This window comes from Chelon labrosus (genome assembly GCF_963514085.1).
Source record: "Chelon labrosus genome assembly, chromosome: 12".
NCBI lineage: Eukaryota > Metazoa > Chordata > Actinopteri > Mugiliformes > Mugilidae > Chelon > Chelon labrosus.
In genome coordinates, this window is record NC_140345.1 from 8,246,183 (window position 1) to 8,449,864 (window position 203,682).

General features: G+C 42.4%; 11 protein-coding genes across 14 annotated transcripts; 4 read left to right on the top strand and 7 right to left on the bottom strand.

The window, feature by feature from the left end:
- Positions 1–555: 555 nt before the first annotated feature.
- On the bottom strand, positions 556–72,942 carry LOC311497611 (poliovirus receptor homolog). Of its 2 annotated transcripts, XM_084557926.1 has the most exons (10): positions 72,536–72,942; positions 44,959–45,068; positions 43,847–44,096; positions 41,671–41,964; positions 41,437–41,554; positions 40,726–40,874; positions 2,931–3,060; positions 2,715–2,772; positions 2,538–2,627; positions 556–2,104 (listed from the first exon to the last, which is right to left on the bottom strand). In XM_084557926.1, the coding sequence occupies exons 1-10, from the start codon at positions 72,621–72,623 to the stop codon at positions 1,886–1,888; spliced, it is 1,506 nt and encodes a 501-aa protein (XP_084414052.1). In that variant the 5' UTR covers positions 72,624–72,942; the 3' UTR covers positions 556–1,885. The 2 variants fall into 2 exon arrangements, with proteins under 2 accessions (XP_084414052.1, XP_084414051.1); XM_084557925.1 differs by lacking the exons at positions 556–2,104; positions 2,538–2,627; positions 2,715–2,772; positions 2,931–3,060 and adding an exon at positions 28,499–33,518.
- Positions 72,943–75,247: 2,305 nt separating this feature from the next.
- Positions 75,248–85,372, top strand: g6fl (g6f-like). Its single transcript, XM_084556829.1, has 11 exons — positions 75,248–75,732; positions 76,444–76,776; positions 77,592–77,852; positions 78,159–78,194; positions 78,468–78,803; positions 80,679–80,927; positions 83,824–83,946; positions 84,142–84,215; positions 84,498–84,524; positions 84,887–84,933; positions 85,240–85,372. Exons 1-11 carry the CDS (start codon positions 75,660–75,662, stop codon positions 85,259–85,261), a joined length of 1,581 nt encoding a protein of 526 aa, XP_084412955.1. The 5' UTR covers positions 75,248–75,659; the 3' UTR covers positions 85,262–85,372.
- Positions 85,373–85,533: 161 nt separating this feature from the next.
- abhd16a (abhydrolase domain containing 16A, phospholipase) lies at positions 85,534–93,173 on the top strand. The gene is made up of 20 exons (XM_084556828.1): positions 85,534–85,788; positions 86,338–86,394; positions 86,481–86,547; positions 87,346–87,432; positions 87,690–87,775; positions 87,931–88,004; positions 88,159–88,266; positions 88,387–88,501; positions 88,585–88,686; positions 88,784–88,847; positions 88,947–88,996; positions 89,304–89,427; positions 89,544–89,648; positions 89,732–89,795; positions 89,962–90,018; positions 91,266–91,328; positions 91,448–91,524; positions 91,655–91,753; positions 91,864–91,910; positions 92,526–93,173. The coding sequence occupies exons 1-20, from the start codon at positions 85,687–85,689 to the stop codon at positions 92,607–92,609; spliced, it is 1,632 nt and encodes a 543-aa protein (XP_084412954.1). The 5' UTR covers positions 85,534–85,686; the 3' UTR covers positions 92,610–93,173.
- A 99-nt stretch (positions 93,174–93,272) lies between these two features.
- On the bottom strand, positions 93,273–102,954 carry vars1 (valyl-tRNA synthetase 1). The gene is made up of 29 exons (XM_084556827.1): positions 102,869–102,954; positions 102,007–102,362; positions 101,778–101,921; positions 101,482–101,689; positions 101,278–101,393; positions 101,085–101,160; positions 100,453–100,553; positions 100,230–100,357; positions 99,947–100,111; positions 99,782–99,863; positions 99,582–99,701; positions 99,130–99,238; positions 98,859–99,038; positions 98,572–98,696; positions 98,324–98,427; positions 98,073–98,231; positions 97,443–97,533; positions 97,209–97,314; positions 96,981–97,051; positions 96,605–96,730; positions 96,399–96,503; positions 95,825–95,972; positions 95,513–95,640; positions 95,168–95,323; positions 94,860–95,084; positions 94,614–94,725; positions 94,026–94,201; positions 93,556–93,705; positions 93,273–93,469 (listed from the first exon to the last, which is right to left on the bottom strand). Exons 2-29 carry the CDS (start codon positions 102,358–102,360, stop codon positions 93,401–93,403), a joined length of 3,834 nt encoding a protein of 1,277 aa, XP_084412953.1. The 5' UTR covers positions 102,361–102,362; positions 102,869–102,954; the 3' UTR covers positions 93,273–93,400.
- A 527-nt stretch (positions 102,955–103,481) lies between these two features.
- On the bottom strand, positions 103,482–107,501 carry LOC311497680 (uncharacterized protein). Its single transcript, XM_084558027.1, has 3 exons — positions 106,848–107,501; positions 105,140–105,973; positions 103,482–104,343 (listed from the first exon to the last, which is right to left on the bottom strand). Exons 1-3 carry the CDS (start codon positions 107,160–107,162, stop codon positions 103,825–103,827), a joined length of 1,668 nt encoding a protein of 555 aa, XP_084414153.1. The 5' UTR covers positions 107,163–107,501; the 3' UTR covers positions 103,482–103,824.
- Positions 107,502–108,364: 863 nt separating this feature from the next.
- On the bottom strand, positions 108,365–112,047 carry ino80e (INO80 complex subunit E). The gene is made up of 8 exons (XM_084556294.1): positions 112,007–112,047; positions 111,617–111,699; positions 111,446–111,516; positions 111,317–111,369; positions 111,142–111,235; positions 110,215–110,332; positions 109,778–109,876; positions 108,365–109,321 (listed from the first exon to the last, which is right to left on the bottom strand). Exons 1-8 carry the CDS (start codon positions 112,032–112,034, stop codon positions 109,115–109,117), a joined length of 753 nt encoding a protein of 250 aa, XP_084412420.1. The 5' UTR covers positions 112,035–112,047; the 3' UTR covers positions 108,365–109,114.
- Positions 112,048–112,773: 726 nt separating this feature from the next.
- LOC311497532 (zinc-binding protein A33) lies at positions 112,774–115,915 on the top strand (the record flags this gene model as incomplete). Its single annotated transcript, XM_084557846.1, has 7 exons — positions 112,774–112,782; positions 113,455–113,529; positions 113,743–113,838; positions 114,056–114,289; positions 114,729–114,751; positions 114,807–115,033; positions 115,116–115,915. 7 exons carry the CDS (start codon positions 112,774–112,776, stop codon positions 115,667–115,669), a joined length of 1,218 nt encoding a protein of 405 aa, XP_084413972.1. The 3' UTR covers positions 115,670–115,915.
- Positions 115,916–129,092: 13,177 nt separating this feature from the next.
- On the bottom strand, positions 129,093–139,454 carry mdc1 (mediator of DNA damage checkpoint 1). 2 transcript variants are annotated; one of them, XM_084557600.1, is made up of 11 exons: positions 139,299–139,454; positions 138,623–139,207; positions 138,464–138,542; positions 137,153–138,381; positions 136,456–136,518; positions 132,655–136,352; positions 132,027–132,164; positions 131,677–131,859; positions 131,468–131,593; positions 130,839–130,949; positions 129,093–130,723 (listed from the first exon to the last, which is right to left on the bottom strand). In XM_084557600.1, exons 1-11 carry the CDS (start codon positions 139,429–139,431, stop codon positions 130,514–130,516), a joined length of 6,555 nt encoding a protein of 2,184 aa, XP_084413726.1. In that variant the 5' UTR covers positions 139,432–139,454; the 3' UTR covers positions 129,093–130,513. The 2 variants fall into 2 exon arrangements, with proteins under 2 accessions (XP_084413726.1, XP_084413727.1); XM_084557601.1 differs by lacking the exon at positions 131,468–131,593.
- A 2,635-nt stretch (positions 139,455–142,089) lies between these two features.
- On the bottom strand, positions 142,090–146,687 carry tubb5 (tubulin, beta 5). Of its 2 annotated transcripts, XM_084557455.1 has the most exons (5): positions 146,548–146,687; positions 143,926–144,034; positions 143,561–143,671; positions 143,215–143,459; positions 142,090–143,099 (listed from the first exon to the last, which is right to left on the bottom strand). In XM_084557455.1, exons 1-5 carry the CDS (start codon positions 146,602–146,604, stop codon positions 142,287–142,289), a joined length of 1,335 nt encoding a protein of 444 aa, XP_084413581.1. In that variant the 5' UTR covers positions 146,605–146,687; the 3' UTR covers positions 142,090–142,286. The 2 variants fall into 2 exon arrangements, with proteins under 2 accessions (XP_084413581.1, XP_084413580.1); XM_084557454.1 differs by lacking the exon at positions 146,548–146,687 and having other exon boundaries at positions 143,926–144,200.
- A 1,488-nt stretch (positions 146,688–148,175) lies between these two features.
- Positions 148,176–156,389, top strand: flot1b (flotillin 1b). The gene is made up of 13 exons (XM_084556564.1): positions 148,176–148,312; positions 150,078–150,128; positions 150,592–150,667; positions 150,837–150,927; positions 151,515–151,658; positions 151,810–151,929; positions 152,234–152,329; positions 152,461–152,613; positions 152,767–152,948; positions 153,026–153,071; positions 153,270–153,407; positions 153,589–153,753; positions 153,832–156,389. Exons 2-13 carry the CDS (start codon positions 150,086–150,088, stop codon positions 153,859–153,861), a joined length of 1,284 nt encoding a protein of 427 aa, XP_084412690.1. The 5' UTR covers positions 148,176–148,312; positions 150,078–150,085; the 3' UTR covers positions 153,862–156,389.
- Positions 156,390–165,366: 8,977 nt separating this feature from the next.
- ddr1 (discoidin domain receptor tyrosine kinase 1) lies at positions 165,367–200,722 on the bottom strand. Its single transcript, XM_084556958.1, has 20 exons — positions 200,274–200,722; positions 190,299–190,456; positions 188,086–188,188; positions 184,472–184,547; positions 183,765–183,917; positions 182,798–182,945; positions 181,669–181,771; positions 180,680–180,866; positions 176,827–177,076; positions 175,143–175,295; positions 174,488–174,544; positions 173,159–173,325; positions 172,390–172,597; positions 171,300–171,419; positions 169,794–170,095; positions 169,321–169,448; positions 168,271–168,468; positions 167,923–168,190; positions 167,539–167,688; positions 165,367–167,171 (listed from the first exon to the last, which is right to left on the bottom strand). Coding segments are annotated over exons 1-20 (3,072 nt in total). The 5' UTR covers positions 200,276–200,722; the 3' UTR covers positions 165,367–167,030.
- Positions 200,723–203,682: the final 2,960 nt, after the last annotated feature.

Sequence of the window (203,682 nt, forward strand, 5' to 3'; positions counted from 1 at the left end):
ACTGGGACTGAACAGCTGTGTAGCCTTAAGAAAACCACTAATCAGTGAGGATAACTGGAAAAAAAAAGCTCCAAGATTGGACTCTGGAGCAATGGAAGGAGGTCATGTGGTCTAGGTTCAGCAACATTATGTGCCCAAAGAATGAGATCAGCTGACTACCTGAATATACCATGGCAGGATTCATCGGGCCCAAATTGTGAAAGAGTGGTTCAGGGAGCATGAGACATCATTTTCACACATGGATTGGCCACCACAAAGTCTAGACCTTAACCCCATTGAGAATCTTTGGGATGTGCTGGAGAAGGCTTTGGTCAGTGGCCATACTCTCCCATCATCAACACAAGATCTTGGTGAAAAACAAATGCAACACTGGATGGAAATAAATCATGTGACATTACAGAAACGTATTGAAACAATGCCACAACGAATGTGTGCTGTAATCAAAGCTAAAGGCGGTCCAAAGAAAGATTAGTGTTTTGTTTTTTTTGGCCAGGCAGTGTATCAGCTGCTGCAATGAATACAACCATCACAAACTCAAGTGACCTGACCAGCATCACAGTTTCAGTGTTTATTGAATCAACAGGATGGCTTTGAAAGTACAATTCATGAGGAGTAGAACAGATTAAAACATAATTTCAGAAATCAGTAAAATAAAAGAAAAAGCTGGTTGGTGCCACCACACACAAAAAAAATACACCTTTAAGTTCAAGATGGAGAGGAGGAAATCCCAAATGCTACTAACCTGTTTAACCCTTGACCCTGATAGTGGACGGCTGTATCAGTATAGTAGCTGGCTCTGAGGAAACCTTTACTTGAACTCTATATTTAATCCTCCACTAGAGAGATTCATTTTAACAGACTTTAGGGGCCTACTACAGATTAACCCTAAACTTTCTGAGAATGCAGGTATACAAAGTAGTAGTAATAATAATAATAATAATAATACAAAACTGTAAAAAAGTTTTCTTACTATACCCTTAAAAGCACCATGACAGTTAGAGTGCTTCGTTATTATGCCTTGAGGATGGAGGGATGCAAGAAAGAAAATCCAGTGTCACATATAGACAAAAATATAGAAGGCACAGGCCACTTCAATCAAGTTCAATTCCTCGCTCTTTTTTTTCTTTTTGATTCCATCTGAGCTGAGTGACATTAAAGTCTCACATCAAAGGCAAAGGTCAGATGCAAAAGCCTATTCAAATCATTTTAATACAACCAGTGTTGCTCCAGCAGTTAACCCCCCTGATTGCAGTTTACAACCTAATGCCGTCACAGTCTGTGGGTCTCGTCTTGGCGCTGCCTGATTAACTGCGGCTAATAGCTTCTCCACAGGATGCCTGTTTTACGCAGACTTCGTACCAGCTGGGTTTGGAAACCAACAACAACACGAGACTAGACGGAGGTATAAGTACCCACTCATTGTGCTTCTTCTAACTGAGCTGTGTCAGTAACCGTGATATGTATGACGGCCCCACATTCAATAATGCAATCTGTCTCATGCTCTAGTGATCCAACAGTATTTGTAACTTGAACATAATCTAATAATCAACAACATATTCTCTAAAATAACTCTGATTTCTCTACAGTTTGCAAATAATAATTCTATTACATTCCGTTCAGTACCTTAGCAACATTTTGTTTCTTGCTGGCTCAAGTTTCAAATGGTGAATATGTGAAAAAAGCAACAAACAGCTGAACCTGATTTATTTCATAATAAAGACTATTAGTAACCTGAAATTCATAACTAAGCCTACAATATTCACATTCCCAAGTAGTCACTTAATGCCTGTCTTATTCAAGCAGAAAGGAGCATTCATCCAATCATGCACACACAGTATTTACAACACATCCGCCGTACAATGTTTCCGTCGCTTCTGACCCTCCCTCACACAAACATGGCGGATGACACAAAGCTTTCACCGCGGTTAAAATTGGAGCCCTGGTGATGGCCGTGGCGGTCACTGCCTGTGTCCAAGTAAGGAGGAGGGACCTCGTTGTCGGAAGGGTCATCCCAGCCAGAGGGGGCACCAGAGTGGTAATGCTCTCTGTGACCGCCATCATCATCATCACCGTGATCATCATTATCTTGGTAGGTATCCAGGTCCTGCAATCAGCAAGCAAAGGGGAGCATGTCATGGAAACTACATTATGTTGTTTCCTCCTTAGATCGATAAGTGTATTTTCATAAAAAACTGCAGTGTCGCAACACATTTCTCAGGGTTTACTCATCAAAGTCCAGTCAGAGGGGTCTGAGATGAGTCTGACTGATACTCATAAATAAATAACCAAATGGACATTCAGCTTGAATACCAGGCTAATCTGTCACAACTGAACATCGCACCTCAAACACCATCCTAACAAGCTTTATCTAGAGGATGAAACAATAAATCAAATATGAAATAAAGCCATGTTTTGATAGAAGCTCACACTACTCTGCTCTAAGTTTGCTCAAAGCTAGAAAAGGACCTATGAGAAATATAGTTACAGTGACTGGACGACATGTCTCCTTCACATTCGTGTTCAGCATGCGTCCTTACCGTGACTGGCTCTGCATTCTGGGTAGAGTAGTACTGGCTCTCCAGGAGTCTGTCCTCACTGCCCACTGGAGCACGGCTCGAGTTCGCAGGCTGAGGAAGCACAGATTAATCAACACATTTCAGCAGATCAAATCTAGTCTGTTAACTCTGATGTGTCACTTGTTGATGGTGACTCACCTTGTTAGCGGAGCTATTGGTCTTCTTAGGAGGAGGGGGCTTGTGCTTTGGTGGAGCCCTAAGACAAAAACACACAGTTGTCATGTTTAGTGAGTCACAGGTGTATGAGACATGCTTTGTGGTTAGGACCATTTTGCAAATACCACAAAGAACACATAATAGAGATAATAATAATAATAGCGAACTGAAGTGAAACGTAGTCCCATGGATACTCACTCATGCATTTTGCTTTTGTGCTTGCGGTACATCGCTACGGCTGTTCCAATGATGGCCAAAAGAACAATGACGCCGATGATGGCTCCAATGATGGTGCCTGTAGTGGGGCCCTTCCCTGGCAGGCGGACAGCTAGAAAGATCAGAAGAAGATGCAAAATGATATTAGAGAAGATTGTAAGAGAATGTAAGACAAATTCAGCCAATAATAACAAACCACCTTTTAAATGTCATTTGACACATCCGCACTTGATGTAAACATCTTGTCCATCGTTACATACACTATGTCAATGTTTCAATCATTACATTTAAATAACTTTTAAGAACCAAACTGAACAGGTACAACTGTTCAGCATTTCACAAGAGAAAAGACAAAGGAAGTTAATAATAATCAATAATAATAATACAAAATAGAATACTGTTTATTTTCTGGATGAGTGTGAGATTAGAAAATGGCTTTCAACTCGAAACTGAGAGAAACACTAACCTGACTCTGTCTAACGATAACAAAGACCACTCACAAGCGTCTATAAGAGTCCAGTTATATTGTGTCTTGATACTGTCCTTGCATCAAAAGGCGTCATTGGTTGTTTGCAGCTTATTATGACCCATTAGTGTTGTTTTATTGTTAATAAATTGTGTGAGACAGCATCAGTCATACCATAAAACAACTCGTTTCTGTTCAAGTGACGAATATTAAGTATGACATGTGCAAATGTAGAAGGCAGTTGACCCTTTAGCCTAGACTACAAGCTTTACCTAAACCCTACCAAGTTGTTTTTGGGCCGAAACCTAACCGAAACATCATATCAGTGTTAATTATTTATGTTTGAACAATGACTATTATCATTTTCAACCTAAATGACAATTTATGTTGGAGGATTTGTTGTCTCTTACTTGTATTAATCCATAGGGATTAAAAGACGGTCTATACCGGCTGTCTGGCAGAAGCTCAGAGCCAATAAACAGATACAGTTTGAGAGTGGTAATGATCTTATTTCTCGATGGAAGATGGTGGTAGCTGCAGGAATCAGTTTTTATTTATGGCAGATTAAGTGAACCCTGAGCATCGAATGTTTTCATTCATGGTGTCAGTGATTAGAATAACCCTCCATGATCAAATGAAGACATAGTCAGAAAGAAATCGTTGCGAATCATCTTGCAACCCCTTTAGTTTTATCTAATGACCACTTCAAAGAGTCCTACACCCCAGGTCGAGAACCACTAATTTCATAGCCATTACCATTAATTAAAAGTCGTGTAGTAAAAGACTGTAACTAAGTTGAGTACTTAAGCTTAAGTTTTTCCACACTGCAGACCCACCATCAACAGAGACTTGTTAAAAAAGAGACTAGGCAATGATGATGAGCTTCGGAGAGGGCGTGCGTGACCACATCCAACACTGTGAAGTACAGAAGGGGTCTTGATTAGAGTGTCGAGTCACATGGGTGATTAAGATGAACCAGAGGAATCACGCAGAGGTTCCACTAATGAACCATGACCACACTGAGCATGAACTACAACACACACACCACACACACGCACACACACACACCATGTATTTACTGAAGGTGAAACCAGGCTCATTATCCCCCCGTATTCCCAGGGGATTATGCTAATGAGGAGGTGGTAAAGGGCAGAGAGGATCTGAAGCTCATTTGATGAGTACAAACCCTGGTCTTAGTAATTGGAACGGTCATGATTGAATGTTGTTAGTTCTCTAATTACAATTATCTTCTAACAATAGACTACTTTGAATATTCCCTAAAATAATTTCCATGTTTTTAAGTGTCCTAATGACGATGTCTTTTCCTACTACACATTACAACACAGCACATCACCTCCAAAAACTGACCCTCCATGTTCTCCCTCCCTCTTTTATGCCTTTTACTGAGGTAAATCATTCATAAAGGCTTTATTTGGAAGTTTCCGAGGTTACGCAACACAAAGGATGTCATAAAAGTAATTTTTATGATCCTGTTATGTATTTTTCAAAGAGACAATACATTGGAGAGTGAAATTAAATGTGAGAGATGAAAATTAAAAAGAAATTACATTGGAGTAAACCCTGCAATATCAAAAGAGTCACAACAACAATGGCTGAGCTACCAGCTCTTCAGAGATAAAACAAAAGCATTCCCTGGATATAATAAACAGAAAATCTTCTTTTGATGGGGTGAAATGAGTTAATTATGTTCTTTGGATTTATTCAGTAGGGTACATATACGTTTTCCATTGTTTATTTTCTTCTGGTGCAGAATGTATACTCCTCATATCTGGGGATCAAAACCAACGCGTGGTGCACTCACTGCATCTAAAACAGTTTTCTGTATTTTTGTGGAGGGACACAAACTGCCACGGCACTCATACACGGAGAGTCACTTAATTTCTTACTGGCAATGAAGTATCAAATCAGACAGGGAATCAGGCAATTCCTTTCCTCTGTAACTTTAAGGCCTCAAGGGGGTCAAAAATCTATTTAAATTTATACTAGATTTACAAATCTATCTTATCTATCTTATTCAGTGCATCTAACACTGCGATGGAGACAAGCAGACACTGTGCAGGCTGGGCTGCTGGAAATGAAAACCAATTATTCATGCAACAGACTAAATCTTACAACACATGTAAAACAGTTTTGTTTCAGCTCACCCATAAAACAAAGAGTTTGGGTTGTTAAAGTACTGAAAATATGAACTTTAAAATGAGGAATGCTAAATAATTAGTCAGATTTTTGTTCCGCAAGCCTGAAGGAAGGAGAGCTGGAGACCTTTTTACTGTATGCACGGGGAGAATTTTTCATTAAATTATTTTATAGGAATAGAGAGATGATTTGCACAGAAATATATATATATATATATTTTTTTATATATATATAAAGACAAGAGCGCCTTCATAAAATCAGGTAGGTGACTTACTAGAGGACATTAATTTCAGCCGTTGCACGGGAAATTTTGCTTTTATAAGCTTCACGTCTAATCACTCAGATGTAGTGTATACCAGCTGCCACATGGTGGTGCTGTGTCTCTTTACCACCAAAGCATCTGCACGCTACAGGGCACTTTCATCCTAAACCTGATACCTGCCTCCTCTTTTGAGCGCTTTGTTTTGCTTCTTCCTCATTCCACTGCTGTGAATGTTTGTCATCATACCATCCTCCTCGTCCACCTTTTGCTTTGCCTCATCTCACGGGTGTCATTATCCAACCAATGTCATTTCCACTCGCCAGGTTTCAAGCACAAAGCTGCTCCTTCCTCTCAGATAACCTCCTGAGAGAGAAGAGAAAGCTGCGGGAACAGGGGCCAGTTTTAAGATTGAGGTGTGCGAATGACTTGACTCAAGAGCGTGCCCTCTGTGTTGGCCCTGGACACCAGCCATGTCTTGCGCTAATGAAATATCGCAGAGAGAGAGACAGAGGGAGAGCGCGTACTGTAGGTCTGCTGAGCCTGTTTAAAACCGTGCAGCTTTTTTCCCCAAGGACATGCAACCAGACAAGCTCTTACCCGCAAAAATAGTGCACATCAGGACCACAAAACCATGTAAAACTGACACCATATACTGGAACACACAACATTACATTAAGAAACAGCTAGCATCCTGTGTTGCGTCCTCGTTTTTCAGCTTGACATATTTACGCAAAAACACTGGTCTGCTGGAGTGCCCTTTGCCCCCATGCCTTCCACATAAACATCACATGCACACACATCTACATATTTCAACTTAATAATAGCCACAAAAACAAGCGCACACAAAATACCATCAAATTCATTTAAGGGGAGAGGATCCCTTAGGCAGAGAGCAGCTTTTTCAAGCTAACCATGTAGTGTTTTTTCACTGAATGAGAAAATGGTCCACAATTCAAACTCAGTTAAAGGTCAGTCGCATTCCTGTGAGCAGATCAATGCAGGGACCATCCACTCAGACAGACATCTATCCCTTCCTACATGTGAGCCCTCCATTGCTCACCCTTGCCTGCCTGGCCAGCCAGTCAACCATAGGACCACCACCCTCCCACGAGGCACTGAAAAGGAGGGGGAGGAGTGGGAGTGAAGGAAGAGGAGATGAGGCTGGACGGTTGGCTGAAACTGTCTGAAATTACTGGAGACCTACTTCAGCAAGTTGAAAATACCACCAGAATCTCCTGAGCTTTAGGATGCATGGATGAATTCTGGTGGCTAGAGTTTTTCAGAGACCTCTGCTCTCTTCATTTCTGCTTCAAAATACTTTAAAAAGACAAAAAAATATAAGGGGACAGATGAGCCTCACAAACACGCATGTGAGTCACTGATGGGAAAGCTGAAATGAGGAGAGTACTTAGCGAAAGAGGATTCAACGAGGGATGAGTCAAGGAGAGTCCAAACAGTGGAGTTGGGGGGAATGACATTCAGAAGAGAGGTGGTGAGAAGAGAGGACTCAAAAGAGGAAACGACACAGCAGGAAGAGCCAAGTGAGATGAAGGCTGTGATTAAGAGGATGACTTCAGATAAGTACGGAGGGATTTCCCAGCTCCTGCCTGCAACTGGCTGATCACGTACTGAGGGGATGAAGGAGAGAGCGGAAAGACAAAGATCTCACATCCCTCTCTTTTCCACTCAATCCCTTGCTCTCTCTTCCTGTGTGTTTATGCTTCTCCCTGAAGGGATTAAGGTTAACATGTTGGCCTATCCACAACATCCCCACACAGACTGCATTTATCCAAGCCTCGTCTCCATCCATTCATCCCTCCTTCACTCGCATCATCCCTCTTTCCCGTCATCCTGCTCCATCGGCAGTGCAATTTGGGATTCGCTTGTTTGGCTCTGTAATACGACAGCACAAATCTGCAGCGTCTCCCTCCGCATCTCTTATCTCCTGTGCCTAACGAGTAGAGATAAACCTGTTTTTATTGCCCTCCCTGACCCGTTCTGTAAATCTGTGCAACACAAGAACACACCTACACAAGTTTCACTTCGACGAATGCCTACCAGCTAACTTTAAAATCAAAGCTCTATGAACGCACTGAAGAAGGCAGTTCACATATACTTTATACTGTATATGTGGTTGGTCTTGGCTTAAGAGATTACCAGGGCACTGGTCACTTGAAAAGCAATCCTGCTGTAGCTGATGATCAAATCCATTCCTAATGGGTTAGCTTCACTTTTTTGTTTCTTTTTTAAAAGGGACAGTTGACAAAAATATCCAAAGCCTGAGGCGTCCAGTTGGCTCATCTCACCGTATCCACTGCCACGTGAGAGGTAACATTACAGAACTGTCGTGCTTCGTCATATTCCTTTTTTTTTCACTCCCACAATTCTTTTAAGTCACACTCTTTTTAGTTAAGAGGGAAATGTCTATTTAATTATATAAATCCACAGTGTTTGATCACCCCACCACCATTAATGTCTTTGAAGGTGAAAACATGTTTTGATTTAGAATTCCCTTTTCTGCGAGTCCTTCTTTGTTGTTTTTAAGATGTCAGTGGAAACTGAAGTTTCAGCAAGGGTTTGCCCTCATCGCAAAGTTTCAGTGTAATGAGAGAAACCGGTTTCAGCTGAAATTCGAGCCTTTTGAACTCAGCTGAGACGCAGGATACAGTACCACCACGCATGGGAAAAACACAAGGCTACCACAGCCACAACAGAGTGCCTGGAGATCAGATTAGGACAGAATGAATTGATGGCCTCTGAAGGAGATTAAGATAAAGAACAGTACATGTAATCTCATTGCTCACTAAGAGAAAAGAGAAACCCTATCCTTTAGATTCTGAGGTTAACTTGGTAAAACATACACCCTATCCATCTAGTGGTGCATTCATTCTGTGTGTGCACATGGTAATGCAGTAACCCAATAATCAACTGTGTAGATAACTGTAGAACGTAGTGGGGAAAAAAAGACAAAGACGGGGCTGGGAGAGTGAGCAAACAAAGGCAGAAAAAGTAAAAAAACTAAAGGTAGGGAAAAGCTTGTGGCTACACTGACAGGGCACATACTGTACATGAGCTGCAGGCCTGAACACACACACACTTAGACCTACGCACTTAAATTATTCACAATCAATGAAAGTGCTACAGTGTTGAGTGCTGCAGCTACCTCTGACATTAATTTTACGGCAGTTGAAGACCCGCTACACCCACTACCACAATCACAGTTACAGTTACCGTCGCCACCATTTACTATTCACTGCACTCATGATGCCATTACAATTCATTTCACCACAAAACAAATCACATCAAATTGATTGTGTTTGTTCGGACAACATGAGCAGCTGAATTGCTGCGAGACAGACTCTACCGATCTGAGCGAAGGAAACGCTGACTGAATTCCATGCGTGTGTGTGTGTGTGTGTGTGTGTGTGTGTGTGTGTTGCTGTCGCCAGCATTTTTTTGAGTTTGGGTAAATCAGTAATGCTGGTCATTTCTAATCTACTGTGATTCCACAGCTCAACCCAGAGCATTTCAACTGTCTGAGGATTAAATTCATGTCAGTGACATACACTTAGTGCACACTCTGTGCATGTGTGCGTGTTGAGTGTATTGCAAGTGTGTATTTTGACATTTTGAAAAAGGCGTGTGGTAGGTAATGTGAAAACTCTGCATGATGTGTGTGTGTGTGTGTGTGTGTGTGTGTGTGTGTGTGTGTGTGTGTGTGTGTGTGTGTGCTAGAGAGAGAGATGCTGCTCTCCCTCTCCCTCTCCGGGGAGACAGTGTGTTCCCTGCCACAGTGCATCAAAGCACACTCAGTTGCCTTGGGAGAAGGCAGGGACTTTCTCTTCTCTCTCCATCTCTTCCTCCCCTCTCTCTCTTCATGCCGCCATCATCCCCTCCGTCTCCCTCTCTTTCTGACAAGGTCGCTCGTCGCCTCTCGCTGTCTCCCTGTCAATATTTACTGTCCACTTTACACTGGCACTGAGGTGGTCGGCTGCAGCCAGCAGAGAAAGCCCGGCCGCATTAGCCAAATGTAGCTGTCCACTCAGGACATGAATGATCTGTTGTACTACAAGCACTCTTTTTCACTCCCTATTTCTCTTTCTCTCTCTCTCTCACACACACACACACACACACAAGGGCAAAGGGTGGGTGGTAACAGGTAGAGTTGGAAACGGCAAGCAGATACTTAACAGAAGAGTAACAAGTGTTCTAAAAGCACAGGTCAGATTGTCATTACATCCATGGAAGCACATAATTTCAGCACTCTGAGAAATCCAACACATTAAAGTAATTATGATACATTACCCAGCCGTCTCAAAAAAAAAAGTTGTGCTGCTAAAATGCTACGCTTTGCATATTTAACATACCTTTGGTTTTTGCCCTGTACTTTTAATACAGATTCTAAGGTGTAATTACACTGATCATAACATTATGACCACCTTCCTTGTATTGTGTAGATCTCCCTTGTGCCTCTAAAACCGTTTTGACTCGGTCCTGAGGTGTCTGGTAACAGAATGTTGTTAGTGGGGGGCCTTTAGGTCCTATGGGTTGAGGGGAGGGGCCTCTGTGGATCATATCACAGATACTTGATCAGTTTGACATCTAGTGAATTTGGAGGCCAGGTCAACACCTTGTGCTGTTCTTCGTGTTTTTTGAGTTGTTCCAAAACCGTCTTTGTGTGTGAGTGCCTGTGTCAGACTGCATCCTGCTGGGGATGGCTGCTGCCATCAAGGAGTGTCATTGCTATGGGGTGGGGGTACCTGGTCTGGTCTAGGTGGGTGGTACATGTCTAAGTAACATCCACATGAATGCCAGGTCTAACTGTTTCCTAGCAAAACATTGATGACAAGATGGTCAATGTTATTTACTTCTCCTGTCAGTGGTTGTAATGTTTTAGATGATCAGTGTATAATGATTCATTATGCTCTGCTCGAAGAGTGAATTATAAAATCAGGATTTTACACCAATAAGCCTTGTAACATAAATGTAATTCCAGTCATGGTGTATTCACACAATAATGTTTTGTCAATATTAATGCAGTGGTCTTTGTCTGAATATGGGAAACATGAAAAAAATTCACACTGAAACCTAAGAAATTACATATATTTTCATTGACTATTTTTTTAAATACATCCCTTCGACTTCTTGTTGAAAGTTGAGAGTGCCGTATGTTATGTATGATGTTAAAAAAAAGATGACAATGAGCTTAGTTTAACATAAAAGACAGGAGACAAAGTGGTCTGAAGGGTAAAAAATCTGACTCCATCTCAAAAGCTCACTGATTAACATGATGAATATTATTTGTTTAACTGGTATAAATCATTAAGACTCTGGGCTGCAGAGCTGTGACTATTGATTTATTTCTATTTATTGTCTACTCAACACCTCCATGTAATATCCAACAATCAGACTCTAGGAAGTCACGCATCTTGTTGAAAAATTGTTCCAGTTCGTAACTTCCTGTAATTTTTACATTTCCAGCGTCATATCGAAATAACAAGATAACAAGACGGAAGTTGATCATTGACTTCAAAATGTTATTACAGGAGGATTGTTGAAGTTTGAAATGAAATAGACACATTTTCCTCTGCTTCTTCTGCTTCTGTAGTTTATCACATTCGGACCCTGCTGCTGCATATTTTCCAACTATTCTTGAATCTCACTGATTAATGATGAATCATATTTATTCAGCACAAATCTGAAATACTTGAGGCAGTAACTCTTGATTTATTTCCAATTATTGTCCGATCAGCACCTCTATGCAATATCTGACTCAGGGAAGTCAAGTACCCAGGTAGAATATTGTTCCAGTTCATAACTTTCTTTAATTTTTACTGACCTGTTAAACAAATAAGACACATGCGTAAATGTTCTGTTGTAAGAGTATTGTTCAAGTTTGCAGTTTGAATTGAAGTAAGATTAAGATTAAGTGTCTCTCGGCCAAGTATACTTGGAATTTGGTCTCTGCATTTATCCCATCCGTGAATTAGTGAACACACAAGCACACAGTGAGGTGAAGCACACACTAACCCGGAGCAGTGAGCTGCCATGCTACAGCGGCGCTCGGGGAGCAGTGAGGGGTTAGGTGCCTTGCTCAAGGGCACTTCAGCCGCTTTCTACCGGTCGGGGGTTCGAACCGGCAACCCTCCGGTCACAAGCCCAAAGCGCTAACCAGTAGGCCACGGCTACTGGTAGACTAGTCATTTTCGCCTGCTTCTTCTGCTTCTCTAGCTAATCACATCTGGGGCCTGTTGCTTCGTGTTGAAATTGGTTTGATCTTGTCCATACTTCCCAGCGGGTCAGACTTTTTCTCTATGAGGCAACGTCTCACCAGAGTTAAAAATACGCTTTTTTGCTGAGCATTATATGAGATGATTGACACCAATACTGTGCGTTACATAAGGAGCTAAAAAAAGATGGTAATGAGCTTAGTATGGCATGAAGAAGGAGATAGAAGGAAACTCTGTCTGAAGGTAAAAAAAAGAAAAATGATCACTGATTAACATGATGAATCTTATTTATCTGGTACACATCATTAAGACTTAGGGGATGTAACCACTGATTTATTTCTATCTTTTGTGTATCACAGTACACACTTCTGTGCAATATATGGAAGTCATATTCCAGTAAGCCGTACCCAGTTTATAAATAGCTTCCGTTTGTAACTTGCTGTCATAATTACATTTATGTTAAACCACAGCCATTTAAACATAATAGATATAACATCTTAATCAGCTGCAAATGTGCTGGTATAGGCAGTTCATGTCTGGAAAAGAACCAAGTGTTTTAAAAATACTTTAAAAGTAATCGGGATATTCTGGTCCACTCGATGACATTTATGTATGTATGTAAAATTTAAAAAGGAAGTAACTAGCTGTCATAATGGAAACCGACTCTAAAAGGCAACCTTGCAACGCTGGGAAAACACTAACTTGGAACACTAAATGTTGCAATCTGAGAATATCCAGCCACCTATTTTACCTCACAACACCTTTAGGCTTCCCATCCATCTTCTTGGCCTGCTTTTTCCGCTCTCCTCACTCCCACCTCGCCCACATGACCCATTCCTTCCTCCACCGGTGTCACTGTGGGCCTTAAGGCCAGGCAGTCAGGAGCAGCTGGTATGTTTACCTGCTCTTCTAACCACTGCTAACCTCTGGCTGGAAGGGACTCTCACCTCATTACCCACTCAGCCACACATACAACCTCAAACTCTGCTATCCTCTTACATTTCTCCCCTACAGCCAAGATGCTACACTGTAACAGCTCCCCGTGTACAGCAATCTATTCTGCAGCCTGCTGTGCAAAAATGTAACCTATAATGAGAAGCGGGGGAAAAAAACTGTGGACTTGGCCACCGTTCCTTTCTTCCATCTTTCTCTCACGGAGAGTCAGTTCGTTGACTTCTCTCAGCTCTCGCCGACTCACATGAGAGTGCTCTTCATGTTGCCCTCCTACCAAGTTCCTCACACAGACTGGCAGAAAGGAAACAACACTCAGAGGAAGAGACGGAGATGGAGGAGGGAGGAGAGAGCAGAACATATAGGAAAGAACACAGTGAACTGAGAGAATAGAAGATTTAATCTGGAGGGCGGAGAAGCAGAAGATGTGCTGAAGAGAAATGGATGGGAGAAGAAAACGTGTGGCACAAAAAAAGTGGCAAATGTTCCACTCTTTCTGGATAACATATAAAACTAATGATCCCTCTTCAGAATTTCTTGTGTTTTTTTTCCCAGGTAATGATTTTCTCTCAAGTGTTGTTTAGTGTGTTTGTACCTGCTGCATTGTTGACCGCAAAATAGGCAGCGTTAAAAGCGCTTCACAAAGAGTCCTGAGAGTGCCATAGCACTAATAGGCCCCATCTCTCCCTCAAACGGCCTCTCATCAGCTACTGATTAATGACACACAGACCCATAATGGTCCTGCACGCTCTCTACATTCATTCACTTTCCTCTTCATCCAGTGTCCCCGGAGAGAAATCACAACAACGCGAGCTGTCGAGACACCCCAAAACTGCGCTCTCGCTGAACCTCAATTCAAATGCTCATTAAGAGAGACGTTTCCTCCATTGCCATTCAGTTATGCATTACCACTGGGAGCCAGTGGCCACAGAAACAATAGAGTACAGAAGAGACGGGAGGGTGGAGACAAAAGCGTTCTGAGTTTAGTTTATTGGTATGGAAATAAAGAATGGTTTCATCAGTGTTTAAATGTGGTTGATTGATTGCTTGGCATAGACTGCTCATGATGTTGGCATTGGTAAAAAAAAAACAAAAACACACACACACACAGTCTACACATATTCACTTCCCTGCACAGCTTCTGCGTTGGTCTGTGGAAAAAACAACAACCAGAAACGTGTACCTCCTTTGATTTCCACAACTGCTGTGCATGTGTTACAATTCTCAGAGGTCATCACTGTGTCTGTTGTACACCTCAGTCAACAATACCGCACACGCTGTAACTCACTGCCCCTGCTACTTCGGGATGCAAGCACAAACGTTTAAATGTGAGTGTGCATCACGGCAGATGCACATGTCAAGGTCTCGAACATGCAGGCAGAAAAACACAAGTGCACGAAGACGTCGACTTCCAAAGTGACGCTCTTTCTAATTCATGAGCAGAGATGCAAATATTCACATTTTCGGACATGCTCTAAACCCCCACATGTCGCGGATGAAAGATGCCAAACTGCTCCACATACATCAAACGACATTACACCAAGTAGCCGCCGTTAAAAACCCTTGCAGCATCAATAATGAATAAATCTACATTCTCATCCACTGCCGTGTACTGAATGCAATGAAGGCAATGCCACTGATCTCATTGTTCCAAACAGAAAATGGTTGCAGGCGTAGGTTAGTTATTGGAAATGCTCTTTTATGGACTATTCATCTGAATGTTCGGATATAACCAAACTCGTCAATCTCCTCCACTTCTCATTACCGCCAATTCAGACGCTGCCGTCCTCCCTTCTCTGTGGGAGTGTCTGTTTATCAGTGTGTGTGTTTCACATCAGCAGTATTTATGTTCAGTGTTCAAGAGCGTGCGGGGTAATCAATAGTGTTTCAGTGAAGGACACTTAGGAGCAGATTGGAGCCCAAATCCAAGCCAGCATGAAAGACAACATGACAGAAACACTTGCTGCTCGACCTGAAGGGGCTCAGTGTGACATCTGCCCCGACTGTAGAGAGAGTACACACAAACACATGCACACACACTCCTCTACACACACACTCTCTTAGACATGCCTGTGAACTATTAAGAGTGTCTTCAAATACAGTTGAAAACATTTACACACTGCCACATCAAAGTTGGCAAACTAATGAGTTATTGACCGATGAGCCTACACACACACACAGCCTTCGTTCCACACATAACGGACGTGACCAGCGTCCTTGTCACAACTAAGCAGAGTGTGCTACAATGGGAGTGTTCGTACATGTGCACAGCTGTCTGCATGTGTGTGTGTGTGTGTGTGCATGCATTGGCTGACTGTGTGTACACAAGTCATTATTAGAGGTTTAGTGTGTGCTCACCAGTCAGTCAGGCTCCAGTCAGAGGAGTCAGCTTAAGGGCTCATAGCAGCTCCCTGAGGAGACACTAAATACCATCAGCCGTTTAAATCCATCCATGACCATTTTAAATATGCAGCACACACTCACTCCATTTTTAATAAGGGCTCTGAGCAAGACAGAAGGAGAAAAAAAGAAGAGAGAAGAGACAGAGATGGACAAAGACAAAGGGGGGAGGGAGGAGGGGGGGGCAGACTGAGGAGCCGTGAGAGGGAGGTATATGAGGGAGAAGGAGGAGAGCAGAGTCTGTTGCATTGATTTCTTGGCAGTTTGGCACCGGCCCCGATTCGCCTGGAAAAGCCACAGACGTGTCAGAGCCAGTTAGGCACGCAAGAAGAGAGGGAACACGCATGCATACACACCGAGCATAGTCACATGCATGCACGCACACAGCACATGTGCAGACGACATACACAGACACTCGCGCTGAAATGTTCACAAATAGGGGACACAGAGTGTGCTCAAAGCGTCTGCAAGTGTGTGTGGATTACAAAAGGCACCTGTGTGAAAGGCGGGAGTGAAAGCCGGGGATGATGCAAGGGGTTTTGATGCCTTTCTGAGGAAAACCAGGCATTTCTCTCTGAAGGCAGAGAGACAAAAATAGACACTGTTACACACACCTAGATGGGCAGTAAATTTCTCCTTAATCCCTGGCTTAACTTAGCTCAAAAACCTGTCTGCTCTGCTCAGCTTTCAAGGCACACCTGCCTGTGTGCGGGGTGTATGCACCAACCGGTGGAACAGTGGAGAAAAGTCGGATGTACATTTTGATCTAAGGGCGGGTGAGACATTAGGATCAAAGTCGGGGACTGGGGAGAATCAACTGATCTTAGCGCCGAATCCATGAGCAACCTCCAGACAGACTACCTGATTAGCTCGGCATTTGTGGCCTATATCCAGCATCAGAAGGGAAGGGAATACTGATGATAAAGCCTGAGGCGTTCTTTTTATGTAGGTCCTCTTATATCTCAAAATGATACCAATCAATGTCAAGTTTAGAGGTTCGATTCCCAGTGCAGTAACCTTTGCTACTGCACTCACCTTCTCATATCCTATATATAGATAAATGAGATATTTGCAAGTCATTGATGTTTTGAATCATTAATGTGGTTAATAGGAAAAAGTCCAATATTTCCCATGGTGAATATTTATATTAATGTAATACTATTGAGCCTAGAGGTTTGACCGGCCTTTAAATGAGTTTATTATGTTTACCTTTTATTTTGCATTTTTCACAGTGAACACTTAATTTACTTGGAGCCCATAATTATGATCTTTGTCTGTAAGAGAAGAGGTTATAAATGTTACTTCTCTGAAATCCAAGTTGATATTTTGGATTTGCTTATTTTGTCAGAAGAACAAACCAAAGACGGTTTATCATATTAAAAAAAAAATAAAAAATCCACACAGCTGACTGGAACTAGTTACCCGTAGCGATGCGCACTGGGGCGTATTTGTTGAAAGAAACATTGTTGACCAGTGATCTCCATTTTGTGATGATCAATAAATTGCTCATTTAAGTAATAGTTTTAGTTATATTTCAAATTAACAACACGGCTTGCAGAGTTTTATTGAAGCAGGGGTCGACTATGCACTTGGATTTTAAAAATTATGTATTTTCAAGAGGTTGGATGAGTCATTCCTGAACTTTACTGTGGGATATTTTTCACTGTCTCTGTTGAATTAATGATGAAAACAACACTTGCGATTTGCACTTGTCTGTGAAACACTTCACACTTCGGTAAAGTCTTTTTTGTCAACAGCATTCGTTCAGCAGGAGTGATGTCATTCTCTGTACAATGGAGCAGCAGCTTGCCCAGTACCATTTCCTGGTCAAAGACAAACACAGGCTGTGTCCCTGTTGCTCCTGGTGACAGGTGTGTCACAGCAGCGTAGCAGGAACCTGGTGATCTCACCTGACAGTATGAATGACCGGTTAGTCAGCTTGCCGTCTGACTCTCTGACCGAGAGAATGAGAGTACACTCATGCTCGTTGCATTTTGTGTAAATGTGGGTCTATTCTCCAAAGAAGCAAAGGGTGAATGTGTCACTCTCGGTTTACACAGAGAAGCACGTGGAGAAGCTCAGACAGACACACAAACACCCCGGGACCAGAGATGTAGATTAGATGTGGTATGTTTATTACCCTCTGTGCCTCAGACGAAACCGGTGCCGAGACCTCCGTTCATTTGGCTGTCAGTAAAGACACAATAGGACAGTCACATTTCCTTTGACGAGCCACTCTGGAATGTTAATCACCACAGAAACCCATTATCTTCACATCCTCTCGTCCCCTCCCTCCATTTGTCTTCCTCTCCTTTTAAAACCTGACAAACTCATTGCTCGTTACTAGAAAATACCATTGTTTCACTGAGCGCACATGTAGAGGGAGACAGAGACATGAGGCAGCGGAGATAAGGGGAGAGGCAGCAGTGAGGGGAGGCCTGCCTGGCTGCTGACATAAATTGGGGATCATAAAAAGTGTCGTACTGGAATTAATCTGCAAAGAATGAATAAAGTGAAGTACCTCAGGGAAAGAGGTGTGTGTGTGCAGACGAGCAGGGGGTTCTTCTTGAATCCATAATAAAGACGAAAGAAGAGCAGGAAGAAGGGTGGAACACATGACTTTGAAAATCATTCATTAAGCTGAACATTATTTTTACTAGTTGGCGTGTAGATTCAGTAGAGATAAATGTGCATGTGTGGTGATGTGGAGCGTGCTCGTGCCTCAGCTGTGACACACTCCTTGCCTCTCTTACTGCCGCAGCGCCTACAGGAAGTGTCACACACACCATGGATTTTATGCATAACGCTGAATGTCAACACTGATGCATAATTTTTGCGGTAAAGCGCTAAATGTCACTAAACACCGGGCTCCGTTTCGACTGACAGCGGGGCTTGTTTCACCAGAGGACGCGCTGCCGGCCAGCAGTCGCCACGCCTGCCGTCACACCAGAGCTGAGAGGCTACAACTGTACCGTGCGTAGTCGTGGCAGCAGTGGCAGCAGTGGCAGAGCAGGCGACAAGGGAGATCCAGGGGACAAGGAGGGTAATAAAAGTAGATTTCAAGGAAAGGGAACTGAGACAAGAATTCTTTTCTTATTTCTTCCAATCTGCCCAGATGCGTTTCGAGAAGAAGTGAAAAAAGATAATCATACCCTAACATGTGATTTAGGGTAACATAAAATTTCCCACAGTTTTGTCCTTAAATAACATGTTTGGAGACTTTTGAAGGCCTCTCTCATTTGAAATAAACCACAGAGAGTTGGTTTTTATAATGACTGACCCACTGTAGGGACAACAAGGTTCATAAAGTATTAAAGGCTCAGGTCACTCAAATAATATTTTTCCTCTTACTTGCGGAGGTTTCTAGCTGAGAAGATAATTCTGGTTTTATTTGCCCGCATTCTGTTATATCTGGCTCAGCTTTTTACTGCGAGCCCAATACAAAATCCTCGAACAGAGAAAACCCCATACTAGATATTAATGTATGACTTTTATCAGGATGTATTATCGAGACAATAATATGCAAATGTATTCCTGGGACTTTACATTCACACCTGATATTAATAAGGATTTTCATTATCACCACTCTGTCCTCATTACGATCAGATCTCAGAATACGTATTAGTTAGCTGTCAACACATCTGAAACATTACAGGTCAAGGGAAGGCCGTTAAATAAACACTTGTACGGGAAGATTTTATAGCTACAGCTGTAATTTGTGGTTTGTCGTGGGCTTGTTTAAGTTAGCAAGGAAGAGGCGGTGCTGGGTGACCTTTCAACTCGTCGAGTGGATTGCATTTCCACCTGGCTCCAAGATGAGATCTGGCTGATACTTTTGCCTTGCGGTCACAGGTCTTCGTGGTTTGTTAACAGGCCATGCTTGTATATGTTTTTCCCATTCTAGTTAACATCATTAATGCCAGACGTAAGCGGGGTTGTGAAAATTACATTTAAAGAATCAGTCGCAACGTGACTTTCTAGAGTCAGTGTACCCATTACTCTGGATAATTGGCTTTTATTGGGACTATTTAATATAAAGTAGTTCATAGAGACTACATTGCATATGCAAAGAAATTGTTTACTTTGAATGTCTCACTATGGATACAATGAAAAAAAATATCTGCATGACTGCATACCAGAATAGGCAAGTGAGAAAGAAGGTGAACTGACCCTTTAACATTTTCTAATATACTGTATAATTTATCTGCTTTATACTCATAACACCCAAAGGAAAAATGAAAATAAAACAGTCACACAAACACATACACACACACGGAGGAAATGTGAGGGCAGGAGGAAGATAGGATACCAAGAGAATAAGTAGCCAGTGATGCAGATATACAGCCTAAACTCTTCCTCCAAGGCAGGAAGCCACCAGCTGAGCTCCTCAAATGAAAAAATAAAAAAAACTACACTATTAATATGTATGTGGCGAGCTGGCATTGACTATTCTCAATAACAGAAAGCTAAGACACCAAGACACAGAAAAACAGGGATGGTGCATACGCATACGTATAAATGGCCCACCGATGCCAGAGAGCAACAGTTACATAAAGAAATGCGATATTCCTCCTTTTTAAAGTGCTAAGTTTGCGCTTATGACCTCTAAGGCTGAAGGGGTGAGTAATGAGAAGCAGGGCGACCCTGCCCGAGAGGCTGCCGAATGCAGGACAGAGATGGAGGGATGGTGAAAGTAAGAAATATGAAGGCACTGTCATCTAATTTCTCCTCCCTCCGGCTCCCCCAGCTGTTGTCCTCTCTCCCTCCCTTGATCACTTTTCATTGTCACTCATCCCTCCAATCACCCCTAACCACTTGCCTTGTCTCCCCCCCTCCTCCGCTCGCTCTGTCGTTCCTCCTCTTTCCCTCTCTTTTCTTCATCCACACAAATGACTCAGTGAAACAGGTCAAGTGTTACAAAATTTCCCCTGCAGCTCAACCTGCCTAATACAAGGCCTGGCTCATTGCACCAAGACAAGTAATGCGCTGCCTACTCACTGAGAGGGGAGACTCACACACATGCAGAGGACTACCACCAACACACGAGTATAATCTCATAAAACGACAAAAACATTTGCATATACGTCCATTATACACGCACATCAGCTCATACCACTGAACGTCAAATTCTTCCTGTAGAAATATTTACCAGTTCTGTGCGCTATTATTATGCTCAGAGATGTCAAAAACAGTTCTACTTGGGATCAAGTCTTCAAATAAAAAAAAGAAAGAAGAAACTATTTGCACAATTCTGCAGAAAATCTCTAAAACAGAATATCATTTTTTAAATTATTTTTATGCAAAGCTGGACTAAACTTCCTAGTCCAGCTTTTCTTTGGGATAAAGAAAAACAAGAAATTTGAAGATGTTACTTTGGGATTTTCGAAATAACAATGCAAATATTCTGAGCAATAATCCGTAATTAAAGCCCTAAATATCAAGACTACTGCAAATACTACAGTAAAGCAAGTATACATACTGGACAGAAACTACATTTAAACGGACACTGCCTCAGCCACTTTCTACCTCTCCCACCTATCTGCACTAATGAATAGCAATTGGGAGACAGAAAACCCTGAAGGACTAGAGTAAAAGTGGTATTAGGAGGAGGACAGCAGCGTAAAGGGCCTTAAAATAGGATAAATGACCAGGAAAAACTGAAGTCAACACACACGCACTTGCCCTTTAACACAACCAGAAACACACTATGACCGGGTCCTTGACAGTAGAGTATGCAAGTGAGTTTGCTCTGCAGGCAGGAGTGCTGTGATATAGAAATGCAACAGCGCTATATATCAGGATGGTGGGACCTACGGAGGATAAACGACCTGCAGGCAGTACCTGGACAGTGTGTGTAATACACAGATAAATAACTGGGAACTGGGAGCTCTATGATGACACGCAGACTCCCTAGAGAGAGCATGTAAACCGCAGCGCTGACATGAGACGATTAACAGAACGGACACATGGAGACTGGACCTGAACACGCACTTTGTTTTGAAGGATTTCGCTTGTCTGCATCCACCGGGAGTGGCAGTCGTTTGGGAGGGTAATGACTTAGGAAAACTGAAATGTACTGGAACGTAAATTAATCAAAATATGAGCCTTGCATTTACGCACCCTGCGACTTGCTTTGTGAAGTCTAATTTTTTTGCCATTTATACCCTGTTGCTATCACTCAGAGTGAAGGAAGCATAATTCTTTGTAGATGTTTCCATTTGCAGCTCCCGTTGCAGCTTGGTCAAATCAGAGGTTTGAGGCTGCGAAGAACCAGATATTACCGTCAAGGTGGCAAAGACCACATCCACAATTGTGAGAGCGATAATCGACCGTGTTTATAAAACATTTCACGTAGATCCCCTGTGATGCCAAAAGCCAAATTTGAATAACATTTAATTTCCTTTGCCAAGATAAGGCCTTTTGTCCGTTCAAGACGATTTTCTTCTATCGCTGCCCTAAGCTGACAGTTAAAGGGACAAGGGATGGTGCAGCGTGGCTGTGCTTCGCATGGCGATGCTGAGCTTTTTTCTAAACTCCGGCTCTTTCTCTCTCACATTAAGCATTGATGTGTACTTCAGCAGTGACTCAGAGCCGATACCCACGATGCCTCGGCTGTGGCATAGAGCGACAGACGATGTGGTCGAAATCTCTGTGGGCACTAGATGATAGTATGGTTAACATGGGGGCCAGAGACATACAGGATCACCACAGTGGTTTTGCATGCAGCACACAAACATACACAGACACGAGTGAAACGGACAGTGTCTGACAGCCATCACTACCTAAGACTTAACAGGGAGGAGCAGTTGGATGTCATGCATACCGATTTGTATTTCTTGAGAAATGAACGTATCAATGATCAATTTTAGCAATGCTACCTATATATATATATATATATATATATATATATATAGCAGAGACTGCAGACGGGTTGAAAATGAGAAAGGAGGAAATGGAATGACAAGGCAGGATGTAACACTCCAGTTTCGGTTCATACATATATGTAACTGTTCTTTAACAGGCACACAATGCCATAACATTTGAATCACAGCAGACGATAAGGAGATGGGAGTGGCAGAGACGAGCACAGAGTAGACGAAGTGATTACAGGAAAAGAAAAGTCTAGATGAGATGACAGACAGATGAATGGGAAGGATGTCTGTGGTTTTAAAGGAGGAGCTGACACATGCACACGGGCGCACAAAGCCACACACCCACACGGTCGGTTTTGCGAAGTTTTGACAATCCTGTCTTCACTATGGCTGTTTTTTAATGTCAAACAAAGAAAGCAGAAAAGACTTGAACCCTACAGGGGAACTGCCCAGTGCAGATAACGTCACTCTGGACTACTGATGAAGGCTCACAGTCCACTCCAGCCTACCACTGCACTATACGGAATGCACCGGCAGATGTAACTCTGCAAACCCACACAGTAAATAAATACACAGCTGGGTGATGATTCACTGTTATTGTTGACTGGCATTTGGTGGTTGCAGTTTTCCTTTCATGCAAAGTTTTGCACAATATTACAAAGCTACATTTAAGTAGAGTTGCTTTACTCTAATTAGAGCCTCATACTTTTGTATAAATATGGCGTTATTGTTGTTATGGCAATAATATCATTTCATTTTGACCTAAATACATACCCAATGTAAATGAAACAATACTTCATTAATTACAACAGTATAGGTCAAAATATTAAAGCCTGAATAAACTTTGAAAGACAATAAACCTACAACAGCTCTGTTGTTCACCAGCACTGTGAAATGTCAAACTCCCACGCAGAAAAAAATAAATATACATTTGCATGCACATTTCGTAGCATCGGGCGGGTAAACATCTGCACAGCAGTTACATGCACAAATGAACACGAGCGCAATCATCTACCGTTTACTACAGGCTCTGCGGTCCCCAGAAGAATATCCCACATCCCGAAGACCAAATATTTGCAGACTTATTTCGTTTTTATCTCAATATTCATCTCTCATTCTGTATGTTTTTATCCGAGTGTATGCAGACGTGCATGTGCCCGTGCGTGCATATACTTTGTAAGAGCTGCCTGTTGAGACGGTGAATTAAACAGCAAGTGCATTTGATCTGCAAAACACTCCAGGGCAAATACACAAAAAGAAAAAAAAAAAAAAAAACGAGACACAACCACACACGCACACACTCACTCACACAGTTTGCATACACCATCAAAATCATTCCCGTCACAGAATCTATTCTTAGGAGCAGCAACAAACCATTCTTTGGCTGATATAAATCTCTTTTATTCATACCCATGCACAAGAATACACACTTAGCTCAAAGCTACACTCCCCGGTGGTCATACTGCATTCACATAATGTTCATTGTTTTTTTATTTTCTAAAACAGGATTTGTTCCAGGTAAGCCACAGCATGAAGACCTTTTGGGGATTATTTTACTCACAAACATGCACGCACACATGCCGCATCTTTCATCTGGTGGTACTGGGGTGTTTGTGCAGGTGTGTCGGGGTCAGCAGCACTCGGAGCACCGTCAAAGCTTCTTCCCCAGCCCCTCTCTCTCCCTATTCCTCTCTCTCTCTCTCTCACATAGGCACGCACACACAATCTGGTCTGCGAGAAGCTAAATCAACACAGCTGCAGCAACTCAGACCTCATTGCCTTCCTCCCTTCACTCAGCCATCTCCACTCCATCTTTAATCAGACTTCACCTCCTTTTCTCTGTTCTGCTTTTTGCCCTTTTGCTCCCTCCGTCCTCTTGGACTCCTGCTTTCCTCCCTTTTTCTCTTTTACCCTTTTACTCAATTTTGCATTAGTCACTGTTAAATTTATATACCGGCTAGCTCTTTGTAGGTTTTGCCAATAAGCAAAGGCCTCGGAGCTCACCACTCCACCCTGTTTCACTCTTCTCACACTATGCCCTTATTGCCCTCCCTATTCTCCTCTATCCCTGCCCTTCTTTGCCCTCGCAGCAGTTGGCCATCCATGTGCTAGCTCGAGGGAGACTCATCCGCCCAACAATGCAGTGCAACCACCCCGTTACCATCAGCCCTGTCAGCACGGGACAGGAAGAGTAAATGCCCAGGGGCCTCCAGGGGAAACGGGAGCATTCACTTCCTCCTTTCTGTCTGCCTGGATTTGTATTTGCATGTGCATGTGCATGCAGCAGACACACATCTGACCATCTGAATGACCAGCAGCCAGGAGATCAGATGTTATCGTTTACCGCTGGAGGAAGAGGAATGATACTATTTCCAATTTCCTGTGATTATTTACAAATAGAACTTCCTCTGCGCTCCTCTGCTTTCACCTTGCTTGGCACAATGACAGTACTCAGCCATGGGTATGATGTCAGGCCTATATAATATACAAAACTAAAACTTTTATATAGTGATAAAATCAGTACTTCCACAAGAAGGTTACAGCTTGACGGCATTTTTGTGAAAACTGGTTTCTGGTGTAAATAGTGGATGAATAGTTATTGACTGACCCTGAACAAACTCCTCTGAAGTAACAAATAGGATTAGAACAGACATCATAATCCTAATCCTTTCCACAAAACAATATTACTAAAGGCATCGCAGCTTGTGCAACATAAAAGCACCAACAGCCAATTTAGCATTCACGGGCCGCTCTGGTCAGGCAAAAAAATAAATGTCTCTCACATTTTGACTCCCAAATTATTTGTTACAAACTCACTTAGACAGTGTGAAATTAAGGAGCTCCACTCAAGAGATTGTTTTTTTTGTTTTTTTAAATATTGATATAACTTTCATTCTAATAAAACAAGGAGTGTGAAAATAGCAGCGGCAAAGCAAGACGTGGGTGTGAAAAACACAGTGTAGTCAACAAGTATTAGAACTACAGCCCTCAACCCGTAATACAATATTGTTGTTTGTGCTTTGTATGGTGGCCATAAGGTTAAAGCATTGACCCATAGCATTCATTTTAAGTTACCTCTGGAAATGACAGTGTCGTGGCTCAAATACCTCAACAACCATTATATGGATTGTCATGAACTTTTGAACAAACACTTGTGAATTTCCAGATGGGGTTTAGGATTTGAGTGAAATTTCTCAACAACTACTGTTCAGAGGAGTGTTCCCTATACTTGTCATCAGGTCAACATTTGGTTAATGATCGCCAGACGACAACAATCCAGCTGTACTTTGTTCATAGTGCTTACTAGAAAACATCTAAGATGAAGTGGGAAAAAAAAGGTAAATGGTGTTAAAATCATTGTCTGTTATTATGGCTTCTATTTACAATTATTTTAGCATAATTAATATTATTTTCTTTTGAATGAGCTTAGTATGTACAATGTCATAAAATAATCAGAGAAGCCCATCACAATTACAGTAAAGCTCGAGGTGAGGTCTTAACTTCCTTGTTTTGTCTGACCAGCAGGCAAGAATCCCCACATATTAAAGAGATATATCGTGTATATTTGCATGCCATCAATAGCATGAGCCCCACAGATGTGCATACGTGGATGTAGACTCCTATTACATAGGGGAAATAACAAATGGACACATTAATATAAACTTTAAAAAGTAATCTCAGCCCACAGACATCACCAGACACTTGTTATCTCGCTTCGTTATTAATTGTCAGGCCAGTACTGCTGCCATCTTTACGTCTTGCTTTTCTCAGGGGCTTTTCTCCTTTAGTCTAGACCTCTGCAAATGAATTACATGCTTGGACTGAGTTCAAATAGCTGGCTTGGCCAGTGGAGGACATTCCTCCATTTCAACATAAAAAACAAATTAATTACCTGAGTGTGTAGGATAATTGTCCTCAAACTGGAGGACTATGGGGACTTAGAGCTATGAGTCAAATTTAGTGTGCTGGAATACAGAACCCAAATGCTAAGAAACAAAGATACAGTGTTTGCCGCAAACACTCCTACTTACTGACAATAGGACACACAGCTTGAGGTTTGATGATTCACCACATGCAACATGGAGAAAAGCCTGTTGCTTTACAGCTAATTAAAATATGCAGAAATCTACTTTCATAATTGAGGTCAGTGGCAGACACTTTTTTTAATCCCTGTGAAGGCCCGGGTCACCACATCCATCACTCAGACATCCAAGCAACAGGCCGGCTCCATTCATCACTCACTCTGGGATTTATTAGTCAGGTTTGGAGCCGGAGGGTGAGAGGTTAAATGGGGAGCATTGTGTTAGCAGTTATCAGCAGAGAGACACTAAAGTGTGCTAATCCGCACATGCAGGCGATCAGATTTTTAATCAACATTGTGGCTGTAGCAGACTGAGTCTAAGCTAAATATCCAGACATGCACAAACATGCATGTGTCAAACAGTACTCACACGCAGTCACACACATACAACCGGTCTGATAACACTCAAGTCCACAAACGCTTTAACACACAAACATCCCGCAGTAAAACCAGTCTATCTTAACCTAGCAACCACTGATTGACCACATGAACAGACTCGTTTAACACGCTGTACGACCAAAGAATACGTTTACCATGCTCACTTGCTGTGTAATACATGCCTACATGCATAACTTGGTATAAACAGGGCCACTACCAGCTAGCCGGATAGCCCAGGGGCACCACACCATGTCTCATCACTGTAAGCTAATGTTGAACCCAGTGGTAGTGCTTGGCGTAGCTGCTGTCACTTTGGCTTCAGATCCAGGTTATTTGCCTTGAGCTCAAACACGCCAGGTTCTGCGTTACAGGGTCACTGCATTCACATGAAGTACAAACCTTATTATGTGACAAAGACAGACAAAAACGCCAGTGTCGCACAGGTTTCTATTATAGCTGTGGCTTAAAAGCCTTGCTGCTGCGTTCAAGTCTTTTTCATTCAGCTAGAAAACCAAGGGAGTGAGAGTGTGTGCGAGTGTGTCTCTCCGCATGTGTAAGTGCTCTATATCTCGCCAGCCTCAAATCCAAAGCAATTAGAGAGGCCAGATGGTGGGCTGGACTCACAGTAAATAGCTCTGCATTGACAGAAGAAGCCTGCAACAAAAATGAACTGTGACAGGGAGCCAGGATGACACACAGATACATGACGGCATCAAAGCACCAGGCAAACATCGAGGACACGCTGCCACAACCGCCATAAACCGACTGTCACCATAATGTGAATGTTAAGAGCAGAACTTGATTGTGTCCTTTGGTGGGGACACAGAAGGTTTTTTTTGTATGGAAACCAAATAAGGCAGGTGCACAAGCATGCATGCATGAATACACACATACAGACAAGTACACTCACACACAAACCCACGCACTGACAAACCTTTACTTGCCCTTCTGTTAAAATTTCACCAAACCAGTTTGGTTTAGTCAGAGTTCAAACAATGCAGCCTTTGAGAGGCACTCCATTCACTGACTTTCAGCTTGGCCTGCACATTCCCCAACTGAAAACACAAACTGCCTCCCTCCAGGAAAACCACTAAAGCTAAAGCACCACATTCCTCATCTCTACCCTTTTCTCTGCATCTGTACAATTTTTGCCTGAGAGGTGCTGTGGCCCTATTAAACATAATATTTATGCATCTTGAAATAAGAGCATTTGTGTAATCATTTCTCATTATTCGCACGCTCAGGCAAATAACCTGAAAGAAATACGTGCCCTTTAAATAGCTACAGCATTTTCTACATACCTGTTACCAAGGCAGCAAGTTTACTTCAGCCAACCAGGAGACATATACAAAACACAGAGACAGTAAGGAGGTGGAGTTTGAGTACAGGACAACCTTCATCCGCAAAATGGCCTCTCTAGTTCCTGTGCTCAGTTTCCCATAAGCCTGTTATCATACCTATGTTTGCGCATGAGATTTATCAAAACTGACACCAGACAAACAGCCAGACCAGGAAATGACAGTGAAAAAAAACAAAAGAAAAATCACAGGTGGATATGTAGGCTGAAGGATGGGTGACAAGAGACCGAGGGGACACTTCATATCCTGATCAATTAATCTATAAATCTAATCAGTGAGAATCAGTGACTGCCGCTTCAATTTAATCTGGCTCTTCAGACGTCCAGCTGACCTCAAGTGTTAAAGACACAGTGGGAAGGAAAAGGAGAAACACATACCACACACAGCAAAGCTGGAACATTTCAAAAATCAAGAAATCTTTAATAGCAACCAAATACGAAAAAATATAGAAAGACATGACAAAATGGTGACAACAATTCTAATTCGGTGTTTCTTTTTCGACGACCAAAATGAATTCAAAATTGAAAATACAAAAAAGACAGAGCAACTTTTACACAGTCAATAATAAAAAGCACATTTTGGGGTAAGACTGCCCGTTTTGTTGTGTGTATACAGTTTGTATAGAAGAAGCACATTTGCCAGTTTTGGCAGCAATCACATCGCAGCAGTCGAGAATAAAGCACTCAGAGAACATAAATTATAAAGCACTGCAAAATAACAGAAAAGAGGAGAAACTGTAAGAGGAGAAAATAAATCCTTCATGCTTGCCGTCACTGAGTAATACACGAACGTGACACCATAAATTAGTAATTCTTTTCCTCTGCTACATATTTATATATTTATACTATGTACACAGGAAGGGTTTTCTGTTATTTTTCTTTTATGCAAGTGAGATGGAAGATGTTAAGGCTTTGATTAGTCATCAGAAGTTTGGAGCCAAAGAAACAGCAACAGTATGTGGCTTTCTGAAAAAAAATACAAATATTGGATATTTTGACTATCTAACCTTGTGTTAGACTGGGACCAGAATCGCAGGTTTGTCTAAAAGCATTTTGTCTGACAAGCCTTACTTGGGTGCTGAGGTGGGAAGCAATGGTGTGTGCGTGTGTCTGTGGAGGTGTTTGCGACAGCGGAGGTGGCTGAAGTAAGAGAAGTTAAAAACAACATTCTGGAGATGAGTAGGAAGTTGTGACTCTCCTAAAAGCATTCAAACGCATGAGGGAGGGAGGGGGAGGTCAGCGCCGTGTCGTTTCTATGAAAGCTATCTTTCCCGCAAAGAACAAAAGCGGAACGGACAAGCGCCTTTCTAAAAAGTCTGATCTTCTGACACTGGGTGAAAAGTGTGTGTCCCTGAACGTGTAGTCGTCTCTACATGGTCACTGATTTGGGAGCGGGTTGGACTATTTGCTGGATAGAAAGCAGTGGTGCACGGGGACACATCATGCTACAGCTCTTTCCGCACTAACAGGACACGGTATATGTCCTGACAAGAGCCACGGAGAAAGAAGAGGAGAGAGAAAAAGTGTTTTCGTGTGCAGCTATGCGAGCGCATTTGTGTGGGCTTATGTCAGGCGATGGCAGCGTTGTCAGGTATGAGGTGTCTTCCGCACAGTTTGGCTGTAGGAGTGAGCATAATGAGAGTGACGGAGGGGTGTTTGTGCGTGGGTGAATGTTTCTCATGCATCCTGCATATGTATATGTACAGTTATTGGTGCGCAAGGGAGTGTGTCTTCAGAATGCACGATAATAAATTCGGTTTGCTGGTTTTCCCATGGTGACAAAGGGTGGCTACTCAGGTTACAGCCCCTATGGCAGAGAAAGATGTCCCAAAGCCTGCAAGCGTCATGAAAATACACAGTGACACGCAACTATACACACAGAGAGCTGACTCAGACGCAGCACAGAACCTTGCTTGTGCGGAAACAGTCTACCTAATGAAATATGCGTATTACGTGTGAATGAATTGTGCAGAATGTCTGTCAAGGAGAAGGAGAAGTCAATTGTCCACAAGGAAAATAGTATGTGCTTGTTATGTGTAGATGTATGCGATGCTAATAATTACAAAATAACAGAATATATAACTTTTTCCATCCCACAAAATCAAATCGACTCTTAGGCTTTAGGTATGCTCAGCCAGTTGAGTATGTTATAACACCCAAACTACCGAGTTAAGTTAAAAATTACATTCTGAATGCCCTCTGAGACATTTGTACTTTAGGCTTTAGCCAACACTTTCCTCTTTACTTCCACAACACTGGCAGCACTGGCTCCATCAATCTGATATTTACATTTTCATAAATATCCACATTTTCACAAGAAAAATAAAGATGCTTACAGATATAGTACACGGATACCTCACACCAAAATGTACATACAACAGATTTGTCCCTTGTCAATATTTTTTTTTAACCCCCCTCAAAACCAAATACTACACTCACAATTCTCTTTGTAGCAGTAACACACACACATACAAGTGCAAAAATAAGTAATACATTTCCATGTTGTGTGGTTGTGACAAATCAGCTGTGTTCGGTAAATTTACTGTACCCCAGGTTGACAGGAGTTGCATTTATGTATAAGCTAAGGCCATTAGACGATAATCCTATTGAACACACTGGCTTACAAAATGCCAGACCATGCTCAAACATTAAACGCCGTCTCTATTTTTGTCGTAAGCCTCCTGTGTCTCTCTCCCGTGTCGCTCTCCTGTTCTCTCTCCGTCTCTCTGAAGGTTAACAGCCGTCACGACGGTAAAACAAAGACGGTATACAGATACTAGGTCTGTATGTTTGGCTCACAACCGCAGTTCAAGGTTTAAACCAGGCATGATAAGAAACGCAGGTGAGCGGAGTCATCTTTGCCCTTGAAAATGGGACACCCTTCATTTGACCTCATGACTCTGATCCAGAACTTAGCTGGGCCTCACAGGAGGTCAGCGCAGTCACCGAGGCCGCACTCACCCACTCCCAGTGGGTCAAAGGGGAGTCGATTAGAAGACCAGGAAAGCATGATTAGAGTAAGGCTTCTTTCCACGATTGTCCATCACAGTCACCCAGCAGCTACGCAGATACACTGACACATGCAAATGCACACACAGAGCCTCAAAGACAGCCGTGTACAGTAGCCACGGAGTAGCGTTTGCCTGAGCGGGCCTCTGGTGGCTCGTTAAGACGATAAATTAACAGTCAGGAGACAATCAGCCCTGAACCCGCATCATAAAGGCCCATTTCACTGCATGTTGCCCGTTAATCAATATGACTTCCATAGCTTCACTGTGCATGCAACCTTTTATGTCTCCCGATCAATTCTCTATATTTAATAACATCCGCTAATGGAAAGAAATATTGTACGATCTCATTGAAAATCTGTCTTAACAAACCAAGTTGTACTTTGATGGTGGGGTTCGGTTACATCCGGCCACTTCCTAAAGTATGGGAGGAGCTGGGGGTGTCTGTGCAGTGGAGTGAACATGGTCACCGCAGGTGGATTAGTCAGTCCTGGCATGTCAGGGCAGCCTGGGCTGGAATAGAGTAAGTGGGGCGTTTGACACATTAGGAGCAGTAAAATACTCCAGTGCTCTCGGTAGCCCTGACCCCGACACTGCCCTGGATAAATCATAAACTCCCCATAAACACTGGAGAGAGGGATGAAGAGAGAGAGGGAGAGACAGAGGGATGATAGAGAGATTGAGGTGGGAGGGGGAGAGAAATCGCCACGTCATAAACGATAAGTGGTGGCAATCTGTTGGTCCCGACTAAGCGAGCGACTTCATGGCTCATTACCAATCCAGCTCCTCCTGTCAGGAGCGTTCTGAAGAGACGAGGATGAGGAGGAAGAGAAAAGAAGAGACGTGCTCCTTTCTAGTCTTCCTGCCTCCTGCATCCCCGTCTCCATCCCTTGACCCTGTCAGATCGGCTACACCTCATTCGTTCATCCCTTGTTTACCGTCTCTTACCTCCAGGCACAGTGTAAAACTTTGCATGAGAATACCTTCTTATGGACATAAACTCTCTGCAAACTTACTTTGTTAAATTCTACTGCTGCTGTATTTGAGCAGCACACAAATTTCGCTCAGTTTAATCCAAGAGTCTACTGTTGCTGATTGTTTGCAGAGATTTTTTTTTTAAGTTTTGGAGGAATACAGAGAGAGCGGAGAGGAGAACTCACCAGCAGACACAAGCAAATACATTGTTCGCTTCTCTAAATCACCGGATGGTTTCCGTGTATACTTTCAAATGATTTCCCTCCAACCCAATCCCGAGCTTCTAACTACCCGTCAGATGTCACATCGAAGTACATTACCTAAACAAAATGTTTCCCACGGGAGGGCTGAGAAATGCAGGCACCACGTAACTGTTTGACAACCCCTTCCACTGCTACGGTTTTGGTGAAGATAAGAGTGAATATGCAAGTGAGATGCCTCCTCTATAGCCAAGCTTGTATCATGATTCCATTATGCTACTCCCACACTAGCTAGTTTCTCTTTTAGTCTGTCTGTCAAGAGTCAAGGTCCCAGTGATAGCGAGAGGATGAGCAGAAGCGGTGGGAGACAGGTTCTTTTTTTTTTTTTTTTCTGTTTGATTTTCAGTTCTCAGGGACCAGATAACAGCAAAGCTCCTTTTACAATATCCAACCACACCCTCCTTATCATTCAGTTAATTCTGGGGCAGCACTGTGATTAATAATACGCTATATTTATAATCAATTTCAAAAATAAAAGTGGTATTATTTTATTTTCTCTATCAGACAGGGACAAGACCCTGGAGCCACAAAATCCTCAGGAGGAATACTCCTGCCTGCCTTTTTCCCCTTCCTCCCTTCTCCTCCTCCTCCTCTATACGTAAACTGCAGTCCGTGAGATGACTGAGCCATCCCGCTGGGACTCCATGTCGTCATCCAGGTAACCTCCAATGATATCGTCCTGTGGTGGGCGCAGCTGAAGGATGGGGGCCCCTCCGGTGAAGTGGTCATACCGCTCATCCTCCTCTAACTCATCAAACTTCCTCCTCTCTGCGTCATCTAATTCACTGCTTAGCAGGATGTCTTGGGCGGTGGGTGTAGTGGAGACAACTTCCGGTCGCCCCCCCATGGTGAGCGGCTGGTGGTGGTTGTTTTTGTCTCCGAGGCCCTGGTGGGACGAGCCGTCGTTGTAAACGTAGATGGGGCCGTTGTTGTTACCCCCTCCAACGCCACCGCTTCCTGCTCCTCCACCTGTGCCGTTCTTGCTGGCCTTCTTGCCGGCACCAAATACGCGAATCTTCATGTCACTGCCGCCATTGGCGCGGTAACCCTGCTGCTGCCTGCGGCTATGCGTTACCAGGACTGCGACGATAGCGGCGACCAAAAGGAGGGCCAGCAGGGAGCCAATCACAGCTCCTGCCACCACGCCGGCATTGGTTGCAGCCTGTGGGGGCTCTGTAGGAGGGAACAGAGGCAGGGAGGGAGAAAAAGAAAGAAAAAGAATATGGTTGAGAAGGAGAAAAAAAGAGACAAGTAGAAAGAGAGCAGGAGAAGAATTAGAGACAGCATAATAAAGAGCAGGAAAGACGGAGGAAAACAGAAATGAAGTCGGGGTTGTGGGATGTCAGTGGTGCTGGTCTGAAGTGTATTCAGTCAAGTGTGTAAGAGTGCTGAGGTGTCAGTACAGTCAAGTGTGTGTGTGTGTGTGTGTGTGTTGTGTGTGTGTGTGTGTGTGTGTGTGTGTGTGTTGTGTGTGTGTGTGTGTGTGTGTCGTGTGTGTCTGCGTCTGTGTGTGTCTGTGCTGAGCTTCCTGTTAAACTGACATTTCCTCCTCTCCCTCAGAGCTGCTCCTGTCCCCATTCCCACAGCCACACCACAAAAAATGTCTCAGCCATGTCTCCTCCTGTGTTGCCCTTGAACAGCCCGGGTATGTCCAAGGCTCACCACAAATCATGAGGCAATTCGGGATGGGGGGGAAAAGTGGAAGCTATACACACACACACACACACACACACACACTTTCTAGAGGAGCAGGAATGGAGCACGTGCTGGGCAGAACAGGTTTGAGGCAATGCAGAGGAGGAGATGATGATGATGATGAATGGAGGAAATTAGAGAAGTGAGGAGAGGAGAAAAGGGAGGCGGAGCAGGTGGCGGATTGAGTGACTGACAAAGTGACACAGCGCAATGACAACTCTTCCCAGAAGCCATGAAGGAAGAGCAGGGGGCAGACTGGCACCCCTGTCCACTTTGTAGACCACAGGCACTGTTTTAGTGCACATCAGTTCTATATTAGGATCAATTTGTACTCAGTAATGTTAAGTACTCACAGCTGGACTGCTGCACACTCACTGACATGAAAAAAACCATTTAAGCTCTTTTTAAATTGGTCAAAGGCTTTGTTAAACTGCAAACTAAAGAGGATATAAGTAAAACTGGGGCTTTGTCATCCAGTAAAAATCCATTTGTGTATCTGTGTGCATAAACCCCCTTAAGATAACTGCTGGTGTCTAAATTAAGGTTGTGAGGAGGTCCCATATGATTTGTCAGCCTTACAGTGCTCTTTCTCTGAACTCAAACTTCCCTATCCCTCGGCATCCTATTCCAGTGCTTTTTTTTAAAGCAGGTATTTTAACCAAAATGAATCTATTGCTTTTGCAGAAAAGGAAAATACAAGTTAAGACCGAGGCAGGGCATTGTTCGGAATTTATGGTGGCATTAACAAGCCTACTAGTCAGTATCAACACCGAACCAACACTATCCTTGCTTCTGACGTTTAGGAATATAAACAAAGCCACTTTCTTCCATTTGTCGAAAGCCTTTTAAATGCACCATAGGTCAGGTTTGGAGCCATAAACGTTACAGTCAGCCACTAGAATCACAAACCGAGTGTTCCTGCTTTGCACAGGCTTTTCAGGGTCAAACGTTCAGGGCTCTAAGTGCTTTTGGGGGTTCCGACAACTCCCCAAAAACAGAACCTGTGACTGTTCATCCCATGTGATCATCATCTATGTATGACTCAGTGGATAGGGAACGGTAACGCGGCCTGAATTAATGCTGTTTGCATTCACAGTACTGTGCACTTTGAATAGTAATGTCCTCAAATGGCAAAAAGGAAGTATGTATACAAGATAATGAGTGTAATAGGGATGGATGAAAGACAGCTTAGACATATTCAGAGATTCAAAGAATACTATTTTTAGTTGAAAGAAAAAAAAAAAACACGTCTCAATGTACAATATCCCCACTTTTACAAGTTTCAACGCATTCACATTATGCATTTTTAATTATTGTACTTATAGATTTTGATGATTTCATGTTTCTCTTTCAGCGAGGCGCATAGTTGTAGAAACATTGTGTTATGGAGCGATGTCTGTTTACAAGCAGTCATTCTAAAGTGCTTCAGCTCCCCTCAGGTTTGAGTACATGTGTTACAGAGTAAAACCAAGTAAGTTGTGGTGAGCACAATGAATTTCTAATTTTTGTCCCTGGTAGAAGCTGATCAAGAATCCTTAGCTTAGCTGAACATCCTCTCTGTGGCTCTAGCTTTCCTTTTCACTGTCTGCACTTCCACCAGCAGCGGCTGAGGATTAACCAGTAGACACTGCTGTTAAAATCCCTGACTAAATTTTAAAGTAGCAAATCAGCCCTATTCCTTATTGTCATTCCCATTTGAAATCCAACAGAAGCCGGCCCTTCTTGTTAAGTGTACAGAGAGCTGACAGAATTACTCTTGTAACACCGATTCTTGTCAAGAGAGAAAATGGTAGTCGACTGCTGACTACACCTGTGCTCAGCTCGGCTTCCTCCACTTTATTTCTGCCTCTCCTCTCTTCCACTTCCCCTTTCTCCATCTCTGCCTCCACTTCACCAGCTGTCTCTGGCATACACTCTTTCTGTCTCCTCTAAATCCATTTTCCATGTCGTCTCTCCAATTCACGTTTGTATTTCTGTCATAAGTTACTTCTCTCTGCTCTCCTCCTCTCCACTTTCAACATATGCCTAGGGAAAGAATTAATAATGTGGATACATTCTCTCTTCCTTCGTTCATTTTCTGCCACCAGTTTCAGAGAGCACGCTGCCTCTCTCCCCTCATATTCTGCCCCGAGCTGTGCTAAACATTCCTATTCACACACACGAGAGTGAGAGATAGCCCTCAGTGTCCACTTGTAACAGGAACACAAGAAATGCATTATCACCTCAGGCTCTGTGGAGCTCCACCGCACGCAACATGGCAATAATATCTGTGCAAACTTGGGGCCGGATGCTGCCTCAAATTGCTGTCACATCAAAGGGAATTAGACCAAAATTTAAATGCAAACTCTCCCTAAAATCTTCTCATCCAATTATTTTTAATGCATCGCTCAAGTGTCTTTCTCCAAGTCTGTGCTGGTAAATCCTTTTGTGGATGATAATTCATCTTTTATTCTACCCTTCTGCAGACAACACTTAAAAGATTCAAAAGAGAGATGTAAAGGAGCCACCCCAGGCTCCCACTACAGACTCAGAGACACATCCCAACAAAGCACCAGTGGAATTTATTTAAGTGGGTGAGGAAAGGACTTCTTATAAACACACACTGCTGGATGAGCCAGCAGAAAAACTGCAATATGTATGCTGTGTGGATAACAGGCCGAGAAAAAAAAAATAGAAAACCAAACATAGCACAACTACAGTACCCCCCCTTTCCAAACTCTCACACCATACTGTGGAAGCCAAAAAACATCATGTTTTTTATGAAGTCATGTCCAACATGACTATAAGTTTCAAGTGACCGCAAGTAATGAGAGAGATGGAGCGGAAGTAACATTTACTGCAGTCTCCCAAAAACATGCATGGCCACATTCACATAAACGCTCACCCCATTATGGTCATCAGTTGTCTGATGTAGGGCTGCGCTGCACCTAGAGCATAGCTTAGTAGTGTTCTCTGTCAGCATGTTAAGTTATTGAACAGAGCTGTGTGTGTTTGAGCACAAATGTATGTGTGTGAGCGTATCTGTGTGTGTGTGTGTGTGTGTGTGTGCGCGCGCTAATGAGGGATGGGAAGGGGGCCAGTTGCAGGCTGGAGGGAGACTTGGCTCAATCAGACCTGTTCTCTGGCTGTTTTCGCATGGCCGGAGACACACACTGACAGACATAGACAGATGCAGGCAGACACACACACCCTAAACCCAGTAGAGGAAAATAGCAGAGCCCCTTGCCCTTGAACTGTCTCCTTAGATGAGTCTGAAAATGGGAGAGAATGCACCGAATTGAAAGGAAATCTCTTTTCCGTTGAACTGAAGAGACCCTCAGACCATGTGGGGGATTCAATCCGGGGCATTTAACTTTTTTGAGGTTCAGCTGAGCCAACCCTGTAAGGAACGATGAGGAAAAAACCAAGACAGAAGATGGAGGGAATCTGGGTTAGCCACACAAGAACCCCCCTGAGAGGAGCCCAGAATGGAGGGAAGGATGGAGGGATGGAGACTACTAAGCTGTGATTAAGGAAGAACCACTGGTATTTAAGAGTTAAGCTTAGAGAGTGAGCGAGAGATAGCATGGGCATAAGAGGGAGAGAGAAAGAGAACGCTGGGGGCAGGAGTCTCTTCTCTGAGCAGGGAGATCAGCGCCAGACTCGCTGAAAGCCTGAAAGACAACCTGAGAGAGATAAGGAGGATGAGGAGAGAGCATATGCTAACTGAGAGGATGAGAGATGCAATGAAAAGAGCAAACTGCAACGAAAGATAGTGAGGTAAAGATAAATGGAGAGAAGATGAGAGCAGGGCAGGATACGTTTGTGTGTGACTAAGCAGCAGGATCAAAGATGAGAGGAGGAGAGGCAAGGAGAAGAGAGGACATCCATCCCTCTGCCTGCCTCCACGTGCACAGGACAAGGCTGAGGGTAGAGGACACAGGCGACCACACAGACACCCACTAGTGTGTTGATTTGTGTGTGCATGTGTCATGCAGCTGTGGGGTAAAGGAGACTGGGGGACCTGCTATGTAGCAGGTGCTGGCCATTTCACGCCTGTCGGCCCCTCTTAGCCCTGTTTGTCTACACACATTTACATTAGCCTCCACAGGTCTGAATCACACTGCCATCTGGAGTCATTCCACATCTTTCTTACAGTCTGTTCTGAAAATCATTCACTCCTTCATTTCATCTTTCTTCCTGAACACGCTCCATCTTTCAGCTACAAGCCTCCTATATTCACTCGACACTCGTTGGTTGCTTCCGTCACCTCTTAACTGCTGGCAAATTTAGCTCCCGTCTTATCCTCCTCCTTCTCTGCCAATGAGTAAGAGCAGAGTAGGATGGAGGGAGGAGGTGGTCGGTGCAAAGAGACAAGATGGAGGAGGGAGATGACAGGACAAGGCAACTGAGGGAAGTTCAACACAGGAGGAGACCAAAAAGACCCAAAAGAAAATGAAAGCATAGAGAGAACCAAAAAAAAAATGAGAAAGTGGGATCTGGAATGGGGGAGGAGTGGAAATGCAGGATAAAAGGAGGAGCGGGAATGGATGGTGGAATAAGAGAAGCAGCCAGGAGCTGAAGCAGCAAAGGGTGACTGATCCCCTGTGAGAGGCTTGGAGACGGACAGAAACACACACTATGCTGAAAGATAGTGGAGGCCAATAGCGGAGATAGGATGTAGTGGCACAAGATTCCCATGGGAGTTTTAAATGCTGTCAGCATCACTCTTTCCCTCCATCCCTCATGCCTTCACTCTGACTGCGAGGATTGCACGCTGGCACCGATTTATCCTGGTGCACATTCCCCGTCTTTGTAGTGTAAAAGCAAGCGACCTCCATCTTGCTCCCTCTGCTTCATGGATCTTTGTATCTTCCCTGTTTATTGCTTGTAATACACAGCAGGAGATGGTGGAATATTTTGTGCTACAGAAGCCAGTTACACTACTACTGCATGCAGCAATACAGAATGGCCCCAGAGGAGCAGTGACGCATGCTGTGGCACCACGAGGAGCCAAGGGACTTGAAGAAAGATGGGGGGGCGAGAGAAAGAAATAAGAAAATGAGAGAAAGACTGAGTATGGCAAAAAATGAGAGAAAATGAGGGCATGAAGAGGCTGGGTGGCTCTTAAGATGAAGACACTGGAGAGGTGTACCTTTTCCCCATTAAAGGAAAGGTTTACCCCCATGTCAGCACAAAATATAGTCTGGTTAAGTGCAAGCAGAAGAGTGGAAGGGGATGTATTTTGCATGAGGCGAAAATGCAGGAGTGAACCCCGTTGAAGGACGCAGCTAAAAATCTTGAGGAACAGCAGGGGGTATGGGGCGTACGGGTTATTTTTCATTCTTAATGGCACCGCTCTAGATGGTTTAACTGAACCTCATGTGGTACAGCAAGCTGTACACACCTGCATGCACACAATTTGAAAAATGTGAACCTGCAAAAACACACAAAAAGATCAAGCCTTGTCTCCGCTATTTCCAAGGCAACAATAAAAGTCAGCAGTAAAATTGAGTCAGCATATCACCTTTAGTGATTGCAGACATATTTTCAAGAGTTTGATTGTAATAAAATCGCTGCTCATTTCCTTTGCTTTCGTCTCTGCAGGGATTGGTTATGGTTAGGGGTGTTGCTAAGAAGCCACTCGTTTTTGTAATCACGACTTTAAAAGGACCAAATTGCTACCTAATTGAAACATTTTAAGAAAAGGCTAAACGTCTATAAGAAGGACCATCTTGTCCATGTGCTCCACAACCATAAAAATGTTTTAGCGCAAAAAAACTGCTTTAAAAATGCCATAATATATATTAAGTGACCAACAACCTTAGGTACTGCTGAGGCATAGAAACGTTAATTCATATAATTATTGATATAAATAAGACATTTTTTAAGGACGTGCTTAGACATAGAAAAGGGACATGCATTCTTAACAGAGCACAAAAAGAGAGAGCGATATAAAAGAAAGGCTCCAAATGCACACAAAGGCATTTGGATACAGACTCGTTCTCAAAGACATTCACTCTCACATTTACAGAAACACCGCGGACAGAGCAGCTGGACCCTTTAACCCTACACTGTACACCCAAGACAGTCCTCAGCATGGAGTCTGTGTGTGTGTGTGTGGGTGTGTGTGGGTGTGTGGGTGTGTGGGTGTGTGGGTGTGTGTTAATGTGGCATATGAAGCAGAACAAGGTGTATCCCTGCAAAAGCCACAAGAGCAAAGATCACCAGGAAATGTGTAGCTTGTGTGATGAATGTAGTTCGTTCCACTTCATTAGTTCAGAAGATAGAACGGTATTCATATAAAACCCAGGGGAAAGTTTATGAATGAGTCCCGGGTGTGTTTTTCATTTTATAATCTGAAATGTTCACTACTTCATAGATGCATTTGCTTTAGAAGCTTTGGGACATTTGCATTTTAAGTAAATTACATTTAGTACTGGTTTTAACTTATTCAGAGCAGCAGATGGGTGGATTTGTTGTGACAGGCATAATATTATGTTAATTAATCATATGACATTGAAGTGCTCACAAAAGGCGCTTCTTTGAGTAACTACTTCTTCTAACAAACGCCACACATGCTGTACTCAAAGCAGATTAAATATTTTGTTTTGGTTTTTTTTTTATGTACTTCTTGAAGACTATTTGTGCACATGCTATGTGTCTGTGTGCTGCAGTGTGTGCTTCCTCGTGTCGTTCAACTCACCTCTGACCATGACTGTGACCTGATCCTTTCTGGTCCCAATGCGGTTGGTGACCTCACAGACAAAAGTTGTGTTGACGGCTTCATCCACCTTGAGAACCTTCAGCTCATTGCCGTTGATTTGCACCGTGTCCGGCATCTCTCCTGACATACTGTGAGGTTGTAAGAACATCGTCGTGAAAAAGAAAGAATTACAGTGAGAAGGCTAAAAAAATATAAACAGCAAAGTGGTTTGTTTGACTTTGGGCACAGTGAGATGGACATTGACAGAAATGTGCTGCATAGTGCAATGTTATCAAAAGCCACTAATCTCGATCAGCAGTGCAAGCCCAGTTTCCTAACCCCCTTCAAAAGGCAGTCCATTATGGCAAATTGCTAGAAATCACAATGGGGACCATTTTAAAGTTTAAAGAGTTTTTATCCTAGTCGTGTTAATAGATTATAATATAGAAAAAGGAAGAGGGGGAGTCATATTGTGTTTCTTCAAAGGGTTAAAACTTGAGCTGCATTCGAGTATGAGAAATTATACAGCTATCTCCATAATCAGAGCACAGTTCTGTAGTGGCAATAATAAAAGCGCTGATTACAGCTCTGTGAGGATTGTGGTCTGGGGTAATGAAGGGAAAATGGGAAGAGCAAGAGCAGGAAGAATTGAGAAGGAGAGACAGAGTAAGAGACGAGACAATAGAAATTCCAGAATGTGCTAATACTCACGCCTTCCAGGTGACAGAGGTTGGGACGGGGTTTGCAGAAGCCTGGCAGACGAGCATCACATTTGTACGACCCATGTACCAATTGTTGTCATAACCGGTTATTGATACCTTAGGGGCATCTGGGGGAAGAACAGATGTATGGCAGGGAGGTCAATTCATCACACCAAGGTTAGAGAGTGAACAGCAAAGGAATTTATGGAAGAATAATTGGTTGGTTGTGTGTGTGGTGTCTTACACTGAACAGCTAGCTTCATGGGGAAGCTCTCAGGTTTGACCAGGGTCCTGTGTTCCACCACACAACTGATGTCTTTCCCGTTGTCTGCTGCTGTGGGAATCATGCGGTACTCGCTGCTCACTGTCACAGTGTTGTCAGACCCTGGCTTAGACACTGTTGTTCCATTACCGGTGGCTGTGGTCACCCATTTGATCTTTGAAGCTGGGCGGCCATCCACAGACTCACAGCGTGCCACAGTGGTCATTTTAGACTCTGCCACCACGGTCACGACGGAGGCCGAGTTCTGAGGCTTAGCTGATGGATGGATGGATGGATGGACCAAAAGACGCAAGGGTGGAGCCGGGAAGAGACACAAAGACAGAGAAGATTAAAGGATGCAGAGATAGATAAAATGGAAATAAGACAGCTGAGAGAAAAGATAATGTGCACCATTATTGATAAACAATTTGAGTCACCAGGCTGGCAAAAGCAAATCCAAAACCTCAATCTCCCAACATCCTCTATCGCCCTACTCGCCCTATTTCTGTACCCTTAATCTTTTTTCCTCTACAGAGCCTGCATTGACAAATAATTAGAAGCACCACCGCAAACACACAGAAACCCTAAATCTTCCGTCACTCTCCCTTTCAATTCCTTCACTCTATTCACTCCCTATCCTTATCGCCCACCATTGATAAACAATTTCCCTGACTGGCCCAGAGCATTTACATACACAAATTTTAAATCACCACCTCAGTCATCGCTCATCCCCTCTCTACTCCGCCTCACTCCTCATTTGATACCAGTGAGGGATCAGAGGAGAGCAGGCAGGACGGCAGCTGACAGTAGATATGACAAGCAGCCAGATCAATACACTGCCTGAGGGGAGGCAGGAAGGCCTGATGCGTTGGAGAATAAAAGAGAGTGGGTCAGAGTGGTGCTGGGCCAAGGTTAGACCCATGGTCCCACTGCATTAAAAAGAACACAACTGATCTCACAAAACCACTTATAATAGCAATTAGGTCGAGCTGTATATGCTTTTAACCTGCATACTACCTTTGAGGGAATGAGCAAGCTAGAAGGAGGTAGAAAGTACTTTGGCAAGGTAAATATGCATACGCTTGTAGTCACAGATGGGTGACAAATTTAGGGAAAAACCGATACAGAACTGCTTCACTTCACCTCAGCACAGATTCTCTAGTGTGTCTCTAGAAAGATAAAGACCACTGAACAAGAACTACAGCTTATTTAATTGATAAAGACAGTTTAAGACCAGATCCTCACACCATTAACAGTTTTGACAACTCACTGTGGTGAAAAACTCAAGCTAGAGGTATTTCTAAAAAGGTTAGTAAGAATTGTGCTGGATTTGATGCTCCTGTGCATGACAAACAGTGAACTGGGGATTGAAAAGTGGTACCTTAGTGGTAAGAAAGAAGGCATTTAACAGTTTGGTGAGTCCTTGGGAGGAAGAAAGCTGCAATGGGTATGAACCCAAGAGTACATGTTGGCAAACAATGATTGCAACAAGCTTGTGTGTTACCCTTGACAGGTAAAGCTGTAAAACTAGGCCTCGCTGCGGTGCACAGTGTTTTTCACAACAGAACTGCTGTGTATCCCAAAGGGCTGGCTGTCTATGTAGGGCTGTGGGAAGTCCACCAGAGTTGAGTTCCAAGAACATGATTTATTTAACTCAGTGGAGGTAGAAAGACAAATAATACCTTTAAAAGTATTCATATTTCACCCCGTTTTAACAACCACCTCCAACATCCTCCTTCATAACCCCAAATAAACTGAGAATCCCCATCTGGTGTGCCGATCTTCGTCGTGCTTAGAGCCGTCCAAAGGCACTATTCAGGATTAAAGCTTCAGGTTTAAACCTGACAGCTCTACTTGTTCCTTAAGAACTTAGGTAAAACTGAAAGCTTGGGACTGGAACAATCTTCTCCATCATTTATTGGAGTAGCCTTGCACTTAAAAAGAATGTGTTAAGTTTCAATGGAGCTTCTGTTTACTAATTAAAGTCAGAAATCTCCCGAAGGTGTTCAGTTAGTTGGAGATCAGGTACCCACGAAGGCTCTATTTTTTCACTCCTCTTCATGTCATCAAAACATTCGTGATCATTCATGTAAAAGAGCAACAGGATTAATGTTTTTGCGTCTTTATAAACCGCATATAGATTATGTTGGTGACCTACCCAGCATGACAAGAAAGGTGATGCCCTGCTCGTTGCCGCTGGGGTAGGTGGCATATTCACAGATGTACTTCCCCTCATCAGTCATTCTAACATCGGTTATCTGGATGGAGGGGCTGGCAAGGTTTGGGGGACTGGGTGTGAAGCTGACTCTGCCCTTCACAGGTGAATCGGGGTAGTTGGGATCAAAGTTTGGGTGAAACACAGCTATATTGATCCTTTCTCCCTCCTTCGGCTCGTAGATCCACGTGACCTGCAACGGAGCACCAACGAGAGCCAGTGGTTAGCATGCACACAGGAAAGAGGAAAAACAACAGGCCTCATTTATCATGGCATTGATAAGCAACGCTGGAGAGCTTTTTAAGACATCCACATTGTAATGTAAACTCTGTAGGGCAGCATGTGCAGCATCACAATTAAGTAAGCAGAGCGGCTATTAATATGGATGCAAGTTGTGCAGCAGCAGTTCATCGTTCTTAGCAGAGCTGAGCAGAGCTGTGCACTTCCTACTTCATTTAAATGCGACTAAGAAGTTAAACTATTACCATATTCAATCCCCTAAAGCAAAATGAAGCTTAGTATTGTTGGTTTGGAGTAATAAAACATTAAACCTAACTGTGATTACAAAAAACAAAATCCTGTTACTAGCCCCAGGATTATTTCTGTTTGCTAGATTGAGATTTAATGTTCCAGATAAACGAAACACATGCATGTGTATTATAATTTTATGGTTATTTTTTATTACAGGGAATAGTTTATTGCTCGTTTCCACCTGGCGACTAAGTTTCACACACCTGCAGAATGACGTTGATACGTAAATGAATACTTTATTTTACAGGAAAATATCTTTTTGGTAAACATTAAATTGTGCATTCACTCCGCGTCTGACTGCTTGAACTGTGAAAGCAAATTGTAATCCCAAGCAATTTCAACAAAGTGGATTGTGTCAAGTCAGCACAATGAGCTGCAATTTCTCGTAGAAACGGACAGTTTTATTAGAATTTCACACCACTGTTTCAGAGTGGATATGAGTGTGGTGGTGTAAAGATGTAATCAAAAACGAAGGGGGAAAAAAAAAGAGAAAAACAATTGCATTATGGAAGTGTGTATCTGACCATTGTGAGCTGAATTCCAGTGGCATCAGTGAAGGCACAGCGCAGGTTGACTGTCTGGCCAGGATATGACTCCACCTCTGCCTCCACCTTCACCCGCTGACCAGAAGTTCCTACATGAAACAAGGAAAGACGAAGAAAAACATTAATCGGTTGTTTCGTTCACTCCCAAACTAGGGGGAAACAAAGAAGAAGAGCACAGGAACCATGTTTGTACAAAGTCCGTTTGATAAATGAGGAGAGCGTGCCAAGTGTCTGGTACAACAGAGGACAGCATTAGTGAACCCAGGCAAGTAGGCCAAGAGTCTGGTATCTCTCTGTGACTGTGTGTGGACAGAGAGGCCGAGAAAAAGAGGATGTGTTCTGCAAAAAAAAAAAAAAAAAAGAGGAAAGCCAGTCCTCTTATGCACATAGGTCATAAATCAACTGGGTGTCGTTCTTTAGCCTGCCATTTGCCGCACGGAAACATTGCTGTGTTACAGCAAAGAGTCAAAATAAATACGCTTTTCTTAGTGTGCTGTGTCAGTGAGTGTGTAAGAAACAGAATGAGCAAGAGAGCTTCAAAACGACAATCTGTCCGTGTGTGCATTTGTGTGTCTAATCCGGGTCTCTGTGAAAATGTAATTACTTGTATGAGTAAGCGCGCATTAGTGTATGTCAGCAAGGTGGCACCTGTTTTAAGTTGAGAGTGGATTACCTGCGGATACACAACTTCAAATGTCGTCAGCCTGGCCTACGCGTGTGAATGTGTGTGTGTTCACAGTATTTGTACCAGTACGCAGGCGCCAGCACCAATGAAACACAACTTCCCCTAAAGACAAACAATTACTTGCTAAACTAGTTGCACCAGTTTTTGCTGAGCCAACGCTGTGGTGTTGAAACTAATATGATCTGGAGGGCTGATGGAACACACACAAATACAAATACCCACACACACACGTAAGCCATACGGTAGGCGATAAGAGGAAAGGGCAGAGCTGTCTTTCTCTTTTGACGAGGAATGAACACCACACCTTCTCTCCTCTAGGGAGATTTGAGATATCAATACAGAGGCAGAGAAGAAGGAGGAATGAGTGAAAGACTGAGTGGGAAAGTGGAAGAAAACAAGCCTTTCCTAGAATAACACCAGCTCTCCCAGGACCAGCCCAATTTACAACCACAAAACAACCCCCTTGTAGCCACAGAGGAACCTCTGGACAACCACTAAGCGGCCCGTGGGAGCAGCACTGAGCCTTATTGGGCTGGAAAGCGGAACAACTTGCTCTTTTTCCCCCTCTCTTAGACACACATATACGAGCATATATGTATGTGCGTGTAGACACGCAACACGTGCACACACATATACAACTCATGACAGATTTATTATCGAGCGCTTGGTCTGTATTCTGTCACATCTCTAGAACATTTAGTGAAGATGAAGCCAAGACCCTCCGTCAATCTACCTGAACTGGTATGAAGAACTACAGATGAGCTTTGGGAATGGGAGCTATTCTCTGGTTACAAAATGATGTAGCACAACGAGAGAAAAGCGGGATAAAAGGTAACTGAAACCCTTGATTACTAGTCTTGATTGTGGTGTATAGGCCAAGCTAGCTTGAAATGCCACAGGTCATTACACTGTGTGGCACAGAAAACGTTACTCCAGACTCCCAGACATAAAAACAAGCACACATGCACATCTCTTGTGTCCACACAACAACGTGGGGGTAGAACTGAGCCTGGGCTGTTGTCTGTCATAAGGAGGCAATAAGAGGAGAGCCAACACGGGTCAGCTCCTGCCAGAGCTCAGATGAGAGACAGCCTCGCCTTATGAGACTCTATACGGCCCCAGGGAAATGAATATTACAAACAAGACACACAAAGACTCTCACAGCCTCATCCTCCATGATAGTCGTCCCCAAACCCCAGCACTAAGGACTCCACTTTGTGTCATTAGAACAGCGGAGAGATGGAAGGGAAAGTCAGCATATTCAGAGTGTTTAAGAAAGTAATTGCTGGTATAAATATTTCGAGAGCACTGGTCATATTAAACAGAAGACAGAGAGCAGAATACAGAGAGACTGGAAGTGGAGAGAGACAGCAACTAAGGGAATTAGACAATAAAAGACAGTTCAAGGGTAAGAGCGAGAAGAAAGGAGGAGCGACAAAGGGAGAGAGACAGAGGGAGAGGAAGAGAGGGTTGGAGGGGAGGAGAGTGAGAACAGCAGCCTTGTGTCACCGCTGCTCTACTTTACAGCAGCTCGGCTGCCTGTAGGTGACATACATGAAACGCCACGCGAACAAACAAATGTAGATACACACAAACTGCCCTCTTCAAAATCCTCCAGTAGGAAGACGTAAGCATCCTAAGTACTGTCACCTATCATTATGTCTTTAACGCTCACATGGTGTGCGTGCACGCCAACATTACGCTGATGGCGCTGTGACAGCCCTGCCATATTAGCACAATCTTCTCTGATCACCTGCCTGGTCACACTGACATTTCCATATTACCCACAACTCGCCTGTGAAGGGGAAAATGAATCAGGGATGAAGTATGCTGCGAGGATGGAAGGATGAGAGGAGGAGGCGAGAGACAGCCTAGGAATGCCAAAGTGATGGAGGATGTGCGAGGAAAGTGGGGATGAAAGAGGGAGTGAAAAAAGAACATGGTGAGAGAAGAGGAGAGGAGGAGGATCTCGAAGGGGAGACAGGGTGATCTATAAACAAGGTTAATAGGAGACAACTGAGGGACAAAAGAGAGAGACATGAACACGTGAGAAATGAGAGGAATGAGAGCAGAAGTAGATGGAAAAAAAAAAAGGAGACAAAGAGATGCAGTGGGAGCAACTAAAAATGGAGAGGTGGAGGGTGGTACAGGTAGAGAGAAACAGAGCGAGGAGAGGCAGATGAGGGGAGCAGAGTGGGAGGCGTGGAGCCATGAGAGGCAGGGTAGACTCCACACCTGACCTTGTGAGAAACACTGTGGCTGTGAATAGAGCGCGAAAACACAGTGAAACAGTGTGAATGAGCGAGAGGAAGGAAGAGAGGAAAAATACCCCAAATCCTAATTTTCTCTGCAGCCCATTTCAGCCGTGGCTTATAAAACGAACATACGCTTATCAGGCTGTGTCCGCCTGCCTCGCTGCCTCACTGGCTGACTCCGACGCCTAATGGCATTCATGTCCTCTGCCTGATCCCCACTATAGTGGTGAAAAGCATGTCAGGGAGCCAGGAAGTGCAGACCATCAACTAAAATATCTAATGGCCTTCAGAACCCAGGGACTCTGCCATTTCATCAAGCTGGTGGCTATGCACTGTCAGGGGGACTACAGTGAAACTTCCCCATTCTCCATGTTCTTCAAGATTGCTTCCTTGCGGACCATTGTTGTGTGTGCAACAGAGAGTTTTTGTTTGGCTTCTCTAGTGCTCTGCTGTCTCAGTAAGCATTCTTGGCTTTCATTATTCTTCCAGGTCTCTGTGAATTTCTCCATTTCCATTATTCTCTCGTTGTTATTATTGCTGTGCCCAGCCTCTCCACTCCTGAAGAATAATAGCTTTGATTCCGGCTGCATGCAGTGCAGGGTGGAGCGTCACTTTTCTGCCCTGATGGAATCTCTCTCTCTGGCTTTCTTCTTCAAGCACGATAGTTTTTTCTTAGAGAGGAATCTGAATGATTTCCAGGGCACCTCACAAACTTGACAATACCGACTTCCGCAAAATGCCATCTACTTGCTCACACATAAAGAATGCAGGCTGAGTATCTGTGATATTACATATTCACCACAATGTTCAACAGTAAATAGCAGATGCTGCGGGCCCAAGGTGTCGTTGAACTTCTTCCAAAGACCTATGTGTTGGTAAAAACGGCAAAGAACGATCTATCAGATGATTTTGTTTTTTCATTGTTCAAGGGTCTGGGTTATTTTCTCAGCACAGCAGTGTTTTTGCGCTTGCCTTGGATACAAGTGGTTCCCAAATGAAAGCTCTGCCAAATACCAGCTTTGCAAGACTCCCAATGTGCAATTTTGTTTTGTTTTTTTGAGACACTGGCACAGACACACAGATTCAATTCCACAATTATTACTGGGTTTGTGGTTTTGTACAGCGCAGTTTGGAAGTCCTGGGACTGTGAGAAATTTTTTCTGTTGTTTTGGTTCACTGCTCAAAAGTATAACCAAGATAATGTGCCGTTTTTGAGCTTTCGGAGTGCAAGGCCACAGTGTTGACATCAGGTGTAGCAAATATAGACGCTTTTGCACATGGCAATTTATTTTTTAAATAGGTCAACAATTTCTATTCTGCCCTATGTACTAAAGGAGAGATGAATACTCATATAGCGATAAATGCTGAAAGCACGGACTCTGATAATAATGCTTTCGTTTATGTGCCACACGAAGATCTATAGCTTTTGGCCAAATGTTCCTCTTCACAATAATGTTCCACAATAATGTTATTGCACAGTTATATTTCGGGTTTTGTCACTGATCTACATGTAGTTCAGTTGCCAACTGTTCAAAGTCCGTTTTGAAGAGCCATAAGCAGAGACAGTGAAACTGTATTAAAGCCGACACATGCTATTTGACATTCTACTTAAACTGTCCTGCCAGTGTGGTTGCCCTTATAACGGAGTTCTGTGTCATGTTGCTATTGTTGTGTCCAAACCACAACAATGACACTGCACTGGCTGTGTGTTATGTCCAAAGGGCTGCTGGTCGGTTTTAATAGCTGTTATCAGCTGGAGTCTGGAACAGCACCAATCCTGAACCTGCTGTCTGCTATCAGACATCACTGGTCCCTCTGTCCACACAAACACATGAATGTGGAGACGCATGCGGACACACAACATGCATACGCTGCACATACACACACACATTTAGATATTGATGCTTTAGTATGCAGGGAGCAGAGTCTGGATGCAGCTTAGCTTTGACAGGCGAGGCAGTTTGACAAGCCAAGAATAAAACTAGGAAATGAAGACTTGAGATGTGTCTCGTCTTTTCATTGACCTTTCTGCTGGGCTCTCTATGAGGGGCCAATCAATAGCACATGGGAAAGCTACATTTAGAAGGAGCCACTACGCATTACAGACTTCTCCAGTGTCGTCCTATTATAGTCCAGTCATGGTGCATGAATTTCGAGTGGGAGAAATTGAGTTGAAAGCCCCTCTGTTTGATAAAGAAACACACCTCAAAGACTTCAAGGCTATCACACGAGCCAACACTCAAAAGTAACCGCCAATGTTCCATCAGCTCAAATTTTTTTTGCGAACGGAAAAGAACCTGTAAAAATGGTTAGGTGTTACAGCCAAGTTGCATGCAGGAGACATAAGGTAAAATCAATCTCTGTGATGCAACAGGAGCAGAAGGAAAAAAGGTGCAAGAAGAAGGGAGTGCTACATTTCACTTTGTTCACAGTGACATGATGAAATATTTTATAACCGACTCTGAACAGTGAGTGTGGAAAGAGAAGGGGAAGTCAGACCATAGGCAGAAATGAGGGTGGAAAGCAGAAGCACACAAAATGTAACAGAAGGAGAGTGAAGGAGAAATCGGGTTTTGAGGGAGGGACACAGGGAGACATGAACAGGCTTCAAAGTACCAATGAGAAATGAACAGCTGGAGGAGAAATTTGCACTGGAAGGCGTGTGTGTGCGAGTGTGTTTGTTCAGCGAGCGTGTGTGTATACACATGCAACTGTACACTAATGCATATTCCTATTTAGTTGCCTGTTTATAACAAACATGCCCTAGGAGTTGAGCGAATATCATTTGCAAAAATAAGCATTTGCCAATTCAATTAAGTGTATCATCTTAATGAAAAAAGGCCCAGCAGGGGAAATTTAAACACCCTGGAAAAAAAAAATGCAATTTCATACTCTCAAACGTGGGTACATTTCAGCGCCAAATGCCAAAACCTCCCGTATCTATGGCTGGACCACAAGCTCAGTCTTGCTGTGAGACTAAGTCTGTACACTATGCATGTGTTCAAGAGCAAGAGAAAAATGGTAAAATAGAAGAATTCACGATGGGATCTCCGAACCAACTGACTGCGTAAGTCTTGACATGAAATTATATACACAACAGCTCATGCATGCATCCCTCTGTGGACCTCTCTCTCTCTCTCATGTTCCATCTTCTATTCTCAGTTATGTACACAACATAAAAAAAAAAATATTTCAGGTCAAGCAAACATTGCTGGTCAAACAGGTCTGAAATAGGAATCGTGTTTCTGTGACGGCTCACTCCTGTTTTCCCAATTTCATTCAAACCATAGTGGTTTCTTTAGTTCACCTTGCAACAGGAAGATACCTTACAACCGACAACCTACTCAACATGTTTAATCATTTAGCATCTGCAAAGCTCATGGAAGAAGATGCATAAGAAACTTGCAAAGTAGTCAAAATGGTGTGTGTGGTCATTTTGAGATAAAGCACATATCCACACATACAACTGCTAGGTAAAGCAAAACCACATCTAGCCACTGCACACAGGGAGAGGCACTCTTCTCCACTGGGTGAATTATTCATCCCTGGGTAAGAAGGAAAGCAGTGTGTTCTCCTCCTCCTCCTCCTCCTCTCATCTCTTCATTATTGATAAACACCAACATCTACACTGTACCTGACCCAGGAGGGAGGGAGGGAGGGAGGGAGGGAGGAGAGACGGCGAACGAGGGAAGGAGAGAGGTGGCCAAAGAGAAAGCGATAAAGAATGACTCAAGGACATAAACAAATATAGCCACTGTGTAAAGCAAAGGTGTATAAAGCGTAAAACACAAAAAGGAAAATGGCAAAGGCCACGAATCACAAGCGTGGTTTTATGGCGTTACATGTTTTCATTTGGCGCTGGGCCTGTTTGGGGTCAGTAAAGTCCCGCTTGTAACTGGCAGTTTACTGTGGACAGAAAGGACATAGACTTCCTGAGCCAAACAAATAACTGCTGGTGCTATGCGGCCTCGCTAGTGCTATCGCTTCAACCCACTGAATAAGTGACTGAATAACTTACTGGCTGGATGGCTGACAGACACCCAGCTCCCCTGCGGCACCCGGCTCTGCTTTGTCTGTTTGGGTCCTCCACATCATTCTACCTCCACCATGGCCGCCTTCTCTCTGCATCGCTCACTTCCTTGATTCCTCCCTCGGTGCTATAGCCCTGTCCTGTCTTTTCATTTCGGAATAAATCCTTTTCATCCCTCTGGCTCATTCCGCTCTTCGTTGCTACTTTTTTTTTTTTTTTGCTCTGCTTTTTCTGTCTGACTTCTTCATCCTAGTCCTGTGTGCCATCACTCCTCATGGTAATTGTAGTGGGCATGTTATTTTAGCCCAGCGTGTAATATTGGGTTTTAGTGCCGGGTGACCACAGTGACTGATCTGCAGTCAGTGCGAGGCATACAATTTAAATCTGAAGCTTTGAGAAAACATTTTCCAGGCAGGTCCGGGGTCAGCGTCTAGGCAATATCTTGATCTATCCCCTATTATGCATGCTGAGGCCTTGCACCTTATCAGGTCTGGCAGTAAGCTTGCCTAAAAAAATCCTTCAGACACCACTCTCTGAATGATTTAAAAAGTGTCTGTGTGTGTATATACATATATACAGTTTGGCAGCATCTCACTTTTGAAAGTGCCATGAGTTAAATGATCAGGCTAAGTCAGAAGTGCAAAGCTGGAGCAAAGTGCCAGGTACTTCTACAAATGACTAGCCGTGCACGTACGCGTCCATCTCCTCATCCATCATTTTGCGTACGTGTGTATGCATGCATCCCCTCGGTATGTCAGCTGCTAACATAATGTGATTATGCGTCCTATTTTCGCCTCCCTAACAACGCTTAGAAGTGAGCGTCTACCAAGGTGTCAGAGAGGATATTTCAGGCTGGGTGCGATCCTTTCACCAAATTAAAAACGGAGCCGCCTGTTACAGTGAGAGGAATTCCATGACAACCCCACCCCCGGACCCAAACACAGCTGTGTTTCCAGGTTTTCTGTTGCCACTGTTCACCTTTACTTCACCTTGGGGGGCTACAATTCCCAGCTGCTCGTCCTATATAGCGTCAGGGCTGCCACTCAACCTGCTACAGACGAGTCTATTGGCCAACGACGCTATCAACACGCAGCTCATTCATAAATGAGGGGGTGAGAGTCCAACCTAATTTATGCCACACATTAAAGGATTAAAATGCAGTACTGGGATGAGGGAGACTGCTATTAGCACAGTCAATCTGTCAGGAGGATCACACTACATGCTACCAAATCAATGCCAGCCATATGGAAGACAGAAGGTCAGGATCCACAAGCAAACAAACAAGCAGGCGTGCACAATATTATGATAAACTGATGACTGTGTCCGTCACAACACACGGGAACAACCAGCTGGATTGAATTACTGTTGATAAGTTTGTGTAGGAGCAGGGTGAGATTCAAGAGGACAGACGATCTAAATTGCAACACCCACATTAACAAAAGGGAAAAGTCGAGTGCGTCTACTGTTGGAAAAGTATCTTTAGCATCGAGCAAAAGTTCTGATTTGCTTTGCTTATGGCTTGTATTACCAGAACACAGTATGATATGGATGAGTCCATTTACAATTTGAAAATACAATGCGGAGTATGAGTTTTTTTTGTTGTTGTTAAACCAAGACTAATGGGAGATACGAAGTGGGAAGATGGCAAAAATTAGTAAACATCAGCCATGTAGGATGTGGCAAACCGAGCAAATGAATTGGAGTGGAAGACAATAGCTAACTGAAGCAATTAAAAGTAGAAAGAAACCGTTCTTTGTGTATTAGAACAGCTGCATTGTGCGCGTCAAAGTTACCTTCCCACAGGTCTGCACTGAGCAGCTAGGGCGGAAGTGAACAGTCCATTGTCTTCAAGCCTCAATAGGGGGCAGGTACGATGAAACTCTGCACTTCGATACATCCCTCCTATCGGCTCTCACATAAAGGAGGGAGGGGAAGGTGTTATCGTCGAGGGAGGGATGGCGACAGAGGCAGAAAGGAGAGGAGAAACAAGGTCTAGAAAAGGTACTATGAATGAAACAGCTGGGACTGAGGTTATAGCCAGGGTTATTTTCTGGCTCTCCCTCTATCTCCTTCCTTTGTACGGAATGTTTACATCAACTTTGATTATTCTCTGAAGGACAGTCACTATGACAAATTGCCTTGGGAACATGGTGTGTTGTTTAGATGCTGATAGATGGATGAATAAACAACAGATAGACGGATATACAGTGGAAGCAGACAGAAAAAACAGGAAGGGACCTACAGCCTGACATTTTCAATGAAGACAGGCGGTGGCTACCTGTATTTCTACAATATAATTTCAATACTTTAATTACGGCATAATATGCAAGCGGGCAAGACATATCAAACAGCACCAACAAGCTACCCACAACAGGAGGCAAAGCTCCAAGGAGCAGGTAAAGCATAACACAACTCTGATGACAGAAGCAAAATAATTTGCTCACTTAAAAGGGACTCGGTACTTACATGATTTTTTTTTTTCTTAAAATTTGTTCTTCACAGAGGAATCTAATACAGCAATTAACTTAAGAAAGCTGCGAACAACGCTGCTCAGGCTGTTTCTGTCCTTTAGCGATAAGCTACAAAACCTGCAGATAAAGGAGAAGGTCAAAAGCCTCCATAAAAGATTGAGAATACCAGCACAACTGGCACTGCTTAACTATTACTGCGCTTACATGGCTCTTTAACTGATTTCTCAACATTTACTAGACTGACTGACAAATTTAACACTCTTACTCCTGTCTGATCGAACGTTTGTGGCATTTAAAATGAGTTCTGTAGCTTTGGATAGATTGGTTTTAGCCCTACTATCAACAGACAGAAATGAATCATCTATACCTTCTAAATTATTAATCAAGCATAGATGTTAAACGTTAACTGGTTCTGGCATCCAACATGTGAGGATTTCACTTGGATATTTTTGTGTTTTCCACTGACAGCGTGTTTGGTTCAGGGAATTTTTGATGGGATATTTCCATATGTAAATAAAGAATACATATAATATGTTATATGATAACAACGATGCTTCTAGTCTTTATCATGAGGCAAGATAACAAAAAATTACAAAACTTCTGCAGCTGTCAGTTCACGCAATGAAAGTTAAAGGAGGTCTAATGCCACAGTAAAAAATTAAATAGGATGCATCCATGAAACAATGAGGTTAATTAATGAGGTTAATTAAAATAAAATAAAAATCATTCCGTTTCAAGATAAGACTCTATGTTATGAACAGAGGGAAATGTCTTTGATCAGAAACCTAGCATGGGGGCTTCTCTCTGTGTTAGTTTTGAGTGTAAACACCTTTACCTGCCTTAGAGGCGACCAGCAGTGGATCGGCTTTCCTCTCAATTACAGTGTGAACCCTGGTTTTAGTCTGTAATGGCCCAATATTGCAACAGCTGATCTCAGAAGCCTGAAACCACCTCTCAGAGATCATAACAACACACACGCACACCAGCCAACTCACAATGTGCTGGAGCGGTCTCGTGTCAGGTCGTCATTACATTGGGCTGAAGCTGCCTTTGTTTACCTTCTACCCCCTTAAGGCAGAGTGACAGATAGAGGATTGTGGAGATTGTGGATAGATAGATGGCGGTATGAGCAGGCAGAGATGGCCCTTCCATGCTCCAGTGGCCAGCTTCAAGGACAGACGGGCCCTTCAATATCACAGCCTCTGTGTAATTAGACAGTGCTCTGTCACGCACCAAAGAATCGCTCCTATTTGTGTGATATTAAACGCAGCATGGGTATCCCCCACTGTGCTTTGCCATTGAGACCCAACGTAAAAAGGGAGCAAAGGGGGATTTGTACAAATTTAATTACATTCATAATTCGCCCATCTTTTGCTGTAATCACTCGGGGTTAAAGTAAATCCACTTCTTAGCTATAGCCACCCACGCCCTGTGTCGCCTTCATAAGCAGTGTACCGACTGGTTTTTCAGGGGAATGTCAGTGACAGACTGAAACTCTCTAAGTGAAAGTAAACATAGTTGTTGGAGTGCAGTAGTGAAATATTAACAGCCACACTCTCTCTCTACTGAAACTCTGTATGATTTGGTTTGGAGTGCTACAGCTCACATGCGTTTGTGTGTGTGTGGCTGTCTGCTGGTGTATGATACTGTGTCTCTGAGGCCACCTGCAGTTTCTCTGAAAGGCAGGGAAAAAATCTGCCGCTGTGTGCATCTCTGTGTGCCTGTTTTTGAGTCTTTGTGTGTCTGCTTGTGTGTGTTTGGTGCACCTCACAGCCAAAATCGCAGCGCAGGCAGCCCTTTCGAAAGAGAGGGAGAGGAGTGAAGCAGATCAAACACAAGCCAACTAATCACAGACGCCGGCTAATTAGCGCAGTCCTCAAAGGGGAACCAGGAGTGAGTGATGATTCTCCCATATGAATTTCCCAATGACGCTGTGCCGTATGCCACCATGAATACTCGGAGAGGAGAGCCCAGAGAGGCCAAAGTGCAAAAAGCAACACCTCTGGCCTTGTTGTAATCATATCATCTGAGAGCACAGGGGCAAAGTGGCGCTCGATATCTCTTATCAGCGTTTCACTCATGTGCACGCAACACACACAAACCTCACTCGCACAAACACACACACACTCACCATGACATTTTATCTTCACATCCTCAAATTAGACTGCATGTAACGTTTCCCATTAAGGGATTTCTTGAGCGATTAAATCCCAGACGCGGTGATATTCCAGCCTCCAGAGCACAGCACAGGTTGATGTTGGTGTGCGTAAGCTCAGAGTGCTGATTAGCCGGCGGATCTGCCACGCTGATCCCAGATTTCCACAAGATCAGAGGCAACCAATTACAGATTGCACATGAACGTTAACGTGCGCACTCACAAATGCGCCGCGGCACACAGATGCGACCGCACGCCCATCCAGAAACGGAAACACGGCGGCATGAGCCCCACCTCCTCGTCTGACTCCACACTCTTCTAATATCAAACGAGAGGACAGCTGTCAGAGGATGCTCAGTTCATCAGCCAACCCTTGTAGAGACAGAGAGAGTGCCGATGAACACAGAGAGGGTTAACAAAGTGTCTATTTGACTATCCGAAGAAGCGCAGGCCACTGAGGGGCCTAAATAAAACCCACTCAATCACGCCTTAAGTGTCCAAGTCCCATTTTTATCTCTATACATCTTGACATCAAGCTAAACATAGACATTCTAATTCTAGCTCTGGGCCTGGCTTTGAACAACATTGTGTCACTGGGAAGATAAACAACGACACACGCATTGACAAACACACCATTCATATTTCTCTCATTTCACCAGATTTATAGAGGAACAATAACCTCTCTCTACACTCTGCAAAACTGCCATCGATGGGCGAGGTTTATTTCACATGATTACAGTGTGACAGTTGGCATTCACGCGGCAGACAAATATACGCAGATTCCGCACTTATTGTTTATGACAAAAATTCTAACATGCTTTGAACATTAACAGCTGCAAGAGGGAGAAAGTGGAACAAATTGGTGGGGCTGGTCAGTGAAGACAAAAGGCATCAGAAAATGAAATTAAGCTCTAATTTACGGTTGAGCAACGCTGTAGCAGGGAACAAAAAGACATGTAGATAAATGAGTGCATAAGAGATGTTGGAGAGGAGACAGTGAGAGATATGGAGACGGGGGGGGGGGGGGGTGCTGCAGAGCAGAGCAACAGCTGCTGAGCATCACATCTGCTCCAAGTGGAGTCATCAGCAAACAGACAGACTGGAACCGACCCACTGAGGCAAGCCCCGGGGAGGGAGCGAGGGATGGACAGAGGAAGAGTGGAACGGAGTGTTGGTAAGGGGAAACAAAAAGAGGACGAGATGACAAGGATGCAATTAAAAGGATGAGGGGTGGCAGAAGATGAAATGGAGATGACGGTGCACAGGAACGGAAAGAGCTTCGTCAACCTGTTACTATTTCCCAAAATGGAGGTGACGGAACAAGGTGGGGCAGGATTACAGATGGCTTTGTGTGGTACAAGAAACTCACTTGCTGCAACCCCCCACCCCCCACCTCCCATCTCCTTCTTTACCCGCCCACTCACCCCTTTCCTTACATCCTTCCTCCATCCCTCTCTCCCTCCCTCTTTTTCTTCAGCAAGACTGACAGAACAAGAGAAGCCTGTGCGAGTAAAGATGAAAGGCCTGTGAGGGAGGTGTGTGTGTGGGTGTGTGTGTGTGTGTGAGGTGAATGAATGACCCCTTTGGAGACCCCTCGTGCACACTTTAGAGACGTCCTGTCCTAACACAATGGCCCAAAAAAGAGGAGAAAATAGAAATGCATATAACGTAGAAAGGCCACATGGAGGTCACATTACAGTTGGCCGTGTGCATGTGGTTCATGTGTGTGTTTATGCTCACACCATGTTCCCACGTTAGAAAATTAGACACATCAAACATCGCTTTAACAAGGCTGCCACAGCGTGAATATCATCTTCTGCCTTGTTTCATGTCCTGTAGTGTACACCTTCGGCCTGTGGAGAAGCCCCCCGAGGAGAGGTAGAGACCCTGAGAAGTACACATTGTTCATTCATGATAGCAGCCACTGGCAGCAAGGGCAACCCCGTAGCAGAGTAAGCGATGTCATTTGGCAGCAAATGAAGGGGAAAGAGCGAAGCACTTTCTGCATCTCTCCGAGGTCTCACAGCTAGCTCTAACGTTAAGTTAGCTCGGGCGCGGGACAAAGCTCAGTTTGTGCTCACGCCTCTGCATGGCGAAATAAACATAGTTGCTGCTTCACAGTTTCCTTTAGCTGCCCGTCTCTCCTCTCCTCTTATCTCGCTCTCCTTCGTTGTCACCCCCGCTGCCTGGAGAACAATCTACCGACACAGCATGCCCTTCCACAATATTTACTCACTCAGTATTGGCCAAATACAAAGGCCATTCTCTTACCCTCTCTGATGTCTAACATTCAAAAAAAATCCTTGCATCCACATGAACTTGCTGACAGCACCTGGTCTGGACTGCTCATTGCTCTCTTTACACCATGAACTCCCTCACACACTGGTTGACTGCGGGGATCCCTCCCTTCCTAAACTTCCTGTCTGGTTTGTGTCTTCGACTGATCTTTAGGTTGGTGAAGACAAACAAGTGTAGAAGGAACCCCAACCTTGCCTGCGGCTTGGAGTGTGTTTCTATTGCTCACATCCTCATGCACAACCCCCCGATTCAATACCCCTGACAGTGTCTTTACACCTTTTCCTGTGCAGCTTGTTCCCTTCTTTCCTCTTCTGCCTCGCTGTTCCCCTCTCTCTCCTATCTCAATCTGTCACCTTACATTCTCCCCTCGGTACTCCTTAATCTTTTCCCTCATTGCATCAAACCAATTTTCAAAGCAGCTTTTCCAACTAATCCAACATTTTCTGTTTTTAGCAAGCAACCCCAAATATAAGTTCATTAACAATCAATTGCTGAAATCAGTTGCAGCGTTGCAAAGCTCTGGTTTTTCCTGGCTCCTCGTTCATTAGCATATGTTTGAAAACCCAGTCTAAATGAAATGATCGGAGATGATGATGAACTACAAACAAAGAGCCAGAATTATTGCTATAACGTGGCTGCATGTCATGCTTGCTTTTAATGTGTTGCACTGGTTATTTTTTTTATTTTTTATTTTTTTAACTAAGCGCCTAAAATAGATGCAAATGAGTGAAGAGTTAGAAAAAGCCACGGCGCCCAGAGTAATGACATGTCCCCAGGGTGCCTGCTGTTTTCGGGTGATTGTTCAAGAACTCCTGCGGGGCTGTGCATGCTAATAAGTAATAATGTTCTATCAAAGTGAAATGTTGCATTGCGTCTTCTGTCTTCTCTACAGTATCTTTGACTTATTTCCAGCCTTCCCATCCTCGTCGGCCCCCTCTCTTGATAGGAGATGTGCTTCCATGGACTGCACCTGTGTCTCATTAGAGCCACTGATGGTTCAGTAACAGGCTCCTCTCTTCCCTCGCCATTGTGCTCTCACTCTATTCCTCCCTGTAGCTACTGCCAACATACATTTACCTCCAACAGGATAGCCTGCACAAATTCCTTCCCCTTGCTCATCCCGCTGCATGCGTTCACATGATCTCCCCTTTCTCCTGCCATTACAGAATCAGCACAAATGAGCTTTGTCAACTTTTAGTGGATGTAATGATTTTGTGATAGAGTGGCCGATGCCTTCACTTTGTCAGGAAGTCTTAGACACGGCCTTTCACTTGAACAGGATATTGCCACTTTTTAAGAACAATACTGCTCTGTCAGTCTGATTTATTTCCACTTCCATAATTTCAGTATATATTTAACTATTATATCTAGGGCTGCAACCGATGATTACTTTTATTATTATTATAGCTATTAATTAATCTCGATGAACCACTAACAGTCCAAAATAAGAGTCCATAGAAATCAAGTCTAATATTTAATGTTATCAGTCTGGCGTGTATTATTGTATTATTTTAATGGCAGTTAACTAAAGTGTCAGCATTAAAATCCTCATATTCGCTTGACTATCACATAAGACACACACGCACAAACAGAGAAGCTGTACAACTGATAAGCTGAAGGTAGACAATGTTCGTTTTAAACTTATCATTTCATCACTAGACATTCTCAGACATACCACACATACTGATGCAAAAGTAAACTGAGAAAAATATACAATGCCACCAAAAATGGGCTGTCAATTTATTGTCTCAAATTGAGATAACCATGCGAGAAAAATGCAGAAGCAAACACAAAAACCACTTATGCTGTTGTAAAGGTTTGGGCACCCATGGAGAAATTACATATTTTGTTGATTTCTGAAGTGAAAAGAAAATAAACTCCACACGCACTGCAAAGATAGATATTAAAAAATATCTCTAAATATCAATGCATTTCATTTCCTGGACCTAAACTGAAAAAACATACCACAGTATTTGTGGTATGTATGAAATGGAAAACCATTTTCCATTTCGTTTCAGTGATTGTGGCCCAATCGCTCAATTTTAACTTCACCTGTCTTCAGCAATTGTTTCAAAAAGGACTCTGGAAGAGGTTATATCATCTTAGATGAGGTTGTAGTAGGGCAGGTAGAGCCCGTTTGTGATGCACAGTAGAATGGTGCACCTGCTGTTCACTGCTGTGTCGGCTAAACAGCTAAATCAGCTAAACAGTTCTTAATTTGGAGATTTTTCAATGCCTTCCCGGCTAACAGATGTGGTGTTCAACTGAATGTTTTCTTGGTTTTCCACATTTCCCTTGTTTTTCTAAGCTAATTAAACGTGAAGGTGTCTGTTTGTTTGTTGAATGGGCTGCATTTACTTCTTTGCACTTCTAACAATTAAATCAACAACACTTGCCTAGAGGTGTCCAAACTTTTGCAAACAATAGTTTATTGCAGTGCACTTCTCCACAGTTTATCAGCTCGGCCAGAGTACACCTGTAATCTTTAAAGCTGTATGCGCTGTAATGTCTCAGGACACAAGTATCACTGCGCTGACCTGTACTTGGTGTTACGAAACATGGCGCAGTAGGCAGCTGCACTGCTGGACTCCAACTCCAGTCTGTTAACTGTAGCTATTAATTCCCATGCCGTGATAGTATGACAAGGAAAATGTGTTTAACTATAAATGCAAAGCGGTGTTTTTGTAACAGTTCTCTATTTATGATCTTCTACATTTTTGCTGTGCATATAATGTCTTAAAAAGACATTAGCAGTTCTATGCAGGATGAAAAAGTCTCTACAATTATTTAAATTATTGGATAATACATAAGACTATTATAATGACTAATAAAAACCTGGGTATTTAGCAGAAATCCAATAGTAGTGTCACAATAGAATCACTTTAGGTTTAGGATATCCATAGAAATCAAGTCAATATTTAATGTAATCAGTCTGGACTAACTATGATATCATAGCCAATACCATATTCTTTTAAGGCCAATTAACCCCAATGTCAGCATTAAAAACTCAAGCGCATTCATTACACTTGACAAATGAATGCAATGCCGAGATTATACGAGTCTTAAAACCAACTACTGGGCAAAAAAGACAGTCCAACATTAGGCTTGATGACTTCCGAGATAACTTGCTCCAGAGTGTGATGGCTTCTCAAGACAAGTAGAGGGGATTGAGTGGCTATAAGCATTAGAAGATCATGGACAGAGTCCCTCCTATGCTGTGCATATTAATTCTTCTAATGCAGCTAAGCTCAGCTTGTCAAACGTTGACACTGCATAATTATGTCATCTACAAGGGACAAGCTTTTTAAAAGGGCAGGCATACGGTGCAGCAGAGAGACTCTGTCGATGGACATGTCTTAAAATGTCAATAAAGAAGGGTTTACTTTTAGCTGTTAAGACGTTTAGGTCACAATATGGAAACAATGTTAGATCTATGGATGCTGAAAGGACACCAGCGGTGAGTGGAATGTGCACTCCAAGGTGTCTTAACATAACTGGCAAGTCTTCCACAGAGAGACCTTTTCACAATAACGAACCAGCCAATTCTCAAAGTATCATCCTGAATGACAAGAGCGTCCATCAAACACCCAGATCCCCTCACCCATGGCCTCTCGCCATCCATCAATCCACCCTGACAGCCCTGCCTCTGTCTCTCTCTATGTAAATAAACAATAGAAAGATGAGGGGAGGGGCCAAGAGCAGGGGGAGAGCAGGAGAGGAAATCAAAGTAGGACATTCCAACCTAAAACAAGCAGGACAGGTCAGGTTCAGAGAGGAAAAAGAAGAAGTGGTTATGTATGAGGGAGAACAATTATAACATAGAAAAGAGGAGGGGGAAAGGGGGAGAGCGACATTAAGGAAATGCTCTGAGGTGGTGAGGGGAATGACAGAAGAAAGAGAGTCATCTGGAAAGAATGAGGAGGAGAGATAAAATGGAAGAGAGGGGGTCTTACTGGCACAAGGATGACAGCCAAATGAGCGGACACACGAAAAAGGAGTCATGTGTAAGAATGCAGAGAAGAAAGACAGCATAGAGGAAAAACATCTATGGAGGACATCAATAATCCATGCCAGATAAAGCAATTCTGTGTCAAAAGCAAAGAATGTAATAGAGAGGGAGACAGCAGAGGAAAAAAGAGAGAGAGACATAGAGATAAGCAAATGAACAAGAATAAGTTGGTAGGTGGAGCCTGGGGGACTTCTATTTAAAACCAGAACAATTCCAAACACTTGTGTTAGTTTACACAAGCACATCCTTTCCCAGCCCTTTCCTCACCTCACCCCCCATCTACCCGCGGCTGTGTCTATTTAAATGTGTGCTTAAACGGCAAGTGCTACTGCTCTAATCATGGCTGGCATCACGGCACAACCCCTCTCTGCTTCACCCTCCCTCCATCCTCCCCAGCATCCAGCCTTCATCTGACGCTCAGACCCTGCACGCACTCGGCGCACACATACAGTCGCGCGTGCACCCTGCATGACTGTGCCGTGCCGGGGAAAAATTCATGAATCAGTGGCGCACGAATCAGCCTGCAAGCTTGTTTCAAGTAGAGGAGAGTGGGAAGAGAGGAAAAGGACACAAGTGTTTCCTTAAAAAGGCTTTTAAAAAGGAGGATTCACGAGACAGCGCCCAACAACCTGGAGGAGCAAGCACACACCCAAAGGGCCACAGGGACAAGTACTAGTCAGCAGAGAAGACACTCCCTCTCCTCTGTCGTCCCATCTCTTACGGCCCAGGAAGGCAGCTAGGGCAGCAAGCAGCCAAATCACAAGCAAATACATGGCACATGCACACAGAGCGATGAGAAAATATCTGACTTTCTGCACAAAAAATGTCCTTTGAGGAGCATATCAAGACCTTGTGTACAAAGAAAACTTGGTAAAAAGGCACCGCAGTGGCCTATCCTCACAAAAAGGCCCCTCCATCAGCTTCCATTTCAAGAGAAACTACCCAATCATCTCTTGTTACTGAGCCACTTTCCCTCCAGGGCCACTACTCAAAAGCAGGTCTGTCCATTGATACAGGTGTGGTGCGCGGGGAAGAGGGGAAGGGAAGAGGACGGAGGGGACAATAGATGGCCTTTTCAATGCTCTCCCTCAGTTCACCTGGATTAGGGGGAATAGAGTGCAAGTCTGAAGAGAGGAAAGAGGAGGAGGGTCTCTAAGCTTGGCTGAGAACAATGGTGACTCTGTTTTCATTCACACCAAGTGTATCATTCTGTCTAGCAGCAGCCAGCTGACTGCCTGGACAAAAAAAACAACATTTCAAGGTTGCTGCTGTTGAGTGAACTCTTTTTTTATGTTTATTATATTGTAAAAAACACATTATCCTCGGCTCAACAAATACTCCCAGCCCAAAGTAAGATGAGCCCATTATTTGAAAATAGGGAACAGAGAGTATTTTTGTGAATATACTTATTCAATTCTGAAAACAAAGCAATGCCACTGCAGGCTGCAACATTATTGATTATTACCAATGAGTTTGTGCAATAGTGCGTTTTTTGTTTATAAAAGAAAACTGTGAAAAAGAAATTCCAGAGCCCAAGGCGAAGACTTCATTACTTGTTCTGCCTGATTAATAGTCCAAAACCAAATGATTATTTAATGCACATTAATGCAAGACCAGCAACAAAACAAATCATACTGGACATCCCTGAACAGTTCTAGCGCATATTTTCCTCACTGCTATGGATAGTGGAAAAATACTGTATATCTGAGAGTGTGTGTGGGAGGGCAGGGGGGCATCCTACTATAATGGCAGGGGAAACACTGCATAGGACCCAAAGGCCCCCATTAACAACATTCTGTTGCCAGACACCACAGGACACCCTCAGAAAGCCCATGTCCATTCTCTGATGAGTCACAGTTGTTTTGGAGGCACAAGGGAGACCTCCACAATATTAGACAGGAGGTCATAATGTTATGCCTGATCGGTGTATATACACATTATATGCATGTGTGTGAATGAAGCTTCACAAATCTAGTCTTCTGTATTGGACTGCATTACTTTTTGCACTGGGAATTAACTCTTCAAATGTAATCCCATTTCAGCTTCAGTGTGAGATTCTTGTTAGATGAGTCAAGCTATATTACCAGCCTAGTGACTGCCTGCGGGGGAGACGAATGTGTGACAGCATCTAGCAGCAGGGGAGCGGACAATGTCAGCCTGATCCCAGCACTTCACGACAGGTTAGCTCTGCTGAAATCAAATCAAATCCTGCATCGGTTTTCAGTTTCCCGTATTAAATACTTGCTTAGCTCACTTGCTTACATTACTTTGTTGGGCTACTTCCCCTTTCCTGTCGTCTGTACAGTAATCAAGTGATTCAACCATCAAATCAGGCTAACATTCCTCAGAACTGCGGCCATGTGTGTGCAATGCATGCACCGTTTGTCCGTGTTCGTGGTTGAGTGTAAAGTGGTTGTGATTGGTCGTTCCGCAGCCTGGGCGAGGGAGACGGGGCGGGTGAGATAATCAGGGGAGGGGTGAGGTGGGGTGACACACTGTAAAAGTGTCACAGCAACTTAACCTTCAAAAAATGCCCACCAGGGTGGAGTGGGAGGAGGTGTTCTTGGCCATTAGAAGGGAAAGAGGGAGAGGACACGTGTATGAGAGAGAGAGAGAGAGAGAGAGAATGATTGATGTGTGGAAGAAAAAAGAAACAGAAGACCTCGTTAGAGATTGTAGGAAAGTACAGATGCCTGCAATACAAATGTCTGTAGGGAGGGTGGGGGCTGTTAAGGAGGTATGAGAGGAAAGTAGAGCGAGGGATGGGGAGAAAATGCGAGCAGGAGAGGGAAAGTAGAAAAGGCAGTATGGATGAGTTTAAAGTGGAACTCTGGGGCTGACATAGGTGGAAGAGACAACTGGGGAATTGGACGGGGGGGACAGTAAAGCTAGAGAAGAGAAGAAGAGAGGGGATCGAGAAAAGTCACAGACGTTCCAATTACATGAGAAACGAGGGATTGATGACTAAGAAACAAAGCAACGGATAAGGGAAAAAACGGGATGAGGGGAGGAAGAGAGATACAGTAAGACACCAGTTTATTGAGTAGATGGATCAATTATGCGGACCAAATTACATACGGAGAGCAGGAAGTTGGTGCGTCAGGAGAGGATGTAAACAGAGAAAGACATAGAGGGCAGGGAAAGAACAAATCAAGATGGAGGAGTGGAAGTAAAGGCACAAATCTGACAGGGGGAAAGTGGCACAGGGGAGCAAGTGGCTGATTAGAGAGCAGCCAATTGGTTGAGCAGACGAATGAGACAAACCACTTAGGAGGACCTACTCTTCCTAAGGAGCCACACCAAACAAACCCTGACACACCCTGTTGGCAAAACACTGGGCTGATAACTGAATAACCCTGATGCTGCCATTCGACCTTAATGTGCCGTTTGCTTCAGGGGAAGATTTAAATGCTGCTGCCATTTCAAGGCTCCGGGGACTAATGACGACTGCTGCCTGTTCATCAGCGTAGCTTGGCAGCACATGTTTGTAACAACAAGTGAAACGGTAGACAACTCAGTGGCGATTTGTAGGATCGTCACTGATACCGCTTGTGAAATACACTACCCACATGTTTTCAGAAAAATAAAATCTGTTGTGCATTACCTCAGCAGTGGCATAATCACTTTCAGATTTTTTTTTCTTTCTTTATCAGATCATTTCTGTACACATTTGCACATGTAGGTATGTAATTGTATCCTGTTGCTCAGATAAAACCACTAGGATCACGAGGAGAGCAGGCTGAATTGAAAACAGTAGGTGTGCCCCGGGTTTTCGAGGGGCATGACTCTCTAGCCAGCTCCCAGAGCCCTGACAAGACCCTGTCACGCCAAATTCAATTTCCTCCTGTAGCCAGCCTGTCCACTGCCTCTGATAAGTGTGAATTGGACATGACCTTGTCAAAGTCAGATGTGATGAAGATACAGCACGTCTGTGTTTGTGTGCAATAACAGTGGTGTGTAAAGGTGTGCAGACAGGTAACAAAAATGGGCAAAGTGGCTGCAATGCTGCGTGAAAAACATAAAGAGGAGCAGAATGTGTCAAAGTGAGACACAGTGGCAGCATAAACTGCACAACAATTCACAAACTGGGGGCTGGGAGGGATTAGCAGAAGAGGACGGGAGGCAGAGATGTGCCATGGTGCCGTTACGTCGATGGAGTGAGCCTTAAATGTTTTCAATATCACATAAGGGCACTGCATCATCCACCATTCAATACCAGATCAATAACACAAACCACCTTCCACCTCGCAAACTACATTTAGACACATTAAGGTGACTGCTAATGAGGAGCTGTGTACATGTGTGTGCGCGCGCGCGCGTGTGTGTGTGTATGTACACTGAAGAGGACACAGTCAAGGGCCTCCGTGCTGAGTTGCACAGAGATCTGCTGAGTGTACTATGGATTTCAGAAATAAAAGAATGTGACAAAGACAGAAGAAAGAGGGTAAAGATGACAGAGAGAGGGCATGGGCCAGGTAACAATAATAAAAAGAGAAAGGTTAGTGCAAGCAGTCCTTTACTGTCTACAACCCAAAGGCTCTTTGACTATTAAATATGTGTCTGATGCTTTAAGAGAGGGGGGGAAAAAAGGGGGAGTGTGATGCCTCTAAATTACAAATGAGCTGATAATTCTTAGCCTCCCTAGTTCACTCCCTCACACAGTTTTATGAAAACCTCCTTCAAACCCTCTGCCAAGATACTGCTGGGTGGAATTTAAAAATGTTGACATCTTCAACCCCCACTCACCGGTCTACCTTCACTGATTTTACTACAGCGGGGTCACAGAGCCACCCATCTCCCAAGTCTAGTTAATTAAGGGGATTTTATTTAAAGAGTTTGGCTGCCTTTCAATGGATCTTCAGTTGGAATTAGCGCACATTCTCTGCACACTGGATGAGCTGGAATGGGTTTGACCTGCCTCTCCCTAAATTCCATCTGGGTTTTGTTAGGGAGATGCAGACAGCAAAATGCAGATTAGGCAAAAGGCATCTTGACTAATGTTGTGGAAACACATGTGTGACTGAAAAATAAAGTGAGCCACATGCCATATGGCATTGTATATGTGACACGCTTTTGGCAAGCTTCTCCAGAAAATAGTACAGCCTTAAAACTCCCCATTATCTAGAAACACGCGGGTGCTTAGAGTATATTACGGACTGGTCTCAAGCTGTGAACTTTTATCGGCGTGTGAGCTAATGCACACAGATTTGATGTAGATAGCAGTTTAACCCAACAACTCTGCCAAGAATATCATCGACCCCAACACAGTTGTGATCTAGAAGCCCCTCAGCTGCCCCATTCATATTAATAACATTTGGCATTCCTTCTAAGAGGAGGATTTCTGCTCATTTTCCTTCAGATCAGATGGGACTGACTCCAGCCGTCTGGCTACCCCAGGAGGCAAACACAAACATCCCAATGGGGGGGCTATCTCAGTGACCTTAACAAGGGCTACCCTCCACCCAGCATGCACATGCAGGAGGATGTAAGTAGAGAGGGACTTCCGGCATGGAAATGCATCCGACACAACGCTCCTGGCTTTGGCTTGTTCTTTGCTGGAAAGCCACTATCATTATCACAAGTTGCATGAAAAGCTTCATTTAAAAGAGTCAATTAAATGAGCAGGGAGTCTAAAAAAAGGACGTCCTCCGATCTCATGTCTGTAGAAGATAACAGGGTAGCTGATGACGATGATACACTCCCCCTCCTAAAAGAAGCAGTAACGCACACATGCACTGTCATGTTGCAATGCAAAGCCTTGTTCCTATTATTGGAACGTCATTTGACTTACAGCACAGCCCCAGGTTACTGCCCATATTCATCGCTAGCTGTGTGTGAACATGTGCACGCGCAAACTCAATTGTGTTTGTGGTCCAATAGACGGCTTTAAAATGCAACAAGAAGCACTGACTCGTGCTCATCGACCTCCGTCTCTTCAGATCCATCCATCCAGTCTAATAATATTTGCCAAGTCAACAATAAACCTGATGGATCTTTTGTGTTTCTGGTCAATGGTAATGAAAAGTCTACGAAGCAAAGTAATTTCACTAAAACTATTTATCAAAATATCTGTATATCTAAAATCCTGTAAGACTCTGAAGAGCAACGTTAATTTAATCAATACAACTTCCAGGTAGAACGGTTTCAAAAATGAAAAGAGCCTCCTGCTAAAATGTTTTCAATACAGCTGTTACAAAGCTTTCCATCCGTCACTAGTTCATTCTTGGATAAGAGGTACTTCATTTGTAGAAAGCCATTAAATATCGCCACTAAGCTGAAATCTTTTTTTTCCCCAAAAAGAATACCTGGTGGAAAAAAAAATAATAGAACGCCGTCTAAATCATTATGCTCATTTGGTGAAATGCCAAATATTTCATTCAATCATTTTACAAATTTGTTATTCAGAATTAATGGGACCACATTTGCTGCGCATCACACTTGCAGGAAGACGCATGCACACAATGGTATCACTCACTTGTCTCCATTAAGCCATAAATTCATGCACACTTTTATGTCTGAATCAACAGACTCTTAATGGTGATTATAAGGGGGAGGAGGAGGTTATTGATGTGTCATTTAAACAGGAAGGCCCCATGGCACGTGTGTGTACATACTAGCACGTAATCACGGCCAGAACGAGATTTTCTTACACACATATAGATACACACACCCGACCTTTTCAAAATCCTTCTGACATTTACAGGGCCGGTGCAAAGGGGCGAGGACAGCTCATCTACATAATGATAAAACCAAACCGCTGCAGCCATTAACACACAAAATCAAACTAAGACCGAAACCCCTCGCTCCCCAGGGACTATAATGAGACACTAAGGACTTACTTTTGCCTTCTTTTATTAGCGACGGGAAAAAAAATAAACTCCTCTCATGATCCATCAATTACATCGCTCTTAATAGACAGAGTGGAGTGCTCTCTCTCTGTTGTTATAATGAATGGTCCCAGGCTTGGCACAGCTACACTGTTCACCATGTGTGTGTAGGGGGGGTAGTCAGTCCTAATAGTTTGAGTTATTGCACACAAAGGACTGCCAAAAGAAACACTGCTACATTAGAGTCACTCAGTATCTGCATAAAGTATGTGTGTGTAGGAGTTATGGGTGAACACAGCTAACATTATAATGACTTGTGAAAATGCTGGAAATTTCTGGGTATTTTCAAAAGTTATTATATGAGAGGGGATGCATGTAGGATGAAGTTCATACATTTCTGGCTGACAAGAGATTGTAGCGCCATTGTGATAGACCATGGTGAGGTCACATGCTTTATTCCTCTGTGTGTCTGCGTGTTGTTCATGTCATAAACAGCATAGCCTTGACTCAACAGAGAGGGGGGGAGGAGGGCTATTTGAATAACCCAATGACTACTGTCACTCAAACAGAAGCAATGGACAGGGGAATGAAAGATAGCTCGGGAAAAAAGAGACGAGAACAAGGCCTCTGTATGTACTCAACACCAGAGCTGGGGGGAGGGAGCGTGGGTTGGCGGGAGAGAAGGAGGTTTCAAGTGGTAGATGGGAAAGAGGGGAGGTGGGGCGTCGGCTGTCTTAATCAGTTGCTGCCTGTTGAGCTTTCCAGCCAATCCAGAAACTCAGCCACAACCCCGCGCAAAACAGCAGGCTACCCAAAGGCCACCTGTTTCTTCGAAACCGGGCCGGCTCATTTCCACATGAAGAAGAAGCTTTGCCGGATACTCTCAGGTATACAAAGAAAAACATTGGTTTATGTGTGAGCAGAGAAGGAAGCACACTCTTCTGCTCCGAGCCTGCATGCCCACCAGTTTCTCAGGCAGCCAGCCAGCCACCCCCTGCTCACATGCAGCTTACTCAGCCATAAAGACAATACCCCCAACCTAAAACTCCCCCTCACGTAAGCCCACCCTTCTTCCAATAAAAACATCTCCATGGTAATGGGCCAAGCCTTTCTGACCCACATCCAGGGTCCCTCACAACCTTGACTTGGGGGATGGGGGGGTTGTATTCTAGTGTAATTTCAGAGCTTAAACTTGTAGCCCACCTGTCTACTTCTATTAAAGTGTGTGTGTGTGTGTGTGTGTGTGTGTGTGTATATATATATATATATATATAAAATCCAACCTTAATTAAAACCCCATTTTTTACATTAAAGCTAGGCCACATTAAACTGAAAACCTTGCAGAGAATTAAATCACTTCTCCCACTCACAGACTCAGGATGGAAGGTGGAGGTAAGTGGGTGCTGTCAAAGCTTGAGAGGAAAAGGGGGAAGTAAAAATGCAAAGTAGACAAGTGAAAAGTTTCAGTCCCACAGCAGTTAAAGCTTAAGTTTCATAGCTTATCTATCACACAAAAGAAGGTCAGAGGTTCACATTGAAAAATATGACTTAAGAGAACACTAAAAAGCAATGTTTTAGCTAGTGCTGGTTAAGCCTTGAATTCTTCCAAGCTCATAAATATGTAAAACCTTTTGTTTTGTTTTCCCCCCACTATCCTCCCTCCCCTAAGAGCACTTCATGTTCTGTAAAATGAAATTGGACAAACAAAAAAGGTCCACTGCATGAATAAGTCAAACGAGTGACTGTTCTTATGAGTCGTGATTAAAGGCACCACCATCAACTGATCACTACTGGAAATGTATACTGTAGCCGTGCCAGGGCGTTAGATCTAGTCCTACATTCTTGCCCCAATTACAGCACAAAACAAATAGCTGGCCTAGTGAGGAAAAGCAGAGAAAATGTTGAACTGGTTTCATGCCACACACATTCATATGTTAATGGGTTAACTGCATGCCAGGAATATTTTCTCTCATTTCTGGGCCTGTTGGTGCAGTACTACATGCTAAGCTACCTGAGGTAAAGTGGACTGGAAAATACCTGAATAATTAACATGTAGTGTATAACAGGTTTCCAAGAAGCAGGCGTGGCCTTGCTGTCACTTACTTGCTTAAAGTAATGGGCGCTTGAGTCACAAACACTAGAACTCTACATAGAAGTGACGCACTATGTGAAAATTGCGCAAGAGTAGCACTCACTTAAAGCCAAACTATTGACTGAATAATTTGTCATCTATGATAAAGTTTCAGCTGTTTTCCTCTCTGCGTACAGTAAAAGCTGTTTCCAGACCATTTTTTCCCTCAACAGAACTGTATCCAACGAATGACGATGATGATGTGATGAAAGAGGGGAGAAAAGGAGCCGAGAGGGGACGCTGAGGTGGAGAACGGTGGCTTTTGGGTGAAAATAGTATAGGAAGGACAGACTGGATCTGTGACTCCGTTTAAAGAATGGTCAGCAGACACCTCTCCAAAACACCTTTCAACACACGGAGCCACACCTAGAGAAACTAAACATGGCGTTGAGTCACCGACCGAAACTCAGGTCAAAGAGCGGTGCAGCTGGTTCAACACGGAAACTCACAATCTGTAGTTGGATAGTTTCAGTATTTCATCAGAGCAAATAGGCTAAAGTAAATTATATGACTTACAGTAAAAGGGACTCAGGAAATCACCTGTTTCCCCGTGGCTGTCACCGCCCTGACAGGTGGAAGTCAGGTCTAATTTAGTCTCCTCTTAAATTATTTAAACTCAGAGAATAAATGAAAGGCAATATGCTGCCGGCAATGAGGTGAGCACCGAGAAGTTTTCAGAACTGATCCTTTCTTACCGTGCAGTGTTAGCGCCGACACAACCAAGCAGAGCAGTCCCATCATTTTTGAGCAGTCGGGCCAATTTCGGGCGTCATGTCTCGCCATGGCTGATTACTGTCCTCAACGAAACCAGAAACGCAGTCTTTCCGAAATAAAGATGAAATCGACACCTTTACACGCGGCTCAGTTTCGTTTTAAAACCGCACTCGTTCAAGGCAAGAACAAAAAAAATCTAAATTAAAACAAAAACTTGTTTGGTTACTGGACTTTGTCTTCGCCGGGTGTCCTTCACTGCGCCTCCAATGCGGAGTCTGTTAAAATTAATGAAAATCCTTGAGAATTCGTCCTGGCTGAGCACAGGTGAATATAACCCCCAGCTGGTGCTCAGGATGTAATGAAGTGATTGCTGCGCTCTCGTTCTCTCTCTCTCTCTCTCTCTCTCTCTGCTCCAACTAGTTCTTGTGAGTCTGAGAGCGCGGCGGGTCCGGCTGTGTGTGACTGACTGGGTGATGTCATCAAGCTGAGAAGCGTCACAGTCCCTCTTCCAAAAACCAATTAAGACCGGCGACGGCAGGAGGGGGAGAAGGGGGGAGGAAGGATGCGGGGTGGGGGCGTGCGCCGAAAGCAACTTGTTGAAACAACCAAAAGCATTTCCCTGAAAAACAGCCGCATACCATCTAAACAGCGCAGCACATTTTAAGTCAAGTCGCGTTTATTGATACGACCCAGTGGGGTTTTACAGTCTGTGGGCTACAGCTACAGCTCCAGCGATTCCAATGGGTGACATAAAAAGCAACAGGGGAGGGATGCCTCTTCCAGAGCGGAGATATATGAAATGTCTATATTTTGCCCACAGAAAAAAAACACGAAATATCCCAAAACATGTTTAATCTTTCAAGTTCAGATCCAACCAGATCACTTATGTCTCCGGAGTCATCTTGATCAATTTTCAGCCACTGCAGGCGCACATAATATTACACTCAGATTGATAGTCTGCAACCTAAAGATCAAATGCATTCAACCCGAAAAAAAAACAACATAAAGTTCCGCAATTCATCCAAGTCACACACTATTGATGTAGTGGTGGCGAGGTGCGTGGAAGCAGATGATTCTTCCGCCCTCTGCTGTTAGCTTTTGCACAGAGGCGTGAGATTAGCTCAAATAAACTCCAGCACAGCAGATGCCCAAATCAATAAACATTCATTAATGAACGGGAAGAAACGAATCCAGTGGCAGTCAGCGAAATCAAATCAAAAGGCTTCTCATGTATCTATTTGCAGAGCAGACTCTCTGTTGATTAGTTTTTTTTTCTTCTTCTTCTTCTTCTTCTGAATAACTTCCAATTCATTTTGCCCTATTTTCTCTTTGAAGCAGGGGGCATACCAGCATAGCAAAGGCATTATCTGGTTTAGGTCTAATCCCTATACCCAAGTGTTTTGCAGCCAATGTAATTACATCTCCGTAAGTCCCACAGTTTAAACCGTGCTGCCAGGTTCCTTCTGTTCTGTTCAATTTCCCAATTTGCCTGTAGTGGCAGCCTCTTATTTCCAGACTGCGTTTCTGAGGTGCAAATTCTGAAGATCCTGATAACTATCAAAGGTCAAACACTGTTGAGCACACCAGAAAAAAAAAACAAATTAGTAGTTAAAATATGATTTTGTTTGGACCTTGTCTTCAAAGAGTCAGGAGCGTTTCCGTTTATTTCCTCTCTTTTTAAATGCCGACAGTACTTTGCGTTGCATGTTTTAACTTGCGCCAGGCTTCCGGCCATGTAACCGAATGTTGGAGGACCGGCGCATTCGCACAAAGTGTGCAGGGACCACCAATACTACCACTGGTATGACTAAATCGTATGCATTCATGGTAGAATAAGAAGCTTTGAAGAAAGTAGTCACCAAATGGAGAATTTCATCCCGTTTTCTTCCCACATTCATCCATTTTTCATGCCTTCACATCTTCCACTTTCCAGCTACCACCCATTTTACTTATATAGTACCTCACATCTTTATTCTCACGTCCCTTACACCATCCCTTCATTTACACTTCACTTTCCTTCCCTTTCTCATGCCCCCTCCTTCTCTCCCTCTCTCTCTCCCTCTTCCCGTGTCATTCAATTTCCTTTGTCCACTCGTCCTTCACTTATTCCTACTATTCATCCTGTCCTCCATCCTCATGCTCTCCCGGGGTTTGTGGCAGTGATAATGAAGCACACAGTTAACAGATATTAGCTCATTGGCAGTGGATTCATTAGACAGAGCCAAGGCTTATGGTGATTATTTACCCGTGGAGGAGGGGGCACAGGATCAGTACCACGCTCCGTGTCAGCAGCCACAGGCTTCTTTGAAGTCACACTGTCTCTTTTCCTCTGTAACACTCTCTCACACTTCTGCTCGCGGGTTTTCTCATTCTGTCTGAGCACCTCTCCTTCCACATTTCTCCCTCGTGCTGCTTTCCCTTGTTTTTCTCTTTCCCTGTCATTAGACACCCACAATACATATCTACTTTCTCTCCCTCTCTCTCTCTCTTTCCCTATCTCTCCTTGCCGCCCCCATTCACCCAATGGTAATTATGGAAAATCTGTAATAGTGCTCAGAGGAGCTGATAATACCTTTAGCTTAATTAAAGACATTTATGGGATGTAAAGACATGTAGCCTAGGGGTTGCCATGCACCCACACCAACCCAAACTCTTTATTTCTTGCTGTTTCATCTCTCCCATTCCCTCACTTTCTGTTATTCTTATCATTTTCTCTGTTTCACACACACTTTGTGATGCACACAAGCTCATTCCTTTTGTCAAACTGAATGTTAGAGTCAGAGGTTGTCCTTCTAATTGCATGCTCAGAAGTGGTGTAGAACATTGTAGGCTAACATTATGGTTAATGCCACTGTATGTACTTTATCTGCCTCACGCACACACATACATATCAGGAATAATGACGGCCATTTCCTGCTGATTGTGTTTGTGCTGGTTGCCCCACATCCTGTTGGGCTGAACGATGTCCAGCAAGCTTGTTGACATGTCAGTCAGGGACATCAGCGATATCATAAGACACAGAACAATACCTCTAAAGCGCACTTAAAGATCACAGTGTTGCAGAGAAAACTGGTGCAGGGTGTTTTTTCTTCCCTTTAATGTGTGATGGCATCTGGCTTTCTCATCTTTATTCTTGCTTCTTCCATTGCGGTATGTTCCTCTCACGTCTGCATCACAGGTATGAAACGCTTTCTGTGAATATATTTCTGTGACACTTGAAACTGTTCTAGCCGAGGAGAGAGAATGAATGAATCCTCATCTTTGAATCTGAATGACGCCATGCATAAAGAAAGTTCTTCTTCATCCCATGGGCTCGTTTTTTAAAAAGTTTAGGCATTAAGAAAAGGAGACAGCCAATGACATCTCCTTGTGTAATCTTATGAATTTTGTTCCTTTCATTTGCTGCATCCAAAATTACCTTGAGGCTTTGTCCAAAAACAACATTCACAGGTCTACACTGAAAGAAAACATACCACCAAGAGAACAACAAAATCTACTGACTTGTATTTCACGTATTTCAAATTCATTTGAAGGCAAAATGATGCTTTAGTTGTCCGTGTTAGAAATATCAAGTAGTTTTCTTCCAATGTCTTTTTAGGGCAAAGAAATCTTTTGTCATCCATCTCCTCAAAAAAATTGCTGCCTGGGGAAACAAAAAGAGGAAATTTACTAAAAGGACCGAAATTTTGGAAGATAGCAAGTAGAGTTAACACAGAGGTCTCATTATAGCTGCAGTCATATTTATACAGAAAAGGGGGTTTTGTGGAACAGTACAGTCATCAATTTTAAGTAGAAGATGTTAGAACTGTGGTCCGTTGTGAGATTTTCGTTATTTACCACTGCGCTAATGTCTTTTAAAATGCTTAACCGTTTCTTCTCTCACCCTCAGACTGGCACGATGTTGTGGTGGCCAGACAGGACGCGCCTACCACCTTGGTCTGTACTGACACAGGAGTAAGAGGTGCTGTGGCCATCAACTGGATGGTGAAGTCACTTGGTGAAGCTGAGTGGAAACTAGTTCTTTCAGCCAGTGACAGCAAAAAGTTCTCTGGGTGTGGTTCGAAGGCATCCATGCAATTGTCTGACCCTAACTTTCAAGACACTGGCGTTTTCTCACTGTCCTTAAAACCCAAAGTGGAGGACAGTGGTTGTTACTCGTGCTTAATAAAGCAACAAGAGAAGACACTGAAGGAGAAGATCATCCTCCTGGCCATTCTTGAAGGTAGTAGAAAACAGATTATATGGCACATGAGATTCTTCCACCACCTGCAACAAACAGAAACATCTCGACTTCATACATCTCATATTTTCTCATTTGTGAATCATACGTTATAAAACATACCTGACAGTACACCAGTATCTAGTTTATAGTGTTAAATGTCCCCTACAGACATTTTTGACAATATCTAAAAACACTCCTCACTGATTCATATTCCCAGTGGAAGGGAGCTTTTAGTTAGCTGTCTCTTTTTTAGGGATGTGTACTTTTGATCTTTCTAGTTGGCCTTTTTCTTTGTCTTCTAATGCTCCATAGTTATATACAAGGCTTTCATGAAATGTCACCTAATTATTATCTAATTATTTGCTTGATGGTTAAATTAATAAGAATGTATTAGAAATAACCTTTGCCACAACAGCATTTATTTTCTGTTTCCGGTAGCAGTGACAAATAAAGTGGTGCACTTTGTACAAGTACAAGTTTAGGGGCCTTCCATTTACATAAGTATCTCTGTTTTACTTTCATCATTTATAATTCTACTCCACTACTTTTCATAGGGAAATCTTGGACCTTTATTTATGTTGTTTCTTACTCTACATCAAATATTTTACATGCAATTTAAATTTGCTCCAGCTAAATCAGATACGACATTAAAATGCAGCATCTGTCTGCTACATTGTGTATTTATACTTTGGCTATTGACACTTGTGTAACTAATGTTAACATGCGAATACTAGACTTGAACATACAATTGGTTAATGTTAAAATGCATTCTTTTCCTTTTACTGCTGATTTCCTGTCTCCTTCTTCATCTCCAGTCAGCGTGTTCCCCTCTACACCCATTCCTCAGCATAGCACCCTGCGGCTGGCTGCCAGAGTTACTCCTGATGTTGCCGTCACCAAAATCACCTGGGAAGCACCTGGCGACATTTCCATGAAGAGTGAAAAAAAAAAAAACACAGGCACAGTGGCCAAACTGCCACAGGTCCAGAACAGTGACAACGGTGCCTATGTTTGTATGGTCCACACCAGGGATAACAGCAGCTACGCTGCTTTTGTTGTGAATGTGACCATTGACGGTAAGACTGACTGAAAGAAGAGAAATGTAGAAACTCTGAGGAATGGATAAGATTTGTTGCTGCCTTTATTGATACTGCAAGTGGGGATCAATGCGAGAAACTCCAGCAGCAGCATTATTTATTTAAGAGTCCTGTAGCTACAGTTCTTCAAAGTATTTACTTTTATAAGCCAGTTTCAAGATTCAAAGATGTACTTTAGATCTGCGTTAAAATCGAGCTAGTTCTCCTGTGAATATTATAGTTTCTACATCTATGTTTTATTCATTATTTGCCTTCTGCTATTTCTTGCTTCCCTCCTCTCCGTAGCTTACAAAGTGGCCTCATTCACCAATACAACACATAGTAAGTAACATTCTAACATAAGCAGTCTGAAAGTCCTATGTCAGCAGCTTGCTAATCAGGCAGAGCAGAATGCAAGACCAACTGCAGAAGTGACTCTCTGCACATAAGACCGTAATCCCCATTGTTGTAGGAATTTTTCCCGTATCGTCATTTCCCTACTCTCTTTGTATTCTGTTTACTCTCTCATTCTCCATTCACTCTTTACTCTGCATTCCCTGTCAATTCTTGCCAATTCTTGTCTTCATATCTGTCCTACTCCACCTTTGCCGGCAGGTCCCCAGATCTGTACTGCCACTCAGACTCTGGTACCGTTGCCCCTGAGCTGTCCTAATGTCCAGGGGGACTACGTCCTGCTGTATTGGTTGCCCCCAGACATGCCCAAGCGTACGAATATGAAACTGGCGTACCAGTACGATCGCTGGAGGGGTTCCACCACACTGACTGAGCAAAGCAAGAGACTCAAACTGGCTGGCCCACCCTATAATGCAGAGGCTGGGAGCTTCTCCTTTCTGCTCACCCCTGAGTTGAAAGATGGCGGCCTCTACGTCTGTGAAGTGATCCTCAATGACAACGTCTTTAGCCAGAGGACCCTGCTCACCGTTCTGAAAGGTAGAAATCAGTAAGGTTTTATCTTAACGTGTGATATAAAAGATGAACAACGAATTAAAGCAAAAACCGAGATAAAGCATTTATGAGGAAAAATAATGTCATTTTTCTAAAAATCCTTTTCTTATTTAGTCTTTAGATAATAAAATATTGAGGTGTATAGTTGGACTGAGATCCCGCAAAGGCCATAACACATGACTCACTCACATCATGTTCGTACTCATCAAACCATTCAGTGACCTCTCATGTAATGGCTGGAGGCATCTGCATTTATTATCTTTCTTCATCCGCTTAATTTGTCTTTTTTCTATGATGTATCACTCATCTGTAGTTTATTTTAGAGGAATACTTTGACATTTAGGAAAATATGCTAATTTGTTTCTTACTGAGAGTTACATGGGCAAAGATGGAACAGTAAAGCCATGCCAACTAACTAGTGATCACACTTTAGTTACACACACCAAACCAATATAGAAAAAAAGCAAACCACGATTTTCAGCTGGTTACTGCTATCTTGAAAAAAATTGTTGCTGGTTGCCAGGCAACCTCACTGTGATCTTGTGAAAATCATTGCGCCCTGATGTTGTTCTCCAAGAAATTGTTTTAGAAAGCATATTTCCCTAAAAAACACAACTATTACATTTATATTTATGCACGAAATATAATGTGTTAAATGTATTTTTTTGTTTGTTTTGCTTTTTTTTTTTTTTTTCCATTAGCCAGGCTGGATGTAACATTAGCCAATTAGCTTGCTTCAGGTTTTTTATAAGCGGACCTAATTCCACGCCTCCACGCTAACACACAGCACACACATGAGAAAAAAGGGGCAATGTGTGGCACAGTGAATAGAAGGAGTTCCCTGTGACCAGAGGTCTAGTGTCTCAGTATGACACATTGAATTCTTACTTGCGCGTTGTTCTTACAGATCATCAGCTGTGACTGTGCACAATAAATGAAAAGAATTTCCAACAGCCATTGGTGAAATGTCACATTATTTAACAAAAACATTCACATTGTGGCTGCTCATGAAAAGGAACACTCACTTTTATTCATACATACGATTAAGCAGAAATTGAGCAGTGTACCTGTGGATTTTTATGAGCGAGCCTTCGGTAGTTTTCGCTCTTCGCAGATGCACACATTTGCCCACACACGCACAAAAGCTAGTACGCACACAGACACATACAATGTCCTGTCATGGTGGCCTTGGAAGGCTTTACTAATCACAGTCCCACTGGCATCCATCACATCTGCCCAGACGTGACCAGTTGATCTGTCACTGTCACTGTCATCACCCGATCTGTTTCCCCTACGCATGCACATCCACATCCACCCACACACCGATCATGTGACGCATATATTTTTACCCCACCTCATTATGAGTATCATTATGTATGATTATACCTGCTGCCCTCCCACCAAGGCTGTAGGTGGCCCACACTGATCACACTAATCAAGGCTGAAATGTGTGTGTGTTTGTGTGTGTGTGTGGGGTGGTCTGTGGAGCTTGATTACACCCAGATGGATTCTCATTTCAGTTTGATGAGACACTAAGCATCAGTCACAGTCAACCAATGCATTAGCAACAAATCACTTTAATGAATATACATTATTTTGACCTCTCTCTGAATTGTTCTTTGTTTTTCATATCACTTTCCCTTTACCTCATTACTCTCTATCTGTCCTTGCCCTTTTCTATATTCACACAACACCCTTTAACCACCCCTTAACTCTCCTTCTGACTCTCTCTTTTCATTTCCCCTCTGACTGACTTTTCTCTCATCCTTCCTTCTGATTTCTTGTTATCCTTCTTTATCATTAACCCTCCTGTGTCTTCCCGTGCTCCCCTCTCACCATTGCTGTATATCACTTCCACAGTTAAAACCAGACCTTATCCCTCAAAGCTGGAGTTGGACTGCCTTTACAAGGAGCGGTCCCAGGTTCAAAGTGCAGATTGGAAACACCACAATAAGAGTCGGCGATTGCAAATGCAAAGCAGCGGCCCTGGCAAGATCACCACCGTTCTGCCCTTACCTCTCACCCCAGACGTAGCCGGCAACTACACCTGCACCTTACGTATGAAAAATGGGGATTTCGTCCGGGCAACTGTCACGCTGCCTCCCAACGGTGGGTAAGATTGTGTAGTATGTCAAAGATTGGTCTTTATCCGCCATATCATATCACTAGCACAGGAGTCCTGGCAGACTTCCTGTCAACTTGGTGGAGATAATGAACCATGAGTGTGGATAATTCTCAGATGTGTGTTCCATGAAGCGTTCTGTGGTGTACTCAAGCCAACCTCAGGTCAATTCATCTGCCAGGCAGGCTGTGGTTTACAGAGGAGAAAGCTTCTGACAGATACCATATGTTATGCTTTCCTACTGCAACCAAAGAGGTCAAAGGTTAAGATGTCTATGTAACAAGAAGTTGTGATACTATCCAAAGGAATAACCACATTTTTCCGCTTCTTCTCATACAGAAATATTAAAAATATAAAAACAAAAATCTATCGCTTTCCCCATCACACTCACCCTGCTGATATGCGAATATAAGAAAACAGGACCTTAGGACATCTCTCCGCACAAAAACTAAATTATTCAAGCTTATTGTATTGGTGGCTGTGGGGGAGCACAGGAGGATATGGCAGTTGAATGGATCCCTTAGCAGAAATGAGTTCACTCTCCATACCCCAATACATCACTTGGACTGAGGGGCCCAGAGCTCATCATAATGCACACTGATGGTATGGCCACAAGAATAATGTAGAATGAGGAAAGAAAACGAGGGCGATGCAGACTAGGAGGGGGAAAGAAGCAGTAAGATTTTTGTCCGATTGGAGAGGTTGGAATTGGCAAAATATATTTAAATATATTTATTTTTGTGTAGTGAGTGACAAGTGCTGCATTTTTCTGGTGTGTCATTGGGAATTTAGATTGAGCGGAGTAAGAAGTTCAAACAATGTGAGAGCTGGATGACCTACATTTATATTTTTGAGAAGTGTCAGGCTGCACAAACACTGCAATAGTGCAAGACAGAGAAAAAAATCATGGTTAATAATGAATAATATGACGGTAAGCACTGACAGTTAAAGTTTTCTGAATAGTTTTTCTGGATGGTAGGCATCCAAAGATAGTGGGATTTTTGCACAGGGCTATCTCGAAGAGGGAACTTAAAGTGAAAGTTGTTTTTGGTTCGCCAAGCAACAGCTATAATAAATCATATTTATCATTTTCTGATTTATAATGCTCTGCCAAATCTGAAAGTAGAGTATGAGTTGTTCAAAACAAAACTGTATTATAGAATTTCTTTCACAGGTAAACCAATCAATTGGTTCAGTAGCACACAAAATACTTAAAATGTCAGGCATTATCTGCAAACATTTGCCTCAGTTTGTTCATCACTTGCAATGCATTCAAGCAGTTCTTTGGTTTACCTCCTATCAGCCCTCTTCTCTGGTGTTGCAATGATATAAATCACCCACTTTCGCATTAGAGATGAAACAGACAAGGTGGGGAATAAGTGCCAATAGTGAAAAGATGTAAGAAAGACAGAGGAAGACACCAAAAAAGTAAAAGGACTTCACTGAATGAGAGAAAGGGAAGATGTGGTAGTGAGAGTCCGGGAGCATTTGTGCCTCACTTTACTCCACTCAATTACCATAATTCAAGCGTTAAAGCTGGCATGGAGAACAGCGCAGGTCAGTCTTGGGGTCAGCTCTCACCACAATATTCCATTAGCAGCCTCTGCACATACTCACCCATCAATTACACCTTGCACAGCACATAATGATTGATTATTTTGACGCTGGCTAAAAGCTGCGACCCCAGGGCAGGGATGAAGCCGGAGGCCTAATCCTTTTTAAAACAAATTTATGGAGATGTGAACTTCACTTTTGCCAGGCAGCTGCCCATCAGATAACCTTAAATGGTACAGAAATGTACTCTAGGAATTGTTAATAAATGATGATGATTACACAGTGCACAAAAAGTAGGTTTCTGCAGTTAGATAGTAACATTTTGCACATTGGGGTTCTTTTGTGTAATCCGAAGCATCACAGATTACTATACGCTCCATGAACGGAGAGCAGGGAGCGCCAAAACATTTGCTCAGGTACACTAAATTACAGAATCGCTGTGGAAACAGGCACCTCCCTCCTCCTTCCCATGTTGCCCCGCGGCTGTGTTTTGCAAGCCCTATGTCATCCTCATTATGCAAACAAACCTGACAAGTTTGATCTCACGCATGTGCTCTTCCCACAGAATTTGACTAGAACAACAGTGAGCTAATGGCGGGCTTACGTAATGTTTGTGATAATCATGCCTGTGCCTTCTATCCACCTGTTTTTCAGTACTACAGTGACTGGAGTTGGCTGAGACTGCTGTTTTTACGTTGGCTCTCTAGGGGCAGTTGATTACTGGAATCAGATTTCAAAGGAGAGAAAAGAAAAGCAGACTTTACCTACTCCATATACTTACATATTTTGACATTTAGGCATGGAATAATAAGGATTTGCAAAGACTACTCTGTATGGGGGTGGAGGTGGCATATGCTGAGGTTTTGCCTAATGATCTGACAGCATCTGGTCTCCTTGATACTGCTCCCTTTATTCCTCTTGTCAACATTTCAAATTGACAGGCTTTACTGTCCAGATTGAAGGTCTGTCAGATCAATGTCTACTAAGCTGGTGTACAGACTATTCAGTCTGTCTGACGGAGCCTGGATTTTCTCCTTCTTTCACTGCACCCATTGTTTGTGACTGACAGCAGTATGATGCAAATTCATGTAACATGTTGAGGAAATCGTAACTGCAACACGTCTTAGATTACAGCTCAACGTGTTCAAGTAAAGAATTGGTTGACCCTTTATGTCTTGAACAAAAGAGGAAATTGTAGATCAAAAGGCAATAACTTTCTGGGTAGCCTTTATGTCATTCAGCCACACAAACTCATATGTCTACGCGTTTTATATTAGCTCTGTTCTTGCAAACATTCATGCTCTTTTCTCTCTCACTTTTTTTTTGTAGAGAGTGTCAGTGACACCACCACCCCCCCGCTCTCGTCTCTCTCTGCTTTATTACTCCTGGTGCCCCTGGTTGCTGCAGCTGCCGGTGTGTTGCTATGGAGACAGAAACACATTTCTGATCGTGGTGAGTCTTCCGGCGTTTTCTTTTTTGACAGCTTTCCGTGTTCCGTCCATCTTTGGCCCCTGTCGGCTGCCACTGAGTGATGCGGGCCGTGACATCCTCTGGGGTTGTTGTAATGAATCTGCCCCCACCTTCTCCACCCCGCTGCATCTGAGTGTGTGTGTTAGACTGTATTGGTAACTATCTTTCTGCACTCAGGCATTGAGCAGTCTCTGTCAGTCCAGTCGGGTGAAACAGAAAACATCTATGAGAATCCTGAGGATATCAGACAGGTGATCAATTCAGACATTTTCAATAAGTAAATGTCCTTCATGGTTTTGCTCTCATCTTCTCCACTGTCTCGTGTTCCCTCTGATATTTTACATTCTTTCTCTCCTTATTTTCTTTTTTTTTTCTCAACCTCCCCTCCCCTTTCCCGTCTTGTCTCTGTAGCGTACTCGGTATGTTAGGCTTCCCTCCTCCGTTTCTGTTTCCTCTGATTTCAACTGTCCCTCCCTCTCTGTCACTTGTTGTTCATTAAACCTGTTTTCTGCTATCTCCTCCCTTCCCAACAGGCTCCTCCCCAGGGTTCAGTCTACATGGTGAGTTATTGTGTTGTCCCCAGTGCACACAACCAGGCATGGTGCATATGTGTCTGTGAGAGGAGCTGTAATACACACATCCACCAGTGCATACAGTCTCATCTCTCTATTGCACCCTCCCTGTGCTGTCAGCAGATATGTCTTCCTTCACACTTGCTGTACTCCCCTCCAATCTATCAGCCCTATCTCAGATAAAACCATTCCCTATCATCTGTCGCCCTTACATTAGTGGTATTAACAAATCAATCTCATTACACACCAGAGGTGCATAAATCCAGCCACAGTACCTGTCTTTATCCTTCTCTTTACTGTCCCATTCACTCTATCGCTCTCCTTTTTTTGACATTTTTTCTTTTTGCCAGGATTTGAAGCCAAGAGGGGAGGATGATGTCTATAAGGAACTGGAGCGGTAAGCAAAAAGAGTTGCATCACCTGCGTGTATGAGGAGCTGTGTATGTGTGTGTGTGTGTTTATATGTGCGTCTACACTGTCACTCATCTGCCCAACACATTCTTCTCACACTCACCAATCACACTGGCCTGAACATCACTCTGACATTGTGGCATAATATCACGCCATACGATGACAGGCAGCGCTTCTTCGGCCGTGTGTTGTTATTGCGTGGGCTGCCTGTGTTTGTGTTTAAGGAAGAATAAAAGAGACTAGGGGATGGGAGTTTTTTGTGTGAAGGTTTGTCTTTGCGCCCTGTCTTCAGATACGAGCAGTGTCAGAGCTGATCACCTACCCACATCTCATCCTCATCCGGCTGTCACATCCGCTCAGTTTCCAGCTGCAACAGAAGGCCTTTATAAACAGAAAACAACTGAATGTCAGAGTTTGGACTTGAATGTACTGGAATGATTTAAATGTTTTGTTTGATTTCATAAGCTGTTGCTCTTTGTAAGTTATGAAAAGTGAACATTTTCTTATAACGCTCTAAAACTGGCTATGTGTGTTAATATACTATATCGTCTTTTCACAAGTTTATTTTATTTTATGTTAAACTGTATTTTAATGCTTATGCTGTAACTGAGTACAGACATCTCTAAATAAAGTTTTTGCCTGGCGTGTTGTTTTTCTCCATTTCCCTTCCATCAGATTTTGATTTCGCGTTTTGTACTTTCTGGTCAGTAACGGTTCCCGTAGTTGCCGTAGTGGAAGAATGGCCGGTTGGATGTGGCTCCGCTGTGTTTTAGGTCCTCATCTGCAGCGAATTCACTGTTCACCGGAACAGTCCCGACCTGAACCCAGGTTGGGTAGGAGGGTATGGATGACTAAAATATTTTGCATTTGTTTTAAAACAACCGAGTCCGAAAACTGAGCGACATTTAATCTCTCCGCTACCATTTAGCTCCGCCTGCGGCCCGGAAGTGTCTCGTGTTTGTTATTGATGGAAACTGTCACTTCGCTAAATAACCGGGACGACAGTTAGTAAATGAATGAATGAATTGACAACCGCACAAGGACATGTCTTTTCGTTTGACTGTCACAGTATCAGTCAGTCGAACTGTACATTGAAACTGAGGCTTGTTGCAATTGCATTAACCTGCTTCTGCTAACGCTAGCTGGGAAGCAGGTGAGACGGAAGTTTGCCAAGACAAGAAGGAAAAAAAGATTAAAAACTCAACAGAAAACATAACCAAAACAAATGCATTAAACTTCAACGTAGCTATTTTAAAGTCGATACTTTGTAGGAATATACAAAGACCATTTGAGCGATACTGCTACTAGCTAAGCTAACGTTAGCTAATCAGTCTGAAAGACAAATGCTAGCAGCAATGCTCATGATAGGAACAATATTTATTTTTGCCAGGGATGGAACTACCAACCCAGGAGTCTGGAAAAACACACTGACAGCATTCTTGGTTGGGTCAGTATGATATTATATTAAATCGATATTATTGGAGAAGAAAAATGGAGATTTAAGTAATTAATGTGCATATGTTCTCCCTTCAGGCTTCAACACTGTGGTCCCTGTCCTACTACACCTCTCCTCTTCTCCTGTGCTATCTTTACAGGAAAGGCAAGTTGTATGAATTATACTTGATTGGAAACAAGAAGAGACTTACCTCTTGTCCACTGTTTTCTATAGTTGTGATCAGAGCTGATATATTAGCTGGGGACAGATGTGGCTTAGTGGTTAAAGAAGTCTTAGCATTAACAGCTGAGGTACCCTTGAGCAAGGCTCACTATTCCTTGTGAGTTTGTGGATCCAAATTACATATGGTCCAAATGGACGGGACAAATCTTATATATATTTGGATAACTCCTTTACATTCTCTGGTATTAACTTCTATTGTAAAGATTTAAGTTTACAACTCTGCAAAGTTACTTGAGAAAATGATTGGCAGATAAATTGGAAGCAAATGCTAGCTGACACTTAAGTTGTGATAAATCATAATTTCTGTTGCAGTTCTTAAAAAACAAAGACTTAACAAGATCTCGGTGTTAATTTAACTGATACATACTTACTGAAGTGAAATAATATCTTAATGGAATAATGTTACAATGTTATGTTTATAAATTTCCAGAAATATTCTGAGGAAAGTGTAGTAGAAATGTTTTAGTTTTGCCCACGGTAAATTGCTTTGAACAAGAATCATCCACTAAGTCTGTGCATCAGTAGACATGAATTGCTCAGGGTTGTGTGTTACTCTTTAGTGTATATTTGAGCTACTGATATTGATTTATGCACATGGTTGCAGGGCAGTTGTTATACTGTAAATCTTGTTATCGGTGCCTGTTAATGAGCCTTGTGTCTGGCACAGAGACGTGAGGGTGGTGACGATGTCTTTGTCATTTTTACTTTGTTCATTTTTAGGCTACATCTGCAGCAGTAAGTTGGTTCCGGTGAGCCAATATGTGGGAACCGTGTTGGTGTGCCTTCTAGGTGTGGCCTGTCTTAGAGGTGAGGCTACTGATTTTAACGAACTTGCAGGCAAAGACTTCTTCAGTTCATTCATCTTTAGTTATTATGACATATGCTGTATATGCTGCATACCAATAAGATTACTGACACAGCTGAACAAGGTCTGCACCCACAAAGCATACTAAATACGCCCTTGAGGCTTTGCACCAGAAGGTTTTTTTTATGTTTCACATGGACTCCGTGTATATTTTTTTCTGTTTCTGATTTCCTTCTCCCTCTTCATTTTTTTTATCAAGGGTGGGGTAGATGGAGGAATTCTGAGTACCTTCAGTTCATCTCAATTCTTGAAGAAACTAAGAACGATCACATACCAGAAAACAAGGTGAGATCATGGTAGCGCAAGGCAGGCACTCAATGTTTCAATTAGGACTGTAATGGTTTGTGAATAAAGGCCAGGTGGCAATGACTAATTTGACATTTGAGTAGTCATACTAAAGAAAACCTTGAACATAAGTCAATTATTATTTTTTCATATAGAAAAAACTCCGGTGCTACAACTTTGATTTCTCGCATTGGCCATCGGATTTCAACTGGACAGAAGTGAGCAGTCCGTAAGTCTTCACTTTTGTACTAAATTTCCATTTGAAATGTTCACTGCAGTATTATTCACATTAGAGTCAGTAAATACATGCATTCAAAGCTCTGTGAAGTACCCTGGATAAATATAGCCACGGGTTGTTAAATGCTATGTGCCTTACCTGACAGGAAACTTTCCAAGGCTGGTGTTTCTCTGCTGAAGCCAGAACCCAGATTGAGAGGGGCAGCGGACAGTGTCCTCAACTCTGTGCGCACGTTGCCATGTCACATCATCAGGTTTGTGAATAGTATCACGCTAACAGAATGCACACAGATATTAGAGGGCACCTTCCCCTTTCAAAAAAAATACTGTCTCTTCTGCTGCCTGTTAAGCCACAGTCTTGTCTTTCTCTCTAGTTTTCTCATTGCCCATTCATTTGGGAGGAGGATGCTCTATCCTGGCTCTGTGGGTTTGCTGCAGAAAGCAATGAGACCCATGCTGCAGCAAGGGCAGGCCAGACTAATAGAAGAGGTAAAAACAATAGCTCACGTAACACTTATATTTAATAATTAATAGACATTAACCTTAATCACCTTTTCCACACTTTGTCACAGTTTGAAGGCCAGAGGAACAAACTGGTGGCCTGCGACGGTAATGAGATTGACACAATGTTTGTGGATCGAAGGAGAGATGGAGGAGAGAATGGACAAACTCTGGTAACTTTCTGCAATGATTTGTTGTTTTTATGCCTCTGGTTTGTTCCGCGTTCAACAAAACACATTGGTTACAGCTGATTCTCAAATTCTACCTCAGGTCATCTGCTGTGAGGGAAATGCAGGCTTTTATGAGGTGGGCTGCATGAACACTCCACTGGAAGGTGAGGAATACCATTTAAATTTTGTGCAGAGGCTCGGAGTTCTTGTTCATCTGACACTGTTGTATTTCGGTTATTGTTCAATCATGTATTGTGCTGTAGGTGGGTACTCTGTTCTGGGCTGGAACCACCCTGGCTTTGGAGGAAGTACGGTAAGCAGTGTTGTCTGGGTTTGTACTACACTTAAAGCTAAACCAGAGTCAGTATACAATGTACGAATGCTTTGTTCATTCAGTTATTCAGTTCAACCAAACCGTGAAAGAGGAATAAAAGAGTGTGGAAATTCTGGTTTCAGTTGAACAGTATTGCACAACAGGCCATGTACACTCCCAGTATTGATAAAATCAGTCGGAGGAATGTAAATCTGGTTTAACATTCATGGCTTTGTAAGTGGATTTAGGGTTAGTATTAGTTTAATAATGCATGAACTTATTTTCTTTACTTCTGTCTTTCGGCCAGGGAGTTCCTTTTCCCCAGAATGAGGCCAATGCGATGGACGTTGTGATCCAGTTTGCAATTCACAAACTTGGCTTCCAGCTCAGCGACATTGTTGTGTATGCCTGGTCCATCGGAGGATTCACAGGTAGACTTAGACAAGAACAATACACAGTCTGCACTTTTTATGCCAAGCGTGACTTTTATGTTCCTCCTGCTTGTCTTGTTTTCATTTTTGTTCCTCTCTTCTATTTCCTTTCTCAGCAACTTGGGCCGTCATGTCATACCCAGAGATCCAATCAGTAGTGTTGGATGCGTCCTTTGATGACCTCTTGCCTCTGGCCCTCAAGGTCATGCCAGACAGCTGGAGTGAGTCCTATGTGTTAAAAATTAAATTAACTTTCAGCAGACAGTTTTGTTCCAGCAACCTAAGTATCTCTGCCTCTTTCCAGGACCGTTGGTGCAGCACACTGTAAGGCAATACATGAACCTTAACAACGCAGAGCAGCTTCTCAAGTGAGTAGAACGGTCAGATTATTTAAAAAAACCTAAATTGTGGAAAGTAAACGTCTGAATCAGTAAACATTTTACAATACAGTGCAAGCAATAATGAAACTAGAGCGGTTTGCATTGTGCATAGTGACGTAGTTGATGAGTAACACAGCTGCTTCTCTTCCTCTAGATACCAGGGACCAGTCCTGCTAATCAGAAGAACAAGAGATGAGATCATCACCACAACGTAAGTCTCCACTAAAACCTGCCAGCCAACAACTATAAAAAATAAATCGTTTTCTGTTGTGTAAGCCCCAAATGACAGATATATGCTTAATGAATGCTAATTGTTATGTGAGTGTACATTATAATGTAGTCTTAAGATTATAAAAATGTTGATTGGCTTAGAAGGTGAAAAACTACTTTTAAGTAATCTCCTGCCTACATATGGAATCTGATGTCGACATGGATCCATTCAGTCTTTCAGTTTTTGTTTATTTCATTCAAAGAAGGTTGAGTTGATTCTAAATGCTGTTTTCTAGTAATGCACCACACATCAAAGCTGCACCGTACGCACTTACCCAACACCTGTTCACACATGTGAAACAGCCCAGCACTTCCATAGTACTGTTACTAAATCAGCAGCTCTGTTAAGGATTAGGTTCACCCCAATCATGAAATTACATCCAGCATTTCCTTGATTTGCAGTGTCTAGAATTGCATATATTAGGTTGTCTAATTTAATATTAACTGTCTCAAAGATTTCTTTTGCCACACTAGTCGACTGTTAAATCCCCCAGCCTTCTCCTCCAGAGACCGTATCTCCATACTCCGTAGTCCACCTGCACTTTATAGACAACTACTCTTAATCCTTCTGTGACATAGCTGATGTACACCACTGTTATTACAGTGACATACAATTCGCCGCTGTTCGTGTGTGCTACTGTGTGCTTTCTCTGGTGTATATTACAGATTTTCTCGTGTGTTGCTGCTATAGTTTTCATTTTTAATGCTGCTGAACCAGAGAGCTGCTGAACTCGGCTCATTGTTTTGTACCAGAGAATGACAATAAAAACTTCTTATCTTAGTAGTGGACACATGTGCAGTCATGTGCTCTCCTTGTATTATTCCTAAAATAAAAAAAAAAAGGCTACTCGTTTACAGAAGTGGACATTTCTTGCCAAGCCCTAGTTATCTTCAGTTTGCATTGAAGATAACTAGAATTTCATTTGTGGTTCTTGCAGCAAAATCGACATCAAAAAAATCTGTGTCCCTGTGGAATAATAGTCAACATGCTGTAAACATGTTTTAAGGCGACACTGTTTTGGTACAAAGTACTTCCAATAAAAACTGTCCAAACACTGTTCCCAGTAAGAAGACATTGTCATTTTTGAATCTGTGAACCCATCAAATGGAATTCTATTCATCACCATTGTGCCATGGAGAAATAAATCCTCCACATTAACTAACTGTATGTTTGATATTCTATGACAGGGGTCCAGAGGACGTCATGTCCAACAGAGGCAACGACCTCCTGCTCAAACTGCTACAATTCAGGTTGGTCTCCTCATCCTCAAATACTTAACTTCAGTAATATCACTGAAAGAATACCACACCATGTGTTTGGACTTGTTGAGTGATGCATATGTAAGCGGTAATGTTGTTTTCTTGGCCAGATACCCCAAAATCATGACAGATGAAGGGATTAGAGTTGTCAGACAATGGCTGGGAGCCTCCAGTCCCTTAGAAGAAGGTGGGTGTAGTTTGGAGATGATGAAGTAAAGCTAACATAAATAAATATAATTAAACTTGGTACATTTTGTCTATATTTTGAACAGTTGTACTTGTGATAAACTCTTTGTCATCTCACTCTTGCTCTGCAGCATCTGTGTACAGTGGCTATGAAGTGGACGATGACTGGTGTGTGTCTGTGCTGCAGTCCTATCAGTCAGACAGAGATGTTTTGTTTCCATGGAGCGTGGGTAAGCCCTGGCTCCTTTCACATTTACTAAGCAAATAAAGGACACACTGTACTTCCCACGAACATGCATGTATTACCCCATGTGATGTTTTGCCATCCACCTGTTTCCAGGTGAGGATATGACACTAGAGGGAAGGCGGCAGCTGGCTCTCTTCTTGGTAAGGAAGTAATCTGCTGTTATCTACATACTCAACATCAGTGTTCACAGTTGTATGTCTGTCTAGTTTAAAGGGCAACAACTTGTTGTCTTTATCTAATCAGTCCAAGGTGTGTTCTTTAGACATTCTCTTCCTCATAACCACTTATAGTCAGAGTCTAATTTATTTTTCTTTGATAAACCTCCTCTTGTTGAACGATGGCTTACCTTCCCCCTTCTCTCACACACTCCAAAACAGCATATCACAGCTATTCACAGACATCATTACCACCAAGGAACACTTTCCTGGTCGCCATAGTAACCAGCTCACCTGTGCTCTCAGGTTGACTGGTGTAATATATTTCACCGCACTCAGCTTATTGAAGTCATTTAACATCAAACAAGAGGAGTGCCATCAATTACAGCTAATGCTATGCTTTTCCTCCCCGGGTAATGCCTTCTAAATGAGGCTTTATTCACCTCCTGTGTAAACCCTTAAGAGATGGGAGAGATTTGTAAGGCACTGAGCCTGATAGACCGAACCTAATATAATCAAGTTCTGCACTTTTTGTTCATTGCCCTCCCACACCTCTCATTCTCCATTCCTCCTCCATCCCCACTGTCTTCTCTCTCCAAGGCACGGAAGTACATGCGAAACTTTGAAACAACACACTGCACTCCTCTCCCCGCCAGTGAGTTCCACTCACCCTGGAGACTGTAGAGGAGGGAGGGACGGACGGATGAGGGAAAAAACGAACGGCAAAGGATTTGGATGGCCTGTGGTCAGAGTGTGTTCCTGGCATGGTGTGATTGTAACGAGATTTTGTTCCAGATGGTTTTCTAAGACAGATTTATTGTCACGTATAGTGTTGGTGTGGTGGTATTTGGAAAGATCTGGTTCAATTGTCACACTCTGCCAGCCTGAAACTTGTAAAATACAATAGATATTTTCTTTTAATTTTGTGTTTAGTTATACTTTTCAGTGTTCCCTTCAAAAAAAAGGAAAGGACGCATTTTAAGGAAAATGCTCAAGCCATTACTCACTCCTTCCATTGTTCCCTCTTTGGCTGTATTTGTAAAGCAACTGTAAGTACAAACACACTTTCATCTAATAGATAAAAAAAGAATGTTGGCAGAATTTTAATCTTTAAAAATGCAGCCAAAGTACTGAAGCTGTTAAGGTTCATTTATTTCCTGCGGGCACCATCTTTCAGAACAAAGCTGTATCCTAAAGCAATGATCTTAAATGTTCTATTAAGTATGCTAAATAAAAAAATTCACATAAGGGATTTGATTCTTTTGTTCATTATGAGATAAGTGTTGGACAAATTGCACAGATATACAAAAGACTAAGATTAAACGATTGGTACACCCCAAAGACCACTGTCTTTTAAAAGGGCTTTATTGAATTCCCTTATTACCACAATCAACTTGAAAAATGAATATGAAAATTAACAATGACATGAAAAACAGTGGAAGTAAATCCTGATTTACACAGGACTAAAGGGACAGTTACATCATTTTCCTGAAGTTGTTCATGGCTTCTGTCACTTTCTCAAGTTCAGATTGGCTCTGCCGTAGCTGTGGAGAGAAGGACATGATTATTTACCAGGAGTTCACATGTCTTACAGTCTGAAAAACCCTGTGAGGCAATTTCTTTTTCCCACCTTCTCAGCATCCTGCTCCTGCACCTTCACTGGCACCTTCTCCTTGTAGTCATTCTTCATCATCTTTTCTCTCAGTTTCTCCATCTGTTTCTCCAAGTCACCTTTCTTTGTCATCAGCTTAGCCACTTCCTTTTCCACATCAATGAGACCCTGGGGAAGAAAAGGACAACAGTTGAAATCTCTTGTTATTTCAGGTCTGTAAAGGATTAACACTGAACCCAAATCCAAGAAGTGCTCATTTAAATTCTATTCCTAGAATACCTGCCTTGATTACCAAATATTTTTAGCCTATTGAGGTGCTGTCGTGTAAATACAAGTGGTGAACTCAACCAATTTGCAACTGATAATATATTTATGAAAAACATCACAACATCTGTAGAATAAGTGGCTATAAATATACCAGATACCCACCGCTGATATTAGAGGGATGGAAATAACCAAACAGAACAAGGCAGATTACTGGGCCTCACCTTCAGCATAAGGTTGACAGTGCATCTGTCAGACGCGATAGCAACAGCGCAGCCTTCTGGGACGGGCTGGTCGGCTGTCAGAGGGATGACTGCTTGAGAATAAGACAAGGTCTGAATCTGCAGACTGTATTTCTGCACCAGGGACACGGTTGCAGAGTCTATGCAGTGGAGGTAGCCTAGGGGAGAAAAATACAAAATGTTAGATATCATCACAGTCTATGGAGACAATCCGTGAGGGCAGAAACAGACCTTTGTATTAGCTTATTTTAATTACTTTTCCCCCCAGTCGCTTAGTTTAATCAATTTAAAAAAACATGTTTTATAACAACAACATACAGTATGCTTAGAGGTTTTAGCATAAAAGCTAATGCATATTAAGTACTGAAAATATACAACTGTGAAATCATTCAGTAAAGCACCTCAAAACTGTACTTGAATATATTATTATATGCACTGAGGTAACAGGTGAGAGTGTTTGCAGTGTTCTTAAAATAATAGGTGTTGAGTAAAATGAAAAAGCTTGGACCAAAAATAAATGAATATTTTTTAAAGTAACTTTGAGACTTGAGCTAGTGTGTGTGATCTCACAGTCAGCTCTGGTCTTGGTCAGGTTGTAGTCAGCCCTTAGTGATCGGATCGTCTTGACCACAGTCATAATGAACTCCATGTCACGGTCGACCTCCTCGCTGTTCCAGCAGAACTACAAGAAATCACAGAAAACCCCTTTACTCACTATGACATAAAGCAAAACACCCCAGACTATTAGCTATTAGAAATAATCATTTGAACATCAATGAGTTTTAAACACCGCCTCATCTTTTCTCTTCATCTCACCTCTTTGGTGTCAGGGTAGGATGTGACGCAGATGCTGGGGGGGTCGCTCTGAGGCTGTCGGCGTGGTAACCTCTGGTAGAGTTCCTCAGTGACGAAGGGCATCACGGGGGACAGAAGGCGCAGACCAACCTCTAGACAGGTGTAAAGAGTCTGTCTGCACACCAGGGCTTGTCTCTGGCTGCTGCTGTCTTCCTCTGCTTTACTGAACACTGGTTTCACACTTTCCTGCAGGAAGAGTTTGCAATAGTCGATATAAGGACATGAACTTCTTTAGACTCAGGCTGCTCAGTAGCCTCAAAGTTCCTTACCAGATAAACATCACAAAGCTCATACAGCCAGAAGTTGTAGATGGCGGTGGTAATGCCTGGGAAGTCGTAGGCCTTGAAGCCGGCGTCACAGAGACCAACAGCAGCGCTCAGCCTGGACAGAATCCACCTGTCTGATACACTCTCCTCCCCGGACAGCTGAGCGGATTGAAAGGAATGTGAGACAAAATGTTCAGACCCAACACGACTCCTGTCCTATGATTATTAGCAAACAAACCCCAAGGCAAATGTGGTACAAAAACTACTTACAAGATTCTTGGTCAAAATACATTATGTATGTTACTCTGTGAATATAAATAAGTATATAACAGTCTTTGTGTGTCTCACCTGGGCTTTCTCAGCTGGTACGAAGTTGTCTCCCAGTGTCTTCATGGCAAACTTCACAGCGTTCCACAGCTTGTTACAGAAGTGACGGTAACCCAGGATGCGGTTGACATCCAGGTTGATATCCCGACCTGTGAGAAGCAGAGAGGCCTAACTGATGACTGTGGTAAATATTAAAATACACTCACCTCATAACTATAGACATTCTATTCTATTCTATTCTTCATTCGATTTATTACGCCAAGGTTGAAAATGCAGGCCAGTGGAGTAAAATAAGAGGAAAATGTGAGAAATACACAAAACAAATAAACTGACCTTGGCTAGTGTAGGCGCACAGGGCAAAGCGGAGAGCATCTGTGCCACACTCTGGGATGCCATTTGGATAGTCTGACTTCTGGCCCTGCTTTGCCTTTTCCACCTCCACCGGATCCAAGTTGCTGTCTATCAACTGGGCATGAAGACCCTAGAGGACAGAGAGGTGGGAAGTAAAGAGAGTGAGGGTGTCTTCGACAAGTTTCCCTTTTCATCTAGAGAATAAAAAACCATTTCAACTGCTTGATGTTTTTAATTGGCCAGGGAGGAAAGAACCTTTAAACGGAAAACATTCAGGCTCAAGTTCAGTTTACTACAAGTCCTTCAGTGCCCTCTAGAGGACAGGTCTGCTTCATCTGACTGAGCAATTTCCCCCCAGCTGGTGAAGAGATTGATGGACCCAATAAAGGCTTGTTGAAAGGAGAAAAATGTGCTTAATAAAGCTTATGTAAGAATATGGCCCTCAGGGGAACAATGAGTGGTTGGCGACCATGAAAAAGGCAACCCAAATGGGAAATGGAAGAACTCATACGTATTTCTGTGTAACAGCATGTATCTAAGTGTGATGAGGCTTTACCTCGAGGGAGATTCCTGTTATGACATCTAGAGGATCAATGACATTGCCCAGAGACTTGCTCATCTTTCTTCCGTGAGCATCCCGCACCACTGCATGAAGATAAACCTGTTAAAAAAAACAACAACGCACAATTACTTAGTCATGTAACACTAATATCAAATCTAGTTTTGTCACGGTGCAGTGTTGGCTGGTATGATTTTTCTCACCTCTTTGAAGGGCAGCTTGCCTGTCAGTTTGAGGCCCATCATCACCATGCGCGCAACCCAGAAGAACAGGATGTCATGGCCAGTCTCAAGCAAGGTGCCAGGGTAGAACACATTCAGGTCCTGGGTCTAATTGAAAGCCAAAAACAACATTTAGGACAAAATACATAAACACAATGAGAAAACTAATTAGATTTTATAAGCAACACCGGGAAAGGTTCAGGTTTAGCATGGGCATTAAGTTTAATATTTGAATAAAAGTTAGAAGAGAACAAAAATTTCACTTTATATGCTTTTTATTATTAGAGATACTCTTTCCATCTACTACAAAAAAGTGCCCTTTGTGTCAGTAGAAAGTGGGTTGACCTCAGACTTTTACCTCATTAGGCCATCCAAAGATGGAGAAGGGGAAAATGCCAGACGAGAACCAAGTGTCCAGAACATCCTCATCTGAAACACGGGAACAAAAGTTATTTAATCTTTATAAATATGGAGTGCAACTAATTCAATTAGGAGAGTCTGGGTCTTTGCATAACATAAAGTGATTAGGTAAATTTATAATATTTGTGATACTGAGACAGCTAAATTGAAAACTGTTAAGTCTTACCTTGCCTGAGGGCAACTTTGTCAGCAGACACATTGAAGCGTTTCGCTGCCTTCTCTCTGGCCTCATCCTCTGTTCTCCCACTCACCCAATAATGACCATCCATATCCTGGACCACAGCAAAGAAGAAACAAATTAAAGACAGACAATAGGACATGCAGATTACTGAGGCAAATAGCTTTTATCTGTCATCTGAAAGCTTCCAGGCCTTGACAATAGTGATGGGAGTCATGTTACCTCTCCTGGTTTCACAGAGGGATCATTGATAGTGACAAAGTAAGCAGGAATACGGTGACCCCACCACAGCTGCCGAGAGATACACCAGTCCCTTAAAGGAAGACGCATACATAGCATGTGAAACGGTCTGTGTGCATGACTGATTATTCACAGTGAGCTAAAACAATTAGTCAATTAGTTGATAACAGATGATAGAAAATTAATTGAAAGCAATTTATATGATTTGTGCTGCATGGCTCATCAAATGAGATGCTGCTTTTCTTCATCCTATGTGATGATATCTTTAGACCTTGAACAAAATAAGCTCTTTGAGTTGGGCAATTTTCACTATTTTCTTTTATTTATTTTGAAATATTCATCAAATAATTACAAACATATTCTGCAGATTAACTGTTAGTAGCAGCCCTATGAATGTGACATTAGAAGGAATATTCAGACATTTTCATTCATTGCAGTTCTTTCAAGATTTCAGTGTAAAATGCCCAAGGTGCATAAATGTAACATATCAAAATCATAGCAGTTATTGTGGCAATACCCTACATTCATTAAACTAGACACAAAAAACATTAGGTCTTTGTTTGCACACAGAAAAATCATAAAACAGAAGAGGCATCAGGTAGAGATAATTACCTGATGTTGTCCATCCAGTTGAACCATGTCTTGAGGTGGTGATCAGGGATGATTTTGAGCTTGCCCTCTCGGACAACGTCTGCCGCCTGCTTGCCCATATCTGTGCAGTTCACATACCACTGCGGCTTCAGCAGTGGCTCCACAATGTCCTTGGAACGACTGATGGAGTAGATACACAATGGGGCTTAAAAGATAGTCCTGGGATAAACAAATGCACAATGTTCCACTTCTGTACACAAACCCAACTTTACCTGCAAACTGGGACAACCATGGGGTTGTCTTTAATCTCCTTAAACTGGCCTCTGTCCTTGAGCGCCTGAAGCACTGCTTTTCTGGCCTCAAATCGTTTCATGCCCTGGAGGAGAGAAGGAACAGTTAAAAAATGAAAAACTTTAAAATAAAATCGCCACACCAAGCTAACTATGAAGAAGCCTGACTTTTAATGTCACAGAGGAAATGCCCACGCTGCAGGGGGAAGGACGATAATGAGACACTATACCAGGAAGGGAGGAGGCACGTTAATGAGCAGGCCATTCTCATCCAAGATGTTGATGAAGGCCAGATTGTGTCTCTCTCCAACCTCGTAGTCATTATGGTCATGGGCTGGGGTGATTTTGACAGCACCTTAACAGAAAATGGTGCGAAGGGACAGGAGAGGGAGAGAGGGTAAAAAAAGGACAAATGTAATGAGGAAAGTGACCTGGTTTAACGATTTGTTATGATTACTTATTCTCAGCAGCCTGCAGGCCCACAGGCACAATCACTGTCTCCTGTAACCATGCCTACCTGTTCCAAAGTTCATGTCCACAAAGTCATCAAAGACTATTGGCATCTTGCGGTCACAGAACGGGTGAAGCACCATTTTTCCCTTTAGATGTTGATATCTGGGGTCAGCAGGATGGACAGCTACGGCGCTGTCTCCGAGCATCGTCTCAATACGAGTTGTGGCCACAATCACCTCCTCATCTAAGAGAAACCGAACTCGAAATGTAACCAACAGTTGAAGTGGCACCAAGTGTCTTTACTGGAAATGTCTGCGCTTCATGAGTTCACGTACCTGATCCATCAACCTTGTAGGCGAAAGACACCAAGACCCCAAACTCCACTTTCTCCTTATAACCAGGCACAGGTAAGAGAGTCCTGCCAGTCAGTTCCTTTTTATCCACCTGAAGTGAGGTGAAAAAAACTATGAGTATACCTTAGACTATATTCAGTCATTCAGAGCTTTAGATGCAATGTTTTGTGTATTACCAACCTTAGTAATCAGTCATTCCACGTATTACGTGTGTATTATCATTGAAATGATTTTAAACACAAAATCTTGTATTTTTGGTTAAAACACAAACAATGCATTTACATAGTTTGAAACCCTAACCTCAAAGTAGCAGTCAAGTACACTGACAAGTTTTGTTACTTCTTATCATACTGAACATGGACTTACAAACTATTTATCTAATAAGGTGCACTGCTCAATATTCATTTAAAATCCTTAAATACAGAGTAACTTGCCTCTATGTCTGAGATGGCAGAGTTCAGCGTGCAGGACCAGTTGACCAGCCTCTTGCTCCTGTAGATTACTCCCTCCTCGTGCATGCGGATAAAGGCTTCCTGGACTGCATAGGAAAGTTTCTGAAAAACAAAAAGAAACATAAAATGAAGCATTTCTTTAAATATTATTAAGATCTATGCAGGAATCTCAGAAAACTCACAGGATCCATAGTGAAGCAGGCTCTGTCCCAGTCCAGAGAGGAGCCCAGTTTCTTAAGCTGGTGATAGATACGGTCTCCCTTCCTGCAAAGGCAAAAGGACAAAATTTATTCTTGTATTTCTCTTTAACTTTCTTTTACATATTTTCTGCTAGTTCCTCCACTCACTCGTTCTTCCATTTCCAGACTTCCTGGATGAAGTTCTCCCTGCCCAGATCATGGCGGCTCATGCCTCTCTCCCTCATCAGCTTTTTCTCCACCACCACCTGGGTGGCGATGCCAGCGTGGTCACAGCCCGGGTTCCACAGGGTGGTCTCACCTCGCATCCTATGCCTGCACAGACAAAAAAGAACAACCTCAGCTCAAACACATGGCTTTCAGAAAACAACAACTGAAGTGAAAATGGACAGATGGAAAACCCATGATGCAGAAAAAGTCAATTTGAACTTACCATCTGGTCAGAGTGTCTTGAATGGCGTTGGTGAGGGCATGACCCAGGTGAAGTGATCCAGTCACATTGGGTGGAGGGATGCACATCATGAAGATGCCACGAGGGTTCTGCTCACTGATACTCTTCCTCTACAGAGTGTGGGGAGAGACAGGTTATTGGATGCTAAAATGATCGACAGAAATACAGCTGTGATAATATTCTGTGAGGAAAAGGGCGTTCTTACCCCATACTCAGGCTTGAAGAATCCTTGCTTCTCCCACCATGGATACCAGGCAGCCTCCACATACTGAGGACTGTAGGAATCGGGAGGCAGACTAACAACATCTGGCAAATCAGAAGATAAAGAAAGCTTTGAGTTATGCAGTTAAAGCTGTATCACACGAATATGAGATGAAACGCTTCAAATTATAGAGGGTGCATAGAGGATCTCACTGAGTGGTAAAAATAAACCTGACATGAATTAAGTAAGAGAAAAAACGTAAGAAACCAATAATACTGCCAAAAATTCTAGACAGTGAGAAGTCTGTGGATACCAAGATAGAGACATGTACCTGAAGCAGAATTTGTTCTCCAACAAGAGCACTTCAAAGGATGCTCCGGGTGTATTTGATTTATTTGATGTTTCATTCAGAAACTGTATGATTTTGTTACACAGACAGAACAATGCTGTTCTTTTATGTAGTAATCTGTGCAATCAGTTACAAAGCAGCTAAACACTTTGCTGCTTTGTAACTGATTGTGTGAATGAGCCAATGGCAGAGACTGCATATTTGTGTGTATCTATCTGGACAGAGTGACCATGTGATGTTATGTTAAACCCTCCATTACATCCGATGACACATAATCAACAATCACCTTTTTTGTCTCCAGCAGGGGTAGCGACGTTGTATGTAATCACCCCCAACTCCTTCTTCTCAGGTTTGGCCTTTTTCTGAGAGAAAAGCGCGGGATAAAGCACAGTTGACAGTCTATAAATGAGGAAACTGTTCCTTGAGGTCTGTAAAAAATTGCACAAACTTCTGTTTTTGTAGAAGTTGCCTATCTATACCTCTGCTGGTGGTTGAGTCTTTTTCTTTGCCTCCATTTCTTTCTTCTGTTGGAATTTTTCCAGCTTTTCTTTCTTCTTTGCTTCCTTTTTCAGCTGGGCTTCTGTCTTTGGAGGGCCTGAAGGAGGAAACAAACCAACAGAATAAGTATTACATTATATATAATGGTATACTAATATTTTAACTGTTACATTGAACTTTCTAACCATTAGCAGCGGCACCGGCAGAGTCAGCAGCAGGACTGCCATTCACAGATTTAGCATTTGCAGCGGAATTTGTTTTTGGTGTCACTGGGCCCATCTTCTCACAAAGAGTGATCTCCCCCAACACCTTCAGGAACTGTGGCTGATTAATGCAGGTGGTGAACCATCTAGTAACATTAGTCAGAGCCTTCCTGTCTGATGGCTCCAATGCCTAACGATAAAAATAATAACAAAACATATCACATCAGCGGAAAGTGGAAAAACCTGTAAAACAACAAAGTGTTGTGCAGCACACATACATATTTGAATGGTAGAAGAACAGCTGTGGCAACAGCCATATCAGCCAGGGTTATGCTCTCTCCCACTAAGAAGGTTCTTGGTGCCAAGGCCTGATCGAGGACCTTCAGAACGCGCATTAACTCTGCACAGGAACTCTGCTGAAGCTGAGAACACAAAAAGTCAGAGGATAAACATTCAAAGGATAAATCACACACATCATATCCCCAGTCCAAATAAGTCCTTGGTTACCTTTTTATCCACCCCAATCACCCCCATCAGAGGGAAGACCACAGCACAAGACACTGGGGTCAGCTCATTGTCGGCAAAGCTGAGCCACTGCCACACCTGGCTCTGCTGCTTTGCATCTACCCCAGCCCTCTTTGCCTGACAGGCCAAGTACCAAGCCACAGCACTGGCCCCACTCAGAACTGAGTCACCTTCCCCAGCGCCCAGCACAAGGGTCGGTCTAGAGCGGGCATTCAGGGACGCAGGGGGGTCCTGGGTGATGATCCGCGGGCGGGAGGACGGACCAAACTCTGCAGCAATGAGAGCCACAAGGCTCCTGAAATCATCAGGGTGAGGGGACACGTAGAGGGTGGCCATCTCTGGAGGACACACAAAAAAATGTAGACTGTGAGACGATTATGATATAATCACATTTGTTTTTGTTTACCTCTGTCTGCCAGACAATGGTGAAGAGGGTGTGTTCGCCAGTCACATGAGTAAATGAATGTTACTCCGAACTACACGGCATTTATGGTGACATTAGCAGTGTTGCAACTTTTATAAACAAATTGCTTTCAATTCATTTATGGAAACAAGTTTAAATACTGTCCAAAATCATCGGAGACGACGGCTATGTGAGCTGTTAGCACTGTCACTCTTTCACTTTCTGCAGAGCTCATCTCTGCCACCTGTCAAAGACTGACGAGAAGTCATGCCAACAGGCTAGTTAGCTTTAGCTAATCCTTTACAACTAGAGTATCCGTAACTACAAGGTAAGTTTTAAATAGCTTCAATTACTCAGCAACTGTTTTAAACTCGTTCTAATGTTAGTGTTTAAGAAACCTGTACGTTGTTATTAAAACACATTGTACGAACTTAAACATACCTTTGAATGAAACAGAAAGAGACGTCAGCTTAGCAGCATCCACAGAAACACATGAGTCCTCTCCGGCTCTGCGCCGTCTGATGCAATGAAAACGGCAACGCGCAACTTCCGCCACAAACCGGACGTTGTTGATGAAACGTTTTCATTTTTAATACCGCTATAATAAAATAAATAAATAAATAAATAATTGCATGAAACTACTTGACTTCTATTTCCATTTCACTTTTCTTCGGTTAATTTAAGCAATAGCATCAAGACTTTCTAAATACAGATGTAGAAATTTAGGCCAAATGTTGCTCAAGTAATATATTTGGCTGTATATTCTTAAATTAATAAAAGTATATCAGATTCAGATAAACTGCCCTACTATTTTTATGTTTTGTAACTGGAGTATTGCCATTAATACATTTAGTAGAATTTTACAGTAGTAATCACTGGAAGTAACAACTTCTTCAGTGGTTTGTGAAGTTTAATCTGGAAAAGACGTAAGGGAAGCACTTAGGTGTGTTAAAGTACAACAACTATACTACTGTAATAGACAAAATGCACCCAGTTATATTTAAGTACATGACTATTTCAATGACAGGACTATACAAATGAAGAGATTTAGGGAAATGTTATAATGGTATGTGAGCATACTCTTTTATTCAAATGTACAGATGCAACTTTTGTCACACATGAATTATCTTGAGTAATTACATCCAAAAGCACAGTGTGCACAGTGTTTGTTAAATTACAGTTGGTTCAGCCATTAAATATAACAGATTGGACAGCCAGCCTTCTGCAGTGAAGTGTAAGACCTACAGTGTAAGACATTTGAAATTTACTACATTTGAATCAAAAACATCCGATGATCCTTTTATAACATCTAAGGCATATCAAATGACATCACCCTTTTTCACACACCAAACCAAACTGGAACTAAAAATGTTTTTCAAATATAGCGTTTGGTCCATTCATTCTTCCGACTCCTGCCCAAAGACCTCTCTTACTGCACCAGTGGCCATATCTACCATCCCCATTATTAGACCACCTCCCAGCCTGAACACATTGCCCACTCCATTTCCACTTCTCCATGCCAGGCTCCCAAACCCTTTGCCTACAGCTTGTGCTTGGCCCCCCACCTCAGACATCACTGTTCCGACGTAACCCTCACTCTGCTCCCACAGACACCCTCCAAAAAACTTGGTCACCCACCAAACATTATCCAGCGCATCACCAAATATCCCCACTGTGTCTCCAGCCAGGGTGCCCATTCCAGTGACCCCAGTGTAGCAGCTGCTCATCAGGGCCTCCGACATGGAGGAGGTGCAGTGGTAAATCCCAAAGAAGCAGGTCTCCCCGATACCAAGCAGCATTTCTGCTGCTGAGCCTATCCCGGACAGGACATCAGAGATCAAGAGGTGGAACACAGTCAGAGTGTCTCCAGGCAGAGCAGACAGAACTCCAAGGTCTTCCTGAAGAACATATGTCACCTGGATCAAGATCAAAAAATGTTAATAATTAAATGGCATAGAAACTTGAGTTAATGCAATTGAAACCACAGTCAACACCACCTACTAACCACACCTCATTCCTGCCTTTGGGAGGAGCAGACTGGAATGAGGACCTTTAACAAACAAACCTGAACATGTTAAAATGTAACGTGACAACACCAGTCTTCTTCTCAGTGTTTTCTGTCACAAACTCTAACACTTTGTTAGATATTCTGAGGTATCTAACAAAGGGCTCAAGTGCCAAAACACAAAATGATTACAAATGCTCTGCTAAATCCTTTTAATATTTGCATTTCTGTGTTAACTGTGCTTTCTCTTGATTTTTCAAAACGTGTTATCTTTTCTTATACTGTAATAAGTGATTATACTTATTATTCACTCATTTGCATTTTATAATTAATTTATAATCATACATACTTGCCTGTTAAATTAAAGGGGCACACTGCCAATTTTGCACAGTAATTTTATTTTGTATTTTATATATGTGAGGAGCAGCACTCAGCTTATGCAAACAGCTGATTTATGTGCCCTTTTAAACAGAGACAGACATAAATTAAGTTATAAGGGCTGGGACTGTTGGACAAAAAGCCAGAGTTCCAAACTAGGGTGTGGCAAAAGACTCTATGGTGCATTACAGGAAACATTTGTGGCAGTGTTTCTGGAGTCAGAAGATCTGAGCTTTTTCTGCATTTTTTTTTTTTAGAAGTTATCTCCTCAGTATTGCTTTTTTAAATTTAAATAAAGTAGGTTTGAATGGTTCATTGGGTTGCATCACCTGTCCAGGTAACTGTGTGACTGTAGAAAACACAGGTTGCAGAGGAGCTTTGAGGATCGACAGGGTGGTAGAGATGATGTAGACCAGGGCGCTGGTGGAATTTGTGTCATCCACGGACTCATAACCACCTGAGGACTCGGGAGACTCTGACCTGTCAGCTCCTGAATGTGCCACATCATGTAGTTTGTCACTGCTGCCCTCAGTAGAAATTGCATCTGCTGAAGTCTCTTTTGCGACATCAGCAACCCCAGCTTTCTCTGTCTGAGCATCAGCACCAGTCACCTGTTCCTGAGTTGCCTCTCTGCTTTCTTTAATGTGTTCTCTTGCATCTTGGCCAGTAGTGTCTGAGCCCGCCTCTGCACCATTAGCATCAGCCTCCATCTCTTCTATTTTTCCAGGAAGACCCACTCTGAGATCCACAGTCTTCTCTTCTGCTCCTCCACAGCCTTCAGAGAACAGCTCTGCCACTCCTAGAATCTCCTCCAGCTCCTTCACACTCACTTGCCTCTCCCATTCCTCCGTCTCTCTGATTAACCCGACACTGAAGCCGCCTTTCCCCTCTGGGGCAGCGCAGCACACTGCAGACCACAGCGGCTTTGTCAGACAATCCTTGTTTCCATCCTCTGCAGCCCCGAGGCCTCCAGCCCCGGTCAGGATGTAGAGATCTCCCCCTAAAGAGCTGCACTGTGGAATGACGCTTGACACAACCAGTGTTGTGACTCTAGACTCCCAGTGCTGAAGAGGGGACTCTGTGGTTGAGAGGGGATGAGATGGATCCCCGCCTCCTCTGAGAAGAGCTGGAACTGCTACTTTAATATTGTCTTCCTCCTCTGTCTGCCAAAAAAAATAAACAAAACAACCCGTTAATGGATGGATTCACAAGTACACACTTGTTAGAATAACTTACACTTGTTAGAATAACTTATCAACAAACTGCTTTCTAGTACTTTTTCTAATGATATGAATCCAAATGACATGTTAAGAAAGCAATTAAACAGATGTATTGCTATTATTATCAGTTTCTTTTTTTCTGTCTATTACATTTTCAAATACAGGGTAAAATAATATGGCTGAATATTTGTGTTTACTGCAATGGTGGATGAAGTACTCAGGTCTCTTAATAATGTAAATGTACCATTGCACTGTTCAAATGAAGATTCTGCACAATTACAATCCTACTTTAAGAGAAATATCAAGTAATTATTAGTAAATATACACTGTGTATTAAAAGCGTATACATTCTGCAGAATGGTTTCTATTAATAATTCTTTATAGAAGCAAATGGGTTCTACTAAGTTCTATTATTTTTATAGAACATTGGATTGAATACTTGTACATCTTTTGCTCTGTGAACAGGTGAAATGTAACAGTCATTGGTACTACTAACAGTTCATAATCTTCTTAGGCCCCATCCAAGAGGTCAGTCCAGCATTTTGATTTTATTATTTTTTTAAATTAAACGTTTTTACTGCGGGATCTGAAAAGAAACTGGTGACTATATCAGTCAGATAAATGTAGAGAAGTAAAAAGTACAATATTTCAGTGGAGCAAGAGTTAAGTAACAAGAAGAAGTATCACAAAACTGTACCATACAGTATGAACACACATTCTTTCCACATCTGTAACATCAACTATGCATTTGTTCTGTACTGTACTGTACAGTACAAAGTTAGATACTACTACTTTAGACAGCCTGATATGTCCTTACCACAAACTCTTCCCCCTCCTCTCCCTCCCTCGCTGTCCATCCATGGCTGAGATGGAAAGCAGAGTAGACAGCTGTGTCACAGGTCGGTCTGGACAGAGTGGCAAACGCCTGTCCCCCGGGCAGTCTGTGGCAGAGTGGACGCAGCAGAGGCCCTGCAGATGCTCCCCGAGGAGGTTTCTGTCTGTAGAAGCAGTGGCTGCAGAGGGTGAAGTCTGACTCGGAGTTGTCCTCAGCTGGAAGAGACAGGCCTGGGCCCAGCACTGCCAGCAGCCATACAGCCGCAGCAGCAGCACTGACAGCAGCAGGATACAGCATGGTGGTGGTGAGCACAGCAGATCCCCCCTCTCTCTCTCACACACACTTTCTCTCACACAGTGAGAGGGAGAGGCTTATAAATTATCCAGTAGTTTCCGTATATAGATGAAAAAGATAAGGTGGCCGAGGTTGGCTGCTGATTGCTAGTTGTTTGTCTCACTCGCTCCTCGTTTCGTCCTCCAGTTCGTCTGCAACCATGCCTGTCTTCTTTTAATGTCAGCTGTACTCTGAGAGAGTGAATCAGTGTTTGCAGGCACAATCTTGCTTACTCCTTCATTTCCCTTTTCCCTGACAGCCTCGCCCCCCTCTGTCAGTTCCACCCTCTATGACTCTCCCTCTGGCTGTACCTCCACTTCACCCCTCCCTCCAACACTCTCTATGGTTACACCTTTAACTCCCTTTGCTGTTTCGTGTACAAACTAGGCTCACACCCATTAAAAGCTGTCAATTACCTGTATGTCCACATTCCCAAACAATACTCATTGTAAAAGGTTATTTGACTGACGATCTTTTGTTGTCCACTGTTCTTAGTAAAGCACAGTCCTGAGAGTGCTGCCTCTGTATCAAGTCAGTTACTTTGCATTGCTTCCATATCAAGCAGAACTTCTGACTTAAAACTCAAAATTACAGCAACTGACAGCTCTAAATTTAACATGACCTCTTCATGAAATTCTCATTAAAGCTTAATCCTGCCAGCATTAGATTCACAGGGTCATTGTTTCAGCCAGGAGGGCAGAGACTCTTCCCAGCCAAAACACACTCCCTCCCTGCTCCTAAATATTAGAAAAAAATCCTGTTGAGACATGATCTTGGCACAGACTATTCTTTATGAAATCGTCATGTTGCAGAAGCAGCAAGTTGCATGTAATCTCATAAGCTAGAATTGCACATGTGAACAAAGCAATATCTAGAGGTGGAATCCTGCCACGCTGCTTTCAGGCTGCTTAAGAGTTATGACCAACATGAACCAGATGCACCCCTGGGCTTCTGTCAAGAGTGGTATCGGGATTCCTTTGCAGTGAGGTCTAGGAAGCAAAGAAAATCATATGCAATAACAAACAAGGGCATGGAGTTTGCACAAGCTTTTGGTTGTGGTGACCATTTAAGAGACCAAAATGCAATGAAAGTATTCAGACAGGCCAAAGCAAACATCAGTAAAGAGTGAAACTTTGGAATGAGAGTTTTAGGGTGTGAGGATTTGGGTGGGGCACTAAGCAATACTATGAAATGTGTTTTAAACATCTAAAACAGAAATATGTTTAGTCAAACTCACAAAACAGCCATTTACACCTGTAGCATCTGTGAATGAAACACATACAATACATTTAAATAAAAAATATTTATTAAGTTGAATTTTAATCTGACAGCAACAAAAAATGTTTTTGACAACTTGATAATCCACAAAGTTTAAGTACAAATAGCCAACTTAATATCTGAATGTTGCAAACATCAACAATCACAGTTAAACAACCGTAGTACTCTACAGGACTTCTAAAATAAAGTCTGAGATGGTGGTTAGACGCAACAAAACAAAAGAGAATCTTGTGTGAAGGACACACCTTCTTGTATTTACACTTACACACCGTAGATTAAGAGACTGTTGAGACAAATGTGATCATGAAGCAGCTTGAAGCAGAAACATAAAAAAGCTTTTCAGAAACAAAATAAGGTATCCAATCAGCCCAGTTGTGCTGAAACTATCTTAAAACTTTGCAAACTGTAACACTGTCACAGATGAATGAACTAGCATGGTATTTGAACAACATATTTCTCATGAGATTGTTTTAACAGTGATAACGCAGTTGAGCTTATGTCCACAAGGGGGAGCTTGACCCTTCTTTTATGATATGTGGAATGAGGCTGCTAAAAAAGAAATATATACAGTGGACTTCTGTCTTGTGCAGACGCACACCTCTATCCCCTGCTTATAAATACACCTAAAGCACACAGGCTCACTCATTAGGGATGTCAATGACAAGTTCAGCCTCGTCTCCCTCCCCTCTGTCTTCATCTCCTCTGTCGCTGTCTCCATCACTGTCCCCCTCCTCCTCGGCCGCGTCTCCACTAAGCATCTGTCTGGGAACCCAGCTGAAGGGGCCGCTGGCTGCTGGAGGAGCCGCAGGGGTTGATGGGTAATTAGCTGCCATTGGAGCTACAACCTGAGAGGATTATGATTGAAGCAGAAATGTTAGAAACGACACTGAGAAGAAGTGAGACATGGTGATAGAACAACGGATGCTGATGAATGACTACATCACGGATGTACAGAATAAATCAGGACAAAGCATGCAACCCTTCCCAAGCGTGAAATGGCTTGGGAGGCCTGATTTACTACAACAATAGCGTCCTAAAACATCTCTATTACAAGTTACATTGAGAAAAATAATTAAAACACTGACCAAAAACTGCTGATATTATAACCTATCTGGAATACTGTTCAAAGAAAGTAAAATTTCAAGTACTTCCTCATATTCATGAATATGCATTGTGACCAACATTTAAGTGTAAAAGTCCTGCGTTCTTGTCAAACACAAGCCTTGAGCATTGAGAAGTAGCATTGATCTGTCTTATTATAATAGTCTGTTAACGTCTCCCTTTCCCTCTTCCTCTCTCACCTTCCCCGTAGTCTCTTTCTTGTTTTTAGGCGTCTTTGTTTTTCTCTCTTTCTTCATTCGTTCAGCCTGGGGTGCCAAATACTCTGGTGGGAAGGGCATCTGCCCGACACACACACAGGCCCCAGATTGCAAAATGACCACACGAACATGCATGCACACATTCATAGGCAGTTTACAAGACAGAGACACACACAAACACACACACAAAAAAAAAACACATACAGAAGAATGAACAATACAGAGACAGTGAAGCCATTATAAATCTCAAACAAAAGAACAGAGGAAGAGATAAAACAGACTTGTGAATAAAATGATAAAACAATTAAATAATGCTAAATTAAAACAGGGATTATGCTTGCTGATGAGGAGATGACAATGGCAACAATGTTACTGTTACTGGTTGCAGTGAGATATAAGAAACGGAAGGAGAAACTCACAGTGTTGAGGTAGGGTCCAGAGCCAGACGACTGTAGGGGATTTACACCAGTACGGGACATGAGGGAGAGATGAGGAGATGAAGAAGAAGGAAGGCACGCCCCAGGACTACTTTTACGCCTGTAAAATGTAAAGAGAAGTGTAAAGAGAAATCTGAGTGTGTCAGGTTTAACAGCAAGACAGCCCCAAAGGTTTTACTTTACTGTTTTTGCTAGCTCATGTTTCGTGTGTCTAATCTTCTATCACTTAGGCTTCATTAAATCATCTTTAATGCATCTTTTTCTCTCTTTGACCTTCATTCCATACTATAGGGTGAAATGTGATATCCTATACAATTGCAGTGAAAACCAAAGAGGACAAATGCCTACAATGTCATGACCCTGTCCATTACAAGACAATTGTCTGATAGTAATCTTAGTGTTTATAATAAAGATAAATATCGTTGGCATATTATAACAAAACAAATAACAGATGGTGAAGACAATTATAGGCAATGCTCCATGATGTGTACACAAGCCAGCAATCTCTTAATGAAATTCAGTTCATGTTGGAGTGAAGATGATCGGGTTATATTGCACATCACTCAAAACAGAAAATCTTATTTATAGAGAAAACTTGTAGCTTATAGAGATGACATGAGAATATTACTGACGCAGATTGATTTTTTTTTTTTTTTTTTATGCCTTGTCTTTTATCTGAACCATGAGTCTGCATTTAAATTTGTATTATTAACCACACAGTATTTTCTCATACCAAAACTGAGCTACAGAGAAGAGAAATTTGAACAATCTGTCTCATTCTTAATGTAAATCAAGGCCTTTACGGACGGGGAAAACAGAGAAAGAGTCATAAGTAAATGCATTATTGTAAAACTGTAATTCAAGCAATTCAAGAAAACACATGTCTTACTGGTTGGTTTAAATACTCACTTCTTTGGCCCATCTCTTTCCCTTTCCCTTTCCCTCTCCCTCTCCCTGGGTCCTTCCACTTCACTGTTTTCTGAGGAAACTGTTGCATCTGAATCTGTTGGAGAAGACCACAACAACTTACTACAACTCTTACAACAGCACAAGCTTTCATAATGGTATGATGCTTCGTAAGTACCTGAGGAGTCTTCATCTACCCTCTCATACTGAAGCAATCTGTCCAGGAGAAAGCTAGAAAACAGGTAAACGGCATTATTTACTGCATTAACATTAACATCTAGACATTTTCGTAAAGACACAATCACACCTTTTGTCTCTGGAAACTTTAAGAAGTTTCCTCTGTGCTCTCCTCAGCTCCTCCTGGAAGCACTCCTGTTCCTGAAGCAAGTAAGCCAAACACGAAATCAGCAAAAAATAAATAAAGCGACATACATGTATTTGTAGTAAGCAGAGAAATGTGGTGAAGCTGAGAACTCACATAGACAAGAAATTTTAATTTTCGCTTGAGGTTTTTATATTTCCGCTTGTAGTCTACTTCGACGTCCGCTTGACCGTTCATCTCTGAAACACAAATAATGACCATGAAATCTACCGTCTGCTGCTAGCATATGCAGTTATGCATCTATAATTATCTAATGCACACGTGAAATGTGAAACTTTAAATCGCTGTGTGATCAAATAGACATGGTAGAGTATGCTGAGCTAGCTATGCTAACTGGAATATTAGCTTTCATAGCTAGCTTGCTAAAGATACAGAGATTTAGGTCTCACAGACCGATGGAAATATCCTCAAAAAATTATTCATTGAAGGAAACCATTTTTTTTAATGAATTCCAAAGCTTATTTTATCCAGGGAATACGCAGATACCTCTTGCCTGAGTCTGCCTGTGCGACATGCTCTTGTTTACTTTCGTGACGTCGTTTTCCTGCGCCGCGATGGGTGGGACTTTTTTTTTTTTTTTTAATTATTATTTAAAAAATAAATGAATAAAAATCGATAGACACAGAAAAATTACATCAGCAAAATCCCAACCCTCGTTTTTTTCGTATATTGTTTAAATAATTACATATCATATATATTTTCCTATGTCTTTTGTGGGATTATATGCTATTATTTAACAGCAGCACTAATAGTGTGATGCAATTTCTTGTTATATTTCAGCTAGTCTTCAAATTTAAACTGTGATGAAAGAGCCAAAGACAAAAACTATTTTTTTGCCTTTGACGCCCAAAGTAAATAAAAACAAAAAGACAGTTCACTGAGTATAATTTTGATTCTTAACCAAGAAATGCTTCCATTACTTCATGCAGCAAGATTTTGTGTTTTTGTTGAATCATCCCGTTGGTGTCTCTTCCACCTGCCGCATACTGTAGAGTGTGCTGCTCACCCTTAGCTCAGCACAGTCACTTGCCAGGACCCAGCACTATGAATTATAGATGAAGAACATTTGCAAAGATGCTGCTCCAGTGCACGTACCCATAGCACATAGCCAGCCACCGTCTGTGTGTGGAGTTGATGGGGCTGGGGGGTGGGACAGAGATATAAAAAGTTTAGATAAGTGGACAGAGCAAAGGGAAGAGGCTTGTGGCAGAGCAGTGGGATGCAGATAGTACTACTCCTAGAAGGGTATGAAAATGCTGACTGTACATGTAGAGAGAGCCCCCTCCTCTCAAAGAATACGAAACCCAGCAGTGCATGGACAGCAAAAACAGCATCCTTTTATGAATCTTCCAAAGCAAGTTCTGCAATAGCTCCTAGCCGCAACACCCCCACCCCTCCTCCACCCCAGATATGACCGAGCCACTTTGCAAAAATAAACATCTATTGTCTCCTTTCCAGGCAAAACAACTGCTGATATGAAATTCAATCTCTGACTGGATGCCTTTCTCGCTGTTTCCAAAGGCACTGGCAGACAGAAATAGACACTTCTGTGTCTGGTGCCATAAATCGTTGCTGCCAACCACGCAGCCATTCAGCAAGCCCCCTGACACCTTAGTCACCTGCCTCTTTCCCACCCCTCCTTTTTCTTCCTTTCATTTTATGGATTCACATAGTCTCACGTCAGGCTGCGGCTACCGATCTGTGCTTGTCAATACATTTCTCTTTTTTAATTTTCTGCTTGGATGTATGTCCTTGTTACTCTATTAGTCTGATCATAGACTTACTTTTCTTTTCGTGCTGGCATGTGTGCTTTTTCCGCTCTCACTTTTTCTCTATGTTTTCATGTCCTTCACGCTGTCTGTCCTTGTTTCTCCCTCCATCTTTTTTATTTCAGTTTCTCAGAAATCTTTTTGTTTCTGTTTTGACATATTCAGAAAACTGGAATGTACCAAAACCACACCAAAGACACCAAAAACAACTGCAATAAAAGCCTTCTCTGTGATCACAAGGTAAGCTTTGTGTTTTATGGTTTTCACTTGTTCCCGCATTCAGAACCGCTGACACTAGATCTATTTTTGCTCACGATGGGTGTCTTTATTTGAAAGTTTTTATTATATAGACAAACAAACTGTAGCCAAAAGTTTCCAGGATATTAAATCAGCAATATTTCTGTTCCCTATTCATGTTTTTCTCCAATCTTCTGTCTCCTGTGTGTGTTACAGGAAAAGCTTATTCAGGCTATAAAAAGAATCAAGCATGAGATAGATGAGTGCAGAGAAGCAGAGAGAGAGACGTACATAGAGTCTGTGGATGTGGAGGTACTGCTGCTGCATTATTCATTCTTATCTTTTCAAAAATACACTCTTCTAGTATGTAATATTTTCACTTAAGTGCAAACTAAATTATGTAATCCTAACAATTCTGCTGAAGTCAGTTCTGAAAATAATTATCCACATTCTCATATCTATAACACAAAACATTTAGTTAGAGGTACAGTGAATTACTACTGTAACACATTTGCCGTTTGTCCTTCAGCACAGGTTCGATGACCTGGAACGGGAAATCAGTGCCGAGTTTCAGAACCTCCATCGTTTCCTGGATGAAGAGGAGTATAAGGAGCTGGAGCGACTGAGGAGGCAGAAACAGAAACAAGTGAAGCAGTTGAAGGAGAGAGAGAAGAAAATAGCTGCGCAAGGGAGAGACTTGGAGAGAGCAATCTCTGTGCTTAACAGCAAACTAGCTGAGGAGGACAGTCCCAAGCTGCTCAAAGTGAGGAAGCGTAATCACTGAAAAAGAAGACATGAGCAAACAAAGGTCGCATCTGATTATTTGGCTTATTAGCGGCTACAGCAACACGTGGGTCTATATTGGGCCAGGAATCTTACTTGTGACTCAAGAAAATAACTGTCTATAATTGTTCATCCAGTTTGATTCGGTGTAGACTCTGCAGGCTAACGTCACAGTGAACTAATTGTAGAACTGCATTGTATTTGTTTTAGCCACAGCACCTTATTGGTGCTTATTTGATCAATTATAGACATTGATTGACTAAACTGTCGACTTGCCGGGATTGGCAAGTCAAAATCAATTTCTCATTTAAAAGTGGAAGGACAAAAGGCAGTCAGTGCATCACTCAGCACATAGCAAACTGTTGTGGTAATGTTTTAATTAATAACAACCAGATTCTAAACTGTGTCTCTCATTGCAGGAAATTCAAGATCTCATAAAAAGGCAGGTTTTATGTGCACTTAACAATGATTTTTATTTTTATTTTTTGACTCTATAATTTCCCCAAACTCATTAATCTTGTGAGTATGCATGTTCGGCATCACTGTGTCGTGTTTGTTTATCATTCTGCCATCCACAATTCAGTCTTCCCTCCTCCTGCTTTATCCAGGTCCCAGGTCAGCTTTGTTCTTCCAGCAGAGGTGGACACAGAGGTTCGCACCGGCCAGTTTGTGGGGCCTATCCAGTACAGAATATGGAAGCACATGAAAAGCTGCCTCTACCCAAGTACGTTCGTTTACGTCATTCGATACCAGACACAAAAATCAACAGTAATAACTCACTGTACTCAATCTGTTTCTGCCTATAGATATTACATCAGTGACCTTTGACCCTGAAACAGCTCATCCTAATCTGTCCCTGTCCCAGTCCTACACTTCAGTTTGGTTTGAGGAGGATAAAGACACAACAGATTGCCAGCCCAACCCACGACGGTTTCACTATTATTACTGTGTTTTGGGCAAGCAGGGCTTCACCACGGGCCGCCACTATTGGGAGGTGGACGTAGGCAACAAGACGGCTTGGAGGTTGGGGGTAGCACAAGAAGATGTTCCAAGAGGGGAGATGGCCACGGCGGGCACCTCCAGCGGCCTCTGGACCATAGCGCTGAAGGGCGGATCTGTCCTCGCCTGCACCGACCCAACACCCGTCAAGGTCAACGTGTCTCTCCGCCTTGTCCGCATTGGCGTGTTCTTAGACTGCGAAAAAGAGGAGGTGACGTTTTATAATGCTATCACCATGGCTCCAATATATACCTTCTCCATGGAAACTGCCTCGTTTCCTCTGTTCCCTTTCTATAACCCGTGTGACTCAGACTATGGAAAGAACACGGCACCGATTAAGATCTTTTCCCCTTCATTATAAGAAGCTGTTCTTCCCCGGCTTGAACACTGATAGTCAATAGATTCCAATACAACTTCTTAATTTTAGTGTAGTAGAATTATTACATGTTATGGCAGAAACAATGTGTCAATTAAAAATATTCAGCAATGCTTTGGTGTATGAAATAGCTTTTCCTTGATGAAAACAATCTTGCTTGGTCTGACATTTAAGGCTTTTGAAGATGTCCCCTTGGATTTTAGGATTTTAGTTGTAATTTTACAGACAATCTGATGCTCAACAAAACATTAAACAGATTAACAATTCAAATAATAATTGATTGCAACACTTTTGATTGAAACATTAAACTGTACTTACAACTAGACAAAAGAGTGTTATATAAATAGAGAAAGTTCAATGAAAATATGTTTTTTGTCCTCATTATACTTCTATGTTAAATGCTTTTTGAGTCTGAACATCGTAAATGTGTGAACTGATAAGACGTTAAGAGGCAACGTTAAATATAGTAAGGCATGCTTGTTATTTGCCACCATCATGGAGCTTCAGGATTTATAGCATGTGTAAACAGTATTACGATGTTGCTTTCGGCCAACTTATAAATACACCTGCTCTGCTATGACATACAACAAGCGAGTGGGATTGGTGAGAGTGTGTCGCATGATACTCAGAAATAATGGTAGACATTGAGCTAGATAAACAACTGGAAAAGACAGCTTCAAGACAAAACCGTTCTGTTTGTTGCTCAGAGAGAAAGAAAACTAAGGCAGGACAGCAAAAGTCATAATCTTTTGTTTATTCTTAGTATTCCTTTAGACATGAAATAAAGAAAACATTTGTCTTTACAAAACATCTGTGTGGTGTGCTGTGCAAAAAGAGAGTACAGAGAGACCACGTGGAACGTCACACCACGACCAGGCCAGAACAGCAGCAGTAATCAGAGAGGGCAGAGACAACTCCCATAGAGCAAGGAGGACCAGTGGTATTAACAGTGGTGGTTTCTATCAGGGGGTTAACAGAGGTGGGTGTGACACCAGAATCTCTCTGGCACCAGTTTGATGTAATAACTCCCACCAAACCAAGCCTTCTTTGAGTTGCTGGTAATGTGTAAAACAAAGAGGCTCGTCGCGTCCACCACTCACTATCTGCCACTCTCACATCACTACTCACTCTGTGGCTTTGTATTACAATCACTGACAATATAGAGCGGTGGTGGTGCAATAAACTGCTATACTTGCCGTCTCTCATCAATTTCTTATCACAACATAAAGCAGGGGGTTCCCCACACAAGGCTTTGTCGTTCATCTGCTACCATCAGGAATTCACTCACAATCTGCATCACAGACTTGATTAAGGAAAACACCCTCACTTACAAATAAAGCGCCCCCAGCAGTCTGTAGGCTACATGTTCTCAAGGCAGATCACTTTCCAAATTTCTTTCATGTTTCAGCACATCTTAGACCAGTCAGTGAAATTACATTGCTCAATCACATGTGCAAACTGCGTACTACATCTGTGAATATCCTACTGAATATGAAAAAGGTGTCATTAGGAAGAGGCTAATGACAGAATACAAGCCAACTATCCAATATACATTTTAGGCACTAAAACAAAGACAATAGTCACTCAAATATCAATAACTTTTACTTTTTTTTGTGGCTTTAAACACATTCACACTCATGACTTAAACACAGCACTTGTTTTCTGCACGTTGCGAGACGATTTACGCAGGCACATGGAGACCTTACTCACAAGAGGTGGAGAAGCACACGGAAAGTACACAAGTCTCATTCTGTACAAACTGCCTGTGCATAGATTCGGCGCACACTCAGTCACACACACTCACAGACACGTGCATCGTAGGCACACAGACTTTAAACGAACAAATCCCCGACGCACACTGGTGGCAACATTAAAACGTCACTCCTCTGGTCGCACACACAGACGCACAACTTCTGGACAATAAACGCCTGTCGTTCAGAACATGGTGTGGGCATGCTGCAGTCAACGCTTGGTTAAACATTTCAGTACGACGTGTAAATACTGTGAGAGATAGATTATGCTGTGAGTATCATCAGGTTGGAATGGCAATAATTGATTTTAAAAGAGCTAATATGGATCTTCATGTATTTTTACAATATTTGGTTGTTAAATTAGTTCAAGACATTAGTGAATATTAGTATATATAGTATAGTATGTGTGTATATATTTATATATTAGATTTAAGGTTCGTGAGAGATTAAGTCTTTTTTATTATTAAGTTTGATACGACAACTGTTTTATACACTAAAAACATTCACCCCTAATGGGGGTTAAACTAGCATACACATGCAATATTTACAAGGCTGAGTGTATGTTTGTGGTTTTTGTGTGTCTGTTTGCGTATGTACAGTATGTCTGCATAAAGAGCTTGGCCGAATGAGTTTGTGGTTTCCTCACAAATGCAGGTTGGAGGCATATATATATATATAGTTTTAATAGTTTTACACATTTTACATCGGCATGCCTTTGCTCTTGTGTAACACATCAGACTAACTGATATAGTTTTTAACATTGAGGCACCTTGTCATTTTAGTTTATATATCAGTTTATATCTTTGTATCAAATCTGACATCTAAACCTATCTTATGGCTTTTTTTAAGATGCAACATCTCGTAACTATTTGACCATAAGAAAAATCTATTTGTCGGGAAAGCTACAAGGAAAGGCTACTTGAATGCAAATGGATCTACTTGTAATTTTCCTACGTTTCTTTGATTGTTTCATTGAATTGTCTTGGCTGCCATTTTGTGCTATTCTCAAGGATCCACAATGCTTTTTTGATGATTTCAGCACATCAGACCTGGATGGTCACTGGTTTGTCCGCAGTCAGTTAAAACATGAGGTAGAGACATGCATTTTGTCACGTAAAAATGTATCTGCACACCTCCTCTGTACCATACAGGAGTTTCAACTGGGATTAAATTGTATTGACTGGACAACAGCTCTGGACAGACAGTCTGGTGCCATTGATAAGGGCCTCATACTATATTGAAGCCATAAGGGCCATAAATATTGAAACTTTTACATATTTCAACAGGTTAAATACTGACTGTTAGCAAAACACTTTCAATGAATAAAAAAAATCATTTCTAATTTCTGTCAAAATACAGTATTTAGGTAGCTAAAAATGAAACTGACAAAACAAAAGCACAAAACATGACAGAAAAAGAAAGACGTATAAGGTGAGGATCAAGGAGGGAACAACAGAAAATCACTCAACAAAGACAAGGACGAGATGAATAACAAAAGAATTATAGATGAAAAGAAAAAACTAAATAAGCAAGCAAAATGTCTAACTATATGAACTTACCACACATTTTGTGTCAGTATTTCATTTTTGGAAAGCCAAACAAACAGTGGGAACAGGGTGGTCCTGTTAAGTGCCCGAAGACTCTGCTAACACAAGCTTTCCATTAAACTGTGGGAGCACTGAGATTTTTATGAAGCCACCGGGAAATCCAGATCAAAGACACTGAAAGGGTTGATCCAGACTTGAGGGATCAGTCTGCAAAACAAATTTTAATCATCTGAGACATCCACTGGGATTCTGACTGTCAGTCTCAGAAACTATAAATAGTGGATTATTAACAGATTTAGGCTTGGGATGACACAAGATTTAAAAAAATTAAAAAATAAAAACCTGACAGAGGAAGAAGCATCTAAGGTCAATTAAGTGTTGCTTTAAGGACATATCGTAAACCTTTCTGAATATTTTAGAAAATGCCTTACTTAGAGTCAACATTTTAGTTGTAAACTCTGCAAAAGGATTTGCAGTCTGGCAGTTTAACTGTGAAATTACCAAAAAAAAACGAGGCTGCAAGGTGTGTACAACTAAAATGTTTAACAATCAACCGCCGTCTTTGTTATGTGAACTGTTTTAGAAAGTCTCAAAGGTTTTAGTGTTGGTTATAGACAAGTGAAGGTAATACAGTGTTCATTAGGCATTAGACATGTTACATCGACGTCCTCGCCCCAGCTACAGTGGTTTCCTCATTTGGTAGGGGGTGTTCGATTGTCTACAGTGGTGGTAGATGGAACAGATCTATGAGACTTCTTTTCTGTTTTTGCAGTGCTCAAGTGGTAGTGGTTGAATCCTCAGCCACGGTGCCATCTTTGTTGGATTCTAGAACGGCACCACTAGACTTCAGCTCCACTTCAGGGGTTTTAGGAGGGACTGCTTTGGGAGCTGAGCTTCCGATAATATTAGTGTGATCTGGGCTCGGTTTGGACTCTGGCCCTGGCTCGGGTGTACCGTTGGTAATAGGTTCTGGTGTGGTTGGTTTAGGGGGCTCAGGCGTGGGAGTTAGGGCACTCTTACTCTCAGGTGCTGGAGCAGTGGCTTTGGGAACAGCAGGCTTGGGTTCTGGGCTAGGGCTGGGTGCAGGCTTTGGATCAGCTGGAGCCGCCTTGGGTTCAGGGCTAGGGGCTGGGCTAACTTTAACATCTGCTGGTTTGGGCGCATCCAACTTTGCTTCTACAGGTGGATCAGGGGTTTTCTTGGTCTCAGGGGCTGGGCTGACTTTAGTTTCAGATACTGGACTGAGCTTAATTTCCATAGCTGGTGGGGCGCTTGGCTTAGACTCAGCAGCAGACGGAGGACTTGGTTTGGTTTCAGAGATGCTAACGGCCTCAGAGTCAGGGATTTGGTCAGGGACATCAGTGTCAGTGTCCAGTGGGAGGGCGGTGTTAAAGCCAACGCCAGAGTCACTGGTCTCTAGGTTACCGATCCCAACCTCTTTAGAGGAAACCTCCAGACCCTGAGTTCAGAGAGACAACAAGGTAAGGCAACTTAATTGTTTTAAACTTGTATCTTTAAACGACAAGGCAGTTCAAAATGGCATTAAAACAAGATATAACAGACATACAAGGGGATATAAAATATTATAAAAATGTTTTATAATAGTAAAATAAACTGGTATAGATAATTATAAGGTAAAACTTGAATAGAATAGGAGTATAAAAGTCAGCCCAGATACAATGCAGTGCGGTAACAAATTTAACTCAATAGAAGGCCGTGGCAAAAAAATATTTCCAGCCCTGATTTAAAAGAACAGAGAGTTGGGGAAGAGCTCAGGTTTTCTGGGAGTTTGTTCTAGATATGGAGGGCATACAAACTGAAATCTGCTCTTCCATGTTTTGACACCAAGCAGACCAGTCCCAGAAGACCTGAGAGGTCAGAACGGTTCATAAAACAGCAGAAGACCAGAAACTTATGTAGGCCCTTGACCATTCAATGCTTTATGAACCAAGAATAACTTTATAAAACCCATTCTTTGTCAAACAGAAAGCCACTGCAAAGATCTGAGACCTGGACTGATGTGATCCACTGTGTTGATCTTAGTGAGGACTCTAGCAGCAGCGTTCTGAATAAGCTGCAACTGTCTAAACGCAGAAAACAGCATGAAAATTGAAACATCATTAAAACCTCTCATTGACGCAGTTTCAAGAGAGAAATATTGCATTTTCATACTTTAATGTCCACCTCGGTGCTCTGGGATTTCTCTGTGGTGTCGGCCTGCGAATGCTTGGACTCCTCACTGAGTTTGGTGATGTTCTTGACCACCTGTGCAGATGAACACAGACACACAAAACAAAAGTCATTATTATATCAGAATACTCATCATCACCACTGTCAGTTGTACATTTGTTCCTCCAACCTGTCTGAAAGCCTCTCCCTCATCCTCTTTGCCAGCATTCTGGGCAATCTTCTCCAGAGCAGCAGCCCTCTTGGCCCTTTTCTTCACTTTGATCAGGCAGGACAGCAGGCAAACCAGCAGAAGGAAAACCAGCACACCCAACAGGGCAATGATGGCCACATACAGTGACTCCAGTCTGTAGGCTACATGAGGCAAAGTGGGAATAGGGAAAGAAAGACAAGTGTAGGAGGATAAATAGTTCAACTGACCTTTCAATGACGTGTTGAAATTCCACAGCAGGCAAAAGAAATGATTCTTCTTTTATTTTTATTTTTTTTTTTTTTGTATCACAATGCTGCAGAACACATTTTTGGCACTACTATATTTACATAACAGCCAGCACTTATAACCCAATACCAGCCTGTCCTCTATAACTTACGTAGCAGTTCCAGGTGGATGGTGGACACGGTGAATCCCTGTAAATCTGTGATTTTGAACTGGCCCACATCTGCACTTTTGACCTGATCCAGGAAAACCAACGAACCCTCCATAGAGAGACGGTCCTCGAGACCCAGCTCTGTTCGGGCCTAGAATTAAATACGCATACATTTGCATCTTTGGTGTCAAAGACATTAACTCATGATTAGAACAATTACAGGCACTTAAGAAAGCTGCAGTTTGTTGTGAAATATGCAATATCTATATTAAAAATGACTGGATATAGAGAACACACTCTACTGCATATTTTGGAAATTGGAGCTTCTGTGTTAATATGAAACCTATTATTGATTCACATAGTAAATGTTTTTATAAAAACTATAATTACAGAATAGAGAGAAAATATCCGTGGAGAATCAGAAGTTGTGACACATAAGACTACCATTATATGATACGTAACTTACAGTAACGTCACCCGTCTTTGTTGTAGCTGTGATTTGAAGCTCTACTGATATCATTTTCACATTGCTATCATGTGTCTGCAGTCAAATAGAGAAAATATACAACAAATAAAGAAACAAGAGGCTCCAGTTACGCTTGTAAATTCTCCCTTGTCCAGCAGCAGATGAGATGTGGGGTCATTGTTGCGGATGTAGTAAAGGTGGACCAAAGAGCTGTTGAGTATCAGGTTGATCTTCAGTTTTTTACCGTGCGGGAGGGTCACAAAGTTTTGGTGCTCTGAGACACAAACAGAACAAGGAGAAGGGAGGACATTTGATAAATACATCACAGCTCTGTTTACAGGCCCACGGATCACGTAAAATGCATTAGCCAGCTAGAGCCCATTAACATTAGTATCTAAAAGCCATTATGTCAAACAAGACGAGCGTAAAACCTAAAAGGGAGACAAAAACATACAGTACGTCGTTTAAAACAAGTCAAGTGTGGGAGCACAAGTTTCACTCTTACCTTTAACGTTGAGACACACTTTCTTCTTAATGTCACCTTGAGCATCCCTCACTGTGTAGCTCCCCTCATCTGCGCCTGTGACATCGCTGAGGGTGACGTAACGGTCATCACTGCTGATACGACCCCGATAGGTCTTGATGGGTGTCCCTGTAGTGGTCAGGACCACCAAAGCTGGTCTGCAGGAAGTCAAAGAGGATGAACTTTTCGCGACCGTTCCTGGTAACTCTGAAATATGCTGTCTCAGTGCATATGCATCAAGGTAGGAAAATGTCATTAGGTTAAAACATCAATGCAATTTTGCTGACTGTACCTCGATGTTTGGTTGGCCTCCACGGCACTGGGCCTGTATTCGAGAGTGATGGGGAGATTAACCCCTGACAGCGACATTTTGAAATTGCCTCCATATTTGATTATTTCTTCATTGGAGCAATCTAGGACGTAAAAGCAGGTTGATGAGCTGTTTGTTTTTGAGTAAACGGAAGCAACAAAACTAATTAGAGTGGACAGGAAATGGCCTGATGTTTAAGCAGAAAGGAGTGAAGGCAGAGAGTTTATTTGCTTGAGGAGAAAGGACAGTTGGAGGTGAAGGAGTGTGGAAAAGAGAGGAGGGAATAACTTGACAGATGTGGCTGAAAGGGGACAGATTGCAGAGAGACGAAAAGCACTGATCCACAAATATCAGGGTAAAAGGAATGAAAGGGTAGAGATTCAAACCAAACAGAGGGAAGGACAGTAAAGACAAGATAAAGACAGGAAAACAGCAGGGAAGGAGGGAAGAAGGGAAGGAGGGAGAGAGTGGGCTGGTGGTTAAAGAGCTGCATAATTACTGCCTGGCAGCTTCAGCATGCTATGAGAACACACACAAACACACCTCTTCATCGCTTCACAACACATTACTCCCTCCATATGGCACCACTTCCGCATACTGCTACGCTATAGTCGCCTTTATCCATGCTGGGTTAGAGCCCACTCCTTCCTCTGCATGTTTGAATCATTCTCTCCTTCTTTTCGCGTTTGTGTGTGGTTGTGCATGCTTAATCTCATTTGAATTGCCAGTGAGAGTCAACATGGATGCAACTTGTTACACTCACTGGAGAAACAGGATGGATGTGCAAATGTGGGGTTTATTCGGCTGCATGATTAAGTATGTGAAATGCTGATAGTAACAGTCCACCAGTTGAGTATTCATAGTGACGTATTCACCACAGTGAGAGCACAGAAGCATAGCATTAGCAAAATGTATTTAATAAGATAAGATAAGATAATCGTTAAATTAAAAAATAATCAGTACAAAAATAAATAATACCTTAGCATAGCAAAATATAAGTAACTCCAAAAGTAACAACAGAGAATACACTGGTAACAGTTATGATAACGATTTTAAATTCCAGCTTTTCCTGCAAGTGCAGCATGTCAGTTGAGGCTATGCTTCATTACCATTCCTTACGTGTCATGTCAGCCGTACCTCGGACTATGAGTGAAATGCGCTTGGTTTCATCTGGATTATCTGGATTCTTCACGGTGTAGACGCCCTCATCCCCCTCATCCACAGCCTCTATAACCAGGTGGCTGAGGTGCCGGTTGAGTTTGGCCCGAGTGCCGACCACAGTGGTGCCCCTCATCAGGGCAACATCAAGTGACCGGGGAGACGACCTGTTCCGAAACGTAACTTCCACTTCGAGCGAGGGAAGCAGGATGTGGAAATCCTCCCCGTGGAATAAGGTCATTGAGTCCTCGACTGGATTAGAAAGGAAACAAACACATAAGAGGTGGAGGAAAGCTCATTTATAATTGATGAGTTGGAATTACATATGATGCACTGGTACTCAACAGTTTTACCTTTCAGAGGGGCAGAAAGAGCTGTAAATAAAGATAAAAGAAAAAAATAATTAAAAGTCAGCACATTCTCAAAAGACTGGATATTGACATTTGATGGAAAAATACACAGTTTATACAGTATATTCCCACATCACTGAGGGTGATATAAGGCATGGCTGCTGTTTCTTAACATACCTGTAATGACCAGAAAGCTGAGTGCAATCACACGGACCTCCAGCATCTTGGCTGATTTCTTTGAGTCTATAAAGAAAAGAAAAGAATTGTTCGGTGTTCAGACTGAACATACACTATGAGTAAGCAGTTTCTATGGAAATGACTCGGTTGAAGTGCTGACAGAAAAGGAATTATTCTTCCAGCTCCAATTACTGAATAATATCACCCACAATCTGTTCATTATATAGGAGGTCTCCTGTTGACACGAGCAGAAACACACACAATTAATATGAAAGCCAGCAGCCAGCACATTCACTCAGTGCCAATAATCCAAAGTGTAAAACGTACCTCATGGTATAAACAATGATTCAAGACAGATATTAATATTTTTAATGTCATTCCATACATATTAAACTATCAGTATAGAATTTTCTGAGAAGGACCTTTTATGAAATGACCTCGAGAATCCAGGTTAATCTCAGCACTGAAGGAATATTGATGATTTGACCAGCTTTCTTCTTTTGTGGAGAGACATCAGAGGCAACACATCAAGAGGCTGGAGCAAAAGAAACTGCCCTATGGTTATGTTTTAAAAGCCCAGGAGAGGATCAGGCGGGAACACCTGCAGTGATCACAGTTGGACAATACAGCATTTAAGCATGCACTTGGGTTTATCTATATCTTTCTTCTTTCGTGTTTTTCTGTATAAGGTAAAAGGATTCAATTAGGCTATCTAATCACACAAAAATCTAAAAAGACCTTTTTGTAAAGGGACTATCTGCAGATAATCTTGCAGTCCTGTAAATTCAGTTTCTCTGCCATTGCCTGGAGATTATTCTTGGACTTGAGACATAAAATAAACCTGCCCGAGGTGCAACTTTTGTTGAGAAAACCATTAGGACTTAATAGCATACCTGACTGCAGTTTAAAATCAGGATCTCGAGAAGTTTATGTGTTGAAGATAGTGTTGTTTTACGGCCCTGCCAACAGGCGAGAGTTATGTGTTAGTATGTGCATGTTTATAAGGGCCACCTGGTTTTGGATCACACTCAAGGACTATTGATTACATGTCTGAATTTACATGCAGAATAATCATTAAACCTCAAGCTAATTCAAATCATTGCCTGTGTAATGACCAGGTTTCCATAAGGAAATGAGCACAGTAATATGGTTGAGCACCTTTTCCACTGGAACCCATGACAGTTCTCTGAAGGGGTTATGATGATGTTAAAATGCCTTCTGCTACGGTGATTCAACACATCAAGAGAGTTTGTGCAAAAGAGATTTTGCTGCAGTTTTCATTTACAAAGCCCAGGAGGGGACTGGGAGGGAACACCTGCAGTGCTCACAACCACACTTTGCAGCAGCTAATAAACGCAGTAAAGTCTTTTTGTAGCACAGCAGACGACATTAGACATCCAAATGGGGCTGGGAATTAAGGAGCATTAAACCATCATAACACTGTGTATAAGCCTGTGTGTACATTTTATGTATGCCTGCCCTCTGACTGATTCTGTATACATGTTACATGAACATATTTATAACGAGAATTGCCAAAAAAGTTCTTGTTCTTCCTTATTACTTAATCAGCATAAAAGGAATTTGGAAATTCTGGAAACATCCAGAGTTGTTGTTTCACAGAAGGCCTCATATAACTGTCGACACTGTGTCTGCCACATGCTCAAGCCAAACTCTGGGCATGAAGCCTAAAAGCCCGCTGATTTTAATGTATCTGAAAACAAAAATGGAACAAGGCTGCGTCACACAGAGCATTATCTCTTGGAAAATAACCCTTAGTGTCCACTGTCATCATATAACTCAAAATGGCACTATAATTGTATTACAGTAGTTCCCATCTTTGTTTCTGTGCTTTTCTTCTCATGGATTAAATTCTCATTTGAAGCTGCTGCATCATGTTAACATCTGACCAAATAACGGAGTATTGACCCTCACAGGAGTCAGCATTTAATTAATACTGCAATCTGAGATGTAGGATTGGTTGGGTGCGGAGAAAAAGAGAAAGGAACGGTATCCATCTGTTTGTCACAGCAGTTGGCCTCGAGGAGTCACCGCAGACAATCTGGTTTCTATGCAGGATCTGTGAAGCAGATAAATCCAAAATCTTCTCTTTTGTTTCTGTGATATTCAGAATTTCAGACCAAAACCAACGCTGAGCACAGGCATGCAAGCACATGAAAACAAAGGCTGCAAGCTATATTATGAGCTTATTCATACACAGGCCTTTGGGCTGCAGAGCATAGACACAGACAAGCATGCCATCTGCTATCCTTCCCTGACATTCTCTCCCTTCCCTCAAGCTTCATTCAGTCTTTATTCTCCTTCACTGGGTTCTCCACCATCAATTTTCTCACTTCTGTCAACTCTCACATCTAGAAGTGTTACCTTCTACCACCACGATGAGGAACTGTAACTTTCTGTGCTTATCTTTGAGAGTTGTATGCCATCTTTCTCCTCTTTCCCCTACATGTTGTCCCCTCAGTGTGACTATTCTCGAACCGAATCCCATACTCTGTCGCAGGGCATCTGTGTTATTTCCCACTTTCGCTGCATTTCTCTCGCTCTTTTTGTCGCGTCTCTTTCATCCTCTCCTACTCCTTATATTATGTAATCCAAGCCAGTGCATCCCACTCTGAAATCAAAGCCTGTAACTGTGTTCCTTCAAACTCTCTGCTTACTGGAGGGACAGGCAGGTCTTTGTCCAAGGCGTTTAAAGAGGCGGAAATGCCTTCAATGACTGCAGATGTGGGGAACTTACAAAGAAAAGTCTGTATCTCTGCCCTCCATCATTTCTCTTTCATTTTCACTTTACTCCTTTTATTTGCGCAAGTGAAGGTGTGGAAGTTCCCCTTAAGTTGAGAGGCCAGAGGCTAGAGGTCAGCTTAAACACACATTTACACAGAAGCACACACTGTTCTAAGAGTACTTGATATTTATTAATCATGAGGCATCAAAAAAAGCAAAAAAAAAAAAAAAGCATTGTGGCTGGAAATCCACATGTGAAAATGAATTAAATGAAGCATTTCTGCAACTCTCTTTGAGTCTTAAGTGTGTCATATCAGCACAGCAGACGGATAAGACACGACCAGAATATCTCGTCTAGACAAAACCAGAGTGTAATATATAATTTCTGAGGTTTATATTGCAGAAGAAGCCTGTAGCAGCCGGCAGCCTATTTTTCTATTTCTCTGGCTGCAGTGAAATAACGGATGAGACAGGTTTCCACCATATTGCTTGCACCTGTCAGATTCTTTAAAATCAATGGACATAAGGGAGGAGTGGGGAGGAGTTGGTGCTATGGGGGAAGCTGTGTGCAGTATTGACAGCAATGACAGAGAAGATGTGAAATTAGTTCACGTCAAAGATGAGATAATTATGTAGACAAGATTGTCTCATGTGATGTCAAGGGCCTTCTTCCCGCTCTGGTCACAGTCTATGAGCAGGACACTGCAGGCGGAGGCAAAAGAGCCTTCAGGTCAGAGCATCCTCTCAGATAATGGAAGCTATTAAGCTTTTAAGTGGGAACAAGAGTACAGCCTATTGGTCCTTATAATAGCTTATATGAAGAGTTAAGCCTGAAAGGAATATAAAATATTCAAAATAGAATTAAGGATAACATCATTAGGATATAATAATCATCATGACAGGCTCTTTTTTTTTTTTTTCCATTTAAGGTGGATTAATGGTCACACATGTGAGATTTGTGAGATTTAAAAAATATATATTGCATTTCTGGGATATTTTTCAGAACCTGACTCAAATCACAGAGGCTAAGGAATAAATCAAATGAACCTAAAAATATCTACTCAGCACCTCAACATCAGGACCTTTTAAACGCTAAACATATTTTTTACACCTTTAAGGTTAAATGTATAGTTGGAGATGAGCCTCGCAGCCCAAAGTCTAATCAGTCACCTCCGAGCCGGGATACCCGATAAGCGCATCAACCAAAAAACTGCAGAATTTAACCCGTCGCGCACCAGTCAAATTTAGGACACACATATCCGAACACGTATGTTAAGGGCAGGAAATTCACCTACCTTTAATTGACCGGTTGGAGCAGCGCTGCAGTCGCGGCGGAGATGTCAGGATGTTTTCAGAGGTGAAAATCTGCGTGGATGCTGCCTGTTTTCTGCCTCGTCGTCTCCCTCCCTTTCAACCTCGCCCCCCTCAAGAGCAGCACTTCACGACTCGGGCTCAACATTTAGAAGATGCTCAGAACATGTCGGGCTCTGCTCACTCTCGGAACCACTCGACTCGTGTCGGAAAACACCGGCACCCTGCGCCCTACAAGACACCTATGGTCATCTGACCACAAAGAATGGCATTGTTTGAGAATGATGTGTGATCATGTGCTTAGGGATCGTTCATTTATTGCTTATCATATCATTTAGTCACATTGTTTTATTCACAAAATAAAATGATTTTTAACAAGATGCCAGAAAAAGGGTAGACATTCATTGACATGTGGTGATAAATGTTGATCATACAAAATCTGTGATTTTGTTTTAAAAAGCTCTTTTTTTTTTAGCTTAAAAACTCCCTCTTGAACTTTAAACAAGAGCATTTTGGAGTAATTAAATTAAATACAAAGGTCCACACTTTCTTAACCATGCAACTCCATCCACTGACCACTGGATTTGGCTGAAAGCTTCTAGATACACCAAGGAAATAGATCACATTGCAGAAATTATTATTATTATTATTTTTGTTTTACAATGAGCTCAACCATTCAGGTCCATAAACAAAACTAGATACCTGAACACTCTCAAAATGTCCACATTAAGCATACTGCTTTGAAAAGTAAATGCACATGACTACAGCTAATGTTTTCACTGGTAATACAGACAAATGTCATGATCTTCTGAAAATACAAACTACATGTTAAGTCACTAGTTCATTAACAGTCAAAAAAATAATAATAATTACAACTGATCTTTTAAACACCAGTGACATAGCACAGGTACAGACTATACAGGGAAGAAACCAAATGTGAGTTCTGCATACTGGCCGGTTACTGAACATGACATGTACACATACAGTGAACCGGCAGCACATAACTGGACGGCAAGGACAAACACCATAAGATATTGATGTAGAAGCAGCATCAGCAGTCAGGTGCTTATATTGTCTCACTCTCCCAGGAGGTAACAGGATTGGACAAGGCCTTAATGGAGTAGGTGGTAGTGGTGGTTAATGGAGGCAGGAACTATAGACACACTAGTTTCATGATTATTATGGATAAAAGGCACTATGCATTTCTCATCAGAACAGGAAACAGGGTTCTTTCATCTACTGACCACCATAGCTGTTGGGGTTAAAATATGATGTATACAACAGGCCCCTTCACTGTTAGTTACCAACATGGCTGATTGAGCTGAAACACTTAGCACAGAGAGAGTATCAGCAGTTTAGCAGAGTTAACTCGCGCTCTTCTGTTGTGGTTATAAAAAGGGAGGCTTGTAGCAGGGGGAAAGTGACAAGGATGATTAGTGCGTAATTATTCGTTACCCTGAACGGCAGCAACATTTTATGTAGCTTTAGTAACTACATTTATTTCAAGGCAAAAGAGAAGAATGTAAGAAAAGACAGAGAGCACATTTTCACGTTTCGGCCCCTCCCTCCAAAGCTTGTCTGTTTGGTAGTCTCCAAATTTTGTTTCTGGAAAAGAGTTATATCACGCACATGCTTCCAACGCTGAAAGTATACATACAGAAATGTTCAGTTTTTCACCATAGGGCAAATACATTCATACAGCTCACTCACACAGCAGATACTACATCTTCCTCCTGCCTCTTCCTCTACCTCTACCTCCTGCAGGTTGCAGGATGGCTGTAGGAGGAGCAAGCGCGTGGGTTTGAAAGTCAAGTTTCTGCTGTAAGATCCCAGTGAGAATGAACTCCGCAGTGACGATGGGGAGAGAAGCAGATACAGCTGGGCCACACAGCGGCCAGTCTTCCTCGCAGGATATCACTACAGTCTGAGGCTGAGACAGTGCAAGGTGACAAAAAATAAAAGATGACACATTCTGACATGAAGACACTGTACCACAGTTTAATGCTAATGTATTTAATGTGTAACATGAGGAGGGTTACACTCACCTTATGAGAAGAGGGCATCTTTGCTAGAAAGGTAGCTCCACTGGAGGAAATGATGTCTTTCATATGTACCGGCTCTGGCTTCACCGACTTTGTAACGTGGATCTCATATCCCTGACAAAAACAAAAGAGGACAAAGTAAACAACATGTAACAAATATCCGTTCTATTTTTATTCAATCTCTGAAAGGAAGATGGAGAAAATCAATAAATGATTCTTGGAAATGTAATTTGGTATAACACGTGCACTAGCTGCTATCAGCATATTATACTGTATCAAGCTATTCCTTTGCGACTTTGATGAAACAGTGGGCACCTAGAAACATAATACATGAAACCTAAACAGTACATTAAAAGTAAGTGCCAAAGTACTTCCCACCAGCCACAGGGTGATAATAAACAACATATCGCTCTTTTAAAGATTTACTCAATCATGAAGAGGCTGAAATAAAAGGAAAACAATGCTTGGAGGTAACAGATGTTATACAGGGTGAGGACGAGTCAACACCATGACTCGCTATTCCTCACCATCAGTATTACCCAACACCTATGCACCACCCGCCAAGGGGAAATACCATTCTGACACACTGTCATCCTCTCACTCTGAGAAAAATAAAAGCCATGAGTGAGTACCTGTAAGAGAGGCTGACTGTTAGCAATCCTAAGAGAGTCCTGCAAGCAGAAACTGAACTTCTTCTCCTGCTCTGGGTCCTTTACAAAGAAAGTATTAGGAGACAGGAAGCATCCAGCTTTACCACTCTGAAACACAGAGAAGAGGAGGGTCTATTTGAGTGTTCTGCATTAATATACCATGTTTTCTAACTGCTGCTATGGAAACTAACCTTTTCCAGCCAGTCTGTGGTGACGACTGGGACTCCTTTAGCCACCGCACACAGGAATTTGACAGTCCTGCGTACTTTATCGGTCACCAGACAGTTCATGTCCGCCACGCCTTTAGCCATGCTGCCTCCTAAATGAGCCAACACTTTCTCCCCTGCTTCATCCACAACACCTGTAAACAGCACCTGAGAAAATGGAAGCATCCGGTCAAAACATCGGTTTTTGTTTAGTGTACATGTTGACTCGTGATAACAAGAGGCTTACGGGACAGATTTGAACACAAACAGAGTGCTGGCGGATTTTTTTTTTCCTACAAAAATGCACATAGGTGTACAAACACAAACACACAGACCTTATAGGTCTGGATGGAAGTTCGTAGTCGACCACTGGCCGCCGGAGAAGCGGAAGAGGAGCGAGGAGACTTTGCCACAGGGGATGAGTCTGCAGGAGCCTGCCGCTTCCTGGACACACGAGCATTTGGAGTCTGGGGCTGTTGAGTAGGAGGTGAAGGGGAGAAAAAATGAGGGCAAAGAGAGTAAAAGAGTGTAAGAATGAAGACAAAGTCAAATCATTAAATACAAACAAAATTAATGTTGAAAATAGAAGGAGTTAAGAAACCATTACAACCATAAAACGTAAGAGTAGGATGTGACTGAGTGACCACTGACCACTTAATTCATTAGTGTATTAATGGCGATGTAGAGCAGATTAGACGGCTCTTGTTGAGAGAGTGAAGGAAACTTAAAACGTCCCTGATGTTGATGGTAGTGCATTATGAGGAATGGAAAGGCTGACTCAGTGAGGGAAACACACGTGGACTTTAGCCACGGTAAAAGCATTCAGAAGAGATATTCCTGAATACTAAATATGTTCTGATCAGCTTTTCATTTTATCTGATTTACCTTTCAGCTTTAATGTGTCAAAACTTCTCAGTCTATTACTTTTCAAATGTACGGTATGTTTAAAAGTATTCAAGTCACCTCTGATGTCTGCACTTTTGCATCCTGGTTCATGGTAGTGACAGATGTTCCACTTTCTTGTAGCCTGTCTGTCTTCTTTTTTGGGACCACTGATGCCCGACCTCTGGCTCTCTTCTCAGTGGTCTCCATCTCTGTTTCCTCAGTCTCTTCTGCCTTCACTTGAGGATGAGATTCGAATGCATTCTTCTTTGCTTGGCTGTTGGATGCTCTACCTTTTCTCTTCACATGTATATTAGCAGAGGCCTCCTCTTTTGTTTCATTATGTCCCTGTTCCTCTGATACTTCAGCTTTTTGGGCTTTCTCTATGGAAATCTTGCCATGACTACATTCTGCTCCCACATTTGCCTCCAACTCACTCTTCCTTCTTTTTATTTTTTCTTTGGCCTCACCACCAACATTGGCAGTAGGAGCTGCTTCCTCCAAGGTTTCACTCTTTACTCCTTTCTGACCTCTGCCCCTGACATTCCTTTTGGGCAGAAGAGATTCCTCATTGGCACAACCTTCCTGTTGATTTGACTGGTCTTCACCTGCAGCTGCAGGTTCAGAGCTATTTGCACTGGCTCGTCGTCGCCCCCTACTGGTACTAGCCTGTTGAGAGTCTGCCTTGTCTTTATCATCTTCATGGAAAACCTCACTGGAGGATTCCTCTGATTTCCTGCCTTTCCTGCCTCTTGCTGTAGATTTTGGAGCTGCTTTCGGATCAATCTGGCTACTGAGAGGAGAGACGGAGTCTGGGTCAGGTTTTGTCTTTCTCCCTCCTCCTCGCTGCCTACCTCCTCTTCCTCTGTTTTGAGAGCTCACACTATAGCTGGAAATCTCAGAGTTGAGGGAGTTTGAGGAGTTAGACCTTGAAAGAAGTCCCAGAGGACGAATGTCGTTACTGTCCTGTCCTGAGGACCCTGCGGCCACTGTTATTCTTTGATGGCTGCTTCTGACAGTGGTTGTCTGGGGTGGCTGGCTGGTCCTCTTCCTTCCTCTCCCTCCGCCTCTTCCTTTGCTCTCCTGCATGATCACACTTGAAGCAGACCTCTCTGAGCTGACAGAGTTGGAAGAGTTTGAGCGAGATCTTGTTCTCATCGCTGGGAAATCCTCACCAGTTGATATGGTTGCGCCTTGTCCTTGTTCTGTCAGACGCTGGGCAGTAATTGTTCTTCTGGTTGCTCTTCTACCTCTTGGAGGTGCTTTGGCATCGTCCTTTCCCTGATTTTCTTGCTGGTCTTTTAATTGTTTTTCTTTCTGCTGTTTCTCCCTTTCTTCCCTTTCCTTTGCTTCCCTCTCCAGTCTTGCTTGGTCTTCTTGTGCCTTCCTCTCCCTTTTGCGTCTCTCTTCAAGTTCCTTTTCTGCGATTTTCAGTCTTTCTTTTTCTTCTTCTTCCTTTCTTTGCCTGTCTAATGTTTCTTTCTCTTCTCTCTCCAACCTCTCCTTCTCTTCTCTTTCTACCTTTTCAGTCTCTAGTCTTTCTTTTTCTTCATTCTCTTTCCTTTCTCTCTCGGCTCTCTCCAGCTCAAGTCGTATTCTATCCGCCTGCAATCTTTCTTTTTCTTCATTCTTTCTTTGTTCATTTTCAGATGTTTCTTCTTTACTCCTATGCTGTCTTTTTCTCCCTTCCTGTCCTCTTTTCCCTTCCTTGTATTCTCTCCTTTCCATCTCAGTATTTTCTTTCTCTTGTTGCTCTGAAACATCTTTCTCTTCTCCCAAATTCCCTTCATCATGTTCTATAATCAGGCTCTTATTTAGAACTTGCTTGTTTTTCTCTATTTTAGGCCTTTTATCCTTTTCATCAGCTTCTTTCTGTTGCCTCTCAATTGTTTTCCCTCTAGGCCGCTTCGTCTGCTCTGTCTCTTCCTCACAGTTATTATCCTCATCAGGCCTGACTTTCCCTCTTCTTCCTCTCGTGCTTGGCAACATTTTATTTTCCCCTCTTGTCCGTCTCCGGGTAGGTACAGAACACATCTGCTCTTCCTTTTCTCTTAATCTTTCCCTTGTCTCGCTTACATTTCTAACACTGACTGCACTGATTCCAGATTCAGATTGACTATCTTTACCTTTCTGAGCCTGGGTGCCAGTTTTCAATGGGTGAGTTTCAGCAGTAGACACTTCAGAATTAGTGAGGGACTGTGTCTGCTCTTCTTCAAATTGCAACTTCTTTGCTTTTCTTTTTCGTGGACCTGGAATTGAGTCTTCATCATCACTTTCCTCATCTTTATCTGTGACTACTGGAGAGACATCATAAATAGTGAGGGGTTGTGTCTGCTCTTCTTCCTCCCCTTCTTCTGTTCTTTTTCGGGAACATGGAATCAAGTCCTCTTTACCACTTTGCTCAACTTCACATGGCCCCAAGGGCTGAGTTTCAACACTAGGGGCTTCAAAATCAGTGAGTGGCTGTGTCTCCTCTTCTTCTAGGTGCAGCTGCTTTGCTTTTTTTTTACGTGTTAATGGAATTGAGTCCTCATCATCACTTCCTTCATTTTCACCTGTCACCACTGGCTGAGTTGCATCAGCAGAGGCTTCAGAGTTAGTCAGGGGCTGTGTCTCATCTTCAAGCTGCAATGGCTTTGCCTTCCGTTTTCGTGTCACTGGCAGAAGGGCCGCATCATCATCATCGTCATATGAAGTCATGGGTTGGGTTTCGGCAACAGAGAGTTCACTATTAGTGAGCTGTTGTGTCTCCTCTTCTTCTTCAAGGTGAAGCTGCTTGGCCTTTCTCTTTCGTGGGCCTGGCATCGAGTCTGCATCATCACTTTTATCATCTTCACATATAGCCATGGGCTGACTTTCATCAGCATGCATTGGCTGGATTACAGACAGCGGTGATAAAGTAGAAAGGGGCTGAGTTTGCTCCTCTTCAATCAGAAGTGGCTTAACTATTCTTTTTCGTGGACCCAGAATTGAGTCTTCATCATCGCTTTTCTCGTCATCACTTTTAGGTATGGGCTGAGTTTCAGATAAAGACAGAGCTTCACTGAGGGTCCTCTCCTGAGAGTGAGTTGCCTTCTCTTTTGTTTCATTCAGTGTTCTGTGCTTACCTTGCTGCACAGAGAAGACAGAATTGTCTGTTGCCAATCTCTCCTCTCCCACAAAGGAAGACACTGGTTGAGTTTCAGCCACGGCAAGAGTAGATGACACGGTAAAGTCTGAAGACTGAGTGTCAGTAGTAGAACTGTTTTGTCCCTCGTCTTCGTTTATGTCATCATCTGGATCACTGCAGTTCTCTGAAATATAAGCCTGTGTGGCTTCTAGGGCTAAATCTACCTGGCTTCCTTTTTCAGATGCTACTAAACAACTGTCTGGCTCCTCATTTTCTCCATAGGCCTGTGTGTGACTCAGGTTTGAGTCATTCTCTGCAGAGGTGCTTTGTGCAGCTGAGGTGGCTGGATATCTTTGGGTATCTTCCAGATTCACACCACCTTCCACAGAGATGGAAGCTCGGGGGCTCTCAGTGGCAAGAGCTCGGTCCTGACACTGCTGGTGGCTGCTGTCAGACAATCCCAGCTGGAAAGACCCGTCTCTGCTGGACTGCTCATCTTTTTTGTTACCAGAAGAATCTAGCACAAAGGCTTGGGTTGGGTCCATGCTCCTCAGGCAGTCTCGGCCCTGAAGGACAAAGGATTGCGTCTCAGCCACAACAAAGTCCTCATCCTCCTGGCTGTCTGAGCAGGAAGACAGCACTACAGGTCTCAGAGCAGGTGCTCCTCCGTCTGAAGAACAAAAAAAGCACATATAAAATAAATATTTTCCCTCTGATAACACTAGTTTTTTGAAAACAGATACTTTTGACTGCATTCAAAGTAATTTACTTACACCTAAATGCACCTGGCGAGGGACTTGTAAAAGCCTGAGTCTCCATTTCTTCCACTTCTCCTTCTGAAACCAACCCAAAGCGAAGATTAAAAGGCAAAAATAAAATGCCATTTAAATATACTTTTATCTCATGTAAACAATGCCAAACAATTTACACAGTGGATCAAGGATAATAAGTCATCAAATTGAGAAACTGAAATCCACTTTGGAACACTGAAACTTATATCAGGTTTTCCTTCATTGATTAAGTGCTATCGTTTTAAGAACCATCATTTTTAGCATCTCTTGATTACTACAGTCATTTAGAAGCAGACATTGTGACCTCTTTCTATATATAGACTTTGTCATACCTATACTGTGCAGTCATGTTGAGTTGGGACACATGAAAAAAATAAAGTCCCCACAAAATTATTAACTATGCAAGATGTTGAAAGTATTGATTGAATATCAATAAAACTGTTTTATTATAAATTATATTGATTCAAAGACAACTAATAGTGCAGATTTTTAAGCATAAATGCTGAATGCTCCCAGGTTCCTGTTTGAGTATCCGATGCCTTTTTATGCAACTTATGCTAACAGACCAGTTATCTTTGTGCTTTGGACTGATGGCTGCATAAAAAACAAGATATGATAATTAATCACACTGTTGCAGTCCACATTCAGTGCATTCGGTTCTTATTTGAAAATTGGTTACCTCGCATTTGTATAGGAGTAGAGCAGTTTAGAAGTGGGACCAGTGACCCAGGTGTATTTTCTCTGTGCAGTCTCGGTATCTGGTCCTCATCGGCCACTCCAACATCTGCATCCATGTCCTCCACATCTGTATCATTGTCCATTCTAAGGTCAGCTGGTTTGGCTCCCTGCCCAGCAGGGGGCATGCTGGATTCATCCACATCTGTGTCTGCATCAGAATCTGCCTGAAGAGCTTCTGATGTTGTACCAGAAGGGACTGACAGGGCTGTGGCACCGACAGGTAAAACCACAGGAGAATCATCTTCTGCATCTGTGTCACTGTCGGACAGAATATCCAAACCAGCTCCTGCATTTGCAATCGTGCATGATTCCGTGACAGCAGGAGCCACCAAGGATTCACCAACGGCAGGTATAGCTTTGCCATCTGTGTCGCTGTCTAGATGCAGGCTGTGAGGAGCAGCAGTGGCCGATTCAGGTAAAATTAACTTTACATCTAATTTGTTGAGTGTTTCAACTGTTTCAGAATTTTTATTTTTTGTTTCACCTCCCCCGTTCTCTTCCTCCTCATCAACGTCTGTGTCACTGTTTAGGTGGAAATCAGCTGAGTCAGCCGTTGCATTCTGAAACGTTGTGGGTTTTAGTTTAGTGGCATCTGACACAGCAGCAGCATCATCATCTACATCAGTGTCACTGTCCATGGTGATGGCCCCAGGCTGAATAACGGAAATAACATGAGGAGGTTTGGTATTCTCATTAGAGGAAGGCAGAGCTTCACCTGAGACTTCATCATCCTCATCAACATCTGTATCACTGTCCATGTGAAACTGGAGTGTGTTTGCTTGCTGATCAACTTGTTGTTTTTTGTTCAAGGTCACAGGCCCTGCAGACGCCACGACTTCCTCCTCTCCCTCCATGTCAGTGTCACTGTCCATACTAAATGCAGGGATCACATCTGTGAAGACTGCTGGTTTAGACACAGCCATTTCATCAAGACTGACATTGCTTTCCTCTTTTGCAGGCACATGTTGTCCACTTTCCTTAGACTCTGTCCCTCCTTGTGCTGCTCTTTCCTCCTCCCTTCCTTCCTCCTCTTCACTGTCATTCACAGTTGTAGGAGCCTTTGGCTGCTGTCGCCCGGAATCAACATCAGCCTCGTCTCTGCTGAAACTGACATCCCTGTATGGCCTATTCTTAGTGTAGGACGACGGTGTGATGGGACTTTCATCCTCACTGTAAACAAGTGGAAAACAAGGTGACAAGCATTACAACTAAGAAGTGAAAGCTGGTATGGCAGTACTATAAAAATACATACCTTTCAGGGACAATTCTGTTTGAGGGACTCAAGAATGTCGAACATGTTGGGCTTGATTGGTGGGACTCAGAACTGGAAACTGTAAAAAATAATAAAGAGGAACTTGTACAAGATGAAAAAAGGGTTCAATTTGCATGTGTACTTACATAATTTACATACCTTGAGCCTTATGTCTTCTGTCTCCTCCTCCCCGCCCTCTTTCACTGTCTGAATCTGAGTCAGATTCTGGAACCAAGGTCCCCTGTGGTTGTGTTGGAGTTTGCTCAAAGGACAGGCAACTGGCTCCAACAGGAGTCTTCTGTAATGACACCCTAGCCTTTGAACCATTGTTGACACATTTTTTGCTGCCTGAGCTTATGTCCCCTGACTTTTCTCTGTAGGCATCTGGCAATATGCCCTTTAGTCCTGAATTTATGCTCACAGGAGTCCTTGTTTCCACTTGAGAAGAGTCTACACTGCAGATGACAAACTTACATGGGATGTCCGCCACCACCAAACTGTCACCTTCACCTAGGGCGTAGCGTACATTAGGAGTCAGCTTTAAGCGGCCTTTACGGGTCCCATTCATGCTCCCGAGGTCCCAAACCAAAGCCTCCGTGTCCACTTCACTGTGACAACCTCTTCTCCGGTAGACAGAGATGCAGATGGTAGCATGCCGCTTTGATACCGAGGTTGCTGGCAAGGGCAGGGTGCAAGTGCCAGGGTCACGTCCCAGCACGTTGTCGCCCAAAAAGAGGGGCAACTCTGGGTGACAGACAGTATCCATAATAAGACACACATAGTGATGACTGTTTGTGTAAGTCACATACAGTTACAGTAGCAGTAAGCCACTCACCTGTCTCGGGGATGTGTTCATTTTTTAAGATGCACAGTTTAGCCACTGGTTGCCTCTCATTTTCATTCTCCTCTTCATTTTCTTCTTCATCTGACTCCAAAATTGAGTCACATATCACCTGAGTAGCATCCATTTCCAACAGAGTGTAAGACGAAGTGACTGCTGCACGTAAACACAGAACAATTATCATTAAATATGTAAAGTATAACGTCTAATTCCATCAACGTTAGCTCTACCTTGGCCTTACTATGGGCAAGTCCATACAGCTAACGTTAGCCGAGGTGGCTAATTTATACTTGGCGTAACGTTAGCTTAACGTTCAGTGTGGACTGTAAAAAACGTATCTATTCTTTTGCAGTGCATTATCGCTAACATCTGTTTGGTAACAAGAATCTAATCAGTTAAAACTATTAACTTTTATTAAACGTATAGCAATATCTATGCCAATACCCGTTACAGCACATACCACTTCCGGTCAACATCGAAATAAAACATGTTTACCGCCGGTTTGTCAAGTCAACGTCCCAATTTCATGTCACACCGAACTATCTATTTATCGTAAAAGTCATGTTCATTGTCAAAAAAGGCATAACTTTAAAATGTATTTACTATTTCTTTCAAAAAAGAAAGTCCAATTAACTATCATCTCAATTACCTTGAAAACTATAACGGAAGTATGGGCATACGAGCTGCTTAAATTTGCATTGCTCAAAGGGGCACATGGGGGTTACTATTTTGACGTTAGATATGCTGGAATTAGCGTTTAAGGGAAATAAATCGTACTTTTATACGCACCTTTTTACGCGTGGCACTGCTCAGGGGTAATAAACAAAACTAAACATGCATATCCTGGTATGAATTGGCCACGCCCAGTCAAGGTGACTAAACGACATACGATTGGGCAATATAGCTGTCACTCCCACTGAACGCCGTTTTAATTGGTCAATAAAACCTCTTCCTCCTTGACATGTCTCTGATTGGACCAAAAAAGTCTCGACGCCCATCGTTCATACATTTTATTTGGCGCCGTTAACGCGTATTTTAAAGAAACCGTACACACATAATAGACTAGGTCAGGGGTTCCCAAACTTTTCCATGCCAAGGCCCCCAAACAGCATTAGCTTTTGGCCAGGGACCCCCTTTGCAAACCAACAGACAATGCTACAAAATATATAAAGAAACGTTATCTTTTATAATGTATTTTCTTACTTTTATTCACTATTCAATAACTATTACATTTGTTTAGCATAAGTGCTGCCTCATATTTTCTGATTTTAGTTGGCCGGGAGTTCTTAGAGGTTTTTTTTTTTTTTGCAGCAGCAGCAGCAGCAGTGTCCTCCACGACAGGCCTGTTGGTCTGTTCCTTCGGTCTCTTTCTTGTCAAAAACCTGGCCATTTTGTGCTAGCTACATGCTAGCTACATGCTAGCCTGAGGAGCATAGCAGCTTGATAAATGGTGCCACCACCAGGTCTACACAGATTATGAGGTCATGAACGATGTTTTGACTTTTGACTGGCAGGGAATCAGAAAGATGAGCATGGCAAATAACATTTAGATATGATATATTATTAATAATTATGTTTTATGATAATGATTTAAAAAATAATTAGATTATATTTTATAATAATGATTAAAAATAATTATTTTATATTTCTGTCATTTTTCTAATTTTTTTTCTTATCTTCCCTCCAATTGTCTGAGGCCCCCCTAGCGCCCCCTGGCGGCCCCCCAGGGGGCCGCGGCCCCTACTTTGAAAACCACTGGACTAGGTTACTCTGGAAACTGTAATAATATGTTGTTAGATTAAGTAATTACAATACACACTCCAGTACAAAATATTGGGCTACTGAAGTTTTTTTTTTTTTTTTTGCTACTCAAGAGAAAATATTCTAGACACTAATGTATGGGATTACATGTAGGACTGAAGAACACCGTAAAGGATAAAAGTATTGAGATAAGTGCTACTTTACTGAGGACTTGCTTGTCCCCTGAGTAGTTCATTTATTTTAGTTTTGTGTATGTGCATTGCATATCTTTAAACTAGCATGTTTTTTTACGATACTAAAAACTGGGGCAGAAGGTACTGCAGCTCATTTGTGCTCCACGTCTCCGACTGACTTTTGCTGTATGCCCTGGCCAAAAGCAACAGTCTGGAGTCTACATAACTGTTAAATGTCTCTCAACGAATACACTTAAATACACAAAACTTTTTGACAATAATCGATGGAGATATTCATAAGAGGGGAAAGCAGATGACAGTTCATTATTCCTACATGAGGTAGCATGTGTCACAGGAATTTTATTCCAAATCCACAAGCATCAAATATTTTTTTCTTGTCTACTAAAAACAGAATCATGTTGTTGGTTTTAGTACGTGGAATGGTATTTTACTCAGCCACCAAATACTGTGCTACTTTCTGGAGTTATATATTAAAATCAAGTAACCCTGAATCCCATAACCCTGAAATTAATGTCCTTTGGTTTGACTTTTGCCCAGCACCAGGATAGTTGTGGTAAAAGTGGCTTTCTGCAGAGGGAAAAAAATTGGTCTGACTATCATCTTGCGATTGGTAGTGTGCCCTTGATAATAATACTACCAGGAGAGCAGTGGAGTAGAAACCTCCTGCATGGCTGCAATGAAAATCTCTTGGAATGTATTTAGTGATTTTATAACTTAATGCAGTGTTTCTTCATAGCTGCATCAGTACTCTCCACCACTTACCAGTATTTGACATTTATTTTAAATGTGATTGAAATTTAATCACTGAATTGCTGTTTCATTATTTATATGGACACATAAATGAAGGGGAAACCAAGTTTTCATTTGAGAACTTTATTGGCATTGAATGACAAGGGATCTCTAATGTACGCTAAAGTTTGAGTCTAGCAATGTAGTTAACACTATGTGGGTTTCTTGGTTATGCATGGTTGCTCCTTTTTGATCGTTTTGTCTTGGCATTTGTGTCTAGAACTTCACATCTTGATCTTCAAGCATCCTCATCACCCTCCTCTTCAAATTCACCCTCTTCCTCAGCGGTGGCATCCTGGTACTGCTGATACTCAGACACCAGGTCGTTCATGTTGCTCTCTGCTTCAGTGAACTCCATCTCATCCATACCTTCACCTGTGTACCAGTGCAAGAAGGCCTTACGGCGGAACATGGCTGTGAACTGCTCAGAGATGCGTTTGAACAGCTCCTGGATGGCTGTGCTGTTTCCGATGAAAGTAACAGCCATCTTCAGGCCACGGGGTGGAATGTCACACACTGCGGTCTTGACATTGTTGGGGATCCATTCAACAAAGTAACTGCTGTTCTTGTTCTGCACATTGAGCATCTGCTCATCAACTTCTTTCATGGACATGCGGCCACGGAACACGGCAGCAACTGTCAGATAGCGGCCGTGACGTGGGTCACATGCGGCCATCATATTCTTGGCATCAAACACCTGTTGGGTGAGCTCGGGGACTGTAAGGGCACGGTACTGCTGGCTGCCCCTGCTGGTTAGGGGAGCAAAGCCAGGCATGAAGAAGTGCAAACGGGGGAAAGGCACCATGTTGACAGCCAGTTTGCGCAGATCAGCATTGAGTTGACCAGGGAAACGCAGGCAGGTGGTGACTCCACTCATGGTGGCGGACACCAAGTGGTTAAGATCGCCGTAGGTGGGTGTGGTCAGTTTCAGAGTACGGAAGCAAATGTCATAAAGAGCCTCATTGTCAATGCAGTAGGTTTCATCTGTGTTCTCTACAAGCTGGTGGACTGACAGGGTGGCATTGTAAGGCTCGACCACGGTGTCTGACACCTAAGAACACAAACACACAGATATTCAGTCTGTTATTCAGTCTCTTGATTTTTAGAAAAGGAGGCAAAAGCAGCTAAAGATAAACCGAAAAATTGCTGTCACAAGATTATGTTACCTTGGGGGAAGGCACCACACTGAAGGTGTTCATGATACGGTCGGGGTACTCCTCACGGATCTTGCTGATGAGCAGGGTTCCCATACCAGATCCAGTTCCACCACCAAGAGAATGGGTGAGCTGGAAGCCCTGCAGGCAGTCACAGCTCTCTGACTCTTTACGGACCACATCCAGAACTGAGTCCACCAGCTCAGCTCCTTCTGTGTAGTGACCTTTGGCCCAGTTGTTTCCAGCTCCACTCTGACCTGAAAGAGTAAGGAGGGACATACAGGTCTTCACTAATTTCCGCTGTTCATAAATCTTTTTAGTCAGCAAATAATTAGATATATGTTGTCATTCAACCCACCAAACACAAAGTTGTCAGGTCTGAAGATCTGTCCAAAGGGTCCAGACCTCACAGAGTCCATGGTTCCAGGCTCCAAGTCCACCAGAATTGCTCGAGGAACATATTTACCTCCTTCACAAGAAAGAGAAGACAGGAAGAGAAAAAGAGAAAAGAGGGGGAAAAAAGCATACAGCTCAATTTTTTTAATTTTGTAAATCCCATTATATAATACGAGGCATGGGACAGTGATAACATGTGGAATGCTATATTTTGGGATTGCCACTGTGGGATAAATGAAAGGATTATCTTACCATATGTTATCTAAAAACTGAAAATATGTACACGTACTATAACTTCATTACTGTATAAATCAATTTGCAGCTAACCTGTGGCCTCATTATAGTAAACACTGATCCTGTCCAGCTGCAGGTCACTGTCTCCATGGTAAGTTCCTGTGGGATCAATGCCATGCTCATCGCTGATCACTTCCCAGAACTGCAGACACAAAATGGAAGGTATCACATGACAGTTACTTGCAATGAAAGTATGTATTTCCCCACTGACTGTGCTGTTCATGGGACCAGAAACTTTAAATGAGGAAAACAGCAGTGGGTTTGCATCTTTGTATTCCGATGGAAATTACAAGATTTTTCCCATTTCGGCAGGCCATATCTGAACTGCATAAAACCGTTCCCTGCAACACAGCTGTTAATATTTCCACAGTTGTCAACTGATGACTTAGCAGAATGCAGTTCTTTCATATGTAAAACGCAACGGGGCAAGCACAAAGAAGCTACAGATCCCACCGCGGGCAAAACTGAAAATAAACTCCATTTGCAGGAGGTCACACTACAGTGAAGACGCCGATTGTCTTCAAATCTGTATTCATGTGTTGCTCCCTCTTTAAAGACCACACTCAGCCCTTTAAAAGTGTGCAAGCACTAAATCTATAATGCCAGTATTACTGTACCATACTGTAGGCAGCATATATTCCTCTGATACCCTCCAACTCAGGCTTTTTTTTTTTTTGTGATGTAGCCTGTGATTTTCTGCAAACAGCAGCAATAGGAGGATTTAGAGTAATCTGGATAAGCAGGCTGTATAGCAGCTCAGTGCTTAAGAGATTGGGAGTCAGCTATGGACTAAGGATCATGACATTTAAATAAGACCATGTAAAACAAAAATGACCAAGTGACCTTAATATGAGGGAGATCACGGCACAGCATAACCAGGAAGCACATATAGTCAAGAAAAATAGCAACTAAAAGAAAATTATTTGAGTGTTGATGTGACACTATAGATGGCTGTCAGTAAAGAAATTATCACAGTGAAAGAATGAGGACAATAGGCAGGAAAGTGATGCCACACCCTGACCTGATTCAACACAATATAGCCCTTTAGCAGTTCTGTCACTCATACCCTCTGGACATCCGAGTCAATGATGAGTCCAGAGGGAATGGAAATGAATAGGGATTCTTGCTATTCTTGCTACTATATCAGTAGATATAGCCCAGTCAACACAGAGACAGAAACTAAACTCTGAATTTAAAACGGATATAACTTTGCACAACTGAAACAACTGATAACTGAAAATGTCCCAGTATTCACTGTAGTTGGCATTCTCTGGGTATAAAAAAAAATCTAATAAGCCCAATATCCTTGGCATATGTTGTGTTTATTTAAAATATTTTATATGTTTTACCAAGACGTTGTGAACAAATCCACATTAGGTCAACTGAGACTCCAGTGACTTCACCCACTGTGCATCAGCTGTTTCCTCCATTCCTCCCCCACCCTACTCCTAATTTGGTTAGTGGAGGAAAAACATTGATTACAAAGAAAGGGTCCGCTTTGCAGGACATGGACATCTCTGTCATTGGAGCATCATGACAACAATGATGCATCCTGTAAAATATGGGCCATTGTTAATGTGGTCTTTAATATCTGGATACCAGGCCAAGATTCCTAGATGGTCCTCCTTAAACATATGCTGTCTGTGGCAAATGATCGGTTGTAAAACAAAGGGAGACAATAAGACACGGATAATAATGGGCCAGGAAGACCTCCTGTAGCAGACAGCAATTGTTACTGTAAGACTGGGTGGGTGGTGCATGGTACAGAGACTGTGCAGACAATTATTCTGTATTAGAGTGGTCAAAAGGTTTAAAATGACATACAAAACAACAAAAAAAGGGTAAATGAGTGAATTTCTCTTCAGAGGGTGGGCTTTCCAAAAATGCAAACAGTCTCCTTAAAAGGGGGAGAATGTATTCTTTCTTCACCAATTATCCATGCCACACCCTTCCACAGCTCCAGCTGCTTTCTCACCCCCTTTAACTCCAGTCTGCCTCTACAGCCTGCAGAAATAAAATATATTCGATTTGGGCTTTTGATCCATCAGTCATATGTGGGGAGAAATATCTAGGCCTCTCATCCCAGCACCCACTCATTGTCTGGAATATCAGTCATATCTGCCTGTGCAAGACAAAGAAATCAGAGTGCAGACACCTCAGTCTGAAGGGCTCTGACAAGTGAAGAATAGATGGATTTTTTTTTTCTTTCTCTTTCTCTTCCTAGACAATGTCTTGAGGTCAGCTCAATCCAGTCTTGGGACGCAGACACGCCCGGTGTTGTCTGAACAAAACCCACCGTCACACAAGAGCCCCGTTATACCGTTATTTCAATGTTGAATGATCTCCACCCCCACCCACCAGTTACCGCAGTGGATTAAAAAAAAAGTCAGAAAAGCACAAACTGCAAGCTTTTATTGTTTATGAGTGTTCGGATTCTTTGATCATCTTTAAATACTGATATGATCTGTGTGAAAGGAGTATTTTTTTATTTACGCACTGAGAACAAATTCGTCCTTTGTCTTCATACTTAATCAACCAACTACATAGAGACTTTAAAAAAAAAATATCTAAAGCAGAGCTTGACCTGAATAGCCTGACAGAAAAGCTGTCATTTTGTAAATAAATACATTAATTCTCAGTAATTTATTTTCTTACCTTGGCACCAATCTGGTTGCCGCACTGGCCGGCCTGGATGTGCACAATTTCCCTCATAATGGATGAAGAGCTTAACAGCGACGAGCAAATAAAACGTTACTTGGTGAGCGCGATGAGCCGACCGCAGACTAGTGTGAGAGTGCCGGACAATGGATTTATAATGTTGGAGGGCTTCCAGAGCGAGGATGGGGACGGGTAGCGGGCGTGGCCAGACCCAGACCCAGCTGTTGCGCACTGGGATTGGCTGAGACGACCGGCAGACCCAGACCCAAAGACGGGAGGAGGAGGAGCGACGCTGCTGCAGATCCGGGAGTGGAAATTAGATCGAGAGATTGGGCAGAATTTTACCAGCTGGGGTCCTGAAATACCCAGCACGATACATTACAGTTACAGTTTGCTTCAGCGATCAAAATCGGAGGTCTAAAAAACAGAGGACAGAAATTCCAGTAAAACCTGGGGCAAGAAGTCAGTCCGCTCACACCCTTCTCCTCACGGTCCTTTGAGCAATATTGAAATATGCTGGATTGTATGTAGAGAAAACAGTCTCACAAATCGCAAATGCCCATGTTTGTGTGTGATGTTGACATAATAAACGTGCTGACACAGCCTCACAATAAAGCAGCTTGCATATGTATTTCTGACTGCCTTCCAGAAGCTAGGCTGTGATGGGGTAGGAGTAGTCAGGCCTCTGGTCCCAGCTTTCATCAGACAGTGAAGTAAAACAGGAACAAATCCACACAGAACATATTATAAACTGGAGCTGGACGTTTTTTAAAACAGCCTCGCTCACACGGAAAGGAAGTTTAAATCTGAGTAGGTTGACATTCAAGATTGTATTAGTCCACCTATCAGCACATAAACAAGTACGTGGAATCAATACAATACAACAGAAAGACCTGTAACCACTTTTATGGTCATCTTAACTGTACTATGTGCAGATGGGTGGCAAAGCAAAGGGTCTGAGGGCTATAGTGAGGCAGAGCAGATGGCCAAAAAGGCAGAGGCCTTCATCCAGATGAAGCCATAGTCAACATGATGCCTGTCATTGGTCAGTTTGATACTACCAAGGCTTGTTCAGTCCTCGCACAATAAGCTAAATCTATTCTCAGGTTATTACTCAAAAAAGTCCAAAGGATGTCATTTACAAATGCATAACACATGAAAGTGTATATTTACTTATGACTGTTCCAGGACAGTCACAAGAGGCGTGTTGTTTGCCGCTACGTGCTGCATCCTCATTTTTAGATCAGACATTCAGGGCACAAACAAGGAGCAGAAAATCTTATGTAAGAATTTAAGGTCAGACAGGGCTGCCAACTTTGCTGAGACGGCAGGGAACTGGTGCCTTGGGCAAATCAGTTGCTGAAAATCAGAACAGATATTTCAGACTTTAAATTACACACACACACAAACAACGAGAACAAAAAAAAACTGTTTATTTTTTATTTAATTACATTATATTGAGAGGTGTGTGTAATTTTGGTGCTAGTTACATACATTACTGGTTAGATTGTTGAAGGACAAATAATATAATACAATATAATATAATATAATACAATATAATAATAATTGATGCAGTTTTCGTGTGTACCGCTAGACAGCGACAGAAGGTCGTTATCTGGAGGATGGGCGTGGTCAGTGAACGCTTCCCTCTTCAGACATTTTTGTGATTCCAGTTGAGGGTCAACAACCTGACCGTGTCGACAGAAAACCGATCCTGAATTATTCCTAAAACGATTTCGTTTTTTGCATTGAACGGATATCGGTAAGTTAAACGTAACATTCGGTTCGATGTGCAATACGGTGTTTCGCTGTGTTGTGTAATCCAGTTTTTTTTTAAATCATTCAGCCGTGCTCAGACTCGACAGCGCTGCTCTTTAATAGCCAGCTAGCTAGCTAGCTAGCTAACGTTCAAGTGCTCGGCAAACCGTTATTCGATTTTCATTTGACATCAGTGTGCGTTGTTGTAGTTGCTGTGTATTTGTTGCGCCAATTAATGATTGAGCATGCGTGCTTTTTTAATAAGTAGGAGTAGGAGTGACACCGATCGAACGCCCTCGTATCGGGTTGATAGGACAGGGAGGAGCCTTCCCCGAAAACATGGGATTTAATTGTGGCTTAAGCTGAAGTGATTGACGTTGTCATGTGTTTTTCAGTCGTTAACTAACTACTGATATCGTGATATGTTAACATGAACACATTTTCAGTGATATGCCACTCTATCTCATGACGGTGATAGTTAATGCGTTTAGGTTTAGATGGATATAAGAAAATAGTTTTGAGACTTTAATAACATTTATAACTGTTATATTGTCCTTTGTATGTTGAAACTGTGTGGTCTTTTTGGCAGAGGTGGAAAAAGTACTAAAATATCGTACTCAAGTAAAAGTACCAATACTTGGATGAAATATTACTCAAGTACAAATGAAATTACCCATCTGAAAAATTACTCAAGTAAAAGTAATAAGTAGCTAATTTAAAATGTATTTTAAGTAAAAGTTACTTAGTTACATTTAAAAAAAAAAACCTGTAGAACGGGGCGGGGGATCTCTCCCATGTAGTGAAAATAGGACAAGGGGTCATACATCCAAAACTGTTTAGTTTTTAAATAAAGAACAATCTATACAAATGTATAAAAATCTATACAAATGTATACACATGTAATGACAACATAACACATGTCACACATGACATGTAAGACCCTTAGAAAGGTATAATGTGCAATTTTAGTTCTGACCATCCCATAAAACTTTTTCAAATAAGCAACTGTCAATCAAACTGTCTCTGAACCGTCGTCGCTCTTCTGATCCACCTCCATCTCGTTCTCAATCTCCTACAGAAAGACTTGGCGCTTGGTAGTGGTAGCCTACATGCTGACCATACGTCACTCACTACGTGGTTCCGGGCGCGATTTTTTTTTCGGTTTTCGTTAGTCAACGTTTTTTTTTTTTACTCAGTAACGGATGGGATTTGTAATGTAGCGAAATACAATACTTCACTCAAAACGTAATCAAGTAAAATTTAAATTACCGATTTTAAAAACTACTTGAAAAATACAAAATACACAAAAAAACTACTCAATACAGTAACGTGAGTAAATGTATTTCGTTACTTTCCACCTCTGCTTTTTGGAGAATGTAGTTTCATCATATTGAATTAAACACTAAAGTGTTTCTGCCGTTTAGCATAGCCTAGTGACTAAAATGGAGAGTAAAAACATTATGTCTGAACAAGATACATTTCGGTTGTGCTATAAACCACAGCCTCCAAAATAAACAAGTCAGCTGCTGTCTCAGTTAAATCTGAATACCATAACCTTCATAAAGCTAAGATTCAGCGTTATATGCATTCGTTTTCATCAGTGTACCTTGTTTATTTTGGCAATTTAGTGAATAATTTCGAAATAAACGTTTTCTTTAGTGTTAAACATCTATGTAATGGTTGTCCTGTCTGCCGTTCTTTAACAACCCATTAGTGCAGTCTTTTTCTTTGCCAACTGTAAAAAATAACACTTACATTTTTGTTTTAAGGACTCAAGATGTTTTACACATGTGGACCCAATGAAGCTATGGTGGTGTCTGGTAATGGATGCATTAATATCTCTCACTTTTGTTTAGAAAACCAGAATATTTCTCTGGGCTATGAAACACTTCAGGTTCTGTGATGATTTGATGTTGTTAGAAAATGTGTTGTAAATGAGCTCACTGTACTCATGTGCCGTAATAATCTTTTTACAACTGAATTGTGGCAGTTAAGTTTTGTGTGGACAAGCAAACGTGTTATGTGAGTAATTCAATCATTGCATGTCTTGAGATAAGATGCGTTTGCGCAACATTTACTGACATTCAGGAGTAAGAAAGGAATTTTCCAGCTTGCTATATTGTCTTGTCTCAAGATGAATGAACTGTGTCACACACATTGTTGTGACACAGCAGTGGGGGGTCGTTGCAAGTTGAACTATGGTCCCTTTCTTTATAGGTAACTAGCTGTATGCTACAGAACGGCAGTGTAATGTTTATGTTATACCCTCCTCTTTCTCTCCAGGCTTTGGTCGTTCTCCACCTCTTATGATTGCCGGAGGAAGAGTTTTTGTCATCCCGTGCATTCAGCAGATCCAGAGGTGATACAAGTTTCAACCTCTATTACCAATCTCTACCATTTAAATAATATTGCTGTCTCATATAATGACTGTTATTTTTTTCCACGTCAAATTTACTCTCCTGTCTTTCTTGCTCTTGGTTGTTACACCTAATTTATTTCACCTTTTCTTTTTAATATATCCTTCTCAGAATCACACTGAACACCCTGACTTTAAATGTGAAGAGTGACAAAGTCTACACTCGCCATGGTGTCCCTATCTCTGTCACTGGCATTGCACAGGTAAGCTTTGAGAACAGCATGACTGAAATGCTGGAAGCTGTACAAATTCTCATAAAATAGCATTATATAATGTTTCTGTTTTAACAGTGTAATAGAAAAATATTTTGCATCAATAAAAGTGTTCAGCTGGCTTTTAAAATAAACACCTGTACAGAAATGTGTTATTGGGTATACAGGCCTGTCGCTCGCCATATGAGGGCACGTATTTGTGGTGTGATTAAAAATACATAAAAAATACCGCAAAATGTTTGCCATAATTTAAAATACATCAAAACTAAGTACTATATGTACATATTGTGTCCGTATTCAATTCAGTTTGGAGGTTATTTCGTAAAAGGAAAAAGATGGTGAAAAGGTCTGTGACTTGATGTGACCCAGGAGTTTGTAGTCATCTGTAAATTGTGTCTGCATGTTTTGACCAAAGTGGCAGCTAGAAGGAGAAAGAATATCTGACAAATGTTAATTTGTATGCTACACAAAATCTAAACTTAACTTCAGATATTGCCAAACTACCCTTGTTGGGAAATCTATATTTTTTTCCGTTTTTTTCCCCTTCACTTTATTTCCTCCTTTCTTTTTTTTCCCAGGTGAAGATCCAGGGCCAGAACAAGGAGATGTTGGCCACTGCTTGTCAGATGTTTATGGGCAAGTCTGAGGCTGAGGTTTCTCAGATTGCACTGGAGACACTGGAGGGACACCAGAGAGCCATTATTGCCCATTTGACTGTGGAGGTTAGTATAGTGATGTCCTTAAATGGATTTGATTTTTCAGTGGATTTATGTTTAAGATGCATCACTTACTTATCATGGAGTTAATGTCCATTCATTGTACAGTATTTATTTATTAACTATCGATACACTGTATATCTCTCTCTGTGCGCAGGAAATTTACCAGGACCGCAAGAAGTTCTCTGAGCAGGTCTTTAAAGTAGCCTCTTCTGACCTGGTCAACATGGGAATTGGTGTTGTCAGCTACACACTCAAAGATGTTCATGATGATCAGGTACATTGCGTCTGTGAATACTACACACAGGAAAGCAGCAGAAATCTGTAATGTTTCCGTAAGCCCATGCAATTTTTTACATGAAAGCTCTTTAGTATCAAATGATTTCCTCTGTTACAGCAATGTACTTAAGTGATTGATATTGACTGAGTGCCAACCTCTCTTGACAGTAGAGATGAATTAGGCTTAAGTGCTTCTGTGGGACAACGCATCATCTTTTGTTGTTTGTCTAATGCACTACCGTCCTTTTTATTGCTCAAACTGGGTTGTCTCATAGTTGATTGTCACTCCTTCTGTTTTGCAGGGCTACCTTCACTCACTGGGTAAAGCCAGAACAGCCCAGGTGCAGAAGGATGCCAGGATTGGAGAGGCTCAGTACAAGCGGGATGCTGTTATCAGGGTAAATATTGCTAATCTTCATCATCATTCTGCCTATTTGCTCATAAGGAGTACCTGAAAATGAGAATGGTGCTTCTGTTGGAGAGAATTAACAAAGTGTATCTATTTCTATTCTGCTGCTTCTATTTACAGGAGGCACACGCAATGCAGGAGAAGGTGTCCGCTCAGTACAAAAATGAGATCGAAATGGCAAAAGCCCAGAGAGACTATGAGCTGAAGAAAGCAGCCTATGATGTTGAGGTCAACAGCAAGAAGGCTGAGTCCGAAATGGCCTATCAGCTTCAGGTACACTCATATGTTCAGGGCCATGCTTCAAGTATTATGGCTGAGCTTGGTCAGCATGTGCCCATATCACCAATCCAGGTTTTAAGTCATATCTGGTTATATTTTGACTGAAAGCTGAGTAGTGTTTCCCTGTTCTTCTGCTTACTATGTCAGGTGGCCAAGACCAAGCAGCGGATCGAGGAGGAGACAATGCAGGTTCAGGTGGTGGAGCGTACACAGCAGATTACTCTGCAGGAGCAGGAGATCATCCGCAGGGAGAAGGAGCTGGAGGCCAAAGTTAAGAAGCCTGCAGATGCTGAGAAATACAGACTTGAGAAGCTGGCTGAGGCACAGCGGTGAGCACTAATGCGTTGTCTTATCGAAATCGCCCTGAACATTTTGTACAAAAGCTAAGTTTCTCTTCTCTCCTCAGCCTGCAGCTCATCATGGAGGCAGAGGCCGAGGCAGAGTCCATCAGAGTGAGTGCTGCCACATTTCCTTTCACATTTCTTTATTACTTTTTATGAGAATTTTATCTTTTCCTAATTTTCTCCTCATTTGTTAGACACGGCTACTTTCTAAGCCCTGCATTTTTTAAACATTTTTATGACTGCTGATATAGTCATTACACTTTTGGTGTAATCTTAACTGCCTTATCTGCGTGTGTGTGAATATAGATGAGGGGTGAGGCAGAGGCCTTTGCTCTGGAGGCTAAGGGCCGTGCTGAAGCTGAACAGATGGCCAAAAAGGCTGAGGCCTTCAAGGAGTACAAGGAGGGAGCCATGGTGGACATGCTGCTGGAAAAACTGCCTCTGGTCTGTTTGATACTCCCAAGGCCTTTTATTGATTTCAGATGGTTTTGAGCAAATAACTTTTTTTGTAGAATTCTTAAATTCTGCTTTTCCCTATTAAATGCAACAAATGTTTACTTCTTACTCTGGAGATGTCCTCTCCTCCTTCTGTGTAATAATTCTGCTGATTTTTCTTTCCCTGCAGATGGCAGAGGAAATCAGCAAACCGCTGTCAGGAGCCCAGAAGGTCACCATGGTGTCCAGTGGTGGCTCAGAGGTGGGAGCTGCCAAACTGGCTGGAGAGGTGCTCGAGATCATGACCAGGCTGCCGGCCGCTGTGGAGAAACTCACTGGGGTCGACATCTCCCAGGTACACTAGTGCATTGAAATCTGGTTTTGACACTCACCAACTAGAGCAAGTGCTAATTATGTCTTATTTGTCTTACAGGTTACAGGAACAAAAGTCCGCGTGCGTTAAGAAGAGAGTGAGCATAAAAGAAGAAGTGTCAATAGTATTTAGACTAAAAGCTCCACATCTCATGCCTATAGCCACTGTACTGACTCTGTAGACACCATAGCCCTTTCTCATTGTTTGTGTGCATGTATGTTTTCACTTGTGTGCCCTGCTGAGGGACTGGATCCATCTACTGTTGTTCTTTACCTTTTCATGGGAATCATTTGGAAACCTTTCAGCTGGAGTTCAAATGTCTCCCTGTGCCTTTCAATTTATTAAAGAATGCAAAACACGCATGCTGGTTCAGGTAGCCCAACACCCAAATGCTGCTGTGCTCTTTGACAATTCTATTCTCACTTCAACACATATTCAACACACCCTGTGCTCTGCTTATCATTCAGGAGCATTCACCTGTAGGCTCTAAGCCTGAGGAGTCTTTAAGTTTCCTTGTGGGAAGCAACAAGGCTAGAGTCTACACCAAATATTAATGCTGTGCATATTCTACATGAGACGGCTGCCTCAACTCTTGCTAAGCTTTTATCATCCCATCGTTTTTGTGCATGGAGATATTGTTATCACCGTTCTGTACCAACCACAGCTAAGCTTTTTAATTTCTTTGTCTCACTGTAGATGCATGTACGTAGCTGAGTACTGGCTTCAGACCTGTCACATAACTCTACGTTGAAGGATTTTTGTTGCGTTTCAGAGTGAAGGGGAAGTGGTTGAAAGGAACAAGCTATGAGGGTTTCCTGCAAAGAGTAATGAAAGTATGTTGTGGTGGAAAAAGCTATGTTGACTTTTGTCTTTGTGTTTTCTTCTTCCACGTCATATTCTTGGCCCTTTGTTAGTATAGATGGACCACTGACTCACTATCTAGCCTGCTGCTTTGATGTGCTTGTTGCCTTGAGTCTAAAATGACACACTAAAATGTTTTTTCTGTTGTACTAATTTTTGATCATTTGATCTTGAGTGTTGTAGATTTTGCCAGATTTTTTGACTTCTTTGTAGTTTTGGGACTTGTACTCAGGAGTTTCCATTGTGTTTTCATACTTACTAACTGTCCAAAGTTTTCCAGCTGTTAAGACTTATGCATCTAGATACCGCTAAGTGCCTGGTCAAATCTACTCAAACAACCTGACTGTTGCGGTTAAACATGTTAAAACTTCAATCAGGGAGTGTTTCCTCTTATCCAACTGTTCTCACTGTTGATGGCTGTAGATAAATGCCAAACTAGTCTCTACTCCTTTTATACATTCTTGTGATACTTTCCTTTTAATGTGTTTATTCAGGTTCTCTTTGTCTACTTTCAGGATTTGTGTGAAAATCGGTTGATGTTCTGAGTCATTTTTATGCAAAAATGAAAATTCTGAAGGACAAAAACTTTTAAGAATAATATACTTTTAGTAATACTATTATTTTAAAATATAAACCATATCTTGTCCTTTAGCAATTAAAACAGAGTAAAAAAATGCTAAATGCATTTCAGACATTGGGCTTTTCCCAGAGCTGATGTAGTCCATTAGTGTTTTCTTTACAGCCTGGATTTCTTCTCTGGTCCACTTTCTTCTTTTGGTTTGTGAAGACCCTGAATAAAACAACACAGTAACATACACTGACTCCTAACATTTAAACCAGTTACCCGTTATAGAAAAAATACTTTGAACAGCTTACCTTCTGTTATCTGTGATGTGTGAACAGGTACCTGGTTTTAATGGTACAATGTATACCCAGTCTAGTCTCTCCTACTCTCTACTCTCTGTTGGTGCTTTGCAACAATATTAAAAAGACTAAGTCTAGATTTATATGAAAATTGTCCTGAGATAACTTGTGATTTGATTGGCCCAATATAAATAAAACTGACTTGATGAGTGAATTATTTAACAGAAATGTCCAGAATTCTTAGATCATCTTTTAAACTACCAGAAATATTAGCTTTGGCTGGATGTGGATCGTTGTTTCGTCCAACTTCATTAGTGGATTTCTTTGTTTGAATGGATTTGTCTGTAAACATAATAGCTCGCTTTTAATAAATGAGTATACAACACAGTGAAAGCAATCTTTTATGTGCTCTGTTCTGCAACATACTTAGTTTCCTTACTTCTTTACCACTTTCAGGGTGTGCAAGATATAGAATTCTGCAAAGACACCCATGTGCTCTATGAACTCTTGACTAAGTGTGTGAATGTAGGCAGGAACTCTGTTGAAAAATTAGTCTTTCTACATTAGGCCACAGATTTATTAATCACCCCTTGTACACAACTTCCTGGTCCCCACTCGTTTCCCTCCTCTTAATCCAACCAGTTCACGTAGCTAACACTGATTGCTGAGTTTCTCTCTTATAGTTCTGTGAGTTCTTCACCACACTCTATAAAGTACCTTAACGTGTTTTACAAATTTACTTTTGCACGGTTTGCCATCTGCTGAGCTGTCACTTTGAGTTTCTTCTGCAGATTAAGGAACATACTCATCTTTGCTGGCATCAGAACTTGAAAAGAGAGACTTCTGCTGTGTATCCCAGCATTGGTCTGTTAAACTGAAAAAATCCAAGAGTTAGAATTTGTAACTCTTCATTCTTTAGTATTAAGTCAAATCACACGTATTTCATGATCAGAAATTCCAAGATAAAAAAAGTGTCAAAAGTACTCAAGTGTGCAGTTACAGCAGCAATATATAGTATATACTGTAGTATTAGCAGTAGTGGCAGTAAAGGCTGTAGTATTAGCTGTAATCAATATTTAAAACACCAGCCTTGTTGTCATGTGTGCCCCCATTCATTTCCAGAATTAAAAAAAAATAAAAAGTTAAAAAGTATTAAGTAGAAAGAACTAAATAAAAGCACATCATAATGCATCTAAAATGCGACAATTTGATTTGTTTTTGCTGATAACCAGTATTTTTAGACAGCTAACAGCCTGGTATCCAATACAAGTATCAGTACATTTCTTAAAAAGTAACTTTATGTGTTATGGAATGTCAAAGAAGACTAATATTTTCATGGTTAACACACTTCATGTTTTCTCTAAACTCCCTTTCTGAAAATAGGTGCGCTGGTGCACTGAAGGATTCAGCACCACATCAGTAGTACTGCCAACATTATATATGCAAATGGAAGAGTTTCAACTACAAGAATTACTGAATTGTTCAGTACAAGTTACACCATTATTGGGTGAAAAGATGTTGCTGTTACATTCAGTTTGCCCTCTGTACAGGAAAAAATGTGAAAGTGGTCCCAACATTTGAAGTTTTCCAAATCATCTTACATTTACGCTGTCTGTTCGTCTAAGCTCAGGTACACTTGATTGAATGATTATGGAAGTGTCACCACCAGAAAATCATTTTTTTCTAACAGTGACAATGTCTGAAGTGGACTCAAAATGGAATTAGTAAATGAAGTTTCTTGTTTTGCAGGGAAACTATAGCTGGAAATCAGTAACGGACTAATTTATTTATTATGTGATCACCGACTTGCCTGGTTGTGATCAAATCTTTTCACACCAAATACCTCACCAGAATCTTTAGCTTACATTTCTACTCAAGAGGGAAAGACAACTGTGCTACTAAAACTGTAAAAATCATCAGCTAGCCATTTTGTGGCTCACTGATTAGAGCAGTGACGGGCCGTCAGGACCGTCAAAGCCTTCTCTGCTGGCCTAAATTTGATCAAAATCACTGATTTAAATTTTAAATTTTTATTAAATTATTCCCAATAGCCTGATTCCTGCAGTATAACTTTGCATTAGACTACATTTATTCAATCATATTTCAGCCATCATGTGTTGCCGAAGTCAAAAAATCTGCCTGGGCCTTCATAATTAAAAACTGCAGGCGTCTGAAGCTTGAAATACACAGCTAAGCTTTTTAATATCATTGTCTCACTGTAGATGAGTGTACATAGCTGAGTACTGGTTTCAGACCCATCACGTAACTGTACGTTGAAGGAATTTTGTTGCGTTTCAGAGTGAAGGGAAAGGAAGTGGTTGAAAGGAACAAGCTATGAGGGTTTTCTTGCAAAGTGCAATGAAAGTATGTTGTGGTGGAAAAAGCTATGTTGACTTAGGTCTTTGTCGAAGTGTTTTCTTCTTCCATGTCATATTCTTGGCCCTTTGTTAGTATAGATGGACCACTGACTCACTAACTAGCCTGCTGCTTTGATGTGCTTGTTGCCTTAAGTCTAAAATGACACACTAGGATGTTTGTTTGTTTGTTTTATCTGTTGTATTGATTTTTGCTAATTTGATCTTGAGTGTTGTAGATTTTGGCAGATTGTTTTGACTTCCTTGTAGTTTGGGGACTTGTACTCAGAAGTTTCCTGACTACAAAATGGCTACCTGATGATTTTTTACAGTTTTTTTTGCATCAGAGCTTTTATTCAATCATATTTCAGCTGTCATGTGTTGCCGAAGTAAAAAAAAATCTGCCTGGGCCTTCACAATTAAGACTGCAGGCGTCTGAAGCTTGAAATACATTGTAATGACGCTGTTCCTTTAACCAGTAACATTTTAAGTTAGTATTCTTAGGTCTTCTCTGTGGCCTACGATAGCGTCAGTGTTTTTGCATCCTCTGATTGGAAGGTCAGAGAGCTGCTCCGTTTAAGCCAACCTAGTGGTTTGTGTGTTGTGAGCTTCACAAGCAAATTGTCACACACAAAAAAACTTTAAAATGTATCGTGAAACTGTAATACTACTTTAACCATTAGGGGTAGAGAACTAGAGAATGGACAAACTGCCACACTACCTCAACAGTGACCCCAATGAGGACTGCAGTATGCTGTGTGACCACTAGGGTCGCATTGGGGTACACAAACACAGATTTTTGTCTTGAAATTGCACTTCCCAGAAAACTGCATGGGACATGTCTAAATAGTGTTTTAGAGCCTGTAGAAGGGCTGTGCCCATGAGGACCTCAATTTTGGTGTTTTATATTTTTCACAAGTGTTTTATTTAGATTGTGTTATGTTATTTATATGTGTGTGCCTCTTAAGCCGGGAGTCTCTGCAAAATTTCATCATGTTTCGTTATGTTATCATAATGACAATAAAGACTCTTGTTTGATTCTTGATTCTTGACAGCGACACGAGTCCCCATGGATCTGTGTGCAGTTAGGTCTAAGTCCTCACCGGGATAGAAGAACTAACACACGCACACACAACAACAACAACAACAACAGGACAGACAGGAGATAGATGTTAAAGTTACAAAGGACCTACAATTTCCACACTTTTGGACCCAGTGAAATCCTGTGAGGAATAAGTGGAGGTGGAGTGTACAATGTGTGGTCATTGAAAATGTTTTCTGATGTCTGTTCTCCACAGAAAATGAGGCCAGTGGTTCTAAGTTTGAAAAATAATTTATGCCTAATTAACTAAAAAAGAACCCCACAAATGAAAATCTTCCTTCTCCCCAAGATGGCAGCAGTGGCCACAGTTCATCTTTGGGTCTGGCTACATCTTAAACTGCCTTGAGTCACGATGGTCAGATTCCACAACTTCTCCGATTTTAAAAAAGGCATGGAAGCTGCTTGATGCCAAAAGGAGGTGCTCTATGAGGGAGCAAAAATGTTTTTCTTTCAGGACATTGCAGCAGAAACACCTAAACAGAAGCGGGAATTCACAGATGTTGAGAGGAGACTGCACAACATAACCGAGCCCACTATGCTATGTTGTACATGATCGAGGGGCGGCTTATCTCCTTTTTAACTCACTTTTATTATCAGCTCCAAACACACAGCTCTTCACCACAACATACAGCATTTTCCCGGGGTTTTCTCCAACTCCCACAACATCGGGTCTGCCACCGTAAAGCGTAGCTAACTGTCACAAAACTACCATGACCATTAACATTACTCTGTCTCATATAAACCATATGTGACATCTCCCCCTTTTTTCTTTAAATGTTATTTCCAATAACACAAAGTGCATTTAACAGTGCACAATAAACCATAATAGACAATGAACCAGCCAGAAAAAGTAGCGTTCATTAACATTAATTGTAATCGTAGCAGATTGGTAATGTCACTTCTCTAGTAAACACATTTACCCTGTAAACATTTCTCCTGCAACTGAGATAACAATGTAAACAATCTTAAAGTGTAGTAAACTGTAATCATTCATTCATTCATTCATTCATCTTCTGTAACCGCTTATTCCTGTTAAGGGTTGTGGGGTTTGCTGGAGCCTATCCCAGCTGTCATCAGGCGAGAGGCGGGGTACACCCTGGACAGGTCGCCAGTCTATCACAGGGCTAACACAGAGACAGACAAGCATTCACACTCACACTCACACCTACGGTCAATTTAGAAACCAATGAACCTAATGAGCATGTCTTTGGATGGTGGGAGGAAGCAGGAATACCCGGAGAGGTCTAATTCAAGTTGCAATTTCTTTGTCTCAGATCTTATCAAATATGTTAAGAGGCAACTTGTCTATTGGTTTGCTTTTTTGTTTGTTTAGTTTCTTTTTTTGCCTCAGGTGTGCAGAGTTGAGCTGTTGCTGGTCGTTATGCTGGGGCTGGGCTGCCATCTCACCTGCTTCTCATCATCCAATCAAGCTGAACCCGACTTAAGGACTTTCCACTCTCCCACTCATCGCCAGTTCTTCATGTGTTAGTACCCCGTGGTACTAACACATGAACCAGCTATTGTCTTTTAGCCATATTACCTTTGTGCACAATCCAATTAACCTGCTTTCCTTTGTTTGCTCCAGGTGCAGCCGCTCCAGCCTTTTTCGCCAGCCACCTCCTCCTGATCTTTTTTTGTGTCTATTTGAAACTCCGCTCGAGATTTGTTTTCATTAAAGTCCTGTCCTTGAGCCTGAACTCTTCTATCACGCGCCTGGGTTCTTTCCTTCGAGTTGTCCACACCACAATAAAATATTGCAGCATGTATGTCATTCAGAGACTCAACCAAGGCACTTCAATATCAATGATATAAATTGAACAATACAATCAGCAAACCGTTTTTCTCTTTTTTTTCTCTTGTGTTTTTTTTTCAGTCTAGTCTTCCCCAATTCTCCCCCAAAGGCCACTTCAGTGTCTGTCTGCAGATCTCAATTGTTGACTGGTTTGCACACTTGTCCTGCTTTGGTGCAAAACTGTCCTGGAGCCTGTGTAGGAGTGTGTGCAGGGCATGTGACTTCACCCGGGCTGGAAGAAACCATCTCTGGGCTGATGTCACTTGCAGTTCGGGAACCTTCTTCAGTACTCTCAGCTGAAGCAAGAGGGGTGTCTCGGCAGGTTGAGAAGACAGATCTGAGATGGCGGCGGTTCCACCTCAGTACTTCTCCTTGTGATGTGTTGATAAGGTACAACCTCAAAGTGACACATTCCTTTGAAACAGTTGCTGGTGTCACCCAGGCCTTTTCCTGATCCAGTTTGGTTAAGACTGCATCTCCTGGTCAAAGCTGTGGAAGAGGTCTGGCTCCGTGATGGCAATTCTAATAAAAAGCTGTTTCGCCTTCTCACCAGCATCTTTTTCACTAAGAGTCTTCCTGTTAGGCCATTTGGGTCAAAGATTCTTCTCCAGTGCAGGGAGTGTTATTCTAATTTTTCTCCCCATTAAGAGTTCTGCTGGACTGACTCGTGGTGACCCAGAGAGTTGATCTATAGCACACCAAGGCTATTAGAGGATCTTCTTGACGAAGGATTCTCTTTGCATTCTGTACTGCTCTCTCTGCATGACCGTTTCCTTGAGGATGGTGAGGACTAGACGTGATAGGACTGAAATCAAGCTGCCTTGCCAGCTCTTGGAATTCTGGAGAATTGAGGGCCATTGTTGCTCACCACCTCTTCCGAGATCCCAAACCTTGCAAAGGTTGCTTTGAGTCTCCGAATGACCTGAGTGCACTTCGAGGAACCGTGAGTAGTAGTCAGGTACGACAAGGTAGATGTTTTTGTTGTGTTCACAGAGGTCGAGACCTATACTTTTCCATGGATGATCAGGCAGAGGCGCAGAGATAAGCGGCTCCTTTTGTTGGGCCCGTTTTTGTTTTTCGAAAGTGTGGCACAACATCAGTGTGTTTTTGAGTTCTGTCCCGACCACCAAACTGATGATTTCACCCTCTCTCTACACTTAGTTAGTCCCTGATATCCATGAATTCTTTTTTTCAAGATGTCGGATGTTAGTGACCATGGAATAACGATCCTGTTACCATGAATGAGCAAGTCATCAGCCTCTGATAGCTCATTTTTCACCTTCGTGTATGCTCGGATGTTCAGTGGCACATTTCCATTATATTCTGGCCATTCAGTTCTCATGAGGCAGACATCAGGTCGCTGTCAGCTGTTGTGGCTGTTCTGATGCTCTTCATTCTGCTAAGAGATACTGAGATGCCCTGTATTACACTGCTACATAGCAGTGTCAGTCTTTTCCTTTGTGTAGGTTTGTGGGCTTCTAGATAAGGTGTCAGCGATGAGGAGGGTTTTTCCAGGCACATATTCAGCCACTGGTTTGTACCTCATGAGTCGCATTAAAAGACAGTGACATCTCAAGGGGACGTTGTCAAGGCTCCTGTTGTTTATAAGATGCAACGGCTTATCATTTCACAAGCCCAAACTCCAGCCAGACACTCATTATCTATCTGGACATAGCGTGTTTCAGTCTCTGAGAGATGCCTGGAGCAGTATGCTACTGGCTTCCACTCTTTGCAGAGGAGCTGGAGTAGCACAGCTCCCAGTTCATAGCTGCTAGCATCGACAGACACAGCTGTGGGCCTTGTGACATAAAAGGTCAGAACTGGAGCTTTTGTCAGCATCCTTTTAATGTTCTCAAAAGCTGACTGCTGTGAGTGTCCCCAGATCCAGATGTTCTTGCTCTTTAGGAGCTCGTACAATGGCTGCCCCACTGCTGCAAGGGCTGGGACGAACCTTCCCAGATAATTTACCATGCCAAGGACTCCTCTTAGCTCCTGCACATTTCCTGGCGGCGGCAGCTGTTGAAAGGCCTCCACTTTGTCAGGGTCTGGCCTGACCCCTGACTGGTCAATAAGGTGACCCAGAAAGTTGGCTCTGCCTGAGGGAGCATTTCTCTCCGAGTTTCAAGTCAACTGACTCGACGCGCTGCAGCACCCTTTCCAGCAGGGCATCATGTTGCTCCATGGAGGTCCCATACACTAGGATGTCATCCATGAAAACTTCCACGCCTTGTAGTCCATCCAGAGTCTTCAACATCTTTAACTGGAAGATCTCCGGTGCACTTGTTATGCCAAAAGATAGTCGCTTCAAACAGTACCTGCCAAACAGTGTTATAAACCTTGTTAGCCTGCAGCTGTCTGGATGTAGTGGAATTTGCCAGAATCCGCTGGTAGCATGAAAATACTGTTGCTCCACTCAGCTTGGGTGTTATCTCATTGGGGGTCGGCAGGATGTAGTGCTCCCTTTTTACTGACAGTTTTGTCAGATCTACACAGATCCTGGCTCCGGCTATGTTCCTTTTCAGAACTGGGACCATGGGTGCACACCATTGTATTTTATGCTGTATTACCTGCTCGATGACGCCATTGTTCTCCATCCTTTTTAGTTCGCCTTTGACTTTCTACAACATGGGAAACGGCACATAGCGTGCAGTGTGAACAGCATATGGTACAGCATCATTCTTTAACTCGATTTTGACAGGTTCAGTTTTTAGAATACCATGCTCTCTATAGCTTGCAGATGACTGGTGTTGGGCTTTACCTCATCTACTCGCCTCACCAGATTCATCCTCACTGATAAGGTTTGAATGGGTAATCCTTTCTTGGCTGATTGTGCCATCAAAACGGCCCAGACACAACAGTTCACCTCCGGGGCTGTCCAGAGGAATGTCAGGTGGTTCTAGTGTTCTCACAGGAGTGACTGTGTAAAAAGTGTCCTCACTTATGACAGGGACATCAGCTCCTGTGTCAATTTTGAATTTCATTGGAGTGGAATACACATGTAGCTGCACAGTCCACTGTTCACTATTTTCACGGGTATCACACACCGAACCTAGGAAATATGAGGTCTGCTTGGCTCTCTCAGCCTCTGTGACTTCATTCACTGACCTGCTATTGTGACATGTGCTTGCCCAGTGTCGCATTGTGTGACAGTTATGATCTCATTGTGTCTCCCTGCAGGGTCACTTGTGCTGCAACTTCCTCTGACTGTCTGACGGTCTGTATCATCGTGGCTAGCGTTAGATCCCCCACCTGAGCAGGTGTATCTGAAAATGTCTTATCTGCAGCCTCTGCCAGCAGTATCGTCTCTCTGCTTGTGGGTCACATCTCATCGGCAGCAGCAGCCGACTCCTCTTCCATGGTCCACATTATTTCACATCAGTCTGCAAAATCAGCTGTGGATGTGGGTCACTGTAGGGACAAGGGGGCTGAGATAAAAGGAAAAAAGCATGGTAAGAGCTGACAGCTAAGCTTGCCATCTGCCATGTGTGAGTTTGAATAGACTTTCTGGTGCTACTTGGACACTTCATCAGTGAAGGTCAAAATTATTACCGAGGTCACAGGATGTTTCGGGTTTTAATCTTCATACACCTTCGCCCCAGTGACCCAGCCGGGGGTGATCAGTCCTTGTGTCCAAGTGGTGGGTTGCTCCACGGATCCCCCCTACGGATCCACAGCCACCGTGAGGCCCTCTCGGCAGCCTCCAGGATGTTTCTGATGGCTCTCTTCAGTTGCAGTCCTTTCACTCCAAGGAGTTTGAGGGTTCGGAAGAGTGAATGGCCAGCAAAGCCTCGGCACCCGACCTCGATTGGCTCACAGCGGGCCCTCCAGCCGTTGCGGCACTCCGTTCTGAGCTCTGTGTACTTGGCCCTCTTACATTCACGGGCCTCTTCCCAGGGAGCAGTCAGTTCCAGGATAACCACTTAACACTTGTTGAGAATAATTGAACTGGGCGATCAGGGGCTGTAGCTGGGACCGTTCTGAATGAATTTGATCGATTACAATGTGTGCATTAGCCTGTACATACTATAAACACTAAGACTATCCCTGTGTCTGCTGTTTCATGTCTGGACGACAGGTGTCCTGTCCAGAGTTTGTCATGAGTTCACAGCACATGTGCACCTCACCTGTTTGGTGTAGCATTTGAGACGCCATTAGGCTTCATGACTTTTCATATTCTAGTTTGCTAGAACAGTGGCTACATGTGTGACATTCAGGATAATCTGTAGAATGGTAATAAAATATGATTTAATAATTGAAAATACCTGTTTTCTATAAAGTCATTCAATTTTAGTGACTGAGGTCTAATTTAAACACACTTTGATTTATTTGAAAAGGTTAACTTTATTAAAACATCTACAAAAATAGACAACACAATGAATTACGATAGCATCAAGGTAGCAAGCGTTCTACAGAGACACAGAAGACCCCAAATGTAACAGAGTTTCTATATATTAGTAAAAGAAATTACAATTCTGTCCTTTAAAATATGTACATACATGTTCTGCTCCAAAGACAAAAGGACAAAATCAGACATCAAGGAGAGTCTAAGTAGGTACAGTATATATAAAAATATGGGATTAGTTGAACTACAGTGTATCAAAAATGACTCAAATGGCACAACCATCAGTAAACATGTTTTACTTTATAATCTTCATCATCTCAGAACTGATTTACAGTGCTGTACAGTCAGTAAGGTAGATGCGTTGACTCTACCGTGGTAAGCTTAATGCACTATCGTGGAACAATGCAGAGGTTGACATTGACATTCACACAAAATGAGGAATCCCAGCATTTCCAGTTTGATCAATGCCATAACTGTGTATTTTGTCTTAAATGACAGTGATGAATTTGGATGAACAAGATAAGTAAACATGTCTCAACAGTTGAACAAAACAAAAAAAAGTCATACAATGATGCCATTCCACTTTCTTTTAAATAATATTTTACATCTAATGGTTTGGCAATGCCTTATTGGAGAGGTTTAATAAAGGCAAACAGATTTTGCCCTGCCTCTGTAATGCACTCTGAGCTCTCTTGGCAAATACCTGAAAATTGCATGAGAATTCACGACGACAGGAATCATCATTCAGGCCTATCACAGAGAAGAGTTCCATCATAGCTGGGGATATGCATGTAGGGTTTAAAGTGCAGCTGGTTGTGGAATTTTACATATATCATTTGTGACTGAGTCACAGCCAGATACAAAAAAATAAAGATTTTAAAAAATCAGCAACACCTGAGTAGGTGTATCTGAAAATGTCCTATCTGCGGCCTCTGCCAGCAGTATCACCTCTCTGCTTGTGGGTCACATCTCATCGGCAGCAGCAGCCGACTCCTCTTCCGTGCCATTTTTCTCTGGTTTGAGAAATCCATTTGGCACCAAGTATAGAGTTCTCTGTGACTTAAAGAGGGAATTCAAATACTTCCTGTAGTTTCTTACTATGATAGGGGTTGGTGCTTGAGAGCAAACTATTCACTTTGCAGAAAAGGGGGCTGCTGTTGTCTGGTCCACATTATTTCACATTAGTCCACAAAATCAACTGTGGATGTGGGTCACTGTAGGGACCAGGGGCTGAAATAAAAGGAATACACATGGTAAGATCTGCCACGTGTAACTTAACACTTGTTAAGGAGAATTGAACTGGGTGATCAGGGGCTGTAGCTGGGACGAATTTCAATTGATTACAATGTGTGCAGTAGCCTGTACATACTATAAATACCAAGACTATCCCTGTGTCTGCTGTTTCATGTCTGGACGACAGGTGTCCTGTTCAAAGTTTGTCTGTCATGGGTTCACAGCACATGTGCACCTCACCTGTTTGGTGTAGCATTTGAGACGCCATTAGGCATTATGACTGTTAATTTTCTAGTTTGCTAAGGTTCAGGTACAGAGTATTTTGTTCGATTGAGCCTCGGCAGTTTCCTGCTTCGTTAACTCTACAACTTAATCAACACTTAAACAACCCCACTTTGATTGTTAAGAATCTGAGAAAATAGAAAATCCCTATGCAGACTGCACCCACCACCAACCACTGTGAAAGCCCTGTCTGTTACCTATCGAAAGCTAGGGTTAGTTTTGTCTTTGGGGGCTGATGTGGAAATAAAACCGAACCAGCGGTCTCTCAGCCCTGTCCACCCAAAAAATATAAAAGCGAGCAACCCACTCTTCCTTTTCATCTGCCCTGTGTGTGCAACCTCCACCACACCACCGCTCCAGAAAAGATTCATGAACATACGAGATGTTTTCCCTCTTTAGTGTTTCCTTTCTCATTGTTGTGTTCTCTCTTCACACCATGTTCATGGCGTCCTCAGTAAGAAAGGAGTGGATGTAAGCGAAGGATGGACGCAGCTTGCAGTCCCTGTTCCAGCAGCTCAACATGAGCTCGTAGAGACCCTGTGGACAAATGGCTGGCTTGCTCAGATATACCTGTAGGAGAGACAGTAAGGAAATGTGTATGGGGGTGAGAGAATTTATATGATATAATGAATTTTAATTTTGATGTGTCATTGGTGATATTATTTGAACTCCTTAAATACACACAGTTTAATTCTACTAAATGACTTCAACAGCAGCCAGACAACCCACTGGAGGGCCTCTGATTTCATCAACGCAGTCACTGAAGAATTTGCTGCTTTGCTTTCAGTAGAATATATTACACTATGTAATACAATAAAAAAACTCAAAAAACTTCAACTTATTGTCCATCAGAGTTATGTTTTGAACATAAAATAACTGTTTTACACCAAGCTGCAGATAACTCAGTACAGTAAGGCTGTGTTCATGCGTGGTGTACCTGTCTGCCATGGTCCCTGAAGAACTCCCCAGCGTTGTCGATGACTTGCTCATCAGTGAGGTTGGAGTAGGGCTGCTCCTGACAAACGCTCAGCATCTCCCACAGAGTGACCCCGAACGCCCACACATCGCTGGCCGTGGTGAACTTGCCCTGAGAATATACAGCGACGCGCATTTAATCATCACAGTCTCCATCCAAAATTATTACCAGTGGATTTTTATACATATCAGTGTGTCATCAAGAAAGTTCTGAGGTTTTGTGTGCATCAATTTGTACAATTGCTTTTAATGTCCATATTTGTTAGAATCCGTGTCAGATTTGCAGAACAAATGAATTATTGCAAGCATCACACACCATCAGATGCACACACTCCTGTCCTCTCACCATGAGTATGCACTCCCAAGCCATCCAGCGTATTGGCAGCACAGCTCTGCCCTGGATCCTGTAGTAGTCGCCAGCGTACAAGTTTCTGCTCATACCAAAGTCGGCTATCTTGATGTGACGTTCGCCACCTCGATCCTCTCCGCTCTCACCCCTCTCACCCCCGACCAGACAGTTGCGTGTCGCCAGATCCCGGTGCACAAAGTTGAGTGATGAGAGGAACTTCATACCTGATGCAATCTGACTGGCCATAGCGATGAGCGCGGGGTAACTGGGAAACAGTGAATAAAAACAGATATTAAGTTCCTGTTTATTTTTCTCTTTGTTCGTACATTTGTTTGCATGTGTTACCTGATGGTGGGAGTGTTGTGTGAAGGCCCAGTTTTGTCCAATAGCACCCTGTGTGACAGGTACTGGTTCAAGTCTCCACACTCCATGTACTCGGTGACCATGCAGAGAGGATCACTGCTCACACACACTCCCAGCAGCCGGATGATGTTCGGGTCCTTTAAGCGAGAAAGGATCTTAACTTCTTTCAGGAAGTCGTTCCTAACAGGGTGAGAAGGAAACACGTAAAACATCAGAGAAACTGAGATCCTAAAGAGAAGATTTTAAGGAGGAGATGAAATAACGATAAAGGAGAAAAATGTAGAATCTGTGTTTCTTCTCTGGCTAATGTAAAAACAACACACTAAAATATTAAAGCATTGTTAACATTTTAATGTTACCATGGAGTCAAGCGAGCGATGAGCGCTCTAAGAATCAACAACTCGGTCTGTGTTTTTCTCCGCATTGATTTGTTTTGCTGATCAATATGTTTGTGTTGCTTCAGCCCTCACTAACTGCCCATATAAACCTGTGGAAAGAAGCCTGCTCAGTGCGAAACTCTCAAAGCACCAAAGAAAACAAGGAGCTGGTGAAAAGAGTCAAACATCTAGAAAACTACAGAGACCCAGATGTTTGGCTGAGGGGCCAAACCAGAGCTTAAACATGAGAAAGTATTGGAAATCTCTGCTCTAACTTTTCTGGATATTTAAGTAACAACAGGTATTACCTATTTGCTATAATATATACATATATGAGGCATATCTTTGGTCTGACCAAAAACCTTAAAATTAAACAGTATTCTGCTGTGTTAATAATAATAATTAGAGCATTATGAGCATACTGCTCTTAACTGTTATACAATAATGGCATTGTACTGTGCAAAACAGAGAGAAGAATACAATACTGAATATAATACTGAGCTGAAAGGTGATCAGTGTGAACGCTTCAGTTAAATGAGTAAGTATGAGTAACACATGAGTAAGAGGAGATGAACTGTAATAACAGAAAGAAAAAAAGAAAGAAAAACTGTGAATCATGTTGGAGCCAGGCAGAGTTAAGTATTATGTTACAGACCTGGCATTCTTGGAGGCGTCTGGCCGTAGTATCTTCACAGCTACCAGAAGAGGGCGACCTTTTCTCACATTGAAGGGGAACTCCAAGTTTGGAAGGTCCTGCGGATTCTCGATTTCACACAGGTGCACCTTTCACAGAACAAATACAGTCATTGTTAAAGCACTTGCTCCCTTCCAAGCACACACAGTGCGTCTGTGAAAATGTATTCAGGTCATGGTTTGACATGACTTGTTTGTGTTTTTTGGTGCAAATCTGCTGCAATTGGAGGTGTTATTCAGATTGATCTGGGTGGTATCTTGGGTCGCTAACAGACACTAGTTATGTGAGCCAAAGGGAGTTACCCCAAAACTCCCCAGCACTTCTTTAGAACTGAAGAGGCCACTTGGATGACTGGTTAAACATCTTCAAGAAAACTAAAATCAGTCCAATCATCTGTGTTTAACTTTGTTTTAGATACAGGAAACATTCCTCACCTCTCCAAACTGCCCCTCTCCAAGTTTCTCCTTGAAGATGAGATAGTGGCGTGGCAGCTCCGGCAGGGGTGCAGCATCGGCTCCAGGGCTTGAAGAGGTCAAGGCAGGCACCGCATAGGTGTTGTTACCACTCACACCTTGCAAACTCACAATGTCTGCCTCAGCATAGTGTGGGACGCTGGGAGGCAGTGGGGGGGACACAGGTGGAGAGAGGGAGGGGTAAGGAGGTGACCCAGGGTAGGGTGGAGGCTCCTCCTGTGTAGGAGGGAAACCCTTCTCCATGTCCAAGTCCAAACCACAAGCTGGAGAGAGGAGGAAGAGGCAGACAGAGAGGAAGAAAAGCACAGATTTTTGTTTTAATGGAATGTATGGATTACAAAATAAGATCATAAATCATAAAGTTTGACAACTTGTTTTAAAGGGACAGTCTGAATTTGGGGGAAATTTATTTAAACAACAATAAAACTTTTTGTACACACTTTCCAAAGCTTTCAAAAATACATAAAATACTAACTGTATTAAAATATACCTAATACAGTATTACACAGTGTGCCAAAACAAAGGGAGCTTTGTCTATATAAGCAGTCATTTGGATCTGGTACAAGATTATTTACTGTATCAAATGATCAGATGATAGTCCTGTGAACAGCTGACGGCAGCATTGATCTACCAGGATAAGGTTGTTCATCTTCCAGGAGACTGGGCCTTCATTTATTAACAGTCAAGCATGATTACAAATTTGTGAGCACGTTTCATGTTGCGGCTTCCTCTGGTCTGTTTATTCACATTACATTTATCATATCATCTCAGCTTAGGTATATTTTGTTAATTTTGTCATCAATGGTATGGATGTATCATGAATAACATGAAGTAACATGTATCGCTTTGAACACCTCTAAAAGACTAATTTAACACAGACTAGGAACCACTGCAAACCATCCAATAACTGACATTTGACACAAAACGTTAGGGGATCACTAAAGTTGGTAAGATAAATCATTAAGGAACGATGAGAATCTGGAGAAAATATCAAAGCTAAACTTTAGGTTCATGAACATTTAATCTGACAAATGCCGACTTAGACCGTCCGGTGGTGCTAAATTAAATCCCAGGGGTCAACAAATATAAATGGTTATCTATGAAGCAGATATTTCAGTCTGGAAAACAGTGGTGGACCGAACGACCAACTGTCACTGCCATCATTTCAGCTTAGCTCAGCTCACTGTTCTTAAATTGCCTGTCTCTGGTAACAGTGTTTATGATTCCCCAAGAGCCAAACTATCCCTTCAAACAAAGCAAATCGTTATTTAACTGGTGAGTGAAACTTTATGTAAGTAACAGGAGGGATGATGAAAGTCAAACACATGCAAGACAATCTACTCAGACTTGTTGTGTGCTAGCTCAAAGACCACTTCTACTGTCCCGGCCCAGGAAGACATAGAAAGGTAGGAACGTGGTGTTGCAGGGCCCCTCCTGACTGTGTTGGCCCAGTCTGAGGTCTCTTACCCTGCGGCACATTGAGGCTCTTTTCCTGAGCCTGTGAGGAGCTGGGGACGACTAGGGCTCTCTGCCCTTTTCTCTGATCTGGTAGAAGCAGGTGATAGCCTGGATTGTTTAACAGCAAGGCTTGGAGGGCACATACACATAAACACACACACACAAAGACGCACAGGAAGAAGTGGGGCACACACAGGCATCACAATATGGATCATACAGGTTGGAACACAAAATACACACAACCAAACTAAATAAAATCCATTAGCAGGGCACTGTTAGAGTATTCATTACAATACAAGGGGTGGGGAGGGGTTGCATGGCCACATGGTGCAAAAAACAGAAAAGTATCACAAGAACAGGCAAGTTAACACAACCAAACATAACAAGATCCCATGGATGAAATAATGTTTCTGTTACTCATGTTATTTCAAACTCACACAGTTGCCCAATAAAGACGGCATGCAGACCTCCTGGGGTACAATGAAAGCAAAGGAATGCCTTTTCTTTCTTTACTCTTCTTTTTCTCCTCCCTCTTTCCCTTTTCTTCCCTTTTCTCAGAACAATAGCTCTTTTGTGCCTCCTCTGAGCTGTGCATCTTCTTGAAGGCACAATTCCTTGCAGGGCGTTTGGTTTGATTTACTTTTGTTTGCAATGTTGTATTACCATTGTTTTCTTGATATGCACACCACTTTTTTTCTCCTGCTGTTTCTCTCTCCAAATGAATTTGCTTATGGATATGATCAGCAAACAGAGTTTGCAAAGGCGCCATGATAGACATGCAAACAGAGTGATTTACAAACCACATACATATTTGTAGATATTTAAATACTTTAGATATGGAAGATTGTGTTGCGTCACATTTTCCACAGATTCTGCACCAGATGTGTGTGTGGTTGAATCTATGTTCCCACATAGTTGACATGTTTTACTGCATGTTGTATATCATGCTGCTCATGTTCTTAATCAAGCCATAATATTAAATGCAAATTAATTTATTTTTTGGCCTGAACCTCTCACCTAAAATAGAAACAATGACATAACCTCTAAAGTATAGAAATAGTGCACTACATAACTGTACAGGTACATGTTTATAACTTACCTGTGCTGTCTCTTTGATCTCTTGGTCGAAGCAGAGCGCTGGGCTCCTGATACTCTCCCTCTCCCTCTCTGTCATGGTCGCGGTCGTCAGGAAAAGTGTGGATACGCTGGTAGCGGCTCGAGTAGCTGTGTGTGTTGTTGATCACCACGTTGTCCGACGGGACAGATAGGTGAACTCGCAGCTCATCACTGGACAGACTACCTTGTGCCTGGATTGGCAGAAGATTCAGTTAAATACAGGTAGTATAAAACAGATGTGAGATCAAACTGTAGAAACAGACTGCCATCCTTGAGCAATTGGCAGTAAATGTAAAAGGATTCCCATGACACCTCCAGATGGAGTTGCTGGAGATGGTGGTACTCTGCCAAAGGACTGGCAGTTGTTACCTAAGGCTGCTATCAATCATTTAAACGGGTTAAAGGAACAGTTCAGCTTAATCACACAAGAAAAAATGTCTATCTTACGACAATTTATTGTGTATAAAGTAGTCACACTGAAAAAGAGAACAATATACGGAGCCTTGTAAAAAACAAGCTTCAAAATTTTTGTTAATTTTAGTTCCTCTGCACCATGGAGGCAATTGAAGAAACATATGTTCCAATATTTTAGTGAATAAAAAACAAATACTCAGTGCAGAGATACTACTAGGGGTAAATAAGAAAAAGTGTGCATGAGCTCAGCCTTCAGGGCTGCCAAAGAGAACCAAATGCCTGCAGGAACAGCTTAAAGATTAAACTAAACATTGCATATGATCTCAGTGTGAACTCACCTTGCCCAGTATCTTCTTCCAATACTGCCTCCAAAGAATGACAGCTATGACCGCCAACAGCAGTAAGATGATGCCCACCAGGCAGCCAATCAGAATAGCTGTATTACTGCTGTCATCTTTGGCTACAGGAACCCCTGGCCTTGGAGTAACCGCAGCAAATTCTGGCCCTTGAAAAGGCAAACAGAGGTTGAAATGTTTAATTGATTGTCAGAAACCTGCTGCTATTTGTTTGCCTGGTGTTATGTGTGTCGATAACAATGCAAAGCTCAGTCTTGATATGTGGGTTTGTGTGCGTGAACTCCGATGGCAGGTAATCCATGTCCATGACTGTAAGCATTAGTCCTCTCAGCACAGTCACACACTCACTGGGATCACACACACACACACACCAACAATGTTACATCAGGCATGTTTGTGCGTGAGTGTATTTAGCATGCCCACTCATACCACAGAGTTTCTCGGAGCTTTCTACTTTGAGAACAATATGTCAACACAGTTTTGCTTCTCACCAGCTTTGTAGTCAACTATTAATCAGAAGCATCCAGTTATTTTTCTCCTTTGAAGGTCAAAAGTGGCATGTTATTTGAATGAGTGATGAAAGGGTTTCCTCTGTGTACTTTAGTGTAAACTAAACCATAAACAAACTCTTAAAATCGTTTTACAGAATAAATGACAGTTTGGAAAAAGTAGCTAAGCTCAGAAAGTCAAAGGAATAAGACGCACACGCTATAAGAGATGTATTTATGTGTGCACATATTTCAACATAAACATTATATGCACTAATGCATACACATTTATACATTACATTGTCAAAACAGAAGATAACTTTCTTTCCCTCTCTCTCTCTCTCTCTCTCTCTCTCCCTCTCTCTCTCTCTCTCTCTCTATGTTAGTTCAACACCATGCAGGTTGTAAATAAACCCAAACAAAGCCGTTCAACCACAGGCAATAACAAGGACAAAGCAGCATACACGCCACAGAAAGCCATTTCCAGCCTTTTAAAAAGCCTGTTATTGTTTAGCTACATAGTCTAGAGCCAGGCCCTGAAAAAACATGCAGTTTGAGAGACCACAGGAAGCCATGTAGTTATTGTACATGAATATAATTTACTATAGCTATGTTAGTGTGTTTTTTCTTAGAGCTGTATGTCTTCCAACCCAGGGGACAGAGCCCAGTGCCAAAGCCGGCTCCTGTAATCCCTCCTCCATTATACTTCATGCTCTCTACTGAGCAGGGGGACAGTTTTAAGATTCTGGAGGAATGCCAAAGCAGATGGAGCTAGCTCCCCTCCTTCTGCCCATACCCAGAGCCTCTTCTTTTTCTCTCTCACCTGACAGCGTCCAGTTACCAGTGGTGTCCATCATGAAGGTAGAGGTGGTAGGGGGTTCTAGAGGAGCGAGTGATGGACAAAGGAGGAATGGGTGAGAGGAGAAGTGGTAAGGACTCCAAAGAGAGTGATGAGGAGAGAGGATTGTGTAGAGCATGGCTGTGCAAAAAAACAAAACTAAGAAAAAAAACTAAACGTTCCCGCCAACTTCTTAAAGGACAGATTGTGAAGATAATAATACTTAATAAGGATATTAAATTAAGACATTTGACCTTCAATTTTAAGCCAAATTTCCGAGTGCAAAGAAATCTGTAAGATAACCTTCTGGCATTAATTTAGCTTCAGGCAGAGCTTTAGATAGAGGGAGGCTAGTCAGACATGGGCCTCCTTTGGCACTGCCCGCCTTTGGTTCTGCTTCAGACACAAGGCATAGACACACTGCCGACATGCTCACACTCCTCACAGCTAGGGAAACAGAGATGGGCACAGAGACAAGAGGCGATGACAGAGAGAGAACAGGGGAATTAAAAAGGGCTGGAGAGAGCAGTATAGAGGGTAGAAGAGCCAGCATGGCGGTTGATGAAAGAAGGAGAGGATAATATCATGTGGGGTTAAAGAGTAGGAGTATAAAGAGGGAGAGAAGAAGAGAAAGACTCACCAGAAGGCCTGGCAGTGTGGTTGGAGGAGCTGTGGTTTGATGTGGGAGCAGAGGAGGTAAGGTTAACGGGAGGAGGAGAAGAACTGGTGCCAGGAAGCTCGGGAAGATTAGGAGGAAATGAATGAGTGTCTGTAACATCCTCCTCAAATGGCTCTGGATAAGGAGAAAGAGAGAGAGAGGAGAGGGCAATTTAATGAAAATAAATCATGTTTTATGTGTTTTGGGGGTTTTATGCAACATAACACACCTTCTGGTAGTCTTCAGCTGTTGAGCAACAACGACTGTGGTCACAGCTGGCCATGTTTCCAGACAAAGGCTATTCATTTCAGGATGCCTAATTAGGTTGTTTTTGGCTGGGAACTGATCTGTTTCTTATTGACTGAGATGACTGATTGCATTAAATCATTAACCCAAGTTAGGTGGCTTACTAACAATTGCTGTTTTGTTTGCACACTAGCCAACTACCCTGTTTTGCAGTGCATGTACAACTACATGATAATACAAGAGCACACAGGAGAGGTGGAGGGAGTTTCTGAAAGCAGACAGCAGTGAGGACACAGTTATTGAATGCAGACTGAATGAGAACCAAATGTTTATTTAGACCTAATGTCGGAGACAGGTCATGGACATAAACTGACTTTCTGTCTGGGTCACAGCCTGACTTATAACTTCAGCCTGCAGGATATTTCACTCACTAACAGTTTGCCACTGGCAGCCAAGTTGATGCAATTGGTGCCAAACATCCACCCATGTCCTGGTACATCTGGATAACTGAGAATCTTCACCGACAAGAAGCAGATAATGAGTCAGCTCTAACTATTAAAAGGACATGCAGCTGGAGGATTTAGTAGTTTTGGTAGCGCAGAGTTCAGTCCACGGCTCTCATGCTTACTGCCAGTGTGAGGACCTTGACTAGTGAACTGGTATGAGAGTTCTTGTGTCTCATTTATTACCTATTATCTGGCAGCAGTCCAGCTACCAGACGTGTCAGACCACTGCTAGGTCAAGTCATTTCAGCCACCTGCATTACACAGCACCTTACTGATTCTTATCACACTACAACTGACGGTGTTTCTGACCAGAGAGGACAGTTTAATTAGTCACAGTAATCTCAGTGAGAGAACGGAGCAGGCCTCTATCTGACTTTAAATCAGTCATTTATCAGGACTGTTTGCTACAAGGTTTTGTTTCAGCTCGTATTCGTGAAGACAGTGAACACAAAATTGCAGATGGGGGATAAACAGCCATTTTGAATTCTGATAAAAAAAAAAAATTATTTAGAAGGACGTAAATACTCATACTCATGTTCATAGTCGGCCTGTTTATTTATAGAATGTCATGCTTGATGTCATGCTATTTTGAGTAAGTCAAATTGCCTTCTGTTCAGACTTATTCTGTTCTACTTTCTGAATATGATTCTGTATGGAAACAAATCTAACTCATCAGTGGCTTGCTTTCACATTACACCAATCTTCTACAGGTTTATCTGCATTTACCATCGATATTTAGCTGTTATTCAGGAAAAGCCTAATCTATGCTAGTCTTCCTGGATAGTGCAAGACATAGTTGCTAGGATATATGTGACACAAGTGCAAAACTTCTATCGAAGCAAAACTGCCTCTCTGAGCTGCTGGAGCACATAATACACAGATGAAAACCTGACCACTTCATTTCTGTGTCCTACCAGAGAGGAAGGATATTTCGCTGATGAGCAGCCAGCGGTCTGCGAAGTAGAATTTGCAGCGGAGGATCTGTGCGGGCCGGCCGCCGAGTGGAAGAGAGATGGGTCGTGAAGAGGGGTCCTTTAGATCCTCAAGGGGCACAGGCAAGGTGAGGGCAGGAGAGGACCAGGGCAGGAGAATACCAGGCTTAAAAAGACACTCCACTTTGCTGAAGACTCGCACGCCCTGTGTGTGGCGGTTGTTACTGTGCACCTACAGGAAGGAGACGAGTGTGCCAGAGCAGAGAAGGGAAAAGACGGAGGACAGTTAAAAGAGGTTGTAATTAGTTAGAATATCCATCAGCAACATTCACAAGTGAATTAGCTAAACCCTTGTGCAAAAACCTGGAACACTCTGGGGCCTTTACCATTCATTACTTGTGGAGAAACAGGAAGAGATTAAATTAACACACAAAATTAATGACACATTCTTTTCCTGTTCAGCCATAATTGCTTTGGCACGACTTAAAGCTGAACAGCACTGCAAATGAACAAAAATATAACACAGGAGAGGAGATAAAGGATGGAAGAAAAGAAAGTGTATGAAAGATGTCTAATAGAAGAGAGCAGTGGATATATCTTTCCTGTTCTTACAAGCAGGGAAAGGCCAAAGAGAGAAAAATCCATAAAAGCGTGTCTAACATATGAGGCATCATTGTGGCTGGAAGGAGAAAGAGGAACTTGAGGGCAAGAGACAGGGATGGAGGGTTTATAAGTGGGCAAGTGAGAGGTCAAAACTATAGATCAGAGAGATAGAAAATTAAGGAGGAGGTGATAGTTTTTTTTCCTCAAATAAAGTAGAGTTGGTGCAGGGTTAGAGAAGTTAGCTCTCAACCTCACACACAGCAGGGCCAGCCCCTTTAACCTAATCCATATGTTTATACACACACACACACAGGATGAACAGCTGGACTAGATGCTCATTTGACTTGCAAGTGTTTCTATATGTAAGGGGACAAAATGGAGTGTGTGTTTATGTACTATACGTTGGTGGTAGTGGTGTGGTTCGTATAAGTCAACAGAACTAAGGAAATGTACTACTCCTTCAGGGAATACTGCTTCAATAACACGCAGAAAGCTTGATGCACTGCATTCATTATGTTTCCCTTTTCATCATAAATCTAACCTACATTAAGGATTCTCTGTGATCTTTTTGTTTGGTTTCACATGCACTTACAAAAATGTTCCACAAAAATTCCCAAAGGACAGAACCGGAGCTTTACAAAAGCAGATCAGAATGTGTCCTCACTCTGTCAAAGGAGAGGGGAGGGCAGTTTATGACTGACAAAAGGTTAAAGAGCAGATTTCCCTTTGGGAGTATGATTAGGCACAGGTTAAGGAACTCTAGCCTACACAGACGTGGCAAGCCACAACCAGGTTCAGGTTCCTACTTTTTATTTATTTGACCTGTGTGTCTGAAACATCCGCTCGACCAGGTCTGCATAATGGCGTATGTCAACTTAGGTTAATGTGGGAAAACCACCAGGGAAAAGACAGGAAAAACACAAGAAATACCACTGGGAGGGATTTAAAACGTTTAAAACATAACGAGGTACATTAGATTAACAATGAGCACAAGAAGATAAAAACAAGAGCTTCCACATGTTTTAAATTTCCATGAGAACTTTCAGAAAATTAAAAATGACTGACTATAAGATAATCTAGAGATAGTGGTTTTTAAATATGCACATGTATAGGGTGCATCTCACCCAAACCGACATTCCAACCCACCTCCAAGACAACACAGTTATAATTCAAACTCGGTTGCTTCACATCATTATCCCCCTCATTGCTCCACAAACTAACCCCAAAAGCCACATAGACGCACAAACAGACTGTGATGAAACTTGGTGGCTCCCAGAGAGACGAGCACAGATGCACTGTCCCATAATAAACAATGGTACATTCAGACTAATTAAATGGCTCCAAAGCTATTTGAGTCAAATGCTGTTTCCTGAGATGGCAGACTAACAAAGTTAGTGCTGTTAAAAAAACGAGGTAAACACACGCATAACCATACTGTTGAAGGGAGTGTTAGAGGTTGTGTTGTTTGGAACTAGAGGAATTTCTGAGCAGCTTGATGAGATGCCTTATGTTCTGCCACAAGGACGTTCTTGTTTTAAGCTGATGAAACTCTTAAATCAAATCAACCACACACCAGAAACCAATGTATTATTAACAAATAATTATTTATTCATCTTAGGTGTCTTTATATGACAAGGGCATATATTAAGGAATCTCTTAAATTTACACAGCTATAAAAGTTAAAGAAATGTCTTATATGCTGAATTATACTATGCTTCAAACTGCTTCAAATCCTTATCAAGATGGCCTCCTCTTAAAAGAGAAAGTGATGTATGAAGAAATGATGCTTCACTAGACAACAACAAGGTAGCTCTGTCCTTAAGCTATGCATTGTGTTGTGTGATTCCAGAGCAATCCCTCTCACAATCATTCACACGCAACAACACAACGATCTCATTTGGGATGAAAGACTGAATGTATTCCACATCATCTGACTGTGTATGAACTGAGCTACGGTGCTTGAGTATCCCAGTTTTAATTGTTAATGCTATCTGACAATGTTCCCTCTAAGCTGCGCGCTTGCGCAATCGCGCACTGCTCGCACGTTCTCCGCGCACAAGAAAATCTATGCAGCGCATAAAAAAATCCAACATGAACTGTAAATAAATTAAACAAGTAAATTATTTGTTTATGTACCATTTTGCAATGTAACTCAGTGAGTGACAGCTGTCCAGCCAATGGTATGATGCGGTTCACTTACGCTGCCAATCATGACAGTACGTGCCCCCCCATATCCACCGCGGCGCCGGTGTTTTGCAGGTTAGCTAACAGTGCGGCGGAGTTAAGGCAGTGGCGCATCCACTCACCAAGACAAAGTAAAAATTAAATGTGGTTCTTTTAAGATGGAATGGCTGTCGGAGTGTGTGCAAACAAAGAACCAGCGGTGACACTGGGTAAGATTTTTCTTTTTCGAGAGAGAAAGGTCTGCTCTGCAAAACTTGGGGTTGCCAACAGTCCCTTGAAAAACAGAATCGTTCCGTATTTAGAAACAAAAGTACGCGTCCCGTATTGAGCTGAAACAGGACGCACTTTGTCCCGTATTACCGTGAGAATCAAAAGTAGCGTGTAAAATGTCAATGTAATTAATGAGTAACAAGGCGCTTTATAGGAACATTTACGGTAAACTGTGACCAATAAGCTGACAGCGGGAATCCTGCTCATCTCATTGGTCGAGGTACTGTTGCTTGTGAAGAAGATACCAGAAGACAACAAAGCTACAACTTTTCCTCAAACTTTCTGTTTGAACTTTTCTTATTGCGCTATTACAAGAGGAATGTTCTGCTTTCTATTGTTTTATATTCATTTATACAGTTAGACTTAGACTTCTTTAATGTCCATAAAACTTACATAAAATGGAAAATTGTCTTTGACAGTGGCATAAAGACATACAAGCAACACACACACATCACAGACAGCACTATGCGCAATAAATAGATGAATATAATATATAGGTAAAAAATTACTGCTATAATGGGATTCTTTTGATAAACTATGTAACTTGCTATGATCTCAGGTTTTGGACAGGTGTGATACTGGTGTGTGGCCCCAGCGTGCACGTGTGATGTTGCTCACAGTGGTCCACAGTGTACTCACAGAGTTTTTGTGTATGCCCAGACACATGAAAAATTAGAGGGAACATTGCTATCTGAGATATCAGCCGGATAACACCGTCTTGCATCACCCCCTCAAAATCATTTACACGCAACACAAAAACACAACTTTCAGCGCCTACCTGCATGTTGTGGAAGACACGCGGTTTCTCAAAGTGGAACTCGATATCCACGCTCCCTTGCCCAAGGGCTTCCCGGCTCCAGCCCAAGTAGTCGTATCCAGGCCACACCCTCAGCTCCTTGGTTTGTATAAAGTCATCTTGTCCCAGGACGCCATCACACAGCTGACCCAGACCTCCAAATTGCATCCTGCACACACAAACACAGCATGGGTTAACATGTGGTTCTGTACACAAATAACGCTGGAGGCTGTGCTATTATCACTTTCTACTTACATGTGTACATATGTATTTCACATGCAAACAAGCTTGCACACACACATGCACACTGCATTTTACTCTCCCTCTGTTTCATCCACAAACATCTCCACAGACACAAAGCAAGAACACAGGGTCACCAAACAGGTCCCCCCACTTCCAGTCATATAAGCCCTCGCACACACATCTGTAACAAACACGTCTGGATAACATCAAAAGTGCTAGCTCACCCTCAAGCAAAACAGTTCAGCCCCATTAACTGCACAGCCCATGTAAGTGTGGACCCCCCCCGCCCCCTCCCTTCCCACCAAATCCTGGTTCACCCCTCCATTGCTGCCTGCCAAAACTTTATAGCCAGGAAACACGCCTCAAATCCCTGAGCAACTAAAAAAAATAATGTCATTCCCTTTCGATTAGGCAGACAGCATAAACTTTCAAGAAAGGATTTGGCTGAGACCCCAGTTCAGCTCTGACAGATGTGATGAGCACTGCGGAGACGCTTTTGGTATTCCATTGATTGAGCCACATTTCAACACACATTCCTGACTGTAACATTTGTGAATCGCTATCATGATCACATTTACCACAGCCGTGTTGTAATTCACAACAAGGCCACGTCTGCACATTAGCATTAAACAAAATCCAGGAGTTTAAGGGAATTTATGGAAATGGGATGCCTGCTCATACATAAAAATGAAAATGGTAAGGATGCCTAGAGCAGCTGAATATCTTACCCTTGCTCTGTGCTCCCATCGTAGGTGGAGTCGTTCAGATAGACCGGCATGCCGGGCAAGTGCATGACGTGACCCACGGGAGCTGTGTAAGCTTTCAACCCATCTGAGAGACAAAGAAGAATGGAAAAAAAAATCAATACTATTCATGAAGTTGTTGAAACAAAACATGTTTAATTTAAATTTCAAGACACATGCTGCCTATGTGACTATTCTTTAAAGTTTTTCATCTTGTAGAACGGCTACACGTTTACTGAGCCAACATTCAGCAGAAATCAAGGCTGCAGGGAAGCGGATACAGCTGGTTTTTAAGTGGTAAAACAAACCAAGAGGTCGACTTCTCTCCCAGCCACCATTAACCAGAGAAACTCAAACCTCTCTGCTCTAATATACAGCTAATCAGCCTTGAGAAGCGAGGTGACGTCAGCAACACTGACTACAGCCCACTGCTCTGCTCCCAATAATAAACTATTCTTCCCAGAACGTTTAAGTATGTATGTAGTATTATCTTTCTGCACATAAATGTCTGTGGATTATACGTGATTACCAGCATGAGAGTGCATGAGGGTCAAGCAAGTTCAAACTGAATACTAAACAATAAACACACTAAGGACAGCCTCTGTACAAACTGATATGAGACGAGAGGCCAAATGTGTACAAAACTTGATATTTTGTAGCTTCTGCATAATCTCTGGCCTGTAGACGAACTGAGTTGCAGCACGTCAGAAACCGCAGTGGAACATATTTTAGAGGGATGGTCTCTCTGAAGACACAGACTGGGAACTGGGTCCTTCAGTGACAGCTCTGATTTACAGGCAGAGGTGAGCCGGTCATAAATACTCAGTTAGTCAGTGGAGACCAACACAATTAATCAGTGCAAGGCTTCTTTTATCTGGGTAAAATCTCACCAAGGCTGTAAATTTGATGTAATGCCTTAACTCGATGCCTGGGATGTATGGCAAGTAATTACTACCATCTGATAGAGGATGAAATCTGTATAGCAAACTCAGTCGCCTTTGCCATGTGAGTAAACCTGGGGGAACTCTTCAGAATATACAGACCAAAGGAATAGCTAGGACACTACAGAAGCAAGGGACTTTGCATTGTCTCTTCACGTCTCACGCACACTTACCGTTCCACAGACAACCATAGAGCTCCACCCGAAGGCAAACGCTCATAACTCGGTCAGCTAGCGGGTAGAAGCGCACCATGCGGGCCACAATGGGAGGGCCAAGGTCTTTCAGCACAACATCGTATGTGTTCTCATTACCGGACACCACCTAGGGGAGAGAAGCACAGATATTCAATCACACAGTACAAGACTTCTCCCTGCTGTTAAAAGGTAGGGTTGAGTAAATCCTGCCTGAAGGCTTTGACTTTTTATTCAGCATGTGTCTTCAAATTCTATTAATCTGAGAAGAGCTTTACTGAACTGACTGAACTTTTTATTTAACATACAAAGGTGCACAGAAAGACTGATTTTATTGTGTAAGCCTCAGGCAGTTTTTGTAGGAGAAGCCTCAACTTGAAGATTTACACTGGCTCGCAATTTCTGAATATTCATTGTGTCAATATAAGGTTTAAAATAAAAACTGACAGTGGGAAGTAAGAATGACCCCTTCATTAAACACTGCTTGTTGGAGGTCTGGATTCCCACACTATCATGTGATAGTGGTGCATAACAGAGCAGAGACTTATCACAAAAGAAAATATTGGACATTTTCCAACCAGAATACGAAGTGCCTTTATCAGCATAAGGTAAAGGGAATCATTGCAGGCAGTAAAGGCTGCTCTTGCCTGAACAGGAACATTATTAGACAATGTTTATCTGGCATAATTCCAAACGGCACCACTTCCAAATGAATAATAAGTAAATCAAATGCAGATGAATAATACAGTCAGCTGTGATTAACACAACATTTATGCTCAACAGCCCCCGGGATATTGAGCCGTTTCTAATCAATAATGGAGAATCACCTTCAGCTGTATGCTCCTTATGTTGATACCTCAAACTTTCAAACTGTTACTTTCCTCCATGTGTGTACAGAGGTGAAAGAGGCAGTGGTTCTGCTGTAATCAAGGGGAGGAAGTGATCTTACTTCTTGGCCCCAGCGGTCCTTCCAGGTGATCCATTTCAGCCCATCTCTGGAGTAGCGGAGCCGATAACTTCGCGCAAACTCCTGACCATGCCCGTCGGCATGGCGACCCTGGGTACCAACCAGAGCCAGGAAGTGGAGTTTGTGCAGGTCAATCTACAGGTAATATATTATCATAACACGTGTCATACACAAAAATAGAAATTATTATACTGAGATACACACAAAACCTATACCAAAGGCTGGAAGTGTCACATATACACAATATGGTAAGAGCTAAAAAACAAACACTTATTGACTTTGTGCTGAGGTATATGAGAGGATCAATACCATCCTTACATGTACAGCTGTTAGCTTAGCTTAGCAAACGAAATGTGGTGGAATCTAGCCTGGCTGTGACTAAAGTTAAAGAACAAAAAATCATCAACACACAATTTTTGTATTCAGTTTTTAAACAAAACAGGAACGCTTCTCTCTACTTTAGTTCTCATCAATGTTACACGGCTGCTTTAAGATCTCTCCAAAACAAGATCTTGAGTGAATTAAGCTTGTATTATTATGGTAACAAATGTCTTGAACATAGCATAAATATCAATTTAATAATCATCAAATAAAAACATCAAATGTTATTCTTTCTTTTCTTTCAACATAACTATGCAGAGGTTGTACTGGGCTCTGATTAGAAAGGCAGAGCAGACGGAGCATCTGACCTGAAGGTATTCTGATCCACTGGGGAAGACAGCTCCTGCTGGACACCACGCTCCATCTCCCTCTCCAGTACTCAACCTGAGAAACGCAGAGAGCAATATTAATGTTAAGAAAAAACTAAGAACTAAAATATTCACTAAATCCCAGTCTCACACCCAAACATTCACGCGCAGATACATCAAAACCCTCAGTGCCGGCAGCATGCAGAGATACAAGTGAGAATTCAACACAAACAGACCAATACTCCTCCACCACCATAGCACATATCGGATTCCGCAGAAGCCAAATGTTCACATATCAATAGGGCCATGCTGTCTGACAGATAAAACAGCAGAAAATCAGAAAGCACTAGCAATGTCTTAAGACACAGAGAGAGAGAAAGACTGCAGACTGATTAAAAAATAGAAAGAACGGCTCATGAAGAGTGGAAACAAGATGAAAGGAGCACGGTGAAAATTACTAGCCCCTCCGCATTCTTCAAACCTCACAACAAGATCTGGTGTACAACGTCAGGACCAATCTTTACACACAGCTCCTCCGCTCTGCCACGACCACACACGCACACCAAAGATTTTCACTCAGCGTGACCTTCCTAAATCCTGCTTGAGGAGAAAAGTTCATACTAGCACCACATATTGGCCACATGAAGACCGCACTCTTGGCTGCGTTTCAGTGACGCTGGAGCGGCTTGTATGAGGAGCTTTGGAACAGGCGCCAGGCCACAACCGAGCTCTGACCACTTTGGGGCTCCTCTCAAAATGAAAGCTGCTGCTCAGACCACCAAAACAAATCACTATATCAACTCGGTCACACTGACAGTGGCGCTTGGATTTTAATCAATCCCAATCTCCCCTCAGTGGGTGAGATCATTCAACTGAGAACCACAAGATGATATCAACACATTAGTGATCCTGTGACAGAGGGAGAAGAGGATGAGAAGAGAGGAAGGCTGGGCAGAGATCAGAATACAATGCACCAGCCAGCAGGGTTAACATTACACAGGTTCATGCTGCCAAGTAACTAGTTTTTCTCTGTGCCTGTTTTTTGCTGTCTACCTAGATACCAGCCAACCCTTCATTCCTCTCCCACCGTTTTCAAATCACTCATTCCCTCCATCTTTTCCCCACTCGCTCAGACCTTCTACTGATATTTCATGGTCAAAGAGTAATAACAGTGAGGGGGAAAAACAGTGCTGCATCCCTCCCCTCACACACTGCCCTCCCCCAAAACCTGTTTTCAAATTAATTTCTCCTCAGCTTTCAGCACGCCAGTGCACCAATCCACCTCTCACTTGTTTTCTTTTTCTTTTTTGAAAAAACTTTACATTCGCTGCTCCCTCTATATCTCCCTCCCTCTGTCAGGGTGCCCCTGATGTGTCTTAAAAAGAACTTAGACTAATAATCATTTCCACATGGTTAGACCCTCAGCCAAAAGACCCAGCCCAACTGACTGATGGAGACAAATGAAGGCGAAAACACACATGATCCTGCGTATGCTGTTACACGTGGATGGAGCATGTTGCAGGTCTGATCCTGGCTCTCAGGAATCTAACATCACTGCCAGACAGACAGGGTGGTAACATAATTACCAAATGGGTTTCATGAAGAGACACTCACACGCGCACACACACACACACTTGCTCATTTCTACAGTGATCTAATAGAGCTCCTAAAATTACTTTAGAATGGTGCCAGCGGGATGAAAATAAGGCATGTAGACAAACAAAATGGTCCACATTGAATGAACACTAGAATATACCTGTACCTGTACCTGTAGACATGCTTGACTTCAAGGATAATGCCTGTTTTTTGTTTTTTTAACCTGTGTCAAATCTCTCCTTCTTTTTGCATTTAAATGATGAATAGGGACAAAAACGTTAGGGACTGGTGCTCTACTGAGCGAGAACCATGAAACGACTTCAGCGTAATCATATGGTGTATTTGTCCACAGCCCAAAAAAAAGACAATTGATACTATAAGTGTCTGTCAGCACTGTGGAAAGGATCAGTTTTATCTCAACGGATACTATGTACATATTACTGGCTTTGATGTGTAATGATGCCAGGTCATCCAAATAACCTTCACAGATTTCTTTTGAATGGCAGTAGTCCGCAAGAGTGTTGTCATACATCTGATGCATTAATAGCTGTGTGTCCCTGTCCCCCAAACGTAGTCAGTGAAAGCTTTGTGAAGGGGCTGCATCAGTTTGTTGGACAGTTTGCAAATGCCCAACACAAACAATTGCTTTTTTAACCGTCTAAATAACAATAAACTACACTCTCTGTAGTACCACTAAGAAATTTTATTCAACTCTACGTCACACGTGTCTGTAACTTTCTAACTTTGTAATGTTGCTGCATAAGATCAGGGCATGTCAGTGGACAAATGCCTGGGTTTAATCACTGCAGCCTTTTTGTGGATACCAGTTATAACGTACATGCTCATTCTTGGACTGATTCTGAACACTTTTGTTCTCATTAACCACCCCCACTAAAAGATGGCAAAATGCAGCCTAGGTTTAGAAATATTGGAATAATCCTTGATGCACAGCATCACAACAAGTATATTATGTTAAAGCAGCTCTTTTAAAGGGCATATGAAATGGCATCCTGACCATCCAAAGAAAACGTCAATAATGTAGTCTGATAATCAGAACAAATTGCTATTTCGTTACACCTAATACACTATACTGCATATGATTTACTGGATAAATCAGAGATGTTGGCGACAATTCAGAGGACTGGATCCAGGCTATTAAATCTACCCTATTAAGTAGCAACCAAGTCCCATAGTAGCTTTCTCAAAAGATGGCTTAAAAAGAAAAAGTGAACCGAGGTCAACAGTGCCATACCTGTGATTTGCATGGGTTAAACTATTTGCTACTAATGATATACATTGTCCATCAACACTAGTTGGTGTGTTTGCTCTCAAACCAGACTTTTGCTCTGTATTACAGTTTTGGAAAATCGATTCCACTCTTCAGGCATCTAATTTTTTCAATTCATCTCAATATGGTGTGAAAATGAAACAGACCATTCATGGAAGTTAGTTGACTTATATAATCCATCACAGTGAGCATCAAGTCTGTTTTAATTTATGTCAATGTTGCACTGTCATCGCATGGTAATGTCTGCTGTCTGCAGATGACTCACAACAACAACTCAGTGACTGCCAGGAATGAAAGGAATATCGCTTCTGAAATCTCTTTCCCAAAATCACATCCCAAAAAAACAGAAAAATGTAAACCACAAGACTGCTGTTGCTTAAATAAGATCATCTTGACTGTGACTAAACTGTCGGTACTGCAATTGTTAACTTTTCAAGAGTACAGTATTACTGTACCACAATGCAATTTATCAAAAAATGAAAAACAATTTTCAGCTGAAACACTGGAGATTTGGAGCTGGTGATTGAACCTTTTGTTTGGCTGTGGTGATGTAGGTAAGTGTGTACCCCAAGTTGTGTTAGTATGCTGTGAAACAACTTTTGCTGAAAACTCGTAATTTTTCAGTCTTGTGGCAAGTTACTGTTAACATGGGAGAAGAATTACAATTTTCAGGCTTTTTGTGTCCATGGAAGTCTGTGTAGTTAATGAATTTGTCACATTTATTTCCCACCTTCCGTGTTTGGCCTCAGTGGAGTCTGACCAGGCGCTGGAGGCGGTGATGTCAGAGTCTGGGATGGTGCCGTCCTCCATCCCCAGGGCGTAGCGACACTGAGCTGTGAGGGAAGAATTGAGGGAAATTGAGAAGAGAGAAAGGGGGTGAGACAGAGGCCAAATAAAGATAAAGATGAGCAAAATTCTCGTCCATATGGAGTGCACTGGGAAACTTAATATCTCATTAGAGTGTCAGCAGTCATCGATGGTCACGAGCAAAATGCTGTTACGTCGTCTCTGGGAAAACTTCCTGACTTCATGCTTCATAGGACACAGAGACCGAGTGCAAGGAGAAAATACAAGATTGTTCCTTTTGTTACTATTTGTGACAGAATCTCTCAGAGCCAGGTGTCACTAATGGTTTTATGTAATGTGTAACGGAAGTGTTTAAGCATTAATTCTTCAGGTGAGTCTCCTCTGTCTGTTTGTAACTGTATCAAAGACAGTCATTAAAACCCATATGTGTGTCACTGTGGCCTATCTGTTTTCTTTTGTATCCCCAACTAGCTCTCCATCCCACACACAGTCACCTCCTCTGGGCTCCAATGATCCTGCACAGCTCCTGTTCCGGCTACCAATGCTTGGGGATTTACAGAAAACAGAACAAAAGAGAGAAAGAAGCTAAGGCCAAAGGACAGAGCACAGACAGGTCTCAGATATCTTCGCTGACTCCTTTCCAGCGGCAGCATTATCAAACAATCCAGATAGTATGGTTCCAGGCAAGGATTACCCAACGACCCAACTATCCGCTGTGAAGTCAGTCATGAGCTGGAAGTGGGGGGCGAGAGGCTGTTGGGTCAGTGATAAAGTGAAAAGGGGTTCTGACAGTGATATGGAGCACTGGCTGAGGGTGACAGAAAGAGGAGGGGGTGGGCGTCTAACTCAGTTTCTGTCAGTGAGTCAGTGAACAGGAATGTTGGGCTGCATGACAAACCCTAAAAACCCCAACGGGTGCAGCAGACACACAGTTCATCCACGCCCCGAGGACAGGTGCCCATTTCATTACATCATCATCATTATGCCACATCGCAGTCAACGACCCGCCAAGTGCAGTCTTTTCACCTCTCGCTGGCTCTGCCCCTCTGTGTGTCCTCTGCTTTCACCTTCTCTTATTGTAATTCTCTGTAAAACTTCAGCCCTTGCACCTTCTGCCAGCACTTTCTACAAAATAAAGTGTGTAAGTCTGTTTGTGTTATGCCACAGTCGACTTACAAATTCAGAACAGACACTACACAAACAATAAATTCATTAACCATTTAACGGACAATTACTCATTACTCAGACAATTTGTGTTAAGGCTGCAAATGATCTGGTTTTCCATTATCAGCCGGACATTTGATTAATCACTTTTCACTTAATGATGTAAAGCAAGTAAGGAGGAAGAGGCTGATGAGCATGGTATAGTTTTTCAGCTACCCGCTAATAAATATCCTGATAATGGCACTATATTTAAAGTTAATTTCATTAATTCGACAACAAATATAACAAAGTGCTGGACAAATAGACTGATGCCCATTCAGATTGATGCTGATGGCTTGCAAAAAGCAATTAACTGATAATCACTGAATTCTACACAAGGAGATTAACTGAATGATTAATCAACGTATAATTAAAACTATAATCAATAGTTCCTTCCTTGTTCTTATTCACAGTCTACTGCTGCAGCCCCTAGTTTGAGCACACTGCAAACAGTCTCCTCTAGTTACACCTGGCTGGCTCACATTCACTAACTCCTCATGCGCTCCATTCCCCGACATTTTGACTGACACTTTCATGAACTGCCTGTGCATTAGCGGTCTTGATGAGGCAGTGGGGGACTGCCCAGCTATCTCAGTCTCCCATTACACACGACTGGCAGGCAGACAGGGAGAGGACACAGGATAGCCTGATGATAGTGGACGGAGAATGAGCCTTAACTGATCTGTGAATGTGAGGAGAATGTCAGATCAGTGGGACGCACAGGAGGAGGGGAGGAAGAGGGTTTGAAAATGCAATCGTGTCTGAGTTTGTGGGAATAAAAAAACATCCTTGAAATGTGCCAACTGCCAAGCTCTTTAAAATGCAATAGTTTCTGGGAAAAAAATAAATGAAAAAGGACAAAACTGGGGGAAATATTTTTCCACCATCAACACAGATATATTCTTGGTTGCATGCGTTTACATGACATCCTACCTGGGTTAAAGTGCCACTCATGTTCCTCTGAAGATGATGCCAGCACTGCCAAGACTGTGATCGCAGTGACAGAAAATAGCCGCAGCGTTGTCAAGGCCATGACCGCAGCAGCACACCTGGTTACCTGTCCGGAGACACACTGATGACCACAGGCATACCTGTCGAAGAGAAAACAATCATTAGAGCTACATTCCCGTCTGTGCTTGTTAAAATAGCACCAATCCCCATCAATTCACAATTTATTTTACTTTCACGTCCACATATGCACACACTGCTCCGGGACTGAGATCACAAGCTCTCCCCATCACCACTGATAACTCTACTCTCTCAATCAAATCCTCCTATCCTCTAAGCACATTGCATGTCTCAGAGTCATTAGTTTCTCAACATTTTCAATGCCAAGCTCAGCAATGGGCCAAACCCCAGCGGAGCAAGCACAAACTCGTATAACGAAGGCCACTTTCACGGGCTAATTTGTTTTTCTCCCTGGCACCAGGATGCCGTGATACAATATTACTTCCTGTGCCTTTAGAAAGGGTACAAATAGCTTGGTAATTGAGGATGGCATAATTAGCCGTGCCCATTTACTCACAAATAATTTTATTCTTTCAGTATTTTCAATGCCAATCATCTTTCCAAATTACTGATTTCAAACCTCCTTTCTCTTAATTCGATGGAGCATATTTGGAGCGCCCAGTTGTTTGGAATAAATAACAAACAGATGAAGCTGTAAGACTGAAGTAATGAGAGCCAATGAGTGTGAGAGAAGTGAAGGACAGATGTTAAAATATTTTCAGTTAATGGGGTCACGAACATGGTCTGAGACAGATTAGTGCCATATAAATTTCTTGCTCATAAAACCACATCATGGTCATTTTGCATGCATTATTGACTCTGAAGATCCTTGAAAGCTTAAAACCTAAACCTACACTAAGATGCCTTTTCATTAGGTACATATAGCTGGGCCATAATAAATCCTCCCTCTGTGATTGCTTTTTGATTGCGTTGCAATATACAGGTCTTCTAAAGCGACAATAAAGTTTGAATCAATACCTCTCTTACAACAACACTACATTCTAGCTTTCATAAAGGATATAATGAGGTCTGCCGCATTAGGCTACATTATTAGTTTTAGCGCATGATAAAATATCATCTGAATGTATGTCAATCCAATATTTTTAAAATGACATAGCAGGTAGTACTCAGGGCTTTCCTCACAGAAACATCAAACTTATATTTGAAACATACAGAAGAAATAAGCAGATTTTGGAGTTATATCCTCTGTGCATATTTTACTGCTGAATGCGTTTGAAGAAAACTTCCAGTGGTGACACAAGAGGGAGGAAAGAAACCTCATAAGTGGAAGCTTGAAGAGGCAGTGACAGCTGGGAGAGACAGAGAGCCCAGGCTGTCTTCCCTGTAGACCCTCAGTGTTTCGACTTCATCTCCGACTAGACTGGTACAAGCCGACAGCTGACGCACAGCTGTAGTGACAGAGGATCGGAGGGGGCGTGGGGGGTAGACGCTGATGGAGGCAGGGAGAGGGAATGTATTGAAACAGAGTGAAAAGTAACGTTAGCTCAGGCACAACAGGGCAGAGACGGCAGAACAAGGGTAGCGATGACATGGGTACATGTGTGCGAGTATTTGGGACGAGCGACGCGGTGTAGAGATGGTGACTTATGGCCCCGCAGTGTATGTGTATGCATGGCTGCATGGGGTGCGTATGTAGGCATGGGGGATAGCCATCCAGTGCAGCTGTCCTGAGAGACACAACGCAACCGATACATGGCGCATGTGTTCCAAATGGGGAGTGAAACAGAGAGCGAAAGAGACATTTTTTTTTTTTTTTCTTTGCTGAAAAAAAAATCCCAAGTTGTATAAATGAGTAAGTATGTGTTCACACATGCCAGATGACAAAATGCTGAAATATGGGGCTTCCTGGACTGAGCTCAGTGTGCAAAATCAGAGCTGAGAACCTGACGACTGGAGCCTCACATCCATGGCAATCGCCATGCCAACCACCATGATAACAACAAACACTTTCCTTTATAGCATATCATCACCGTTTCATCGGCAAGTGTGGAAAAAGGAGAAGAACTTTTATCCAGCTCACCGCAGACAGACAAAAAGAGATCACAAACAGGAAGTGAAAACCAACCAGACAAATGTTTTAGCATTCAGGAACAAAAGTGGCCACAGCCATCTGAGAACATTGTTGCTGGAAAAGTCAAGTGGTGTTGAACAGCTGTGGTTAGTGCTCAGAGAGAGTTAGAAGGGCCCGCTGTGTTCTGAAGAAGGCAGCACAGTGTGAAGACCAATCTACACTCTAAGATTTTGTCTCTGCTAATCCATGGGTTGGACTAATGAATACTTATGAGCAGCTGCTGTTTCTGTTCCACACAACAAAACACAACCGACATGAGGGACAGAGTCGAGAGCACCGAAACACAGAGGAGATCTTTTATAGGTAGCAGCCATTACATCATTAAAGCTAGGTTGCCAGTCCCTATAATTAGAGTGCTTCACTGAAAAGCTGGCAAGACGTTGGGTCTGGTTAGCGTCTTTTCTAGAGAGCCCTTCATGTTGGACCCAAATGTTAGCATTTGTTATTTTTTCCCATTGTTTAATCAAGCCAGTCCAAATGTCAGTAGTGACCTGGAGGGTTTTCGGGTCATTCTGAATGTTTTAGCACATTAACTGCAAACTGTGTATGTCTTACATCACCGCTGATCATTTTCCAAAGCATACCATAAGTTTGTGTGATTTCATGCATTCCAGAAAGCCATTAGTTTCAGTCTGCCTCAGTACAGTATAAAAGTCAGGTTGCACAGACTTGACATCCAAGAGAGGTAATCCATCACAGTCAATGTAGCCCACTTTTTTCTGTCACACTTATATTATGAACATTTAAGAATCAAGACAGGTGCTGAACGTTGCCTTAGAAAATCTCCACTTATGCATTCCACACTGATCATGTTTGCAGAACTCATCCTATCAATTTTACTGGAATTGATGAGTATGATGACTTAAAGCTGCCAAAACAAGACAGATAGCTTCCATCATATTTACAATGATAAATACCACACTTCATCTTTTAAGTATATGAAATATTTCTACTACTACCTTTATTGCTAGACTATGGAATTGAAAACTGTTGCAGAGTAGACAGTGAATTATAATACATCCATGTGAGAATAATATGAAAAATTGAAGTGAATGATACCAATTTGGGAAAATGGCCTGCTGAGTTATTGACGTCATATACACAGAAACATGGTGCGCATAAATAGACCTTATTCAATAATTAACATGCACTTGTTTGTATTTATTTATATGTAACAGCTCGCCTGATGTGTTTCCTTTGCTCTTCTTTGTCATGCAAACACTGGAAACTGCCTCATCGTTTTGTTTCAATGCTTGGAACAATGCTTAAATGCATATGAGCACACTAAAGTCACTGCAGCCATGCTTGCTGCTAAAGATACAGTATGTGTGGGCACAGACGCACACTCGTGGCTCACAACGAATATGCTACCATGGTAATTATTTGGCATCTAAGTTAAATTGGTCATAAATCAAAATATCGGACATATTAAGCAGAAGGTCAGTGGAACATCAAGGTGAGATATTTCATTCAAAATCCTGAAAACCAGGATCACCAAAATCAGAGGGATTCATCCTCTGGACACCACGGAAATCTTTGTAAAATGAATAGAATGAGTTGATTGTGTAGTGCACTACTGGTATGGATGAAAAGAGTCTGAGACCTGCTTGTCATACAACATACGACATACGTGTGTTTGGAGAAATTTCAGCAATAATGTAATGTATGCAATATGCTATATACAAAACCCTTGAGCATTATTGCTTCTTAAACATCTTTCTCGTTACATGCACAAACAACGTGTGAAGTCTCCAGTCACGGCCAGATAGACTGACGCGCTGCCAGTTAGACGTGACTAATGGTCACTGGGGAGACACAGAGTAGTGAGCTCTTTGTTTTGGGTTTCCGTCAGTGTCTGAGGAAGCTGGCTGCATGCACCACTGCTCTCTGAGTCCTGCAGAGAAGGAAGAACGAATTAATCTTCAATCTTCACAACACTTTGAAGGGTGCGACTGGCCAGCCACAGAAACAAGGTCATTTGATGTCTTTCTTGAAAACAGGCTTGTTTCTGTGTGACTCAGAGATGGTATGAGTGAAGTGCTGATTCCTGCAGGGCCACTGTTTCTTCATTTTTATTGAGGAACCACTCCAAGAGGAGGCATGAGGTGTTTGGCTAAACAAATCTACCCATGGGATTGTTTTTTTCCAACTTGAAAACATTTCCTCGAGCTTGCTGTGGTCAAATATTAAAATATTACACAGCATAATGATTCCTTCAGAGAAATAAACAATACAGCCCTTAGTGATGGTGTAAACTAATCCAGTCTTAAATCTGAGGGTACAGGCATGTATTAGTTACCTACAGAAGCTAAATGTGAAGTGTAGTGTTGAGGGCCGCTGTTTGTCATGGTGTTGGTCATTCATTGGTCATCAAATTGTCCACCTATGTGTCACAATATCCACGTATAAAAAGAAGTGCCAGTAATCAGTGTGGAATCTGATTTTGCTGAGTTGCAGAGGAAGGATGAATCACTTAAAGCGGGTAATGAGAGTTGAAGGAGAAGACTGAGACGGCTGCAGAGTCAGAAAAACAAATTAGATGAAAGCATAGAGGAAAAGAGAAAGCACAGCATAGATGACTGAAGGAGGCGGTGAATCATGATGATGTAGTGTGATCGTAAAAGACAAAACATGTTTCCAGAATAGTTCAGTTGTGTTCAACAACTAATGACTCGTTAAGATAGCTCAGCTTTAACCCAAAACAGAATACCCAACTCAAAACACACTTTACTGGTGGCAGAGGCACGGCAGGGCAGTGTCATAAAGCAGTCTGGTGCAACAGCTCAGCCCAGGTCGAATCTAAATCTTAAGCTAAGACCAGTGATAGCACAGAGACCCATGAGCTCAAGGGCAGAGCAAGAACAGGTAAAAAATGAACATAATAAAGCTGGGCTCATTAGCATGCCGCGGCACTAAGCTGAAATCTCTCAAAGCTAGGGCAAAACTTTCATCTTTTCCTCTTTATGCTGCCAACTTTGTACTTGGAAGCGGGTCCAGTCGGCTGCTCAGTCCATGCCAGTTGCAGCATTGCTCAGCATGTCTGCATGGTGGACAGAGACAAATGGTGACTGATTACCACAAGTTTGCCCAGCAAATGAGAATGCCTTCATCAACTGCAGGGGACAAAGCATTACAGCAAGCTACTAGCCAGAAAACATTTATACTGGATGATCGGTGAACAAAGATCATTAATATTATTATTGTTAGGTAAGGATTTCGTTTATGGACGTGTGGTATACATTACAGCTGAAGTACGGTCACCTGAATAAGCGTAAAAAACTAATAATCTGGGTACCTATAAAACTACCATGTCTTTAAAAGCACCAAAGCAAAACTGTTCAAAAAATCTGTTAATTAAGAGTGTGATGGAGATAGGCAGTCTTCCATGCATTGGAGATACTGCTCAGTGATTCCTGGTAGGGGTAGTTTTTGTACGTCTGCCAATTACAACAACAAAATACAGTGCAGAAAATTGCACACCCACCCATCCATGCATCCATTATCTTTAACTACTTAATCCATAGAGGGTCACAGGGGGCTGGAGCCAATCCCAAGTGGGAGGCAGTGTACACCCTGGACAGCTCACCAGTCCATCACAGGTCTTCCCCAGACCTACTTTTGTTCATTTGGAGCAGGCGTCTCCATGATAATGTCTCCGTTGTGTGTTTCATCATAACTCACTGCCAAAGGTTAGGTGTGAATTTTAAATCAGCAAACAAGTAGTGATTCTTATCAGTACCAATAGGTAGAAAAGCGCTATATAAAAGCAAGGCCATTTACCATTTACCATCAAATGAGAGAAATCATGAACTGTCTATGTAAAAGTCTCCATTTCCCTTTTTGTCCTAAAGTAAATAAGGTTCACAGTTTGTCTTTTGTTAATCATCACAGAAATAAGTAATGCATAGCCAATAAGTAACTAACTAACTAGGTACATGTGTATCATGTAGATACAAGTCCGGAACGATATTTAGTCTGGAACGATTTTAATTATAGCTGTATCATTGTGCTTCAATACAATGACATCCGTAAAGACAATGTGAAAGAATGAAGCCCCATCAGATACAGTGACAGCAACACACAACAAAGAAGGATTGCGTTTATGATATGCTCCACTATACAAGAGAAACAATAAAATATCAAATGAAATATGACAAAGAACAGAGAGCATAACAAAAATGCATGTCAACATGATCTACAGAGAGTCCTTTGTTTATTAGCTGCATCATGTGAATCAAAGAAGTGCCCGTTCTGTGCACGCAAAGGAAAAACACTAGAAGAGTGCATGCTCTGATTTCTTTTGGGGAACTGGTTATGACTGACAGCAACTGGAACACTGTTTTGTTTCTTGGGGCTAAAGCCTCATACATGTCAGTGCATGCAGTTCGACTGTCCTCGGCTTGTTTTTCTCAGCATAATCCATCTGAAATGAGACGAGTTCCATTTCACTTTCTGGTGAAAGCAAGTTAATGAAAGGCCTGGCTCAACACCGCTAAAAGTGAGGCCAAGTTATCTGCGACCTAATAACAAACCTTGACTGAAAGATTAGTGCCGCGTTTGACCTTACTTGAAGCGTGGGTGTAAAAATCATAATGAGAATCCAGAAGGTATGAGGTAGCCTTAGCACGTGGATATGACGGTGTCGCAGCAGAGTGTATATGGATCTTGGAGTTTAGTCTGACACAGAGGCTACTTTAGGGCTGCAGTGTGATGGTGTGCCACAGCCCATTTCCCTGAATTCAATTTGCAAAGTCTCACTGCCACCTGTCAGAGAACAAGTGAGAAGCAGAGAGGAGGATGGGGTGAACGGAGAAAGGAGAGGCATGTGACAGCATGGTGATACTCTCACAATGAGCAGAGAGAAAACAGCCACAGATTGAAACACAGGCAGACAGAAATTCTCATGGAGGAAAATTCCCTCCAGTAATCCAAAAAAGAGACTCAGAATGACAGAGCGTGTGTGGGACAAAAGCAGCTCTCTGCCCGCAGGAGGCTGAGAATTATTCACCCAGTGAACAGCTATTGAAACACAGAGAGAGAACTGGAGAAGGAATGAAAGGGGAGAAAGAGGTAGAGAAAGAGGGATAGACTGAAGAGAAACACAACACAGCAGAAAGATCAGGTCAAACAGGAATGAGTCAAAGTGAGAAAAACAGTTTGGCCGAGCCCAGTCCTCCAACAGATGCCTTCTTATTTCTAATGAATGACAGCTGAGTAGAAAGAAAAGTGTCTCAGACATCTCTGGACTGTTTAATGTTTAGCTACTGCAGCAAGCAGGCACACAGTACACTCACATAAAAGTATATTCTGATCCCACAATGCAGTGACCTGGTTAATATCAGTTCTAAACTCTAGCCAACAGACAGTGCTCTGTTAAAAGCCTCGAGCACAGACTGATACCTCTATCACACTCTCAGTCCTCCTCCTCCCTTTCAGCGAAAGCCTAAAAAGAGCTAAATTACACATCACACAACAGCTCCTGATCCTAACGTGCCCTTCAAACCTCTTTGAGGAACAGACAGACATGTCCAGCCCACTCAGAGTGGAAGTCGTTGCAACTCAAATTCATCACATCCAGAGAAGACACTTTGAAAAATAAAATAAGCTTTGATGTTTAACACAGTTTCCTTCCATGTCCTGACAAGATTTGAGGCAGTGAGCAGGGCACATGCTAGCTTTTAAGTTTGTTTCCATCTTTTATAAAGTTCTTCTTCCAAAAGAGATAACTTCAACTTTCAATAGTTCAAAGATGTGCAAAGAAGCACATGATTCCCAGCCTGGATTCAGCGTTGCCCTTTTCTAATTAGAGCATTACCTTAACATCTTGACGGGAAAGAATGTAATAAACCTCTTTTGTGAGGAGAGCTTCACAAAGTGAACTGCCTCAAATGACTCCACTCAAGTCTGAATCTACAAATATCGAGGTGGTTCGCTAGAAAGAACTTGGTTTAGTGTATATTTGTCACTGAGATGAACGCTTGGAATAAAAAAGACAACATCTGCTTCAATTGAACATCTGACAGTTGAAAGTCCGACGGTGTGATGGGAGTGCAACGCCAAATCAGGTCTGCTCTTTTGATGAAAACATTTTATTATTTTATAACGCCACAGAACATGTAACACAGCTGTAAAATTATCCAGGTGACTCGTTCAATCTTAGATTTTTGTGCTTTTGTAAAAACTACTTTGCAGCATGCAGATTCTGATGCTCAAACATATTAATATGTACATTAGCCACATTTAAATCTGGATTTTTTTTTTATTTCTGCATCCTGAGATTGAATGAGACATGAAACCGAGCTCTGAGATACTTCGATAAGATATGGTGACAAAGTCTTTGAAGAAACCCCAGTTTGCTTACACATCGTAGCAGTAACATTGCTATCTAACCAGGGCATCCTTGATGGAAAGAGCAAACAGATAAATAAGGAGACTCACAGGGATGATAGGATAAGGGAGGCTAAGGATAAGATGGATGAGCAGAGGAGAAGGGGGATAAATGAAACATGCAGTGCTGCTTCAAAGGGAATGGAGAGATAGAAGATGAAGTAGGAGAATGTGTGTTCCATGTTAGATGTAGAGAAAGAGACAGATTGCCAGAATGATCAATTAGGGGATCAAACTTATCCTGGAGGTCAGGGAGGGCCAGGGGTATGAATCAACCCTGAAAGGGAGGGAAGGCTGATCTCAGAGAAGGTAGTACTTTAGAGACGGAGCTTCATGAAGAGGAAATCCAATAGATTTTAAAACTCACTGACAACTAAATCCCAAGAAACATCACAGATCGCACTTTGAAGTGTCACCACCCATTACACGATTAATTTGTTTGTCTGACAGTCTTGTCGAGCGCGCCCTGGATGTGACCACACATACGGCAAATGCAATTGAAAAGTCCAGCTGTCTAGACTTGAGGGCAAATTGGTTCAGCAAAACAGGGTGGACAGTGGAGACCGGCCATCAATTGGCTTCATTTCCCATTAAAGAAGGACTGTAGTGTAGGAAGGCAAGTGGCCGTGTCGTGCCTTTGGACTTAAATGAGTTCTTCCCTCTCAGTCTGTCGGGAGCCAATTACACACAAACACAGACTTTCTGCCTAATACATGACCGCTGCAAGAAAAGTTGCAAAAAAGACTGTTTCCTGGATCGCAAACACCGTTATCATCATTGTGCTCTTTCGTGTGGTTAACTAGACACATGAGTCACATCGCTATAAAGATCGGGCAACTGTGCAAAAAAAAGCAATTCAGTCATTGTGCAAGATCTGCCTCCTTTGGGTTTTGAATTTGCGTCCACCTGCCAAAAAGTCCTTTCAGAATGGTTAACTACCAGAAACACAAAGACAAAGTCACAGTGCTTGGTTGCCACCGAAACAATGACCCAGATAGAGAACAACAGACTGGGGTCAATGATCAGCCAGACTAGACAAACCAGTGTTCCCATCGCAGACACCAAACTCTGCTTCTGTGCTTGTATACAGACTTGCACACAGACAGACATCAGTGTGTTTTGGTCACAAAACATCAGCAGTAATAGAACACAGCAAAACCTCTGATCATCTTTCTCATCGTATATATAAAAAGCTGCCAACTGAGACTTTTGTTGCTGAGTTTTAAAACCTCTAAAGACTGGAACAAAACAAATAACAAACCCCAATTCCTCAGACATTGATGGACAAATTACTTAGCTGTGTACATACTTGTTTACAAAGCGTATTATGCAATTAATGTCACTTTGTCCTAAGCCTATGGAGTCAAAGACAAGTCGATAAAAATGTATCTCAAAGTGTGTGCACGCACACTTTTACTCACATAACTGCTCTCTCCAACTATTTCAAGTATTCTGCGTCTCCTTTGCTGGACTGCACAGCTGATAAAAAGCAGCTAAGCAGGGCCAGTGGCTCTCGTGGAATCGCTCTGGGAGAATTCGTAGCCAGATGCACATTAGACAGGGATCCAGCAGACATGTGCTTTCTGTGAGGGACTGTGCATCAACACTCATTGCTCCTCCTCACTTTATGTCCCAGCCTTTGCTACAGCTTCGGAGAGGGAGGGACGGAGAGAGAAAATGCCATTCTATTGCCTCTATCTGTTGGCAAATAGCACCAGCGCCCCCACCTCCCTCTCTCCACAGTTTAACAATCCCACACTATCTCTGGCCTGTCTGCTCAGTCCCTTTTTCAACAACCACATCTAGTGTTTTTGTGTGGTGGGAAAGGTGACTGCCAGCTGCACTGCACACCCACTAAAGCTCATTGTTAATTCCTCCATCAGGTCACCTCCGCCTCCCTGTGAGCACAGAGGCATGCACAAACACTCAGGAACAAGCTGGCAATAAAAACACATGCAATCACACCCACATTTGCACCTTTCTCTCTGTCTGTCTCTCCCATACACCAATAACAGAAAGCTGAAATATGCAGCTTTAAACAAAAAATAATAATAATAATCTTGATTTCTCCACCATTCCTGTTCTCAGGAAATATGAGAACACCACCTGATTGATTCCCAATCACCGCCCTTTCTTCTGGTTCACAAAAACACAAAATGTACATCGTGTTCAAAGTCCAAATGTTCTAGCAGCTCCTCCCAAGAGTCTGAAATGTTTCCTATATCAACACATTTCCTTCTCTCCAGTGGTACACTGCCCTGTGCTGATTTCAGGTTTAGCTCTGCTGACTGATTAGCTCCCCGGTGGAGAACCACCTCATAAGGCTAGAGGTGACTGAAACCAGAGCTCGTGGTCTCCTTGTAGGTCACCTGTGGTGCTATGAGGTCACAAGGTCGACCATTGGTGTGATGACCACCAAGTCATCCTAAACATCACACATTCTACAGAACCCGGATCATCTGCAGGTTTACAGCTTACCATGCCCAGAGGAATCACTTTTGTTTAACTTGTGAGGTTTTGTGAATGAGGTGCAATGTAAAGCAGGTGAATAATGAGTTAAACAGACTGTGGAGAGAGGAACGACTGGCGACAACTTAACCGAACCTATGAAACTGTTTGGAAGCTATGCCAGTGATGTGTCTGGGTGAAGATTTTAACTGAGGTTGGAGGAAAGAAAAGTGAATAAACGCGTGAGTGAGAGTGAGAGTGGCGGTCTTGGCACAACTCAGGGCTCTGAAATAATGTTGTAATGTTCTCTGCTGCCAAGGAACCACATTTAGCAATATGTTATGCAGCACATCTTGAATAAGTCTAGACCATGATGTACACTGTCAGAATATTTCAGCTACGCAGTCAGTAAATGCCACGATGTATCTGCCACACACGCACACGCACGGAGACCGGGGGCGCAACGTTATACCTCGTATGCGCAGCCCAAGAGTCCGTGGCCAGCGTCCAGAGCTGCAGCGCCCGGATCACACCGAGACTCACAGACGCCAAGCCACAGGGTGAGCACACAGACAGACACACAGACATACACACAGACAGACTGACGGACAGACAGCTGGAAATATCCGCCTCAATATTATTATAGGCGCTCTTATTATGGAGTAAAGAACTCGGAGGATTTACACTTACCTAAAAAAACAGGGACAAGAGTGCTCTGACAGCAGTCCAAACTTTAGGGATAAACTCTGTATTTAGTCAACTGTGACCCGAGCAAAACACGTCCACCGAATAATCCAGACTGAGCTCCGGAGCAGTAGTTGCGTAAAGTGCGCGACCTCAAGCAAAACTCAGAAAACAACCAAATAGTCCGTCTTTGCTGAACGCACCGGCTGATATTACGCCCGCAGCCCGACTCTCACGTGGCACTCTCGAGGTGAACAGTTTTACAACTTGTCGACAACGAGGGGGGGATATAAAATAAAGGAAAGAGAGCGTTAAGGGTCCCTGCGCCTCGACCCCTCTCTGAATCTAAACCCCGGCTACGCCACTCTTCCACAGCTCGGGCTCCGCAGCCGGGCCAGCAGGCGCCACCAGGTGCTCATTTACATAACTGCACCGGCTGTATCCAATCACAGCCGCGAGCAAGGTGTCTGATTAAATATTCCAGCAGGCGCTTCGTCCAATCAGAGCACCCGGTGGGAGGGGCCCCGTGGTTTTAACAGCGCTGCAAAATGTAATCCAATGTGAAGTCTTTGGGGACAATGGGAGTTTCCTCGTTACAGCAACGGTGAGATCTGGGGAATATGACATATGATACAGTTGCACACAGGATAGTTTCACCTTGTTAACCCTTTACATGCAAGGAAATATTGCTCAGCTGTTTTGAAGCAGTTTTTTAAATCAAATAAACTTGTAAACTCCTTCAAATGTCTGTTCTACCTCTCATCTCATCTGGCAAGGGTAATTTAATGTAATCCCACAGCACTCTGCCTTGGTATTTACCTCTAAAGGAAACTTTATTACAGAGTATTGGTGGTGTAACTGTATACCATTACTGCCCCTGGGCTGTAATGACTCAGATTGAAGGGTTTGCAGCAAACAGAGCTGGAACCAGGACAGTCGTTGACATGGGACCCCAAGGCGAAGCAGCAGTGAGACGGGAATTCATGTTTAAAAGATTGAGCCACATGTGTGTTTATGCTGAATAGCATCAAAAACTGAACAAGTCAGATTTAGACCAAGGGGGGGAAAAGGCTGTAAAGCAGTTGCAGTATGTGTTGGTACTTGCATGTCTGACTGAGGGGAGGGAAACTTTAGAAGGCGCTCAATCAGCAGCATGGGACAATAAAGGTCATTTAACACACTCTGAGCTCCACCTTGGGTAAACATGGAGGGAGACGAGATATACACTTTCTGCAGGCTAATGTTCACTTGCTGTGAGAGTTTGTTTTAGTGTGTATTGTTGCATTAGCACATTTTGGTTTGTTAGCGTCCTAAAATGAGCCAGCTTTGTCTATTAATCAAATGTTTTCTATTAAAATTAAACAGACACAGGGAATAATACTTAAAAAAATGAAGTTTCTGCTACTCCCCTATAATAACAGCTGTGGTCCAGATTAAGATTTTACATGAGTGAGTGTGAGTTCATGTTAGTGCCTGATGTGTACCAGTGGGACTATTATGATAAAATATGACTGGAAACAGACATTTATAAAGCAAAAACAACATCGGCTGCACATGTATGCCCGCAGATGCAAACTCACTTTCTATTTGTCAGTTAACTCTCAGTGGATTTGACAAATTAATCCTTGGACTTTTTCTCCCGCTTGATTCATGCCACCTTTACCGCAAGTCCGCCCCTTCCACTCCCCCGTGATCACC

Coding starts and splice junctions, on each gene's coding strand:
- vars1 (XM_084556827.1), bottom strand. CDS start 102,360: ATGGCCACCCTCTACGTGTCCCCTCACCCTGATGATTTCAGGAGCCTT. Junction 93,706..94,025: donor CTGTCAACCTTATGCTGAAG/GTGAGGCCCAGT, acceptor TTTCTTCCCCAG/GGTCTCATTGATGTGGAAAA. Junction 93,470..93,555: donor AGGAGCAGGATGCTGAGAAG/GTGGGAAAAAGA, acceptor TTCTCTCCACAG/CTACGGCAGAGCCAATCTGA.
- g6fl (XM_084556829.1), top strand. CDS start 75,660: ATGGCATCTGGCTTTCTCATCTTTATTCTTGCTTCTTCCATTGCGGTA. Junction 78,804..80,678: donor CCTGCTCACCGTTCTGAAAG/GTAGAAATCAGT, acceptor TCACTTCCACAG/TTAAAACCAGACCTTATCCC. Junction 80,928..83,823: donor TGTCACGCTGCCTCCCAACG/GTGGGTAAGATT, acceptor TTTTTTTTGTAG/AGAGTGTCAGTGACACCACC.
- mdc1 (XM_084557600.1), bottom strand. CDS start 139,431: ATGGATGCTACTCAGGTGATATGTGACTCAATTTTGGAGTCAGATGAA. Junction 136,353..136,455: donor CTCGCCAGGTGCATTTAGGT/GTAAGTAAATTA, acceptor TTTGTTCTTCAG/ACGGAGGAGCACCTGCTCTG. Junction 130,950..131,467: donor ACAGTCAGCCTCTCTTACAG/GTACTCACTCAT, acceptor TGTTTTTGTCAG/GGATATGAGATCCACGTTAC.
- tubb5 (XM_084557454.1), bottom strand. CDS start 144,115: ATGAACAGCACAGTCAGTGGGGAAATACATACTTTCATTGCAAGTAAC. Junction 143,672..143,925: donor TTACTATAATGAGGCCACAG/GTTAGCTGCAAA, acceptor TTTCTTGTGAAG/GAGGTAAATATGTTCCTCGA. Junction 143,100..143,214: donor GTGTGGTGCCTTCCCCCAAG/GTAACATAATCT, acceptor TTGTGTTCTTAG/GTGTCAGACACCGTGGTCGA.
- LOC311497611 (XM_084557925.1), bottom strand. CDS start 72,623: ATGGCGAGACATGACGCCCGAAATTGGCCCGACTGCTCAAAAATGATG. Junction 41,555..41,670: donor CATGAAGCTAGCTGTTCAGT/GTAAGACACCAC, acceptor TTCTTCCCCCAG/ATGCCCCTAAGGTATCAATA. Junction 40,875..41,436: donor ACCTCTGTCACCTGGAAGGC/GTGAGTATTAGC, acceptor ACAACCTCACAG/TATGTCAGGAGAGATGCCGG.
- abhd16a (XM_084556828.1), top strand. CDS start 85,687: ATGGCCGGTTGGATGTGGCTCCGCTGTGTTTTAGGTCCTCATCTGCAG. Junction 91,525..91,654: donor CTCCAGTCCCTTAGAAGAAG/GTGGGTGTAGTT, acceptor CTTGCTCTGCAG/CATCTGTGTACAGTGGCTAT. Junction 91,911..92,525: donor GGCAGCTGGCTCTCTTCTTG/GTAAGGAAGTAA, acceptor TCTCTCTCCAAG/GCACGGAAGTACATGCGAAA.
- ddr1 (XM_084556958.1), bottom strand. Junction 174,545..175,142: donor CCACACTGCCAGGCCTTCTG/GTGAGTCTTTCT, acceptor TCGCTCCTCTAG/AACCCCCTACCACCTCTACC. Junction 171,420..172,389: donor AGATCAAAGAGACAGCACAG/GTAAGTTATAAA, acceptor GTGCCCTCCAAG/CCTTGCTGTTAAACAATCCA.
- LOC311497680 (XM_084558027.1), bottom strand. CDS start 107,162: ATGCTGTATCCTGCTGCTGTCAGTGCTGCTGCTGCGGCTGTATGGCTG. Junction 105,974..106,847: donor AGGAGGGGGAAGAGTTTGTG/GTAAGGACATAT, acceptor TTTTTTTGGCAG/ACAGAGGAGGAAGACAATAT. Junction 104,344..105,139: donor TCACACAGTTACCTGGACAG/GTGATGCAACCC, acceptor ATCTTGATCCAG/GTGACATATGTTCTTCAGGA.
- flot1b (XM_084556564.1), top strand. CDS start 150,086: ATGTTTTACACATGTGGACCCAATGAAGCTATGGTGGTGTCTG. Junction 153,072..153,269: donor CCGAGGCAGAGTCCATCAGA/GTGAGTGCTGCC, acceptor GTGTGAATATAG/ATGAGGGGTGAGGCAGAGGC. Junction 153,754..153,831: donor CTGGGGTCGACATCTCCCAG/GTACACTAGTGC, acceptor TTTGTCTTACAG/GTTACAGGAACAAAAGTCCG.
- ino80e (XM_084556294.1), bottom strand. CDS start 112,034: ATGTCGCACAGGCAGACTCAGGCAAGAG. Junction 111,517..111,616: donor AATTAAAATTTCTTGTCTAT/GTGAGTTCTCAG, acceptor TACTTGCTTCAG/GAACAGGAGTGCTTCCAGGA. Junction 111,236..111,316: donor GGTAGATGAAGACTCCTCAG/GTACTTACGAAG, acceptor CTTCTCCAACAG/ATTCAGATGCAACAGTTTCC.